The 234,385-nt window shown below is 36.5% G+C and overlaps 2 long non-coding RNA genes across 2 annotated transcripts; both read right to left on the reverse strand.

Annotated features, from left to right (window-relative positions):
• Positions 1-8,801: 8,801 nt before the first annotated feature.
• LOC106895762 lies at positions 8,802-18,841 on the reverse strand. Its single transcript, XR_001413505.1, has 3 exons — positions 18,741-18,841; positions 11,493-11,771; positions 8,802-8,920 (listed from the first exon to the last, which is right to left on the reverse strand). It is a non-coding gene; the product is annotated as an uncharacterized LOC106895762 (long non-coding RNA).
• A 1,003-nt stretch (positions 18,842-19,844) lies between these two features.
• On the reverse strand, positions 19,845-148,950 carry LOC106895760. The gene is made up of 5 exons (XR_001413503.1): positions 148,858-148,950; positions 93,236-93,462; positions 39,671-39,813; positions 38,021-38,273; positions 19,845-19,943 (listed from the first exon to the last, which is right to left on the reverse strand). It is a non-coding gene; the product is annotated as an uncharacterized LOC106895760 (long non-coding RNA).
• Between the last annotated feature and the right edge of the window lie 85,435 nt (positions 148,951-234,385).

Here is a 234,385-nt window from a genome sequence, read left to right on the forward strand (position 1 = left end):
TGCTGTTACTTCTACATTGGCAACCACCAGTATGGTTCCAGACTAGTCTCACGGAAGAGGCCTATTCTAAGACTCATGAAACAAAAAATAAAAACACAAATCAACTAAAAATTTAAAAGAGGCAAATAAAAAAAAAGACTCCCATGTGGCTCATTACAATGACCTAACTTAATTAAGTTAGCAGTAGTCTTTATTTCCCATTTCATGTTTGTAAAACATGCTTTGTTCCAAAAGATACCAAAGCACCTTATGTGTATTGGTATCACTTCAGGAAAGAAACACAGCAGATATTTAATAAAAACAGTTTAAAACAGTAAGTGTTCCATATTGCATAAAGGAGGGAATAACTGTAGTTGAACACGAAGTTGTGACAAAATGATGGAATGTGACCTCTGCGAGCTCATACACACACTTCATTCTCTGTAAGAGCATCTGTACACAGCCTTTATTCAAACTTCAGGTAATAGTCAAGATACACTTAATTAGCAATTGTTCATATGTTACTGATTTCTCTTATGTGTATGAACTGGGGACTTAGGCTGGATAATACAGATGAAAACTACTTCATTCAAAACACTTTTATTTAAGCTAATATGAATAATGAAGCATTTTTACTTTTCATTGTAAGTCGGGTTAAATTCTAAGGTTAAAGCCAGCTATTCCTATGCAACTAGATGGAACAGTAATTGCCTGAGGCAAATTCCTATGCTAAACTTGTGATTATATTATCTTTACAGCATCCCACTGCAATACACTTTCTCTGCTTAGTCCTGTCGCTTTTGATAAAGATTATTTTTCCTCTTAATTTCCCTATGTTATACTACACCGTTGCATCTACCCACCTCACTTTCTTAAAGGCTCTTCATAGCAAACCTATCAGTCTGTTAGTAGCTGTAATGAATTATTGCTAGGCAACCCCAAGCATCCCGCTCCTTACTGCGTGTCACTTTCATAGTTCAGACATTCGCTTCTGTGCTTGGGGGACACAAAGCGATTTGCTATTTCCTCGGCTGGCCACAACTAACACTCACACAGCACTATCATCTACACACAGTACCTCTTTGTAACGTTGTGATGTGACAGAGAGGGAAGGAATTATTATTCATTAGTTTTTGCTACTGTTTTACACATCTTGTTCACATACGGACAGTCTTCTCTCTCTACCCATGTACCCCATGAATCCAAGACTTAGATTCCAGCCACTGGATCTGCATGTACATTTTGAATACCCTCTGTCCTGTCCCAAGGATACCCTCTGTCCCAAGAGCTGAGGTACCATTCCAATCTCTCAGTAATTCACAGTTCTGAATCTGGGGCAAGGATAAAAGATACGTCTGATGGGATTATCATGACAAATAAGCATTTTCCTTCCAGAGACTTCTAATAAATACTCCAGTTCTATGCTGAGGTGGGTGTGCAATGCAGTCGCAGCCAAAAGAAGAAATTCCAGTACTTGAAGTGGGAGCAAGGTTGGGGTAACAGGCTGATGACCAGAATATGTCACAGAGAGATAGCAAAGTAGTTTATTTCTCTCAAAAAAAATACAAATGATGGACTTACATGTCACAGATTGAATCCTAATCCGAATAAAAAAACCTGAAGCTTTATTAGAAATAAGCACTAACCATTTGGAAAGCCTTTATACTGAATTATCTTGATAGATAATCTGTTCTCAGGTCTGCAAATAATATCAAAGTGGTTTCTTAAAAGGTTCTTTACACAGAAACCTCAACCTAATATCCTGATTGTACCTGTACATCTCCATGATTTGTTTGTTGTTACATTTTTGGTTGGTGTTACTGTAGCTTTTAAATAGAGACAAATGAACAGAATAAGAATGAGCAAGTAACGAACAAATCATTAGAAGAGTCACACTGTGTGAGACCAAGATCAATCTAACATATTATCCTGCTTCTTGTGGGGCCTATAGAGATTCCTCTATTGGATTAGAGGATGTAGAGAGTAATTCACTAATCACTACTTTATAGCAATCTTAATGTTGTCATTGTCTCTATACCCTTCTTAGGCATCACTGTTCCAGACTTCAAAATTCTGATTTGGGTAGTAATTTCTAAAGCCATTTTTCATTTTGGACTTTTCTGTTCTTGCTGTGTTTCAAGGATTCTTTCCCTTTGGATCAGTCAGCTCTCACAGCATACTGTTGTTTTAATGTTTAGAAATTAACCACACCTTTACAAGACATGGGAGGAGCGTGTGTAGGGTTGGGAATGAGTAACTAGAACATATCAAGGAAAGCAGGTCTGCCCCCAGCGGCAGCTGAACTGACAGAGGGTGTCAGATCTCTCCTGGAAGCAGAGTCAGGACAGACAAAACCATAAGCATCGTCCAGGCTCTGTCCCCAGACACATTGTGAAGTTTTCCTGAGGATTCACAGGCTCTGCTTTACAAAGAGCTGAAAGTGTTAAAAGTATTTTAGTATATAGAAACCTTATTTTACAACTTATCACCTGTTATGTTCCAGTTAACTAATGCAACAAGCTAATTATTCAAAGGAATAAAACTTCAATACTTATTTTTCTCCTCTGACCACCTAACCTACTTGCTAAACTTAATACATAGGTAGCTTGCAAGTGTAGATCATATTTAACGTTTCTATTTATGATGTATAAAAAAGCCTTCTATTTGTCCAACATATCACTTTATACCTCAAGAACGTAAATGTTTATTGGAAATAACTTGCAATTTTTCTCCTAAGTTCAGAAACAAGTTTACTGTGTTATCATCTATACTACATTTTATTCAAAAGAATATAAAATATTAGATACCTGAACTCTTTCTTGTTTTAAAGTTGTAACATCATTGTGACTTCCAGATGTTTTCAGTCTTTATCAGGTTTCTTTTTTCTTTTTCTTTAAAATAACCTGTATTCTTGGCAGGAGTCATGAATTCCTATCTGCTGGTGGAATGGCAGAAACTCTATATTCTGTAGCACAGGAATAGGAATTCTCTTTTAAAAGCAATCCATTGTGAGGCTTCACTTCACAGGCTGGGACTATTGTACATTTTGCTCAGTAGACAATGTAGTGTGTTGCTTTTTGCTCCTTATTTGAACAGACAGGGAAGAAAGAGAAGTGTTTGCTTACTGTCCAGCAGACTGTTTTGTATTTCTGCCTCCCAGTCACAAAGCGTCCTCTGGAACTGGCTTCAACTAACATACAAACGCAAGTATCTAGAAATACTTATTAAAATTTTACAATGTGAGCTAAGCATAACATATTCTGAAAAGGATCTGATTTCTAAAAGAGAAACTAAGTGAAAAGAATGGATGGAGTACCACAAAAATGGCTCAGAAATGATACAAACCCAATGCACCATGCAAGAAAGGAAAGTGAAAAATGGATAAAAAACCATAACAGAATGTCTAAACAGTTGGGGGAAAAGATAATCTCCATGACTCCTAGGTTAGATGGTGGAGGAAAAGTGTAGGGGATGCTGACTTAAGAGATCATAGCATGAAATGGTATCATATATAGTCTTTTAAGCTGGCAGATAAGTAATTTTTAGGCTTACAGGACTTGAAATATGTTGTTAAATTATGGAAAAAAAAAAAAAAAAGTTCTGCTGAGCAACGTGGAGGATGGTTTTTTTACTTTTTTCTTCCTTTTTTAAAAATCTGTTCAACTACTAGCAACATTGCAGACAGCATACCTTCCTCAGAATTGAATAGCTATGAGGGGTTGAAATTTGATAAAATGGGATTTTATTTGCTGCCTGTTCCAAGTCTCAGGGCCACTGAACACAACACAAGTTAGGTAGTGCATCACTCTGGTTCCCTCAGTGGTAAGTTAACTCAGCAGTCCCTGAAAATCAGCATCAACCTCTCAGCAGCAGGATGACAACACTAGAAATGATGTTATGAAAAGATAACCCTACTTATTTTATTAGTAGAAATAATAAAAGAAGCTGAAAAACCTCAAGTATTAAATTGGTGGCCAGTGAAGTTGAATGTGTAAAAGTGCTCACAAAATTATGGTGAACTATTTGTAAAATGCATTCGAACTAAATGAAGTTTTTTCAGGAAATGCCAAGCAGCATCTAACATCCCTGAGAAGTGATGTTTTTGTAGACTTATTGGTGTGTGGAACTGTTGCAATTAGCAATGAAGTGTAAATTTGAGATTACTAAATTGCTAATTACAAAAAGAGAGACTTCTTTTTGAAAACTTGAAGTGGTTACGTCTATGTTGCATTTCCTATTCTCAATATATTACTTACTACCCAGATCCATGGTTTTGCCACACAAAAATTGTATATGTTGTATAATGTGTATACATACACAAACCTTGACGTTTCTTTTACATTACATTTACAATTCTTCTCTTAAGCAAAGGCAATAGTAGGAGTATCTCCCTACAAAGATGGGTTGAACAACTAACATGGCATTTGGGACAAACATATTTCATTAAATTAATTTGAAATGATTGTGCCTTTATATCTGCACGGGGTACCCTAGTGAATTTCCTTCTTGATGCACAAAGGACAACTGTATTTGCAACCTGGAAAAGATACATCCTATTAGGAACTACTCCTTGTATTTGGAACTTCATTGAATTCCCATGAGCACTGATAAGAGTTGGTCTCAGAAACCTCTGAGCTTTCAGCGCAGAATGATCTAGTGGTGTGTAAAAATGCATTGATTTACACGACATAAAAAACTTCAATATTTTTAGTTAAAAATGTCAAAGAGTGATTTCAAGTACATCAAGGATGTATTCCATAAATTCTGCAACTCGTTTTTTTCTTTAATTTTATAGATCTTAAAGGCTCGATTCTCTTTAATTTTGATGATTACTTTTTAAAAGAATATAGTCTACTTACATACAATTTTTCATGGACTACAGAATCCATTCCGTGCCTTCCTACTGAATTCACTTTAAATGCAAAATATACAGGGGGTCTTCAATTTGGTCTGTTGGATCAACAGCAGGAGACCAATACTATGATGGAAACACTTTAAAAATGATAAATAGCTCCAGCCACTACAAGACTGAAAATAAATAGTCACCCCTGGTGAACAAAATTATTTGAAGTTTGGTCCTCCACGATTAGTACAGACTATCTCCCATTGTGATATAAATCTCTCAAAACGGCTTGCTACCACTTATTCCTGTTTAGAACCTATTATCACTGTCACTTTATATGATACTTAAAAAAAGGACATACAGTAAAGCATATCAAACAGCAACCTGCAAATGCTGACTGAAAATCAGAGACCAGAAATGATTTATTATTATGCAAGAGCAATACAGTGGGTTTCAAAATGAGCCAAGGATAATCACGCACTTTTCAAAAAGCAAGGTGAACAAAAAAAAAAAAGGAACTGAAATAGTCTTTGACACACACAAAAATCATTAGCAACTGTATCTAAATACTATATTGGTAAATGGAGGAAAAAAAAAAAGTTATTGCTTCTAAAGTCATTGCAGCTTCCCTCCTCATGGAAGAAAAATTCAGCAGTTTCAACAAGACTTCAACCTATTAATTCTATTTTAGACCATGTCCTCAAAAGGAATAATTTTTTTCTAACCAAGAACTCAAGAGAGTGCTCATCTAGAATCAAACACTACTGTCCACAACATTGTCTGGAAAATAAAATCATTTCATCAGTGAAGATGGAAAGTGAATATTGAAAACAAAATACAACACATCTCATCAATTGGGCTAAAAACATCATTGGCAGAATAGTTTCTTTCATAGAAGAAAGTTGTCTTTCTTATTTTTCCTCTTAGTTTGATTAGTTATACAAACATCTGACATCTCCAGGTTTTGGCAAGAAATTTCACAAGAAATGACCATTGTTGAAATATTAAAAAGTTTATGAGAAAATACTTCAAAAGTCTAATAGCTTTCGTATGAGAACCCAAATGATCTTTGAAACATTAGAGAAACAGATAAACATATTATGTGTCTCATAAACTTGAGAAACACATTCTCAGGTAATATTCCATTATGCTGCTTATTCTATGAAATAACTTTATGATCCCATAAAACTCCTGTAACACAAAGAAATTGTGATGTACATTGCTTTAGCTCCTGATGCCGGTGGAAGATGGCAGGCTCCTTTCTCAGGACTTAAGTATTCTGCACAAGGACACAGCCAAAACATTTCTAACTTATTTTGGGGTTGGGTTTTTAGATTTTTTTTTAACATGAGTGTCATCCCTTTTGTTCTTCAGCTTGTGATTCATCTAGGTTTACTCTAGTCTATTCTGCATTACAGAGATCTCATGACTTCAGGACGGCACAAGAGCTGCTGACATTTCCTAGTGAGGTACACATACACAAAAATATCGCATTATTAAGCATTTTAGAACTTAAGACAATAAAGTTGTAACTTAGTACTGTGCAAAGCTAAGGAAAGCAACATGACTACTCACAACTTAGTTGACACATTTGGAGCCCCTACACAAAGCCAGTTCTGATTGCAGCATCCCCCTCCATGGGCACAGCAGCAGCAGAGCATGTGGGAAACACTGCACTGTATTTTCCCACCACACAGTTTGCAAAGTTATAAATTCATAGTGACTGTGATGGCATCATTTGGAGTTCAAAGGGTTCTTCCCTGTTGATTTTTCTTACTTTAAATTCAGTTTCCAGTTTACAGACAAATGCAAACACTGCCTTAGAAGTTTGTCAACATTTCAGAGTAACTGTATAAGCAACTGATCTCTCAGAAATCCTAAGCTTTTCCTCTGTATGAGCACCTTCTACTAAACAGGAAATCAACATACTCTTTAAATAGCTGTCCAGTTCTTTACCAAGGCTGTTACTCTATTGGCATCTGTACAATGTACTTCTTACTTTATAAATGTGAAAATGTCACAAGCTCAAACTTTGCTTGAAAAGAAATCGCAGAGACCAAGCAATCACTATCATAATAATACCATACCCTTCTTATTACTAGACCTTTGTATTTTTAATGGTGGACAAAAGATTTTCCAACCATGTTTTTAAATGCTCACTTGCTTAGAGAAATAAAAAAATACTAGCAAAATAATATAAACTAGCAAACAATAAGAGACCATTAGTTTCACATTATATGCAGGATTCTTCTAGAGCTCTCAAGTCCTGTGAGATATTAAATTCTGGACTAGGATTTGACAGATGAGGTTTGCTATTACATCCTTCAATTTTACAGCCAACAGTTTAACTGACCAATAAAAGTAATGCCACTTTTAAGAATCTCCCTTCCAAAACAACTAATTAGACTACTGAAGAGAAAAACAATTCCCTCCAGACTCCCCACTACTGGCACATGCATTACCCTATTACCATTATTCCCCTCCTATAAATCCTAACATTATTTTCAGCATTTTCACCTGAAAAGCCAAGCTGAGGTACAAATTGCAAGAGCTTCCAGCATTTTTCCTATAAAAGCTTTCAAAAATAGGAATTGAGAAGCCTGATTGTGTAGAGTACTCCACACAATCAGGTTCTATCCTAGAAATCCCCTCAGCCACTCTCGGAAATCTAAATTAAACTGCAGCTTCATTATGCGACATATGATTGCTCTATCCCAAACAGCTCATCTTGATGATTTCTATATTCCCACAGTTGATCCTCTTTGATTAGACTGCTTTGTTGTCCAGTTCCTGACAAACATAACAAAACTATACGAACTGGAAACTGAATCAGGTTTTTTGCACAAATACACACTCTCAGTATCTTTCAAATTCTTTTCAACCAGACTGTGAAAAGCCAAACCCAAAGTTTAATTTGAGTATCAAACAGAAATGTTCAGAACTCAGGAATTAACTGGCCACTGTATTCCTGACAGGATAAAATCATACACATCCAATTATATTGCAAATAGGAAGAAGAAAACCGATCTTTTTGTCATGGATGCCTTCCTTTTTGTGTTGGGTTTCAGCAGAATGAGTATTTGAAAATCTTAAGTTATTTGTTATATTGTAATGAAGATACTTTCGTCCTCTATTCAGACAGTGTGAAAACTGCAATGTTAACACCTGTAAACCAAATGCCCATTTTATTTTATATGACTCTAATTCACTAGTCTGGAGTGCATTCATCTGGAAAAAGAGATTTCACAAGACAAAAGTACTTGTTAGAGAAAACTACATTGCTTTCCTGACTTTCAAGGGAAATGGGCTGTGTGTGAAGAAAATATGGACGTATTTATCACAGACTGAATCACATTCAAATCAAATAGGCATTTATCATTAAAAAGAACACATAGAAGTTTACAAACAGGACTAATATATTCTGCTTTTTCTTCCCATATTTTAAGGTGTTATATATAATCACTTTCCTGATTATTTGGGTGATTTTAACAGTAAAGCTTGCTTCTAAATTCTACAATATAAACAAAGTTCACAGCAGAAATTGATACTGAACATGAACGATGTGAAAAAAACGTAGTACTGGAAAATACAACACGCTTCCATGACACAATCAGGAACTGAATTTGAATTTTTGTCACTTTTTAATTTATTTTTTTTACCTTCTATTTTATGAACCTTTATAAATATATCTGTGTCAGATTACACAGAAAAAGAGATCACGTTTTTATATTTTTTTTAATCTATTTTACTTTCTCAGTTGTTTTATTGTCCTACACTTTAAATTTATTCTGCTAAAGAACTGAGACACAAACGCTACTGCCCATAACTGCTTATTCACACTTCCTCAAATCCCGACCGGCTGTTAACTCTGTTCAGTGCTAGCACTTTAACTCTTCATTTATGGGTGCCCTTGCCTTTACCTAGTCCATGACTCAACTTTCAAAGGTGGAGAAAAAAAAATAAAAATCAACTGAGCCTTACCTGTAGACTGTAACCACTGGCTCGATGTCTCTCATCAATCCAACTGGTCATGCCATGGTGCTCTCCGTCTCTCTTAGATCCATATTTCCCTTCTGCTATTTGCTTTGCCTGTTTGGACTGAAGACAATCAGGAAAATAATGTCTTTGTTTCCATGTATTTGGAAATTAGTTAGCATAATACTGGAATTATAATCCTGAACCCACTGTTCCTTTGTTCCTTACCGAGGTAACTGGTTGGACATATAAAAAACATTTTAAGAAACTGGTTTTTTATTTTGTATGCATGTTTTAGTATGCATGGTAAATCTATTTGCTATAATGTAATTGTTCAATACAAGTATAGCATTTTTTAATAATATAATGAAAATAAGATATATTTTTTACTCTCATGTTCTTGGAATATACTTTTTTGCTATGGAAACAACACTCAGATACATAGCAGTGTGGCATGAGCTTTCATCCCAAGGAAAGCAGAGGGCATGCTGAGACACTCAGGGAGATTCTGCCTCCACCTGCTGGGATTTTTTGCTGTGACATAACTCTACAGGTCAGGAATCAGGACAGACCGAATGGCTGCTTCCTACCACCCCACACACATCTTCCTAAATGAGGTGGAATGAAAACACAGCCAGAGACACACACAGATGTGCATGAAGAACTTCAATAGGTCACAATTTATATATATAGTCCAAACACAGATCCAAAAGTACTCTGAAATGTATTAAAACTCAATTATTTTTATGTTCTCAAAAAATTATAACTTACTAATATCCATTTATGCATTTATAAAACATACTGTAATTGCCAATTTAAATTCATGGGACAAAGAGAAGACCTACATGCAGTCACCTTAACCAAATTCATTTACACCTCTGCTGTAGATGATGCTGGATAGCACAACTCAAAGAAGACAACTTTAATTTTTATCCTACTTAAATATTTTTTCATCAGTTGTTTTACCTTGAAACAAGAACTGAAATACTGACTTATATCACCTTGTAGCAAAGTGGCACAGTGAAATTCCTCAGCACCACTGGAACTTAATCCTAAATTTTAAATCTGCGTAGTATTACTATAGAACCAATACGTGTATACATGTATATAAAAACACTAGCATTAAGATCTCAGCTGATAAATGTCTTCACCTTACCAATAGTGTAGTGAAGAATGAGTGCATTAGGAATAAAAGCATTCCACCAAGTTAGAACAGCACAAGAATAATTTTTAATTAGGTTCTACAAATCAAAATACTTTGTACTGTTTCTTGAAATAATATCTATGCCCAGCTAGTTTATACCCATGCACACATACACATAAAGTAAGTATTGATTGAAAAAACCCACTCTATCTTCTCCTAGTGTCTATGCTTAAAATTAAAATATCATTTCTGGAAGCTCTGCTCACTAGAACTGGCAGATGCTCCATGGAAAATTGCCATTAACGATTAACACATAATGAAGAATCAACCTGCTGGGGCACCTGGGATAAATTTAGTTTTTTCAATGCATTATTATTCCACTTGAGTGAGATAATAGATTATAATTTTAGAGAAAGTGACATATGGAACATTTATGAGACTTTGCAAAAATCATTTGAAACCCTTTACTTAAAACATTTATCGCAAGCTCTTTGTAGGGGAGGGGAAGGACTTTGACAGTGAGATTTTGGTGGGCCAGCTTTCTTAACAGAACATTGAAAGACTTTTATCTCAAAACAAATTGAGCTTATAAAGTCAAAATTCAGTTTCCAACACATGCCTGGCAAAGCTATTGGATTTCAGGCACTACTCCTGTTCTTCAACTTCAGCCCGTTCTCACACTGCCAGTGTAATCACCTGTTTCAGAATCTGTACCCAAATCTTTCTTCCAGTCTCATAATGCAAAGGAGGGCACAAATGCAGCTCTTGTGCAAACCCTGCAAATGGGGCAGCCACCACCCAAAGAGGGCAAGTAAATATTCTGGATTGCAAAGGGAACTGCCATCTCTGTCTCAAAGAGGACTGTAACTGGACGCACCTAAATTTGACTTGCATGAGAGTCTTTTACTATTAGAAGATACAAATTCATCACATACAGTATCTCCACAGCAACAACATCCCTGTAAAGAGCTTCTCATGTCCTCTGGCTCTGCTTCAGCCACTCTCTCCTCCAGAGAATGCCCCTCTCCTGTCAGTTCCTGCACCACACGCCCTCTGGGCAGGTACTTACCTGTGTTGCAACAGACTGAGAATCCCTCCCTGCTGCTGAGCATCTTCCAGCACCTTAAATTTAGATGTATTACTGTTTGAAAGGATATGCTAGTTTACTTTCTCCTTTGATTAAGTGGGTAAGATTGCGTTCCTATTACTGTTCTCTGCTTTTACTACCCTAGTTAGCAATAGGTGTGATGACCGCACAAGTGTATTTGAAAAAAGCTAAAAGACCCAAGGTCTCTGTATTTTCACCCCTGCTGATTCCTCACACAAACTCCTGTACACGTTGTGGTTGCTCTCATTCACGATTAGACTCAAACCATGTCCAATGTTGCCATTATCCTACTTTGAAGCACACAACTATCCTTCTGTTAAGTAACACAATTTCTTAAGCATTTATTTTTTAAAAGAGCTTTCTGCTTCCAATGCGAAGAATTCCTCCTGCACTAGTCACATAATGCCTTATCGATGACAGGTCATATATTTCTATATTACTACCTTTAATGATGTGCAGTCATCAGCATAGAGTTGTGTTCAGAGAACGAGTCAGATGGTCTCCTGCAGGGGAAGCTTTGTTGTACAGAGGGGCCCCGAGGCCAAACAGTCAGTATTCACTGCCTGCCTTTGCTGTAGCTCCTGTCTGAACCACTGCCCATCTTGATTTCTGCTCCCATCAAAGGCAACTCCTCCTCTCTTGCTTCCTGCCCGGTCAATTCTGAATCCAAGTTCTTGCTCCTGCCTCCAGGTACAGCAGCCCAAATTCGTGCTCATGTTATCCTTAAATGAATAGATAAAGCAGCTCAAGAAATATCTGTACAAAAGACTATAAAATAATATTTCAAGTGCGTGGCTACAGTAGTCTTATTGCAAAGTAAAGGGTATTTTAATATAATCCAACTTTTAGATGTTGTAGTTACAAAGGCTCAAGTATATTTCCATCATTCATTTTCCACCACAGTCATTAAGTAGTCAAATGACTACTTAATTGGGCACATTCCATTAGGGCACAATACCTATTGCTAGAGCTGGGAATCTTCCAATTTTACAGGTTTTTAATTATGTATTGATTACTTAGTTGCAAAATGTCAAAACAAGAACACAGTCCCATCCCACCAAGGCAAATAAAACACCAAAGCAGAAAAGAACCAATTATTTCACAAACCAAACTGTTTCTATAGCCCCCCTGGAAATTCACCCACATCCAATTAAGTTTCAAATCTTTGGAAAAATTAAAAAAAAAAAAAAAAAGGCTCAGCCCCACCTAAAGAAGGACATAAACCCAAACGGACTCCTCTCATCAAACAAAAGTAGGCAACTTTCCAATAGTTTGCTGGGAAAGAAAGAGGATGTTGCATCCTATATAAATTCAGTCTCCCCTGTCCATGCTCACAGTTAAACAGAATACCAATGAGGATACAACTGCGTCTATACTTATAACTAGTTTGGGAGCGCTATTGTTGTGTAATTATTGTATTGTTAGGTCAGGTCAAACAGTGATTTTGCTACATACAAACTTCCAAAGGAAGCTAAACTCGAACTCCCCAATGCACGGGCTCTGCGGGAACATAAGGATCCGCATCAGTAAGGGGTCTGTCACAGCACAGCAGACGGGGCTGTTGTGCCACTGCAACGCAGCGGGGCCCCACACTGCATTGAGAGGTGCTGTAGAGGCCTCAGTACCTACTGCTTCTACCTAATGATCTGTTCCTTTGGCACCGCATCACCAGTTCTGAGGGTAAGGCTAACCTTGTATCAAAGACCAGCAGTGTCCTAATCTATTGGACAGAGAAATTACAGTTCCAAACACCAATTACAATTATTTTGGAAAATACTGGAAAGCAATAAGCTATTAATTTCCAAGGGCACAGAACTTCATATACCAAATTTTGTCAATCTTTTCCTCACCCTTCCTCCTGCTTCAGAAAGAAGTTCTGACCAAGTCTCTGTTTGCTCTGAGATGAGGAAGTGGTGGCCACACAGTTATCTGCATAATGGTTCCAGGTACAACTAGTCTGACCTACTGCAATCTATTCGGAGTTTTTCCATTTTCAGATTTCTTACTTGTTACGTATAATGGGCGATTGAGCTATTCCAAATTTGGCTGTAGTACAAAAAAGCTTTCAGACATACTGCGATAAAGACTTAAAAGGAAACTGTAAACCACACTTTTAATTCTTTAATTGCTAACCTATATTTTTAGACTCGAGTATTTATTTGTAAGAGGTACAGCAGTCTATATAATAATTTGTAAAAAAACCACACAGAGCTCAGTAAAACTTTGAAGGAAAAAAACCTTTGCTAATGAAATAACAACTGTGAGACTGAAAAGTACAAGCAGGCAATGAAAGCTACATGAGTTCACTGCGTGAGCAAGTGAAATCCAAGCACAGAGGGTTATGTTCCTGGCTCTTACTTTTCTGGCTCTGTATCCATATTCAACTTAAGGTGCAAATGCACATCTGCTAGGTATTTAGTTACCTTACTAGGACACAAAAGGCAGAAAAAACAAGTTAAGTATTCTAAATACCTGATGGACTTACAGGCTTTAAAGTGGAGAAAGTGGTCATAAATTATCATAGAAAAATTATCAGGAAAATACTCTTACTAAAATAAGGTAAGATTAAATACGTATGTTTCTTATATCTAATTAAAAGGTAAATACGAAAGGGAAAAAAAGCAACATTTCAACTGAATATACTTAACTAAATTCCTTAATAATATTTGAACCTATACTTTTTTTAATGAAAGAGAAAAAATGCTCCAACATATCTAATTTTTCTTAGTCCTCACATAAAAAAGCCAAGAATAACTTGGAGATTTGCATGCAGGCCAGTAATACCCAGTTCAAGGTATGCCTCCTTCCATTTCACTGAAAAAAAAATGCCTGTCTGTGATCCACTTAGGCATTCAGAAATTGGGGTATTTCGAGTAAATAAATAGTATCATTTAAGCTAAAAGCAACTTTCCATATCAAAGAAGAAAAATGGAATCCCAGCCTACCAGACACATATTTGCATATCAAACTGTGGACCCCAGTGTTTTGTGAATCCTGTTACATTTCAAAAACTCTAACTCCATATTCTGAACAGCAGTGTGATCCTTAGGTACATTTTGTGAATTAGTCTAGTCATTTGCTAGGACAGAAGTTGACACATGGGCAAGATTATGGCGGAAGATTTGTGACAATGCCACTGAGAGTCACCAGAGCTGGCTATTTCCCATACATAGGTAGGTTTTATAGAACTATTAACTAAAGACAAATCTGTACAGAAACAAAGCTGGTGCTACAAGACTGGGGAGGGGTGCAATCAACAGCTCCTTCAGCTAATCCCATTAAATAAAACAGGCCAGTTAGAACTGCTTCTTCTGCTGCTTTTTAATGGGTAAGAGTAGGGATTGTTTTCCTTTACCTTTTAATAAAGCAGAACTTTATAAAGAAAGAATGCTGACTGCTCTTCTTCTGTGAGACCATGCAAGATCAGGTTAAAAACCCCGATAGGTCTGCTGTAAGAATGCTAACAAAAGCAGCAAGATTAGTTTTGTGAAGAACATTTTTCCAAGCACATTCCATCGTGAACTGGCATGTTCTCTGTATTGAAGAGCTTCCTTTGCTAGGCCCGTATTCATGGTCATCTTGTCATGTTGCCCTTGAAGATAATATGCAAGAAGTTGTCAGTCCTGAGAATGAGGTGAAATTTGACAAAACCAAAACACACACCCCCAGCTCAGCCCTGGCAATAGCTCCAGGGCTTGAAACACTTAGTCTGAGGAACCAACTACCCAAGAAAAGCATCTGCTTCCAGCGATATGGACGAGGCAGTCAGAAATAAGAACTATAATCAGGTACTGCTCAAATCCATACTGACTAAGAGTAAAGGTGGACAAAGAAAACTCATCACATCTTTCATTGGTTAGAAAGATGCAAAATTAGCAAAATTTAATAGCTCTCTATCTGCTGGCTCAGAAACTCTCTGTAGGTTCCAAGATCCCCAGAGCCTTGAGGTGAGACAACCCTGATCCTCACAGGGGTGTTACAGTTAGGATGCCCAATTCCTAAATACAATTTACTCTGTGTCTCTCTGCTAATTCTATCCTGTACTCCAGGAAAATTCTTCAAGATGAATATGGCTAGCTGCTTTCAAAAAAGAACCAGTTCCTCCCCTGAGCATACCTTCCTTGACTCAAAACCCAGCAGCTTGGACAAGATAAACAAGACTTCCCTGCCTACTGCACAGCCACACCTTCTAACAAGAGACATACACATACATGTGTATTTGTAAGTAATCAGCTCTACTGCATTCTATGACGTAGCCTTTAAGTTCTCCTGACACCGGATATTTGAAAATGAACATATATTCGTAGCCATTTTTCACATGCATATTTTGGATAGATGCTTGAGAGTTGATTTGTCCTTTAATATGTCCTAGAGTAGAAAATATCAATAAAGTAACAATCCAAGCACATTTTTCATTCCGGGAAATCTCTGCTGCGGATGTTCTTTCTTTCCTTTCCTGCTTTTTCTATTGATTGCCCCTTCCACAGTAACTAGAAGCCACATATCTCTTGGTATGATGCTGAAGCTGTGTTTTTGTGTTTTCTCATTTTTAATAGGCTAATTTCCTTTCTCTGAATGATTTGTGAATTCTACAACATCTAAGAAGGCTAAGAGATTAGACAGTTTGTAGATTTTCTGTCTGCTTATTAGGCACAGGGAGTTTGATCTAAATGAGTTCTGCATTCTCCCTTAATTTTTCTCCCTATAATCTCTCTTACTTGCATGTAATTCACATATGAAAAGAAAAAGCCTAACAAAAGAAAAAATGTTAAATCATTGTTCTGCTTTAGATTCTCAATCCCTTGAGTGGTTCCCAGCCCACAAGTGCTTCTTTATTCCTTTCATTCCAATTACCGTTTAACCATCAAATGAAATAACCAGCAAAGGAAATAAGTTATGCAATATATGGCATTCCCCTGGAAATATTAAGTAGCGTTTACAATAGGTTATTTGACAATGCTGAGAAACAGATAGAAGCAATTAACATCAAATTGTTACTTTTCTCCAAATGAAAATATTTGTTTAATTCCACCATTCAAATGAAAAGAGAAAATTAATTACAACAGTGTCTTATAACCGTCTGTCCAGATTAACAAAAAGCATCGCCGTGTCTCTCTGGAGTCCTATTCAATATTAATGTGGAACTTAGGTAAGTCGGTTGAAGAATGTGGCACATGATGCTAATCATTACCTTCCTCACATTCCATGGACATACCATCACACAAAATCTTAAGGTCTGTAAACTATGAACCCCATTATTTTTAAATAAATACATAACTATCTGAGGATAAGCAAATTAAAACATTCATTTTCCTATCTTTTATGTTTGAGCTCCATATTTATTATATGCTCAGTCTGCAACAGGCCACGCTGCTGTTTTCCATACTCTGTTGCCAGCTTGGAACTAAGACCATACCAAATGGGATTTTCACCAAGACAAGGCCAGCAATGGATTATGGCCATCAGGATTATGCCCAACGTTCCCTGAAAAGCATGGTAGCAGAAGCATTTAGCCTGCAATGAACAAGACAGCTCCACCAAATTCTGCTTCTCTTGCAAATAGTCACCCCTGAGCACACAGGGAGCATTTCCATTTGCACAGCATTGGACAAAAACTGTCATATTGGGAAAGAATTATGAAGACACACCTTAACTGGCACCTCGTTTCTTTGCTGCTGAGCAGGCCAAATTACATTCAACACAATGCTGAGGGGAATTTGTGGTCTACTGACAATTTTGGTCATCTGTGATGAGCCAGTTATATTCTGCTAGTCAAATTAGTTAAATAGCTGTTCACAGTCCTTCAAACATGATTTGATGCCTAAAGGAAAGGATACGTCTGCTTTAGGTTCAGTGTGAGTCTCGGGGACAGCTCTGTGGGGTGGGACCTTGCCACGTGAAGAGCAGCGTCACTGACATTGGGCATTGTTCAGCAGTACAGGAACTACAGTACCTTTTAAAACAGCTTTTAAAAGTAGGAACACTAACACTACAGTTGTGACAGGAGCTAGCCCTTCCCTTTTTGCTTTTCATTTTGATCTTGCTGTCATTTATTTATATTTACAGAGAACAGGCAATTAATTCAGAGTGCATGTTCATTGTGGGGCTGCATTTTCTTACTCACTGAATAACAGAATAGAGACGGGTGGAAAAACTACAAAGGGAGAAAAACTCAACAGAAATAGGTTATGAATCTTAAAATTCTTGTGTACTGGGAGAACAAAGAATGAAAGTGGATGTAATTTAAGGAATGGGATTTCTATAGACAATTCAGGACCATCAAATTCACAAAGGTCTCTTTCAGTGAGAGTACTGCAGTATTCATCCCAGGGCTTGATAAATCCAACTCTTACTGTATTCGAAAATTTGACTGAAGCCGGCAGCTTATCGCCATTAGATAATATAATACAGGAAAAAAACAGGAACACATTAAAAGAGCCGGTTCAGTTACAACTGCAGCTGCTTCCTGTAAATTCCATCTTTTGAATAATAAAATTATTGGGCAATTAAAAGCAATTGCCACTTCTGTTTTCCTACTGATAAACATTACAAAAACCCTCAGAACCACTGCTTTTTCCTGTTTATAGCAAAGCTCATCATCATGATCATCCAGCAAACTGTTTTGCGTAGGTCACACTGGATTTGCAATGTAAGCTTAAAAAAAGAGCTGCAATAGGACTGGCTGATTTCTAGTTACTTCTAAAGACCAAATAATCCACACTGCTGAACCACACTATTATAAATGTGCTACCTTAGCGAGCAAGTCTGCAATGCACAGCCTGGCATATGGTTTTAATGAAATCTGTTGTCAAATTACCCTGCCGAATTCAGTACCCGTTTGACTGCTTAACCAAAATCAGTGAGCTGAACAGTATGCTTCCGAGCAAAATGTTCCACTGGCAACAGAACAGGTATTATTTGATAATCCCGAGATCCCTTGCTCAGCTTACCTTGCCTGTCCACACTGCAGCCCAGTAAGGCAGTATTGCCATTGCTTGTCACAAGCCACAGGCTTGCGCTGAATTTGCAAGACCTGAGGAACGAGACTTCTCAGGCTTCGTTTGAACTTGCCCCGGCCAGCCTGGAGCTCTCTTGTACAGGCAGAGAGCTTGGAGCTTGCTCAGTTGTACGGGAGCCTTTCCCTGATGACCAGTTGGCCCTTGACCAGCAACTGGAGCAGGGCTGTGGGCCCTGGGGGCTCATACGCCCAGGTGGCAGCAGCTGGGGAGACTGAGGACCCAGGCAAAGGCCGGCGACTGGAGAGATGCTCATTGTATATATATAGATGTATATATAATGTTCAAATTCCACTGACAGACTTTCAGCCTGATCAGCCAGGGAAAGCAGCAAGATGAGGCTTTTGATCCTATTTGTCTCTGGACGAGTGCTGAATGTTTCTGTCTGTGTTGAGCAGCTTGGGGAGGGGGTGTGTGCACACACACCTACTGCAAACACACGTCCAGCCTCACTAACTAATCAGACTTGGGATGACAGAGCTGTGCCATCACTCCTCCACTGGGCTACTGAAAATAAAATAATTTCAGCTCCTTTTGCACTTCAGCAAATATATGTTGCAGGAAGTTCTGAAATTCTGTCGTCTTCTATGCATAAATTACTTGCTGCTATGCTGGTTGTGCTAAAAGGCAATAGGGCAGTATTTTGACAGGCCAGCTAGTAATGGGATGACTTACCTGACAGAACACGTGCAAGGCAGAGATGACCAGCTCTCATCAGTTCAGTAACAAGACCACTTTATCAGCCATAGGCTCCCGTCAGAGTGTGCGTGATAAATTTTGTCACCTGCAGTGGGATGAAAGGTAATGTAAAATTTATTAGTACTAGATAAAAATAGAAAATCTTTGGATAAAAGTTTCAGCGTGCATGGCATAGAAAAGACTTGCTTTCTCCTTCCATTCCAGACTGTAACACATATTTAACATTTTCACCCTTTTAGTGTAAAGACTGTATAATTTTTCAAACATGAAAAGTGATACTAAATACAGAGTGGTTGTAGTGCAGACTGATCGGGCTCCACTTCTGATCACAGTAGGTTTTGTTTAATGACCAACTAAGTGATTGAAATAAATGGAGAGCAAAAGCAAAGTAAAAAGTTTGACGTGATAGTTAACTGATGGCAATTAATCGAAATAAATAGCACTCTTTCGGGAAACTGTTAATGTTTATGGGAGGTGATCCTCTGTGAAAATTTCAAAGATCTTTACCCTCTGCTCTGACAAACACACAACCACAAATTCTGATGTTCAGTATACACAAATAGAAATGAAATGAAAATTCAGACCTTAAAAAATAAGATGCGGGATTGTCTCTTAACAGTCTTAACAGTTAAAAATCTGTAGAACACCTTGAATACAAAAAGAAATGGGATATATAAGAAGAGCTGCCTCTTAGCAATGTTACAAAGCAGATCTTTGTTCTGTACTTCTCTGCACCCAATGACATGAGTGGGAAGAGGACATCACCCATCACACACTGGCTGAAGCTGTTTCTTTATTTTCATAGCGAAAAGAGAGTCTGAAAACCTGTGCTCTCACCCATCTCCCAGGTTACTTCTGCTTCATGCTTCTAACATCCTTACGCAGCGAACTGTACATTTCTGGGTCAATGCAGGATTAAGGTGTATTGAAGGGGTGTTTTTGAAATATAAAAGACACTCTGCATCTCCAGTCCCAAACTTTACATTTCAGATAGACACAGAGGGACTGATACCTGACTAACATTAGGAAATCAGAAAAACAATAATGCTGGAGTGGGAAGCGCACCCTGTAGGATGACCAGAGACCACAGAAGTGACTGATTCCTGTGTACTGCAAAGGAATGTGCTTGCTCCGTTGCCCATTTCAAAGCAGCAGCTCTTATCTTCATTTACAGCTAATCTGCTAAAACAGACAACAAAGAAGTGTTGTAAAAGTGAAAACCACTGAATGTCACAGTCATTTTACAAGCAACATTTAATTTTACTGTGTTAATGTGTTAAGCTGAACAATGGAAGGAAACACAATCAAATACTCATTGTATTTAAAGAGCCTCAAAAAGATCAATTATCTTTATATGGATAAGAAACTACTATTGATTTCAACAGTGTTATTCAAATTCCATTTAAGCAATGAAATGCACTGCTTTTTTTTTCAGAAAGAGCAATGCATTATACTGATGCAACCCAATACTTAACACTGTTCAAGGGTATAAAGCGAGCAGAGACTAGCAGCTTCTCTATGACAGGGAGATCTCTCCAACATCGATCTATCTTACTGAATGGAGCTTAAAACAGATTTCTTTTTCAGCACTCCTACAAAGAGACTGGATAGAAATAGTGCATCTCTAAATGATGCAAGGTAAAGCCCACTTAGAGCATGCCAGCCATTCAGTGCATGGGCCAGACTGTATCCGGCTGCAGAGATGTGTTTTCAAAGACAAAGGAAAGTCACTCTCATAGATTCACAGGCAACACTCACTGCCTTCTAAGGAAATTCACTGGTATCCAAAACATCTCAAAGAAGGAAAAACCCTTGCTGGATTCCTCATCAAGCCAAGCAAGTCTTTGCACATTCCCAAAATTATTTTCTTCCTTATTGTAGTCGATTGAAACAGTTGATTTTTAGATAAAACCTGGCTTTTAATCCATTCCAAATGTTTCCACAGTTTGATAAGAACTTAAAGCAAGAGAAGTTATTCATGGTTTAAAAGAACAGAGCTCGGCCTAAAAAGAAAATCTGACACACATACAGGATTGTTTGGTATCCAAAACATCTCAAAGAAGAAAAAACCCTTGCTGGATTCCTCATCAAGCCAAGCAAGTCTTTGCACATTCCCAAAATTATTTTCTTCCATATTGTAGTCGATTGAAACAGTTGATTTTTAGATAAAACCTGGCTTTTAATCCATTCCAAATGTTTCCACAGTTTGATAAGAACTTAAAGCAAGAGAAGTTATTCATGGTTTAAAAGAACAGAGCTCGGCCTAAAAAGAAAATCTGACACACATACAGGATTGTTTGCAGCAGTTCTTTAGTGTCTACTGACAGCCTGCTTGATTACAGCCCTTTTCTTCAGTCAGAACACAGCTACCCTCCCAAATGGTTGTGTGAGTCTAATCAATCCACTCTCTGTTCAACAACAGAAAAAAAATGGGTGCAAAATTGGGCTGTAGATTTTTATTAACCTCTACCATACAGAGGCAAAAAAAAAAAAAAAAATCGAAACTGATAATACCTAACTCTCTGTGTAGACCACGGCAGCAGAAATGACTCTGCAGAGAGAATCTAAGATTTCTACAATTACCTTGGAAACCTTGATAAACAATTACCCCAAGAGAAAAAATTACCCATTCTGTGTAGAATACTGCTCTCTGGGTGAAGAGCAACTAGGAAACACAACTTAAAATAGGTTATTTAAAACTGGTTATATTACATTTAGACACTTCCAAAGTGTAGGCAAAAGCTCATGTCCCCCTAATGCTCTGTTCAGATGGGCAAGTGCCAATTGAATCCGCAACTTCTGAAGTGAAAATACAGGTATAAGGCTCTGTGACACAGTGCTCTACAGGACACAAATACAGTCAATGATGGCAGGATTATTGATGGTAGGATTGATGGCAGGATTGTCTATACATTGCATCTGCCATTCCATTGAATGATATTAGGATTGTCTATACATTGCATCTGCCATTCCAAGTTTACCTCTTTTATAGTTCCTCACAGTCAAGATGAATTACCAGAACTATGCAGGCAGTGAAAATGCACTACTGAATTTTAAATTACAATTAGTATGCATATACATTTTCTTCACCTACCTCCAAAGCCCCCTATCTTTGGAATGTAACTGCTTTTACAGGTTCTATACAATTTTCAACATGTATGATAATACGTTGACCTGCAGTGTGACAAAATCGAATACTCGTTTGCATAAGAATAGTCATAATAGGGAGGCACCATCGTACTTCACTCCCCACCAGAGTTTCTTGGCAGACGTTCACCTTCAGCTGAAGAACTCTTACACTGATGCTGAAAGCTTTTCCCAAGCTCTCCATGGCCCCTGAATCCTTCATCTTGGATAGTCAGCTGCCACAAGTTACTATTTTCTTATTTTCTGTCTAATAAATCTATACTGTGGAGTTTGTAATTGTCCTGATATACGTTACATTTTGACTGAGTGCCTGTAAATAACCCTGTTGTCAATAGCAAACGCAGCAACAACTCTATGTATGCAGTTGGTTTGATGTGAAAAATGAAAAATCAATGTAATATGCCCTTACTGTACGCACCTGCAGATAACATCCAATAGAACTGATTAAGTCCTACACAACAGATAATAAAGTCAATTAAAAAACAAATGGAACATCACAGTGCAGCTCCACGTTTAAATGCAGTGGTAAAGACAATGGTAGAAGAAATTAAAATAAAAGCTTAGATATGACTAGTGGTGGAGGGCAGTAATCTGTGTCTACATAAAGGCTTATTATTGCCCCATAAAGAGTAGGCGTAAAAAGACATATGCAGTGTATGTCTTTTACTTATCCTAAACACCAAAAGTATAGTATAACCTTACACAAACTGTAGCATCTTTGACACATTTTTTTTTTAATTAAACAGCAATCCATGCATTCATGTAATTCTACCGAGACAGAATAATTTCCTATTATTCCATCCTAGATAATCATAATTTTAGATTAAAGATGTAATGATTTTATAACCTTCAAGCAATGTACCCCAAATAGTATCTGGAACAAAATGAAAGTATAATAAAATTAGCACAAGACAATCTTTAAAGTCCCATTTTCTACATTCCCTCTGATGCTGGAACACCATTCTGGTGAAAGTTTCCATATTGACTACATATACACCCCTATAATTATAACTGCCACTTTAAAAGGAAGAATGTGATGAAGGAACAAAAGGAAGAAAGCGAGTGGAAAAAACCTCATTTCTTATTTTAATTGGTTCTTCCAGAAGAAATGCTATCCTGAATGTAACTCTTAAAAAATAACTAATTCTCAGTTTCATTTCTCTTGTCTATTCCTACACACTCATTCCTTAAAAGCATCAACCAAACAGAATCCCATCAGAATAATCTTGTTTGCACAGGAGATGAGACTGGTAACAACAAATGCCTCTCGTTAGCTAAGAACACTTTCAAAAGAATAAAAAGGTCATGGTTGTTTATAAGCAATATGATGTTATAGAGACATACACATAAAGTTCAGAAATAGTATTTTTCATTTTGCTATTATCAAAGAACACTTCAGACAGGAACAAAGTTTGGTACACTTCAAAATTAACTTCAAAACAGCAGGAGCAGAAGAAACACTTCTGTGTTTCGTAATTCTCACAGAAACTGTGTAAATCTATGACGCCACGTAATCCTGAGCAAACATGGGATGCCCTTACTCCTTTTGCACAGTAAGTAACGGAACAAAATGCTTCTGAATTAGAAAAGGCTGTATCTAGCTTCGTTTTATCTTTTATATACCTGGGTGCTCTTGGTTGTTACCTTGAAGATGCACTCATTCCTTTGGCCACACAAGACACTCTTCCAGCGACAGTTGTTAATTCAGATTCTTTATTTGAGCTGCATAGAAAGGGCAAGCAGGAGACTACTGATGATGATCAATGCACATGGGCGAGTCATGGCAAAAGCCCATGGCTTCAAATCATAACCGCTTAGTATCTGCTTTTTATCTACTTGGTATCTTCTATCATACATCTATAATGCGTTTTCAATTGGGCAAGTATTTTAGCTGTAGTTTAAAGAGGGACCAGAAGTCAATCAATTCTGTATGTCCTTATTTTGAAGGACTGACGTTTGATTTCTGTATTCTAAGTGTTTCCTGCTTTGACCACCTATATTCTACAGCAGCCTTTCTGAGGTCAGAACAAAAGGCAGGAGAGCTGTAGTCCTGCGTAGACTGGACATCGGTGACCAGGACACAACATTTCTGTATGGTCAGCTGCTTATTCTGTTGCTGTCTTGAGCAATCTAGTAATTAATTGCACAGCTGAGATGAGTGTCTCAACTTTGGCCCTCCCAAACATTACTCGTGTAACTAGAAAACATTTCTGTTTTTTAATGGAATGTTTTACAAGCAAGGACTAACCCTACCGTGTGTCAGAGTGATGCCACTATGGAGCGAAACACCAGGAACACAAAGTATAGTGCAAGTGCATCAGGAAAGTGAACCTGGCCCTGAAAAGTTCAACCTGTGTTTTCATTGAGGTCTAGTGCAGCCTCCTATGCATGAACGCTGTCACCAGGGCAGCTCAGGACCTAAAACATAGGACAAAATTAATTCTTTAACAAAAAAATCCAAACTGCCTGTATTTTGCTTTTGTGCAGAAACTCCACGAGGAAACACATAAAATGCGATTCTATATGATACATACATTTCTTATGAAAAGATACTGAGTGAAAAGTCTCGCACAGTCTTTACAGCAAGCTGTCTAATGAACAGCAAGAGCTCTTGAATGCTAATGAAAAACTCCTGTCTAACTCTTCTTCAGACACCATCTTTCACTATGTGACTATCACCTTTTCAGTTGCCACAATTCCCTCCCCTGAAAGAGCAGCTAAGCTTGTCAGCAGTCTAGTTGCAATGTCAGAGATTAGCTGAACTGCTCCCATTAGAGTTAATGGAGTTACCTACTAAATCCCTACATGTTGGGTTGTCAAGGTTTTTTTTAAGCAGTAATATCCTTGCAAGCTTCCAGTTACCAAAGGTTTAAAATGAACGGTCTGTTTTTTTCTCTTTATATTAGATAAAATGAAGTCTTGCCATTGATATTTTAAAAATATCTTTCTCTCACATCTATTTCCAACAAACAGAATTTTCAAGGGCTTAGTCGATATAGCCATGACATCCAAATAGCATAAGAACAGATTATATCTTTCAGTGATTTGATGGAGAATTTTACTAGTAGAATAATGTGCGAAACCATGAGAAAAGCTTCTCTAGATTTCTCTATCCCACATGCACATATGTATCAACTCTTACTGACATTTTAGCTATTATGTACAAAAGAAGAAAGCAGCAGACTTCGGATGAATTAGCATACTGTCTTCCTGATAAGGAAGAATAAGGAATCTTACATTCTTGGTGTGTATCTACAGAAATTACACGTTTCCTACCAACTTTAAATCTCCACTAGCCATATGTAGCAAGTCCATCTGTTTTTACTAAATTTGACTATGAAATCTTTCTATGCATATCATAATTACATATTGATCTTGAACGTATTCTTGCATATACAAATATTTAACTGGAGCTCTGCAGGACAATCTCTTTATGGTAATTAGCGGTTTGAAGGGCTCTGAAAATAGTCTCGTTATTATAGCAAGGATAACAGACTTTTCAGAACATCCACAGTTGGGGCTTTTTTTCTGGGTTTCAATAAAGGAGTTATCAATGCAGTAAACAGAGAATATGAAATTGTGTCTATGGCAACCATATTTTCTCTCTCTCCTTTGCATATCTATGACTTTTCAATAGATTCTGGAATTCACACTCATTTTTCCTGTACATGGGTCAATTAAAACATATCTCTGAACTACAACATTATTTCAGAATTTTTACCCACTACAAAACTGGATCTGTAAATTCTCATCTAAGAAGGAAACAGTCAGTCTTTTCACGGAGGAAGAAGAAAAAAAAATCTCATTAATTACTTCCTGGAAAGTTTCTGCTGTTGCTACTGTCTGGCACGAAACTCTGCTACTTACAGACAATTATTGCAAGCGGAAGACCCGGGGAAAAGAAAAAAAGGAACAAAGAAGGAAGTTGTTCACTAACCTGCAGCAACTCTAAGGTTGGGGGGGAAAATGTCATCGTGCAAGGCTTTGAGGCTGAGCCGGCAAAGATAAGAAACTTGCAACCAAGTATTCTAGTGCTGAGGGCTGAAAGGCTCTGCTGTTGACTCTTCCTAATTCTACTATTAAACATTGGGTCTTCCAAGTAACTAAGATGTGAATTTGCCTCAACAACAGTCATTAGACTCCACGGGTTCCCTCTGCACGTCCTCCTTCCTCCCATGTGGAAGGTCAGCTATACAGAGTGCAGGACAGGCCATCTCATGTGAAACACAGCAAACAATCTGTGCTGATTGGAGGGCTGAGATCATGCAAATCCAAAGAATTTTTAACATACTAGAATTATGTTCACACATCAACCATGCAGTGAGGGTGCCACATATTCCAGTGTCTGGAATATGCACATTTAAATGCATTTCCTAACATAAGTATAGATTTCACCCTCTGGTTTTTGGTATTTTTTTAAAAGGAAAGTTAAACAATAGTTTTGTAGGGATTATAATTTTTGAAAAGACTAAGTATCATTGTCTATGTTGCCTTTACTAAGATAAATTAAATTCCTGAATATAATTTGAATAAAGTGTGGTCAGTTTTGGTGGTTTGTGGGTTTTGGGGGGGTGGTTTTGAGATTGTTTCATTCACTGGAAGAGTGTTATCAGTGCTATCTAAACCGAAACTGATCTGCTCTGGATGCCAGAGACGAAAAGCTGTGTTTAATATCCAGATTTACTACTGCTGGTACGGTGAGCTGTTGCATTATGACAACATACAACAGATAGAAGGTAATTTCAAGTATTAAAAATGTTAGTTCTTTTGCAGATCATGCTTCATTCATACTTGTCACAAGAGACTTCTAAGACTGGCATTTAAGATTATGAAAATAAGAATTTGATGTAATAAATAAAATGTATTTAAAAGGAACGTTTGCAGCTTACTCCAGGAATGAAAGATTGCATTATTTTCATGCAATAATTCAGTGGCATAAGGCTGCCAACCTGCCATGAAAACTCTTTTAACTTGTCATAAATGTTTACAATCTATTCTCAGTGAGCTACTGATTTCTCAAACTCATTTTCACCAAGGAATTTTCTAGAGACCTTACCAGCACTTTTACCATGAGGTGAGCTCTGCACACATTGCCAACTGAGCACAGCTGAATCCTAATCTACCCTTATGAAAATATTAGAGCCTTTCTGGTGCTGTCAGTTAATGACTGCTTAAAGGAGCAGATTGGGCAGGAATCAATGGCTGTACTACCTTTCAGAGCCTCCCTTTTGTATCTTTTCTATCCCTTCAGAAACACGATGCAAGTCTTTTACTTCAGTGTTTTAAAACAAATCCTCTTCTTGGCCCCTAAACCCTATATAGAGAAATAGAGAATTAAATCTCTACTATTATAGTCTCCTCAGAGTTCTCAATGCTTAATAAAAAATAATGACAGTTAAAACTGTTTTAATACTCACACTCCAATCCCCTGCCTACCTCTTTCCTCTCCTGGGTACTGTTTTAAAACGTGTTCCTTATCCTAGGCTTCCTTTTACATTCCTTAATGAGCAGCAGACTAGTCTCTTAACTGTCCTCCACATAAATGGATTAGGTTTCACATGAAGAGAGATCCCCAGGTATGTGTTAGAGAAGCTGTAAGCAGTTGCATGAGATGGGATGAGAGCAGAAACGTAATTCACCTGCTCCTGACAGCAAAGGCACCAACTCTCTGCAGCATTTATTTTGACTCCCAATGAAAAGACCCTTTTAACTTGTCGCATCTTTTATTCAGCAACTCATTTTCTGCTAAGTATTAAAAGTCAGTAGGGTGTGAGGATTTGTTCCAAGGCTTGCTGAGATATTACTTACACAAAGGAGATGCAGATCATTTCTGCTGAGTAAAGCCATTGGGGACGTTTGAAATTCAAATGCATCTTACCCCCACCCAGCTCACAGAGAAATCACGTTTATTTTACCTTCTCTTTGTTACTCCCCCCTCATCCTACTTGGCTTTATTTTTTTCTGTAACTTCTTTCTATGTAACTTTTTTAAATAACAACTGTTAAAAACATTTGAGATCATTTATCAAATTTGTTATTCCTATCTCCAAGAAAATGATGTTTCATTATAACTGGTATAAGTTTACGTTACTATTCAACATAATATTTTCATGCAAAAATGATGAAGAAATATGAAGTATGATTCCAAGATGAACCACTATCACTTTGGGTAGTTCACTATAGATCAGGCCTCTCAAATATGCCTCACATATATATATATGCACACACATATATAATGTCTAATATTTCTTACTCTTGGAGCCCTCCATCAAAGCCAGCACTATTGGCAGCTGTAGAGGTAACAACCTCATGTCATGGCAAATCTATTAGCATAGCACAATCAGAACTTTTTCCTCAGAATATTTATGGCATCTCTTTCCCACAAATTAAGAAATTACAAGTTTACATGTTTATGGATAGAATAACATTATATGAGGAAAAAAAAAATATAATCTTCTCTTCACACTAAGGAACAAATCCCCTGTAACAGATTATATCAGCTCTCACTGACTCAGTTCTGCAAACTCCACTGAGAAGTTCCCACCCTTCTTTCTTCTACAATATCAGCTCTGTTGACAGTGAACAAAAATCAATGTCTTCTGTGGTTCTGAAAAAGAACCATGGTCAAAGTAGCAAGACTGAAGTATTATATTTAATAGCTGTAGTATTACCAAATAGACCTGCTCAGATATCAATAAAACTTTCAGATGTAATGAAGTGCATTTCCAAAGCAAGGTATTTTGTAAAACAAAAAAAAGAGCAAGTTGCAGACATAATGGACAAATCCAGACTGACATGAATATTTCACTACAGTATATATAGCATGTAAGCAAATTAAATATGACGTATACCAATTTATTCAATTTATCAATGGTTTAGTCATTAGTCCTCATTTCCTGTCAAGCACAATGATAATGTCAATGTAACATTCAGATTAGAACTAATTATCCTGGTTCTATACTGGCTACTGGAAAATGCATACTAAGGAAAATGATTAAAATATATGACTCTTGCAGCTCTCTGTTGAGCTGAATAGAGAACAAACTACGCATGGAAGACATAAGTGCCAACATCCCCTTACCTGTACAGCTAACCTCAAAAGATTTCTTATAATGCAAATGTTAACTGAGTTACAGCACGTTTGGGTTTCAGTCTGGTTATACAATACATCCCTACAAGGCCCAGCCAGGTCCTCTAACACATTACATGCCTAACTCTTACACTTTGGTTCTTAAATCATAGCCAATTGGGTTAGTCAAGCAACTATAAGATAATATACAGAAATTGTATATTATCTAGACTAACTAGGACTGAATTCTGTCATATATATGTTTTTCTGGTACTCCACAGGAGGGCAGAGTACAAGGCAGTAAGCACCACCATGATTTGCTGGTTCCTTGCAAGATCTGCTGCTTGTGGGAGCTGGCAGCTGTAAGGATATGAAAGGGAACTAAAGACGTAATTACATCATTATTCTAATATTGATAGTGCCTCCTTGCAGCACCAGAAGTGCGACAAAGATACAGCAGAAACTGGAGAGCAGCAGTATGTGATGAAGGAAAGCAAAGAGGCAGCACGAAAAGACATGGGTGATTGACAAGGCAGTAAGGCACAGGGTACAGAGAGATCAAAAAAGGATGAAAAAACAAAACAGGAAAAAGAAACAGAGTGATTAGAGAGAGAAAAAAAGCAGCTTTAATTAGTAGTTCTACCAGTCTAAAACAGATTGGCAACTGCTGAACTTGGCAATCACGTAGGACCCGGCTGGAACGAGCACAATCTACCCCTGTACTCTGAAAGCAAAGCACAGCAGAGTCTGCCGTGGACTATGGGAAAACATAAATTATGTCCCAGCCCTGCAGTAATCTCCACCTGTCCTAAAGTCCTAATCTAAATTTACACAGCCACATGGAATGGTGCATGGAATGATGCAACAACCCTAGCTGTTGTTTGGAAGGAGTACCACCACAGCAGCATGGCACTGCCACCAGGCCAGGAGGTGTGTGAGTCACACAGCTCAGCTCACCTGCAAATACACTGTCAGTAATGGAAGTCACCTACAACTTCAGGTGACTTGTGCTGCCTGAAGTCTCTCACCAGAGGCTGTGCAGGTGGTGAAAGAAATTCTTCTATGGTAGATGGTAGGCACCTAAGTTCTGGACAGAAATAGGATTTCAAGGGTAGCTTTTTTCTTCCTTTTTTTTTTTTCCTCAACTATTCCTGTGTCTCTCTATTTGTGCAGGATGGGAAAATACGCTGGGAACTTCATGCAGGAAGCCAAGCTCCTGAAGCGTTTGTGAATCTGGGCCTCTGTGTCAGGAAATTCCATGGAAACTGTCATGTGCCACAAATATATTTGAAATACAGATTTTAGTGAAAAAAAACAAAGAGTATGATTCATTCCTTGTGCATGCGATGACAGAATGTCAGTGTTCCTTAATGTATTATATTAGAAAGAATTTCAGTCTGAAGCATACACATTAACAGATAGATAAGCTTAAAAACAACCTTGAAAAATAATCACAAGTTTTATTTTTCTTGTGTTGTCTGATCACTAAAAAGCATCTTTAAAAATTTATCTTATATTGCTGAGAAGAAAACATGCCTTCAGTGATATTTGATTGCTCCTTGGTAGATAATTATTTGTTCAAACAAAATAAACCAAATTTACTTTTCAATCCTTTGCTGCCATCTGTTGGCAAACAGAAGACAGTGGAAAGAAGCAATTTGTTGACGTGAAATAACAATAAAAGCTAAAATGAAATGCTTGATTACATTACATGAAATGCATAATTATTTGTGATTACAGTTGGATAATTGGGTCTACTAGTATTTTTCCTCTGCTACAACCTTATATTACAAGAAGGGTGAGATACATGCTGAAAGCTAACATTCCCCAAATTCCCAAATCTTATAATGCTTAAAGAGATTTTCTCAATACAGGGGGGAGAAAGAAAAAAGGAAGATAAAAGGAAGGGGCAAGTTTTCAAAAGACTGAAGATACAGACAGCAATTTTTTTCTTTCTTCTACTAAAGCTTCATGGCGAGCCTATATTTATTCCAGTGGGATTTAGTTACCGTACCTGCCTGCTTTTCAAAGTGTCTGTGTTTTTGTAAGCCTAAACAATAGACTTTAAAGCACAAAGCCCAGCTAAACTCTAGCTAGGTAGCCTAGCAGGTGGCTTTATTATCATCATCACCACACTGAGCTTGGACAGAAACATAGCTTTTTCCATCTTTACTTTCATGAAATCTGAATCTGATCTAAATGAACAAGCACCTAAACCTTTACAGCAAGCCGAGTCACAAAGTCACAAACTCTGCAGAGAACCAAAACTAAGATAGTTCTAGAGAGGATTCAGGTGCTGGTGAAAAGAATAATGCTGATGCAGTAGATGTGACAGCACAGGACATGTGACATTGTACTAACAGCAGAGAGATATGCGGCATAAGCCGTGCAGCTCTCATTGGCTCCTTGACCTCAAGAGCATGCAGTAACTATTAATGACATAAAGTCAGTCAGAAAAGCGAAGCAGGAATAGGTTCTGATCCTATTTCAGGCTAGAATATAACATCTGTGTTTGGCTTTGACGGATACACTCTAGATAGAGTCCAGAGAAGCAAAATGAAACAGTTAATGTGTTGATACTTAACCTCTGAAAATGGTCCTACTCTTTGGTGCTGTTTTTTAAGTTTCTGACTAATCAAAAAGAATGACCATTTTCACTTAATCAAATTACCTCACTCACAAATCTTAAAAGTATTAGGAATCAAGATAGATGTAGTCCAAGTGCTAGCATTTAAGAATTAGACAATTTCTAAGGCACAGTTTGATGGATACATTAAGGATAAATTGAAAGAGACAAAGGATTAGGTCAATCAGTTCAATTAGAATAATCTGCTTAGTAAGTTTTTACAGTAACCTCAAGTGAGAGTTGTACTGAGATCAAGTTTTTGCACAGGCAGCAAGTCCTTTTGTCCTCTAAAATACCATCTGTTAGATTCAGAATAAAGCAAAACCAAGACCTCCATTGTCAGCAAAAAACCTATATATTTTGGTTTAGTTTTTATTAACTTCAAAAGAACAAATTCCTCTGAGACTACAAAAAAATAGGAAGAGGCTCTCCAGGTAGAAATCCCAGATGATATTAGTGCTGAAGCACATAACCACATAACCAGTGTATCCAAGTTGTTTCAGTATCAATCTCCTCCTCCCATCCCCAACTCCTCCAACAAAAAAAACCCCAACCCAGTCACCAGTATTCCAATCTTGCAAAACAGGAAAGGTTTCCAGACAAGGAACTCATCTGAACTTTGTCTGGCTAACTGGTATAGCCTATGTTAGCCAACAGCAGCTAATAATGTGTCACCACAGTATCTTTATATTTAACCTATACCTAAGAAAAGTATTCTGGAATAATATAGATTTTGCCACAGGTAGGCTTTGAGAAATTTGCTGTCAAAGGAACACATGAAATACTTCATTATGAGGCATCTTCCCACAGGCAAAAATTCAACCAGATGTTTACATCATATGTATTAAAACCTTATGGTCAAAAAAATACGTTTTAATTAATATTTTAAAGGAAAGATGGAAAGTGATAAAATATGTTATCAGTCTCTTGGGTAGAAAATTTTATTTTGTGGAAGGTAAAAACTGAAGCCAGTTATTATAGTGCCATGGAACTATTTGCAGGCCAAGTTACCAATATAACCCAAAATGCCTTCTGATTTCCGCAGACGGTATTTACCTGATTATTTCCTTCTGAGCAACACAAAATAGGACTAACCACAAATACTTCAAAAGAATAACTAATGACAAATTTCCATGATTCTATTTTAAAATCCAAGTCCCCTTTTTTAAAATATATGTCTAAGAATCATAAAATTCAGGCTGTTTTTATACTGAACTTTGGTTGTATTTTTTCATTTCTTGTTTCTATTTTTCAGCTAGAACACTTAGAAAATAAGGAATTTACTATTCTTTTAATTGACACCAGATGGCACTGCAAAAGATGAACCATGAGAAATACTGAGGCCTCAATACCTTCTGCTTTGAAACCAAGGTTCAAGCCAAGCACAAAACTGCAGTTCCAAAGTATGGAATACTCAGATTTTATACATACACAGCAGCTGCAAGCAAACTGGACAAAGCAAGGTGGGGAACTAAAATCAAAGCTACTTTTGTGGACAAGCCCAAGTGGAAAAAAAGATTTTTATATTCTGAAGATGCCCATATCAATCAGGTAGGATTGTTAAATTTTATTCCAGAAAAGTTAAATTCTATTTATTTTACATTTAACATATTTATAATTAGTTATTGTGTCCTGGCAGTGTTGTCCAGAAATACCTGCAGAGTTTTTAAAAACATGTGCAAGAAAACCAAATCATTGCTCACATCATAGATCTGAGCTATCAATACCTGTCAGAAGCAACACCTCCTGTTTCAGGAGATTTGCTCTCCAAGATTACTTTCACTTCCAGTTTTCACTGTATTGCCTACATAAAACTTTCAGTAATCCATTTGGATGCCAGGAAAAAAGCAAAAAGAAAAAAAGCTGTTTTATCATATTTGCTCACACACCATAATTTTCCAAGTCTACACAGACTGCTAACGCAGAAAAAAAAGAAAGAAAGAAGACAATGAACTTAGAATCACTTCAAAGAATGGTGAAGGTATTTCCATCTATACGCTACTCATCCATAGCCTTACCTCCACTACTATATTGCAAGCATAAACCCTAACCTAAAATGATTATTGCTATTATTGTCATCAGTGGAAGGATCTATCCAAGACAAGTATAGCTGGGGCACGTAACTAAATGTCAGCAAACAAATGTGTAGAACATAAACGAACAGTGCTTGTGTTTGAAAGAACCTGGAGAAAGCTGCTTTGCTTCAGAGGTATTAAAAGCCAGTTTTTGTGCACCAGGTAGCAACAATAAATGTGTTTATAGGATAATTAGGGGTAAGGTCACGTGGCCTCTTAAGAATTTGCACAAAGAACTATTGTCATCATTTCTTGTCCTAAAATTGTAAGCTACAGGAAAGACACAAAAATACTTTGTGGTGTTGATATACAGTAGCATTTTTCTGACTGTATTATTCATCTTCTTTTAACTCTTTCTGATGCACTGCAAAATCTGGCTGTTGTAGCAGGTCTGATTGATAACGTGAGCTAAACGACACACCTGACTAATACTGCAACTCTTACAACTTGCTTAAGACAGTAATTTTATTTATTTCTTCAAGACCACTCAAAGATATAATCATCATGCTTCATATTGGCATAGGTGAGCCTTTACTAATGTTTTCATTAAATGTTGATATATAATCTGTCACTGGGCTTTTTCTTTTTCCTGCATAGGGTCAAAGACAAGTTTAATCCTTAATACATTTAGTCATCTGCTTTGAAGGCAGAATTGCATTACCATCCCAATGAAAGTCCAGTTTATACAACAGAGCTAAAGAAAGACTGCTACTAATGACTATATGTCAGTAATACTTTAAAAGTATGCACTTCAACAACCCCTTCACTTCTCATGACTTCAATGTCTCTCAAGATACCTTCTAAATATCACAGTATTCACCAGAAAAATAATTCTGTTACTGTGAAACAGATGTCTCATGTTTTTTATTTAACCATTCTCCTGCACAGACAACATAACTGCAAGAAAACCAGGACTGACTGCCCAAGACGCATTCAGTTGCAGGTTTAAGAAGTAAACTTACCTGTTAGAAGGTACTATCCCCTCTGAACTTGTAGAACTGTACTATTACACAAATAATCAGAATTAGTAGCATGGGCATAAATAAGGATTTTTTTTTATTTCTGTGTCTTAACTATCAGTATAGATATGATTGACCATTTCAGAAATGAGGGAAGTATTGGTTCCTTGATATAAGACAGTTGAGGAGGCTAAAATTGTCCATGAGATATATTTGTGATACTTTAGGCAATCACAAGAGTAAGTATGTTTTAAACATTAGTCAAAGATGATTAACAGATTTTATGAGCTATATGCAAATTGGTTTAGCCATGAACTGGATGAATGAAAACACTTTGCAAATAGAAATATTTTGTTCCAGATGGTGGTAGGCATGATGGAATTAAACGACTTATAATGGTGAGGAGAAAAAAGGGGAGGGAAAAAAACCAAAACAGGACCCAGGCATCAGAAAGAATAAAAGAAAAAAAAAAAGTGTTATTCTACCATGCCTTGAAACATTTAGATATAATTAGGACCAGCTAACACAATGACCACAGAGAAAAGATGACAATAAAATATGCCACTGGCCTAATGATGAAGTGTGTGAGAAAAACCATTAAACTTTATCTCAATTAGGCCCATTAATATCACACCACTCTACTATGCCCTACAGCCTAGTGGAAAATAAAAAATTAAAGAATCACAGGGACAGCTTCAAAGCTCTGTGATCATGCAAAAATGCTAGGGAAGAAAGGAGAATGGATAGATGAGTTTAACTAGCTTTAAGAGAAAATGGAGACACTGCAGGAAATAAAACAGTAATCCTGTATATTGACTGTTTCCTAATTGTAAGAAATTGTAGGCCAGATACTTGCCTCCTATAAATCAATTTTTCTTTTCTTAATGAAAGTTTAAGACAGATTTTGATAGTCAGACACAAGTCCTTGAAGCAACTGAAGTAGAAAAAAACATGTGGCAATTACAGCATTATTAGCACTTCTCATTTAAATGGTAAAATGAGGGAAAAAAATCTCTTTCTATTCTATATGATATCAATATACTATAAAGTACCTCAAATATGTTGCCGCTGACATCCCTGGAACCTTTTCATATTGCCATCTTCAAAACTACAAAAGAATTTGATTCATACTGCATGATTTTAGGTTATGGTTTTATTGAAGTAATCTAATTTTCCCATCAGATATTCTGTGAAAGATAGCAAGCTATACTTTATCGTATATAAAACTACCTACCCTTATGCTATAGGGTAATTTAAACACAGTCCGTTATACAACTCTCCCCATCTTTTTGTAGCCCACATAAGCAATGAAAACAAGCACAATGGACATCTAGTCACAATGTAAAATATTGAAAATGTCAAATAAAACACGTACTATATATCTGATAGATAAGGAATTATGCTAAGTAAAGCAGAATTAATGACAAACATTAATCCCTTCTTTTAACATTGATTGTAGGCAGAATATTCAGTGCTACAACTGTTGACAGTTGCTTTACCTAATGGGAAAATAAAATATCATAAAATATCATATTTGTTACCAAACTCAACTCCACTGAACTTAAAAGCTTCCGTGAATTTACAGACTTCAAAAATGCAAAATGCATATTTTTTTTTCAATCAGAAATGCATCCCAAATATTGCCCTTCTATCAGGTCTTTCCACATTCATTCTTTAGCAAATATTCATGGGACTGAAAGTCCAATTATAACCATGAAAGCATAAACCTTTTTTTAAGTAACAGCATTTCCTTCTACCCCCTGACCAAAGTAGAGCACTTCTAAAATAAAATAAAAAAAAAATATGAAAATTCCATTGCCTGGCAGGTGGGAAATTTGTGGGGTGCTCAAGATAAGATGCACATACTTTACCAATAAGAAAGAAGAAAAAAATATGAACAATGGGAATTAAATTGTTCTGTTCCCCCTAAAGAATGATCTGCACATGAAAGTAAAGCTTTTCAGTAGAAAAACATGTTTTCTTTCTTCCATTCATTAAAAGCAGCAGTATGAGCTACAATAGGGGATGCCGGATTAGCTAACTTATAGAAATGTATCCATTTACTGCAACTTGACCTCTCCACAACATTTCTCCCATTATGGATGAAAAACAAAATCCTTTCTCCTTGCTGTTTGGAAAAACCACTTATCTAATTTCATCCTGCACAACAGCTAAAGCTCGAGAAGTGCAGAAGACTCAACTAACCTGAATTCCCTAAAAAAGACAAAAGTAGTACGTACACACTATGACAAACATAAGTTCCTTCAACTTAGGAAAAGGAAAAGTTCATTGTTTGGAAGAATCAATTCCATAGCAAACAAGATTCTTGTTTGAATGTGCAGCGTTTATATAACATAAAACAAGTCACACTGTTATCACACATTTAACTACGGGTGTTCGACTGATTCACGCCTTATAAGAAAACATTCAATAAAATAAAAGCCTTTCTTGTGCTTTACTTGAAAGCAACTGTTGTGAATTCTTTTTAAAAGTAATGCCAGCTGTAAATCTATTTGGAGAGCTCATCGCTGTTGGTAAATTATCATGCAAGGTGTGTGTGGCAGATGGTAACCAGAAGGCCTTGTAACAAGTCAACTAACCAGTCTGTTTGCTTCAGAAATCTCCAAACAATACAGGTGGCAAAAGCTCCCCATTTCTAAAATCTGCTCTGGCAGCCTTTTCCCCTGCCAGCAGAGCTACTTGTGAATGCTTCTCACCCGGTAATGTACTTGTGAAACAAATCTGTTGAACTGGAAAAACAGACTGGTTTATTAGTCAAGGAATGGGAGAGGTTGGAGTTCACATACAGTGAAAAAAGTTGGAACTGCACACTGGGCTTAAAACACTTATTTTCAGAAGCAAAGAAGGAAATAAGTTAATTTTTGACGTGCCATGCTATAAAATGCAGGTGATGAACAGTGGAACTATAAAAACTGCAGTCCTATTAAATCCCAGACCACTTTGCTTTTGGAACAATGGAGTTAAATACAGAAGCAAATTAGAATGGCTAAAGTGGTGTTTAGCCCACTCCCAACAAATTTCAAAGGTTGCTAGGAAATGAGGATTGATCTCCTTAATTTGATTTGCTTCATTTGCTCTAGCAGAACAGGTAAAAAACCCAGGAGCTGAAATTATATATAATGATACAATAAGATGTGATGGCGCAAAAAAGGTTTCAGTTAATCCCAATTGTGTGATAAATAGAAGTACTCAGGTGGTGCTACAGAGCAAATGCCCCTTTCAAACACAAAAAGGGACTTATTGCTTGAAAATTGGTTCCGCAGTGACAGGAAATGATGACTCTGAACAGCAAACACACACTTCTGATTCCTGAAGCACAAAACAGTTAATGAGAAATGGAGCAATGTGACTATTACATACCTCACCTCCTCGTTTCTTTACAGAAGCTTGCAAAACGCCAAATATTTATTTGTCCAGAAACTGTTCTTCCTTATTACTTCACATAAGTCCCAGTCAAAGTATTTTCTGCACCAGTTCAGCAGCACTGGTGAGAATGAAAAGAGTAATTGGGTAGAACTGGTAACAACCAGGAGGAGTGAATTTTACTGCAGAGGAAGATGTTCTGCAGAGGATCTACTGGCATCATTAACAGACTATGGCACTTTCTTCTTCTCTGTAAAAGAAAAAAAAATTTTTTTTCAGATAAAAGATCACAAATCTCTTCATGAATCTATTTTTGCTTGTATAACATTCTTATAAACAGTATAAATGTTTTCTTACACTAAAATACATGGAATTTACATCCATAATGCATAAATGTGTTTATGTACCCACACAATTCTAGACTTCTATTAAAAATGAAAAACAACAATTGCACAGGGGTAAAGAACAATTTGAGAAGTAGAACTTGCCTTACTATTCTTGTGGAATTTTGACAAAAAGGACTGTCCTGAAATCACTGGTATTGCCACATCACCAAAGGATTATGTCCAAACAGGCTACAGTGCACACACCAGGCATGGTAAGAACAAGTTTTCAAGGCTCTGAATCCGACCTTGCCTTCCTTTGAGAGATCTGGGAGCAAAGGGTAAATGGAGACTTACTGCTCCTGCAAATTCATGGCACTGTCACTTTAGCACTTTTCACAGAAATTTAGGAGCTGTCATTTAGGTCCCGTTACTTGGAGATAGATGCTGATATCCGTCTCCCTTTTAGCTAAGAGATTGGAATCTTATTTCACTCAGTTAATACTTTCTTCAGGGCGGCGTGTCTGTCTGAAGGCAAACAGGTGAATTCTTCAGAGTCATCAGAAGGCAGATAAAGGATCAATAAAAGAGATGGCATCGACAAGCCCAAGACTAAGAAGGACAGATACCAATTATATATGTTTTTTTAAGTCATAGTTTGTACTGTGCTAGAGAGAAGATTGTGAGTCTAGTTCTTTTATTTTAAAATATGCAAGGAGTGGAAAGTAAATAGAGGGGGCAGGCAGGCATTGATTGCCTGATAGCACTTTGCTGGATTTGGAGATTACCAGGATGTGCCTGTGGTGTCTGATGGGAGACTGCAAGCAGAAAGAAGGCAGCAGAATGACAATCTACAAACAATAGGATTAAAGTGCTCTGTGCAGTTAGGACTATAAAATATTTGAATAATCCTTCCAAAGTTGTAATGGAGAAAGAAGTAATTAGATTTCCTAGAGAATCAGAGTGTCTGGAAATACTATCACTTGCAAAAATGCTATTAAACTTAATGAACACACAGGTTTCTGTGGGTGGGGGGAGAAGGTTAGGTATTTCTTTTTAATTATCTCAAAATACAATTCTAAAAAAATATAAATACATAGACTGTTGATTTTATTTTGTTGTCAACTGCAAGTATAAGGCTAAACTACACTCACTGCTGAAACCAGCCATTTACACTGAACGAATGCTTCCAGGCTCTACTGTGCCAGACTGAGCATCCACTGAGAAACAGTCCCTGTTCCAAGCAGAACAGACCAGAAGTGGGAGAGAGGAAGCTCAATAGGTCAGTTAGAAGTGAGGAACAGAAACAGAGACTTAATCTTACCTGACTTCCTAGGGTACAGGTCATTGAAATAATATAGGAATCAGAACAGGTTGCAGTGGAATTAAACTTTTTGCTCATTATTAACATAACTTCCGCTCTTCACTTGTGAACTGATTCAATTCATTTATCCAGGAAAACTGACACTGGGGGAAAAAAAAAAACAACTGTGTTGCTCCTGAATTGGTTTTGGGAAGGGTTTGACAAACCCCAGAGTCAGCGCAAGGCTAAGACAGAAATGCCCAGCCAGCAGCACACAGAGGAAGAGTAACAGGGGAGGAAAAGGCAGACAGGGAGAGATATAACTGTTTCTTTTCACGTCCAGAGAGTTGTTAGATCAGCTGAAACTTCTCACGTTACTTTAACCTCAGCGAAGAATACATTTCACTATATGCAAGATCAAGAACTAAGAGTTGTTCAGGAATTTCTGAGCCATATGTTTTCCCTCAAAATCTTTTTTAGTAAGTACAGAGACAGGAAATAGCCCAGTTTATTGTCATTGTGTTCCTCCTGAAATAAACCTTACCAAATCACTGCCTGCCTAGTTGCTATGCTCCACTAAATACTGCACTAAAAATACCAGGCTTTGTGAGTTTTTCTCTTTATACTTTTTTTTTTTTGTGAACACTAAATTTATATGCCAGGCAATGCTGCTTTTCTATATACTATGTTTACAAATATATATGCTGCTGTTCTCATACATAGCTCTTACCAATATAGGCTTCCATGTACTGGGCAAAGCAGGAAGAGCAGGCAGGCTGCCCCTCTAAAAAGACTATTTGCAGTAGAAACAAGCTTGCCTAATGTCTGCCAGTTTTCTAATTGGTGTTCGAGCTCCACAGTGCCCTGAGACTGCAAAGGCTCGGTTGTGTAGCCACTATAATTTCAGTCAGTAGAAGTATTTACTAAAAAGAATTTGTAATTGAGATACAAAACAAAGAAGACTATGGTTTAAAAAAAAAGACACAATGGAGGGAGAAATAGAGTGGTCTGCAAACATCATGTTAACACGTCAAACCAAGTCAGACATGGTCCCAAGTTATTTAGTCTGTTCAGACCTCTAAGTATCTCCAAGGATGGAGATTTAACCAACCTCCCACAACCTGTGCATAAGAAGGTATGTCTATTGATTTACCGATGACTAGTATTGCCAGGCTTAGCATCGGGATGTTTAAGTAAACAGAAACCACATCCTGTCCAGGAGGTTCCTGAGCCACAAAAGCCTGACGTGTGGAAGAACACCTGGAAGCAGTATGGAATAGGCTTACCCTGTTCTTACACGCTTCCATGGGCATCTACTGTTCATCACTGCTCTGGGAAAGATACTAAATGCACAGACCGTGCATCTACTCCACCACACTAGGTGGATTATTAAACTGGAAGCTAGTTTTTGGCTTATATGCAAACAGTGCTATATATTTGAGTTTTCTGTATTTGAATTCTGTTGTTGATATTTTATGTAATAATCCAGGTCTTTAATTTTGTTGTTTAGATGTTGTTCTGCTAATAAATTCCATCTAAATGTAAACATTTCTCAGAAAACAACAAATATCATTACTATCTAACAGCCAGGACTGCTCTTTTTAGACACAACTACAAAATGTGATCAAGAGAAGAATTTTGCTTATCCTGTGCACAAAAGAGAGATTTTAGGTGTATAGAAATTCAAGTATTTGAGTCTTCATTAACATATGCCCATGTGATCCACACCTGAAAGAGTGACTAAATATAGAAGACTAAATTTAATTAAGAGCACAGCAGGAACTTTTAAAACAGTTCAGTGATGTTTTTACCATTTTTTGGAAAAGAATGCTAGTGATAAGCAACACTGGAAAAAAATTATGCCTGATTCTTGCTCATTTCCTAGAATAAAGAACTAGATTTATTAATACTATTAAATAAATTTATTTATCTAGAGTTGTATTTATAACTATTCTCTATTCGACATTGGAGAATACCTTTCCACATTTTCTCCTTATCCAATATATTAAAAATGCAAATTACTTCCTGATGAATACAGAAGTTTTTAAAACAGTATGTATTTGATAGCAGACCAAATTAGCCAATAAATCCATTTCAATTTTTATATTCAAAGAGAGAAAGGATGTTATCCTGTTCCTGCCATAAAAGGCGCATTATTTGTTGCAAACTTAATTCAGACATAATATACTAAACTGAAAAAAGTAATGCCTTTTGATAGAAGTAAATGTTTTCACTCGGAGCTTTATAATAAACATTATACTAATGCTTATACATGTTCTAAAAATAATACCACTTTAAAAAAAAAAAAAAAAAGGTATGTGACTCTACAGAAAGAGAGGAAATAACTGAAGTGCCATTTCTCCATGAAGAAGACTGCTTTCCGACAAAAGCAAATTCAGTCACATTAAATAACTGAGTATCTTATTTACACGTATGCAAGAAACAGATAAATTTAAAAGAAAGGCGCTATTCTTTGAGAAGTAGGTCCATGCACCGAGGAGCACAGACTCTGACCAGATTGGTTCTAGACCACACAAGCTGTGCCATCCCTTCTGTTCCCCGATTCCCCAGCCCTGTGGTGGGGATCTAACAGGCAGACCCTATTTTCTGACTTCCTCAAGGAGCTCCACCATGATAAAAATACCTGTTCGTACTGAAGGACCGTCTCAGCCCAATAGACCAGTAAAATACAACAGTGGTTCCCAACCAGCAGATTGTATGTAGCACCAGAAATTGTGACAGGAAGTACATATACTTTCTGCTGTGTAACACCGCTTCACAAGCTGCCTGTCAGTCACCAGAACTGTGCTGAAGCAAAACAAGTGATCATGAAATGATAAAATTTTCAATTCTCACTGAAGCAAGGCGGGGGGCCAGCAGGACTGCCACCCTGGACTTCCGAAGGGCAGACTTTGGCCTCTTCAGGAGCATGATTGGGGGTGTCCCTTGGGAGATGGTCCTCGAGGGCAAGGGTGCCCAGGAAAGCTGGTCATTCTTCAAGGAGGCACTCTTAAAGGCGCAAGATAAAGCTATTCCCAAGTCCCTAAAATCAAGCAGGAAGGGAAGAAGACCAGCCTGGCTAAATAGAGAGCTTCGGCTGGAACTCAGGAACAAAAAGAAGGCTTATAATCTTTGGAAAAAGGGCCTGGCAGATAAGGAGAAATACCATGAAGCGGTGAGGATATGCAGGGGGAAAATTAGAAGGGCCAAGGCTCAAGTGGAGCTCAGCTTGGCCACCAATATTAACAATAACAAAAAGGGGTTTTTTCAGTATGTTAACAGCAAGAGAAAGGTGAGGGATAATGTGGGCCCACTGATGGATGAGGTGGGCACCCTAGTAGTGGAAGACACGGAGAAAGCAGAGTTGCTGAATGCCTTCTTTTCTTCAGTCTTCACTGTTAGGACTGCCCCTCATGAATCTGTGGCCTTAGAGGCAAGGGGGATGGTATGGAGAGAGGAAATTTTTCCTCTAGTAGAGGAGGGCCAGGTTCGGGACCACTTGGCCAAACTGGACATTCATAAGTCCATGGGGCCTGATGGGTTGCACCCACGAGTGCTGAGGGAGCTGGCAGACGTTATCGCTGGACCACTCTCGATCATCTTTGAGAAGTCGTGGAGAACAGGAGAGGTGCCTGAGGACTGGAGGAAGGCCAACATCACTCCAGTCTTCAAAAAGGGCAAGAAGGAGGACCCTGGGAACTACAGACCAGTTAGTCTCACCTCTGTCCCTGGGAAGGTGATGGAGAGACTCATACTAGATGTCATCTCCAAACAAGTTGAAGAGTGGGGGGTTATTGGAAGTGGGCAACACGGGTTTACCAAGGGTAAATCATGTATGACCAATCTGATAGCCTTCTATGATGCCATAACCGGTTGGTTGGATGAGGGGAGGGCAGCAGATGTCATCTACCTTGACTTCAGCAAGGCTTTTGACACTGTCTCCCATAACATCCTCATTGGGAAACTGAGGCAGTATGGGCTGGATGAGGGGACAGTGAGGTGGATTGAGAACTGGCTGTGTGACAGGACCCAAAGGGTAATTATTAATGGAGCAGGTTCAAGTTGGAAGCCTGTAACCAGTGGAGTCCCCCAGGGGTCAATACTTGGACCCGTGCTGTTTAATATATTCATCAGTGACCTGGACGAGGGGACAGAGTGTATCCTCAGCAAGTTTGCTGATGATACCAAACTGGGAGGAGTGGCTGACACCCCGGAGGGCTGTGCTGCCATCCAGCGAGACTTGGACAGGCTGGAGGGCTGGGCAAAGAAGAACCTCATGAGGTTCAACAGGGAAAAGTGTAGGGTCCTGCACCTGGGGAAGAAGAATGTCAGGCACCAATACAGGTTAGGGGTGGACCCGCTAGAGGCAACTACTGAAGAGAAAGATCTAGGGGTCCTGGTGGACAGTAAAATGGCAATGAGTAAACAGTGTGCTCTTGCGGCCAGGAAGGCCAATGGTATCTTGGGTTGTATAGGGAAGAGTGTAGCCAGCAGGTCAAGGGAAGTCATTCTCCCCCTCTACTCTGCACTGGTGAGGCCACAACTGGAGTACTGTGTCCAGTTCTGGGCTCCCCAGTTCAAGAGGGACAGGGAACTACTAGAAAGAGTCCAGCGTAGGGCTACAAAGATGATTCAGGGATTGGAGCATCTCCCTTATGAGGAGAGACTGAGAGAGCTGGGACTCTTTAGTCTGGAGAAGAGAAGGCTGAGGGGAGACCTTATCAACGCCTACAAGTATCTCAAGGGAGGGTTGAAGGAGGAGGGAGCCAGACTCTTTTCAGTGGTTCCCACCGAGAGGACGAGGGGCAACGGGCACAAGTTGGAACATAAGAGGTTCCACTCAAATATGAGGAGAAACTTCTTCACGGTGAGGGTGACGGAGCCCTGGAACAGGCTGCCCAGGGAGGTTGTGGAGTCCCCTTCTTTGGAGATTTTCAAAACCCGCCTGGATGCTCCTGAGTAACATGCTCTAGCTCTAGGCAATCCTGCTTCAGCAGGGGAGTTGGACTAGATGATCTCTATGGTCCCTTCCAACTCTAGAAATTCAGTGAAATTCAGTGAAATATAAGAAAACATTATCTCACATACTGACAAAAAGAACCTGGGAAAGAAATAATTACTTCCATTTCCTCTAATATAAACAAACACGCCTGATGTTTTATTTTTGCTTTCCATTTTCTGTTATTTTTAGATTGCCATATTATCATGACACACTGTCAAAATAAGATTAACAAAAAAAAACAAAAAAACCCCACCTAACCTCAAAACAAAAAACCTGAAAAACCCAAAAAAACTAACATCTTAGAGTGAGCATAGAGCAAGCATTAAGAAAGTTCCAAATGAAAAATTGCATATGCAAGACTTTTTGTTTTTATATCAAAATCAGGTTGCAGGAAAGACACAAATTATCTCATCTTTCAAAACATTTCGCTAAGACCAATATCACCATTCATTACTGCACAATGATTACGACGACACCAAGCCAACAAGTTATAATTCATATGACATTCATAATGGCCCAATCCAGTTAAACAAATATTAAACAAAATGACTGATAGAAATAATATTTTGGCAAAAACAAGATGACATATAAACAGAATGATTAATTATTAGACTTCAAGTGAACTATAATTTGAATGAATCATTTTTATATTTCAAATTATTGATGAGTCAGAGGAAGAGCTGTATACCAAGACTGCTCAAAATACTTTGTCAATTTGTACAAATGACCACAAGCCAAATCAAACACAAAAATAAGGGAAAGGAGAAGTTCTATAAATACAACCTTACTTAATCATTTTAAAGTGTACTCAAAAAGAAAAGTGTACAGTTTCAAATTTTCCTGTCTCTGAAACAAACCAGAAATCGAGCCAATTGTTACATGCCAATGCATTTTAGAGTCACAAAAATACCACAAGGAGAAAACAACGGCTACGATGATTTTGCCGAAGAAAGAAATGATAGACAATGCAACGGATCACACCATTAAGTCAGACAAAACACAGCATGAAAATTGAATAGGAAGACAGCAGTCAAAACAGAAAAGGAAAGCATTAAAGATAAAAAATTTAATTTCATTATGGCGAAATGAGTGTAACTTATCACCTTAGCTAAGCATTACTGATTTAATCATATAAAAATATTAGACTACAACATTTTAAAAAATTAATTTTCTTAAATTTTTCAGTTAATATATAGCATATGCTCCTAAACACTCCCAAGTCTAGTCCAGTCACCACTGGCAAAGGAAGAAGAAATTCTCTTGTAAATACATTATAGTATAACACTTTTTTTTCTCAAGAACAGAGTTAAGGATCTTCTCTAAGCAGAGACAAAGGAAATAGTTTTGGTGGTGCAGCAGCATATGCTCACTTAGAGAACAGAGGAACTTTTTTTAAGAAGTTAAATCCATTTCTACGGAGGCCTGCCAAAAAAAAACAAAAACCAAACAACAACAAAAAAACCCCACCACCAGAACTGTGGAGGAACACACCACCTTCATCTGAGCCCAAATAACTACTTGCATATTACGTGAACTAGCTCAAGCTCAACAGCAACAAAATTAAAACAGAAGCCTACTTGACTATCATTTTAAATAATTTGTTATAAATACTGGTCAGCTAAAACTTTTCACCCACCAGGTATATGCTGTCTGCTTAAAAGTACGCTACAGTATCGGTATCTAATTTTTCGTAAGGATGATTTTAATGGGCCCTTTGAAATGAGACAAAGCTTGCTTTACTGTTAGGGAAAAGACTGAAAAATGACTAGCATAAAAACAAGTTCCATAAATTACATAAACCAACCGCAAATAATGAAAACTACATCCACAGCCATACTTATCTAATATTAAATCAAGTAGCTCGAAAGATTTTTATCCTGAACAAATCAGAACAATAGAATTTTGACTATACTAGTTTACACAGCAAAATAAATTACCGCTGTTCTACTGCATTGAAAGTCTAGATGTAATAAAAAAGTAGCTAATTAACCCATTTATCACAAATACCAAACAGGCCAATGGTTTTTGTAATTATCAAGACAATTCAATTTTTGCTTTAGTATGCAGGCTTGTTTGCCCAACTCAATTGGAGATCATCAAAATTACTTACAATACACTGTCTACCAAAGCATGACAAAATTAGTCTGCTACAACCAATTAATTGAACTTAATAAAGCTTTTAAACTATTTTTGTTTATTACCATTCCTTTGGGGTTAATGATGTAGTCCTTTTTGGCTAGGAGGAATAATTAATATTTCTTTAAAAGAAAATTAGATTTTTAGTGTGTTAAGATAGACCAACAACTCTCCCTAATGGGTAAATAGTAAATTATTCTTCAAAACCAATACTTAGAACATTAATTTATTTCTCTAATAAAACCTTCTGCCTACATACAGTTGTGTGTATATATACAGACAGCTTATAGGCAAGATCACATATTATTAAGGATGATTGCCGAATTACTTCTCAACAAATATGTGCTAATTAAAATGAATATTCATAAATAAATCCCTGTTCTCTTTTTTCATAGAGAGCAATCTGACCATCATTCTGTGAATATAGCTCTATAAAGTTTCATGCCACACTACTTTATTGCAGTTGATTAGCCATAGTCAAAAATAGCTGATAAGTTAATTGCTTTAATAACAATGTCAATGCAATTAACATTCAGATATTCTAATGAAGTCATGCCATGTTCATCCAAATGAATTAATGCTTAGAAAGTCTAATGAAATTGCTCATCTCTTTTCTACTTTCTTAATATAAAAAACAATGTACTTACTGCTTTGAAAACTTTTTCATTGTTGACTAACGTCAGAAAAAACCCTATTCTTTCCACCTTAGTATATACATTTGCACCTGAAATCTCATATTCTATCTTTAGAATGAATAAGGTAGCCGTAAACATTAAGGAGCTAAGCATGACAGCTTGACAGCAGGAAGAAGGATGTCAAAACTATATTGATTTAACTATGACAATCATGCTGGATGCAGCAACCACTGAAATACGCTAATTGTCTTTACTTCTACTTCTTTTCAGCAGTGGCTGTTCCTGCACAGTATTATCGACCTACACTCAGAGCACCCATTCAGTGCACACGACAGAATCACTTTGCATATAGACACGTGCCCTATAGCCAGGCACATAGGCTATAGCCTGGCTACAGCCAGGTAGACACGGATAGTTCTCCAGCTGAAAAAAATTCCCCTGAGCTAATGCAGCCAGAGCTGGCTCTGCCTGCAGCGTTAGGAGGCCAGGGCAGGCACACAGCACAGAGGTGTGTGCTTACACACCCCTGAGAGAAAGCTGAGCTGGAGCTTTCACCGCATTTCCAATATGAACAAATTTTGGGTTTAAAAGTGGCTCTGAGACTATACTAATACACAGGATAGACGTAATTTGTACTACATTTTGAACCTCTGACATCCTTCACAGCAGTGGCTGATAAACGGACCAAATATCAACCAGAGCTTTCCCTTGAGAGTGCTCTTTTTGTTCTTCGCTTCGACAAAATGGTTAGATTTACCATGCTGTGCAAAGCAGGTTTTACAGACTCCAGTCCAACCTTTGATTCACTGTACTGAAGAAGCCAACAAGATGGCACAGGGAGGCTGAGTGTTCCTTAAAAGATGCTGTTATCGATACAAGAACTGTACCATAAAGTCCTCTTGAAATTCAGAGCAGAATTATGGCCTGATTTTCTGTTCATACATAAGCTTGGGGAGCTTGAATCCCACGATTGCGACTTTTTTTTTGTTCAGAATATTGACACTAAGTAGTTGATGAAGAGCATTGCAAATGCTATTTTTGTAGTGTTCAGATCTACCCCGTTCTACTTCAAGAATTCCCATTGGCTCAGTTTAGTGAAATGATACAAGTGATAACTGATATCAGAAAAAAAAAACCACCACACTGATTCAATTATCACTCTAGACAAAACTAAGCATTTGATTTAACTTGACTAACCACTATGCAACTTCCAACTCTATGCTACAACCGCCTCTGTATTAACCTCTTTGCACAGGTTATGCATCTGATGCCAACACACAGGCCAGAGCTGTGCTGGGCTCAGCAGTATCAATACCACACCAGCCCATCGTTACGAGTGGAAAAAAGACATTTCACCTTTTTATTACATTCAGTGCGCATCCTTTCATCTGTGTATCAGGATCAACACCAGGTTAGAAACAGAATGTTGTGGATTATCTGAAAGCTATCCTAATAGCTACCGCTCATTTTTGAGGTACTCTAAAGTAACACCATGACTTCCATCATTTCTATGAACTAAAGCTACAGATTTTAGGTCCCTTACGTCATGCTCTAAAGACAGGAAAAAGGAAATCGCTCTGCCCAAACACAGAATGAGGACAAACACTATTTGAAAACAATATTAATAGATGGCCTCTTCACCAAAAACTATCAAGAATGTCTCTTACACTGTAATCTCAGGACAGACAGATATCACAACTTCATGAATGGTTTTGGTTAAAAAAAACCCAGGTCTTTCCCTAGAAAAGAACTTGCTGCTCCTGCCCACTGTGAAGAATTTTTAAAGTGTTATTTCTATATTGGGTAATTCTCTTATGCATCAAAACTAGTAAGTAGAAAATACTGTATTTAAAATATTCTCAAATAAAAGTTAATAAAATACAGTTCACTTCTTTGTTAGCAAACCTTGAAAGCTCATCACCTTGCTTAAAGGAAGAGAGTCCTCAAAACCAAGAACTTTTGTGTTAATATTCAACTAATGCTCCAATGTTTCTTGTGTTGCATAAAATCATTGGCAAGCACGCTTCAGAGTGCACTCAGCCTGCCTATGAGAACTGACAGGTATGTATTTTAGATAGAAAATTAACATTTCATTGCAGGGGGGGAGTGGGGAGGGAGAGGGTGTGACTAAAACGCATCAAAATATAACAACACACTAGAGGAATGATTTACATTAATTCGCAGTGCCAGCCTTGGATAGGGAAAAATAAGAACATGAATAAAAATTCAGCTGACTCTAGTGCAGTTGAGTCTCATTTACTAACAGACACTACAGAAAGCATACAACAAACCAATTCTCATCACCATTATATTAGGGCCAAGTCAAACAGGGTTTGTTGATTGTAATCTAATCCACAGCAGTTTTTGCTCATCCAATAACAAACCTGCAGATCTTGGCAAGGGTGACTGACAAAAAATAACATTCATCACCTGAAGCCAGGCAGCTATTGTAGTTGCAGTACAGAGTAAATTTCCAATTTTTTTTTTTAATATCATACCATCACATGCTGTTTGTAATTTTAGTGACATTGTACAGAATAAATATATATAGAGTTATTTACAGTTATATAGCTGCTTTTCTGCAGTCCTTACACAGCAATTCTACTTTTTCTGTTCAGAAGCCACTCTTCAGTCTACATATTAGGAGTTGACCTGCAGTATATACTGAAAAAGCTTCCTCTTCACATTAACTTTTCATTCAGACTGGATTCCAACATACAAATCCAGTAGTGATTATTTTTCAGATTCACACTGAGATGTAGCCCTTCTGGCTCTAATCCACAGTGTCCTGGCACCTCATGAAAACCGGATGAGTCAAAGAATTTCCATAAAATAAGAAAAAGCAGAATTGAATTATTCCTGCTGGAGAAAATTTGACCATTTAAGGCTTCTATCTCCAACTCAGTTTGTAACTTAAAATATAACTTCATTGTAATTTTATAGCAGAAATATCTTGTTAAGATAACTTACAAACTGTTTCATTTGTATACTATTACATGTTATGGTTTATTGCTTGAAATATTGATTCTTATATAGAAGATTTTTCTTCTACAATAAATCCCATCTGGGATAACTGTTATCAGCTGCTATTATCTTCAGTAAAACAATTCTACTCTTTTCTACCAACTTGTCCAAATGTTGTATTATGGGCTATTCCTTATCATTGAAATAACCCAAAACGATGCATCACGCTATGATTTATCAAGGAGAGAGTAATAAACAGACCACATTTAAGGGAAACCAGTTTTTAGAAAACAGATTCAAAGAATGGAAGTTAAATGTGCCAAGAAATGCTGATTTTAAAACTAAATACTTCTTCATTCAAATGAGGGAAGAGCAATTTCTAGAAAGAAATTGTTTCTCAATTATCTTACCCATACAATTTAACTGCAAAAGAAGACTTCATATGGTTATTTTTCAAACATTTGACAAATGATTCCACACTTGTCATGGTAGAAAATATCATGGCAGTTATAGGAAATAGATTTCCAGTGAAGAAGCATTTCACAAGTAAACCACTGAACTGTGTTTCTACCGGTTTTGTTTTATAGCTTCCCAAATTCTTCCTCAATCAGTCATAACAGCTTAGCTTGATTAAACTTTGTGTTATCTGTAGGAAGTTGGCATCGCTATTATATCAATGCATTCTGGCAGAGCCCTGGTCAAACAGAATGACTTGAAAGAATCCCCAGTAATTGACCACAGCCCTGCTGTCTCAGCACAGATTCTTTCCATTAACCTTCCTTCACACACTGGACTCAAAATTTAAATGTCATGAAAAAGTCCAGAATTTGCTTGCTTCTCTTTCCCCCCACCATAAGGAAGAGTGAAATGAAGGAAGATTCTATTTGCTGTAATTCCAGACATTTAAAAATTAAGCTTGAAAGCTTAAGCCTTGAAAAACCCACCTGTTATTAAACTTTATGGACACAGCTAACACTCAAGGCATATTGATATCTTTTCTATAAGATTCTTCACCTATATTTAACCATTCTCTAGGTGGAGAAGTCCAGGTGATTTGCAATGGTCAAGAAATGAAATCTCCCCAGTTCACAGATTTTTATTTACATTGTGAAAGTGAAAAAGAAAATATCTAGAAAGCTTGAAATCATTGTTTAACAGACTAAGGGTTGCTGGTTCCTCTTTTCCAAAGTTTCTCATGCATATAGTACTCTACATCAGTGACAGAAACTGTGAGCACAAAGGTAGCAATTATCTCTTCAGCACTGTAACAGGCACATTAAAACCTGTGATTCATGACCTCCCGTGCAGAAGAGCGCACATGTCACCACTTATGTTGTTCAGGTTTTGGGGAATGGTAAAAGAACAATTCACACAGAAGTGGAAAAATGATTTGCCTTTTTTTTTTTTTTTTTTTCCCTTAAACTAGAAAGCAAGGTCTTTCATAAAGCTGGGCTGCTAGAGAATTTCTGCTAGTGTTGGACGTGGCTGTTATGATAATAGGGCACATATAACTCCCTACCTTTGTCACATTACCGGCAGCCCAACCTCCAAAAGGCAATGTTAACAAAGGAGCTCCTGCCATATTAACTCCATAATGAATATATCCCACATTTCTCTATACTGCAGCAGGGTAAGATTTAATGCCTACAATAAAAATTTTAAATGCAGACTTGCACAGTTATGACAGAGATGATGACCAGCAGACCATGACCAGACACCTTTAGAGCTTCTACTGTAACCCATTACATTACCAAAACATCTATAGGCATAAAAATAGTTCTTAATGTTGGAAATCAAGCTGCTTACTCATATCACATTCTCTGCTTTGCTTTAAACACCATCTGTCAGTTCTTGGATCAGGATGGAAACTGCCTGCTTGCCTTGGTATACTTGAAGGGCCTGCATCTTCAGAGACAAGCTTAAGAGCCTAACCATAAAAACTCTGATACTCAGAACAATAAAAATCAATCTTTTTTTTTTTTTAAGTATGGCAGAAGAAATCTAACTTTAGAGCTCTGAGTATTTGAGATAAATAATCCAGACAATTTCAGTGATCACATTTTAACAAGAAAATTATGAGTACAAATTATTTGGGGGATTTATTTTGCAACATACTCATCAAAATTTTTGCAAAGTTTAAGAAAAGTCTCTGTGCAAGTGAGTTACTGGCTCATACTAAGCATAATGAGATATAATTTAAGTAATTTGTTTCTTCCATTACAATGATGTGTATCAACAAGACACACTATAGGTACAAGTAAACGTTAAGTTCTCAATCAATAATGGGCTCTTATTTTATTGCCTTTCATTAGATATAAACAATCACCTGAGTTATTATAAAGTAAGAAATTACTGAGGCTTAAACCCAAAGCAGCTTCAATTATCCCTTTATTTCAGGCATTTGAAGTGCTTAGTTATTCTTTCAGATTCTATTAAGACATTATTGCTACTTTATTGCCAGTAAAACAGTATGTTTTCCAGTCTTTATAATAAGATGCCAAAGGGACATCTGTATGTGGAACAAGCTGTTCAGTGTTTCCCCGAGAGATTTGCCAGTTATGCTGAGTTCAACAAAAATCATACATCTCTATATAGAAATGTTTGTGCCAGTACATACACTACACTGTACCGTATTCATATTTCATATTTATAAATATTCATCTGGGAAATTTCCATGCAAATGTCATTAACAGTGGTCTGTCTTCTGTAAATAAGCTTTTAAAGTACAGATCACATTTGGAGGGTTATTATAGCTTTTAAAAGCAAAAACATGTCAAGGATTCTTTACTTCTTAAAGGCAAAACCACATTCAAATACCTTAACATATTAGTTAAAATCTTGCTACTAGGTACACCTGCTTTAGGCTTTGGTGGAGTCCCATCACACAATCATTTTGCTAACCCACTCTTTTCTGCTAGCCCAATAACTGTTTCTCCAAAAAGCTTCAGGACAATGGTAAGAAATAATGAATGCGACCAGTGTGTCCACCCTCAAATGATTTATGCAATACTTTTGGGGTTTCTGTTCTGTAAGCTAGACTCCAAGGATTAAGAGTGAACTTTGTTTTTAATGAAGACAGACAGATGACAGAGATATGTTCTTGGGTACCATAGAGATTCCAAGTCTCTTCTGCATATTCAAGGATACGGAGCATGACATGGACCACAAGTCCATGAGGTATATAAAGAAATTGAAAATAAAAGTATTGCTTTCTATACATTGATGCTAATTTTAGTGGAATTTTGAAGTTAGCCTTTTAAGAAAGTTAAATTTCCACATTGACTATGTGGTTCCTTGTTTGTACTCAAACATTCATTCCACTAACCAAACCTCTCTTCTTGAAAATATGAGGTTTTGCTCTTATTTCCACAAATTGGTTCATGCCCTGCTACAATGAAACAATTATTGATTCATCTCACATTTCTGACTGACACTGCTGTTTTATGTCTGGATGTGTGAAATCAGTACCACGATCAACCAAGCCTGGTGCTGCACTCCCAGGCCCTTTTTTTCCCTTTCCCTGCTCTCCTTTCATTTTTTTTTTTGGAGTTTCCCTTACCCTATTTCAGCACCATGCCACAGACAGAGCTACAACCACTTAATGTTTCAATGAGGAAGAAACACTGAGTTTTTATATTCGTGCTTCACGTATCTGACATTCCAGATTATTTTGCTAGGTGTGCTCCCAAAAAGTTGAATAAACTTGAGCACAACAGTAACACACACACACACAAAAAAGTCTCATAACAGGAATTTTTATCTTGTGAGGATTTTTTATCCTTGCATGCCTATGAAATAGAGACTTTCTAAAAGAACTTCCAGTAGGTAATGTATATTACAGAAGCCTTGCTGATGCCCTAACACCATAAATTTGATCAATGTCACCATTTGCTTTCTATGTACTCAAAGAAACTCTAATAAACTAATCTTGGGGGAAAAAATTCAGGGAAGAGTGAAGATAAATAGTATTTCAACATGGAAAAAGTACTAAAGAGTCATAGCATAGTACCTCAATCCTCCCTTTCAAATGAATCTAGACAAGTTTAACTGAAAAATACTTCCTATTTATTCTATCTCAGAGATTTGTAAAAGTTTCCTCATGATCATTAAACAGAAGCATTCCAGGAGACAAAAGGCCACCATATGTCAGAGAAATACCTCTTGATGGTTATAATGGAATGAGTCTTCCCTGCTATCTGGTGAAAAAAAACCTATCAAGTTGCCTCCAATAGAAATTAATAAAACACTAACACGTTGGGGATTTCCTATCTTAAAAAGGCTGAGAGTTTGCTAAAAATATGGCCTGGGAACAACAGAAAAAAACAAAAAGACAAAAACATGTCTTTAAATTTAAAACAGTGAGCCAGATTTTAAAACATGAGCACAAGGAACAAATTCATCAGTTTACTACTTCTTGATGTTTAGAGTTTATCTTGGTTGAATGCATTTAATGTTGGCATTAGCTAGAAATCCAGAGCAGTAACCAGACTATTTTAGGTGATGAGCTGAGAGGAACCAAGAATAGTGGCATATTTGCAGCTGTTTACTTAAGCAGAGAATAAACAAGATGTGTTTAGACAACATGGCAGTCACAATTCCTATCCAAGAGTTCTGGTCCCAGCAAGACTTTGGTTTTACCTTATCCTTCCCATACATCCAGAAGCAGTGGGATCCACACATGTCTAAGGATTATGCACATTCCACTTACTTCCAGGCTGGCTTTTGTTGTTGCTGTTGGTTTTATTTACATAATTAATTAATTACCAAATGAGTTCTAACACAATAATAAACAATTGTTAACTCCAAATACTTGCCAAAAAATCAAGAATTTGAGTCACGCAAGCTATGGCTTACTATATAGTCACTGTACCTAGAAAAAGTGAAATGTCTACCAAGTCCCTCTCACTTTGATTATAATTGGGAAATAAAAGTACTGTGGCTCTTTTGTCTAATTACTTATTTGAGTAATTGCCTTTAAGATAGAATAATGATTCAGTGTCTGCTTATCTATGTTTCCATAACAAAATCATCTGTGCTGACATGCAGCAAACTTTGTGAATTACGAACATCTGTCCACACATACACACACAAAAAGTGATGTAAAATTACAATTGCATGCTCTGCCAGTGGAAAAAATGAAATCTTAACAGGTTAAGAGAACAGCACAACATGCTGTCATGTTTCAATAGTAATAATTCTGGCAAAGATTAGTTTTGAATACTTTAAAGTGCTTGACTGGCTGTGGCAGTTCTGTCTCCTTCCTACTTCTTTCTGACTTTAATTGTTACTTAAAGATATACATATTTATAGTCAGGATTTTCAAGAATAGCTAAGAAATTACACTAAATGGGAAAACTTCAAATGAATCTCATTTTCAGAGAGGGGATGCTAACATATTTCTAACACCCAAAATACATATAATAAAAGCCAACAGTGAAGTGTAAAATATTTGGCATAGCCTGATAAAGTTTTCCAAAACTTTCATCATGCATCATAGCACCAAGATACAAGAGAACTTCACTAATCAAAGGGGTTCACTTAAAAATCCCTCATTTCTAGGCAAAATTTACAGAGCTACACTTATATAAGCACTTTACTATTTATTATCTTAACTATTATGTTAAACAGGATCAGACAATTGCCTCAAGTGAGCTGGCCCCTGACCAACCATGCTGCTCATAGGTTAGAACACTCCTTCAGGCACTTCACACTGACCTCCTGAGCCTTCACAGTTTAGTGTCCCGAGTCTCAGATGAATTCTCTGACCACCAAACCAGCAGCTATTGAATGACTGGTCTGTAGAAACCATTACATGTTATTTCACACTAGTTAAATATTAATTCAGAGAAACTAACCGATTTTTCTCCCTGGCTGAAGACATACACAGTAAATAGAAAAGGCTGCAATAATACATTTACTGGAACTGAGGAAAACCAGTATGGCAAAACTTGCTAAGTTCTTTACCACTTCATACAAAACAGCATGATCTTGTCCATACTGCCTACTGTAGTCCTGTTACAGGAGAAAAGGGGAAGACACTGAAAAAAACTTGTTACAACTGCACATGCATTTTTCTCTCTTAATTATATCATTTGGATTATTAGACTTTAAAAACATTATTTGAACCAGCAACAAGAACTCAACTCTGTATATACATGGAATGTTCCTTTTTCGCCATTAAATGTTACAGTTAAGACCAGGGGAACCACCCCTTGGCAGTGGTTTTGCTCAATCCATCCTTGAGCATTTTCTCTGAGAGCCCGTGCAGGCAGAGGCACGCTTGTGCCCAGCAATCTGCTGACAGGTGGACCGGTGGAGCTGGTCATGGACCACCTTGAAGCCTTACCTCAACTTGTCCAGCTTATGAATGGTGATGCATGAATTTTGCCTTGAAATGAGCTTTTCCAATGGAACATTTATGGAAAATGTGTTCCATGTGTTCCCTAAATTACTGAGGGGTTTTGTTTGTTTGTTTATTTTGTTAGAATTGAAACCTCAGCTTTAAAAAACTATTTTTGCAAAGAAACCTTTTAGAGGAGAAATGCATAAACAGTATCTTGCAGCAAAAAGTGTCAAGACTAAAAACTTAGTAATTATGCAACTCATCCTTTTCATCTAAAACCTGAGATAGGTTGTAATATCTTTACATAGTTTAATAGCCTCTTATGATTCAGAGTCTCCAAAACTACATTACACCAATAAAAGTGCACGGCATAAAATTGCTTTATAAGGTCAGACACTGATTTTTGCCCTAACGTGATAAAAACTGTTACTGTACACGTGAAACGAAGTATTTTCAAATATGGGAAGAATGATACAAAATAACAGTTATATTTTAATGCTGTTCTCAAAGAATATGGCATTGATGCTTCTGTAAGCAATACCTGACCATGGAAACTAGAATGAGAGAGAGAATGAGAGAACTCCCAGAAGAGTTATAGTTATTGAGGCATGGTCTATAAAGGCATGGCCTGGATCTTCCACTGAGATCCAGAGATCAGCCCCAGAAACTCATCTTACACTGGACTTAAACCTACATCAGAGCAGTAGTGTCAGTTAGAAAGAAGAAGAGGTGAAACATAAGTTCCATGGCCAGCAACAACAGAGCGACGCTGAAGATACAGTGCACAACCACAATGAAAATTTCCATTCTGCACTCATAGAGGTTACAAATACCAAAACATGACTTAGACAAATCTCTGCTCCTGTTTACCAATAGCTCATATCGTCTCCCAGCTGTCTGCAAATAACTCTATAGGCTTTGTTCATTAAGATGAGTTGTGAGATACTATTGATGAGAATGTCTACAGCTGTGTGCATTTCCCTAGCTGTTGCAACTTAAATATGATCTAGTGTGAAACAAGTATACTTCCTGAATAGTGTTTCCCATAAGATTTCTAGAATTTAAGACCAGATTTCCCTTTACCACAAAAATGAAATACATGAGAAATTTTTACAATTCCTGGCGATTACTGTAGAGAAAACCATGGGGGAGCAACAAAGACAATGTATTAAACACATCACTGAAATTACAATTACACACGATTACAGCAGCCCAAGTTGCACAAAGTGCCAAAAAAAAAGCCCAAGTTCAAAAACCCAAATGCACAACAAAACAGAGAATAAAGGTTTCAAATTGCTTGCCTGATAAGAAGATTAATCTATTTTAATGACATAAGAATTAAGCAATTATTTTAATAATGAAGCGTCACCTCTGGCACGGATAAAAATGACAACATAAAACATTTAGTCTTCAGTTTTGTGGGAAAAATCATTGCAGTAAACTGATGTATAAGTGATCCACCACTCTAATGAGTTGTAAACATAACAGCAGATAGTAAGTTTATAGTAGCTAATAACATTTTAAGTGATACAATTAAAATAAAAATGCAAGGAAAAATATCTTGCACTGATGTGCATGTATTCTGTCACAAATGACTTTGTTAGATAAGTAAATACATGGAACCATCAACCAGTTTCCATAGGTTCAGGAAAGTAAAGAAAAATATGTCTATTTAAGCAATTCAGTCATATTTTATTTTCGAAAGAAATCACCAAACATAATACCTAGAGAGAAATATATAAAAAGTACTAAGACTGTATGCTTAATTTCTTGTTTGTGAAATTTTAAAACTTCATCTATCTGTGGTATATTTGTGCCTAATTAAGATTATGCACCTGTGTAAAGTTAGGCACTTGCTGAAATTAAGGCTATAAATTCTTCAGCACAGCAGAGTTTGCATACAACACACTGGCAATCTTTGACAACCAAAAATAACAAAAAGGCCCCATCAACCTCTAGGAATGAACTTTATCAGATCATATAATCTCTCTTTGTTTCTGTGTAACTCTTGGATGACTCGGTCTAGATTTCTTACAGCAACAGGTAGTGGTGATTATCAACAGAAACAGAATCTAACCTTGGCAAGCAATACTATTAGTGGAAGAAATGTTGGCCTCTTAAAGAGTTCCATGTCTCACTTCCCATTCTAGGGTATTTCTACAACAAATGGACGTTAGGTAAAGAGCTAGACATTCGAAAGGATACAGAATTTCGGTGTCCATGCTTGGAGGCATGCATCACCAAGTCTACAGTGATGATGAGCACTCCAAAGTTCAAAAGATCAGAGTCACACTTTAGTAACTTCAAAATTCCTGTTTTGCTCAACAGGACTGTAGATGCTTGGCCTGTTCCTCACATCTCAGAAGCCAATCAAATACAGGCTGCTGTAATTGTCACAACCAGAAAAATCTTTTAAGTATCTTGAGATTACTTGGTGCTGCTCTGTTATAATCTTTGTCATCCCTGATTCTGTTTAAATTGTTTGAATGCAAGATACTTCTATTAATTTCTTCACTAGAATATCCATGTGCTAAATAACTACTTCGAAGCAACACAAAGCTGAATAAAGCAGATGGCAATCAAGCTATTAAGTTAAGAAATTATATTAATATAAACTTATATTCCACTAGCAATTTCAAGGCTATAGTCCTATCAACTTTCCTAAACTATGTTACTGCAATTCATCTAATATTAACAGTTAGACACTGCCACAGTTCATGCTTAATTAATTCCTCACAATTTTTGCTTTGTTGCCCTAAAGAACAGCTCTAAAGAATATTCCTAGAAGACAAAATTATTGTAATTCAAGAATTCACATGAGATTGTTCTAACTGTTATACAGACCAATTACAGCAAAGAAAAAAAAAAAAGTTATATTGAACGTCATACTGTAGCATGAAAAATTAGCTTTCTAAAATTTTAATGTAATAAATTAAGATTTTTCTAAAGAGATAACGTAACCCTTAATATGCAAGTGTTCGTAGTGCAACCAAAGTTACCTTCTGTAACTGCATTTTGACTGTATATTTGCCACACTGATAATGCAAAAAGAGTGTTTTGCACCCTTCAGAATGTTATTTTTAGGGTAATATGCTGAAATGGCATCCATTCTTCCCAAATCCGGTTGCAATTCAGAAAACAGAAAACTGGAGGGCAGTGTCAGAAGGGAGAGAATGACTTACCATCTTCGGTTTGGCTGCCCTCTCGCTCCAAAGCAAGGACACCAGACATCACTTTAGCTGGCCTTTATCTCTATTTATTATCAGAGGCAATCGTTCCAATTCAGCTGTGGACTACTAAAGGCCTCTCTGTAACTTCATTACTTGCATATAAAATACAGCTAAACAAAATGCAACTTCATTAAGTTACTTTCCTCTATGTATTTTCCTAATGTGAAGAGAGCTAAACCTCCACTGGCATTACGGATATCTGAACTCTTATGATTACAAAAAACCCCAAACCTCTTTTATTTTACTTTCTGTTCAGTGAATGTATTTTCTCATTTAATGGCAAAAGATGTCAAGTAACACTTGAAAAGATCATGGCAGAAAAATCTACGTCAAGATACTACCTAAACAAAACATCTAGCTCAGGATCTTTGAATTGAAAGTAATGGCAGGTTAGAAGAATATTTGAAGGAAGATTTGCATATGCTTTGCCCTCTTCCCTTCTCTTCCATTTGTGAGAGGCCACAGCTAAGACAGGGCACTACCTAGACAGACCTTTGTTCTGAGCCATTATGACTATTCCTATATTCTAGACTTTTCTTTGTTGAAATCAAAAGGCAAATAAAAGACATATCAGGAACAGCCAGACCTTGAACTCCAGCTGCCAACACAACCAAGTAGGCTACATGAATCTGGAGCAGTAATTTCCTGCTCAAACAAGCTACTGCCTGGAGGACTCCCAAGGACATCACAAATCACAGGATTAGTGATTGTAAGGGACCCTGAAATTCATCTAGTACAACCTACAGTTCAGAAATGGGCTGAAGTCACAACCTAGCTCTAAGTAAAACATCCTGCAACTTATTTCTGTAAAGCCATCATATCAGATGCAATCAACTATTTCATAGATAAGAAATTGCGTAAGGTTATCTTTGAAAATGAGTATGAATTGATAGATATGATAGGTACTGTACAGGAAATGGCTATTGTACTACATGAAAAACACGATAGGAAATGAAAATTTGAAACAGGTGAAACCTAAACATTTTTGTTAAATGGAATCAATGCAACTTAAGCATTAAATTGCTCTCATTGTTTCAATTATGATTTTCCTAGCAAAAGAAACGGCTTTATTTGAAGCAAATATTAGGAAAACTGTTTCAATGTGATGATTGTGCTGCTGAAGTAAAAGAATAAAATGATTGTTCCAATGGACTGCTGCTGAAAGTAAGAAATATAAAGCATAAAATTTTTGTCTTTAAAAATTCAGGTGTAATGGGAATCTTGGAGACACTTGTAAAACAGTAGTACAGAAAGCTCTGATTGACAGGATGGGAAATACTGTGATCATATGGGCCAAATGATTATCAGATGTATATCTGAATAGCCAGAAGGAAATCCAATGGTTGAGAAGCAAACCCTAGTTCTCAGATTCAGTAAACTCATAATGACATCTGCAGCACAGATAGACTGATTTCTTGTAGCGTGGACCTAAATAGACATCCTCATATGCTCTTCTCTGAGGAAAAAACAAAACAAAAAGAAAGAACAGGTCAATGTCAGTCTTCCTGTCTCAGAGAACCCATTATGAGTTTATGTATGGGAGTTTTAGAAGTATTTTCATCTAAAACCTGAGATAGGTTGTAATATCTTTACATAGTTTAATAGCCTCTTATGATTCAGAGTCTCCAAAACTACATTACACCAATAAAAGTGCACGGCATAAAATTGCTTTATAAGGTCAGACACTGATTTTTGCCCTAACGTGATAAAAACTGTTACTGTACACGTGAAACGAAGTATTTTCAAATATGGGAAGAATGATACAAAATAACAGTTATATTTTAATGCTGTTCTCAAAGAATATGGCATTGATGCTTCTGTAAGCAATACCTGACCATGGAAACTAGAATGAGAGAGAGAATGAGAGAACTCCCAGAAGAGTTATAGTTATTGAGGCATGGTCTATAAAGGCATGGCCTGGATCTTCCACTGAGATCCAGAGATCAGCCCCAGAAACTCATCTTACACTGGACTTAAACCTACATCAGAGCAGTAGTGTCAGTTAGAAAGAAGAAGAGGTGAAACATAAGTTCCATGGCCAGCAACAACAGAGCGACGCTGAAGATACAGTGCACAACCACAATGAAAGTTTCCATTCTGCACTCATAGAGGTTACAAATACCAAAACATGACTTAGACAAATCTCTGCTCCTGTTTACCAATAGCTCATATCGTCTCCCAGCTGTCTGCAAATAACTCTATAGGCTTTGTTCATTAAGATGAGTTGTGAGATACTATTGATGAGAATGTCTACAGCTGTGTGCATTTCCCTAGCTGTTGCAACTTAAATATGATCTAGTGTGAAACAAGTATACTTCCTGAATAGTGTTTCCCATAAGATTTCTAGAATTTAAGACCAGATTTCCCTTTACCACAAAAATGAAATACATGAGAAATTTTTACAATTCCTGGCGATTACTGTAGAGAAAACCATGGGGGAGCAACAAAGACAATGTATTAAACACATCACTGAAATTACAATTACACGCGATTACAGCAGCCCAAGTTGCACAAAGTGCCAAAAAAAAAGCCCAAGTTCAAAAACCCAAATGCACAACAAAACAGAGAATAAAGGTTTCAAATTGCTTGCCTGATAAGAAGATTAATCTATTTTAATGACATAAGAATTAAGCAATTATTTTAATAATGAAGCGTCACCTCTGGCACGGATAAAAATGACAACATAAAACATTTAGTCTTCAGTTTTGTGGGAAAAATCATTGCAGTAAACTGATGTATAAGTGATCCACCACTCTAATGAGTTGTAAACATAACAGCAGATAGTAAGTTTATAGTAGCTAATAACATTTTAAGTGATACAATTAAAATAAAAATGCAAGGAAAAATATCTTGCACTGATGTGCATGTATTCTGTCACAAATGACTTTGTTAGATAAGTAAATACATGGAACCATCAACCAGTTTCCATAGGTTCAGGAAAGTAAAGAAAAATATGTCTATTTAAGCAATTCAGTCATATTTTATTTTCGAAAGAAATCACCAAACATAATACCTAGAGAGAAATATATAAAAAGTACTAAGACTGTATGCTTAATTTCTTGTTTGTGAAATTTTAAAACTTCATCTATCTGTGGTATATTTGTGCCTAATTAAGATTATGCACCTGTGTAAAGTTAGGCACTTGCTGAAATTAAGGCTATAAATTCTTCAGCACAGCAGAGTTTGCATACAACACACTGGCAATCTTTGACAACCAAAAATAACAAAAAGGCCCCATCAACCTCTAGGAATGAACTTTATCAGATCATATAATCTCTCTTTGTTTCTGTGTAACTCTTGGATGACTCGGTCTAGATTTCTTACAGCAACAGGTAGTGGTGATTATCAACAGAAACAGAATCTAACCTTGGCAAGCAATACTATTAGTGGAAGAAATGTTGGCCTCTTAAAGAGTTCCATGTCTCACTTCCCATTCTAGGGTATTTCTACAACAAATGGACGTTAGGTAAAGAGCTAGACATTCGAAAGGATACAGAATTTCGGTGTCCATGCTTGGAGGCATGCATCACCAAGTCTACAGTGATGATGAGCACTCCAAAGTTCAAAAGATCAGAGTCACACTTTAGTAACTTCAAAATTCCTGTTTTGCTCAACAGGACTGTAGATGCTTGGCCTGTTCCTCACATCTCAGAAGCCAATCAAATACAGGCTGCTGTAATTGTCACAACCAGAAAAATCTTTTAAGTATCTTGAGATTACTTGGTGCTGCTCTGTTATAATCTTTGTCATCCCTGATTCTGTTTAAATTGTTTGAATGCAAGATACTTCTATTAATTTCTTCACTAGAATATCCATGTGCTAAATAACTACTTCGAAGCAACACAAAGCTGAATAAAGCAGATGGCAATCAAGCTATTAAGTTAAGAAATTATATTAATATAAACTTATATTCCACTAGCAATTTCAAGGCTATAGTCCTATCAACTTTCCTAAACTATGTTACTGCAATTCATCTAATATTAACAGTTAGACACTGCCACAGTTCATGCTTAATTAATTCCTCACAATTTTTGCTTTGTTGCCCTAAAGAACAGCTCTAAAGAATATTCCTAGAAGACAAAATTATTGTAATTCAAGAATTCACATGAGATTGTTCTAACTGTTATACAGACCAATTACAGCAAAGAAAAAAAAAAAAGTTATATTGAACGTCATACTGTAGCATGAAAAATTAGCTTTCTAAAATTTTAATGTAATAAATTAAGATTTTTCTAAAGAGATAACGTAACCCTTAATATGCAAGTGTTCGTAGTGCAACCAAAGTTACCTTCTGTAACTGCATTTTGACTGTATATTTGCCACACTGATAATGCAAAAAGAGTGTTTTGCACCCTTCAGAATGTTATTTTTAGGGTAATATGCTGAAATGGCATCCATTCTTCCCAAATCCGGTTGCAATTCAGAAAACAGAAAACTGGAGGGCAGTGTCAGAAGGGAGAGAATGACTTACCATCTTCGGTTTGGCTGCCCTCTCGCTCCAAAGCAAGGACACCAGACATCACTTTAGCTGGCCTTTATCTCTATTTATTATCAGAGGCAATCGTTCCAATTCAGCTGTGGACTACTAAAGGCCTCTCTGTAACTTCATTACTTGCATATAAAATACAGCTAAACAAAATGCAACTTCATTAAGTTACTTTCCTCTATGTATTTTCCTAATGTGAAGAGAGCTAAACCTCCACTGGCATTACGGATATCTGAACTCTTATGATTACAAAAAACCCCAAACCTCTTTTATTTTACTTTCTGTTCAGTGAATGTATTTTCTCATTTAATGGCAAAAGATGTCAAGTAACACTTGAAAAGATCATGGCAGAAAAATCTACGTCAAGATACTACCTAAACAAAACATCTAGCTCAGGATCTTTGAATTGAAAGTAATGGCAGGTTAGAAGAATATTTGAAGGAAGATTTGCATATGCTTTGCCCTCTTCCCTTCTCTTCCATTTGTGAGAGGCCACAGCTAAGACAGGGCACTACCTAGACAGACCTTTGTTCTGAGCCATTATGACTATTCCTATATTCTAGACTTTTCTTTGTTGAAATCAAAAGGCAAATAAAAGACATATCAGGAACAGCCAGACCTTGAACTCCAGCTGCCAACACAACCAAGTAGGCTACATGAATCTGGAGCAGTAATTTCCTGCTCAAACAAGCTACTGCCTGGAGGACTCCCAAGGACATCACAAATCACAGGATTAGTGATTGTAAGGGACCCTGAAATTCATCTAGTACAACCTACAGTTCAGAAATGGGCTGAAGTCACAACCTAGCTCTAAGTAAAACATCCTGCAACTTATTTCTGTAAAGCCATCATATCAGATGCAATCAACTATTTCATAGATAAGAAATTGCGTAAGGTTATCTTTGAAAATGAGTATGAATTGATAGATATGATAGGTACTGTACAGGAAATGGCTATTGTACTACATGAAAAACATGATAGGAAATGAAAATTTGAAACAGGTGAAACCTAAACATTTTTGTTAAATGGAATCAATGCAACTTAAGCATTAAATTGCTCTCATTGTTTCAATTATGATTTTCCTAGCAAAAGAAACGGCTTTATTTGAAGCAAATATTAGGAAAACTGTTTCAATGTGATGATTGTGCTGCTGAAGTAAAAGAATAAAATGATTGTTCCAATGGACTGCTGCTGAAAGTAAGAAATATAAAGCATAAAATTTTTGTCTTTAAAAATTCAGGTGTAATGGGAATCTTGGAGACACTTGTAAAACAGTAGTACAGAAAGCTCTGATTGACAGGATGGGAAATACTGTGATCATATGGGCCAAATGATTATCAGATGTATATCTGAATAGCCAGAAGGAAATCCAATGGTTGAGAAGCAAACCCTAGTTCTCAGATTCAGTAAACTCATAATGACATCTGCAGCACAGATAGACTGATTTCTTGTAGCGTGGACCTAAATAGACATCCTCATATGCTCTTCTCTGAGGAAAAAACAAAACAAAAAGAAAGAACAGGTCAATGTCAGTCTTCCTGTCTCAGAGAACCCATTATGAGTTTATGTATGGGAGTTTTAGAAGTATGTGTTTGAGAACACTGAGCAATCTAAGGCACACATGAAGTTATCAAAATATGTAAAAGTTTGCAGAAAAGAGAGATATCATTATTAAAACATTATTTAGCTGTTACATTATTTGATACAATTTCCTTTTCCTATCCTTCCTAATTTACTTAGAACTGAACTCTCTTCAACTGGAAAAGATCTTTTTTTAAGTTACAGGTTCTATTCTTCTATCTCATATTTTCAAAGAAAGAAGTATCCACTGAGTAATTACACACATACTCCATTTGTGAAACACTGACAATGCAGTCGATTTTCACATAAAACGTATTCCTTATTGGTGCCACTTTTTCACAACTCCTGGTTTATTTTTGGTATTGGGTATACCAAAGTAACCAATTGCTAAGGAAATCATAGCTTGTCAGGCCCATAAGCAATAAATCTTAATTTTGCAGTTGGTTTTTTTTTTTTTTTTCCTTTCTCACCTTAACAGAGAAATATCAACTCAAGGAAATTTATTATCCAGAAATCCTTGCCTACTGAAGACACTTTAGCAAAAAAGCCAACAAGAAATGAAACAAAAAAGACAACCAGTATTTGTCAAACAGTTTTTAAACCCTTTATCATAGTGAGGTCAGTATCAGTGAAGATATATACCCCATTTGTGTGTTTTCATATTTAGAAAGCTTGAAATCCATTTATATCAATACACAAAGCCAGTTTCCATAAACTAAGAACTAACAGCCCATGACAGTAGTCTTAAATCTCAGCATTTCTTGTATGAGAAGCATTCACAAGTCAATAGTGTTCACTTCATAGAAACCACTGTGATTAACATAAAATGTTTTCAGCATTTCTGTGCTTCAGTAAGAGAATATTCACAAGGGCTTTTTTTCTTTTTTGTAGTGAATTTCCATGTTGTATTTTGAGTTTACGTTACTAAAACAAGCAGACTTTACAGCACACATTGAGAAAGCATAATATATAATTGGAAAATGAACATCACAGATGAGTCACTTTTCGAAGAGCTGTAAAATACAGCCAGGTAGCACTGAGTCATTTTAAACCAGGAATAGACACAAGTAGGTCTGCAGGATACACAGAGAACAAACCACGTACTACAAATGACTCAAAAGTCCTCTGCTATTCTAACTGGGGTAAAATTTCACCCAGCCCCTGCCATATGTATTTCTTTGTAATGAACAGTCAGAAGATTAGTCTCCATCTGACCACCCAGAGCCCTTCAACAAGTTCACAGACCTAAAGTGAGCCACCAGGGAGTATATATCCATAGAGACAGAAGCAGTGAGGAATTAATCAGACGTGGATGAATATTTCTCTTCTAACTCCCATTTGCATTTTCAAATAGTTTTGCACATGATGAGTCTACAGCCCCTGCAGATTATCATTTTATACTTAATGGACTAAGAATTTAGGACACCCCAGGGGCTTATAATTAAGGTTAATAAGGTTTGTGGTCTGCTCCAGCCCATCTCCTTTGAGGTAAATAACCATGTGCATACTGTTTTATATTACATTTTCCATTTCATTGATAAAATTAGCATCTTATAATCTACGTAAATATCCCCTTAAACCTGTGAGTTTTTCTAGCCATGTTTGTATTACTTCAAAATCTAGATTTCCATGAAGAAAAATTGATTACGACTTTCAGAAACCTATTTTAATACATCTGTTTTATAACAAAAAGATAGTTGCATTGAGCTGGAGGAAGTCTGTATTAAGTTGTAAACAGGTATATGAGCTGACATGCTAACATAAATTAAAGGCAATTCGATTCAATTTTGTTCTTTTTGATCCTTATTACTAAGGCCTCTAAATTCTTAATATAAGGTAAGGAAACTTATTTCAGTGTCTGGAAGCTCTTTCATTATTCACAATTATCTCGTGAATAGGTTTCTGCAGTAGGACTCTCTTTTACAAGCAGGCTCTTGCCAGATCCTTTAGAACACAGATCCCTTCCCTACCATTTCCTCATGCATAGTCTTCACCAGTTTTGCTATCAACGCTTCTGCTTTTCTGACTGTTGTAAGTTTTAGCTGATCAAATCACCTGATGTGTATTATTTCCAGAATCTGTTTAGTCAAGTTCAGAATAGCTTCAGTCACTTTATTTTACATTAGGTTTTCCTACAAATCTCCCTTTGCAGTTCCAGCATGGTTTGCAAGGACTGCATGGGCCTTGGAAGAGATTATTAGTCTATGCGTTTCCCTGCAGAAAAGACTGTCATTCTTGAAGATTTTGAAAATTGCACAAGAAAAAGGTCTCAGGTCCTGGATTTACCTGGCCACCACATGACTCCTGGGGTAGCTCAGGATCTTTGGGCACTGGTTATGGCAATGGCCTGGGCACTTGCTGCTAACAGCCAACAGCTGTCGTGGCAGTTGAGGCTGGGCAGAGGCCATTGTGTTCCTCGGAATGAAGGAGAAAGAAACTGGAAAGGAAACACAGAGACAGAGCCCCAAGCAGACTCTGAGCCAAGGAGCACCCCAACCCTGCAGTCTCTCAGCAAAGGCCTCACCTTGCCCAGCCGGCCCCTTGGGACTTCACCAGGCAGAGCTAAAGCTCCCACCCACAGCTGGCTGGTAGGGGAGCTAACACCAGAAAGAAGGGACAGACACTAGGAATATTTTGTATAAATTCATCTACACTGTTAAAGAGCTTTTCTCTATTAATTAGATCATTAGACTTTCAAAGCATTATTTGGACTAATAAGAAAAAGTCTGTTCCATATCTATATATATTTCCATGTGTCTATATACATATAGATAGATAGATATACACACTTACAAGGTGTTCCCTTTTTCCGCTAGTTAGATTTTGAGTTAATGAAGTAGATGATACAGACAAATTCTTATTTTTCTTTATAAAGGGCCTGACTACAATCAAAATAATCAGAAAGGTTATTTCAGTAGATTATCCTATTATTCAAGTAAAATACAAATCTATAAACTTATGATACATGATCAAGATTGTATTTGAAATGTATTTAAGCATTTGTGAAGGTTAAAGGTTAACTATGTTGTACTTCCCAAACCTGCCAGTGTAATGAGCTGGCACCCTTTGAATATGCTCTACGTTCTGTTCTCCTCGGTTTGCAGCTTTTCAAGCACAATATTATTAGTAGATCTGTTAATCTAAGAAGAACACCAGGGCTAATTATATGAAAAATGTTAAATTGCTGGGAAAAAAAAAAAGTTACTGAAGTCAGCAGTTGTTCTTTTTCACACTCCCAGCACATCCCAGGATGGCATCTCTTGAGGAGCAATTAGCTTTGTCAGGGCAGCTGAATTCAAACACACCAAGATGTCGTTTTTCCATATTAAGAAACATTATTAATAAAGAAATTATAGCAAGTTGTCACAGACTACCCAATTACTGTAATAACAATCCGTTTCTCCCAAAGCTCAGGGGAAGGTCTTCAAAACACTGAGGTGGCAGAAGAAAACACTGTACTGTTTCTTAAAGTAAAAAGGAAGCCAAATGGCATTCCTGTTCCTGACTGGCTGGCTGGGAGCATTGAGCACAGATACAACAGTAATACAAAATTTATTTATACTGTGCAAAAACTAGTGTCAGATCAAACCCAGCTACAGCTAAAGCTTTATATTTTATTCTGCATTCAAAGACATATTAACAGCAATGACTAGGATGATGACAAATGTCTGTCACAATGTGACATAACCAAGCTTTGTATTGTAATTATAAAATATCAGTGGTGTTTCTTGGCAAGGAATGTCTTACCTCAGCAAACTTCCTGTAAGATTTCTAATATGTTTGCTATCTGCTTATGCAAAGTAAAGCTATACAGAAGCTTAAATGTGACAAGATTCTTTTTATCTGCCCAGGTATTTCTTGCATACTGATTACTGTGACACCCATCTGTCAAATACTAATTATCTCTGATACTGTTGCCAAGTCCTTATTAAAATCGCAATAATTAAAGCTATTAAAAATTCCATTAAAATAAATAGTCAAGAAATTTCTTACCAATTAAAAGTTAAAACAACGGAAGCTATCCTCAAAAACCTAACTAGCAATCATTGCACAAACTAATAGCAGAGTCCAAAATAGTTTAAAATACCGTGAGCTTATTGACTTTGAGAACTCCACAAAACAAGCCTGAAACTAAATTATATAGAAATTCCTTCCTTTCCATATTATACAGAAATGAATGCAACGGGGTTTCTTGTTATTTTCAAGGCTACATAGCCGTTGACAGAAGAGCAGTTTCCTTTTTACTTACACAGGTTTGTCCTGGTTTGAGGTAGAACAGAACCAATTTTCCTTTCAGTAATTTTATTTTTCAGTTAAGTCTCTTCTAACTAATGACACTCTCAGAGAGTGTCTGCTTCTGGCAGTGATACGGTCTGATGTTTATAGTGCATACCAAGGGATGGTACGCAGAGAGGTTCCTGCTTATACTATTACTGTAACAGCCAAGGTCAGGTAACTGGGTTATGCACCAACTTGGAGAGTCAGAAGCAGAAGAGCATAGAGGGGTTGCACCTGTGGGAAGGGGCTGACAGGACAGGTGACACCAAAGTGACCAACACGGTGTTCCATCCTATCTGCATCACACACAGTGTAAAAGCTGAGGGATTCAAGGGGTCAGTCTCTTCCTTCAATGGTTGGCATCCAAGGAAGACTCTATCTATTTGTCTGCCTTTGATCCTGATCCGTGCGTTCCTGAATCCGGAGCCAGAATCCAGTTCCCATCCATCGCCAAGTCCAGTCTGGGGCTTTCCCAGTGCCTGCTGGTGATGTGTTTGTCATTATGGGAGCTCCATATTGGTTTTGTATATATTGTATAAATTTCTTTACATTCTTTTTTGATATTATTAGATTTTCTTTTTATTCTAATTATATCATTAAAGTAGTTCTAGTTTTGTTTTTAACCCACAAGTCTTTCTCCCTTCTCTTCTGTGAAGGGAGAAAGGTAAAAAGGAGCATCTGTCATTTGTTTAGTGGCCAGCCCAGCCTAAACCACAACAAGGTTTCAGGACTAAAGGTCACAACTAAATCAAATGACTCACTCAAAAGTGAGTGAGGAACAAAGGTCTTCAAAACCAGAAGACCTGGTCTTCGCTCAGCCAAAGCGGAGTAAATTTTTTAGCATGTCGCTTAAGATGCTGTGCATCTATTTTTCACCTGTCCAGTTGGAAAAACGCATCATCATCTTTGCAGTATTTTGAGGCTCACCATGAATGCTCTTAAACTTCCAACTATTTTTAATTACATTGTTCACAAGCACCATAAACATAAACATCATCTCCCTGTGGGTGGTGAGACACGCAAGGAATCAAAGAATTAGCTTACATACCAAACCAAAAAAAATATTTCAGGATTCTGGAAATCTCTGCATTAGACATTAAAGTATCAGACCTTCTAAATGGCAGAGTGTAAATAGAAAAGATTATATTTACAAAGTCTAGGGCCAATATGGTTATACTGGCAGCTTTTACTACTACTATCACACATGTGTGCATACACACAGACGCAAACTAATTAAATAACTGAATTGAAAAATCTTTACTTAGGAAAAGACAATTTAAAGTTCTGTAACTGAAGTGAAACCTCGTCAGGGCATTGTACTTGCATTTTAATTATCCATTGCCAGAGCAGTGCTTCACCAGAAAATATCAAAGATTAAGAGCTAAGTGAAGACTCCACATTATGAGAGATGATGATCAAAGCTATGCATTCATTACTTAACAGGTAGAGCAGGATGCCAACTCTTTTAACGAAGACTAATAGGGAACCTTCTCATAATGTGACTATTGCACAAACAGGCAACTTTAGGAAAAAAAAACCACATTTTTTGAGAAACTGAGTGATTATACTGAATTTCTCAAACATTTTTGGAAAATAATTCAAACATTTACATATTTGAGTAACTTAAAAATACAAAATATTCTTAGAGAAACATACCGACTTTTTCAAAAAAAATTCAAGCAATTCAAACAAATATTCTCTAGAGTGGCAGGCTAAGCACGGGAGTTCCAGTTATAAAACAAATGTCACATAACTGGCACCTGCACAAGTTAGAAAGCTTTTTACTAAGCTTCCCTACACTTTCAGGTTTGAGGTTAATACAGCAGAAACAGGGGTCACCTCATCCAATAATACATATAAGCCCTTAAAGTTTCACACCGACTTCAACGGCTGCTGCCTACGAGACTAAAATTAATACCACTTCCCCCCTTCACTGGGGATTAATCATGTGTTTTGATTTCTGTAACTTTCCCCTGCTACAGTACTTCTTTCCAAAGGATGAAAAATGAATACTACTTGAACAGTTCACAGCAGTATACACCAGTGGCAATGACAATCTAATTAAGAACTCATTTATTTTCTTTAAAGTTTAGCCATAGTTCAACCAATATTGATCAAACACATGCAAAGAAGAAAAAGACCTGCGAGGTAACAATTCCACTGGATTCACAAATAGTTCTATAATAAATACATTTCAACTTCACAAGTGTTTCCTCCTGCAAATAAAACTTTTTAATAAAAATTTTTCTTCTACTAACATCACCGTAACTATCATCAGGGATTCAAAGGAACTTCATATTTAGAAAAGTTAAAATATTTATGCCAAATTTCTCTCTCATCTCTGGTGACATCTCAAAATGTAAACTAAACTGATAATACCATGAATATTCATCTATTGCTCAGCAGGAAAAAATTAATGTAAATTAAACAACTGATAATGTTGGTAAGATTTGTTGGTACCCATCTTCTCCAGAAATCATTCTTATGTGCCACCAGTGATGTTAGCATGAACTCGAGGAAATACTACTACTTTGCTTGTCACATGTCAGTGCTTGTCTGGTATCTGCAGCTCAGATTATTTACTTGCAGGGAGCTGCAAATACAGTCATTCAGTCACAGCCTTTCATAAATAGAAGTGGCAACCATGAAGAAATTATTCCATCTTTGGTATGGAGTAAGGCAGACAATTCCTGTTAGGGTATACATCCTTTAAGATTACAGTTAGAACAGACAAAATTATCATCTAACTCTATGTAAGTAAGAAAATAGATCTGGACTGGATATTAAAAATAGAGAAGTGTTAAACCACATTCAAAACACCATGGAAACAAGCTATTAAGAAACTCAAAGAAATTCTACAGTACTTTCCTTCAAAATTATTTATCAATTTTTTCAGAAGCTCTGCATTTTAATCACTTTTGGGAACGCTTAACTTTGTTATACACTAAAGTATTGCTGATAATTTAAATCAAAGAACTTGAAGATGATAGCCAAGAATACAGCCTGAATTTCCAGACAGGATTCACTTGATCTCTAGGCTTGTAGAAACCACCATGCTAAACAAGTCACTTGCTTACTGTCCCCCTTGCTGGAGAATGAAGAGTATGCTGAACCCTGTCATATGCCACCCCTGTTCCTGTGAAAACTTGTCATGAAGAAGTAAGATAGAAACTTCAATTCTTCTAAAAGTTCATTTAGGTTTTAGAATTGTTTGAGGAGGAAGATTAGTTTCTGAGCACTCACCAATTTTTCTTTTGTGGTTGTCCTCATTAAGGGTTCTGGACCAGGGCAATAGGAAAAGCACTTCTCCATGCCTCTCATGATTTTTTGCACAAATCCAAGTATGATCCGTGGAAGTTGACTCCAAAAGCTAAGCACTGGTTCAGAGAAATCATTTTCTGTGCCCTGCAATCCAGGAACCAAAGTATGAATACCCACCTAGAATTCACTTGGAGTTTGCAGCAGAAGAGACAGCAAGAAAAACTTCTGAATTTAAATTTCTTTTATTTCTGAAGGAATCAAAATCCTAAGAAGGAGTATCAGCCAAGAACCAATAAATGCTTTTCCAAAGTAGAATAAATTTTCTGGTGAATTCAGTTCTAATAGTCTTTGCTCTCTCCCTCAAAAGCAGACTTCCAAACTTGCATATTTATCATCCCACAATGCACTGCTAAGTTACTAGCAAGCAGGGGCAGGATCCTGTTGTATTCACAGACATTTCCTAGCCCGTGAACACTGTCTCTTTTTGGGTACAAATACGATTCTGCAACTTTAATCCTACATGCCTTTAGAAAAAGAGAATTTGCACTCCTCAAACAAGGACATCAGTGCCAAATTCCGCAATGCTGGTAATTTGGTATACCGGCTATACTAAGTACAGCAGGTGGTTTCATAGGAGACTATCTGCTTCAAATTTTAAACAAAACAACTCCAGAGAATATCCAGTTCCTAGGAACAGAAAGTTTACTGCACAGAAGGAAACACCCCATGCACAAATGTTAACTGTTCTACTTGCTTATACCAAGAGACACCGAACAGCAGTAATTCTTAGCTGCCTTAGAAAATACCAAATGGTGCTGTAATGGGGATTGTAATTTTCCTCACCAGGTTGCTAGATGAAATAATGAATGTGAACTAATGGCATCAATTTGTCTTTAAAGCTACAGTACTTTTTTTTTTTCCCCCCACCAACACTTTTTGCAGCAAACTGCAGGGATCCGATATGTGGTATTTGAAAATATCCTTTATGCTGAGCTCTTACTTGTGCGATTGTCTCTCAGCATGTCCTGAGCGCCTTGCGCAGTACACAACTGCACCGCCTGCTACAGAACTTAGTGCAGGAAAAGGGTTGGAGTATGGCAAATCAGCACATCTTTGTCAACTGTAGTAAATTGGCTTAGCAAGGATTGCCACATATCTGTATGTTCTTATAGGTGAAAAGAGAAACAACTGGTTACTTCTGCAATCTCCAGCAGCAAGGGATTCCAGAAACTTTGATAGAAATGCACTAGGATGCTAAATAATCAGTATTTATATCAGTCTGCATACCTCTATTAGCAGTATTCTATTCTTGGCAGAAAGCATAATACAACCCTTCTGGCAGCGTCAGTCGTGAGGCTATCAAGCACACTAGCAGTGCTAATGAGGGTTAGGTGGTTACTGTCACTAGCATTTTAACTCTGCTACATAAAGGTCCTCTCGGGGAGGAAAGGCAAGAGAGAGGTCACTAACTGAGCAATGCCACCAACCTTCCCTACTGTTGTCTGCGCCACTGCTTCTGCCAAGCCTACCCTGGGAGCAGGTCGCAGGGAGTAAGGTTAAAAAAACCGGATAACAGGCCCAGATGGAGACAGAGTCACAGCAGTTACAACTGATTCAAAAGCTCATATTGATAAGAGGAAGGCGGTTTTGAGCTCTGAAGACTTTACAGAAGGGCCGCGAGGGATGCTAAGCAGCCCTTTGAGGAAGAGGGGGGGAAAAAACCCCAACAAACATAGGGGAGTTCATTTCTGTCAAAATGCTAGGTCCATGTTTTGCAATACATGACTTAATACAGTATTTTCCTGTGTATTATATATATTCTCCAAAGCACACTCTATGGGCTTTCTATAAAGGTAATTCTACCACTGAAGACTTAAAAAGAAGGAAACATTATGAAATACAAAATACGGGAAAGGAAAACCACAATTAAATCTTAAAAGCAAAACTATCAGTAGAGGTTGAGAGAACTAATCTTGGCTAAGAGATATGGCCACAAACATTCATCTTCATGCTTAGCAGTGCTAAAACCAGGAAGAAAAAGCATAAAATTCAATTAACAACTGCCCTCTGTATGGTCTGTCTAGATTAATTTGCACCGCAGAGAAGAAGTGTGGGACACTTCAACGACACACTCTGTTCAGCCACAGATTCTACATTCACTCTATAGCAACAGGAGAACAAATAAAAGTATTCTCCAGAAAACGCAGATACCTACATACCTAACAGGTACTGAATAACAGCACTAGCATGTTTGTAAGAATCAACACAAACAACTGAAAAAAACTTCCAACAAACCATTGCTCAAGAAACTATACAAATTATTCAAACAACTTCTGTGGAAATCTTTGAGGCCAGTATCACATTCCCAACCTATAGAATTCCAAACAGACGTCTTAAGCATCTATGTTACATGTACATACTATGTACAACTGTTAGTAAAATAAATAGCATCATATAACTTAATAAACATTCTGAAATTTGGAAAACAGTCTATCTGTGGTTGTAGCAAGGACCCAAAATTTCATCTGGTTCCACAGGACAGGCACTCAGTGAGGTTTCTGTGGTCACTATTTTATTGGTTTTTTCTCTCCAGGTTTTAATACTGATATGACTGCTGTTTACAAGTCTTACTTAGTAGTTGCATACGAAATAAGACATTAACACCAGATGTTTCAGAAGTCCATTCTGAAGGTAAGCATGCAAATGTCTAAAGCAGCAACAGATATTAATGAGTGGCAGATTTTTAAAAATATTTTGTGATTTAAAAAGGGTCTTGTAGGTTCCAAGTTAATAAATATTTATAACAGTTACAAGAGCAACTAAATATTCAGTTCTTCATAAGTACATTTTTAGGCACATAAATAAAGGTGCTAGACAGGGCTCTGATTTCCATTTCAGGAATACACAAAATAAGTCAAAAGGGGAAACCTCCTTTGGTATTACTGGGAATCTGCAGCAGGAACATTCTGGCATCTCATGAAACACTACTGAAAGTCTGAGCATCAGACTTTTTACACCGACACCCGCCTTCACTTGATCCACCTCTAAGCTGCTACAAAGTCATTTGGACTCCAGAGTCAAAGGCTTCTTGAAATGCCACCCTTATAATTGTGTGACAAAGCCACCCAGACTGCTTCAGGTGGACCCTCTGCCCTTGACTTCCAGCAGCCAGCTTTCTCTTTTAAGTGAGTTTGCCTATGATCTTTGTCTAAACCAAAATTAGTAGAAGCCTAGCAATAGTACTCCTTTTCCATTACATGGTCTTTGAATGACTTGTATACACCAAGTAAATACACATTTAAATAAATATATATTCGTTTATATATAAAGTAAATAGCCAAGTAAAATTACTGCTGGGTTTTTCCTATTTTCTTACAAAAAATGAAATGCTTATGCCCTTAATCACTGAAGAAATTGTCCGGAAACATTCTTAATTATGAAGCATCTGAGTTTCCCTATTGTCCCATGGTGATTTCTTCTAAAAGGAGTAGAATTGCACGACAGTTTGAGAGGGTGAACTGGATAATTAAGATGTCACATATGTGGTCATAACAGACATGTAAAAAATGGCTTTGAAATACTAAACAATAAAGTTGTATTTCTTCATAATGTTAAAAAGACACTCCAGTAGAATTAGAAAATGTAAGAAAAAAATGAAATTGTATTATACTGTACTTAAAATTCACTAGTACAAGATATTTAAACAAAGTGCTTATTAAGACAGAGTAGTAGCTAGACAGATCATTCACCATGGTATTGAATACACTTTTAATAACTTCTTAAATGCACGCTTTGAGACATAATAAGATTACTTCCTGGCATTAGAAACAGACTTACCTGATGTATAGATAATCAATAGCTGCCTATTCCACAAAAGACAGACCCAAAGCTATGGCTGATTTAAAGTTAGGCTTTTCCACCCCACTTATGCATTACAAAATCCATTCTAGCTGAATCCACTGAAGAAAAACACATTTATTTGAAACATAAGGGGAGTACATTTCTGAATAAATAAATGGAAAAAAAGCAGCAGGCTACATAGAAAAGATTATGCCTTGCTAAGTCTTTTCCACCTCCAATTCCCAAGCCATTTTGAGAAGACACTTGTTCTTGCTGTATTCTAGGACTATCAGTACTAACCTTTATGAAATCCAGAAATTAAAATAAATAAGATGGCACTGCAGTAGAATATCACTGTTAATAAACAAGAAACTCCTACAACTTTGAAGAACTTTCCTTCTACTATCTGCACAAATCTGGCTTTATTGTTACCAAAGGACTGACTGAACTGAAAATAAGGCTTTGTATTTGAGACCCAATTGTCTGTCGTGACACAAAGAACAAAAGTCAAAACTAATAAAACAGGTCAAACAAAACATAAGCAATTGATTATTTGAACGGATTGCTCTGATAATGTAACAATAAACTCACCGGGGGAGTGAGTGAGTGGCTGTGTGGTTCAGTTTGCTGTTGGGGATTAAACTATGACAGTACTACATGTGTGCTCTAGAAAAGTAAAGACAGCAACTATACACCTACTTTGATTATGTTATTTGTAGCACTAACATAGGTAATTCTACAAAGCTTCTCCTTTCAGTACTTATCAAAAATTAAAACATTTTATACTAGCCTAAGAAGCTGCAACAGGAGTCTCACTGTCAAGTTTCTTGAAGAAAAAATGATAATTACATCATTTGCTATTAAGATTGCAATCATAACTTTTTTTTTTACATTTTTAGTTTCATTTTTTACTCGTCTTTTGAATATACTAGTATTACTATTGTTTTCAAACAGAACTAGATGAGTATGAAAAAACCCTTCAAAGTATTTAGCAACATATCATTTTCATTAATTCCTTAACACTTCCCATCCCATGAAGATTCTCAGAGGAAGGCTTGTGTAACTTGGAAAGGGAAGCTGTTATTTTTAAAACATTGTCTGAAAGCATGCAGAATATGCAGTTTTCATCTGGCTGTCCCCTTAACTAAGATATCAGCTAAAAAGTTCATTCGCATTGAAAAAAAATTCAAATAGATTACAATGCATTTAACATGAGGATATGAATGAATTGCTCCAGAGAATATGCCAAACCTGAAGCAATACCAAGTATTACCTGACTTGGAAGGTGCCACTCAGGTATGTATTTTTTTTTTTTTTTAAACAATATCCTCCAGATAGCCAATTTCCTTCTTCTCTGCTAATCATGGTTGTATTTCTGCAAGGGAAATTTAAAAGCTAAGTGTTTCAACTAATTAATAGAACCAACCCACCACTTAAGATATAAAACAAAACCAAAACACTCCCACAGTGATTGTTTCACCATTTTCTTGCCCCAGGGTATAATCTTTTCCCTAATGTGTAATGTCTTCATTACATTCTGCAGCGGTGCTGCAGGTGGAAGTGGTGCTTGCAGGGTCTGTAGGCTGCCACTATGGATCCCCTGCAGAGTGCAAGAATGTTCACCAGCTGTAGGTCAGATAAATAGTTTATACAGTGTGGGTAAAGTGTTCACAGCTGAGCTTCTTTTACTGCCACTTTCTAGTCTAACTAGCACTGAGGACTGTACTGAGCTTTTATCATCCTCAGTCGTAACAGAGTACTTCAGAGAAGAAACTCACAGGAGAAATATCCCTTAAATACTCATATGTCCCTACCAGACTTGGAACATTAAAGCTGCTATTTAAGGTCAGAGAAATAAATAGACATACAAATGGGAATTAATCCTCCTCTTTTCTTAGAAAAGTCTGCAGTGAGCAACCAAGAAAGTCCCAAATATCGTGTAGTTCTATTGGATATGCGTAAAAATGCTCTTCTGCCATGAAATGCTCAAAACAATCTCACCCCGCAATGCTTTGCATAAGAGAGACTTCCAGTACTGTGTACCTTTCCATGAAGAATCATGACCTTAGATATCTAATGAATGAATAATGGAAATTGAATCAAAGAGGAATCAAAAATAGAATTTATGGGACTCTCTGGGTAGAAGAACACTTTGTAACATATTAAGTCACCTAGATTAAATTAGCTACAACAGTGTAAGAATGGATGCAGGAAATTACGGTAATGGTATGGTAAAGCAGAACATAGATAATTTGTTTTTCTGTCCAGTAGATACCACAAAAGTCTACCCAAGATGATAATTCTTAAGTAAATCCATTATGAATTGGGACAGAGCATTCATGTATCTCCTTTGAGGAAACCCATTCCTACTTCAGTCAACTATACTTTTTAAACATAGGATTTTATAATAGATCCTGAAGTGGAGCTTTTACATTTAAAAGCTTACAATTAAAAATTAACATTTTGAAACTGCATAAAGATTTAAAATCATAATTTGATATTTTTGCCTTATTAGTATAGGATAGTATGACTTCAGAATCTAACACGTGCTACATCCTAGTACAAAGTAGTGTAGAAGAACAAGTTATATTATCTTCTAAATTCTCCTAACTTCTGTCAGTCTTTGAGAAGCAGTTTCTAGCAACTGGTGAAACTAATCATAGTTTTTATGTAGAAAAGGACATATTATTAGAACTTTATGCCATTAAATCTTAGCCTTCATTTAACCATAACAGATTTGTAACATACAATAGGCAATAAATACATTATGAAACAGTAGCTACACATGGGGTAGTACCTGCTTACGACAAAAACATTTAGAAAAATAAGTTGGAAAATAGGGTTCACAATGGAGTAACTTAAGTTAAACCCAAGTTTTAGATGTGTAAGGCCTCCTCAAATTCCAATTCCAGTAGTGTCTGCATTTTCCCTAAGATGTTTCCTAAGTTCTTCCCAACCACATTTTAAATTCCAGCCTAAATTAAGCAGTTCATGGTACTTAAGGCCTTGACTCTGCAAGGATTTATAAATTAGATATCCACATCAATTAGTACCAAGCCTCTCCCCACAAGGTATTTCCAAGTAGTAGTTCTATTTGACAGCTCTCTTGGAATGAGATTGTGCTTGAATTTCTCCATATTTAGAAAGAAGGATGAACTCCCAGTCCTCACAGGGCTACAGGTGTTCTGTATTAGGCCTTTCTAAATCTAAATCTGTCTTTCTGGTTAAAGTGGCTTCTCTTTGTTTTCCTCATTAAACATTAATTGTTTGGGTTTTTTTCTTCACTGAAACAAATATTAATATATTTTTCTCCTAGTTTTAATTAATGTCATGGAAGCATACAGAGGCTTCAGCTGAGGTTGAAATTCCCTAGACTAAGTGCTGAATAAACATACTGTAAGCTTGTTTGGTGTTTGAGGGAAGACTTTCCCCCCACCCCTCCCATCCAAACAGACATAGCAGAGGTTAAAAGAAATTGAAATATGGAGTCAAACTCGCTTTATCAGAAATAACATACAGATTTAGCAGGCTACGATACCTCTCAAACGGATGTTAAAATGTTGGATGATAGAAGTAGCCCACACTCCAAACGTATCAGCGGTTTGATAACAAGAAAATTGACTTCACTGTAGATCTAGAGTCCAAGAGCCTTCAGTCTCATAACAGATGCTTGGTGAACTGCTTTTTGCCTTTTAAAGGTCATCTGTTTTATCCTCCCAGGTTCTGAAATTGTAAAGTAAGAAGTTGTATAAAGAAAACAGTGCAGCCTGCTCTGAGATTGAGGAAGTAACACGCATTAGGCAGTGATGAAAACCAAGCCAGCTCTGAGTTTAATTTCTTACTATAACATGTTGGATACTATTCTTCACTCCCAGTTTGAATTACCATACTCCCATTAGCTGCAGAGAATGGACACATACATGCCGACAGTCAGAGAGTTGATCACATAATTTCTCTATAGGGGTGCTCTACTCATGTGACATACAGAACAGAACCTCTGAACTGCAAAAGGCATTGCTGAAAAGAGAAACAAGCTCATTTTCTGTATGGATTAGAAAAGTTTAACATGGCAGGTCAGTAAGTACAATAGCTTTAGAAGCGTTTTAACCGACACTTTCAGTTTTGAGAGTTGGGTGCTTTTTTCTTAGAAATTTCTTTGAAATCTGCTCGGACTTAAACCTGCTGTGCACTGGTAATCAATTGTTTTTCAGCTTCTAAAGAAAAATTAAAACTTTGCTTGGCATTGTGTTATCTTGTTGAAATTACTACTATTATCTGGCAAGTACAACAAAATCAACTCTCCAATTCAGAGAGAGTAAAAATGAGGACTGTGCCATTGGAAAGAAATGGAAGTCGCCTGGATGAAAAAATGTAATACTTAATGAGAAATATTTCATGGATGTTGCCTTAAATCTTCAAATCTTGACTGTATAGCTAATCACTGGTTTGTTGTTTCCTACTTAAATCAGAAGTGAAACCTCTTCTTTCAAAAGTGACATACCACCCGTGTAGTGGTAGAGCTATTGAAGAATAGGCCTTCCCTTGCTGCTGCTAGTGCTGCACACTAGTCTAAATCCCTTTAAATGCTCGTCAAACAACAACAACAAAAAAAGCTGAAGTTTAATTTTAATTCAGTAAATATTTTCCATTATTTGTTCAGTTATTTTCCCTTGCACTGAGAAGCACAACTGGGGGTATGCACAAGGTACTGAATCCACAGAAGCTAACACTGTACAGGTTCAGTACAGATTCTCCACAAAACTCACAGCTCCAGGGAAAGATGCTGCCATTACAGATACAGAGTTTATAGTGTGATCACCTGATACTCAGCTTAGCAAAAGTGGGAAACATTAACAGTAAAACACAAGGCTATATCGAGATTACATTTAGCTTCAGCACCACCCTCTAAAAGCAGAAGCCATTTTTTCTACATGGATACTTAACATCTCTGTCTGCAGAAATTGTGCATCCACTGCTCCAGCTGGGCAGGAAAGGAAAGCAGAGCCTATACCATCATCATGCTCCCTGTATTTCTGCACTTCTCTGCCGCATTATTATTCCAGGATAGTTGCCTTTCTTTGATTCCTGTACTGAATTTTTATTTCTTGACTGCCTGTCAATGAAGCTTGACATATCCTTAAATTAATTCTTTAAAACATTCATTTTCTTTTTATACACTAAGTTCAGGCTTGCCTATTTGCAGTGTAAGTTCCTAAATCTTATTTCAAAAACTGGAAGGAAACATTCCAGCATTCTTGCTTTCTAGCAAATGAAACTGATTTAATTCCATTTTTATCTGAAATCTTTCTTCTGAGAAGTGCCAAAGTCCGTACACCATTCTTTTCTGTTAGGGTCCTGCATAAGAAAAAAGAAAAAGCCCCCTGATAACTTACTGAATGGTAGCTGCTGTCTTTTTATATTAAGGAATAATAAAATAGAAGAACACCACCGTGTATCATCAAGACTGTATTAAAATCGGTTTCTCCTGGTGGAAGAAAAAGAAGGAACATTGATGCTTTTAAAAACCTATGCTTTTGAAGAGGTTAGGACTAGAACTTGAATAAAATATAAAATGCATTAGCTGGCAGACCTATGATACTACAGTTACCTAGTTTCATACAAAACACTTGCTGCTAAGATGGCCTCACTGGTCATTTAATGTGCTGATTGCACCAGTGTGTTTTGTACTCTCCATTTAAAAAAGAAGAGACAGAATATATTTAGCAATCTAAATGTCACTTCTATAATGTCCTCTGAATCTAAAGTTTGCATATTGTAGTAATCAACTTCCCCTGATATAATTTATTAAATAGTGCCATCAAGTGGTAAGTGACTCTTATCACAATGAAATGCTCTCTAAAAACCATGTTAATGCAAAATTCTGACCATTAATGCAACTGCAGAGAATCAATATTTTAAAAGACTATATAAGTGTTTACCTTACACATCTGAAGTTTACAACAGTACTAAATTCCTGATGGTATTTTGGCATGCTTTGTGTTAGTTACAGAGACAATAGTAAGCATTAATTCTCTGTTACGTGAAAGGACACATTTAATTGGCATGGTAAGGTAGAAATACCAGTCCTAAATCCTTTTAAATCCTTGATAGCATCTGAAAAATGGCAAAGGATGTTAAGTTTTACTCTCAGAGGTTCTGAGTGTGCAAAAGGGAAGGCAAGACAGTTAAAATGAGGTACCTGACTATTCATTTAAATTTTACCTGTTCACGCATAGCTGAATCCCCACCAAAAGGTAAGAGAATCGTGATACAAGGTTGTTTAATTTCCAAAGCACCATCATATTATTTGCTACTGATGGAAGATAAATAGTGAACAAACACAAAGCATATTAAATCAAAAAGCATTTAGAGAGCTACCAAAATCTGCCTTCCAAATAGACTCCATGGGTGGCTACTGACTGCTTACAGACCTGCAAAATCTGATGCCAAAGAACATACAGAAGTATATTTCTGTGTAATACGTAGAGCATTGAAGAGCCATCAGCAACCTAAGAGCTCATTCCTCTCCCCTGCTTTATAATTCTCCATGAATTGCCAGTATGAATCACAGTTCTCTTCAGATAATGAAGATGTAGAAATGTCATTATATAGTCTAGCAATATACATCTATCTGGCCATCCCATTAGAAATGCCTATCAAGGAACAAAGTGTACTTCCTGGAAATAGTTCAATGCAAATACCTCTCCTTTATTCTTTTTCTTGACATTTCACTAAAGAAACCATAAGATGATAGATGTCACCTTTAACAGCCAAAACTACCTATATGGAAAGAGTTACGAGCAAAAGATACTGCACGTTCAGAAATGGGCTTTGATTTCTGTATGTAAACAGTCCATAGTAGTAAAGGAACAGTGTAGAAATGGGTACACATTCTAGTATTCAAATATCCAGTAGAATTCTGCCAGAAAAGGTGAAATTAACAGATTTGCTGTAAAAAATAGAGTCAAATGGAAAAGTACAGTAACAAAATCTTTTCAAATTGTAACACCATACGGTATTTTTTTTATCATAATCACAAAAACCAAGTGATGAACAGTGTCTGCATATTAGCAGTTATTCGAGGTAAGAAGGAAGTATAATATTCTTCTAAGTTGACACACTTCATGAACAACAAAAGGTGTGATCAGCTTTGCTGTTGCCTTCTTTTTTACTCTTGTATAATACTGATTATGATGGAATTCAGTTCAATAAAGCTAGTTTTTCCCAAATGCTTTGAGGATAGTGAAGTTATAAATTATACAATAATATATTTACAAAATTACCCACAGATACTTGGAGATAATTAGAAGGAATAATAATTAGGTATATTTGTAGATACACCAAGAATATGAGTAAATTAAAAAGGAGTTTCCCCATCATTAACAGTTAAATACAAAGACAGAAAAGCTCCTTCTAACATATGCAAGTTTTTTTGTTGAGGTCCACTCATGGCTGTTTAGTAAAGACTAGAGCAAGTAACAAAAACAAAACCAAATCAAATTAACTTCCAAAAAAAAAAAAACAAACCACCAGGAAACACCCAAACCAGCCCTCTTGCCAGAATTTCATACAAAAACAAACTTGACTAATGTTGGCAAAAGGTTACTCATTAGCCTCCATAAAACCATTCACAGTAATAGTGACTTCTAGTCACATAATCAAACAATCCCATTTCTCTAAAAGGTAACAAGCTCATTAGTATTTCTATTGGCTCAGTGAGTAAAGCTCTTTAATCCCTACGTCAACAAGAAAAGTCTTGGGAATGTTTTATTGATTAGCAGTTATAACACAGATTGACAGATTTCTACCTAACATCTACATTAGGAGCCTGTTAAAATAAAAGCAAGATAAGATCCCACACCTAAGACGTGCCATAGACTCTGGAGACCCAGACAAGAATTTTTAAACACGTGTACAGCATTGCTATTAATCAATGTATAAATTTCAATAGCACACCTCCTGTTCTTACTGACCATAAAGCCTTGAACTCTGCACCAGGCTCACGGTGACATGACCTAATGACACCCATGCCAGTGGTGAATTCTCCAGCTCACCACTTTGCAAGCCCACAAGAGTTGCCCGGTGTTTCCAAGAGCCCTGGCAGTGCCTGCAAACGTAATAGCCTGCACAAATTTAAACTGTTACACAATTTTTCTATTTCATAATTTGGTTTTCATTCAAATTGTGATGAAAACATTTCAGCTTCGGATAGGAGCTCAGTCACAACAGAAGAAAATATTTTTCAAATGCTAAAATAAACAGCAGCAACCTGTTATACCGAAGAATTCTAATACACAGCAGTCCTTAACGCTGAGCAAGTCCAGGCAGCTCATGGCACGTGAACAACGTCAGGCCCACCAGCAGCAGGAATTTCCTCCAGGATACATTCCAGCATCCCTACAATGGAAAGTGGCACGTGGAAGTGCAGCTGGCTTGAGGGTCTAAGAAAAAGAATACCCCTCACCTACCTTGTGCCCATACCACACTTTAAGCACTTAAAACTGCATTGATACCTGAACTACTTTGATAGCTTTCCTGAACTTCTTCAATTAACATCTTGAAAACGTTACACTTTAAAACATGAAAACCAGCATGCTGAAATGAGCAAAACCTCTCTCAGATACTAGAAAGATCTGTGCTACCAAAACTTTTCCTCCAGAGTGTCAGACACGGTAAGAGCAGGAGATAATTTACCACATTCTCCACTATGAGCTTAAGAATCTTTCCTCCTTGTTGAGTTGAAATTGAGAGGAAAAGTGACTTTTGCAAACAAGCTATCCAACCAATGGCTGATTATACCGCAAAAAAGAGAGAGCAGAACCCTGAAAAGAGAAGCCTGAAATTAATTGTAAACCAGCAACAGGTAAGTAAGGTAGAAATGGATCATACATGGCCATGTTAACGTACCTTGGTCTTAATTTGCACTTCCTTGCCTTTTGAAAGCTCTAAACTTAATAGAAGATCTAATCATATAAATCGGGCTGAAAACTGAGGAGACACTTTTCATTTATGCGTGTGTGTGAATACACACACACACACAAAATCTTTTTGGAAAAAGGATGAGGATTAACGAACTGTTATTCCCCAAGAAACTGAACATGCCCAAGTTTCTGAGGAAGAGTTTAATGCATTAAGCCACTAAATTAGTACTGCAGCTCTGTATCAGTTGAAATGCATGCTGCTTGATAAAGTTAGGATTTAAAAGAGAGAGAGAAATGGGATATCATTCACCTACAGCTTCCTATTTAAAGGTTAAAAATAGCGAACCTGACAGGCTGTCTCACTGTTACAGTGGCTACCAGTCCTAGTGACAACCCATTGATCCCTTCTGCTCCAGTATAATTATAGAATAAAATGTTGGCATTATGTGGAGATAGAACCATATTCCCTTGCTTATATTTCTTCACTTGATGGAACGGGTCTGAAAAAAAAAAAACCCAACAGCCTACAGATCATAAGAGTGGTCATTACTTTAAACTTGTGGACACTAGGCTGCCATCCAGGTTAAGTCCTTCCAAAGTCAAGTACCCTGTGATTCTCTGAACTCTAACAGAGCCCTCTTTCTCTTACATTGCCGTATCATTAGTTCAACACAAACCTCATTTTCAATGTTTCTTTTGAGCTCAGAAACACTAAAGGAGTAAGACTTTTGCAAGTTTACCTGAATTTCTGGTAGTATTTTGTGCATAGCACAGCATCTGTACAAACAGATGCACTGGATGGTCTTTTCATTTGTGAGATCACAACAAATAGATCCTGATTTTCGGTAGCATATTCCCTAAATGGTCCAAAAAACATTACACCATTTCCACTCCTACCACATGAAAGCTTCAAGTTACCCAACAGAAAGTCCCGGAGAAAAAATTCCTCAAAGTCTGAGGTCTTTCATCACACACTCAATATGAAGTCAGGCTCAGTGTCATTAAACCAGAGCTCCTAATCTTCAGGCCCTCAAAATTCTCCACATTGCCTCTTCTCTCCATCATTAAACTTCTTTCCACAATTAAGTATCCTGACTCCCTCCATGGTCAGAAAGTCACACATCGCAAGGCAAGGATATCTCAGGCAACACATTAGTGTTAATTTATACAAAAATCTGTCAGGATTTTACTCTTACAGCTACGTTAACATTGGCAGAACGATTTACAGAACATTACATCATCCAACCTTATAGTTATTGCCAGAAAGTGCAACATTAGTTACAAACTAATCAAACAGAATAAAGCTAAAATATATACACAATTATAAGATAAACTAGGCTGTTTCTGAAATTCTGTTCTGCTCTTTTATCTACAGGTGCATAATTCATGATGGTAAATTCTCCACAATTAAGTATCCTGACTCTCCATGGTCAGAAATTCACACATCGCAAGGCAAGGATATCTCAGGCAACACATTAGTGTTAATTTATACAAAAATCTGTCAGGATTTTACTCTTACAGCTACGTTAACATTGGCAGAACGATTTACAGAAGAATATTACATCATCCAACCTTACAGTTATTGCCAGAAAGTGCAACATTAGTTACCATTACATCATCCAACCTTATAGTTATTGCCAGAAAGTGCAACATTAGTTACAAACTAATCAAACAGAATAAAGCTAAAATATATACACAATTATAAGATAAACTAGGCTGTTTCTGAAATTCTGTTCTGCTCTTTTATCTACAGGTGCATAATTCATGATGGTAAATTATATCTGATAATAATTTTAACAGTGAGGAATTCTGATTATAAATTTGACAGTAAAAACTATACTGTAAATTGAAAACTGCAAAATGCAAGATTTTGGAATAAAACCAAAAATAGGATTTTCATGTATAACATAGTTGCATTAAGTCATGTAATTTTTCTGTATGCAACTTCTTAGAAATTTATCATCCTTTTATAATTTTTTTTAACAAGGAAAATAAACCAGAATATTAGTTACCCAAAACCCTGTAAAAATTATTCTAATGGTAAGCTTAATGAATTTCATCTTTTTATAGGCATGAAAATATAAAGTAATTATTTTCTTCTATCTGTGCCAACAGAGTTAGTAATGTATTAATTATTGTAGCACAAAAGACAGAATAATATAACTGCTAATTAAAATCAAAATGTTGTTAAACAATTACTCTCAAGAACATAGATTTTACTAATTAAAGTATTACTTCTAAATATTATAATTTCTCAATTTACTTTATACAAATAGTATTCAGCTCAAACAATCAATTGAACAGCAATAGATGATAGACGCTATGCAGTTTGGAAACAACTATGGCTACTTGCTTGCATGTTTCAAAAGCAAATGCTTCTGCCCTAAAAATGTTTTGCTACTTGATAAATATTCATCAGCTGCACCTCCAGTGAATTCAGTGCATTTACTCATCAGTCAAAATCAAGAGGTGATATATAAGTGGACTAAAAACTGGTATAGAGCCAATAAAGTATTTCAAGGTATTCACTCAAATTAATTGTACAAGTAAGCATGCAGGATCAAGTAGATCATTTGGGCAATGATCTGTGCAGAAACGTTCTCTTCCTCCTGTAGCTCCTTCCTGCGTGTAGCTGAGAGCAAGCTAATATGGAATGAATCGCTTTGTTACTTCAAGGAGAATTGCTTTTAAATGCAGCTTGGCCTACCTTCCATAAGCATGCACTTACTTCATCAAGTCACTAAAAAAGACACAGTAAACAGCAAGGAAAGGAAAAGTTCTCCTTAGCCAGGCAAGTTTTCATCACCGCTTGATAATTATTAGTATCTCCATCGTTCTCTATCAGCTTCATTACCAAACTACAAAGCAAGAATTCTAAGCTTTGTAATCTCCGAGCACAGTAGGTTCGTATATAATACTGGCTGTTACAGTGCCAGTCAAATTCCCCCATTTATCTCACATTCACTTCAACCAATACCAAAGAGTTAGATTTAGGTGTTCAATGGCACAGTCAAGTACCTATATTTTCCAGAGCTTTTTTTATGAATCCCTGATACGAGCTTCCCTGGGAGTTTAAGGTAACATTTCTGCTGTTTAAAATGAACATACCTATCCTGAAAGCTATCCTACTAATATAGCATAGTATATAGTCTGACCACTGTTGTGATTTTGTTTGTAATTTAAACACAGCATATCTAATATGAAGGGAGCAGGGGCCTTATAGGGGGCTGCAAAAAAATACTACCATGTTGGTCACTGGTTATAACCTGTTAGAGAATCATCCTGGTAAAACAGTATTAAAAGATAATGATTTGGGTACATGTGCCGTCAGGCCCCCCAAGCAGAAGAGATTTGGAACATCCTGAGGTTGCTGCTGCTGCTGCATTAAGTGAAGGACTTGATCCATGTACGTACATGCACCTCTCCAGATTATAATACAATCTTTACATAATAATTTTTCCTCCAGATATGGCCTCTTTTTGTTCAAAGTATGCAGGGTACAAAGCAGAACAGCTTTATCTAGTAAAAGGTGGTGTAACCCAGTACTGTGAGAGGGACTAAGGAATGTTGCCAAGGAAAGCATAAGGGCATGGTGTCACCATTCAGTGATCCACGGCATCTCAAAAACATCGTGAGCCAGAAACACCGCTCTCTTACAAATCACTGATGGATTTTTCTTCTGTGAATCCTCAACTCTTTGTTCAATATTCGGTTCCAGCCTTTATGTATCGCATACTTTTCAAATCCGCATTTCAGATATAATCAGATCCCCCTTTTTCAATGGAAGGCTCCGTTGATACAGCAAGCAATCCGCACTTCAATAACTTAACACGCATTTAGGAAAACATGATCCAAATAAAGCAGACTTTATAACATCAACGAGGTTATTTTTCATTTTAGACACGTAAGTTATTTTCATCACCTGTGAGTACTACAAAATGATTGCTGTGAAAGAAAACCAAGCACTGAGACCGCCTAACAAAACATCTGAATGCAAAAGCTGAGCGCATAAGCCCAAGCAAACAGAATTCTTTTAAGCATCACACTGTTACCACTAAGAATAAGGTGCCTTCTGAAATTTTAAACATGACAATATTTCTTCGCCTTTCAGTTTTGACATAAACAGTCCCTCCACATAATCACGTGCTATACACAAAAGCAGCAAGTGAAACAGTATTTATGTTACTGTCTGGTTTGGTTGTCTGGCACTGTGAATCCTCGGAGAAAGAGGAGTCTATAAAATTATTGCAAGATAAAGGTGTAATTTGTGCTAAATAGGTGCAAGAATTCTGCCTCTTGAGGCACCTCTTAGCGGGGGGTTTGTTGTGTTGGTTTTTTTGAATGTTACCACAAAAAGCTCACATAATATATATATATAGTCTTAAACCTTTCGCCATAGTCCCAAAACAGGCCAGATACAGAAACACATTGGGAAGAAGAAAACAAAAAACCACACAGCAAGCAAACCAAAGAAACCCTAATGCACCCGCATCTCAGAACCTATGGCGCTTTATTAGTTTTCCTCTGAGTGGAAACTAGTTAGAGACACTATATTTTTAAAGAGAAGGAAGAACACCAAGAACACATTAATTTCATATGTAATGCACATATTCTTAATAATAAAACATAGATCAGTTTCCTGTGGGTATTTGGATATATGAAAACAGGATTTTGTTCCACACTGTTATAAAATTTACAAAAAAATACAAAACATATGGTAATAATTTGTGCTCCCACATTCCCCAGAGACCAGCCAGAAAATGTAAGGAAAAATTCCTTTTTTTGAGAAAAACAATGAAGAATAAAATAAAATTAAAAAAAGAAAAGAGAGGGAGGAGGGAGAGAAACCGCTGAGTGATCCATACCCAGAAGAGGAAGGTGCAGGTGGGCCAGAGCTGGAGGAGAAGCTGGGCCACAATTGCCATGCAGGATTCTGTCTTGATGCATACTGAACCCTCCCCCAGGCATAAGCTCTGGTCACTAATGCTCCAGAAATTTCCCTCTTTCACTGTCTCAACCAAAACTTTCACTCCACTGCTCTCATAAAACAAACTAATCACCAAGGTGTGACCATACCATTTAAATGCACAGACAAATAAATATTTGCTGAGTATTTTTAAGCACAGTCTGAAAGAAATAAGCAGGATAAAGGGAGAAAATTCGCATTCAATGGCACCATTAGTTTTTTTAGGTTTACTTCAAGCTAATAGAGATTACAAGGAATCAGTTAACACACAGACTCAGCAGTCCATCCAGAAGTGATTCCGCAGCAGATTTACAAAGCCCAAAAAATACGAATATATTCAAAGTGACCGTGAACAATTTTGCTTTAAAAAGGATTCAAATCTAGGTCAGGTGCTCATAACAGCTTCTTTCTTTCATGTAATTTTTACATTCCTTTGCAGTCGAAGAATAAAAATGTCGACACGCTACCAGCACAGCATACACGGTGTCAGACAAGAAACTGCTTGAAAGCTTTAGAGATTAAGAGAACCACCAAGCTGAGAGCTGGTAACAAAGGTGGCAGAATAAGTTTGCTATATTGATTCAAGTTTGGAAGAAATCTACCCCTGATCCACCAACTAAAACATCACAATTTTGTGAAAGAGATTTGGTGATTCTTACACATGCAGCACTGTAATGGCAGTGCTTTATCATGAAGTTGTTCTCATTTCTTTTACGCTATTTTTGAGTCTTTAAGCTCATTTTTCTTAAATGCTCACAGAATATTGTACTTGTTTGAGACTTGGCCTTCAAATTACTGATTCTGCTCTCAACATAAACTTTTTCTACATGTAATTTGCTTAGTCCCAGATTGACACATACCTGTACTTGAGAAACTTCCTTGACCTATTTCTTAGACAGTAGCACTCAGCAGGTGTTTTTGACCTTTTACATACCAGGAGTTAAGGGTACAACTTCACATGAAGATGTGACCACTGAAATCTTTTTGTGAACCAAAAGTTCTAAAAGCTGTTGATAACGTGGTTTTATGTGTTTGTAATTGCACTGTTAAATTACCAAGACAGAAAATAGCTTTCACCACTTTTTTCATGTTCCAACCAAGTAGGAAGACAGTCTTGCATGCTTAATTTTTTGAAGATGGGCAGATTATCTGATTATACTTAATCTCATATTAACACAGTTTACGCCCCAAAAGTCATTTTCACACATTTTTTTAAATTTTCATATCATATATTATAATAAATATAATTACTCTGCAAGACTCAGTACTCAGCTACAGTATTCACTTTGAAATGGTAAAAATTACACTCATTTTTTAGAAAATGAAGGGATCTACTTAAAGAGCATGGAAAGGAGAAAAAAAGTAGTTGGTGGAAATAAATCTATATTAGTATTTATCATCCTCTCCAAGCAAACTAGTACTGACCACTTCCTTGCATTAATAATCTAAGGTTCAAGTACTCACTCACCTTCAAGTCCTCAGAAAGAAGCCTCTCACAATTCAGTCCTTATCAGCAATATATAAATTCTACTCCGTCCTGTCTTTCTACAAATGCTTTCTCCAGTACAGTTTCTACATATATTTGGATTCTCTGACAGCTCATGAGACTGGAAGGTCTGCTTCCTCATGTGAATATGAAATGATAGCAGAGAGAAAGTAGGTATTTCCAGCTACCAGAAACAAGTGTTTCTGAAGACCATATTTATTTCTTTTAGCTCTCATTAAGAGAGCCTAGGACTGGCCTCTGCCACTACCAGTCACTCTTATTTTATGACAAAAAAACCCATCAAAATTATTTATTCTGAAAGTCAGTTTCTTACAATGAATTATGGGTTTTGTCTGGATGCTAACACTGACGTGAAAGGCAAGGTTCCGGGGATGCAGTGCTCTACTTTAGGTCAGAACTAGGGAGTGAGATAATCACTAAGTAACACAATACTCACCTAGTGGTACCGGCTTGGGGAAAAGAAGCTAAATCCCATTTAATTAGCTCTGAAAAGCAGTAGAAAACAGATAGTCCTTCTGGACCCAGAGCACTCCATTGCAGCCTTGCCTCAGCAGTCTCCACACCACATCACTTCATGCTGCACAGCCATCTCCTTTCAATTTGTATTTCAGCTTGTTGATGGTATGATTCCAAGACAAGGCGTCCCTGGTTTGCTTTGTCCTCCTGTGGAGGAAAGAGGAAAGAGAAAACTTTTTCAAACGGAACACCAACTGAGGTATTCAACTCCTGTGAGCCACTGAATAGCATAAAATCTTAAGGCAGGGACAATCCTGCTTTGGAATACTTTTTCCTTCACTACTAGATGCCAATTTCAAGCCTAACAATGCAGCAAGCATATGTTGTTTACCTACTTTGCTTGTTATTATCTCTTGATGCCAAGAGGGTCAAAGGCTACCACTATTAGAGGAAATGCAGTGCATTTTTTATTACCATAATGCATCAGAAAATTCAGTCTGAGCATTAAATGTAAACACGGGTACAAAGGGCCAGCAATTTTTAAATGCTGCTTACCGCTTAACAACTGTTTCTCATTTCGATTTGGCAATACAACTAAACCTCTGTAGTCTAAGTAATAGAAAACCTTTCTGTATTATTTCAAGACAATTATTTTGGTAAATGCAAAACACCATCATCACCACATCCAAAGCTACTTGATAAAGAATTGTATAGGATATTCACCATTGAAGTCTTGTGCTCTAGCTATATTTTAAATTTTATTAAATGCAACATATTTCTTGAAAGAAAATACACACTATTTTTTTCAATAGAATAATCATAATAAAAGAAATATGTTAGAGCTTTGCTTTGCTAGTTTGATCAAATCACCATTTCATCAGTTTGGTTATCAAAGCAGAAATTACCATTGATCACAAAGCCTTTAGTGACTACCACTTCACTGTAAAAGGGCAACTCCTAGCTAATGCTTTCATGTAGCTACTAACGTAAGAACTGCCAGGGTCTGTGGTGAATTAATGAAAATATTCTTTAACCTTTTGACTACTCTAGTGTTCAAAAGCCCACGATTAAAAAAATACTAAAACATTAAATATCTAGGATGCTGGATAAAAGTTTAATACACAACTATTATTAGCTACAATATTTAGCTAACAAATTACAACATTAACTATTAATTACAAATTTAACTCTTAAAAAAGTATTTATCTAACAAATAAAAACAAATGCATAGTCCACATCACAACTATTCTGGGTTTTGTCACACACTTTAAGAATTCTTAAGATTTCTTTTAGTTGCATTAATGGCATTAAATGCAATGTAAGACATTTTGTTAAAAGCAGCGGAAAGGCACTAAGCTTTAGCTCTTGGTTTCAAAAGGGGAACCCCCTCTCTCCCTCCCCAGCCCAGATTTTCACTTTAAGTACAGAATATTTTCAGGGTTTTTCTCTCTCCCCTCCAGCTAGTGAGAAAAAGAGGTCTGTGAAAGCAATGCATTTGTGGAAGTTGGTTCTCAGAGATTTCAAAGACCTGCCTAGAAGGTTCCCTCATGGGTTCATGGGAGCCCACTTCCAGTTTCAGGGTTGCCCAGCTACCAATGAGTTAACTGCAATTGTAAAAATGTCTTAAATTTTCACAGAACTGGGAAATGGGGACTCAAGATATAAAGATGTAAACTTCCAAAATCCAATCCAATCTGGCACAGGACTCTCTTCCTCAACTATTCTGAGGAACCTCAACCCCAGGAACTCCATAAAATATTTTAATAGATGCCTCTTCTTTTTTATCCCCTACTGGAAAGCTTTCGATATTTGGGGGGAAAAAAATACCACTGTTATCTCCTCCTCGCAAACGCTTTCAAAATTTCAGCTGCTTTTCAGATACTTTGTTTGGAATAAATAGCATTTAAACTAGAAAGAATCTGATTTGTGGACAGCTCTCCTCTCCACTCATTGTCTACTTACAATTTCAAGTATGCTAGAATTGAATCTCACAGCCAAAAAAGAAAGGAGCTCAATATTCTTCTTACAGCAACCAGAAGGTTTAAACACAGACAATGTGGGATGATGGATGACACCCTCCCTTCTTGATCATTACCTCCAAGAATCACTGTTAGTAACCTGAAGAGGACAGTAAGCCTCTGGAAAGTGGGGTTTCCAGTCAGATAGAGTTGATCCTGTCTAAGACAGTTTGACACTAGATTAAGCAACTATTTTCTATTATTTCATATTGTCTCCTCTAATGTTGTTGCACTGATTTCTCCAACTAATTTTTCTGTGGACATTACAAGATGAGAAGGCGCTCAGTCCTTTGCGCCTCAGCAAGTACAAAGTACAAAACCTGTGTTTTTCTCCTGCACACCGAAATAGAAAATTCCAAGGCTATTCAATTTCACCACCACTTGCATGTGTGGTTCCACTTTTGAAGTACTAAAGCTGGATTTGATTGTCTGGCAACATTTCCATTCACCATCACGGATGAGATTGTTAGCAACAAAAAGGTTACAGGGAACTGCTGTACCATTCCCTTCATAACCAAAGTCTGTCCAACAGCAACAGCCCGCAATGCTACAGCAGGAAAAGGACCACAAATGGAAACATCCAGGCTTTGTTCTTATGCCGTGAAACTCGGACAGATCTTATGCTGTCTATGGAGGTTCAAAACCAGTAAGAATTGTTAGACCATAAAGGATCCAACTGCCCTATGAACCCTACTATCTTCCTTTTGATTTGTAAATAGCAGTAAACAAACTTCTGACAATTTGAGCAAAGGTAATTTAAACCTTAGACTGGAGAAATTGCACGACAGTGGGAATAAGAAACACAGATTCTAGTTCTATTTACCTTTATATGTCTTTTCTGCTGCATTTAAAATAAGTAGTTACGCATCTTTTTTTCAATTTTGTGATAAAAACTGCAAAATCATTGGTGCAAAATTAGGTCAGCTGTTCCTTCTGTGACTCTTGATATTAGTAAGGAGCAACAAAAAAAGCAGAACCAACACTACCAAGGTAATTTGCACCCAGTAAAGAGGATTCCTCTGCAACCCTTTCCAGGGGGAGGGTTGTGGGTGGTGGTGGTGTGTGTTCATGATTTTGTATTTAAAACAGAAACTAGAAATTAGTAAATCCAGATTTTGCATTGATTCTGGTTTGTGTCAGAGCATTTATTTCCAGGTTTACTCCTCCTGAATAGGCTGTTGAAGCTCACTGTGGCACTCAGAGCTCAGTGTCAAGTTCCCTTTGGAATACAAACAATCAAATGTGTGCTCTCATTTAGACACCAGCTGAGCTCTGCCAGCCATTGAAAGCCTGGCTTATACAAAGCCTGACACTTTTGGTTACACCTGTTAAAATAGTCCTCTTAAGAGGACACTCCAGGGGAATATTTCTCACTGTAAGAACAGTAGGTTACAGTCTTCCCTATTCCTTATTTCCTCATCTTTAACATTCTGGATCCTACATCCTGAAAAATCCTCTGAAAAGATACACAGTTTCTCTCTCTAGTTAGCCCTTCACAAGCCAATCATATCTAAATGGAACCCTGTCCTCTAAACCCTAAAGAAATGGTCATATGTGCCAAGGTACCATGAAACACAGTTATCCTCTACATTTTCCTCCTGTTCTGCAGCCTAGGGCAAAATCTGTGTGCCGTAGTTTCCTATGCCATCTACTAATTGGTGGTAACTCAGTTGGGAAAAAAGTGGCATTACTTCCCAAAGGACAAGAGCAGGTTACTTTGATTTTCCAAGTAGGTCATTCACTCTTCAAATGATGAATGAGTGACATTCAGAAGTAACACTAATACAGCAGTGGCAGCTGTTGTCAAAAATGTCAGCTTCTTTCAGCTTTGCAATACTGCAATGGCATTTCATACCTGCCTTGTTTTGATCTACTGCAGATTTAAAATGATTCAGCACATACCTTTACATGTCTGTATCTTCCCACTGGGATGTCACCAGTCACCAGTACTTACAACTTTGTTATATCAATACCTGTCAGTAGGCAGCTTAAGAAAGTTTGTATTTTTCACTGGTGGCTATTACTTCTGTGTTTCTAACTTTTAACCAGTAACTTCTACTTCTCAGTCACACACAGTCAGAATGCTTTAATGTGCAGGCTTTAACACGTAAACCACAAAAATGATGGATAAAAATTGACACACAGAAATACAGTGTTTTCAATATTAAGATATTCAGGCTCCAACAGGGTAGGTTTAGATTGAACATTAGGAGGAATTTTACACAGAAAGAGTGGTCGGGCATTGGAATAGGCTGCCCAGGGAGATGGTTGAGTCACCATCCCTGGATGTGTTTAAGAGCCGTTTAGATGTGGTGTTGGGGGACATGGGAGAACTTTGTAGAGTAGGGTAGATGGTTTGACTCGATGATCCCAAGGGTCTCTTCCAACCTAGACGATTCTATGATTCTATGATATTAGTCTGCTGTATTTACATGCAAAAAAAAGCTATTTCAAACCTTGTAAAAAATGTATCAGTATATTCTCCACTTCCTGATCAAAGGTTTTCCCAGAAAGACTTGTACAATGAGGTTTATAACTGTAGGGAAACAAACACAATTCTTGTTAACTGTGTTTTCCAAATCTCAAATATTTCAAAGATAACATTTTGCAGAAAACAGAACTTCCCCCCCCAAAATACGCTGTAGACTTGTCATCAAGCCTTTCCAGTGATCTTCGGAAGAGTTGTCATGTTACCCAGTGAACACCATAAATTAGTTTTCCAGTTTTCTTACTATATGGAAAGGGTCAATTGACATAATTATGCCAAAACCATAATTTAATGACATTAGCTCAGTTGAGGGGTGAGGGGGAGGAGGAATCCTCCAATTTTCAAAGATCAGTGTAAAAATATAACCCCCAAATTGCTAAAAGCCAACAAAAAATAAAAAGGCAAAAGAAACTAAAGTTACTTTTGAAAGAATCATTAAATCTTAATGGAATCTCATCAATTATGAATAGTCGAGGAAGGCAATCCTCGCTCACACCTTCAAAACAGCACATACATGCCATTTTATACTGTCTTCCCACTTACCAGGAAAATACCCATTAAAGAAATAAGGACCTTCATACTTCCAAAAGCCAGTTAAATTTGGGTAGTCTTGCTGTTGCCATAATGGTCTGAGTACACAAGCAAGCCCCAGCTTTTTCAGCTTGGTTTTATTTTCTTACTATGTGTTGCAAGTCCTATCTCAAGTGGCAAAATTGGATATCTTCTACGATTTATTTACAACTTTGCTTATATAAAAAGTTGAACACAAACGGGCCTAACTTTTCTCAAATTCTCTCTGGATCTGAAAAAGGGTCTGCTAGTTTAAAAGCATTCCTACCTTTTTACAATTATGGTAATTAGTCTAACAAAAGATACAAACTCTATTAAAAATCCTAAAATATGGCTTTGAAAATTTTGTTTAATTTGCAAGTACACACATACCCCACTTAACCGAATATTCTCCTTCCTACGTCACAAAAGTCCATAAAGCAATTCAGTCACAGACCAAATTACCATCTAAATTACTGATCGTTACATTTGGCATTTGAATTCAGATTGCAGATACTGCTCTTTCCCTGTGGATTCATGATACCATTTCTGTAAGGAACAAGGATCCGCTGGTCCCCTTAACTTCATAAAAATCATCAAGTGCTCAACATGTCTTGATACTAAAACAACTAACATGAGAAAGTCTCAAACAACAAAATCCAAGCTTTCCCTGAACTGCAACCTCAGGGATTTATTTCAGCATTTATGAAATTTACAAACACTTCTATCATGATAATTCTAAATACACAGAAGTTCATAGTTTTTAAACTCACAGCTTAAAATTTATCCACAGGCTGGTTAATAACACTTTTTCTTCACTTCAAATCTGGATTGAGGCGCAAAGATTTAGGCAAGTAATTCATATAATTTTACCCTATGCTTTAAAGAAGCTGAACTGATTTTGAAGATCTCTGTGTTGAATTGATTTATAACAGTTATTCTGATTAAATTAAAATCCACTGTTAATTACTAATAAGAGCAGCACCTTGCTGAGAATGTCTTAGTGTAAAATCTTGCAATTTCTGGGGACAAAGGGGAGTAACACGAGTGTTTTCAACATTCCACTAATGGTTTGTAACTTCTGCCATTCTCAGTAGCCCATGAAAAAAAAAAAAAAGGGTTCCGTTCTCACATGTTGTGGTATTGGGAGACTTTTCTAATGCACACAACAGGAGAGTCATCAATTGAAACAAACACCTGCTGAAGCTAGTAGGCAGTGCACACACAAGCTTTAATATCTGTTCTGCAGGTGACAGTAGTGCTACAATAAAAGTGAGTAAAAATAGCTTTTCCAAGCTCTAAATTCATTGTAGTGAGAAATTCTTTGTGCACAGTCAAAATCCAAACTGAACAGAAAGGTCCTGCTTTTGTAAAATGGGTCACTGATCTACTCAATCCCAGGAGAGCAAGCTAGTTCCCTTTACATACATTCTGCCTCATCAGACTTGTTGGCACTCAACTGTGAAGGCTGAAACAGGGAGACACCCAAATAGCTGCTATTTGAGCTTATTGACTGGTACTAGTCTTTGCGGTTTCCAGACTGTGAAGAAAACTTTCTTACTCTGATATATGGCCATCATCTTGACATTAATTGCATCATGTTTCCTTTGTTGGCATATGTTTCAAAGATAGAAAGCAAGTTGATATTTTATGGTAAATAACACTCCCCTGCATTCTCTTCTATAGAACTACACATAGCAACTACACATAGCAAGCACCTTACAAAGCAAGAAGAAGTTGCCACAGTCTTAAATCTAGCACTTGGTTGTAAGATGCCTTGCAAGAGTCCTGTTCCCTCTTCTAGCTAATACGTTCTTGCAACATTTTAATTTCTTTAATTAAGCCTTGTGTGATTTCTGCTCCTAATCACTATTCTGCCATATGATGACAGTGATTTGATGTATTTTCTTGGAATAATGTTACTGTCTTTTCAAAAAAGTTAAGCAACCATTAATATTCAAGGAGCTTAATGCTCAAAGGGCACTTAAATTCGGAACAATTTTAACTTGGTGTTCTACAGTGTTAAGGTTTCATTCAATATTCTTGGCAAACCCCCCCCACCTAAGCAAGAGCTATCTAACAGAGTCAGAAAAGCAAGAGGATCTCATTACCTATAGCTTTAAAATAATTCAGATTGCTTTTTCCAGAGTGATGTACAAGTAAGTTATTTTTTAATTCTTCCTATGTCTGTCTTCATAATTCAGAATCATTCAACAGAACTGCTATGCTGTTCACCAAAGATGTTATACGTATTCAAAGGGAAGATCCACTAAGATAAATTTATAAGCAGTCTGCATTAAAAAGAATGGGTTTTGACTTTCTAGCAGCTTTATAAACTATTATGACAATATTCTTAGTTAAGAATGGTAATAAAATGGTAAAGCACTCTGAAGGCTTCAAAACTTATTTTAATTGTGTGTGCATGACTGGTAATTGCTTCCCTCCCCCAATAACACTGTGTGTGTAATTTGATTATCTTAAACCATGAAGGACAGCAACCTTTACTTCAAGACACTTTAAAAAAATCCAGCAAAATAAACTCATGAATAATTAGATTTCATCAAGACATAACTAATTCCTGACACGCTACACTACTGATAATTGAACTTATGACTAAGAAAGAAATATTATGTGAATGATTTATGAAAACGCTAAAGAAGATATCCTCATGCAATTCTCTCATTTCCTGGTGGAAATAAAACTATTCCGTATTTTTAATAATACATTATTTCATTTCCTGTAAGATATTCTGCACTGATGCTGAATACTAGTGATGTTTATAATACTTTTCCAGCACACTGTTTTTAAAGCAGTAATTCCAGCTTGATATTTTCCTCCTCTTTCTCACCAGGACCTTTTAGTCCCAGTTGATTAATTACCATAAGAAAATTCTATCACTTGCTTCAGGATGAATGAGAGACTTGGGTGGGTGTTAGTGAGGGGAAGGACTTCGGGTTGCTTTCAGGGCAGCAGCCATGGTTCGCATTCAGGATCAGCCTTGTGAGGGGCCACAGATCAGTACCGATGGGCTTTGCGCGTCAATCCTTAGCTGCTGGCTTGGCAAGAACTCTTTGGCATGCAGCACCACATTAATCCTTACAGCCACTGGGGTCTGCCGGTGTCATCTAATTTAGAAATTCTTCATTGGTTAGAGTAAGGAAAATGGTTTAACTAATGAACCTTTAAATGGTGTCTTTGGTTCACGTTTCCATCTCCCACTGCACCAAAATACTTGATCTCAATATGCCCTCTTAAACACAAACATTGCCCAAGCTCACAGCAAGAGTTGCACCTAAAAATAGACTGCTCCTACAAAGTTTAATTTATAGAATTCACTGAGGTGTCTCAAATATTGCATAAAAAATGGATCTATGATTAATACACCTGCTTCAAGGCAATTTCTGTTTTCATTACGATAACAATAAAAACCAAAGGTAGGGTAGCTATAGAAAGCACTGCTTTCACTACCTTTTAGCAACTCATGACAAACCCACTGTGAACCAGTTAAAGTAAAAAATTCAGAACTTGGAACATTTCTAAAATTCAGAAACTAGGTATGATCTTCTAGCTGTCTTTAATGTATACACTTTATACTACAAAACACCAACAGTAGAGCTGGATAGAAATTGACCTCAACAACAAAAAAACATGAGGTACTACTTACTATACCCCTACACTCTCAAGAAGAGCCCAAATACTGCAAAGAAAAATACAGCAAAGAAATAAATAGTAAAGGGGAAAAAAGGTAGCAGTGGAAACTTGAATTAGGTGCATAAGTATGAACCTGTATGTCTTCTTCAATTCATATCCATTTGGTGTTTTTTTGGTTTTTTTTTTTTAAATTTGCCCACAGGACAGAAGCCCCCCCCCAAGCTGCAAAGGAAAGACTACTTCAAAGAATTCCTTTTCATTCCCCAGAGGAGAGGCAGGTTGCAGCTCTTGGCCAATCATTCTTATAAACGAAAGTGTCTGCATGATTCCTTATAAATGCCCTAAGATAAATCTTTAAAAATCCTTAAGGAACCCGGAATAATTTCTTTTGGTCTTCACAAAATAACTCTTTCCAAGATGTCAGAGAATTCCAAATAAGTGGAGAGATGCACTAATAAAGCTCGTTGAAGAAACTTAAAAGTAACCATGTACCAATACCACTTTCCATTCTACTACAGTCTGTCAGTGGACAAATTCCAGTTTGTGTCACTGATTTAATCTTGGAAGGAAAACAGAAAGAAAAATGACTGATATGGACACAGATGGACAAAATGAAACTGTGGGGTGTTGCATTTGGAAAGCATCAATCGATTCTACTGCACCATCGCTAAAAGATCAACAGTTGGAGAAATTGCATTTTCTAAGAAATAAAAAGCCTTAGCACATACGGACCTCCAACAATTCTGTTTAATGATTGCTATACCCTTTTGTCAACTGTAGCCTCTTTCCATAAATCATTTCCTAGTATCCAACAGAAAAAAAACCAAAACAACAAAAGCAATGTGTCATATTTGTAATCCCACCTCACAGCTATAAAGTATCTAGCATTAGATGTGCATTAAGTGCTGTTTCATTTATTATATTAAACCTGGCAGAAAACACAGGGCAGGACAGGACTAAAATTCAAGCTGAATTTTTCAAGAAGTCTGGAAAACTATCAAAGGACACTTACAATGAGTTTCCTTGGTTTTTATGGATGGAACTGAAAGTGAACAAATGCCTTTTCCTTTTTCATAATAATCATACAGTATTTAAAGACCATGTATAATCTACAGTTTAGCAAGGCTGTGGGAAACAGACTTACAAACTCAAAAAAAGGACAGGAAAAACTAACTTGTACTTTTAATGTCTGGAGACAATGGAAATAAGGGTAAATTTCAATTCATGAGGTTTTTTCAGTGTATACCAAGCAGCATGGAAAGATCCTTAATTTATTTCTTCTTACAGCTTAGTGTAAAGGTAAATAGACTATCCATTAGGTTTAAAATTGTATTTCACCAATTCCATTGGATATCCAAGACCTTATCATCACAATATTGGTTAAAGTATGGCAGCAGTAAATGTCATGTCTGTCAAGCTGTACTGTTCTGAGCCAATCCATGTTAGATTTACTCTGAGTAAATGTCAGTGCTATCGAGAGCTCGCAGAAAAAGCAGATTTTTCTTTACAGACAAGCATTTAACAATAAATTGTCTGGCTAGTACAACAGCAGCAAACTAATGACTGGGTCTTGCTTCCTGGAATGATCTGAAGGATGTTACACAACTGATTTTTCATCTCAAGGCAGTTTTCACAGTTCCACAGCCACTTCTCCACCACTCCAAGACGACATTTACCAAATGTCTGCGTATCCTGGCCTCTGTGTGACTAGGTTTTTCTAGCCATTTCAATATGCTCCTTGAAGGTGCACTTTGCCAGTTACCTGGAGCAGGAAAATTCCCTACAGTAAGTTCAAGGTTTACACAATCCAATCTCTTATCCCACTGCAAGGCCCGTCTTGGGCAACCACAGGAACTGACTGGCCGTGCCAGATAAGCAGCATTACTCTGAGCTGAACAGAAACCAGAGAGCTAAACTGAAGTTGGGAACTGCCCTCCCAGTGATGCTGCACAGGTCCTGCCTCTTCAAATGAGCTGCCTCTCCAAACACAATTCATAGAAAGTTACATTCATTACTTGATCCAACACAGCTGATGCATTTTCCTGTCACTGCCCTGTGGGAATTCTCACATACTAGACATATAGAAAGCTGAGATAACCAGTTCTTTGTTACTTGTTTATCTTACCTGTAATTATATGTCCTTGGGTTTATCAGGTTCTGTTGTTTTTCAGGCCTGGCTCTAATCCTCATCTTTACAGATTCAGTGTGAATTCCCAGCCCCTCCAAGCCAGCTTGGCAGGACTCATTCTGCTGCATTTCACTACTGTCCTGAGATGTTCTCATCTGAATGGAAACCCCCTTCGGTTACTGATCTCCATTGCTCCTGGCCTGGGATATGTACCACATGCAGCACTGACAAGTGACAGAGTCTGAAAACATCAAAGCCTTTAAAGTTACAGCAAGCTCCAGAAAGCAAAAATCATTTACACAGTCATAGACTGACTTTGTGGAGGAAATATTAATTTCAGTTAACCAAAATAAATACTGAACAAAGAAATCAAAATTATCACTTGCACAACAGCCTTTTAAAGCCTCATCCTAGATACAGGTTTCATTCACTGATTTCTACACAAGCTGGCTTTAGCCATGAATGCATTTTAAAAAACAAATAGTTTTCCATTTTATTATCCTCAGCTTCTCAGCTCCTTCAAGTAAACAGAAGATGGCCACAAAAAGACAGAGGAAGTAGCACAGGCAAAAAACTGAACAATGGGACCTTAAGCCATACCTGCATCCCAAACTCCATCAGACAACTCCCTAGCAGGTAATAACAAAGAATCTGCATAGAGGAAAAACATCAAGCATTCACCTACTTGAAACTTGCTTTTAAATTACACTGATACCAAAGAAACCCAATAACTCCTCCATACGGTTAGGATCTGGATGTGCCAGGCTGAATGTGCAGAGCTGCTCTAGGAACAGTAAGGTTCCCCTCTGCCCCTCACCCCCGGGTTGTTTAAAGAAGCATGAGACCTCTCAGTGCTCCCACAGTAGGAGCAAAACTGCAGGTAACTGACAGTACCAGAGCTGTCAGAGGTTGGGTTACACTAAAAGTAAAGCTAATGCATTAACTCCATCCTTTCTTTTGAGAACGAATCCACCTGCAGACTGCACTTGAGGATTGGCACATTAGTTTCCATTGCTTCCCTTTCCCAGACACTCAAAGGACTAAAAAAGGAATCTCTCTCTTAAAAGGTCTTTGTGACTGCATTCTTTGAGGAAGAGAAGATCCAACATCTTGGGGTTTAGAGGAGTGCGTGCTCTGAGGAAAAGACAACCCACACCTCTGGGGTTTAGAAGAGTCGCAACAAAAAGTCTCTTTCAGGTTATCAGAGCTTATTCCATCTGAGAGATTGCTGGGAAGGCTTCTTGTTAGCACTGGCTGGCAGAGAACAGTCAAGCAGAAAAGGAATTTCACTTAGAGCTCAAACAGCAGCTCGGTGCCTTGTCTGGAAATTTGAACAGGAGGTAAAAAGTGAAAACAAAGAAAAGTTGGGCCGGCTTAAAATAGATACGATTCCCTGCCATTATGGGGAGACGCACCATAAAACTGACATCCTCAGGAAAGTAGCCTGTCATCTTACGAAACTTTACAACAGAAATCACTCTGGGCTCTAGAGCTGCTTCTCCCACCTTCACCTCTTTGAAAAAAGCAAATATAACAGTTTTGTAATCAGAACGGTGCTAGGATTTTGGCATGAGCAAATCTGGTTCTCTTTACACTTTATGACTGCTGTGATACAGGATTTAACCATCTTCTCTGCCAGGAAAGTGCGTGCTGTCTGATGAAAACCCCCACTTTGACTGCTGTATGCACCACCTCCCTACACCCCCTACTTCAGCAGGGCCTTAGCACACAAGCTGTTCTGGATAAAGTTTGAGCAGATGAATAGGATTCCTGCTTTCAGCTGCTAAAGATCCTCTAAATCAAAGCTACACATTACTACAAAGTAGTCTTCCACCTAGACCTGGCCTTTCTGTAACCCTTCTGAGCACCTGGTGCACTTCTGTCTATAGATTAGAAATCCTCATGTCACTCTATATGTGCCTCAGCCTGGACCAGAGTAGCTTGGAAAAGGTAATAGCACCTTTAATCCAGGCAGCTGTTTCCAAGTAGGTGTTCTATTACATCCTGCTTCATCTCTGAAAAGCATAGATTTTACTTTCCCTGGTACCACTAGTACACAGATGACAAGTTTATTAAGAAAAGAGAGTGGATGTTTTAACCACATGGTGATGCACAAACTGCAAATCTTTCAGCTGCATGGTTGATAAGATTATGGATGTCTACAAGTTTACTTAACACAAGTTTGGGCAGATTTCTTAATCCTATAATATCTTTCCTTAGTATAACTCCAGGAGAATGGATAACGCTGCAGGCATCATTTCTGTAAAGTCACAGGTGACCTGTTATATACATCCATTTCTCAATGAAATGAGCTTAAGCAGGCAAAACCTATTCCTAAAGTAAAACGGAATTAAAAAATGTAAAGCTTACAGTATTTCTTTCTACATTGTATACATTTTATACAACACTTTCAACAGGAACCTAGATAGCTCACCTACACATGTTCTTATTCTTTTTTAGCCTTTAAAGCAAATCCTTCTAATCTTGCTAATTTTACAGTGGCTTTCATAAAGTTTGCTACCCAGATTCTCTAAAAATTCTCATGCAGATTTCCTCACACATTCTTGTACATTCAAATTGAGACAACACATAGAAATTAAAAAGACTTCCTATTGCCATTTACAACTTGAAAAGATATTTTAGATAATTTCCCTGCTGCTTGTCAGAAAAAGCTGAAGAGGTGAACCTGAAGTTATTGTGTACAATCCCGTTTTCAGCTCTTTTATCTCATGGGATATAGGGTATTTTTCAGGGAGAAATATACACTATAAATATTTGCACATAAAGACAGTAATGTAAAAAGCAACAATAATGTTACAACTCTGAAAGAATGAAATGCAGGAGCTCAGAAATGGTGGGTGAAGGGTAGAGGGTTTTTTGTTATTTTTGTAGAGAGGATTTTTAACTTCCAGGAGATGTAAAGTTTTAACTGCAGGATGCTATACAAAAATCTAAAGGCCCTGAGTAACTAAGCTTAATGGATCTGAAGAGAGCAAAGGGTTTAGAATACTTTATGCAAAGACATGGCTGTTAAATGTCTAAACATAATTATCTAATATCTCAATTAACTGCCAGAAGACTCTGAATTTATATCATTTCTTTGTGGAAGACAAGCCGAGTCACAAGTTGTAAGTATAGATGGGAAGCCTAGCAACCTTTTAGAGAGTATTAGGAACTAAAAAAATTAAATTCATGTGTGCTCTTTCCTCTAGTTATACGTTGCTGCCACACATTTTTTAGTCTAAGTTAATAAATTCAACTTCAAAATGAATTTTCTTTATTTGTTGTATTTATTAACACATGGCACAGGCATCTTTCTAATGGATGAACACCACTTTGCATTAGAAGCTGTTGCCTTCCTCAACAACGTGACATGCTTTAGTACTAATGAAACAACTTCTCTCCATATGAACATAATTTTTGCCAACGTTGTCACATCTATGTTAACTATTTAAAAGGTTTTTACTTGTTAAAATGTCTTTAGTTACGTGGTTTTCAGTAATTTCAAAGAAAGTTACACTGAAACCAATTTGACTGGTTCTGCTTGACTAATAGATTTCCCAGAAAGAATTAATGTAGTGTCTGCTAGTTTGAATTCTGAAAATATTAAGTACAAGTATGTATTTAAAAGTTTGTGGTTTTTTGCTTTCAAAAGAATTTCAAGTTCTACATTATTTTTCTTTCTTGTAAGTTATGAACACTAAGTCATTTCTCAAAGAATTATTTATCAAAAGATGATAACTGCTATTAAGTGTATTTTTCTTTTTGGCAGTCTCAGTATTGCCAACCACAAAGTTCAAACATCATGAGTCAGCACACACAAATAATTACATTTACATGTAGAGCAATTAAATATCTCTTTAAAACCTGATCATTTTATTTGTTACCTGGCTTCTGAATAGTAATTTTTTTTTACTCTACTATTATCTCTTATTATATCTAAAGGATGTCGAAGCTTCTACTAAACTTTTCATCAAGCCTTGAGGTACTTTACCATCATCAATACTAACTGTGTGCAGGTCATTAATAACACTCTTGGGTTATAAGAAAAAATAAGTAATGTTATCAAAGAAAAGATCTGTAGTAGATGATATATGGGGATAAGCATCCACTATTTGGGTTGTTACCTTGCTGTAATTTTTTTTTTTAAATAAATTGCTTTCTAACATACTTTAGTATCTCATGGAAATGAGTAGGGCCAAAATCAGTTCAGGGAATAGAAAGATTGAGAAGAGAGGGAGGGATTTGAGACAATTTTTGATTCAGATGACTGTGAGCACTTAGCAGTTTAGGAATTCTTCTTCAAGTATTCCTGTTTCCCAGTAAATTGTCTCTAGTAGTGATAAATCATAATCAGTAGAAGATGAGACATTCTCTTGAAAAATAAAAAATAATTTAAAAAAATAATCCCTGACCACTCATCTATAATAAGGACAAGTGCACTGGCCTGACTTAGCCAGCTCTGGGCTCAGTAAGTCCACTTATCACAACTCACAGCTTGTTCAAGGTCCAAATCTACGATTACACTGGCTCAATTTTTGCTTGAACAGTATTTGGGTTTACTGGCGCTCCACAAAGGTTCCACAGAAACAACTGCAACAGTTTGAAGAGTCCATTTTGCTTCTATGCCTTGCTACTGTAGATTAGAAGCTATGGAGCATCAATCTGCATAATAACTGAGAAAAATCTGCTATAAATACAGTGCTCACTCTTCAGCAAGACTGCAAGTGCCTAATTTACTTTCAAGGGAGAGGCAACTGGACAAATGTGTAAGATGCTACATGATTCAAAAAACCCATGTAACAGTCTCAGAAGTAGTTGTTATTTCCAGACCTTCTCAAGGATTTATGCTGCTGAACAGAAGATAGAGGTTCTTGGGACAGGATTGCTTCAGCTCACTAGAAAGGAAGGGCTATTTCTGACATTACTCCACTTATTCAAAGACAAAAACTTGAATTGTAGAATTTAGTCTGTTCATAGTTAACTGAATGTCATCTTAAAAACATTCAAGTTTTCTGACCCACTTGCAGAAATTAGGACTCTTAGGTCATTTCTCATTTCCAGCATAACAATGTAGCCAGTTCACTCCTATTTGTTCATATGCTGAAAAAGCTTTTCATTGTGATATTTATTCCGTCTTCTCTTCTTTGTATATACTTTACAGCTCAATAATAACCTTATAATAATTTTGTCAGTAACCACAAAATATCAAGCCCCTTCATTCTGCTCTTATAACTGCTGCTCCATATGCCTTCTAATTGCTTAGTCATTAATAGACGCCAGCCAAAAATAATCCTTTCTTCAATATAGCTGATACAAACTGTACAAAATTTGTATTCCAGATAAGGTAGTATAAATATTTCCCTCTCAGAATATTTTCCTTTTCAGCATTACACTGACAGCCCACAGTGATCAGAACAAGTCAGCAGCATTCTCATCCATTATTACTGGTAGCGTTCATTCCTTACATACATGATCTTTATTACCTATGTACATGTTATAGTACTGAATTTTCTTCATTTCTCCTACCTGCAAGGTCATGAAAGCTTGTCTACATGATAGTCTTACCATGTAGTTACTTAGATTTGTAACTGTGGTTTCGACCAAAGAGGACACAACTTGGTCTGAGAAAGCTTCACACAAGATAGCTTCTTTCTACCTTTAACACATACTTGTTTTCAAACAGTAACATGACCTCTTCACACAATAGATACATCTGGATTTTGTTACTTTTCAAGTCTTGAAGGATTCTTTGTTCTTCTACTATATCATAATAGAGATGAAAATATCAGCTGTTGGTTATTGGTCACTGCTATTTCTTCTTTCATTTCCCTCTCTCTTTCAAATGCATGACAAACCAAAAGGTTTTAACGGTGAGACTCCAGCTGGAGTACTGTATCCAGCTCTTAATTAGAAAGTCTTCAGAAACTGAGCTTGGGTAAGACTACTTTCGCCAAAGAATAATGGAAAAACAGTCAGCCCAGGAATTCTAAAAAGTTAAAGATCAGTTTTCTTTTAAGAGGCAAACATTTAGGGCACAACATCAGAGGATTTCTTTAAAAATGAGTTACCGTAAAAAAATTTAAGAGGCTATTTTAGTATGTAAGTTTTTTTAAATAGTCTTAAGTTGAAGAAATTCATTAATTATTTATTAATTATTAAGGTGTAATTGCCTCTATACACAGCTAGCTAGTTCGTAACAATCAAAATTATCTTAAAAAGCGTAAAAATGGATGTGGCAGAAAAGAATAATACCCCATTTGTAGAAAATTCTTGCTACTTCCTTAGCTCAGTTTTTCAGGATGATTTGCGCTGCCCTTTAGAACCCTATTTTGAATTGCCTCTCTTGGATAGGTTTGCCTCAAAAACGTGGTATGAACTAGAACTCCCAGGGCCTTTACATGAAAAGTTCTTTAAGCAGAGATGTTTCAAAGAAAGAACTCCAAACTCCACAAAATCCACACTTCACCCAAAAAATACTGTTTTGCTCGAAAATATCCGACTGGCCCTAGATACAATAATCTATTTTGCTGATGTAAAGTAAGGCTACCTAGTCTGATAATCTTTGTTGCTCTTCCTTCCTTTGTTGCTTAGTTCCTTCCAGCAATTATCCTTTTTGTGGCTGAACATATACCATACCTTAAAAAATTGCTATAAAGAAAACAGCCAGTGCTGGTGAGCAAAGAGACAACTTCAACACACAGTAGCAGACAAACCACCCAATAAGAGCACGTCTTTTCTACACTGATTTCCAAATATAATTTTATATGTATAGAATAAAATAGTTGCTGACATCTTGACAAAGGATATGGGTCATAACAGATCCATTGGTTTACCAGTAAGTGATTCATCCTATTCTGTTTGTTTTCAAGCTAATTCAAAGTTATCAGGGAGTCAAATGTTTACATTCAGTAAACCCCTGTATCTTGTGTTATCTATAAATATTTGCTTACTATGGACTCACCCTTTAATGCCAAAACACCAATTCCCATGAGAGATGGGAGAAGTGAAGCTCTGGACACGTTTGCTCCTCAGATAGAGACCATCAGTTTAGTTCCATGCCACGATCAGATTGTGTCTTCCTGGGACCTGACACCCCCTGTTAAAAAGAGAGGCCTTTGGCATCTTCCAAAGGTACACCCTTGCTTCTATGATTCTATGATTCTTTGTCTCTATTGGGCTTTTCCTAAGGACACACAGCTATCAGAGACCAAATTTAAAATCACATCTATGATCTATTACTGCAGGGGATTAACTGCTTAGTTTACCCAGAATCATTCTTTCTTTGGGTCTGTAAATTAATTATGAATGCATATTTTATTGTAACTCATACCTCATAGCACAAGAAAAATGGATGAGTGCTAATTACAGCATGAATTCTTATTCAAATATTCAAGTATAACACTCACATTAAACACTATCCTCAACCTATTCAGACTGGAAATTAAAGAAAACACAGTCAGCCATTATTTTTTAGAGTTGTTTGTGGATATATTGTGACTTCAGGCGTTGTAGACTTCTTGGCTTGAAAAGGTCACATCATTCTTCAGAAAAAAAGAACAAAAACCCTGAGATTCCTTTTATTTCTTTGTATATCACTACTCAAAAGCAGGTCTGAAGTGAGAAACTAGCCAGGGTCTCAGAACTCCAGTGGAGACATCTTCCAGTTAATCTGACCTCTTTTCCAACAGTAATAACTCAAAAAAATTTAAGACTTCAGACATGCCCTTGATTTGTTTTAAAGGGCACATTCTGCTTTTGAAAACAACATCAGTTCAGATAACTCCTAAAGCTTTCTGCAATAATAGCATTCAAGAAAAAAAAAATCAGGAATTTTATATCTAAATTATTAACTCTTAAGCTTCTCTGGCTGTTTTAAGAATCTTATTTTAATTATACTAGACATGTAAAAATCAAACTTCGCTAACTGATGGAATCTAAAATCTGCTACACTTTAATACTGGTCAGAAAATGCAGATACTTTTAACTGTGATACCAAGCAGACTATCAGATTCTTAGCCAGTTAAATCTGTCTTGAGAAGATAAAAACACAAAGGAAAGACAACCCCACTTCTCCTTCAAATCTAGTTTTTACAGTCTCACATACTCTTACCCTAAGTGACTTTTCAGAGGGATTTATAATCTTCAATGAGTAGGATGCAGGGGCAGAATTTTTGCTGTACTTAAACTTATTTTAGACAACTTTCTAACCACATCCATACAGGGTCCTTTTCTGCAAGACTGCTTTTCAACTGGTCAGCCTGAATCTATGCTCATGCATGGGATTACTCCTCCCCAGGCACAAGACCTGACACGTGTGTGTTGAACTTCATAAGGTTCCTGCCAGCCAACACCTCGTGTGTCCAGGCAACCATCTGATCTACCAGCCACCCTTCCCAGCTTTCCATCACCTGTGAATTTGCAGAGGGTGCATGCTGTAGCCTCCATCCAGGTAACTAATGAAATAATTTACCACTTTTGGCCCCAGTATTGATACTGGGATATGTCTCTAGTGACCGACCTTGGTGGACTTCATCCTGCCTTTTGTGCTGACAGTTCAGGGTACTTTCAGCCTATCTCACTGTTCACTTATCTACTATAAACTTCATCAATCTGTCCATAAGGAAGTTATGGGAGTAAAAGTACTGCTGAAAGTATTGCTAAAGCCAAGATCAAAAACATCCACTGCTCTCTCCACACCCTCTGAGCTAGTCATTTCATTGTAGAAGGCTGTTAGGCTGGTCAAGTAAGATGCCTGCTGTTGTTCTTTTCTGTATTGGGATATTCTAAGTCCTGCCTTCAAATGCTTAATGTATGAACCAGCTGTAACATAAAACATTCACTATTTCTCTGGAGTCAGCTGGAAGAGTCCAAAAACTGAACCCTGCAATAATGTCTACTATGAGAACAGCCTTCAGGATTCTACATTGAGAACATTTATATCTTCATATGCATGACCCCTACACATCACATTCCAGCACGTGTCCTATCTGAAAGTATATGGCCTTCCATCATAGATAAAAAATCTCTTCTTAGTATCAGGAGTCAACTAGACAAGTACTTCATTTACACAGCTGTGTGTCAGTGGATGAGAGTTCACAATATTCCAAGTACTCTATAAAATTCTCATTCAGAAGACAGAGATGTATCTTCTGAAAATAAATACTCTTTTAACTTAAAGAGATGTTCCCCTGTGATTCAGTTATGAAAAAGATCTACATAGCTAGTTGATTGGTGCCTTAATAATACACATTCACATAGCATTTCAGTGCTATGTATTCTCAAGTAAAGTGTCTAAAGCAACTTTTAGAAGCACAACGACTCAAGTACAGAACAGCCAGAAGTTAGCTTATAGTCGAGAGATTAACATGGCGAATAAACGATGCTTATGCCTGAACCAGGGGTGAGGATACCAAAATGAAAAATAAACACTATCCAAAACCAAACAGATAAAAAATTAATCAAAAATTTAAAGGTAAAATGAGTAAAAGAAGTTGCAATCTCTGTTATTTCTTTTGGAAGACTGTTTACCAATTGTTTACCATGTCCAACCGCCAAAATCCAACCAGCCCACATGTGTTTTAATTTTTCTTTCTCAACCACATCCTTTGTTTTTCTGCATAAAGTACACACCAGTGTGCTCTTTGCTGCACTTGTCAATAATTTTTCAATTTTATTATTGGCATACTGTAGTCCTTTGTGTTAATCTTCCATCTAAACTAATCCTTCATTTATTTCGGTAACATCTGAGTACTGAATGAAAAATAATTTTTATTTGAAATTGGGCTATAAAAAGTATAAAAAACCCAGCTGCCCAGTAGGAACATCATACTTCCTATTTTTTTTTGAAATGTAAATACAGCACAAACCTTTGAAATGTTTTTTTTGAAATGTAAATACAGCACAAACCCCACCTCAGACATTTTAATGTAAATAGTTTTAAAAACAGAGAAAATATCTTTTCTTTCTTACCTTTTTTGGCTAAGGGTAACTACCCAGTAAGATATAGGTAGACCTTTAAGCACAAGAAGCGATATACATTCATACCTAACCTGTAAATTCACGTTCTAAGCTCTGGAGTCCTTTTATGTCTTCCCAATTCAACATCAGAATTTCCAAATACTAAGAACAATCTTCCCCCTTTCATTCTTGATAGAATTTTAACCGTTTAAGTGGGGTCTAAATGCCTGTCTATGTGAAGGATATCTGCACTGATACAGTAAGGCTAACAGCTCTGCAGTATAATAAAGCTCCAATTTATTCACCTGCAAAAGCAGTATGCTCAAAAGTGCCTTATTCTAATAACAAGCCTGAAAATGACAACTCTAAAAGTGGCCTAATCTTAGGAAAATGTTCTTTCCAGTGTAAAAGATTTCTCTATTCTACAACAGAAGTTCTGGACAAACAAAAAAGAAAAACCATCCATCTGTCCCTTCATTCATCTGAAACACTTTCTTACCTTTGCTTTTGGCCTAGCAAGCCAGGAAACTCGCTCTCATGTTCCAAATAGGTATCATAATTACCAGCTTGTGTTCAGTTTCTTAATCTTGCTTGACCTATGTCTCCCAAATAATAAAAATAACTCACTGGAGGAAAATCTAATTCAGGCACAGCTGTTTCAGGAGAAATGAACATTACAGACTGTACTTAAGGTTGCACAGAAATATCGTTTACCTCTCCTTCTGACATGAAAAAAGCAAGCAAGAGCAACCAAGCTATACAATTTTGTACAAGGTAGGAAAACATCTTTCCTGATTCGTCTTTATTGTTCTATATATAGATTTTACTAATATGTGGCCATAAAATTGTCTAACTCCCTTTCAAATGTAGCCACAGAAATTTTTAATAAGTAATATGTCTAATGTATTAGATATTAAACTACACATTAGCTGCCAGATCTGACTATGTTGTGCAAAATTATTTTAGCTACTTATCAAGGTGATATCTGCTGCAATCTCATTTTTACCAAAGCACTGTACAAAGCAAAATTTCACATGCATTTGTCATTGCCCCTAATCAAAGAGAGAAAATAAATAAGTGCTGCCATAGAAATCCATCTCTTTACTCCTATGTACATGAAGCAGAACTTCTGCTGCAAGATGAATCTTCAGAAATCAAGCTCATCATTCTCTTACTGACACAAAATAATTAAATGACAAATACACATAAATAAACCTTTGCCTGCCCTCTTTACATAATGTTCATTTGCACCACTTAGACACTACCAAATTCTGTTTCTTGCAGACAAAAAAACAGAGCTATTGCCATAAAAGTTGTTAGCTTTTATATCTTTAGTGTTCTTAGTTTTATTCCCTACTTGTTAGGCTGGGCTTTTGAAATAGTAGCATAAATTTATGCTTTAAACCAGCCACTAAGTGTGTTTATATAAAAAGTCTCACATAGGTAAATAGAAATATACTACGGACATTGATAGTTACTCACATAGTCACCCAGATGGAAAAAAAAAAACAAAAACAAACCACAAACCAAACACAAACACACAAAACCAGATCAAGGATATACCTCTGTGAATAAATCACACACCATAAACACACAAAACCAGATCAAGGATATACCTCTGTGAATAAATCACACACACAATTTGGCCCAAGAATCAGCGCCACATCACATGGTGAAAAAGATGGGTTGAATTAATTGCCTGAACTCAAATATGAATTCATGTTATTTTAGATTTGTAGTGCTAAGACAAGCTCAAAATATTTCAAGAGACATGTCTTGAAAGGACAAAAAAAGTATTCAAAAGAAATGACAATCCTCTGCAAGCTCTCATCCCATCACAGGAAATGGCATTGCACATTGCATATTAATTGTTTAGCAAAAAGCTCTTTGACTAAGACTGAAATCTGAAACATTCTTACCCAGCAATACATTAGTAAGCATTAATAAGTAAGGACTAATAAATATTTGGCAGTGAATAATTCATATTTGGATTGAATTTCTATCTGCTGCTGCTATTACTTCAAAATCCATCAACATTGTCAAATACTGGAAATTGTAGTAACACCAGAAAAGCATACCAATCCAAAGCAATAATTAAAACTTGAGGTGACTCCCAATCTGCTTTAGACAGCTTCTTACATGGTTCTGACTTTATTTTCTCTTAGTCTAGAGCATTTCTAAATGCTCCCTGCTGGAAATCATTTATCAGTGAAATGAACACATTCAAGGAAGGCTAACCATAGGGGTGGAGGAGGGATGATATGATTCCTTTGTTAACTCACACGGTATAACTACCCATCTTTCAGTAAATCTGACAGGCTCCAAACATTAAATTAACTGAAAGGAAAACCTCATTTTGAACTGTGCTTTCCCATACATATCAAACAGCTTGTGAAATGCCTTAGATTTTATGTCCAAATCCATTAAACATGCTGGAGAAAAAGTATAGAAAATTCATGGTTGAATATGTGCTCACAGAAACCTTCCATACTTTGCTAACTTCATAGTCGAATTGATCCATGGGGTGCGAAGCAAAGCACTGAGCATACTAAATAGCACGGCATGGCATAAATGGAAAAGCAAACTAAGAAAAATATGAATATTCAAAAGAACCTAACCATGTAAACTGGTTTCCTGTCTAGCTCTTGGTGTATGAGCAAGCACATGGATGTAGGCCAATTAGCAAAGACTCCTCATGGGAAGTCAGCAGATACTTGGAAAAATGATGTTTCAGTGCAATGAAGAAATGTGGTCGTTTATTTGATGAAGCTGTTGTTTTATAAATGATTGTGTAAATGTGTGTCATAGGCAGGAACACATAAAGCGTCATCATTAAGTACCCAAATATTGCAGTTCTGTAAGATGTAGCATGGTAAGAGGCTGCAGACTGAAACACAGTGGAGCTTAATTTGCCCTCTCTTGATAAAGCACTATACACAACTATGTAAAAGTCAGTAGGAGGAGGTTAATGGCAGTGAACTAGAATAAAACTAAATGTCACTACATCTTACTTTTCTGTAAAACCTTCTAAGTAGATAAGACATGTTCAGGAAGCTGTAAAATGTGCCCTTTGCTTACAAGAAAAAGGTCAGTTCTGTGCTAACAAATTGTAATAGGTTAGTCATAAATGATCATATCAGCAGCTAAAATATGGTACCTTACACATAATTTAAATATTGTTACAACTACTTGAATCACAGAGAAGCCCGCTTTGCACAGTGCAAACTCCTGCATGCATTAAAATGATGTAATTCATGAAAATATGAACATATCATGAAAAAGGAAAAATTACAAATTTCACAGAGATGAAACATGCCTAAATAGCCAATTGTACAGTTGCCTTTGGCATTAAAGACCAACACAAGAAATGCTTGAACATATTCTGTGCAGTCATTCTCTGCTGCTTTAAGACACCAACTTCACCGAACAACCAATTCTACTGGTTTTCAAAGTAAGGAGCCAGCAGAGTTGTGCAGCTCCTTGCATCCAACACCCTGCGAGAGCGTAAATTCACTTTGTGCAATTCCTAGTGCACAGTTCTATACAGAAGACCACAGAAGGTACAGCAGCAGTCTATTACCTTCCACTTCTCTCTCAAGAAATCAAAATAAGAAACACAGAACCAATACTGGGTAGCAAAAATCCAATACCACAAATGAAGTATTGGGATAGTTCTGTTACGATAAAAGAAAACAGTTCTTGTCAGAAGGCCAGATGAGGCTTTTGCTACATACCTAGTGCTTTTGTGACTCAAAGTGTTCACAAAAGTTTTTACCAGTTGCATGATAAGTTCAGTATTTCTTCCTGTTCTTGTGCCAACAGTTCTGTTAGGACCTTAATAACAGGTGTCCCATTCTCAGAGGGTTCAACTTATGGGGTGAAGTTGGGCCTTGCTAAGAAAACTAGGTCTTCAGCCCCCACCTGCTGAGAAATGCCACAGTTAATACTTGGTACAGAATATTTTTCGGGATATTTCACAATGATTTCTTACACTGGTACAGCACATAAGACACTATAGTAAAAGGCTAATTATTGAAATTATTTTAATTCACAATCATTAACAAGTATATTCAATAAGGTTGGTGGGTTTTTTTCTTTGAACACTATATTGTGTCGTGTATTTCAAAGCTGACACAGCACTTTAAAGATCAAATGCATACATAGAATACTAATGTTGCTGAGGCAAGAACATGTATTCAGTTCTAAAACACACTCATTGTCATTACAATAAAATTTACTCATGCTAATACTTCGCAAAATGCAGGGAAAGGAAGCAGAAATGCTACTACTATCAAAATAGGTCCCCTCTCCACTCCAGCTGAAACACTTTTCTCTGAAATACCCTTTTGAAATGGCATTTCTAGCATAGCTATTCCAGTGCTAAGTCTTGCTAGGGTGGCTGCTTACCCTGCATGGTGCTCTGTGCTAATACCTATCAGTCCCAGCTGTAACGAGCCATTTACCTACTAATGGCTTAGAAAAGCTGATACAAAAGGACTAAGGAAGTTATGCTTCTTGTGTTCTTTTTGAAAGCTTAACTTCTGCATCCCTGAAGTTGAAGCCCACTTGGGTTATGCAGAAAATACTGGTTTTAACTTTACATTTATATTATAGGGGATAAAGGAGGATCATTTGATTCGTACTGAATGCTATATTTCAGAAGTCACAGGAAACATATTGCTTACAAAAAGGCATAAATTATGATCAAGTAAGAAAACAGATTAACACAGTTGCCATTTTCTACTGCACTTACAGAGTTATTAAAGGAGAGACTAAAGAAAGAAACAATACTCATGAAATTACTGCTGATATTTCAGGTTACTTTTTCATTTTAATCTTTATTATATGAATGGTGAAAGACTGAGTTGCAGTGAGGCCAATGAAATGCTCAATTTCTCTTTAGCTAAACCAGGTTCTGAATGACTCAGATTTTAAACACTTGCTCCAAATATCTTAGTGCTAAATCCTCTTTTATTTCTTAAGGTTACATTTCTTTAGTCTCTTCTTTATCTAAGAAGTTGGTTTTCACCCAGTAACACCCCATAAAACAGCACTAATCCTAATATTTATAATATTAATTATACTGTCTCGCTTAAATTTGTAATTTTTAAAAATGTGGTCACTATTCAGCCCTCATTTTTTAGTGAAATGAATCAGAGCACTAAATTATGCAGGTTGCCTACAACTTGAAGATACCACAGAATATCTATCTCATCTGTTTTTGAACACTTCACAGAGCAGCTGGGGCTGGAAATCAAATAAAGGCTATTTCAAGGTGGTCAGCTTTGTACGGAGCGTTGCCTATTTCTTTTCTACTTTAATCTTTTAATCCTACTAATCCCTATTATATGCTCTGGTTTTTTCTGTGGATAAACTGATGTTTCTGCCCCTGCTAAGACACTCTCTACTGTTTCTTGCTTATTGTTTACTCTGTACTTTTGAATAGAGTGTTAGAGCAATGTTTGCAGGAAGAATCAGTGGGTTTTGAGGGACCTTGAACTAATCTAAGCTGGAAATTTAAAAGGCATTCTCAACCTAGTAATGAAGTTTAGAATTTCTTTGTGATGGTGATGACTGTGATAGAATTTGAAAATTTACTGAAAGGATTCCAAGACAGAATTGTCTATGATAATAGCAACGAAATGAAATAAAATCAAATATCTATGACTTTATAACTTGCTTTGCAAAACAGTGTTTTCCAACTACTCCTAAATGGAGATTGTGGCAGGAATTGAAGACGGTTTATTGTTTTTCATTTAAAGTTTGCATATGGAAGTTTTATTCTCTGAGGTGGCTGAAATCACAGCATCCAATATTTCTTCACAATGAGATCAAATGAAGTGCCTCTTGTTCATCCTCCACCTCTCAACACATACAAACACAAATGAATTCACTAGATATAATGCCAAATGGCTGTGACACTTACAAAGCTATGTTTATCAAGCCACACTCAAGATTTCCTAATGGATTTTCTTGCCATAAGACACTTCATCATCTTTATAAATTTATTTTCTGTAGACAAAATTTAATTTGTTGTAGACAAGATTAAAAGGTCATAAACAAAACATTGTCGTTCAGTTTGCCCTTTAAAGTCATTTCAAAAAATGATATATGATTTGCTTAATTAGGTTAGAATTTGGTGTGACTGTATAACTTCCCCAAGATATGCCTGTTTAACATGGTAAGCATCACTGATCAGCTTAAAACATGCTTCACTGTCACTGCATGAAGTCTAACAGTATGCAATAGCGTAGTGCAGTGGTAAAACACTATGAGCTAGGTATGCTAAACATTCACATTAGCTCTTTTGAAGAGTAAGACAAATACAAAGAATTAGGAAATATGAACAGAAAACCTATTGTGACAGAGCATAACACAGTGTGCAGAAGGGAAACATAGAAGACAACCACTCTTTTCCTTCACACATCCATTTTCCCACCTGTCTGCTATCGGCCTGTTGAGGATATTTTAAGCCTGCAAAGGTTCAAAGAGGAACTAAGTTCCCAGAAGAGAAGTCCAGAGACAAAAATACTATTTCCCGGTCTGGGAAATGGAAGAACAGAAGCCAGGTAACTGCTCAGAAGAGAAAATAGATTTATTTTTTTTCCCCTCATGTTTTTCCCTTTCTAATGCATATTTGTAGAAACAAAACATGTACCACTACATTTTTCACAGTCATATTAGTACGGTGAATGTGCTAACATACATCCAAGACTCGGAGGACAAAAGAGACAGCTATACTACAAGAAAAATTCTTTTTGAAAGTAATGAAAATAACTTGACTTATGGAATGTATCTCAGCTAGCGTACTGTTTAGTGTTCTTCTAGGACCACAGCCATCTTGGCTCTGTAATACAGGAGCATCTGGGTACCTCTCACAGTCACATGTAGCCGTAATGGTCAGGAAAGATCACGTTACTATTGGAGATTAATAAAAAATGCAGAAAATCCAGTGGCAAAGTAGCAGAGTTTTCTTCCAAATAAAAAAAAAAAAGGAAAGTCTTGCCAAATTTCTGAAACTTTGAGAATTTATCGTATTTGTGCTTGTGATGAAACACGACCACATGCTGAAGTATCAAAGTGTTGTGCTTGTGTCTGACACCTGGAATGAACTCTGTGTGTAGTTTCTGAAGAATGTTCCACTCAGTGAACAAACCATATCCTGTGTATGTTTTTCAGGCTCTGTGAAGAGATAATCAAGTTCAATCAGGACAGCGGAGATGTCCTAAAAACAAAATATTTATGATGCTATTTCTAACAAACTTTTCTCCTGGAAATGGGATTTCACCTATTTCTTTTTATTAGTCTGTATTCTCTTTTGGTGGAAGAGCGAAGAATAAATAAGACACGTACCCATTAGGTGACCTGACGCAATTACTCAAATCTGATTATTTTTTTCTTTCAGGACTTAGCTCAAAGTACAAAGCCTATCCTTCAGTAGGATAGTCACATTGGATTTTAGATGTTTTGATATTCTCATAGTTTTTTGCAATCAAAACCACAAGCAAGCATTTATTTTTCGATATAAACTCTCTTGATGTGATCATCCCTTCTACCTCCTAACCATCTTTATCATCTTTTTGGACACCCAGTAGGTACTGGATAAAAGCTCTGTTTGACATCGTAACAGCACTGATTTCAGGTGAGGGTCTTTTCTATCCTTGTTGTCACCCTCCTCACCTTACCTCTCCCCTGGCCCCAAGTACCTAAATCGCTTTATTACAGGCTGATCCCAATAAGTGGTTACTATTTAAGCAAAGACCTCAAGAATGCTCAAGTCTCTTTGAAATAGGTCACTGATATTCTATTTCACACTTAGCCTTTAATTATGAAGTGATAGGGACAAAGTGTTTTAGTCTCTCACTGTATTATGATAAGGATTTAAATGAGTTCAGGTACCAGTTTGCTGCAAAGTGGTTAGACAAATGCTTAAATTGACAGAAGTAACCACTGTTTCTCACTACTCAATGGATTTGAAATATCTTCAACTTTTATTATGCATAATATCTTCATCTTTGCCCTGACATTTAAGCAGCAGGAGGCACTTATTAACCCGAGATAGTTTTCTGTTCCACTGATGTTATCTCCTAAATTTATATTGCTATGAAATACCTAATATTCATAAAATGAACTTGTCCATACTACCATTCTGAACATCTGTGTTTAAATCTTGAATTACAGAAGACTTAATTTTTTTGTTGTTTTTTTTTTTTTTTTTTTTTTTTTTACAGCTTTTGGAGCCTGGAGCAGAGATAAAAGGTGGAGTGGGGGTTTTGTTGCCACTGTTGGTGGGGGTTGGAGTTTTTTTGGTTGGTTGATTTGTTTTGGTTGGTTGGTTTTTTAAGGGATTATTATATTAGAATATTAGAATATTAGAATATTAGAATATTTTAAGTCTTTCAGAATGAGTAACATCATTAGAATATTTTAAGTCTTTCAGAATGAGTAAACAGCATAGAAAAGCCAATTAACTGCTTTTAATGGGCAAAACTGTTGGAAAACTACTGAAAGTTTTAAGTAGCTAAATATCACACAAGGGTTTTGGAGTTCCTTCAAATACTAATGTGCTTTACAGTTAAAGTTTGATTTCAGCTTTGTTAAAAGCCAAAATTACTGTCTTTCCTGCTGAGGAGGTATCTATGCTGCCTGGCCAGCCATGCTACAATGGCTTTTTAAGTGTTTATCATCCAAACTAAAAGCATGTGCAATGCCATCTGGTCATTCATAATTGTCATAGGCTTGAGAACACACCAAAGTACATACAAGCACTAATAAGACAAAACATATTTCCCTAAAGAGCAAGACACAAAAAATTAAGTACGTGTATTAGCATGGATAAGCAATTGTTTAGCATTCAAAAAGAACAAGGTAACATTTAAAAAGAACACCTGTCTATGTGCAGATCAAGATGCACAGGGTTGTAGGCAACATTTTTGGCTATTTTCAATAGTTAAACACAGTAAGGGGAAAACCAGGATGCTGGTGAGGCACGCGTTGGCTCAATGGAGTCTCTGCCTGCAACCAAACCTTTAACAACCCAGCTCAGCAGAGGCTGGCACTGCCTTCACGCTGCCTGGTCTAGTCAGTTGATTTCAGCCATCTGAATACACACATTTTCTGCAGGATCTAACCAAATTATTGTGTTGCTACTGTGCAAAGCAGTTTACCTTTAATTTCTTACAGAAAACAAGATGATCATCATCTTACTTAGAAGATACAATATAAGACCAAAATGACAAAGACTTCGTCTCTCCGCGAAGAGAATACTGGCTTCACTAGAAAGGATAACCTCTGCCTGTACACCACTGCTGAATCCCAAAGTGCTCACCTTTAAATCTGTTTTCACTGCCCTAAAATGGTTGTCCATCAGGAAAGGTGTCCAGTGTAAGTAATGTGTGAAAGGATGTGTTTCTAAATGAAATAAATACGGTTTATAGTTTGATGATTTGCTACACTGTACAAGAGATTTAAAACACTACTTCTTGACAAAGATAGCCAAATTTTTTTCTTAAAATTCTTTCTCTTTTACCAAGTTAACTGAGAAGTTTACTGTCTGATAGCTGTGACTCCAAATAAATTCATGCTCCGTGCTTTATCAAATTTATGTGATTTCAAGTGCATTTACATTACTTTAACAGTAGCATTGTAATGTTATCTTTGTAGATATCTCTCTCACATCTCTAGAAATCTCAAAAAGTCATGTCAAGAATTATCTCATTAAGCTGTCACACATAACCTATCTTTCTTTCTGCTGATAAATACCATAGTTCAGTTGCAACAAATATAGACACCTCAAGATTAGGTAGGAGACTAAAAAACAAAATCACAAAAAACAACCAAAGCTGACAAATCATGAGATATACCTTTCAATTTCTATAATCACCTTCTAATTTTACCCAAAACTAATAATAGTTTTCCTGAGTCACAAAAATCAATACTTCAGAATTTGCAAATTAATCTTAAAAATAGTTATGCAGGCTACATGTCAGTAACAAAAGAGATATGAAAACAGCACGTTTTCAGAAAGCTTCAGAAAGCTATTCAGTTCTTATTGTACTGCATATAACTGTCATGGGAAGCTATTCAGTTCTTATTGTACTGCATATATCTTATGTCCCAAATTATTCCTGTAGGACAGAATACTAAATACAGTTCGTTTCTTTTATGCACAACACTTTTCTTAAATCCTTTCATAAGCAAAAAAAAAAATCTCCTGTAGCATCAGACATAATTTATTGCCATAAGTAAGCAAAATTATTCCCTGATATATTAAAACTGGAGAAAGAATAATGAAGTCTTTACTCTACAAAATATTTTTTTTCCAGACGAGTTGTGTTTTAAATTTTTCTGTGACTGTATAACAGACGTCTCACCGCTGCTGTTTTGTGCCTGCTCCTCCACCATGTGGTGTTCGTTACACAACCTGCTGAGAGACCAGTGAGCCAGATAGGACAAGGAGAAAAATGGGAACTTCATGAATAAACATTTGCTTAAAAATCACATTATTTCATCATTTTCTCTTTCTACTGCGGTTACTCCACATCTGTAAATTGAACTAGTACCAAGCAAAACCTACTGCAGCACTTTAGTTTCCACTGGCATAGAGATTTATACAGGCCCACAATAAGCATTTATATAACAGCAGTGTCTCCAAGCTCACAAACTTCCCATCGAGATCATTATTTCATCCCTTTGGGTGTTCCAATCATCCTCCATTTTTTACCAAGATAAAGCAAGGAAAAGAATGAATCAGAAAGTGGGATAAAGAATAAGAAAATTTCTTTCATTTTTAACATTTGGGTTTGTTTCTTCACAATGTAGGTTCTCAACTACTAGCAGGAACAGACATGCTAAAAAAGGCCACCGTGTCTTTCTTCATCACAGAAAGATTAATCAATTTTCAAAAATTATTACTGATTGCAGATATCTGATTTGAAGCACACTAGAAGAGTCACATTTTACTACATGCAGAATGTGTCTGAAGAGCTAGGTGCTACTTTAATATTTAAATGGACATTGAAAAGTACTAAGCACTTCAAAAGCATGGCCTTAGGCTTTAATACTTGAACAAAGCAGCAGTCATGCAAAAACATATAAAAATATCTCCTTCTCGTGATCATCTCCTCCTACTTATTCTTTTTTCTTGCTATTCCTAAACATGATGCATACATCATATATATAAAAAAAAAGGAGCAGTGAAATATATAAGGAAAGGAGTTATCCTAGAACATCTTTTGAAAAAGACCAAGGGGTATTCTAGCCTGATTATAGAAATAAATTTGCAGGGGTTTTTTTTGTTTTCTTAAGCAACTACATACCACAGCAATTGCCTATCACATGAGGAGAAAGAAATTCCTGAAATAAGCAATTCTTCTTTCATCCCATAAAAAGAAAAATGTTGATCTTTAAATCTTACAGGCTAATATCCCCGGCTGTATTTTTTATTTATTTATTTAAATGTTTGCTGTACTTAGTTTTCTAGCCCTTGACGCTTTTCACAAACACTATCCCAAATCCATTTCCATGTCCTTACTAACTGGCAATGTTAAGGTCAAATTCTGTTTCTCCCTGCTGGAATCTAAAAGAAAGGCAGACTGATTCTACCATATTTTTAATAGACATCACCACAATTTTGGACTGCCTCCAACAGGAAGGGCTAAGAGAGAGCAGTGGTACTACCAGAATCACAAAGCTTTTCACTGTGAGACCTCATCACTGTTTCTCTCAAGAAATGACAGACCTTTCTAAAGAACTTAGTGCTCTTCAGCATTGCTCCTTAAAATCCTGATTTATAGTCTCACTGTTAGATCGGCTCTAGTCACATCTTGCCAATCAACGAAATTGTTTGATTGTCCATCTGCTCTGGAGCACTTCTGACCATTCCTACAAACTCCTGGGGGCGGGTGGAGAGGGTGAGGGGGGACGAGAGCTAGAGATGAGCCAGATTCCCACTACACGAATGCACCATTTTGTGCAGCAGCACCACTGATCCACTTGGAAATTACAGGAGAGGAGAGTTTCCATAACGCTCATTCGGAAAACACCCCACACAAAAGACACAAGCTCCCAAGACATCATACTGTTTCCTAACACAATATTTTATTTAATCACTGTGCTTTCTCTGTGCGTTATTTTTAAGATCTAAAAAAGCCACTTTACTGCCACTAACAAAACCCATTTCTTGAACGTAGTAACATTCTGTTTTAGTAGTTGCAAGTTCCTACAGCAGCTGCATAAAATTCTGTTTCATTTACTAACCAATCAGTAGGATCAGTCCAGCAAATAGGTATTACTACACGTAGGCGAAGAATTCAGTGAAGTATGACACCTCTCCCTGGGATGGGATTGCTTCACAGAGTGTGTTACACAGTGTTGGTGTGTATCCTGAGGGCATAAAGTTCTTGAGAGAATAAAAGAAAGTTATTTTCCAAGGAAAGCTTTAGAAGTACAGCTTCCAAGACCTAATGTTCTGTTGAAAGAGATACAATGGCAGAAGCTCCCTGTGGTGGTTACTTTCTTTGCTCTTTTTACTACATTCTTTTTAAAATCTTCCTATATAATTCATTTTTGGCAGATGCGTTGGAGCAAAATTCATAGTTTGGGAGTTCCAGGTTGGGAGGAAGGTTATCAAATTGTCATTGATCAGTTTACTTGCTTATCTACCTTACCACTCCAAATTTTTTTGTGCTCAGCAGCAGGGAAAGAATGGAGTCAGAGGAGAAACAGGGAGACAGGGGCACCAACCCCATCAGTAAGTAGCAAAAAGGAAACATTAGCTTCAGCAGAAGAAGAAATAGAGGTCACAAAAGAAGAGCAAAACACAGGCACAACAGCAAGACAATCCCTTAGAACTCTAGCAGGAAAAAATTGCAGTGAAGGAGGGAAGAATCTCAAGGGCAATGAGGTGAAACTCAGAGGAAGTGGAACAAACAGAGATGGATATCACAGAGGTAAAGAATCAAGGGAGCTGGAAAGAGAGACTCACATTTTATAATACATCTGCCTGTGCTGCAAAGATGTGAAAAACTCACGAGAACATGCTTGTGTTTCTATAGACTATCCATCTCGGGTACCGCGAAGGCCACACTGAAACACATGCCTGAAAGTAATCCATGCCACAGTATAACGACACGGTACATCAAGATTTAGGGACAGATTAAGATTATACCAACTAAATGACTGCAAGCACTACCCTGAGAGCATTTCAAATTTGTTCAAAAACGGTGAGGACCAGCTTCATTACATCAGCTTTCACAGTCTGTCTGCTCTACTCTAATCCTATGCCCATTCATCTATTCTTCTACACCCAACACAGAAGCAATAAGCCATCACGAACCCTAATCATATGTTCTAGCTAATTGAACAGAAATCACATCATGTATTTGTAGATAGTCAGGATCAAATCTGTGCTGATTGACAGAATGGCAGTTCTATTAACAGTGTTGGGTTTTTCAGTTTTCATTAAAAAAAACAAAGAAATGACTCTGACATTGTCCAAAAAGACACACATTTAAATATTTTCAAATAGCCCAGATGAATGTGTAGCAAGGTTATCATATAAACAAGGTTTGTTTATATATAAGTATATAAAAACTTGGTTACCAATCTTTGAACACCTCTTGAAAGGAACTTCAATTTTAGGCAGACACAGCTCTACCTTTCAAAAATGCCTCAGAAGCCAGAGGTTTCCTTCTTGTGAGAACTTAGACCATCAGTTGTGCTAGAAGAATTAATAATAACAATAAAAGATAATCTACTGCTAGTTCCTTTATAACTTTAATAAAGGTGCACTTTCCAAACCAGAACACATGTTCTGTCTGCAGTACTTAACATTCAAATTAAGGGGGGGGGAGGGAAATAAGTCTATAGTATTATATAAAGATTATGCACATCTTATTAATAAAGAACCAAACATTATTAATAAGATGGTTTAGAAGTGCAATATTTTTTTCAATCATTTATTACTGTTAGGAGCAAAAATACTTCCTTATGCCATTTGGTATTATCTATATATAAAATTATATATGAGGATGCAGCAATATTTGCTTTGAACAACAATTCTCACAGAGTAATTAATAAATAAAACTCCTATAAGAGACATTTTCCTTAAAGTTTTCAACATAAAGATAAAAAGCTGGTGATTTTTATTTTTTTTTGCCATTCAGAATTCACACAGTGTACAGGACCTCAGAGAAACAGAGCCACTAACAGTCATTATGCAAAAAACTTAAGTCTCAAATCTATCTACAAATTATTCAACCAACCACTTGGTAAGAGGAGAAATTAACAATTAATGGTGCAAAATAAGATACCCTGAAGACTGTAACTCTCAACCTTCATGAATAACTGGGGGACTAAATCCAACCAGTTACACTTGCCTGTGCCAGCATGAAAATTTCTGTGGAATCTTCCAAGTACTCCCGAGGTAGAGCTTGGCTCATCTCTGTTGTTAAGGGTTATATAGGCAGGACTGCAGGGAGATGAAATCAGTTGCTACCTATTACACATGGACATACTAAGGCATATTATTTACCAGGTTGAAAAAAAAAAAAAAAAAAAAAGACTTAAATATATATGTGCACTGGGTGCATCTACTCCCTTATGTCTCCACCACAGAATTGAGATAGAAAGACATAGTGCAAACTTAAAACTAATTTTAGTAATGAAATGCTAGCCTTTGCTGTCTGATAATTAATAACACAGTGTTTGATTCAACAAAGATTTAATTAAAATTTCAAATGCAAGCATTATAAATTACTGATACTTTGAGATTATAAATCTCTGTAGTGTTTTCTAATGAAAATAAATTGAATTAACATTGTTTCTAAAAGAGTTGACTCATTTCACCTTCACTCCTAGTATCTGATCAAGCTTTCTGACTGTCTTTTGGAAACATTTGAAACAACTTCCTAGAAAACATGAGTTTAATAATGCCCAGTGTCATAAAGCAAGCAAGCAAAAAAATCCATGAATATTGGATATGCACACAACTTGACTATTCATGGAGATTTAGTAACTTCACATTAAAGGTTGAAATAATTACTTTAGGCTTCATGGACACATGAATATTTCTATTATGCTACTTGATCATCCCTAAAATTGCAACTTTGTTAAGAGGTCGCCACCGCAATAACCCGGTCCAGTTTGATTAGAAGAGCTACATTCAGTATCCGTCATAAAACAGGGATGACAGAAGCGAGGTAAAACAGACTGAAGACTCAATTGGTATTGAGCAGAAGATGAAGTACATGGAAACTACAACAATAAAATGTAACGGCATCTACCTTCTCTAAGGAAAAAAAAAAAAGTATTTCCAAGAATTGAATATAGTACAAATACCTTGTTATGAAATGTTTGATTAAATGAGAACATGATTCATCCTTTTCTATGTCATAAACCCAGACTGAATTCCACCAACCTGACATTTCATTTTTTCTAAATGGAGATTATCTACAGTCTTAAGCAAGCTTAAATCTTCATATCTGCATGCATAACACATGCATTGAAGTTGTTACAAATACTTCCAGATTTTACAAGCTTGTCATGGGCAAAATTTAGAACAACCCCGTCCCAAATCTTCACATAGAACAACATCCTCCAAGTAATCCAAAATAGAAAATGAGGTTTATTGTCAATTAATCATCTGATGATGTCAACTTTTTAATTGCTGCTTCCCAGCATTTTCTTGAGTCACAACATTTCGGAGTATTGCTTTGCAATATGCTTTGGTTTTCTTAAGTGAATAGAAAAATGCCCTCCCAGCTACTTCCTTTTACATTTTACCTTCATCTTGGTCTTTCTTAGAAGATAGTGGGCTTTTTCGAACCCAAGAAATGAACCCTGTCCAGCTGCTCTGCACTGTAAGATCTCTTTCAAACTAGAATGAATTGTTTTGTAAATATGCAGTGCATGAAAGAGCCTTAAAAACCTGTGAACAACCAACCCTCTTATCTTCACAGGGATGACCCACATTTTTTGCTACATAAGAGGAAGTATGAAGTCACAAAAATTGACTGTCAATACTATTCTTCACTTCAGGAAGGATTTTTTTGACTGTGCATCTTTTACTTTGGGACTCTACAAAGTTTTTGCATGATCCTACCAAAATGGAAGTTATAAGTGTTCAAGAGAAATAAAGTTAAGAAAGAAGGAGTTGAACAGAGAAACTGTTCTGAGTATTTCTGGAATTACCTCTGAAACAATTCAGAGTAGCAAATTCAGTACCTATTCACAGAGGGTTACCAGCCTGGGAACAGCTTCAAGTCATGACGTTCAAGTTTTAAGAGAGGCAGAGAAGTGCAATCCTCCTTGACCTTCCAGATCTTATCTCATCTTAGAGGACTTTATGTGTTTGGTGTTGACCCAAACTAAAGCTATTTTTAAAATGGCTTAAAACTCCTGCCCATTATCTTTGCAATAAAACCTGTGTATTTGTCTTGAGATGTACTAGTGTCCTAGACTTGACACTGCACATTTTATGTTCAGTGTCTACTCTCAAAGATGAATGAAAAGGTCATAATGATACATTTCTGAAGATGCTGAAGGCTTTAGCAGAGAAATGCATTTTTTACCCTGAAATGAAAGAAATGGGGGAAATGGGGGAAAAAGGAACAAACACAGGAAAAGAACATGTAAGTCTCATTAAACTCATGTGAGCTGGTGCTTGCTGAGTCAGAACACAGAGCTCACTTAATTCAGAGGAGCCAGACCTGGAACTTAACCACTAGACACAAGCAGTAAATTAAATGCAGACTTCAAAGCATAAACCACAAGAGAACTCAAAACACTGATTTTCGCAGAACTTGGTTTTTTTTCTTCTCTCTGAGAAACTGTTTTGTTGTTCAAAACCTATAACCTCATGAGTCACAGACATAAAATCTGAATGAAATACATCTCACATGTATGGTCTAATTATTTTGAGATATTATTTTGATACAAAGTATTCAAATAGTATCATGATTTGTCAAAATACTTTAACACAGATGCCTACAAAGTAAGTTAAACGGGGAACTATCACTTAGTGAAAGCACTGAGAGGTGATCTACTAGAGAACTGTTTGCAGACTGCCCTGTACTCAGCATTAATTGATTTCAAACACTACAATGATAGAGCAGTTACAAGAAAGTCAGAGAGAAACTGTGTGCATGTATGTGTATATATAAGTATGTACACAGAAGAAAATCTGTATAAGAAATACTTAGTAAACACAGATGGGTAAACCAACAAAAATAATAATCCTGAAAAAATACAAAAAACCCCCACAACTTTATAACAAACTAATGTTCCTATTGTCTGTATTTTGCAAATATTGCTTTATGTACAAAAAGAAGAGCTTCAGTGAGAAATTAGACTGCCATACATGGAATATATTATAGGGAATAGCCTTTGTTTTTAGCCAAGAACAGACAGCAGAACTAGCAACTGACACACACACAAAAGCATGTATTTTCTATCCTAAAGCAGATAAATACAGGACACTTTAGTTTTGATCAAGACAACAAACCAGAAGGCTATGCAGAATATGGGCAATGATGTGAGGAAAAACTGGAAAAAATGTTTCAGCCATTATTCATTTTTTACCTTGCACACAAAGTATTTTTGCTAAAGGAAATATTGCACCCAAGAGTCTGTACCATATATTTTAGAATGAAAGGAAGGATACACGAAGATGTGAAAGAAGTCTTAAGCGAAACAACTAAGCTATCCTGAAGCTTTTAAGAGCGCTTTTTCTCCTGTATAATTGAAGTAAGTAACAGCAACTAAAGGTCATGCTGAGACAGAAATCCTGCCATGTCATTGAGAAAAATCTCTCTCTCCCTCTCCAAATCAACTCAAGCATACATTTCAAGTTTGATCTTTTCACTGTTTCCTGTTCCTCTGGTCTGCCTTTTTTGCTTGTTTGTTTTAATTTATTAATGTGCATGGACATGTATTCAAGCAAGACATGGCTCTGTAAACGAGCATCTCCTTAAAAATTTGAACTACAAAAAAGGCAGGAAACTCTCATGAGATTTGACATTTTTTAAAAAGTGAAGAAATCTAGGAAATGGATATCCTTTACATATAACTGTCTGACTAGACGCAAAATATACCAGTACACCTAATTATTGGAATTGGAAAGAGGCAGGAGCTGTGACCAGTTTTGACTTTTCAATACAAAGATACCATTTTTCGAGTAAAATTCCAAGGCAAAAGTCAAAACAGAAATAGTAGGCTTGCAAACTTAAATCCCTAACAGTTTCCATGCACAGAGATATCAAAATGTGGAAGACATACAACTAGAGCTAACAGTGTCTGAAGGCAGCATCATTAGTTCTTGTGTCTGTTGTGTGTTTCAGCTGCAGAAAAAGCTTTTGATCTTTGACACAGTTTAAAAACAGTGGAATATCAACTATGATTTTAATCAATCTGCTGCTCAAAGAAGAAATTCCATCACTCATAACTCAGAGCCCCCTCTTTTCTTGTGTCAGTACAAGCTTTCACGTGGTGAATTGAAACACCAAGTGATCTGAATTAAAGAACAATAACAAGTTAATTCAATCACGTTGACTATGAGGCCATATGTATTTGTGCTGGGATACGGGAAGAAAGGTAGAAGGCTGTATCAATCTCTTCAATGGAAATGCAGTTGCTAGGGATAAACAACAGTGTAAATCACACAGATGCAGATTCCTGTTGCACACTCATTCTCAGTGTTGGCGTACTACTAAGAAAAGCAAAAAAAGAATCCCACAAGAACAGATTTGCAAAATAAAAAGTGAAAACACCTTGCAAGATTCATGTATCCCTGCTTTTAACCTGCACTAGGACAGTACTATTGTTAGAGCAACTATTTACTAGAGGTAAACAAGAACACATTTTTATTTTACACTATTATCCTATTCTAGGGTGAACACAGTTGTTACATATTTCTAATATTTTTCCTTACTTAACTTTTTCCTTTTCTATTCTAATTACATCCGTGCAGATTAAGTAAACATAGGCTAACATATATGTGAATCATTTACACACACACAAGATCTAAAGATGTACCCACCTCAACAAAAGTCATAAAACATAGTTCAAACAAATGCCATTTGGCCATCTGTATTAAAAAGCCATTATTGGTTTCCTCTACAGTCTCCCTCTTGTTCCTATCATTAAGAAGCTACTCAACTTTATAGCTGACACCTCTCTCAAAACCATCCCAACAGGCTTCCCTTATTCAGGCAGCATAATGAATGCTAAAAGCACACAAGACTGGAATACCATCGGCCGTTGTGCCAACCAGCACCTAGAATCCAAGGCTACAGAAGTTTTGTACACATCCTCTACACAGAAGATATTATTGCCCAAAGCAAGTGATTCGGTGTTCAAAATGGATAAACGTCAACTAGTGCAGTTCTGTGACTCCTGACTCCAATCAGCAGAGCAGTGGGCCTCTGCAGGCACCAAATGGAGCAACTGTGGCCATCAATGTAAAGAATTTTATCATATTAGTAAGTCCAATACCATTTAGGGTACAGTAAAGCCCACCACTAACGTGTAACAGCAGCCATGAAATGAGCTGGCATTCATTAGAGGGGTAAGAACGTATGAAAAAATGGAAGCGCCAGAGCCTGCACCCAAACTGGTGAACCACAGCAGCTAAAGTGCATGCTGGGACAATGAAGCACATGAATTGTTCCCACCACTAATGAAACATAAGCAGCCCAATAAATCACCAGAAATAGTCATTTCCAGAAGGTTATTTTCCACGTGGTGTAGTAACACACATGAAGTCTTGGGATACCGGAAGGAAAAAAAAGGAAAAAAACCCACACAACTGGCTGCTGTCTGTGAGCACCGGTGATACTTAAATGCGATCGGACAAGCCATTCTCGACTTTGAGAAGATGTTATTAATGGTCTGTCACAGAAATTGGGACTACACAAAAATGGGACTAGAATTGGTTCAGACAGAAACAATAAAGTAAGAAATTTCTGACACATTATGTAGAAAGATATGATCAAACCCAGGACCATTTATTTCTTCAAACACTTTTATAATCTGCTCTGCCAGTTTAAAAAAATAAACAAAACAACAAACTCAACAACCCTAAAATATTACTTTTTCATATGGCTTCAGCAGTATATGAAAATTTATAGACAAGTACATCATTCTACAAATCTTTTTAAATATAAGTTCAAAATATAGAGGTTGCAATGAAATCTTCCCAGTTGAACATGCTTTAATTCGACTTTGTAAAATGACATGTCTTTGTGCATTCAGTATTCTGCACTGTAATTATTAGACTATAAACTGCTTATAGCTCTACGTGGTACCATGGAACACTCCATCATCCTGGCATCCCACAGGAAAAAATTGCAGCAACAGACTCTTCTCCAGCTGATTCTCCAAAAGCTGCCATAATATCTTCTGTTGTGAGCACCAGAGTAATTCAGAAGATTTGGCAGACGTTCAGAGAAGTGCCTGGGTTCTTAATGTTTATGATGTTGGACACCAGAAGGAAAGAAAAGAAAAAAAAAAGAGACAGAAAGAAAGTAGGAAAACAAAAGAAAAGACAGAATTCTCCTAAAGACAAGGCAAATAACAAATAAGGAGGATGGGAAGACACAAATCCCTCTCCTCTTCTAAATCCAGACTTTCTTTTCTTAACAGCATCACTGATTTTTTCCTTATATTAAAGAAGAAAATAATCAATAAACTCTAATGAGTAAACTTTTCAAGCACTTGACAAACCACCCTAAGTCTTATGTATGGGTCTCCTATGAGAAGGGAGCTGTGAAAGATTATGCAGGAAATGCAGTGAGAATTGTGAGGCAACATATTCAAAGATAATAAATATTTCTTTGTATTGTTAGAAAAGATTTCCTCTACATGATCTTGATTCAAACAAGAATTTCAAAACAATAAAAACTTTATTAAAGCATTACTTTCTAAAGGACTGAGTCATTGTTCAATTCCAAATTTTAGTAAAGACTACTGAGACATGAAAGAGAATTCATCAGTTTTTCCTCAAAACTTTTCAAATGAATTTAAAATAAACACCACTCGTCAAAGAAACACACCCTCCAGAATAAACAGAACTATCTGTTTACAAGAAGGAACACTCTATGCTTACATTATGATTTTGTTTTCTCTGGAAAATTAGATTTCGCACACTATACCTGTATCCCTTCGTAAAAGCAAGAAAATTTCAGAAACTTCAAGAATGCCAAATAGTTTAAAAAAAAAAAGATTACACAATTTCACAAAAATTAGGTACATCATCTTCCATGGAAATAATCTTTTTCAGAGAAAAGCACTGTATCATTACCTGCCCCCCAAATTCTATCTCTCCTGTGCTATACTTAGCTTTTTACTAAACTCATTGAAATAAGATTTATTCTTATGACGAAATGAAACAAATTATTAACATTGACAGGCTGCAAAAATTGTTTAGCTTCCTACCAGTGTATACCTTTACAGTAAGATGGATCACTGCAGCTACAAATGGTGAAAGATGACAGAATACCTGTACTGTGGGAAGCAAAGTGAACACTAAAAAATCATTTTTGTAGGAAACAATGAGCTATCAAGATGGGTTAACTGATGTTAGCACCTAATATAAAAGGTATACTAATCTCATCACCTAAAAACCTGCCTCAGCTGGTGCAGTAGCCTCTCTTAAGCGATCTTGAGCTTCCTGTAAAGGTACTCAAACTATAACATATGTAATAACTAACTCAAAATGACAATTTTTTGTGGTTTTAGAGCATTCCTTTCTGTTCTTAGTGACTACAAAGGGACACGAACACTGTGGCACAGGGAGGTAGCTTGTCTGGAGTCTTTGCACATGAACAACGGTACCAGGGCACTGCAATGCATTTGTGACCAAGACTCTTCAGTGGGACAATTTTTTTGAGCTATATATTCAACAGCCCATGCCTAGCAATCAGAATGTACTAAGTACATAAAGCTGTGTCAGAAGGACAGGGGTATACACCCCTAATCAGGAACGAAGCTGACTTTTTCCTGGAGAAAGGAAAGGACAAAAGATCTTCCTTACAACCAGCTTAACATTTTTCCATCCAGCTCGCACTACCACAGAATTGCATTGGCAGATCCAGGTCCCCTAGCTACTTACCTTCAGCACAGCGTGTATTTCTGTACAATGGTTCATTCCACACAAGTACTCATGGGGACACTTATTGTCTATTTACTGCAGTTCTGCTTCTTCCATGAGAAAGGTGGGAAAAATGACTAAGGTTTCTCTACATCTGTTTGAAAACACAATTATTTTCTGCCATTGTACTTCAGTTTCCTTTTTCCCCGCTGCCACAGGCCATCAAAACATCCTTGAAATTAACACATACAGACAGCACTTTTACACAACTTCTAGTAGTCAGCAATATAGTGTGTCTTGTACTTTCAATAGAAAAACACTTTTACATTACTTTTGAATATTCTAAAGGCTCTAGGTGTAGGTTCAAAGCACATTTTTTCACTTTATAGTTGTGGAAAAGGTTGTTTACATACTCAAAAGAGAAAGCAGTACAACTGGTCTGTGCTACTCTCCGGTAAGGGTTATGTAGCCAAGAATAAATTTCGAGTTGTGAGAATATATGGGGGGAAATTATAAAGTTTGTATATAAACACGTATTTTTAAATATATATACATATATATGGATGTAAATAGAAGCTGAGATATCTGCTGTAAATCAGAGAACTATGAAGTTCTGGCATACTATATAATGTCGAAGCCTCCATTGACACAAGTTCTGGTAAATTTTATTATTCTGCCAGACTGCTTTTGAAATTCTTTTGGAAACGTTTGTAGTTTGGGGCCTATCTATTCACTGCAGTTGGCAGAATTTCACACACCAGCAGCCTTGTGGTATCCTAGGCAGCTGAGAGCACTCAGGCCAAGGGCTGGCAAACGGATGTGAGGCTGTCCTGTGGGAGGAGGAAGCTGGGCAGCCTCAGGCGAGGCAGAGTGCGGGGAGCCAAGTTCAACTGCTCTTTCAGGAATCACACACAGGGCAATTCCAGTCCTCATCTAGAGCCTCCAAACCTGTGACATGGTCACTATGGGATTTTAGCCAGTGTCAGAATGCTCTCCAAAGGCTTTGCTATGTTAAAGGGAAATGCACCGATTGCTGAGTTATTTCAAACCCTTCTTTTTGTATCAATGTTTTTTGTCTGTCAGAAAAGAAGCTGCTAACATTTTACAACATTCTGGTCTTTTAAAGCAGTAGGGAAAGAGCTTTAATATATAGCCTGAATAAAAAAAAAATTAAAAAATAATATTAAAAAGAGGAATGGCCAGAAGCACGAGGAAAGATAAAGTGAACAAGATTTCCAAATAAAAACAAAACCAGACACTGTGAAAGAGCCTCAGAATATACAGGAAAATTGAGGCAATATGAAGAAATCCCTTAATCCCTACCTTTGAAGACATTTTGGTCTAAGTCTTTCAGACTTACAGATCTATAAATCTATGTTTTAGACTTAGATAATGGTAATTTCAAGATATTTCAATATGTCAAATATGGAATATTGGATAAGCACCTGTCATCTACATAAACCCTAGGAAAATTTAATAAGGCTATTTACAACTTTTACTTTTTGTCCATCCGAAGTAACGTGTTCCTTTTCCATGTTTTAACTTGATTATTTTCTTGCTGTATAATTTTAAACTGTTACACAGCATTTTTTTCTTCATTAAGTAAGAAAATAAACAACCTTTAAAAAGTTTAGAAAACCTAAACTCTTATATAATGTTAGAAAAAAGCATAATGGCAGGCGTTACAAGTACTGCAGATTTTAAAAGTAGATTTCATGAGATGCTGAAATGCTTTTATGAATCTAAAAGCCAGCTATAGGTTCTGAAGCTTAAAAAAAAAAACAAACAAAAAAAGCCAACACACAACCAAACAAACCAACCCAAAGCACAAAACAAACTAAAACTAAACTAAAGACCTGTTTCTTTTACTGTAATAGTAGAAAAATTAGTCATTGACCTCAAAATTAGCTCAGGCTTTAAGAGCACTTAGTACAGCTTTTGTTCTCAAAATGAGTTTATTTTCGCTGGTGATCAATGCCTATCAACAAAGTGGTTTTGTACATAGACCAATTTCTTCACTTCCCAACAATTAATGGAATTTCTGATTCACAGCTGCTGCAAACATTCATTAGAGAAAATGGCTGGTTAATATAACTGACTGGTCAATGAGATATCAGTTTTAACACTCAGGCATTTAATTTCTTTTTTAGATTCTTTATATCCAGCTTTTCAGCAGTATTGAGCAGTAAGAAATGATAGAATCACTGACAAATAACACATTTTAGGATGTGCCTTTACTATCCAAGAAACTAAACTGCAGGCCTGAAAGGAAGAGAGGATTCTCTTTAGGCTGAAATATCCCTATTTTATCTTCATTCCTTTTCTCAAAAGTATTTTACCTACTCTTGCTGCAGAAAATTAAGCCATAAATCCAGAATTTATTGATATAAGTAGAATGATATGTGGAATTACAAATGTGTTTCCATGAGCAAGACAAAGATTCCAGCCTGAAGCCACCACAGGAAAATGGCGGGAGCAGCAGGCCGCCTTTCTTCCGAGCCTGGAGACACAGCTCCAACTCCCCAGTGTTAGAAGAGCCAGTAGGGTTCATCTATTTACTACCAAACATCTCGTATGTCAGTCCCAGGATATATTTTATATTCTTACCTTAACAGTCAGTTTTACGTGACTGAAACCCTCAAACCACTGAGGGTTACTTCAGAAGCCCTGTGAGCCCTTCAGAGGCCTCTGCGCAACCTGAAGAGTTTCCCCTTCCCCCTCCCACTACTTCAAGTCGTTTTCTCAAGAAAGCAGAGATGATATAATCCAATTCCAAAGTAATATAACATAGTAGACTCACTTGCCTAGCTTTTGAACTTCCTAAACATTCATGCTACTAAAAAAAATTTAATTAGACTGGAGTGTGGATAGAAAATATATAAATATAAATAAAACCAAACATTAAAACTACAAATGAAGAGAAGTAATTAGCCATTCACACCATTAAAAAAGTAATCACCTTACACTGTTCTATAAATTTGCTTTTCTTTCTATTTAGTTTTTCTATATAAATTAGCTTCCTTCTGAAGATTCTGAGCAAAAGTCTGTTTATAACATGAAATTACTCTGCATCCCCACCATACTCCCCAGTTTGAAGATACAGATATCATCAGGAAATAGAGTATATGCCTTTCAAAGCAATTCGAAACTTGTAAAATTTATCAAAGGCTGGACAGACTAGAGACGGTCAGTTAAAGCCTTTATTTCCCATAGAAAAAATATTTAGGTAGGCCAGTGTCTGAATCTCAGGAGGATTAAACTATGAATTCATACATAAAAGGAGGATTTATAAACATACAAGTACACCACTCTAGAAAAGACATTTAAGAAAAATAAGGTACAATTCCTGAAAGATTACTATAGCAAAACTTTTTTCAGCTGTATCATCTGAACAGGAGGGCCAGAAATAGTGCATTTTCCTATTTAGTAGTAAAGTAACAACCCCCAGCATTGTATCCCTGCACAGAAGATGCAGTACAAGTGACAGCAGGTATGTTCAAATGCACCAGGTTGTCTTCCGAAATAAAGCCAGGTGATCCCCGGACTGTATATGCAGCAGGTTTGAATGACATTCAACTAAAACGCTTTGCTAATGAAAAACATTCCAGAAATCTTAATAATAAAATCTCTTAAGGCAAGAGTCAATCAATCCTTTTTAACAAACGTGCACGTTTCTGAGATAGATTCAACCACAGCAGTATTAAAACACAGTAAATAGTGTTCCTTGATTTCAAAAAGGAAAAAGGCAAATTGAAGTGGCAGAGTATGAGCTGCTTCATAATAGAATACCAGGAAGGCAATGTTAGGCACACAGAGCAACATACGCACATTAAATTGTTTCTGTAACACAATCAGTAAGATGCAGTATAGAAAACAGCTAGGAACAACTATGGTGACAGTCGATAAATTTAAAATAAAAAAACCTCCTCCCCGCAAAGACAAGAATTTCCTTCCAAAATATGACCTTGAGCACAAAGAGCAGGACTCCACTCACAGCTCCTTAAGTACCATAAGCAAATCTGTTTTAGCTAATTAGAAATACAGATATACTCTCAAATGCATGTCTTTGGTTTTGTTTTTTAAAAAAACCCAGCACTACTGCTTGTAAGATTAGATAAAAGCACCACTGAGCAGGAGAACAGGAGTCCATATTCCAGCATTCCTGAGCAGATCAGTTCTCTCTCAGAATAGGTAAATATAACTACTGACACAGAATCTTTCATCTGGAGAGCGTTTTATGTTTTATTAACGTGGAGATGTACTAAGGAAAATATAACTTCTTGTCCAGGTCAATGTTTCAGCACTAAGCAATCAGAATCTGAGCACAAGCATAGAGCTAAATCCATATTCGCATTTGACAATCCATCCAAAGTAATAAATTAGCATCTTCAGAAGCATCAAAATAAAAAAATAATAATAAAAAAACTGCTAAAAATGATCCAACATTAGAAGAAAACTGCAGGGATCCTGATTAGAGGACAAGGATGTGTAAGCACAGTACAGAACGTGATTAATTTCACAGTAGTTAACACAATATGCAAGTTTACGTATCATACAGATCACCAGTGTATAAAAAATATTGTTGCTGAAATCATGCATGTATTTTTAAAAAATATTCAGAAAAGAAGTATTGAATACTTTTAACTGAACATTAGATTGCCTTTGTATCACAAACCTGAGCCTGATTCTATGCATTTTCTTCAAATGATCACACCTTAAAAGTGGTTTTAAATTGCTGTCACATCATAAGACAAATTATTTTTGAAGGTTAGAAGTCTTCCTGTCACCGTCTAATTTCTTTCATTACAACACTATGTAGGAAAATATCTGAAATATCTACATAAGATATTTTTGTTAGAGAAGCTCCTAGGTATTCTCTTCATAGCACATACAAAGACAAATTTAACAGAGAAGTAAAGTTCTGCCTATTACTCACAGGTAGGGCTTTGTAGGGCATTACATCCTGCTCTAAACAGTTACCAGGTACCTTCTTGGATGCTGCTCAACAACAGGTGAAACAGCTACTCAATTTCTTCATTCATGGTATAATTTACTCATACTCGTAAGTATGAGTAAAGGCTTGAGGAAGAGTTTCAGGACTATCTTGAAATAAATATAAGCCTGACAGGCCTCTGCCCAGCTGTCCTGGTTTGAGGTAAAACAGAACTAATTTTCTGTTCAGTAATTTTACTTTTTTAGCTGGGCCTCTTCTAACTAACTAAACTCTGAAATTAACAGCATATTGTTCAGAAACTGTTCACTCTCACAGTGATAAGACCTGATGATACCAAGGAATGGTGTGCAGAGAGGCCCTTGCTTATATTTATTGCTATAACAACCAAGGTCAGGCAAATTTGTTATTTGCCCCATTGGAGGATCGGAAGCGGAAAAGCGTAGAGGGGTCAAACCTGTGGGGATGAGCGGACAGGACAGGTGACCCACAACTGACCAACAGGGTATTCCATCCCATCTGCATCATGCTCAGTATAAATGCTGAGGGATCAAAGGGTCACTCTCTTCCTTCAATGGCCAATGTCTGAGGAGGACCCTGTTTGTTCGTCTGCCGATCCGAGTGTTCCTGACACCAGATCCAGAATCCAGCTCCTGTCCATCACCGAGTCCAGCCTGGGACTTTCCCCTGCACCAGCTGGTGATGTGATCGTCATCCTGGGAGCTTGATACGGTTTTGTATATACTGTATACATTTTTATTTTATTTTATTTTATTTTTTTCTCTTTTCTTCTTCTTATTATTTCATTATTTATTTATTTTTTCATTAAAGTAGTTTAGTCTTTTTCTAAACTCAAAATTTTTTTTTATCCCCCTCTTCCTCTCCTCTCTTTTCCTTAGCGGGGGGAGGGAGGGGCCATCTGTTGTTCTGGTTGGTCAATTCGGTCAAAACCATGACACCAGCAAAGATTTATTTACCTCTCCTACTTGCAGAACATTCAGCTACTCACTACCAAGAACGAAGAAGCTATGATGCAAGATTTATGCAGCAATAACAAGAGGATTTGTTAGCATGATTCTGATTATTCTGTAATGAAAGTCTAATGAAACTAATAAAGCTTTATCACGACCTGCAGGGATCGTACCAGAAGCCAGACAGAATATTTGAATTAGGTTGTGGGAGGTCTTCAGAAAGTCAAGAGAGGAGCAGGTGCTGAACAAAGAAAAACGTGCTAATGTAGAGGCAAGGATATGTAATGATAGGCTGCATTGGCAGTTAAGCAGAAAACACTATTTATATCAGTGTCTTTTGGTTTCAGCTATCTTGCGTGCCATACCTAAGCTTTTAAAGGGCACTGAGAAGTTTTAGATTAATTTGGCACAACTCTTCTGTATTGTTGGCTTTGGACAAAATGCTTTCTTCTCAAGAGTTTGACATTAACAGGCACACAGTTTAGGATTTTTAATTCCTATTGAAGAATCACATTTATTACATGGGTGGGGTGGGTATTAATGAATGAATGAATTTGATGTCTTTAACTTGCCCGTAATTTCTGGTTTTTATCAAATATTTTTCATCACATATTTTTCTATTAATCTGGTCAAGATTCTGTCTACCTCTGTAGCACCACAGACCATCCTTTTCAAAACCAGTAATACATAAAGAACCGTACCACAAATATGCTTTTCATTATCCAGTCATTAAAAAGCTGTTATTCAGCATTCAAGTGTTCTTTAGTTGATACTGTAGAGTGTTTTCTGAGAGATTCAAACCAATTTCATAACAACAGTACATTGATTTTCCTCTCTTACACTTCAAATTTCTTACTGTGAAACAGGAGAATGCTTCCTGTTTTCAGGTCTACAGACAGTCAACAGCTTACTTTTAACTCCTGAAACAACTGTGAATGTCCACCACTCTTAAAAGCTTACTTCACAAAGGGCAGACCAGCGTTTATGAACCCACACAAAATTAGTGCAATACAGTCCCTGGATTCTTCCCTTACAGAATTCATGCTGGTTCCTGAGGAAGCCCATCAAGACTCTCCTGAAAGCCTGAAAAAGCAGGCGATGGTCCTCTAGCTCACTTCAAACTCTGCAATGTAGTACTGCCTTCATCCATCCTGCTCCCCCTTTGCAGGGCCAGGGGAGATGCAGTACTAGTGCAACGAGTTCCTTGCTTCCCCAGAACACAGTCCTTAAAACACACCTTCTACTCTTCAAGCTGCTACAGCATTCACTTACTCATTTTTGGCTCTGATCTACTTAAAAATACTTCCCACTTGAAATTCCAGTTAGTATTATCAGCAAAAAAAGACAACATAGCCAATCAGGCTGTTTGCCCACAACTGAAGTTCCCAAATAAGCTTGCAATAGCTAATTAAATACAATTAGTGCCTGTCACACAGAAGAACCACCTGAAAGCTATCCAGAAGAGTCACTCTACAAAACCATAAACAAAACACTTATTATAAAAACGGCTGTATTTCTTCTGTCTGCATGCTGCTGAGTCTTTTGTTTATAGATCCAGGTACCATGACATTATTAGTAGAAAGCAGTTGGGAATCAATCATCTTAAATTTGTTAACCATTCCCTGCAACTTGTTGTAATGAGGAGCCACTAGTGAGCTATGTGTATTTAGTCTATTTAGATTACAAATAATAATTTTCAATAAAAAATAGATTGATGGAAATCTTAAGATTTAGTTAAATAATCATTCTCATCTGAATCAACAGAAAGCAGGTGAAATATTTTATCTCATGTTGAACATGTTGGCACTGTCCAAAGTTTACAAGAAGTGGTATCTATATATCTAAAGAAATGAAGCAATCCTTAGTTTAACTCAGAACAGACGGGTGCTCTCCTGGACAGAGAAGATCATATTTCAGGATAAAACACCAAACCGTCTAGACTCTGAAAAACAACTTGAAGTGAAAAAACAACTGTAAGAATTAATAACCTCTATGAAGAAAGGAAATCTAGAAGGGTGTTATAAGAATCTTGAAGGGCAGCCTATAAAGCCATCCTCTGATGACAGCAGCTCAAAGGAAATTCTACCTTACACATGAATTCCTTATAAAGGCTTCTGAATTGCGCCTGTCCAACAGATGCAACTGAGGTGCACAAAGACTGAAGGCCTGGCTGTTTTGTCAGTGAGTCCACTTCTGATATAACCTCGGTGTAATTTATTCAAGCACAATTCCCCTCATTTCATCACATGTATCTTTCATACACCTTTTTAAGTGTAAGTCTGGGGTGTTTTGTAACTTGGTTTTGTGGTTTGGTTGGCTGGGCAGGGGTTTTTGCATTTTATTTTAGTATAACTTAATATACTTATATTAGTGTAACTCTGAGCCTAATTTCCAAGGTTTTAAAGTCAGAGCATTGGGTACCTTGATAAATGTTTCACTTGTGTAGCCTATTTTCTGCTGTATCCTAAGGGCAGAAGAATGGGCCCTATTTCACCTCCACTGGGCAGACAGAGAGCTGGTGCAGCAACCAGGAGTACGTGGGAGGGTTCTCTGTGAGAATGTGTCACAGCCACTTATTAATGCCCTGTGTGCTATTCCCAGAAACAGGCTTTAGCAAGGCTGAAAAAACATCAAAGTGACCTGAAAACAAATTATTTAAAGATACCTTTAAAGTTTAATATAATTTATTTTTTAAATTGTTTAATGATTAAATACTTATTAAGCAAATAATTTAAAAAATTGTTAAAAATATATGTACTCCATTCCACAGTGTCTGTTCCTGGCCCAAAGACTGCTAGTTTCTTACTGCTTCAAGGTTATGCTATCTTCATTTAAGAATAATGCCAGCTCAAAGAAGATGAAAAGGGAAAGCAACTGGATCAGATCTTACTGTATTTCCCATAGATAGTTGGGGTTGGGTTTTTTTGTTTGGTTTGGGTTTTGTGTTGGTTGGTTGTTTTTTGGTATTGGGATTTTCGAGGTTGGATTATTTTTGTTTGTTTGGGGGTTTTGGGGTTTTTTTTTGGTTGGTTGGTTTTGTTGTTGTTGGATTTTTAGTTGCGGTTTTGTTTTTTTTTGCAGTGGCACATTATCTTCCCTGCAGGTGCATCTGCCATAGAGGACTCTTGGTTGCTAGGCAGTGAGTATCCAGTTTGAAGACTTTATCGGAAACGCTCATCTCAAAGCTACACTAGGTCAAGTGATAGCCTCACACCCACTAGACAACAGTTGAAAACAAGCCAACAAGTAGCTCAGGCCCAGACCAAGCCCAGAGAAGTCCCAAGAACCTGCACTGGCAGGTCGCTACAAGGCATATTACTGCCTGCTACTAATGGAAAAAACATATTTACCCTATCCTCAGTACTGGGTACAGTTTTGGCCTCCATCTCAATAAGATAGAGTGGTGGGAGACATGAGCAGCTAAACTGATCCAAGGGGAATGGCGCACAGTTGCCTTTACAAAGTGGGGTTGAAAGGCAAGATCTCTTCCATCTGGAAAGGAAAAGGCTGAAGGGTATATACATCAAACATTTTCAAAATCATGAAGGCAACATATCCATCCAAACACAGAACTGTTATTTGTATAATTCTGCACTACCAAAACACACAGTAAAGGGAATAAGTACAGATGTATCTAACATCCTTCATATATCAAGTAGAACGTAGAAGAACCATGAGGAGAATGGATAACCAAAAGTGACTAGGCTCACACAACTGCCCTAAACAGGATTAGCTTAAAATGCCACTGTTGGAGATCAAATATTGGCCTACGTGGACCACTGCACCCAGCAGGTCAGTTCTGTTCTTAACAATTCAAGCTGTATGAGAAAAAAGGGAGATGTCCTTGGGCTAAATATATTGTTCCTTTGCTACCAGGTCAACTCCAGACATTTCTTCCCTGTGGGATGATTCTGCTCTCCCATCCAATCACGGATGTGCCCCTGTCTCCTAACAGAGCTGTACAGGAAAGGCAGAAGCAGGCTGCTACTGCTGCCAGAACAATTAATATAGCCCATAGCCAAGCCCAAATTTCCTGACAGCAAAAAAGCCTGCAGGCTAGATTAACTGTATGCTCTAGAGTAGTTGAGCTGTTGGTGAGCATCACTGAAACTGTAGACCACTCAAACAGGTTTATCCTACGTAAGGGCAGAGACCTGGACCTACACTTGTCAGAGAACATATTCTGCAGTGACACTTAATTCAAAGGTTGATTAAACAACTTCCCAAGGACCAACTAACTAAGAATTGCCTTGGGTATGCTGGAGTTAATGTCGATAAACTGTGAAGGCCTTGTTAATGAGAGAGGTCTGTGTTAATCACAGTAGTAAACAAACAGCTCTTAGCCTTTGTAGGATCACTCCCACAAATACACTGCTGCTCACAGGGGAAGAAAAACAAAAAGCCACTTTTTCTCATCTCCAAAGGAAATATTTAAATGCTCAGAAGCTCAGCTCACTTCACTGTTTAACTTTATCTTACATGCAGTGCTCACTTTTTCATAGCACGAAACTATCCCCAACTTGAATTATACAAAATATACCTGCATATTTTCCTAAGTATAATTATACATTTTCTTTTCCTTATCAATATTTCGTTCTTCTAAGAGAAATTTGAGCAAGAATAAACAGGATACACTTTCCTTTGCCAGTGATAAAACAGTCATTTTAAAAAAAATGAGTTACTGAACTACAGCACAAATCAGTCCATTCTTACTTTACTTATTAGGTACACTAAGTATTTGCAACCTTCACAGCATCCAAGGAGAAACAGCTCCATCTAAAGGTTAATTGGCTGCATATTCTCCTGCCTTGTGTTTTCCTTTTTCACATTAGCTATGTCACAAGTATAATGAAAAGCAGTAGCAATAGTATGTTTATAGAAGTTATAAAGAGAAGGAGACAGAGTGGAAGGCCATGTCCTATGGCTGTGGGGGATTTCCCTACCTGAACAGAAACCTGACACCAGAAGACTGATCAACATTTTGTTCTTCCTTTGAATAACCTCACACATTCATCCTTCTCAGTTTACTTATGTTTTCGTAGTCCTCCCCTGTATTAAATGACTTTTGGTTTGCAGCTTACAATACAGTATCACACACAGTCTTCAATTTTCAAGCAATTTTACCATGAAAACAAGAATTCAAAATCACTTTTAAGTGCCCTGTCTTTTAAAGTCATCCAAAAGCTTCCTATCCCTCCTAAATGTTATTGACTTGAATGGAAGTACATCTCAGAAAGAGACCTTTTACTTGCAAATATCTGATAATTGTTATTGGAAAATATTCAGAAACATATTCCTAGCTGTAGGCATGCTCATATCTAAAAAAAAATCACAGTTTAAGAGAATGCCACATTCATCAAGCAATATCTTTTTACTCATCCTTATAATGGTACCATGAACTTAATTCTCAAGAGAGTCTAACTGCATTTCTCAACATCAAACCTGGAAAGTTACCTTTTACTCCTCATTTCACAGTACAGTGAGTTAGCCATAGCTAAGAACAAAATAGGAAGTTATTTTATATAACTTTGAGAATATTCTGATTAAAGCTTTCTAAATTTTTTTAAGCTTTCATGTCTGTGTAATCCTGAGCACAATTTCTGCACGCTGTCAAAGCAATAGCTGTGTTTTAATAAAGGTAGGCATTCAGCAAGGATGAATTACTTTGGGACTGCAGCCATAATTACAATAATAATTGGCATTAAGTTAACAATTACGACAAAACCTAAGCTTTTCAGAGCCGAAATCAAGAAGCGTTCATCATGGCTATGCAGTGTTTATTGAAGTGTATTGAATGTTCTTAATCTAGATAGAGCATTAGAAACCAGAGAGAAAAAACATGATTATATTCTAGGTAGCAAAATATTCTCAGGGGATACAGTTATGCTTAAAACAAATTCAGCAGTACAAGTTTTGATTCCAACCTGAGATTTAACCATACTTCAGCTATATTCAAGAAAAGGACTGCCTTGGATCTACTTCTGACTTAACTGCAGTACCATTTTATTCCATAATTTCTATAATAATGCTGATAAAATATATCTACTTGCTATAATTTATTCAACATAATTTAGAAAATAGTAAATTGAGAAATAACACAGCCAATAATGAAAGTTCTCCTGCACATTTCCTTATTTCCTTGGCTGCATGGAATGAAAAAGACTACAAATCCAATCATTTAGGGAGTACTTAAGCTTTCAAGCTAGCAGAGTCTTTTTTTTTTTGGCTTTTTTTCCTTTCTTTTTTTTTTTAACTTTTTTTTTTTTAACATCATTTTTTACTGGTCCCCACAGTGTCACCTTCCCAAGTCCATTCCTTCTCTTAATCCTGTACCACAGCATCAGATTCTTACAATCTGATCTTATGCACCAGACATCACAGTAATTCCTCTTCATCTCATCTCTTCTGGGAGACAACTGGCTTTCTTTTTAACATAGGGACTGAAATTTTACATCTAATGAAGTCTACTTACACTATAAATTTCCTATTGATTAACCATAATAAGGATAATAGCAGCACCCAGAGGCATCTAGAAGAGTCCAGCGGGACTAATACCAAACCAGATACAGAGAACAAGACGGAAAGCCTTGTAAGATTCTCCTGTGATTCTCTTAAATGCCTTACTCAGCCCTTTTGCAAGTTTATTCATTTAGCATTCAGAAGACACTTCCTGTACGTCATTTTGGACTATTCTACAGAGGCAAAAAGGTACGTAATTTAGTACAGATATTTCCCATTTTTACCACGTCCACCTGCAGCACTGTGATGGTTTTAAATGGAATTTTAGTTACAGACTTACCGATATACACCGTATTTCCAGAAAGAGAACCAGGAATGACACTGTATCATCCTAAGGGAAGTTGGTCTCTCTTCTGACTAAAAGATGTAAATTTGTTGCTAGTAGTAGTAATAGTTTTCAGGTGACAGCATTTCAAGATGTATAACTGCAAACATCTATATTAAAAAAAAAAAAAAAAAAGAAGTCGTCAACCAAAATACCAATCCACATAATTTTTTTATTTTTTTTTTAAGAAAACACGAAATTCGGGGTTTGGGTTTGTTTGGTTTTGTGGGGGTTTTTTCCCACATTTTTCTTCAGTTTCTGTTCCATGACGGAAGGCAAACAGCACAACAACTGTCTTTACAGGGCTCCCCACACAGACTGGACTTCATCCTGCTCACATGATCTAAGAACAGACCTATGCTGCTGGGTCAGACCAATCACCCACTTAACCCAGTACCCTGTCTCCAACTAACAGTAGCACAGCAGAGAAATAAAGGTTGAGGACACCTGGCACCTAAATTCTCATCCAAAGCTTTTACACATAACCAAAATACCTTCTTCAAAAATATCAACAAACAAAACAGAACAGACTACTGATTTCTTAATAAACAGTATCAGTAAATTTCCTTTCATATTTCAGAATTTATCTAGGTAATTCCAACGGACTTTTATACCAGCTATCACTGGTTCTTGTTTTGTCCCTTTGAAAAATAATACTTGGTTCACATCTTTTTTTGCACAGGACTCAATACCTTCAGTGGCAGTTCTACAATGCTTGTGATCGAATAACCCTCAGCAAGGAACTAACGTGGCCAGCCTCACCTTTGCATTACACAGAAATTGTAACCCAGTGTAATAGTATGGAAGAGGGACAGGGACAATGAAAGCAAAACAGTTTGTTGATCTGATTTAATCTCTTCTCTGTATCTACCACACAATGTCCGAGACCAGTTCTGGAAACGTCTGCTTAATCTATGATAATGCTTTTCACTGTAATCTTTCTGCTGGTTGGTGGGAGTATGAAGATGGCAAAAGCAAGTATAGTGAAGACTGGGTTGTTGCTTTTCTTCCACATATTTTCCAAATACACGACAAAGCCAAACTGTAATCCTACCACATCAGGAACAAAACCGTACGCATGCTTTATGCCCATCTCTGTATCCCCCAATTCCACCAATGGCCATTTTGCAGCAATCAGTATAGGTGGCCAATAAATGCTAATTATCTTTTGTATTAGCTGTTAAGCATTAAAAAGTATTTTACCTCTAAATTTATTTATTGTTTTATTGGCAGAAAGCCCAGCCTGAATACCAAAAATTGGCACAGGGAAAGGAGGGTTGGCATTGATCAAGATGTCTCATGAAGATTTTCCAATAAATACAATTCTAACTTAAAATAAAATACTTCAAAGCATTCTTCTGTATCTGTTGGATTTCTGTGTTCAAAGAAATCCTTTTAAAAAAAAAAAAAAGTATTTCAGAGACAACATACCCTAGAGAGTTTTTCCAGAGACTGGTATGCTTGCTTCTGTTATTGTTCATCAATTCTGTAGAAATATTAGTAGCTATGGTCACAGTTTGAAGCGTGACCTGCAGTTTTTCTTCTGTCAAGGGCAGGAAATAATCTCGATGCCATACTAGCAATAACAGGAATCCTGATAGCTTAAATAAAGTTTCCACTCTCCCTCCACACTTTCAATTTCCTTTAGATTTCACAATTAGTCTGACCCATCACTGAACTGGAAGTAGTGGCTCCACGTCCCACTTGGTTCTGCTACAACCTAATTAGATTAAGCCCCAGCCAGGCCCCCCAGCAAGCGCACGGGAGGGCGAATCCTCACTTACTGCCCCCTTTACCGCTGGCAGCCTTGGCCAGCCTCCCCACAGCCCACAGCTGGAGGCCCTTCTAGCCTCATAGGTCAACCAGGAGAGACAAACTTCAAGATTGGCCCACGCAGAAAAGGTTCCTCTATCACATCCTTTTTCCCAGCACAATGTATTTTACAGAAATGTTTTTTAGGTTGACAAAGGCGTTTATGCCGTAACTATTGAGATGTGTTGAAGGGTGCAACAGCCAATGCCTACAAACCCAAAGTCAGTTGTCCAGGAGGGAGCACTGCTTTCCTCCCTCCATCATCCCTCATGTAGGCCAAGCCAAACCATAACATTATAAATAACTTCTTTCCAGACCCCCCCCGCCCTGACTCATGCAGGCCTGCAGTATAATTCCCCAGCTATCTCAATAGGGTGCCATGTAATCCAGTAGTCTTAAAAGTAAGTCCTAAACCATTTGAAGCTTCATGAATAAAAGGCTGTAAGTATTTTAAAGCTTTATAAATCAAAAACTAGTAATGTGTTCTAATGCTCTTAAAATGTTTTATGGAAGAAAATAAAAAAACCCCATTTTTTCAAAATATGTATTTTTTCATTTTACAAGGAAATGATTGTGAATGACAAAGATTTATATTGGCTACAACACAATGTAGACAATTACGAAGTGAAGCACTATAACATTATAGGAATAAAAACTGAGTAACTGATTACTAAACAGTAAGATTAATCAACTCTTATTTGTTTAATACAAGTTCACAGTCTGATCCCACATACAGCCATGTACAGACTGCATGCATTTCGTCCCTCTAAAGCCACGTTCTTAAATGACATCAACTCCCGTGCTATTATAATAAATCCTATTACTAGGACCTAGACAATATAAAAAAAAATAAATTACTGTATCTCAGAAAATATTTTATTAGGGCTACTCCTGTTAAACCTAAACATATGCATTTGAGGTTTTGTGTCTTACTTTGAATAAAAAATAATGTGTTGTTTTTTAAACTTGATTTTTAATAAAATTATTTCTCTTTAAACAGTCATCTAAAAATTCTTCATACAACACTCACGACTACATTATCTATTCTTAAAAAAAAAACCAAAACACAAAACTATTAAAATAATCTCTGAGTTAGGTCAGTAACAAATTGCAAGATCCTAATATTCTAACAAAAAATACTATTCAACTGCTTTGAGGAAGTAATTTTCCACTTGTTTAAGCATCAGGTTGATGGAGATTTAAATGTTACAGTTACTACAGAAAGATAATCTGGAATTCCTTCTCTCCTGCAAACAAGGCCAAAGTGGGAGATTTGCAATATGCAATTAGTATAATGTACATTGGCTAGAAAAATAACAACTTGGTAAATGAAGGTGCTGAGCATCAGCCAGGAAATATTAATACTCTGCACATAATGAGTGCTACAATTGGTCAAAGTACTTGTAATCAGTAGTAAGAACTGTCAGAGAAGTATATAAATACTGTTTTAGTCTTAGTTCAAAGGTAGACAGTCCACTAAGATGAGTAATTTTCACCTGATGTTAGATTTGTATCAGATTTTTATTTAATAGATTATTCTCCTGTGAATTTACTACCCATTCCAGAGATCACATTATTTTAAGTTCTTTAAACAGCTTTCTTCTCTTTTGAAAACACGAACAGATTTGCTTCTACAGAAAAATTAATTTGGGCTTTGCCAGTGGATTCATGCTTCACTTTATTATTCCTTTTTTAGGTCTCCTGCTGGTCCCACACTGAGTTAAAGAACCTTGATTTTTATAGACTATTCAACTGCAGTGAACAGCTAGCATACTGTGCACACAGTCTGCATAAAACATTCATACGTCAGAATTAGGATCTTACACTAAATCCTTTATTTGACTTCAGGATGTCTTTTCTCCTCAGAGACTTAACAAATGTTAAATATTTTCTTTGGAGTACCTCAAAAAATTCCACATGCAATCGGTTCAATCTGCACACTGATTCATAATCAAGATAATATATGGACTCATATTCCCTTGTCTTCTTACTTGTAGGGCAATAGGAAATCATCAGAATTACACTGTACATCGCAAGCCTGTAGGGATATTTTTTCCCCCTCCTCTTCAGAGTTTTGAGTAAAAGTAAGCAGCTTCTGCATTCACAAAAAATTAGAGAATAACTCTTCATTACCTTGAATATAGAAATCAGAGCAGCAGAACAAAAGTGGTACTATAGGAAAGTAGAATCTTAACAAAGGATATCATCCCTTAAGAAACAATAAATCAAGACAGAGAAATTAAACACCTCCTAGATGTAGCATCTTACTCTTCAACTGCTGTCTAGGCACTCCATCAATTCTTGGCTATGTGTCAAATACAAGTACTGCCTCTACTTTAAACAGAATCCTTAAAGAGATGTGTTAATCATTACTGTTCCCTCTATCATGAGTGAAGAGACAATCATCATTACAGTATCAAAATACTTGAAAAGGTAGCTAGGATGTAATCATCAGATACAATTTCCTACCCTAAAGAAGGAAAGCACCTTTTAGGCACTATATCTTACTATATCCCACTACAGGACTTCCAGCTCTCTGGAACCTACTCAAACCTTATTTTTGAAGTGTACCCAACCATGCCAAGTTAGACCTGACCACACCCCAAACAGTACTTTGGGGATGACTTCAAATACTTCTTAAGTAAGAGTTTTCCATCTGCAGACAGATCACTGATTCCTGAGAAAAATTATTCCCACATTGCACCTTTAAATTTTTAATATACATTTTTCCACAACAACAACAACAAAATACTAGTCCAACCACCAGAAAACCCCATGAATATTTCCAATGTATTACTTGGGTTAAAAAAAAAATTAAATAAAAATGTTACTGAGGACTACTTAAACATGATGAAATTTTACCTGATCCAATATGGTTCGCTTGATAAAGGAAAGCCAAATTCAAAAGGCATCACGTCCCTACAAAGAAATGCTGAAAATCACAGCCGGCTTTAATACGCCTCATTCACCTAAAGTTTGTGTATTTAATCACAAAAACTGAGAAAACAACAGGGAGAAGCCTGGTTTGAATTATTTCCCATTTTACTAGGTTTTTCACTGAATTTCACTGAATTTCTAGAGTTGGAAGGGACCATAGAGATCATCTAGTCCAACTCCCCTGCTGAAGCAGGATTGCCCAGAGCTAGAGCATGTTACTCAGGACTACATCCAGGCGGGTTTTGAAAATCTCCAAAGAAGGGGACTCCACAACCTCCCTGGGCAGCCTGTTCCAGGGTTCCGTCACCCTCACCGTGAAGAAGTTTCTCCTCATATTTGAGTGGAACCTCTTATGTTCCAACTTGTGCCCGTTGCCCCTCGTCCTCTCGGTGGGAACCACTGAAAAGAGTCTGGCTCCCTCCTCCTTCAACCCTCCCTTGAGATACTTGTAGGCGTTGATAAGGTCTCCCCTCAGCCTTCTCTTCTCCAGACTAAAGAGTCCCAGCTCTCTCAGTCTCTCCTCATAAGGGAGATGCTCCAATCCCTGAATCATCTTTGTAGCCCTACGCTGGACTCTTTCTAGTAGTTCCCTGTCCCTCTTGAACTGGGGAGCCCAGAACTGGACACAGTACTCCAGTTGTGGCCTCACCAGTGCAGAGTAGAGGGGGAGAATGACTTCCCTTGACCTGCTGGCTACACTCTTCCCTATACAACCCAAGATACCATTGGCCTTCCTGGCCGCAAGAGCACACTGTTTACTCATTGCCATTTTACTGTCCACCAGGACCCCTAGATCTTTCTCTTCAGTAGTTGCCTCTAGCGGGTCCACCCCTAACCTGTATTGGTGCCTGACATTCTTCTTCCCCAGAAGAAGAATTACTGCTTTGGAATCAGTCAAGGGGAAAAAATATTAATATATTATACAACAAATTATTGCTTCATCTAACTTCTGGGAAAAATGAAAGAGAAAGATACTGTGGCTGCATTACAGAAAGAAATAGTGAAGATCACTGCTTTCTCTTTTCTCCCGGCACTGATGTCCAATGGCACAACACTAAGAATGCCAACTCTGCAAAGTATAAATTAACCGATTCAACTTTGAGTGTGGGCACACCAGATCCACTGCACTAAACTCAATGTTTCACTGCAATTTCATAGAAATATACACAATCAATTTTCATTTAACAGACAAAGAAAAGCGAGCTGGCCTAAGGGGCTCAGAGAAACATGAGGAGCACTCCAGCAAGTTAAGGCCTTGAGCTTAACATTTCCGTCTTTGAATGAAATTTGCTTTCAGTCCATTAACCTTCATTTTCTGAGTTTTTCCAATATAATAGCAAATATATCAAATTTTATTGCTGCCCAAATCTTACCTATGTCTCAGGGGTAGGGGGAGCCCTGAGCTGCAGCTAAGACTACTTCAAGTACCAGAGGCTGGAGATTCAGCACTAGCTAAATATACATTTTCTTAATTTAATACATAAACAGATGTTATGTTTAAACTTCTTTAACTAGATACTGCTTACCGTGAAACCATGAAATTATATTTTGGGTTTCAAACATACAGCAAATACTCTTTAAACAAAGCAAGCAAATAAATCAACCTAGAAACACTGTTTAAATAGTTTAATTTATCGAATATGCCAGGAAATGGGAAAGCAGGCATTTATGACTATAGAAGGCTTTGAAGTTGGTAATTAAAATTAAGCTTATAGACTTAAGATTCCTCTCGACTAGGTAGCAGGTGAAGAAGGCTTTAAAAAAAATCATTACTGCACTGGGCAGTTACATCTGGTTTTGTTATTTAGGTCCAAGTCATTAAAAGACCTGTTTATGCAATGAATGGGTAAAGTTACTCTTCAATTATGAAGGCATCCAAACAGGACAGCATTTGCTTAATAAACAGGACCAAGCCACTCCTGTTTATTAAACAGGAACTGTGAAGAGACAGGGAATAGCAAATAAAGTAGCGGAATCAACATAATAGATATTACCAGTTACAATATAATTATATATCTGACAAATTTTTCTGTGTTAAACTTGTATTAGAGAACTTATCTCTTCACCATTCCAAACACATTTTGCAACCAAGCTACTGAGCAAATTTAATTTTCTTTGTCATTGTTCTTTTTAATGCACTGTCTCCGCTGATGGCTATTCACTCCGTAAAAAGTCAACTACAGCCAAAAGAACAAGATTAATGGAAACTTCCCTTGATCTATTTTACAATAAAGGTGGAGCAGTAAATTACACACAAAACTCAATTGCTAAGTCATAAAAGGAAAATAATACTCTTCATACTCATCAATGACATCAGCATTAATCATACAATAAAGCACAGTAAAAGGTTTAATTAGATACCAAAGAGAACTCTTTAGACATACAGGATCAAAAGACTAACATTTGTAATGATATCAAATGTTGTTCATTCAAGCTTGATTCTTATTTTATAATACAGACAACATCCTGCTCTATGCAAACTGTCATTTCACTTTTAATTGGTTACCAACTGTACTTCAACTCATTGTGGAGATTTTAGGTTAGAGACCCCAAATCCAAGCTTATGTTTATTGAACATCATCATTCAGATCAAGGTGGAAAAAACCCCATAGTTTTCTAACAAAATGAAAGTGCCTTCCCACCCACCCTCCCCCCAAGAATTGTTGCTGAGTTGGCCAGTTGATCAACCTAATTTAATTTTTCCTTTGTAGCTGAGATGACAATCTACTTGAGAAATTTAACCTACTGGCATTTAGGAATGCCAAAATAAAATGTGTCTGCCATCATTATAACTACAGGGCTACAATCAACTACTATGTTATCAATTTTTGACTTCTGACAGCATTTCTCCTTTTTAAAACATGCTTTGTTCTGAGTATGAATATAAGTACACTAACCATTTTTTCATTACTATTTTCTTTACTCATTACCAATGAGCCTAAAATCAAGAGCTTCCATCTTTCAACACAGTAACATAACTATTATTTTTAGAAGCACATTATCCAGTAAATTCCATAAAAGTGATAGTAGCTATCATGTAAAAGGTCCAAGACAACCCACTTTCCCAGTACTGTGTCCAGTCACTTCTACTAAGGCTCTCCATCTAGAACAGAATAGGAGCAACTGGATGATCTACTGCAGAAAAAAAAAATTCAACAAGGAAAACTTCAAATGACTTCACACAATAATTCAATCTATTTAAAGCCAGTGTCATTCCTTTTCATATCTTCTTCAACATTATGGCTTGGGAATGACGGTGTCTTGCTCCCCTCTCCATTATACAGTATCTGTAGCTGCCAGCTAAGACAACCACTATAATCCTGCATCAGTGAGTGCCTCCTAGAAACTATATCCTCTTCTAAAAATATGATGGACTTACTGACAGACTGTAAAATATGAATCCAATTTCCATTTAATCAGTTCTAAGGGACCCAAAAGTCAGAACATGAGGGGCTGGAAATTGATAACATGAATACTTTTCACACATGTCATTAATTTAAAATCATTGTCAAGTCAGTAGCTACTACTAGCTGTCATATCATCTATCAGAGGGTTAGTGGTTGCGTATCACTGCTCGTAAGACACACATTCTTCACTTCTAAGACTATGAAATGCTACAAAGATGGCTTTTCCACCTACAAAACAGCAAATAACTAAAGAAAAGTAAAAAATTGGTTATTTCTTGGCCTTTCTTCAGGTTTTACATGAGACTTATTTCAAACAAAATTAAACAGCCAAAATGGTTTTCTGCTCTTTTTTTCTTCCCTCCTCACGAAGGTCATGACTGCACGTATCTGCAGAAACCGTCCTTATGTTTATTAAATTAGTGGCTTGTACCTCTGCAGCAAAGAAAACTTACCAAGCCTTGTCTCACTACTGAATGCATTTTTTAATAGTCTGCCAGAAAATACAAATTACATGGGAATCCACCTGGTCTTTACCATCTTTGCCCTCAGCTGGCACATTTAATTGTCTTACAGGCAGACTACCTGGTATTTTGTGTCACAGTAAACTTTCACTATGACCTGGCTTCCATAACACTAATCTGGATTTGTTGAGGAGGTGGCTTATAGAAATTTAGCTACAACGAGAAGGGTAAGAGACATAGCAGAGAGGGTAAGAGACGTTGCAGAGATCATTTATCAGCTAAACAAGCCATCATTTCTGTCTTCCTAAGACTAATTATGAAACGGCAGTTTTTAAATAGATCATGGAAAAAAAATCATCAAACATTCCAATTTGACAGTCAAACTTCCAACTTCCACAGATAAAGAATTATGTGGAATAAAGCACAGGCCATCAAGTTTCCTATTGCAAAGAAAAGGTTCAAAGCACTTCAGCTCACCATTAAAGCTCAAACTAGCAGAATTTTTGTCTGTGTTTTGTTTCTTTTGCTAGCAAGCCAGTGACTCCTTTTGCCCCCATACTAGTAATGTCACATCTTTTTGAATTCTAAATTAACTTTATTAAGCACAAGTCACTGCCCTGAGAAGAGCCACACATATGTACTAGAAGAACAGCAGATCACAGGACACTGCAAGTAAGTCAGGTTTGATGCTAAGGTTGCAGAAGGGACTCTAGCAGTCCTAAAAAGCTCAGCTGGTGACATCTGTAAATGGTATGCATGATGAAGGTAAGGAAGAATAAAAATCACCATTTCAATGCTGTCAGAAATTTTGTGTCTAAGCTTTACATTCCTCTAACTCCAACCTTAACATAATGGAACAGAAGATAAAAGCAGGCAAAAACTCAATTTGACAACAGGAAAGTGTTTCATAGTAACAATGCTCTGATACTCTCTAATTTGGCATTGCTGTGCTCAATATTTTCATTTTGCATTATTCAATATTGACTTTTATTTTATCACAGGCTGCATTGTTTCAAGACCGTCAGAAGTCCCATTTTTCCATCTTTACAGAAATTTTTCCATCTTTTATTCATCTTTTTTTGTCATTATGTCCCACAGCAAAACATGAAGCACTATTTCATTAGTTTGCAGATGCAGAGACAACGTGCTCTCGGGACTCTTTACTCAACTCCTGTAAAGATACCTCAAGATCACAGAGCAGGTAAGTTTCAAAAAGACAAAGAAGAACAAAGATCTGTAGTTTTATAGTATCTCATCCACTCCATCTCAAGATAACTAAGGAAAAACTGTATTTAGATGTATCCAGGGAATCAGACATAACTTTAGTCATGGACAAAAACACCTACAGTAACTGTACACCAATTCTAATCATTGATTTTATACACTTTTTTATAATACTAACAGAAAGACTGTAGTTCCACCATAAAAGATAACATTATTTTCCCCAAAAACCATGCAGAGTATTTTTAACTTTTATCATAGAATCAGATAGAAATTATTGGCAACTCAAGATCTTCTTAAGTTAATTTAACCTTTCTTGTTCTTCACAAGGAAGGAGACTACTAACCAGCATCATAACTTCATGTTACTAGACAGCTTTATTTCCATTCATAGTGGAAAGCAGAAAATGAACAGATTTTTGGCACTGCGGCATATCAGTCTCCGAAGAATTCGTTTAAAAAAAAATTGAAATACATCATCAAATTTAAGGAGTATCACAACCAACCAAGGTGTGTGTAGATTTCCTTGTAAAGTGGTACTTAACTAGAAAAAAAAAAGACTCAGAAGTGCAATTGATAGCATCCTTTGCTTCTTAAGCATACAGCATAGGCTCCGTACTTTCAATCTCTGGAGAAAAATACCTGTATACTAGTTAAAATTTCAACTGTGGGGTTGGGGTAGGAAAAAGTGAGCCTTCTAGAACTGATTCAAAATAGGAACCGAGTTTTATACTATTTTCATGTTATCAATGCTGAAAGAAATTAAGTTTGCAGTAGTTACAGATTCATTTAGGTACAGATTATATACAAGTGTATATATCTACAGTATTTCTCTAAGTGTCTACTAAAGCCTTATGAATAAGACTGAAAACATAAAAAACAAACATGAAAAACAGATACTGTCAAAACCGTCCAGTACTTTGATAACTGACATAGCAGCAACGTAACATCTTAGGAGGGAATTTAATCTTACAAATGGATTAAAAATTTCTGACGTAAAAATATTATTGTAAGAAAACAGGGTTATTGCGTTAACCTACATACAAGGGCCAAAGACATTTTTGGTTGGTTTTTTTTGAAACTTCTCGATTCTATTATCTTTATCATAAAAACAATCTATACGAACATTATAATAGGAACCTATGGGAAAAAATTCACAACTACTTCAGAGAGTTTGGACTTATCTCCTGTACAACCACTGAAGTAGATCTGAGTTCATAAAAATTCCAACAAACCAGTACGTTTAAGTATTCAAGTCTGTTAGTATTTGAAATCACTGCTTCATTCTGAAACCGCAGGGTAGCCGACATTTCCTAGTCTCGGTGAAAGTTCTCAAGGGAAAAAAAAAAAAATCTTACTAAAGATATTATTGTATTTTAAGTAGCCCTTGATAACTGCTTTCCATGAGACCACCAAAAGATGAATGAGATTAATTAGAGGAGGGATTTTTGTTCTGGTTTTTTGTTTGTTTGTTTTCTGTTGTAGAACTGTTTTGACTGCAACTGAAAAGCTGTCTTTTGTGGGACACACATATAATATATTCTCTGTAAGAACTGTCAGTATACAAAATATTTTTTGCCTCTGATATTTCTTCATGCTGCACATTGGTTACAAATATGCTATTTACTTACCAATATATCAAAATATTTAATAAGAACTTGACTTTTCAAACACTGAATGTCAAGCATAAATAACGAAGTAGAGTATGTAAAGAAGCTATTTTGCTTTTTGTTTGTTTTGCTAGTCTTCCCTAACAGTATCATCTAGGCATCCAGCATGCATTATACTATGGGAATTTACAGCCTTAAACAATAATAACCACCCTCCCTGATTTTTGCAAATTCTCTTTTGTTTGTTTTAAGGAAACATTAGAGGAAATTATTTCTTACTGAGCATGGCACTAGCTAATTTAGCTCTCAACCCCAGCATACTGTCGAAGAGCTACTGTACAAGTTTACTACATTAGCCAGGCATTACTAATTACTTATTGCTCTAAGTGACTGAGGCTGGAAATACTGTGGTGCTTATAATGCCAGCTGATGGTTCTCAATACTTCATTTGTACAATCTGATTTTCAAATGGACCCACTAATGACAGTAGTTAATCTGTATTTCTCTAAATATAATAAGTTTTCAGTTTGGGAGTTTTCAGATATTTTTTTTTTATGCTGCTACTACTCAGCATCAGGGGAATTCTCTACACATATAATAGGTTTAGTAGCCTTATCTTTTACATCACAGTATTGCAAGATTGGTAACATCCTGTATAGATCAAACACAATATATTGAGGACCCACTGCAGAGTTATGGAAAAACATTGACAGAAAGCTGTTATACTTAACAAAGATTCCAGTAAAACATTACTTCACCAGCAGCATAAGGAATGGAAAAGCCTCAGTGGCTTGATTAAAGCTATTTTTGTAACAAACATAAAACATTGCTGCATTCTTTGAATTTTGGAATGGATGCCTTAAGGAAAGAGCACTGTCTATCAGAAATTCCTTAAATTATTCTTATTCTAGTATTACAGAAGCAGAAAGAGCCGAGAAGTCTGCATGTCTGCCAGTGAGAACTCTGAAGTGACTTATAAAGCTTTTTGTGCTTGAAATTTTTTTGTAAACTTACTTTAAAAAACAACTCACCCATCTATTACTGCTTAAGAACACAAGCAGGGTCTGATGTTTGCTATGTTAAGCAAACAGAAAGGATTTGAAAGCTAAATAAACATTCTCAGAACTTCTTTCTTTTTCAGTAAAGGCTGAAGCTTGTTAGAGGGAAGAGACAGTGCTGAGAAGTAGTGGGGCACTGAGAATGGAAGACTGACATCAAAGCCATGCAATACCTTGTAACAGTTGATTCTCTTTCCTCATCGCAAAACAGGATTTCTTACAACTTCAAGTAAAATATACCTTTTGTAAACGCTATTTTTATCTGCCAAATATACCTCAAGTATCTACTTTCATATGGGTTTTTCCTTATGGTCTTCAAAAAGATACAGTTCAAAGAACCACAGGATCAAAAAAGCCCAGTTACACCTATAAAAGCTATAACAGATATAGATTTCTTACTATATATGCAACGGTTTTCTTTTTTCTTTTAATTTCATTTGCTTGCAGAATTTATTACAGACAAGTTTAAGTTTGTGTTATACGCCAGAATCAGAGTCAAGGAAGGGAACGCTATGAAGCTATTGTTTTTTAAAAGACATGACATCTGAACCTGAGACAACTAGATAGACAAGAAAAGTACTAGAATAACGCTAAAATCAAGAATATATGTATTTTATTTCCAGCGGCACTGATGACAGACTCACTTTTGTAGAGGGAATTGCAAATAAAAACAATTCAGCAGAACATTACTTGTGATGCAGAGGAAGCCTACCAAGGGTAGTAGGTCTTTTGCCAAGCCAAACTTGTTAAACATGGTTAATGCAGCTCCCTTGTGTTTTGCCATCTGTGACTTAAGGATGCAGGAGTAAATCCTGCCACAGCTCTCTGAATATACAATATATTAGTTATGTTAACCAAGGTGGAAAAAACTGGCCAAAATTCAATTAATCTCAGTGAAGTGTCACAAGAACATAATGCCTCAAAATTAACTTGTCGGACCTAAGTCCACATGATACACAAAAAGTCACAGAGGCCTGATTTCATTGTGCATGTGTAACTATAGACAATTTTCCAGCTGGTGCTTTGACATGATAGTAATTTTAATATTTTACAAATACACTGTTTCAAAAATTTTGCTTTTCTATGGTACCCAGACAGAAAATATACTGTACTTGCTCACAGCACAATGAATCTGTGTTACTGCCAGTTTTGACTTGGAAAACTAGCAGCAAAATTTATATCCATATTCAAAAGCAACTATTCTCTGAAACAATAAAACTTGTCTGGAACACAAAATACATCAAAAATAATGACAATAAATTACTTAGACCTCAAAGGAAAACTTACTGTATTTGCAAATGCAGTACTATCAGACTTACTTCTAAGTTCTACTTACAAGACACTTAGCACTTGAAGCTCTAACATTATAATAAGAGATGTAATAAACCTCCTTTTCTCATTAGGAAAATATAATTTTTATCAGAGAAGTGAGCTAATAACTAACGTCACTCCTGACTGTCAGACAAACAGTATGAATAACAGTTTCATCCAGGGAGAGAACCTCAAGAAAAGCCTTTCTTCAAAATGTATGCAAGATAGAAATGTCTGTGAAATGGAGACAATTGTTCAAGAGAAAAACCCTGGGTTTCTATGCCATGCTAGGAACGTATACATCCTTAGAGCATTAGTATTCTAATAGTAATAAAGTTCTCATTCATTCAACAAAAAATTGGTGTTAATTAATGTTTTAGGTCTGTTAAGTAACAAAACCTGGAAATAAGTTAGGAATTTGTTTAAAAGAATGGCTAAAACACAGTCTCTTAATTAATCCGAGTAAAATTACACCTCCTGCACATTCACCCATTCTTGATTTTATGATTGCTGTTAATGAGGAATTCCTCACAACCTTGAATAAGCTGATCCAGCAATTCAGTGACCTTTACTATTGAAACCATGTTCCTCTGTATCTCCTGATCTGTCTAGCTTCAGCTTCCATGACAAAACCTTATCTCTGTATTTACTGAAGCAGAGAAGAGTGGGTGTATGAGCACATCACACATGTAGAATATGGGCATGTCATAGCTCATACCTCAGCATCCCAAACCTGCTCTTTTTGTTTCCCATACACAAGCCACTGCATCCCTACAATAATGAACAGTAATATGTCGCTCTTCTTGCTTGCACCTTGCATCCTACCAGAAATATACTACAAAACAAAACAAAAATACTCCCACACCACCAGCAGCCACAAATACACACTTTGGGGGAAAACAGAGCAGAATTGGGAGTAGAGCTGCCTTAAAGAGGCTTGGGGCTAGAAGTCAGTTACATTAATGTTTCCGGCATTTCAGTATAACAGACTTTTCCAACAGAACAGACAATATAAAATCTTTCAGTATTGTCTTTTTTACCAAATCATGGAAATCTTTCTGATAACATCAAGACTTCTAGAAAAGCATGTATTTAGAAGCTTCTGATGCTCCAAAGCTTTAATAACCATGATGATTTAGCCAGTAAGTTTCGGAAACAGTTAATCGCAGTGCATTTTTCCATACCCTTCACTAAGGGTCTAACAAAGATACCACCATGCACAGCTGCACCGCAGCTTGAGGCACCTGTTTCCAGTTTATTTCTCCTTCTCATATTTGAACACAGCCAATCCTGTCATGAGTTCCTTAAAAACCTAGTTTTCTTTGCAAGTGTCACAATTACAGCAAAATAGGTTTGAGCACAACAAAACTAGAAACTTAACATCAAAGAGTGGAAGGATAAAATCATCTTGGTTTAGAAAAGGTAATAAGAAGCGAGCAGAGGAATACATTTTCAAATTTTACTGACAGTCCAAAAACTGTAATTTCTCCAAAATCAACTTTATGGTATTTCAAGAACTCAATAAAATGAGACTTCTGTTATGAGAAAAAGCAATCTTCTTTCTCTCTCTCCCTCTTGTGAATCAGAACCTCAAACAGACACAACTCTTTCTCGGCAATATTAAATGCTTGACATTCATTTAAAACATCGGTATTTTCAACAATTTCAAAAGTTCATAAATTTGAAGCAATGATAACTGATGGATTTAAGTGCAAGTATAGTGATTCCTACTACCAAATAGCAGGCCATTCAACTAGACCAATGCATCATCTTGCAGATGTATACACACATGCACAAATGAAGGATAAAGGGTAATGATTTTTGAAACTATATCAGTATTCATTAATTACCAGATGAACTGTCTCATCTTCTACTAGCTCAGAGGTAAAATTAAAGTTAACCATACCTCTACATAATTGAAATACATCACCACTGACATTACAGTATACAAAATCCTAATTAAATGCATAATAAAAAGAGCAATTAAAGAAGTCCCTGTCCATATTATGTCTCCATTAAAATAAAACAAGAAGTGCAATTACTAAAACAGCATTTCCCCACATGGTGAAACAAGAATCTTCAAAGAAATTCAAAAAATAAGCCACATTCATTCTTAGAATTAATTTCTACATACAGCTCATCTATTCTGATTCCCAAGCATCAGTGCCCTCATGAAAGACAAATACTTATTTTCAAGTGTCACATCTGTTTCTTTAGGGTGCTAAAAAACTTAAGTGACTGTGTGCAGAAATCCAGTTACAGTCACCACATAGATTACTCAAAAAACCCATACTCCAGCTCCAAATTCTCCTTCTTCCTAAAATGGAAGATATCCACTCTGAGCATATCTAAGCACTGGAACATGTTGGTGGGATCTCTGCCTTGAAGTCTCTCAAGACATAACTGGACTTAACCCGAAGCCACTTCCCAGTTTGAACTTAGCACTGACACTGCTTTAAGGTGGAGATTTGGACTAAACTTCTCTCAAGATTCCTTCGAAACTCAAGAGTCTGTGACCCTGTAAAATACTATTATTTTCATTTATCCTTTTGTGTAAGTAATGTAAGAGATACACTGACACACAAAAAAAGAGATTGTTTTTTTCTTCAGTGATAAAACCACAAGAGTGGAGATAATTTTCTGTAATATTTTTAGGCCTAGCTTTCACAGAAGTTCATACAGAAGCTGTTCTGAACACCTGCTGCTTCCAGTCCATCTGGAAGAAAAGTCATTTAAAGGCAGGCTGCTACATGATCTTTAAGGTCCCATCCAACCTAAACCAGTCTATGATTCTATGCCAGATATACCTCAAACTTAACTTAATGGAAAATAATGTTGGGATTTAATTACCTCTATTTGAAGATAGTTTTCCAGAAGCTCTGGTTGAATTTTATATTATTAGGGAAAATAACAACAGGGGCAAGTGTAACATATAATTAATTCTGTTGTAGTTTATGACTAAATATAAAATCACGTCTAGAGCTCGTGTGTTCATTAACTTATCTCCTCATGGTAGCATTTATATTCTTTCTCTAGTTAAGCTGTATTGGAGAGACAGTCTGCATATGCACCATGAAACACCCCACCGTAAAAGTCATTTACAATTTTACTAACGTTCTACTAAAATCGGAACGCAGTACCGGCTGCCGTAAGGTTTAGGACGGCTTCTCCCGGTTCCGGGCTCTCCCCGGCAGATGGCGCTGCAGCTCCAGTGCTCCGGGGCCGCGCTGCCGCAGCCGGAGCAGGGGGAGGAACTCGGCAGCTACTTCATTAGACATTAGTTATCAGGTTGATAGCACAATAACGCCTCCTGAAAGACTGATATAATAGTTGAGGGGAAAAAAAAGATTCCCTGAGAGAAGGCTTTTCTTAATATCTTTTCTAATTAGGCCTGCTTCATCTGAAGTACAGCAAGAACTACCAGAAGTAATAAAAAAATCCAGAGGGTTCTTACACATATCAGATGAAAACATGCTGTGTTGCAAGTAATATTCCTTCAAAGTTACTCCCTTTTCTACATGCCTACATTCCCATCCATAAACCTAATCACATGCATATATTTCTGTAACAGCCTGTAGATAAGGCAATCTTTTTAAACCCTTTTTATAAAAAAAGAAATTAACCTTTTTTGTTTCATCAGGAGAATTAATGTGAAGACTCAAAAACATGTAATATTACATAAGTATTACTACCACTGCATCACTGTTTTGAAAAGCCCCGCCAAGTGATATTTGCCCTTCCCTTTTATCCTCAGCTACCAAAATATGGGAAGACAACAGTTTCTTACTGAGTTCCCAGTATGGTCAAATATTAATTCTGTTAAAGCAAACCCCAAACATTGAGGTTTAACACATTAAGTGAGGTCAGTGTTGTCTGGTATTCCGCATACAGGAAACTCAGAAACAGCAGAAGCCTCATCAGTTCTTAATAATAATAAAAAGTTCTGTACTTAAATCTGATGTTGTAAAGGCGTCTGGAAACAGTCAGGGAGCCAACAGCAGCTGTATTCTCACTGAACCTGTTGATGAAGGTGGGAAAGCAAGAGAGAGCCCAGCAAAACCAAAACCAGCAGAAGAATACAAGTTTTCATACAAATCCCAAACATTTGCTTATTTTCTCCCGTTACCTTTCTTCTCCCACAAAAAGAAAATAAATTAAAAAATCAACTTAAGAGCCACTTTCTCCCTCTTCCATCCGCAGACCATGACTACTACTAGCCAGTTACAGGGACAACTCTACTGTAACAGGGCCTTCACGTTCTACCAACTGAGCTTAGCCAGCTACATAACCATCAAGCAACAAAGAGTCTAGCTACATTATTCTACTGTAAACATTTAAAAGGATAGCATGGCAGCATTTTTTTAAAACACCTTGCAGATTTAAAATAGACCTCCATCCTTACCTATAAGGAATTTTTTAATACAGAGACTGACACATCAGCCTGTGAACTAATGTGGTTTTTTCCATCTTTCTTTTCAACAGGATAATTTACAGGTGCAATGTCAAGCATAACCACCAATTTCCTCCTTCCAAAATAAATCTTCAGCTGTTATCAGGCTTTTCCCACCACTACCAACTTCATTTTAAAATAGCTGACTCAATTAACTACATATTCCCAGAACATTTACCAGACATAAATATCAAGCAGTCTTTATGCAAATCTACTGCATACAGCCATTTTCCTACCTCTAAACATACCTCTCAGGTATATTTTTGCTGTACCAATATAAAGTATTTTTCAACCAACCTAGCTTCACTTTAGTGTTAGCCTGCAGAAATGTATGTATTGTACGGTTTATTGAGAAATTAAATTAGTGCTAGCTTTGATTGCAGTAATTGCAAAAAATCACTGTAGTAGCAGATGCATTATATATACAACTATAAAAAAAGATCTTAAGTGATAATTTTCAACTGGGTAATTTTAAGCTAGGTTGTCTCATCTCAAAAACATCAAAGTGACATGTTTTCACAGTCAAATCTTAATTATTGTATTTTGCAGACCTGTTGATAAAGCCTACAGGAATTCTAATTAGCTGTGCTTCTGCATTTCTGCTTCTGCTGTATATCCCACTGTTCTCAGCATGTGTTCTCCTCCTGCAGCTCGCTCAGTCAAGGATGAACACAACCACCGGAATCTTGGCTTTGATCCAAGTTACAAAACCTGTAGAATTTATTTATTGTTTTAATCATCTATTTATTCATCCTCTCTAATTTTCTCTCTCCAGCTTCATATATTCAGAGCAAAAGAACATCTTAGTTCCTTAAAATCAGAAAACTGCTCTTTTGCAAACGCAATTTTAAATATTAAAAAACAGTAAAAATGAATAATAGGAATAAAGTGACAGTAATAAATTAACAATAAAATAAAAAGGAACAAAAACCAAAAAGCTTTTAAAGTAATGATTTTAGATATTCAGACTTAACATGAATAGGGAGAATTCTAATGAGATGTTAAAGCACTACATTCATCTGCTTTTTGCAATGAATGATCTCCCAAGGAAAGAGGTTTTATTATACTGAAATTTGTACTTTTAATATCTCTATTTTTATACTAAAGAAGCACTCAATAGTTTAAGTTTGCTGGATGTCATACATGGAATGAACTTTCTAATTGGTTTTGTGGTCTTCTGCAGTAAGAGTTAGTGATGGATGCTGGTTGAGCAGAGTCAAGAATTTAACACCCCAATTTGATTGCCCTTCCCCCATTTTCTTCCAAAAGCTACGTAATTCATTTGCACAATGTTTTTCATGCAAAGACAAGACACTATTTATTTAAAAAACAGTAGTAATTAAAAAAAATCACAATGAAGGAATGGAACTGGAATAATAAAAAACACCTCTCGGGGACTTACTCTTTTTAAATTGCTTAGTAGGAGGGGCAACAGAAGCACTTCCAACATAAAATATACTTTAACACTAGTTTTGAAAGTAAGTTTAAATTTATAAGATTCTATTTGTAATAAATTTAAATAAATATTAGTGTTTAGATATGGAAAACACTTCTCAATGAAGCATTGACCAAAACAATCCTGTAAGTCAGAGCATCATATTCCCAAGCAGATACACTGCAGTACACTGAATAAAGGAAATACATGAAAGCTAAATATTTTAAGTTGAACTCAAACCTTGCTCTTCTGCCATTCAGTGCCTTACCATAGCCCAGAGCGTAACTAGGGATTACAGCATACTATATAAACTGGAAAAGGCTTAAAAGTTACAGAAATACCAGATGACAAATCCTTGCTGAGTTTAAATTGCCTGAGCTCAGCAGACCTAATGTGCCATCAACATTATTACTATTAAATGAACTCTCACGAAGCCCTGTAAATCTTGTTTTCATGGAGATTAAATCATATGATGTAAATCACTGCATTTACACATACTAGAGGATGTGATTAACAGGATTGTCTTTCCAACTCATGGTAACAGAACGGCACACCAGAAAAACAGCCAGAAGTCTTCCAACTTAGCTAACAGTTTTAAGTTTGTGGCACTAAATCAATCATAAAAGCCAGAAAAGACAAACTGGGTTAGGGCTGTCATCAGGTTCCTCTGGCAATTAATTTTTGGGGGGGGTTGAGGTATTTATGTTTAGTTGGTTTTTGGTGTTTTTTTTTCTTTTTGAAAGTAGCATTTAATCTGCAATACCACTCCCCAAAGTATTCTGCTACAAAAAAAAAAAGTAAAGACTTCATCTGTTAAACAGGAATTAGTGTGACAGAATTCCTCATCCAGACCTGGTTGTGTTTCTGCTAGCTTTTTTAGTTACTTTTTGCTTCATTGGTTGGTTGGTTGGGTTTTTTTGCAAAACAAAAAGAGAAACAGGAGAACAAAAATATTTCTTGAGCAAAAGGTTGATTTGGAAATATTCCTTCAAAAAAGAGCAGCAGTTGGTACTGGGATCAAAGGTCTCCAAATAACAGTTGTACAAAGTCAGACCTAATCCCTGTTGAACGTCCACGGATTTAAGCTTCACCCTAGACAGCATACATACCTGTACCTTAGCTCTATGGAAGCTTTGCACATCCAAAACATAAGTATCTTGAGATTTCTGAAATAAATTGACCATCAGTTTGGAAGACAAAGAAGTAAATTCACGACCCACAATATATATTCTTTGAGAGAGGACATGTCTAAACCCATGTAATACAGACTCATATTCCAAACATTTCATCACACAACTATGCATACAAAAGTCCCTTAGAGGCAGATGACTGATCTTTTGATGATATTTTCTCTTGGACTTAGGCACTTCACTCCCCAGGCATGCCTTATTGTAATAGCAATTAACTTAGGCAAGTTTTCTTAAAATTTTCTTAATGATTTAACCAACTGGATGGGTTTTGTCTGCTTGGTGTGTTTCAACTCATTTTGAGAAACTTGCAGAGTTTTTTAGATAATATTTGCACTATGCAATCACACTTTAAGACATTTCTATGATAGAGCGATACAGGGTTTCTGAGACTAAGATCTACCCTATTCTATCTTGTAGGAGCTGCTGGGCTTTACATTCTCATACTTTCCCTAACCCTGGAGGAAGGAAAGCCATTAAAGACAATGGGTGATGTGAACAGGAGAACCACGTTAGGGAAGGAGCTGAAAGACTGTATCAAGCAGAACACTGTTTAACCTTAGAGCTCACCTTAGAATCACAACCACTGCAGAGATGCTGAGTGGTACATCACTTAATGTCACGAGGAACAACAGCATGACCGCTCCAAGTTATTATTATGCTCAAATTGCTAATTACCAAAAAGCATGAGAAAAATCACAGCCTTCAAGTACATAAAAAGTGGCTTTCCACAAAGCCCAGGAAAAAATATCACTATACTAAATCGTTCATCTCTCCTGCTATGTTACTTGTACACATAGTAGCAATGATTTATAGTCCAGCTGTGTGACAGACAACTATGTCTTCATGTAAACTCTCTAGGACACCTTTTTCATAAAAGTGAAGAGTGATTTAGCCACATGAGTTCCATTAACATTAATGGGTGTCACATGGCTAAATCCCAGTGCCCCACTCTAAAATTTTATAACTCTGTCTGTGCAATTAGAAATAATTTTTTCTGAACTTACTTTCTAAGTGACTGCGTGAAGAGACAGCAGAAAAATACTGCAGTGCCAGTCCACCATGACACTGGTGACACAGCTCTTACAGAACACCCAAAAAATTATTTCTCATCACCCTAACCATTTCTTGCTTGCATTTCTAAGCTCTTAGTTTCCTCCTCCAAGGTATTTTGATTGCTGAAAATAGATTTCATCATCTTTTTCTCTCACAAAAGCTACAACATAATAATGACTTTAAGCTTTCCTTTATTAACAATTCAGCCACAAAACCCAGGTATTTAAGGTATGTGCTTCTATTTCTCTGAGCCTGCTATATCACTTCAACCTTATCCTATGCAATGAGCTAACAGCTCGTCAGCACACCCCTTTCCTATGCATAGGCAACTGGTGGGTCTAATCTTCCAGACCAGCTCCTGCAGTCAGCTCTTCTGCACCAGGCCTGAAAGATTCCTCTATTGAGTCATGTTCAACAACTTGGTTCCCCACTATTTCTACCATAACACACAACCTAATGAAATAGTGATCTTGTGCGTGCACTCACATGTGTGTGTAAAATGGAGAATGACAAAAAGAATGACTTACTCACATAGAAGATATCTGTATAGGCCAAAAAAACCTTTCAGAAAATATTAAAATAATCTGCTGGAAAGAGATGAACAGTAAGGTGGAATAAGAACAACCCTCAGAGGGCTGTGATGAGTGGCACAGAGTCCAGTTGGAGGCCTGTAACTAATGGTGTTTCCCAGGAGCCAGTACTGGGTCCCATCTTGTTCAACAGATTCGTCAACGACCTGGATGAGGGGACAGAAAGTACCCTCAGCACGTTTGCTGGTGACAGAAAACTGGAAGGAGTGGCTGTGAGACCTGAACAGGATGGAGTACTGGACAGAGAGGAAGTTCAATGACACTTAGAAGAAAAAAAAAAAGTCTTGATCTTTCTAGTTTCTTCTCTTAACATTTATTTCTAAAGTGCGTTCCAATTTTGAGAGTATTTTGAATGCATGTGGAAAATACCAAGCAATCAACACACTTTTTTAGTGACACTAGATTCCACGTGCACCTTGTAATGCTTCTGTTTTCTTTTAAAAAGCCACAGAAATGAAACCACAGCCTGCCACGTGAGTTCCCTGAGCAACTATATACATGAAGCTTTAAATGGCTTTTATATAGCTTTTACTCTCCTCAAGTTATGACCAGTGTCATGCAAAAAGACTAGAAAAACTTAAAGGCCAAAATTCTGTACCCGTGCAGCATAACAACAGCCAGTACAAAAGACTCCCAACTTGTTTGTAAAACTCAAAAGTCACTATTCCTTGACAACGAGAGACAACTCTAATGGACAGAGTTAGTTCTTGGATTAAAAAAAAACACACGGATTAAAAAAAAGGATCAACTTAATTGTATATTAAAAATGTTTTACCATTATAGGCCACAACTGTAACATGACTCTGTGCCAAGAAACCCATTAGTTTGGTAAGCATCTCTTGATCAAAGCTCAGCACGAGTGTAAACAAACAAATTTATGCCATAGCCATGACTGAAGCATCTGAGAAAATACTTGATTGCCAGGAACACTAAGCTACTCTGATTTTCTTTTAAGTTGGTTTTCTTTTTTATTCTTTAGCAGTCATGCACACTTTTTTTTCCTTTTTAAAAAACACAGTACCAATGACTGAGAGAACATTAATTTGTTCAGTCAAAATCCACCTACTGTGCATGGTGGGTGTTCTTCCATTTGGCAGATACATGCCTTACATTAAAAATAAATGCAATGCCACTGCCTACTGAATGGCTGAAACCCGACATTCACAGGTACTTACACAGCAGCTCAAAAAACCAAGGGCTTTATGCTGTATCGGCAAAATGCAGAACCATGTTATCCATCTTGCTACCTGTTGATATTTGATCACTACACACGTAAATAACAAACACACCAATGCAATGCAGTTCTAGTTAAGAACTATGAGGCACGTAGATCCAGGTAACTAATCCTCATGAAACCCTCCAACATGAATCAGAAGTATAAGATCAGTTATATAACTTTTTTTCCCAGGTAAACCAAGAAAGGAATAATTAATTTTCTGCCATTATAAAAGCAATCAGCTCAATTTAAACAGATACATCAGGAGTCACAAATCAGTTTTAAGACAGAATGAAAAGATGACAAAATACAGGAAAGGCTCAGAAACAAACAAAAGCAGGATACTTTAGAGGTGCTGACAGTGACTCATCTACTCTGGGCACACATGTTCAACAAAAGAGAACAGTTCAGTTGGAAGGGATCTACAACACTTGTCTAGCCCAATTGTCTGACTAATTCAGGGCTGACCTGTTCAGAACAATATTCATACAGCTACTACCAAAAGGAGAAGGAAAGAACAGGCCACAAAGATAATATTTACATCCAGGCAGGTATTTATCAATATGCCTGTCAATTGACAAATATTTATCAAAGAAGAACTGGATATTAACATCATCTCACTTTTCCTTAAACTCTTTTGCCCAGTGAAGCCATACAGGAAAAATCAGATAAATGTAACAGAGGTTAAGTTTGATTCATCCCCATGTAAGTATGACTGAAGGAGACACACCAAAGTTTAATTATCACTTTGGTGCCTACTAGGTTGTCAACATTTTGATTTCCACAAGAATACTTTCCTTAGGGCTTCATTTATTTAATAGACAGAAAAAAAATACTATCCAAGACACAAAATGAATAGACTTTGAAAACACCACCATATCCAGTGTAACACATCACCTTTTTAAGTATTGGAGCTTTTATTTGTGAACACATCTTGGACTTCCTTTTCCATCTCAATTTAGAACATCTTTGTTTCCAGTTTTTATCTTTCCTTGTAGCATTCCCCTCCTTTCCCTGTCAGCTTCCATTGCTTTTACCATTAAATTGATCTTATTTCCGAAACCCTTCATCCTCTTCTCTTGTCATTTTGTACCATTTTTATTCCTAAATCTATATTATTACTTCAGACTTTTTTTTAATCCTCTGCAGTTTTTATCTTTCTTATATTTAATCCCTTTTATCTCGGTATCTGTCAATCTTTCAAAGATCTACACTAGACAAGTAAGAATCTTGCAAATAGACAAGTTTTACTGTTAAGCAGTATCATTATATTCTCACTTAAAATGATTTTTATTAAAATTGCCTGAAAAGGACTTAATTCTAGATGAACAAGTTATTGGTTTGCATTTGTTTAGCCTAGGCTGATAGTAAAATAAAACTAGCTTGAAAGAGCCATAACGCAAACTTTTCATCCAAGACTACTAATAATCCTAATCCCCAAACACCAAAACTTCCATCACCCTCTGTCCTTAGTATGAATGCCAACTGTGACAGATTTCTTCAGATTTCTTTGTAAACTGTGCAAAATCATGGGAATTTTGTCAGTAGTTGTTCAAGAAGAGGGAATTAAAAGATTGAGGGTAGATTTGCTGATGAAAGGCCACACAAATTGTGGATTACACCTACACCAGCTCACTTTGTAGTTTGCATCTTCAAATTACATGACAGTACCACTTGGGAAACCAATATATAAACACACTTTCAGTTCAACGCAAGTTCATGCCAGTAGTCATGAATATGTTTTACAGTTAACCATCTGAGAGCAGTCATAAAGCTCATACTGACTACTCACAGCATGGCAGGCACCGCTCATATACAGCTCGATTCCTATGAAGTAAGAGTTCAGTTTCTTAATGAGAGAGGGCTCATCATACTGCTTACAGTCAGAGTCAATCCACACCTTGAACTGATTTTCAAAACTTAGGCTAACTTTAATAGCTTCAGGAATTACTTGTAGATGTCAAACTGTGCAAGTAGCTCTTGCGAAGTAAAAGAAAAAAATTTCTATTAAATAAAAGGTGTCCCTTACCATATTTCTGTCCTGGAGTTGCATAGTAAATTAGAGTTTCTACAATTCTGTATCACCAGCTGTAAAAATACTACATAAATTATCATACTCTCCATTCATCAGGGTTAAATAACTTGTTTTTGACAAGCAATGAAAATAGCATTCATTTTTCATTACCTTTAGGTGAAATATGAGCAAATATGACTGTCTATGCAGGTACATCTCATGATTATTTCACAACACAGTTTGCAATAAAATCAAGTTTAAAGTACTCCAATTTCGGCACTACAAAAGTAGATAGAAAGTGCCAATCTTAAGAAAGTCCTCTTTACTATGCACTGCTGTTGCCTGGAAAACTCAGCAGTAGTTTGTTTTAAATCTGTTGCTTCAAGATGATGTGGTATGATTATAATAGATAAATATCCCGAGATTGTGTATTGCATACTGCACCTCTGGGGGTAGTAATATCAACTGTTATTCTCTATAGACTTACACTTTGATGCCTCCTTTAAAACAAATTATTTATTTCAAAACAACAACAACAAGGTAGTGGTTCTCTCTGCAAGCAGGTTTTACCATTACTTATTACACACTTGATTATTGAAATTAAGTACTATACCTTCTTCCCCTATCTTCTGTCTGCACCATACACTTCAGTTAGTTTCTCAGCATTGAACTACTCTGGGAATGAGAAAACTTGCCATTTTTAACATTGCCACTACCTTACATGCCAGATATTAAATCAAACTTTAATGCAGTCTATGAAAATCTTTCCTTGATTTTACTCAAGTATGACCAGAATCTAGGTGTTTACACAATGTGAGTTGATTCAGTAATGAAAACATTTTTAATAAGCATGAAGCTCATAGAAAATTTCAGAGTGACATTCCTAACAACAGTTGCAGGACAACAGTGCAATACCTCTGCCTTCTTCCAGCCTATCTGAATCCTAAAAGCAAACTAAATGTTTAAGTTCCCTACTCCATTCCATTCTCTGAAGTTAACTGCGTGATTTCTCTGCTGAGACTAGAATCCTGGAAAAGTTTCTAACACTCAATATTTAAGATACTCATCCAAAAAGTCTTATATTCTGTTTCTGCCCTCTTTTCCCACAGGTGCTGATGCACTCCCCAGTAGTCTCTGACCTGCTTGCATCCAGACTATTCTTACGCTAGGGATTAAGGTGGGGATCCATCCCTTCCTGAACTTTCCAACACTCAGTAAAATCCTTCCGTGTCTTACTTCCCTCTTATGCTAAGCACAGGTGATGCACACGCTAGCAGCAGGCCTGGCAGCACAACACACCAAAAGAGGGAATATACTGCACCTACAGAATAGACCACAGTCAGAACTTCCCTGGGTATCTCAAAATTCCCTTAGCTTGGCATGAGCCACAGCCAACAACCTGGCACACTAGTCCCATTCACATATTGGGAACAGTGACCCAAGGGGGAAGCCTGAAGAGATGGTAGGAATAAAGAATCCATCAAACAAAGCAGGCTTCTAGGAAAAAGGGGCAACAATAGCAGAGAACAGTATGGAAACCCACCATGATTTTAACTAGTCATTCTATTAAAACAGGTATTAAAAGATTGAGGGTAGATTTGCTGATGAAAGGCCACACAAATTGTGGATTACACCTACACCAGCTCACTTTGTAGTTTGCATCTTCAAATTACATGACAGTACCACTTGGGAAACCAATATATAAACACACTTTCAGTTCAACGCAAGTTCATGCCAGTAGTCATGAATATGTTTTACAGTTAACCATCTGAGAGCAGTCATAAAGCTCATACTGACTACTCACAGCATGGCAGGCACCGCTCATATACAGCTCGATTCCTATGAAGTAAGAGTTCAGTTTCTTAATGAGAGAGGGCTCATCATACTGCTTACAGTCAGAGTCAATCCACACCTTGAACTGATTTTCAAAACTTAGGCTAACTTTAATAGCTTCAGGAATTACTTGTAGATGTCAAACTGTGCAAGTAGCTCTTGCGAAGTAAAAGAAAAAAATTTCTATTAAATAAAAGGTGTCCCTTACCATATTTCTGTCCTGGAGTTGCATAGTAAATTAGAGTTTCTACAATTCTGTATCACCAGCTGTAAAAATACTACATAAATTATCATACTCTCCATTCATCAGGGTTAAATAACTTGTTTTTGACAAGCAATGAAAATAGCATTCATTTTTCATTACCTTTAGGTGAAATATGAGCAAATATGACTGTCTATGCAGGTACATCTCATGATTATTTCACAACACAGTTTGCAATAAAATCAAGTTTAAAGTACTCCAATTTCGGCACTACAAAAGTAGATAGAAAGTGCCAATCTTAAGAAAGTCCTCTTTACTATGCACTGCTGTTGCCTGGAAAACTCAGCAGTAGTTTGTTTTAAATCTGTTGCTTCAAGATGATGTGGTATGATTATAATAGATAAATATCCCGAGATTGTGTATTGCATACTGCACCTCTGGGGGTAGTAATATCAACTGTTATTCTCTATAGACTTACACTTTGATGCCTCCTTTAAAACAAATTATTTATTTCAAAACAACAACAACAAGGTAGTGGTTCTCTCTGCAAGCAGGTTTTACCATTACTTATTACACACTTGATTATTGAAATTAAGTACTATACCTTCTTCCCCTATCTTCTGTCTGCACCATACACTTCAGTTAGTTTCTCAGCATTGAACTACTCTGGGAATGAGAAAACTTGCCATTTTTAACATTGCCACTACCTTACATGCCAGATATTAAATCAAACTTTAATGCAGTCTATGAAAATCTTTCCTTGATTTTACTCAAGTATGACCAGAATCTAGGTGTTTACACAATGTGAGTTGATTCAGTAATGAAAACATTTTTAATAAGCATGAAGCTCATAGAAAATTTCAGAGTGACATTCCTAACAACAGTTGCAGGACAACAGTGCAATACCTCTGCCTTCTTCCAGCCTATCTGAATCCTAAAAGCAAACTAAATGTTTAAGTTCCCTACTCCATTCCATTCTCTGAAGTTAACTGCGTGATTTCTCTGCTGAGACTAGAATCCTGGAAAAGTTTCTAACACTCAATATTTAAGATACTCATCCAAAAAGTCTTATATTCTGTTTCTGCCCTCTTTTCCCACAGGTGCTGATGCACTCCCCAGTAGTCTCTGACCTGCTTGCATCCAGACTATTCTTACGCTAGGGATTAAGGTGGGGATCCATCCCTTCCTGAACTTTCCAACACTCAGTAAAATCCTTCCGTGTCTTACTTCCCTCTTATGCTAAGCACAGGTGATGCACACGCTAGCAGCAGGCCTGGCAGCACAACACACCAAAAGAGGGAATATACTGCACCTACAGAATAGACCACAGTCAGAACTTCCCTGGGTATCTCAAAATTCCCTTAGCTTGGCATGAGCCACAGCCAACAACCTGGCACACTAGTCCCATTCACATATTGGGAACAGTGACCCAAGGGGGAAGCCTGAAGAGATGGTAGGAATAAAGAATCCATCAAACAAAGCAGGCTTCTAGGAAAAAGGGGCAACAATAGCAGAGAACAGTATGGAAACCCACCATGATTTTAACTAGTCATTCTATTAAAACAGGTTTTAATACCAGTAATACAATTCTGTTCTAGCCTGACTTAACAGCAACAAAAATCTCTGCTTTTGCTCTAACACTACGGAATGATGGACTGAGTTTATTTAGATATGGCTATATAATGTAGGCCTTGACAAACTCAACTGTAGCAATGGCTGGCATAGCCTGGGGACACAATTATTCTCAGATCAAGATTTTTTCATAACAATCTCCTAAGCACTCTATTTTTCAAAGGAGAAAACGCACATTTCCTCAGAAATTTGATGACCTGTATCATCAAATATATCAGCCTAGATAAAGGCAGAAAAATCACAACATTTAGATACTAAAATATGCAGAAACAGAGTATTTTAGGAAAGTAAACTAATCTATCTGATGTGCTATTCCACTCAAATGGGAACTCTTTCTTCCAGTCATCGCTCAGGTGATCACTGTATATATGTCTGTGTCATAACATGAACTCCCTCCTCATTAGAAATGTGTAGGCCTGCCTTCCTCTGAGTCAGCCTACAATTTTTATGAATTTATTTCCATTAGAAGAACTACACAGGGTATGAAGTGAGAGTTTCAGGAGGAAAGAAGTCACTTGGTAAAAGCCCCCATCAAGATAAATTCACTCACGTATAAAAAGAAGGAAGCTCATCAGTGAGTGACCTGAAGGAAGGATGAGAAAGATACAAAAGGTTAACTCTGCAATTTGATTTCTATGCTATTTTTGACAATTCAAGAAAGATACTTGCACTGTCTAGCTCTTTCTTACTACTTTGCACAACACAGCAACCACCCAACTTACACATACTCAGTTGCCAATCATATTGATACAGATTTTGAAGAGAGACCAAGATTGGAAATGGAAGGATAATCCTTTCTCTTTCTTGAGCAAAACCAGAACATTACTATTCAACTGCCTGACCTTAGTCTAATTGAAATTACTGAATTAAACTGGCATTTTATTACTATCTCTTTTATTCACCCATCACATTCAGAATTTGTCATTCTATCAGTAAGGAAAACCTTGAACATTCTGAATTAAGAGGTCTGAGTTAGTTGAAAAAAGATAATCCTGAAAAATGTAACAGCTGTCATACCTTTCCAGAATGAGGTGAAGCACCTCAAGCCAGTATTATTAGTAACAAATTACAAAGTATGCAAGAAAGATCCATAAGCAGAGTTAAAAGTTAAAAAGATCCATCTTTGCTCGAGAAGAAAATTAGACTTGGTAAAAGAAAGTGCCGATAAAAATGTTACAGAAACTGCACTAATGACAACTGTACTACTAGCTCAATAGTTAGTATGCTGAAAAAAAAAAAAACACATCAGCAACAGACACCAGGTTATATTACTCTCCACCAAAAAAAACCCCTAACCAGATGTAAATGGACTACATTTTCAGCAGGGATGCTTTCATAAAACTCACTTCAATCCAACACTTAGAAATTTCACCTTTTCCAGTCATGATTTTTAAGGCATTTATCATAAAAACTCCCCATGCATGAACTGAGGATCACCAGTCAGTTGCAACAGCTCGGACAACACAAGGCAGACAGAAACCTGCACAAAATGAACAATTTCAGGAGTCTTTGGGAGGCATAAAACACCCTCTCCTGTGTCCCAAATATCCATAATAGCAAACAGTTCAGGAAATACAGCTGGGATTCCTTTGATTCTCAATTGCAAAACACAGGCAGGGGGAAGACAATTTAGGAGAGGTAATAGCAGCTCTGTGCAGCACTGATACACACTGACAGCTCCAAACCAGCCTCAGGATTAGAGTGATCTACACAACAGCCTCAAATACAGCACGTTTTGTGATCACAAGTCGTACTGCAAACCACACCTACAGGCAAAATATTCTGCCACCCTTTAATTTGCATGTTATGAGTTCTGAAACAAATGCATATAGAAGGGAGGTAATTAACAGGAAGAGTGATCTCGGGGACAACACAGTTACCTTTTTTTTTTTGCACTTCTACATACATGAAGTATCTTATGAGATGTAAATGGACCACTCGAACAAATAATGGAGAACTTTCTCAGCTTAAGTCATGAGTTGAAACCCAAACTAAATCTGATTTTTTACTTTTTTTATTGGAGTGGGGTGGGGAAGGAACAAGGGTAGCGTTTAGTTTAGATTTTGTTTGGTTGTTTTTTTTAAATTGAAGAGATCTTCATCTTTGGCTTATAACCATGGATGATTTTGCCCAGTCAAATAATTTTTCTCATAACAGCCCTTGTTACAGTTACTGCTATTTATTGTCTCAGAAAAAGACAGAAGACTGAAAACACTGGGCATAAAATAATCCTCTGGGGAGAGGTTCTGCTCCACCAGAGGAATGAGACAGCAGGCAGCCTTTCACACAACATCTGTTTCTCAGTTCTGGCAACAAAGAATCAGTCTTCAGTGTCATATTACAGCAGCCCCTAAGAAGTGAGTTCAATTATTAATTACTAAAGTGAACGAAAAATTTAAAATTAGGGCATTAAAGTTTCATGAATTATATCCTGGATTACCAGTTTTTAGTCAGAAAAATTAACTGTAATGACTCAGCAGATACAAATTATCAAGACAAATCCAGTAACTGATCGATTTCACTGCCATCTCTCTTCAAAGAAAAGATTTATAAAGGAGAAAATTATCAACTAGGAGCATATTTAACAATACCTTATTTTTAGTCTAGCTGCTCCAATTATTTTTGGCTTTAGTATCTGCCAATATTGCCATTTTAAGACTTTCAACACTAACACTATACCCTGACTAGGTATCTGTATTAATCTCTAACGAATTGATTCCAGTGTATTCAGAGATTTGCTAATTAAAATGACTGATGGTCAATATCAAAGTCATTTTTAGTTCTTGTCAACATATTTATCTTGTTCCTTAATGTATTAGGCACATTATGTGATATTAAAATGCATCAATGACAAACTTTGAGAAGATAATTGATTACGCCTGTGTATTATTCACTGTGTTTGGAAAGAAAGCAAAGACCCTGTACATCATGCAAGAGAAGAGGATCATCCAAGCATCTCAAGATGGAATTAACACCATAAAATAGTCTGGAAGTAGACAAATAAATTGGACAAAAGCAAGCAATTAACCAATGTGTCCAGAATAGAAAAAAGTTGGTGGCACAGTGGTGCCAAGAATATTTAGGGATTTATTTAAAATATCAACACTATCTGCACTTAGAATCACTAGCAAATTACAAACAGTACTATCCTATACCTAGTGATATGATAATTCATAATGATAACTCATACCTTGGTGATTTAGTAGTTAAAAAGCATCAGTCAACTAGGAGCCAAAAAATACAGTAAGTCTGAACAGACTCACCTCTTATGTCTTTCTTGCTCTTCATCCTGATGCAATAAATCCTAATACAGGTGATCCTGACTATCCACTCAAATTCTAGTTACAGAGTTTTCCTAAGCAGTTAATTCCAGAAGATCTACAAGGACATGCATTCCCAAGTGGGATGTAAACATAAAACATGAACTTTTGATTTTTTTTAAAAACAGTTCTCAGCCCAAGTGTCCCAAAGCCTTAGGATAGATCTGAGAAACCTGAATTTAGGAGAATGATTAGCAGCAATGTGATCAACTACAAGGTAACAGAATGGACGAACTTCAGAAAGATGAAGACAAAAGCCTGTTACAACACATGCTAAAAGCTTAGACCTATGAAACTATGTCTTTTATATACATATATAAGTCTGAATTAGCATTTCTAACATCTTCAAGGAGTCTTCAGGAAGGTGTTTTAAGATTTGAGAGAAAATATTTTCCTATACAGACTATTATTACTTCTTAGAAATAGTATAAAGGATTCAAAAAAAATGAATATACAAATAAATGTCAATACAGTTAATCCATTATTTAATATTCAAGATGATAAATAGAAGTTGCTGTGGAAGGAGGAATTTATCTGAATGTTGCAGTTTGACTTTTGGATTTGGAATATTTCATTGACTCTCAGTATTTCAATCAGCTCTCAGGACATCAGAGATCTCAAATTTCAAAAAATCCAGTATGATTGAAAATAAATACAAAATATTACAACGTAGGATTCATACATGTATTAAAGTTAATAGACCCATACTAGAACCAGTACGACATCTGATGAAATTCATGTGTGGAAAACTCAAAACCAAGTAGTAATTTTCTTACATTAAAAACCACTGCCACAAGTATTACTAATAACAGGCCTTAAAAAGTGATTAAATATTTATAGCTACAAAGAACATCCAGAATCACCACAGTGGCAACTATCAATGTAGAAGGGACACTAACCTTTGTGCATCACAATTTAAGGGAATTTTAGTATTAGAGAAGACCTATGAGAAACACAAGTGTTCTACATACGTATATAAAGGTTCTTGTTACTCACCATAAGAAAACAGTTTTGTGTCACTTCATTATGAATCTGAGTCAGTACAAAAATCCCTCTGATCTTGAAGGCTTGTAAATAAGACGACTGTATTGCTAAATGTGGTAGATGAGAATGAAAAATGTTCTACCACTGTCACATAACTTATCACTGATTTTATTTGTCCTGAATTTTGACAGGATTTTCTTTCCCCTGCTTTTTTACTCAGGCACTTCATTAGTAAGAACCTCAGTAATAATGCTCAAGATTATCACTGTTTGGGATTTTAGCACTCCGTTCATAAATTTTAACTATATAAAAATCTCGTGTTTATACCTCAATAATAAAGTCTGCTAGGCTACCGACCGATAGCAAACCGGAAATGATGATGAACTATGCACAAACAGCATTTTAGCAGAAAGGCAAATTCTCCTGAGAAAAAAAGAAAGTCTATTTAAGGTAGAAATGGTCCATAGCTACTATCATAACAATCCTGAATGTCTGACTGGTCTGAATAACACACTCATCAAGTATCACTGGTAATTGCTGATCCTAATGTGTTTGATGATTTCACAAAGTATCAAAACAATTGATTCATCAACTATAATCTAAAAAAAAATAATGAAAAATAAATACTTATGTAAGTCATAAAGAGTAAACTGAATTTGTAGTGCTCTAATATATGTTTGGTAGGTACATATGAGCATGGCTCTATATTAAAGAGAAAAACAAAACAGGTTTGCTTAAGAGGGTATAATAGCAGCAGAGAAGAACGTGAAGAGGAAAGTATGCCCTCTCTTAATCTGTTGAACAGAAAGGCAAATACGTTGTAACAAAAGTCTGGAAAAGGGTTGTAAAGACACAGGAAAGGATGCAGAAACAAAAGATGCAAACCTGATTGTAACAAAATCAGTTCTCTGCATCTACCAGTAGATAAATCTGATATTCTGAAAACTTATGGGAACCCACTTGCCATGAATTTACCATTTGTAGAAATGCTATCTGCATCTGCCTGGAAGAAAAGCACCCAGACTTAAGTTCGCAGTGTTAGAACACAGAGTTCCCAGGAAAAAAAAAAAGTAAAAAAAATCAGTCTTACACATGCACTAAAACAGAGAAAGTATTATCTGTTTTGAGAGAATGCTACAATAGCCCATTTCTCACTTAAATCAGTAAGTCCGTAACATACTACTAGGTGTTGGGTTGTGGGATTTTTTTACCTTAAAGACCACTGTGGGACTAGCATACTAACTTATGTTTTCCAGAGAACTCTTCACTCTGAAGGGTATGGTCTGAAAAAAGTAGCTTCTTCAAGCAAATGTGGTGGGTTTTTTTCTGGTTTATCATTCTAGACTTTCGCTATCGAAATAAAACTAAAAAAAAAAACCTAGGATTGTATTATGAATTAAATACCAACCACTTTCTTCAGCACATGGCAGTTTTTTAAAATACTGGCCCAGTCCAGGGAGATCTATATGAATACATATGGATGATCTGCAGGAATTTAGTACTTATTACTTTGCAGGAGACAATTCAATATAACAAGGCTTTTAGTTTGATTGCTAATATGGGACTCCTTCATATTCATGTCTTCAAGCACATAAAACCCCCAGCTCATAATGAATGAAAATAAATTGCTAAAGAAACAGTAAAGCACATATGTTAATAGTTGAATAAGTGTGTTTTGTGTCTATAAACGAAAAATTGTCTTGTTCCCCCTCCCTTTGGGGTGGGGGTTGCTCTGCTCTTAGAGAGTCCCACTCTGCAGAAATTGCACAAGTCAGTTGGTTAGTTTGAGGCTCTCAGAACCACCACATACTGCACTGTTATCTTCAACAACGTACGCGGAAATAACAATAAGGAAGAATCATTCTGTAAGTTGTAACAAGAGCTGTCAAGACTTGATGAAGGAAATTCTATGCATTTTTTGTGAAAGTATCTGATTTCAAGTAGCACCAGAGCAGAACCCAAACCTAACTGATCATTCCCAAGAAATAAATCTCCAAAAGAAAAAAGTGAACGTTCATACTTAATAGTGAAAGGCAAAAAAAGCCTCTGCTTACAGCAAAGCTTTTGTTTTAAAGAAACAATTCAAAGAATACAAATTTAGTAATCGCAACACAGATTAAGTCATTTGCAAAGGTCTGAATTCTATGGAACAGACACAGCCCCAGTCTTGTTCTTGACCCATTTCCATGGGACCAAATGTGGTAGAAAAATATGAACCACTCTCCATTATATAATCTTGACTGGAAACGGGCAAGGAAATATCATCCCCACAGATACTGCAGTAATGGGAAAGTGTACATTGAAATGTATTTTCAATGTCTTCAAATATTTCCAAGCATTATCTTCAACTTGGAGTTTACTACTTTTGCCTCAATTCATTAAACAAATGCTACATTGTACATAACTTGTTCATATTTAGAGTTAGCAGATAGCACGTTATGCTTCTATTTCACTTTTACTCTTCCATTTGCTTTTGTCTGTTTTCCTACACAGCACTGACAGGAAAAAAAAAATGTGTTTTGTTCATGAGCAATTGTTCTGTTTCCCCACTATGCTTCAGAAAAACACTGTACAGTACTTTCAATTACACTGTCTATAAAACCTCCTGCTTGCTTCACATGTACAAGGGTGGCCTTGGGAGCTCCAAAAACTAACAAGAAATGACATAATTGGCAGGAGTTTAGCAATCCTCTGAGGGGAGGATACCAGCACACACACACAAAAAAAGAGTTAAGTTCCTTAGACTTAGCTTTCATCAACTGCAAACCACATCTCCATAATGGGGACTAGAAAGTAAGCACTGTTCCACAGTTGGGTCACACTCCCTCCACCTCCAATGTCATCTGAAAGAATTTATTGACTCACCAAGGATGAAAAGTATGAATCACTAAAAATAAGACAAACATTTTCATACCTGCTGTTTCATGTTGCCATGGTACTTTGTTTCTTTTAAACTATGCAGAAGATGACATATCATGGCATTCACAAAATTGATCCCAGGGTATCCAAGTCAGTAGTACCTTGTCAAGTTAACCCTAACCAAAAAGTACAACGGAACTCTGAGGTAGTCCCTTCAGGACTGCCTTGCCAGTATTTTTTGTTTGTAGTCTTATGCCAAAATACTAGTTATACTTGAGTATAGTTGGGCGGAAGCATCAACTTACTGAAAAAACATCACACGTATTTTAGCACTTTTTAGCACTCTGACAATCATAAAATCAGAAAACTAAGCTGTGACAACTATATTGTTCTGATTAACAGAATTAGAAGGAAACAATGCTGCTCTGTATCTCAAAATCTACCTTTCTGAGAAAAGCAGACTTTAATAATTCACAGTTTGAAAAATTACAATTTCATTTCCATGAACAAAAATTACTTGATAGAGCCTGGATTGAATTAATTTTATACTTCTGGGAAAATCAGCAAACAATCTTTTATGTAAAGGACTGAAATAGGAACAACATTGTGCAGACATTGCAACAAGATGCCAATTACCATGGTGTAGTCTCTGGTGAAATATATTTCCAATTTTCCAAGTTGAAAGACCTTCAATAACGGTAATTAAAGATGCTCTAATGCTTAAAACTCTGAATACGCCAGGGATAGAAAAAGAGATTAAAACACTTTCCAGTGGCTTAGCGTACAGCTGATGTTGCAAAAACATACTGGGACACTAGCAGAGAACACCACACAGCCTCATTTACAGGCACTCTCTGGAACATCTGACTGCCAAACACGACTGGGACTTGTCTTCATAGTTCACTGGTTAGAACATGCCAAAATCCTATCAGGGACCTTCTTAACAGTTTGCCAGCACAGAGAGCAGAGTCCCAGCGCACAGGACGTCCCCCAGCCAGATTTGAATTGAGTATATATTCAGCCCTTATTTGCAATTTACCCCTTATGTCCTCAGTTGCCTCTGTATTACTGAAAATGTGCATTCTAAATCCTCTTCTGTGTCTGAAGTGGATAAATGAGCTGATAGATATTAAATAATACCCTCAATGGCACAACTAAATTTGATTTACATCAGTTAAAAAAGTCAGTAGGGCAGATCACCAATCACCATTAGTTCAAGTCTTCTCTTTTAATAGAATAAGCAGCCTCCAAATTGAGAAAAATTACAGTGGAAGTAAAATGTGGTAATCGAGTTCATGCTGTAATCTTCTTCGATACACTAATATTTCAATGGTTTCAAAGACAGAACACACTAAGTCATGTTTAACTTCTCTTCCATATTCATTTTCTTCTACAACAGGCAATTGAAAAGCTACACAAAAAGAGCAAACTAGCTGCATTTTATCTGCTGAGCGGTCACTTAGAAGGAAAAAAAAATTAATCTGTTCACTTGCAATTGGTATTTCTACTGTATTCATCAGCCCTAGTTTAGTACCAATCTTTTCTTCACAAAGCATATGCTCCTTTATCCTGATTTTTGTCCTTCGCTTGATATCAAGACTTTCTACATAAAACTACAAAAGTATCTATATTATGAACAACAAGGTCACATTTTCTTTTTTACTTCTCTCCGCATCATGTGGTTACAGTCTAGAAATGCCTCTGTTGCACAGATGTAAGGAAAAGAACTACTTGATCTAAGCTCAAATGATTTTAAAAGTTTACCGATCCAAGCAGGATGTATAGCCAAAGGCATCCGCTGGTAAGCTAAAATACACAACTTGCACATTCAGAAATGGTAGAAGAGCTTGAAAGACAAGCAGCTACTCTTTGCAGAAAAACTGATTTAATTTTAAAACCAACAACAGGAGAAAATTAACGGAAAAAATTATATTAAAAATTAACAGAAGGAAATGTCTACACTTACCTACATTTCTATATACATTAACAAGGTAACAACCACTAACAATCTCCAAGATGCACGGGAACATCTTTTCCACACACAAAACAAGGAATGAAAAGGCATGAATATCAACTCATTACACCGAGGAGGAACACAAAGTCAAACACCCTGAAGAGGTTCATTAATTCATAGTTACATGTTTTAACATTAGCCCAAAATCTGCCATCATAGCAGTTAACAAATTAGACCTAGTTAGCATAGCTGCTACCTTAAGACTGATAAAGTAAACTAACAAACTTGTTTTAGAAGATGAAATATGACCAACTTCTTGTCCCAAAAAACAAAATAAACTTTGAATGTTTTTGAATGCCTTGATACAGGTAAAGAAAAGTACATCAACATTCTCTGTAATATCCAACCATTTGTTTATAACTTTCTACATTGAAGTATTATATTTGATACATCATGTCAGGTTGTTTCACTTCTTTCATGCACTGTCACATTATCCAGTACGATTTGACAGGTGTAATTTGACAAAAAGTAAGATGTAACATGTCACACAGGAAATTCAAAACCATGGGAGAAGGCTTATTTCCAAAAAACAGTGTTTTCCTCCCTCTAGAAGTGTCTTCAAACAGCTATTTTAGAATATGACATTAAAAAATAACTCCATAGTTGTGTAATTTTTATATCTACTAATGACATAAAAATCACAAGTCTGAAAATGTCAAGATAAATAACTTTCATTTTAGCATATCCTATTCTATTACTAGTTATGTATTGTCTCCAAAAAAATTACACTGCTCTTTAGAAAGTGACTTTTTACTCAACTTTTACCTTTTATTCCTCCACAGGCAAGTCCAAATTCAGAGACTTGCATAATTAGTTTCCTATCCACAGCTGATTCAATATTTACACACTATTATCTACTGCCACAAACTAAAGAATTTTACCCACCTCAGTAAAATACTACAACTGTTCCTGTATATTAAGTAGTTTATGACTGAGCCTGCTCTTTTCTACTAATCAGATGAAAACAGCAAACGATGACATCAACTCAAAAAGCATCAGCTTTACTGAATTTTCTACACTAAGTTGATTTATCAATTCAAGGGCAGAAGGGGAAAAAGGGGCAAGGACTTCAACACTCCTGAAGTTACTGGCAAGACTGAGATACCTATGCCAACATAAAGTGGAATTCAACAGGACCCTCTGGAGTTTTAAATTCTCTACAGTGATTCTAATGGGCAGTATGTGCTTTCTTTTAGGAAAGCTGACAAAATAAAAATGAAAAATATGCAAGTAGGGATATATTCACCTCATTGAACTATTCAGAAAATAAAAATTAACTATCATTTTCTTGTTTATGTCCTACCCACAGACTATCATTTTTTAAAACAGAAGCAAATGCACTATGTAAATTTCTATTACCACAAATTCTATTGAAAATCATGTGGAATAAGATTGAGAAATAATTTTTCTTGTCTAACAATAATTATTTTCAAGTTTAAGTAAACTGCATAAATAGTTTGCTATTTTGTGTTAGGTCAGTCATTTGATGGTACAAATTACTATTAAAATCCATCCTGCAAAATGAAAAGGCTTCCCAAATAGTGTCTTGGCTCCTTCCAGTCATTCTATTCGATTCCATAATATATTCACAGAAAGTGTAATTCATCATTAAGAAAAGTCATGTACAATATGAAATTCCCAAATCAAATTCCAGATAGAGGTTGGGAATACTAAAACAAATCATCTGATGATAGGTATAGGAACACAGACCAGAGGAGCACACACCTTCCTTTCATGCAACAAAGTTTTCTACCTGCCCACAGACTACACCAGCAGGGCAGCTTAGAATCATAGAATCGTCTAGGTTGGAAGGGACCTCAAAGACCATCTAGTCCAACCATCAACCTAACTCTGACAAAAAATAAATAAGAAATAAGCAATAAAAAAAATCACTAAACCATATTCTTGAGGACCATGTCAACCCGTCTCATTACAGCACCCTGATGAAAGGGCTGTATGCAGTTACACGTGGGGCTGGGCTGCTTGAGAAAACAGTCATGTTTGGTCCAGGCAGACTGCTGGGATGCCTCCCAGGAGTCCTCGTTCCTTTGTGGTTAGCAGTTTGTGCTCTGCAACAGGGAATCTTCACTCACACTTCATCTCTCACAATGCTTTGTTCAGAGATTCCCTAGATAAGCTCTCTTCCCTGAGACAACAGTCATAGGCTGATGCAAGGAAGCCAACTTAAAAAAAAAAAAAAAGAAAAAAGAAAAAAAAGCAGCAGGGAGAAGTTTTGAGATTCTTTTTAGCAGTATTTCTGAATCAAATTATCTTTCTCCTGAATAAATCACCTAAAGTTTAAGAGCTTCTTATTCACAACCTAAGCTAACACTCCCAGAAGAAAATTTTGTATTATTTTGTATCATAACTAAGCTATTTCACATAGAAAAAAATTATATTTTCCAGATATAAATAATGACACTTTGTACTCAGTTTTGGAAGGAAAGGAGGTAAATCAATGTAATATTGTCCCTTTTAAACTGCATTGTGAGTTCTCTTAGTCATAAATAGTACAAAGAATAAGACAATGTCCTAATGAAACCAACTTTCATGCATCTATGATCTTCTATTTACTGAACATATAAGGAGTCACACTAAATGCCTGTGGATAGTAAAAATATTTTGCTCTCTTTAATGTTTCTCAATGCATGACATAACTTAGTGAGTTACACTTTACTAACTCATGCCATACAGCACTTGCCATCGCCCTAATCAAAGAGCTGACCTCTTAGAAGTTTAAAATCAGCAATGCTTGGCCTGAGTTAGAATCCTTACGGCTGTTACTCTTTCTTTAGAGGACCTGAATAATCTCTAAATTCAGCTTCTTTTTTTTTTTTTTAAGCTACTGAATATACTATCAATTTCCGAGCTGCCAGAACTGAATATCAATTTTTATGTCTTTATTTATTTAAATGCTAATGGAAATGAGATACAGTCACATGTCAAAAGCATAGTATTATGCAGCAGCCTATTAATACATTTCCCATCACCATCTGGAATTTTTTTTTTTTTCTAACTATTCAGAACAATTTATCATCTATTCTGCTTAGTCCACACAAAGTATATTCATAAATACAAAACTGAAAAACATAATTTTCTGATATACTAGAGATCTAAACTAATCTGACCAGTGGCCTAACAACAGCATTTTAAATTAACATCTCAAGTGTTTAATTTAGATGCAGCTAGATACTTTACAGTATGTTAATTAAATAATCACTTTTAAGTGAACTTCCTTTGCTTAGGTTATTCAGGTTCCCATTTAAGTAAGAAACTAATTATTTGACTTGATTCTCATACTTAGCTCTGAGTACAAGCAACTACCTGAAATCATTACCTGAGCCTCAATTACCAGGTGAGGCACTGGGGCAAGGACAGGTGAATCCAAGTCAGAAAGCTTTGACATCCTATTCCTTCATTCTATAGTCTGTAGTAGTAGAAAAGCACTTTTAGTTATGCAATTATTAGTAAATAAAGCCAAACTGTAAAGTAGTTATGGTCACAGTCATGAAATGGAGACTAGAACACTAAACCATCAGGGGAGCACTGCCTTCTTTAAAAGCAATTCCACCAGAATGCTCGCCTCCACTAGCAGCACATGGTATAAGGGCACATCAAGTCAAAACCTTCATTTTACTTTTCTAAGGATGCCAGCCCCTTTTTTAATCATCTTCCTTCCACAGTGGACTGTTTCCTTTTCCCCAGCTGCTTGATAAAACTGAAAAGAGCAGCCAGTTTATGCAGTGCTAGAAGATGGGCTTCCATGGTTGATACCAAGCTAAACTGTTACTTATTTACCAAAGAGATCGTCCCACCCTACTTACTTCCCACAGCCATTACAACCCAGTGACAAGGTCTTTCCTGAAACTGGTTTATGGGTACAACTTTTGACACATGCGCAGAAACACCACAGATTTAGCAAAAGCATATGGGGTAAAAAGCACCCCAAAAGCTCATTATAATAAACAATACAAAGACTACCTTAAGTGCATAATTTATTTCTACAAAGAGTTCATTAAAGCTATTTAATTTTTAAAATTAAGCTATCACATAACTTACAGTGTACAATGCTTCTCACATTGTCTATACGGAGCAATTCAGTGTAATCTCAGAACTACCTTTAAAGTACAAATAGCAGTCATATACCAGTAAGAACAAAACATCTCTGGACTTTAGATAGACCAGAAAGATGTATCATCTGCTTTTAGTTACAAATTTTTTTGTTTCTACAATTTACTCTGTCATCATCAATTAAAAACAAATAAAAACAAACAGAAAAAAAAAGTCCATCTTGATCTCTCTAGAGAACAGACTCCTTTAATCTTAGAAGCTTATTTTGATTTTGACATATTGCTGGTCATGGCGTTTTTCAAGTTGTCTGGGCACACAGCTAGACTAGAAACTAATTCTGAATTTTCCTCTTAATGCTTTGTACTAATTGACAATGATTTTCCAGAGTTATCTCCCTCCCCTTCCGCCCATTCTAGAAAAATCCCCATGTAAAAAAAATATAATATTTAAGTAGTAAATGTCCTAAGAATTACACTACCACACGGTAATCTTAAAGGGCAGTATAATGCTGTGGTCTCTTCATTAAGATGTCCTTTCTAATACCCCTCACGGAAAACACAATATTAGAAGAACAGGACTTGTAGCAGTTTCTAGTACTGTATAAGAAGGGGGGATGAGGGTGGAAGAGTCATTCATCCAGATCTTCTTGTCTTATGCCCTGTAGCTTCTATAGAGCTCTCTTAGAGCACAGTAGGTTTATTTTCTCAGATTTTAATCCTTTGTGGATTTCATAAGTTCATTTATGAAACTATCCTGGTAGCCAAATTGTCCTCTTTTTTTCAGCTATTGTTGCGAGGTTTTTTAACACACATTTAGCATTTTAATTTGCAGATTATGCATTAAAAGTTTGGGAATAGAAAATGGCTGATGTTATTTCTGCAAAGATGGGGCAATACATATTAATTAAGAAGTCACATAATTATAGGTCCATGTTATCAAGATAGAAAAACCTCAAATCTTTAGGAAACAATGTAAAATTGATTTCCAAGCAGCCAACAGGAAATTTGAGGACATTAAAATGCAAACAGAACTCAGACTACTCCCTACATAAAAACCATTCAGTAATATTGCACACTCACACATCTACACAAATCCGTAATCTTTTTTTTTTCTGAATACTTATAGAACTTATGCTGCTAAATTTCCTGAGTGGTTTTCAATATCTTTATTTACAATTTATCCACCAGAGGGCACCACAGGATTTCACAATCAGATATTCTCAGAAAAACGAGGACTACAATATACTAAAAAAAAAAAAAAAGGAAGGTTTCAGCAGGTGCTTTTTTTATTTATTTAGAAATTTGTCTTAGCACCCACACCCACCCACCGAATAACTTTTTGTAATGTAATTATCTTTAAGACACAGCAGAAAGCTTTCAGAATTACATGACCCAGTAAAGTAAATCTTGTACATTCAGTAGTCAACACCACATCCAGACCAGAGGGGTGATTTCATCTGTACCCCATCTTAAATCATCCTCAACTCTTTCACTGTTATGTTCAGGTTGGAACTAGGAAACAGCTCATCAATTTATAACAGCTCCTAACCAGCATTTAGTAATGTTACCTCCAAGCATTTTTTAAGCTAAAAATAAAAAAGCCAACAACTTTCTTTAGAGAGGATTGTAAATATATAATAGAATATGTACAGCCTACATACATGTTCAGAGCATTTTAATTTTCTCTTATATAGCAAGCAAATCAGCTAACACAAACCAAATGAATCCTAGAAGCTTATCTCAAAAGTTCCAGGGTTGCAAGGACCCAGCCAGGCTTCTCTTACCTGCTTCCTTTGTTTATCTGCATTGTTCCCAAACAAGCACTGTCTCAGTGTCTTATGCCTAAGACCCATATTGCTCAGTGACTCTTGCCAGGACCATTTTCCAATTCTTGCTTCAAGTTGCTTCCCAAACTGACTAAGAACACTTAAAATGATGAGCTGTTGATTACTGTTTCACTGTGTGGTAGGTACCTCAGCTCTTGCCACCTCTCAGAGATCTTCAGGGCAGGCTGAACTGAAATGCAGTTCTTTCGAAATTACAACACAATATGTCTTCTATGCAAAGATATTCCTTATTGAACACCATCATACAGGGCTTCAAAATATAACCACTGGAATAAAAATTAAATATTAACCCACTTACATTAGCCGCTTGTTCCATCTTAGCCATTGTACAATGATTGAAGACCTTATTTTCTGAAACCAAAGCTATGAACAACGTATTGTAAACTCTGCAGCCAGGCACCAGCTGATGACAAAGCCTGATCGCTGCTGAAGGAGGTGAGGGAACCTGCTTGCACAAAAAAGACCAGCAAGAGCTGCAGAAAATGGCAGGTGCAGAAATTGGTTGCACTGTCTTTAAGAATTAAGGAAAAAACATTAAAAGGGTTCTAAAACATACCTATGAGCCCTTTGACTGCCTTTAACCCATCTATCAATATTTCAATAAAAATATTGGCAAAAAATGCTTATAAATAAGATACAATGGTTAGTGCCAGAAGCACAGGGCTTTGTAATGAGGAAGCATGAGAAGCTGAGAAGACAAAAAATGTCCACTTCCAGACAAAGCTTTTAAACTCAAAGCACACCTGTATACATGTGTCACCAACCTAGAAGCCAAAAATGATGCAACGTGTTCAATAGAAGCCACTGCCAAAATTCTCTGAACGTTCTTGCAGGTCTTCTCTTCATCTAGGTTTTCCAGGTAGTCATCTCTAATCAGAAATTTGAAAAGTGGGGGTTTTAACGTCCGAACACTAATCTGTTTCTGATTGAGCTTGAGCAAATTTTTCATTTGATAAATATTCTTGCTCAAGTTTCTCTCAAATTTAAAGAAAAATCAGGGCTTTTTGTACTGCACTGGACTCGCAAATCCACCCTCTCCATAATCTGCAATTTTAAGTCAGGTCTAACGCTCTGCCAGGTCAATACATCTGGAGCACAGCTGTTATATTTGGTGTTTGTACAGTCTCCAGAAGAAGATCGGTATCTCTTAGAGATCACCTGTAACAGCTGTGCCAACAGTTAGCAAAACACCTTTCACTCTTCCCTGTTGGTTAAAAGGTTGATATTCAGATCACCAAATCTAACCAAACATTCTCACTAGCTCTTGTCCAATTTTTTGGCAGTAGGTGATGGTTCTGGCTGCAGAATGGTCACATGTGCTGCAATAAATGTTGGGAGATCATATTCATGTAATATCTACAAGTTCTCTTTTTGTTACTTGTACTATACTTCCTTCCTCCCTCAATATACCTCCTGCAAATACACTTGGGAGTTCACTTTTTCCTTATTATTCCTTAACAAACAACAGAAATGATGTTTCAACTGATGACACCCAGTCAAACAGGACAGAGAAGCAGTGTTCTCTAACTTCAGTCTGGTTGATGAACTGCAGCAACCCGGTACTGCAGCCAGGTCTTGTTGGCTTTTTTTTTTTTTTAAACCAGCTCCAGTTGCCCACAGCAGCTGTCTGCCAACATGAGTCTTCAGTGAGTTACAGTACATGTACCATATAAAGACAAGCACACACACAAATGTGCAAAAAATTGAAATGGCAGAGATGGTTACAAAGAAAAAGGTGTGAAAAACTGAAATGACAAAGGCTGCGTTAACAGCTTGTCTCACAGGAACAAACTGGAGTAGCTGCTAGCAGCTGTAGAGTTAGAAAGAGGTAATACAACAAAAGGACTGACTTCAGATAGCTCCTTTTTTTTTTTCTTGTTCACAGGTATTTTATCAGCAGTTGAGGGTTGTTGACATATTCTTCTTTATATTCTTCTGATATAAAGTTTGAACAGATTCAACACATCATCAGGAGACTATTCCCAACAAATAAACACATTGGTGTTGTGGGTTTTAAACAATAAACAACAACAACAACAAAAAAAACCAAACAAAAAAAAGAAACAACATACCCAAAACAACTAAACCAAAATACCTAGGAATTAAGAAGTATCAACTTCCAACTTCAGCATTTTCAAAAAAAAACAAAGAAAACCAGAAATAAATTTAAAACAAAACAAACCAAAATAAAATAATATTTGCAATAAAGCTGCCTAAAAGGGAAAGGACAACAGCAAAAAGAGTGCAAGAAGCGCATTTTTTGCTGCTGTTTTTATGTGAAAAGAGACAACACCAAGACTGCATACCAGGACTTCCCAACTCTTGGTCAGGATGTTCCCAGAAGACATGGCTATGTCATTCATGGTCACCAGTGACATTCCTCATTGAAGTACAAAACTGACAACAGAATAACTAGCAACAGAACTGTCCACAGACAAGGATTTACTCTGCAGTCCTCTTCTCCTAGTGCCAAAGGGTAAGGGATCACCATCCTCAACCTGTAATCCAAAAGGCAATGTGAATTTTAGGAGCCCCCCAAGGGTTTAGAAAAAAATTTATGCCTTGTTGCCAAGCTCCAAAGCTGGCAGAGGTTTGCAGGTCCATAGCATATCTACAGGAATCACACCAGGAAATGTGTATTATTTTGTTATGGAAACTTACATCTAAGAAGATTATCCTGGAAATGCCTCCCAATGCTTTGCTACTGTTGTTGTAGTCCCCACAAATTTCTGCTATCGATTGACCTCAAAAGACAGGAATGAAACTGGATGAACCTTAAATTTTACACAACTCAGCTAACTCTATATTTTCAGTTCCTTGTCTGATCTGATGCCCGTAAAGTGCAAACAGCAACATCAAAACACTAACACCCCAAAACTCCTGGTCACTAAGCCAATATATATATTCTGTCAGTTGCAAGTAGAGGGCAGTCCTACCCTCTCTGCTTTCTTATGAGCTGTATGATGCCTTAGACCTGAAAAATTCCATTCTCCGTATTTATAACCTAAAATAATAATCGGAAACAGATAATTCAGGTTCCAAAGCTCACTTCTGAAATCTTTAAACAGAAAATTTAAGACTGTTGTGTTTTTTCAGCATGTTTAAGCTGTAAATTTTTTTTCCTCATTACTCCTGTTCCATCTGCCATCCAGTAATACCTGTGCAAAGGAAGATGCACGTAAGTCTTCCCCATGTGAAGAGAGAAAGTGCAGAAAGGAAAAAAGATTCCATGAGCTTTCTACTCAAGGATCATTCCTCTATTCATTGCATTAATTATCAACATAGCCTATTTCTATTATTAACTACAGACTTCAGGATTTTAAACACTAGACATTGCAAAAGTGAGGTTTTTCCAGTCATTCATCAGAACTGAAAGTCATCTATAGTATCCCATTGCAAAGTAACTCCAATAATCCAGATCATGGCAGAAAATCTGTGAGCAACTCAAGATAAATACTTATTGAAACACCTTATCCTGCCACCAGATGGAGAAGAAAAAGAAAGGCCTCTAAAATTAAAAAAGACCAGGAGGAGCAGCTACCTTAGCTCCTATGGTAAAGGAAAGGAGAAGAAAAGGGGCAGGGGGTGAAGCCTAGTAAGTTTTGCTGCAAAAACTTTACTTTCTGCCAATGATCATATTAACAGACATTCATCTACAACACATATATACAACTGCATAGTGAATAGAGTGAAGCCTGTCTATTCTTATCCCAATGCAGAAAACCCACAAACGTATGTGGATTTTAAATCATCTCATTAATTTAACAATTAGTAAAAGATATTAAGTAGCACTAACATATTTGTTAAGCTCTCCAGTTGCTTACACATGTTTTTGTCCTTAAAATGCTTTTACATTCCCATTGGACATGTAAAATTTTTTAACAAATTAAAGACACTGTAGTTTAAGCTAGTAAACCCTCATCAAGTACTTAAAAAAAAAAACAACACATACACACAACAACTAACCAACACACACACAAGATGCCCCCAAAAATAACATTTTGAAAAGGGGATACATTGTTGTAAATATTCTACCATCTAAGTGTAAACATGAAAACAATTACTGGATAAACACAGATATGGTTTTAGCACTTGCAGGTGAAGCAGCACTGGACACCAATAACATGTCACTACTTCTGTGTACCACCCGGTATGCTGTAAAAGCGTGGCAATTAAAGAACACTCAAACAGTGGGTAAAAAAATCTTACTGGGAAAACATTTAAGAGTCAAAACACACTAGATTCACCTTTCAATGCTTGAAACAGTATGATCACATCATAACTTAAGGTAGAAATCAGTTACCCTTCCCACACTATTTTACATATATAGGTGCTCCTATTTATTACCTTTCTCAAAAAATTTGCAGAGAAACATCTCACAGCCACCAAAGACAGACTAATCCAAGTCTTAGAGAAATCAAAGTACATCCTTTACCTGTTAAGAACATTCTCAGAGGAATGGCTGATCACCACCTCAGCTTTTTCATAGAAGCCTAAGGAGGACTAACTATGAATGAAACAAGAGTGAGGACAGCTCATTTTTTGCGTATTATGTAGAAGGAAATCTAATGTGTCATCAACCTCTTCTCTTTATCCAACTGTCTCGAATGAACTTGGGTATTTACCCTGCTCACGTCATGTGAAACAATAAGCTCAGAAGTCACTACATGACACAAAGTAGTACACAACATAAGGATAATTCACTATTGCATAAAGACGCATAGCTGACAATAAAGATGTGAAAATCTGAGTTAGCTACTGGTAATTACTGCTCACAAATAACTAAAATCCCATATTTTCATATCTCAATATTTTCCCTTCCCCTTATTTAGTCAGGATTTCCAAATCAACACACTTTATAAGCTTTCTATTGTATTTGTTTTTTAAAGGTATATTTTCGTAACTGTAGCTTTTTTTTTTTTAAAAAAAAAAAGAACTATATTTAGAAAATTCCCAAAATGTAGCCCAAGAAATTCATTGACACTGTTAATTTCTGCCACTAAATAAATCATCCACTGTTGGAAAAATGAAATAATTGTGTATTAACTACTGAATTCATGAATGCACTGGGACTTCAAAAAACACTTGGCTATCAAGCATAGTAAGTTGCAATATGGAGTCCTCGCAAATGTATAGCTCCCATTAGCATAGCTCCTCCCATTAGTACAGCTACATATAATACAGCACTATTTCAGAAATGGACACAGTATAGAAGTATAGAAGCTATTATAATAATTAACATTGCACACACACACATAATATCAAGCAAAATGGCAACTCCAGAGGGCTTTAGCATTTAGAGACTAGAAGCTTTCAACAAAGCTCTGCTGTTGAGAACAATCTACATCCCTTTCATGGTAGAGATACTGTTGAATGTTAGAGTGAAAGGTTAAAATGGTTACGTTCTACCTATCCCAGTTTTCATTTATTCCTCTCGTGCATTATTTTGAAAATTTTAACAGAACTAATTTAAAAGCACTAAAAATGAAATAAAGCTGTCTGTGACATTAATGGAAAATTCTTTGTAGAGCACCCATTCTCTGCTCTGCTTAACATCCCACTGTTTTCAAAAGCCTTGGGGTTGTTTCTGAATTTAAACTGTAGCTGTACTGAGTTCCTTCCCAAAATGGAAAGGGTCAATGTGACAGAGCATACACAAGATACACTGAATTACACCTGTTCCATTACCAAGGCAGCTTGCACTCCCAGCTATTCCTCTACTTGAACAGAAAAGCAACATGCTTTCAGTAAAGCAAAATGCTTTCATAAGCGTTCTATATGCAGCATGGTCACCAAGGGAGGGAACGAACACTAATGCAAGGTTTGAGTAGTTGGCTCCACCTACACCCTTCCTACACAAGAGATGAAAGAACTGCAGTTGATATTATAATAAATTTGATTCAGAGAGCAAGCAGAGTTGTTTCTCCTAATTTTTCACTTAACTGGAATTCAGTGCTAATGTATGAAGTAAACCCATCCCAGTAAAACTCAACAGAACAATTTTATCATTCTTATCAGACTGACATTAAAAAAAAAGAAACCACTAAAAAAAAAAACCAACAGAGAAACAAATGAAAAAAAAAACCCAGAGCAAAACACTGCAGGCTTAAGGCTGCATTTACAAGAGATATATTTCCAACCAGAATTTGGAATATACTGTATACTAGCTTTGGTTTTGCTTAAATAAATTTAGAAAAAAACCCTTGGAGATGAAAGAACTGCAGTTGATATTATAATAAATTTGATTCAGAGAGCAAGCAGAGTTGTTTCTCCTAATTTTTCACTTAACTGGAATTCAGTGCTAATGTATGAAGTAAACCCATCCCAGTAAAACTCAACAGAACAATTTTATCTTTCTTATCAGACTGACACTCAAAAAAAAGAAACCACTAAAAAAAAAAACCAACAGAGAAACAAATGAAAAAACAACCCAGAGCAAAACACTGGAGGCTTAAGGCCGCATTTACAAGAGATATATTTCCAACCAGAATTTGGAATATACTGTATACTAGTTTTGTTTTTTGCGTAAATAAATTTAGAAAAAAACCCTTGGTTTTATTTGTACTGAACAATACACCTCTGGTATCTAAAAAGTTATCTAATATTTGAATTATCTTTTTATGATTCTATCAACCTGTTTAGGGCTATTAAAAATAAATAAATAAATAAGAGAGACATAAAAGCAACTACAGAGGTTTTGTGAAGCATAGGCATTATCTTATATCATTTGCATAAAACACTACCAGTAAGATTGACCTCTGTGATTTCTCTGTTCCTGGTATCAGAAGACTGGAATATAAAAACATATCAACAATAGCTTCAGCTCTTCTGTTAACAAAGAAGAGTCTGGAAGCATCACATAAAAATTAATTAAGGAGTTCAAAAACTAGAAAGCGAATAAAATGAGCCCAAAATGTAATATCCTTTCAAAATTTCAATTTAGTCTACAATCTTGTGATCTTCATTCTTGACCCCATTTTGAAGGACTGGCCTTAAAGATTAAATTAAGGCTATGATGTTCACCCTGACTGTGGGAGGGGGACACAGATATTGTATAGGAGATAGCTTAGTTGAGAAACTCATGAGCATACCTTGCAAACTAAAGCCATAATTACATTTTACTTTTGCATAGCTCACAAGCAACATAGGCCTTAATTGTAAACCTGACATAGAGTAATCCTACCATCAGTATGAAATGCCACTGCTTTTAAGCTGCACTTAAAATACATTATGGCAATATAATAGATTGAACTGCACTGCGTCAACATAAACTATTTCAACTGATAAAGTCAGGTAAGTTTCTCTTTAAAATGTAGATAAAAATATCACTCCAAAATTCACAAGCACATAAAACAAAAATGTTCCATCTCAACTGGTCTTTCTTTGCCAATACTACATCCAGCTATACAGCATAGGTCCATATAATTCCTTTTTGCATATTCTTGTATTAAGATACAGGCCCTCAAAAAAAGCCACTCATGAAGGCGTGTTTGTAATTTACTGTTATAAAGTCTTTGCAAGTTTTAAAAAAGACAAACTTCACTAAGAGAAACTTTTCAAAGTAGTTCAAACTGAAACATCCTTCATGTCAAGAGGAAAAGAAAACAATTTGTAGATATGAACAACAAAAAAACTGGAAACAGAAGGAAAGAGTAGGAAAAAGATGTTATCAACATTCTAGGGACTTGAAAATATGGCTAAAGAGGATAAAAATACAGACCAAATTGGCAAATATTAACAAAATAGATGTCCCTGCTGTTCTGAAAATGTCTTACAATGTTCAGATTAATAAACAGCTGGATATTAAAGCTACTGAATTTCAACTTAGTCAACCCTTTTTATTGCCATAGCAACCAACAGTCAGAACAACAGAAATAACATTTGCCTTCTGTGTTCATAAAGACCGTATTACCTTTTTCAAATTCCACTCCTCTCCAAGACAACATTGCTTTCCATCTTCATCAACCTTTTCCACACTACAAACACAGTCCCTAAGACAAATAAACAGTTTGTTTTCCTCATTCTCATCCCACATTCTCCAGCAGCATTTCCAGTTCTCTTCCTTCATGATACACCTATTTCCTTTCCAGTCTCTCCAACATAACATGAAATGGTACGGCACTAATTCTGTAGATTTACTTAATTGATTTCTCTATAAATCAAATAGCATACTTCTTCAGTATCATCAATGAAGACTGTTTCCTAAGTGGTATTTCAGAAATCTATTAGAAATTTGTTTAGAAACTACTATAATAGTTAGTTAATCTGTGCTGGTTAACAGGTAGGCCCTTCTTTTCCTTATAAGGCTTTTAGAACTCAAAATAACATCAAGATAGAACAGTAACTCCTGACACATCTCATCCGGACTTTTGTAACCAAAGTGAAATTTCAGCTTCATTTTCAGAAAACAGACTAAGAGGTACCAAATTTATCTTCTGTCTCCTAATGCAACTCTTCTATTTTCATTTTATCTCATCGGTTTGTCTGAAAGATAAATAGGAAGCCTGCATTATCTTTGCCTGTATCATGCTTCAGTACAGTATCGCAGGCTTTCACATCGCAGACAGCAAATGTACATCATTTCTATGTTATTTTTATGGCACTCTCTCCAGACTATTTACTGGCCAAAACTTCTGATCATTTCTAATATTCACATACCAAAAAAAGCCCCAAAACAATCAGACAAAAAATGTCTTTCAAGTTTTTTTAGAATCCTTCCACAATTCACCATGCCTTGAAGGCCAGTGTGTGGGATATGCAGCCAATAAATTCAAGTTTGGAACTTTACACATTAAATTTATTTATTTATATCTAAGACATATAGAGAGCAAAATGCATTAGTCCAGACAGTGCTTAATACACTCAAGCACATGCATACATCACATTAATGATAGAAGACTTCTCACTGCAAATCATAGTTTCAAAGACACTTTTCAGGTACTAAAGCAGGAGTTGTACGTCCTCCCAGTTTTATGTGGTTTCTGTCAAAAAGCTTTTGAGAAATTGGAGCAATACATGTAATCTTTCCTCTCTCTGATTTTTAGGACAGAAAAATTATTGATTCTGCTATATTGTAGCTATTTCAGTTTAGTATTTGTAAAAGCTGGAAGATCAAGGAGGTAATAGATTCGAATGACTAACCCTTCACATCATAAAGATCACTTAATTAAAAATAAAAATAACATTATGAACAAGCTTTATGCCATTACAGCCCTATACCTGAGATGTTGGCATATATTTTAAAGTTTTTTTGTCTGTGTTACATATCAAAACAGAAAACTGAAATCTGTTTTCTTAGATCCAAGCCAGTGTATATTAACAACTTAAATGACATCCACAGGTCCAGATGATCAAAGGTATCTGAAGATTGGGTTGTAGATTATCTGTACCTTACTCTTCTCTAAACAGTATTCTAAACATTTTCTAATCAACCATAAACATCCAGAAGGAAGAAAGATACAGATGGTAATGAAATCTGTTGACAAAAATAACGAAAAAATAAATCAAGAGACACCATGCATAATAGCCACAGTTAAGGAATATTCCAAGAAAGTTACTTGATTCCTATTACCTGGCACTTGATGGATAAAGCTTTATCACAAGAAAGAACTAAGAAATAGTCCTTTTTCCGCCTTACATGAAGATTGTAAAGTCATCTCTTTGCTTTAAGGTACACGCTGGGTATTTATTCAGTATTCATTCAGCTTTTTTGCTACAGCTAGATGTGACTTGATTTAAGGGTTACAGCCCTCTACCTGAGATGTTGGCATATATTTTAAAGTTTTTTTGTCTGTGTTACATATCAAAACAGAAAACTGAAATCTGTTTTCTTAGATCCAAGCCAGTGTATATTAACAACTTAAATGACATCCACAGGTCCAGATGATCAAAGGTATCTGAAGATTGGGTTGTAGATTATCTGTACCTTACTCTTCTCTAAACAGTATTCTAAACATTTTCTAATCAACCATAAACATCCAGAAGGAAGAAAGATACAGATGGTAATGAAATCTGTTGACAAAAATAACGAAAAAATAAATCAAGAGACACCATGCATAATAGCCACAGTTAAGGAATATTCCAAGAAAATTACTTGATTCCTATTACCTGGCACTTGATGGATAAAGCTTTATCACAAGAAAGAACTAAGAAATAGTCCTTTTTCCGCCTTACATGAAGATTGTAAAGTCATCTCTTTGCTTTAAGGTACACGCTGGGTATTTATTCAGTATTCATTCAGCTTTTTTGCTACAGCTAGATGTGACTTGATTTAAAGATTAAGTACAAAAAATAAAGCAGAAACTGTTCAAAAATCCATTCTGAAAGACAGAGAATAACTCTAAAGTAACTCAATGGGTAAATGCTCTAAAAGCAGGTTTTCTTCACTGCTTTTGTGGACTTAAAAATTGTGCCATGTCATCCGAAATAAAATTTGTTGATAATTGATTTTTACCTTTATAATATGGACAAGTTAACAAGTCTGCAGTAACAGAACTGGAAATATTCTTAAGGAATCACATATGACAAAGCCGGTCTTAGGTTAATCATCAGAGCAAGGGCTTTTTCCCTTCACCATCAGGCAGAAAGCTTAGATTCATCTGCACAATAATTCTGCAAACCACCATAAAAGGTCAAAATATATTTTATGTTCTCAAACTTACTGTAAGTTTCATAACTTCCTCCTGAACTCTTTATTAAAAGCACCTGAACTGAAATTTCACAGAGAAAGAATAATACAGAGATCATACTAACCTAAGACAGATCATCTTCCTACAAGAATTATGCTTAAAGGAAACAATGCATCTCATGCTTAAGAAAACTGTATTCTTCTTTCTACATTAGTAATTCAGCCCCATGCTATGATAAAAGTAATACTAAGAATTTTATTGCAAGTAATTTTTCAGAGCCACAGGAAGTTTTCTACATTTCCTTGCATATCTTCATTTCCCTTTTTTAGTTTACTCATCAGTCTTTGTTCAAAGAATCCTAGATCTCCCATTAACTTGGCTGAAAAGCCGTTTCAATACAAGAGGCATCTATAAGATGTATATAAGACACGTGTATCACAGGCAAAGGAATGCACTGATTTTGCAACAATTAGGGGACACACTGTTACAGAATCACAGAACCAGCATGGTTGGAAAGGACCTTTGAGATCACCGAGTCAAACCATACACACACAAAAAAACCCTACTATCTCCACCACTAGAGCATGCCCTGCAGTGCACATCTACACATTTCTTAAACATCTCCAGGGATGATGACTCAACCAACTCCCTGGGAACAGTCTGTGGAAAGAGTCTACAAGAGTTACAGCAGTCTATGGGAAGAGTGACATCAACAATTTTGAATCTTAGCATACACAGATAGATTCTGTGAAACTACGCAGGCGGTGAAGCTTTCAGAACTGCGAGTCAACAAGTACAAACATCTGTTTCTGGGCTTGAAGTTGTCAAGCCTAATGTCAATTTTATAAAAAGATCAATGTTTAACATCCTCTCCTTACTATTAAAGGAGCTGAGAGAAGAGTCACAGGCTTTTGACACTTCAGAGCCCAGCCACAAACCCCCTATCTTACTGAATGTAAAGGAAAATGCAGACACTGACAAAGAACTGATCATGAAAGTCTTTGCATTTCTTTTGCAGAGATTCCAACAGACCTACAGGAGAACTAGTGAGCTGAGGACTTAATTTGTAACACTTCTGGCTGCCCTTTGTAAAAAGACAGGTGATTCAATTCCATGTTATGAACGGATAGGATTTTCACTGGCACTTAATGGAGTGGAGAAAACACTATGTACTAATCGAAGAAACTGTTGAAGGAACCTTTGAACATTGACAAGTATGAAGTCAGCCAAAGACCTTTTGTCTTCCCACTAGGACCACCTAGTCATATAAGCATACGCCAGATGTATTCTTAGACCCTCTACCGTTCACAATGCAGAAGAACCAATGCCAAGTTCCACAGCTAATGCCATTCTTTCAGAAATTATGCCAAATCCTGCTCTGGGTAACATTGTGTAGTCTTGTAAAGTGAGCTTTGGCTTGACCTTCAGCAACAAGATTAAAGTTGCCTGTTTTCTTTGCAACCTTACGTAGTCACAAAATACTCAAAATTATCTTCCAACTGAAGACATCAATCCTACAATGGGTTTTCCTTGAGATACATGCTTTAAATTGACATGTATAAGACCCAGATGTGCATAAGTTTTCAGTCACCACTACTACAACCTTTCATATAAGAGATCTTTTATTCAGAGAAATTCTAATGAGAAAATAGAAATTACTTACCAATGAAAAATAACTATTTATAAATATACAGAATATACAACAACAACACACACATGTTGAAATGAATGATCACATTTAACTTAATCCCTAGAGGACAATGCTGCAACACACCAGTTAAATACCTTGCTGCAGTGTCGTAGCAGTAGTATGTCAAATGCTTGAGCAGGGCTGGAGTGGGCTGCTGAGTTCTGCGTGGAGGCTCTACACTGGAGTCAACTGCACTGCCAACCATTTTTCAGCAGTATCTATGGCACAGACAGAAGGTTAGAATGTACCTGAAGTGGTGTGAGCTGTTGAGAAACCTTTAATTCATACCCTATGGACACGGATTTAGCATCTGATGAGGAATTCACTACATTCAGGTGACCTTTCAGGTTTGAAATGCATTCTTCCTACTTCATCAGCATTTGACAACAGGCATTTAATCTTACTAATCAGAGAAGGATTATACCATGAGACCTGAAGCACTAATGAAAGCTTCTGATGTGCTTCACACATTTAAACAGATGTGACTCACATTGATAGGCAGACAAAAAGACTTGATGCTTAAATATGCTCTTCTTTTTAGAACAGTTTGTCAGTTGTTCAGTGTAATGAGATTTATTTTCACTAGGGTATACTGGAGGAAAAAAAAAAAAACAACCAACAAATCAAAATCTATGTGGATTCTAATCTAGTGAATTTTCACATTGTGTGCCAGTAAAAGAATTTGGCATGGGAAAAGTAAGAAGCAAAAAGAATGATAAGGAAAGAAAATAATCCCTGAACAGTGAGAGTAAAACCTGAAATCTGCAAAATTGTAGTTCACCTCTATTTATAACATGACTTGACATTAAAATCACAGTTTTGGACTAATCCTGAAATAATGAATTGTAGTATATTACTAAAATCCCCAGATAAACTTTTCAGATAGCGGTTCTCCAATCATATCTTATGTGATAAGTGAAAAAGAAAAATATTGATTAGAGAAACACTACTCTGCCAAAACCATTCACAGAAACAAAATCAGAACTGGCATAAGAAAAAGATGCATTGCTTCTAGCCTCTAGGTCCACATACTTAAAAGAATTAACAATACACGGGAAATCTTATTTCCTAAACAAATTTTCACCATGGTCACTGACTAGAGTTATCTTCTACTGTTGATTCCCAGTAACTTCCTGAACAAGGAAATACCAATTTTGCTAGGATAAATTTCAGATAGCTTGCCATTAGATGTTTACCACACATATTAGACCACCTTTAATGCACCAGCATGAATACAGTTACGGAAAAGAACCACGGACTTTCTCTGGTTGTTTGGCTGAAAACACTACCTCTTGAGGAAAAAAAGTTTGCTAAGATACCTGTTCTTGACAACATGCTATCGCAAAAATCATTCTTTGAAAACACTACCCTATCGCTACTTAAAATTTATTCATAATTTTTAGTTTAAAAAAAAGTGTCCAGCTGAACTTATTACTAGTAACATTTATGTTGGAGACTTGTCAAAAAGATAACAACTAATGAAAATGCAGGAGAGAATATAAACTCCAGAGCTCCGCCTGAAGGATAACTTCAATGACTCAGATATATAGCACTATGCTATATGCAAAAAAAAAAAATACACACACACACACCCTTTTTTTTTTTTTTTTTAAATAAAAAACCTCTTCATTTTCAACTATGCTATAAAGAAAGGGGTGGGGAAACTGTGTTGCAGCTAGGAAAAAAAAAAGACAAAACCATAAGGACAAGTACTTGCAAGACTTACAGGTAATGGAGTAGGGGATAAGATGAAGATTATTTCAGCCAAGATGTGACTCCATTTTGGCAGTCTTTCAGTTCAGCAGCACTGCTGTACTACATACAAACCAGCAACATCTCTACTTTTTCCCCTTGAGAGGTCAGAAAATAAATAAACTTTTGTAAATCATGACAAATTATTATATCTGATACACTGCCACTATATATTTGATCCTTTTTGCATCTATTAGAAAAAAAGATTAACGTTAACAACTCTGTTATTTTGTATCAAATTCTTACTACACTAGACCAACTCTAGATCTACATTTTCCTGCTTTTTCCCTTTCTGTCCTGCTAAATTCTCTTACATGCTCCTTGGTACGTCCCTTTTACACAAACTGAAGTTTTTTCTAAACTAACGTGTCCACAATATTTTTTGAACCTATCTCTAAGGAAAAAAAAAATAATAATCCAACTGATTGATTTTTTTTTAAATAAATATTACGTATTTTCCTAACTGCAACTACATGAGTTCATAGGAGAAAGATAAAAACTTTTTGTCACATCATTAAAATGTCCTGCTGTTTAACTTGGTACTTAAAATCTGAAAGCTATCTTTGCGTAAAACTACAGTCATACCCCTGCCCTATTTAATAGTTTCAAACATTGCCCCCCTGTTTATTTTCAATGTTCAATTTAAAATTTCAGAAATAGCTTACAAACCTCAACTGGACCCTCAAAAACATTTAACATTTCATTTTTCCTTTTCTTCCCTAATTTGATCAACAGCTTCAAGTTCACTAATACCAGAAGTAATACCTTAGAACTTGTTGAGCTACCAAGGATTCTGCATTTTTTCATTTGATCCCACAGAATTAAAACAGCAAGGTGGTATACTTATTAAATTTTTATCGAGATTGATTCCCGCAGAGACTTCAAAGTCTTTTTTCCCCTCACAGAGATATAATTATACAAACACCCAACTTTGCCTTTGCTGAGAAAGCCAAGATTTCCACATAGGAAGTTTTGCTGCTTTTCTGGGTAAAAATAACTATGTTCTAAAATTCTATTTATGCTCAGAATAAAATTATTTTGTTAAACAGTGAAGCATACTGTCACACCCTTATGATGATAACATGTCAGAAAAACTTCTGACAGAATTACCCATAGTATCCCTATAGCTACATTTCTGACATCTGGACTAGGTACGTGGACTATGATGTGGAAGGAAAATTATCCAGACTGGTTGTAATCAAAGGGTTGTAATCAGCAATACAAAGTCCAACTGCCAATCAAGTACTGGTGACATCCCTCAGGGATCAACACCCAGGCTGAAACTGTTCAACAGCTTTGTTAATGAACCTGGACAATAGGACAGACTGCATGCTCAAATTCACAACAGTGGCCAAAACACTGGAGGGCACAGCTATTATTCAGAGAAAAGCTGACAGGCTGGAGAAACAGGCTGACAATAACCTCATGAAGTTCAAAAAAGGCAGATGCAGAGTCCTACATCTATGTAACCCCATACAGCAGTACAGGCTAGGCAGTAACTGGCTACGGAACAGCTTTAAAGAGACTTGATGGGCCTGGTAGACAAGATGAACATCAGTCATTAGTTCCTTCCAGTGAGGAAGGCCAAATACATACCAGGCTGTATTAGAAGTGTGGCTATTGAGTGAAAAGAAGTGATTAGTCTCCGTACTCAGCACCCATGAGACCACATCTGGAGTACTGTGGCAGTTTGGGATCTCTCAGTTCGAGAGAAACACCGACATACTGCAGTGTGTTCACTAGAAGCAAAAAAGATAATCAGGGGGCTGGAACACATGAACAAAGAAGAGAAAACAAACTCCGAAAAAAAATCATAAGCAGATGTAACACTGGAGTTAAACCTGCATCTCTTCACTAAGCTGGTTCCTATTAGAATAGCTATACACTCAAGGAAAATACGGTGACCATAATTAGTTGCATTAGTACCAAAAATGCATGTGTGATACTGCTCTTTCTACAAGCAAAACCCATAGTGATTTGATAAAGCACATACATAGTTACTTCTTCCTTGTGTACCATTAACAAGTGCCAGGGAGCAGGAGAAATTGTACTCAACCAAAAAATGTTGCTAAAATGTTATGCCATTAAAACGAAAAATAATTGAAATAAATACTTTAACTGTGTATCTAAAAGTCCAATTACAAGCTGTAAAATCACAAAAACTGAATGGTGAAGCTATTAAGTACTAACTTAACACAAACACTAGAGCAGCTCACTTAATTCATTTTAATTACTGCAAACCAGGACAAAATGTATCAATTTACCACTTATTAACTCAACAGTTTAAAATGCAGCTAAACATTGATGCACAAAAATCCACAAGATCTAAACAGGAGGCAAAATTCTACACTGAACAAATAAGCAAATACTAAATGCAAATTTCCAAATTCACAACACTGAATCAGGTAAAGCTGATGAGACAGAATTGAAAAAGCCGAGTTTTTCTTAAAGAAAGATAGCTGGTTTTTTTTAATATCCTTCTAATATATAAAAATGCAGAAGACTAATTTGAGTGCAATTTTAAAGAATAAATCACCAATTCTTAAAACTTTTAGTTGTCATTTTAATTTAACATTGTTGAGCAGTTGTTATTGATTTTGTGGGGCAGAAATCCTTTGAAGCGGCTGTACAGAAACAATCAATGTAGTTTGACAGCTATTCCCATAGCATCACTGTCCAGTAAGACCTACTGTTCCTTCTTCCTCCCCCAAGCTATTTAGGGCAGCTATATTTTCAGTCTGGTCTATGATGGACTTTGTTTTTAATTCCCCAAACTTTGCAATGGACAGGAAATTATTGATCTTATGTTACTTCAAGATTTTCTTTATGCAAATATACTTTACTCTTTCTCTTTGACAGAAGGAAACAAAAAAGGGTATGTGATTTTGCATCCTATCTGCATCTTTCCTATATTCTATAAAAAAATAATCTACTTCAGCAAACTCAATTGTTCAGTGAAATTCAAGGCTTTGCTTTAAAATAAAAAAAAAAAAAAGGAAAAAAAACCCTATGTACAATGCTTACTGAAGCTGTGGTTGAAGGTGGATAATTTCACACATGGTAAGAATCTCATGCTACCTACAAAACATCTAATATTCTGTTAACCAGTGGAAATCTAAGAAACAGACTTTTAGGTCACTGATCTACCTGAAAATCAAAGCTGTTTCAGAATTTGACATTTTCTACAGTAAATAATCAATTTTGAGCTCAAACTAAGGGAGAGTGTTGAGACAAACCCCTTAGTACATGTCTAGGAAGGTGCAAGAAAAAGCTGGAAGGCAAAGTCACTTACAGTTGTATTCATAGAAGTACAAAATAACCCCCATGTCACTCTGCCACACTTGTTAAAAATCATGTATTTCCTCAGAATTGCACAGAGCTCTAAGTCAGGAGTTGAACTGGCTGCAGCATAAGCTGATTTGCTCTGACTTAAAGCATTCTTTCTAAGGTCAAAACCACATATAATCTTTTTATGTTTATTAGCACAGCAAAGCTCAAACAAGAAGTCCCTGGACAGAACAACTACGATATGCTTAATGGTGAATGTACATTCAATATCATTAATTCCTTCATGCTGTTTGTTATCCTTGTTTATAGGTATATGTGGATTAAGGAGGGTGTGTCTGTCCTATATACATATATATTCAAATTAGTACAAACCCATAACCAAATTCACTAGCCATTTGCAGTGCTACAGCTGTTGATACCAACTGCCACCTAGTAATTCTAAAACAAAATGGTGTCTGGTGCCACAGCACCTAGGTGCCTAGCAAGTATTGAAATCATTACTGATTAGAAACTGGCATTAATGTGATTTTTTGATATAAGAAACCACAGATGATGCTGACAAAGCAACAACCAACTGAGAAAGATAAATGGTAAGACATGCAACTGTAAACCATTTCATTGTATACTACTCAGCCTGTCTAGCAATATAAGCTTTCTCCAAGTACATCTGACCCACTGCAGAAACAGACACGCAAGAGATGATAATCACTTGACATTTACCAAGAATTGTTCTGAACAGTGTCAGTAAAAACACTTGTGTTTTATTTAAGCATCACTTTGTCTCCTGAAACACTGCAGCAGTAAAAGGAAGTACTGCAGAGTTAAGCATCACTTCTGTGTTTGCAAAGCCTAAGATTATAACTATTAGACTTAGATCATGACGTTTAAAGACAAACAGAGTAACTTTTCAGTGAATTAATAAACAGCCATCTTTATAGTAACTCAAAACATAGATACTGTATCTCTAAATGTGGAAACAAAAATAAATAATATGCACACACAAAGGGAGAGAAGGAAAAAATAAGATTCCATCTACTTTCCAGCTACAGGCTGTTTTACAAGTTACAGCCTGCAGAAGCGAGTGCAATAAAATGTTTCACTATCAGTTCACCAATGGGGTAAATTTTACACGTTTGTTAATAAGATTTGATTGTGGCTCATCTACTTTCCACATCTGCTCCCACTCTTCAGAACATTTGTGCATAAAATTCTGCTGGCTGGGCTGGAACGCTGATGGAAACATCTAGTTTCTTTTTTTTCTTTCTTTTTTTTTTTTTCTTAGTACTGTCACTAACCTATTTTTCACTTTTACTAAAGTAGGCAACCCAGAAGTTTTTTTTTTTTTACGCAAATTCTACAATGTCACACCCCTGGTACGTAAAAATCTGAATTATCAGTATTAAATATTCATAAGCCATTTATAGTCTCAAAAGCATTCTTCATTATTATTCTACTAATAATTTAAAACAAATACATTTGAGGTAACTGCAATATCCATTAGATATTTTGAAGAAAAAAAAAATTACTTTCACTGAATACATTATCTACCTTGAAGTATTTATTCAGAATGACTCAGTAAGTTTTACCCACCATATTCAAAAAGCAGGTTATGTCTGACCAGTGATAACTACTTTATCAACAGTACTTCCAGAACACCTTAAGCACGTCCACTTTTTTGTTGTTGTTGTTTCTCTTCCCAGTAATTTTTGCTACTTTCAGCATTTGGTCTATCTTCTCACATGAACTATCTACTTTTTTTAATCTCTTAACTGCTGTTCTGAGATTTAGTTTGATTCTCTCAAACCTTCTACATAGAGGTCAAAAGAAGAATCAAAGGTCTGACACGCAGCATTTTGTTAGCAAATTACCTTGCTGAAGGCAAGCAATGCAGTCTTGTCAACCTTGTTATTCCCCTGAAGCATGTCCACTAACTTTTTTTCTTAATTACTTGCTGATCCGCAGAGTCATAAAGTGCTCCAGGAATTGCACAGCTTCACAGCTTTTTTTTTTTTGTACAATGTTAATCCTTAAAGTCACACTAGCCACAACATTTGTTATTAAACATTCCACAAATATATTACGATGGAATTATTACAACCACAATTATTTAGAATATAGTGACAATCATTCAGGAGGTTTTGCATTAATTTAATTTTTCCAATAGCAACACGTTAAAAGAAAACTAATAAGAAGTCTTCATCAAGAACAAACATATCAAATCAATGAAACAAAAAGGTACTTTTGTAAAGAAAATGTCAGGAAAGAAGAAAGATCTCTCACAGACATCTTACAATTTCAGTGGAACCACATCTGGGGGTATGCAGGAGCAGTTACTTTCCTCCACTGCATTTCATTTCAGAGTTTACACATGCTAGTTCACAAGATACATACCAATTTAGTTATACCTATATGTCTCATGGCATTTAAACTTTCGCTACTGATGGAAGAAAACACAACTGGAAGCAAGAGAGTGGTCTGACTCTGGTGGTTTTGACCGGATTGACCAATCAGAACAACAGATGGCCCCTCCCTCCCCCCCAAGAAAAAGAGAGGAGAGGAAGAGATAAAAAAGAGATTTATGAGCTTAGAAAAAACTAAACTACTTTAATGAAATAATAAATAATAATGAGGAAAAAAAGGGGGAAAAAGTATACAGGATATACAAAACTGTCTCAAGCTCCCAGGATGACGATCATGTCACCAGCAGGCACAGGGGAATGTCCCAGGCTGGACTCGGTGATGGACAGGAGCTGGATTCTGGATCTGGAGTCAGGAACACTCGGATCGGGATCAAAGGCAGACGAACAGACAGGGTCCTCCTCGGAATTTGGCCATTGAAGGAAAAGACTTGACCCTTTGATCTCTCAGCATTTATACTGAGCATGATGCAGATGGGATGAAATACCCTGTTGGTCAGGTTTGGGTCACCTGTCCTGTCCGCTCATCCCCACAGGGGTGACCCCTCTACGCTTTTCCGCTTCCAACCCTCCAATGGGGCAAATCACAAATTTGCCTGACCTTGTTTGTTATAGCAATAAATATAAGCAAGGGCCTCTCTGCACACCATTCCTTGGTATCATCAGGTCTTATCACTGTGAAAGTGAACAGTTTCTGAACAATATACTGTTAATTTCAGAATTTAGTTAGTAGACAAGGCCCAGCTAAAAAGGTAAAACTACTGAACAGAAAATTAGTTCTGTTTTACCTCAAACCAGGACACTGCCATTAAGAGCCAGATTAATGAATAAATGATTCACTATACTCAATTATCTACTTGAAGTCATATGTCAATTGTTACACAGCAAAAAAACCTCAAAAACATTATCTCAAAGTACTATTGCTCCCCACCATCAGTATCCTTTCTATAAAAGGCTTCCTAAGAAATCACCAATATTCTACTCACATTTCTTAAAAGAAAATTAATTTTCTCAGCACAAAATTTCATTACATGCTGTAGTAGCAATGAATTTGCATTATGTGGTTCTTGGTTTTAACTTCTACTTACTGCTACAGAGCCAGAGAAATTTCAAGAAGTTTCTAGTAAAATGCTATTTTGGGTATCCTTGATAGTGTTTAGCACTAACAGTTTCCTAAGACCCTTTGGGATATCAGTAAGTGTTTCATAAATTTAGCAGCTGAGTTTTCACTCCAGGCTGCATTTTTTTTCATGTAACCTAAAAAATCTACACCTGCACAAGATCATCAGTTTCTGGATTCCACTGAGCTACCAGATGAAAGTACTTGTTCCACAGCAAGTAGTAATGACATGCTGTCCTTACTACAGTCTCATCTGGAGAAGCAGAATGACAGCTGGAATACCTCAAACTTTTAAGAATCCTTTGCAGCAGGTTTTTCCAGTTGAGGAAGGACAAGAGTCTATATCCACAATTGTACTTTGAGGTTGAAGGCAGAATGAGAGTGAAGTTTAAACATGAAATAAGATTTAGTTCTTCATGCCAGACATTTAAAATGGATGAATACCAGTTTGAAAACCTGGTATCAACTATTTTTCATAGAGAAGCAAATTAAAATTCAATTTGCAAAGACAAATTGTTATACTGCACAACTGATTGCTTTCATCTATCTACCACATTCACAAAACATAACACCAAATCTGGCCCAGATAAAGCAATCTGGACCAAATCTTATTTTGATGCAACTACTCTTTTTAGTCAGCAAAGATTTTAGACATTGTACTATTTTCACGAAAACGTTTTACTTGCCAATGTTTGAGTTCAAAAAGATCTACGTAAGTTGAGTATGATTTAACAGCTTTAGCAGCAATTTCTTTTACAGGCATAAGAAGATTTACCAACTTTGATACAACATGCTCTAGTCATTTACATTAAACTAATCCAGCAAAAACACTGATTTTATTTGCTTAAGTAGAATGATTACTGACCCTGCTCCAGGGACTATGAAATTTTAGTGAAGGAGAATGCGGCGTCTTCAGAAGTCCATTGTATGCATACACTACCACACCTTTTCCAATAAAATGTTCCACAGGAGAAGCCATTATTCGCCTGGTGGGATTTGGCAGCATGGGTCAGCAATATTCTACTGCTGACTTATAACGTAGACTGTTGTAAAATACTGGAGAGCAACTAACACAAAACCACACTGAAAACTTTCATTAAAAAAAGAAAACACAGAAATAGATCCTCCTAGTGACTGAGAATTTCTGTTAAACATCTGAGAGGGAAGAGAAAGTAAGAATGGATTTGTTAATCAAATAGAACTCTCTTCTTCCAACTCAAGACATTACCACGCTTCCTGCCATTGATTACTTCTCACTGGGCTCTTAAAAATTCTTCTGAAGAGCAAATATTGGGGTTTATTATGTATTTTACTTTGGGGTATTTCAGTAAAAGAACTTATGAGATCTTATGTCAGAAAAACAGATAAATAAATTTAGGCTAGAAATAAGAAAGAGTTTTTTAACCCTTAGAAGGAGAAAGCTTTGCAATATCCTTGCAACGGGAAGACACCAATCAAGCTAGTTTTAAAAACTAGCACAACTGATTTATTTTCATTCAGACAGAGCTCTTATGTACACAGCTGACTAATAACTAGAGAAAGGCAAGCTAGAAATGGAAAGAACTTTTTCAGCCAGTGTTTCCAAATTTTTCTACCCATTGATTTTGGAACAAAAGGATATGTATGTATGTGCTCCATAAACAATTCATCAATTCAAAACAAATAAATGCAGTGTGTATATTTCAAGCATGTGATAATTTTGAAGTAATTTATATAACTTCAATTTTAAAATATCTTCTTATTTATGATTAAGTATCAGCTGCAGTTACTTTGTGCAAGAGTGGAAGAACACATCTGTTACTGAAAAACAGACCTTGAGCATACTGGCACAGTTGGAATCACAGTGAATGAGAAGCAGAAGAGAAAGCATAAGTTCTGCTTAGGACAGTATATTTAATAAAGTCCCTTGACCATGGTTCCCAAAGCAGAAGTTATCACTCAAAATACCTACTTAACAGTTCTATCCTGTGCTTGCAGTGTAAAGCTTCCTAGTATAAACTGCATAAGCTTTATTGACAATTAACAGATGTATTCCTTTTTCTTAAAGTTGAGCTAATGTTAACTTGGAATAATGCAGTGCACATTAAGCCACATGACTCTTTCAGTCATCACACATTTACAACTTATGGATGGCCTCATAAACTCTTCGTGTCCATCTCCCACTGGCTATGAAGTTTGTGTGACATGATGCAGCAATTCATTTAGGATACAGATGATGATACAGGATACTCTCTGTTACAGAGGAGAAGGTTCCACACGTGCTTGTCTCCAAATCCTAATTGCAGTCAGTATCCTTAAATTCAACTATTAGATTGCATATTCTGGATTTGTATTTTTGCTTCTCCAATAATCTCACAAGAAAGGTAAAAGAAACCCCTATTTTGCACAAAGCTTGCAACAATGTTTTTGGTGTAACTTGGATAATGATTGTCTCAGTCAGTAGATAACACGCAGAATTTTCACCTAAAAAAAACCAAAACGTTTGCAAAAAGCTGTTCTAAAACAAGTACTCTATCTTCTCCATTTCACAAACCAAACTTAATGGCCAGAACCAAATAAGTAACACCTTTAGCACAAGATCCTCTGCTAAAAAGAGCCCTAGTGAGAGACATCAATACACAAGTTGCAGGTCACAAGCCCCAAATTCTTAAATAAAAGCAGATACTAAGATATTTGACAGAAGATTTTCTTTTCTCTCAGTATGAAAAAAAGGTTTATTTAAGAGTTTACACTGACATTCAGGCATGCAGCCTAAGGTGGGGGGGGAGGAGGAAGGGAAATTATTCTATATATTTTTGTTTAGAAAAAGCTTTTGTTTAAACTTTAAAAGAGTTCAACAGTCACCCTATACAACAAGGTCAGAGATCACACACCAGGCACGGGACATTCCAGCGCACACACACAGCATGGGTCTAAGGTTGCACATAATGTAACTCTGGCCACAGAAATAACTGTCTTGATCTGGATGCCTTATCTGAAGAGCTACAGCAACATGTTGTTACACCTTTACTAGGTTCACAGGCAGGTCAGCCACGGTGAATCACAGCATCTTGAGACATGTATATGTAACCACAGGAGATGTTGCTTAGCCTCTTCTGTAGCTGGAAGGCTTTGTTCAAAGCTTTGTAAGGTTTTACTTTACCCAAGAATACTAATTTCTACACCATTAATAAAGTAAAGCTTCCACACAGCATCACTAAAATGTTTCTCAAGAAAAAGATCACATCAAAACCTGGACTTGACACGATCCAGCTGGCAGCAGCATACTCATTTAATATCATTTGACATGTGAATTCCTATGCATAAGATATGTTAATGAGAAAAAGATCAGTTCTTGAACTCATAAAAAATAAATTATTCTAAAAGTCTCAATGTTTTTTAGGATATGATCCCTCCCCACCACTCAAAAAATTAAAAAAAAAAATCACTAGGAAGTCAAAATGTTCTACTTTCAAAATGTCAAAGCATTTATTTAAATAAAAAAAAAAAAAAAAAAAAAAAACACAGAAATCCCACAAATCACCAAACAAGTATTTCAAAACGACATTAAAGTACATAACAAGCAAAGTTTCTCAGCCAAACTGAATTCACCAGATATTTCATTCAAAAAATTTCTCAATTGGGAGTTTTTCGTTTCAAAGCAGAATAAAAAATACTCAATGCAAATCAAGTACAGCATCAAGAGTCATTGGAGATCCAGTTTCTACAACAATAGAAGTATTTTCTTACATAACCTTTTAATGTAAGAGTTGAGGAATACGATGAAGTTGGGCTTGGAAGCATAAAATAATTTCAGCATATGAGTAAGTTCCATTTCTTAAAAGTGGCAAAATAATTCAATAGGATTGTACTAGATGAACTCAAAGTTCTTCATCAAAGACACTTGTTTCATGAAATACAAATTGAATGCAAAGCACTTCTTTCCATTCACTCACCATTCCTATTTGGGATGTGTCACACACTATTTGATCATGAAAGTCTTGCTGATGCACTCTGAAGGTGAGAGATAACATTATGGCACAAGATCTGCTTTTGCAATGAATCTCAATGAACTGGACAACACCAAGTATATTGTTTTCATATGGTACAAATACTGCTTCCATTATTATAAAATTAGAAACACAATTGAATATATAAAATGTATTAACATTGTAGTATGTCATATGATCTATCCCAACATTACCAAACCACTATAGTCCTCAAGCTGATCCAAACAATGATTGGAACCAGTAGTCAGCAAAAAGCAGTTCATCACTCCTCACTTTAAGACATATTCCTGAATTCAAGTCAGCAGTTACTTTATTCAGCTTATGTATTTACTTCAAGTAAATTTTTTTTCTTAGTTTCTGGATGCTCTCTGGCTCTTTGCCATGTAAATCAATTAGATAAACTATGGACCTATTTTAAAAAATAGACAAGAATTCAGTTATAATCTGTCTCCTCTTTTCTAGCTTAGTATTGCTATTGAGGTCACCCATGCAACTGACAGCTCTTAAATTAGTGCTACATAAGGATACATAAGCTACAAATAGCACTGCTTCCTTTTCCTGCACGGTTATGATAGGAAAGTGTGGCAGCTTCAGGAATATATTACAAACACTAAAATACTGATCTTTCTCTCACCTAGCAAAAAGTATAAATTAGCTGTCCATAAGAACTGTATGTGATTAATTCTCCAAGCTACGTGAGAAAGAACAGGGGGGAAAAATTCACCTCAGTTGTGACAAGGCTTTGCAATTTTAATCCCACCGAACTGACTCACTAGAGGGCATGATTTAGCCATAAACGTGCTCCAGTCCGCAGGACAAGGGGTGGGGGGATGGAGGAATATAAAAAGCTCTTGTCTTAAAACACATCAAAAATGGCTAGCAAAATGTTAAAATTCATTTTCTTCAGAACTATCCTTTTCATCAAGCCTGAAACAAGATTACCAAGATGCTTTTTAGAGAGGTGTCTGTCACTCTTTTCAATATCCTGAACTGGAAGAAGTTGGACAAGTAAATTAAACTTGCTAAACTAAGGTTTAGTGAAGGTGTGGCAAAGAAAAATCTCAGACAAGTGCTCCAGGGAAAAGAACAGACTTGTCGAAAGGAAGATCTTTGAAAAGCCATGATAAATTATTTTGGTTTTGCATAGCATTTGCAAGCCACAGGGTCTAGTTTTCATAATGACACTTTATAGCCAGCATCCTGAAAGCTAGTAATCCTTTTTCAAATAATAGTATCCCCAAAGGTGTCTAAAATTAGAAGCAAATTTTGATACGTTGTTTCTCGTCTTCCTCCTCCATGAACCTCTACATAGAATTGGAAGTGATAACCGTGCTACAACATGGAGGAAAGCAGTACTTTCCCTGAAGCCAAATACCACAGCAGTGCTGCATTACAAAAAAAAAAAAAAAAAAAAAAAAAAAAAAAAAAAAAAAAAAAAAAAAAAAAAAAAAAACACAACAAACCAGACAGTACTATCTGCAATTCTCTCACCTTATTTAGCTTTCATCAAGTTGACTTGTAATACAGAGTAAGACATACAACCTAGTGTTTTTATGGCTCATCACTTAAAAATACTACAATTTACCACAGTATACTGTAGTAATATTAGCTATATCCCCTCTGAGGTACCACTGCAAATTCTGTGATGTGTAGATCAATGAGAGAGACTGAATTGCTCCACAGGACTTCGCTTACTGTCATCCTACTGCAGCTGACTATTCAGTACAAACCGGTATCATTATTCTAAAAACATTTCTGGTTTTCAGTAGGCCAGGTATTAACAACAGTGAAGAAAAATAATACAGTTGGTCTGAATGATGTTCGGAAATGCTCAATGTTAAGGATGTTACCGGGCAAGTAGATCATATTTTCTCTGTAAAGTAGTTTAACCTCTAACTTAACGGCTTTAAGTGAATTGTGCTACCTAATAAGCCACAGTATCTCTTGGTCTCCTTCCTGCAGTTGCTGAAATCATTAGTCAGGGAATTGGTGAGGAAGCCTTAGAAACTCAAGCTAGCAGCCGAGAATAAAAGTCTTTAATGGCAATAACTCACACTAAAAGTGACAATTTATGGCTTTTTACAGCATCTAATATAATTTATGGGATGTTACACATTGATGTGTATGCCTAATGAGTGTTGTAGAAAGCCATAAATCATCAGCATTTCCAACTTCCCATTGAGACCTCATTTATGACACTATTCCTCATGGTAACCACACCCGTCTCTTGCTTTATTTAAAGATAGGTAAAAGATAGAAAAGGTAGATATAACAGTGGTCTGATGCAGTATTAAAACCAAAAACACATTCCAACTAATACAGTGGAGTAAAAAAAGATGGGTCTTAGCTGAGAAATGCACTGACTTCCCTGATCTTATTTATTTTATTAACAACTAGGGGAATACACAAAGAAACATTTTACCACATTCATCATCTGAAATGCAACATCTCATTTAAAGAGGTAATATGAAAGGGAAAAAAAGACAGACTGTCTCCGGAGCAAAACAGTTCTTTCCATTGGTAACTACTACTGTACTTAATATAGTATTATAGGTTTTGTGTAATTGTAGTACTCATAAAATCAGAATCCAAAGCCAAAAAATCCCAATAGTCCAGTAGCCAGCCTTAAATATGTGCATATTACCCTAAAAAAAAAAAAGAAAAAAAAGAGAAAAAAAGAAAAAAAATCTTAACATTAAGGAAAGAAACAAAAAATACAGAGCATTCTAATGGAAAAAACAACACTGAGCATTAAAAAACCCCACACAAACCAAGCAAACAAATAACAAAAAAAGCCCACAAAAACATATAAAAGAAAGAAAAATCAGGACAAGAATAGTATGCCTGAATATTGCTTTTGGGGTAGGTTTATTTAGGCATTAGTTTCTAAGTCTCTGATATGCATTAGTGTAACTCAGACCAAAATCAAGTGAAATTTTTTAACCATTTCAGATGTGATAATCACAGATGAGATGTGTTAAGAGATGCCTGGGATTTTATTAAGGAATTTATTAAGAAAAAATTTCTCAGGGACAGGATAGGTCTTCTGGTCAAACTGAAAGCAAATGACATAGACTCAGAACTGTTAACAATCTCAAAGGGGTGGAACAAAGTCCAACTTTTTGTTCATGGCTAGATTAATTATCTGCAAAAAGAGGGTATTTCATAGCAGAACAGACTGGAACTGTAACTCCCACACATACATGTCTTAGGCATGTATATGCCAATTGGGAACACCAGGTGTTCCCAATTTTCCTGCTCTGTAAGAAGCAGTCATATCTTAAGAGAGTAACCTAGCTACAGAGCTAGCAAATTTAAGCAGTGCTAAGGGTTGTTTTATCAATGAAGAAATTAAAGTGCTTCCATTGCTTTCTGATACTCAAACAAAACAGTTCTCTTCTCCTCAAATTTCTAAATTGTAACATTTAAAAATATAAGCTGTCAGATATGTAATTGAGCATGCACTGAAGCCCCAGGTGTTATGGTTTGCAGATGTTTAAACAAAGCCTTCTCATTTTGCAGCACTGACCTTGCAGCTCTAACGTGAAAGTCAAAAATTCTCCAGATTCGCTACAGAACTTGTCTTCAGGTTCACTTCTTACAAAAGTGTGTTACAGCATAGGTAAGGGTTCATAACCAGACAGTACGAATCAATTCAACCAGGTCTGAAGTTGAAACGAGTCCTAGCTCTGCCATGATTAGAGTGGATAAGCAAGCTGTTCAAGGTGAGAAACTTTATCATACTTCATGGTTCAGATTAACTTTGACTGCTTCCTTGGGTTTTACCAAATCTGCAGGTTTATCAAGAAACAAATTCCTTCAGAAAGTCTGACCATATCTTCACATATCTTTGCTTGGACCTCAAGCATAAAATTCTGAAGCTTGACTTTTGCCATGTTTTGACATGTTAGCATATGCCTACATGTAGTAGGCAGTATGCTAACAGCAAGGCCAGTTGGAAGGCCAGGGGACCAAAACAGGAAAGGCTGATCAGCTTTTTGTATTGTAGCAGCAAGCATAGTAGGTTGGTCTAACTGGATGACAAAGCAAAAGGTATTTAAGATATTTGTAAGCTTTTGTTTTGTTTTGTTTTTTTGTTGGTGGTGGTTTGTTGTGTTTTGTGTTTGGTGTTTTGGTTTGGGTTTTTTTTGGTTTTTTTTTTTTACACTGCCCAAACTGCCCAATTCTTTGGGAAAGTTTACAGCAGCCAGGTAGCAACTCTCAGATACCACATCCGAAAGCATTTCTTGAAAACTATTATCCAAGTCCTTAAATGGCACTGATACATTTTGCCAAAGATGAGAGCAAGCTCCAGCTCTTTCATACAACATACAGCTGAGACTATTTCCATAGACTGGCAACATTAGGTATTTGAATAATAGCAAGAAACATTTAGCTGACTGTCTCAAAGCGGAAGTGTCAATGCCTGAGCTAGTAGGACTAAGACTGGGATATACATAAACTCTTGTACTGAGATTTTTTTTTTTTTACAGTACTTATGAATCATACATACAAAATCACATTTATCTATAAACTCAAGTGCAATAGAAATTGTTGAGATTATGCTAACCATAAAACAGGTACAGCTGTTTAATGTTTCAGCCTTAAATATTTAATTAAGCACAGCAACAGCTCCATAAAAGCATGAGTATTATTGAACAGTATTCATTTTGTTTGTGGCAGTGCTGAGAACCAGAGTCTACGGGACTCCATACAGGGAAGTCATTCACCCATCTTTCCATGTACACAAAGGGTAATATTTGTAGCCTGAAAGGCAAGCACCACATATCATTTGAATCACAGTCCACATTTATTTTTGTTAAGATCTTCCCAGAAGCAGAAACTAAACCAGAGAACTTATTTGCAGCTTTTTGTTCTAGTAACTATGTCAAACTTCCCAGATGGACAAATATAACAAGAGTCATAGAGAAATTTGGGTTGGAAACACCATCTTGAGTTCATCTAGTCCAATACCAAGATCAAAATAGGGCCAACTTCAAAGTTATCTTAGGTTGCTCAGATCAAATCTTTAGTGTCTTCAAGGATGGAGATTCATTAGCCTTTCCCAGCCACTGTCCTAATGTTTAACTAACCCTCATTGTGATGATTTCTCTTTTTTCCTTACACATAATGAGAACCACCCTTGCCACAGAACATCTCCCCTAGGCATGTCGTTCAATCCCTACAACAACAAAACAACCTCAGCATACTCAAGAAAGCTTCTGCATTGCCTGTGCTCCACCGCATTGCCTTTCCATAAGATACCAGTAATTAAAGCCCCTATGAAAATAATAGAGTCAATGATCATGAAGTTTCTTCCAGCTGTCAAATACAACAACAAAAAAGGCTTCCTTCACTTCCACTTATTTACTGGATAAACTGTAGGTGGTGTTCACCATTGCATCCCTCTTGCTGGCCTATCTTCTAAGTGACTGACCTATAAGCTCGCACAGCCTGTTCTATAGCAAAACTCCATGCACTTGAGCTGCTCTGTTTTAACTGCACTGCCCTTTTCCCTTATCTTCATAAAGGCCCTGTATCAATCCATTGCAGCACTTGAGGCATGAAATTTATCTCATCAGCTCTCATTCCCAATTACAGCTCTGCAACTCTGTACATAGCTCAGATATTGCACTCTATCCTTCACCCACTTAAATGTGTGTTGGTTTTTTGGTTTTTGGATTTTTTTTTTATCAGAGTTAGATTAATGGTTGGACTGGATGATCTTAAAGGTCCCTTCCAACCCAGACAATTCTACGATTCTATTCTATGATTCTAAGTGAGGCTTTTGAGTGTCTCTTCTTCCATGTAGTGCTGGACTCTGGCTCTTACCCCTGCTTGGTTTTCAAGAAGAACCACTTATCTCCTGTTTATTTCCTCTGATACTTGTGCAGTTTGCTCATGTCCTCCCATAGCTCCATCACCCAGCAGCTCTATAACTTTAACACAGCATTCCTCCCACAGATGAGGCCACCACTGCTTCCACTTCCAGCTCCAGAGTAAATTACCTGGCACACCTTGCAAACAGAGACCTGGACAGCAACATTGCCCATTAGGAGTCCCATTTGATTCAAGACCTCTGACATACCTGTGAAGATCAACCTAGTTGATGGAAGAGGCTTATGTCCTGCAGTGCTTCACCACCACTGCCGCACAGACTAGGAATCTTGCACAGTATCAAGCAATGCTAATGCCACACTGCCCTCTTCCCTTCCAACTGCTGCATAAGTGACAAATCCCTGTTTAACCAGCCCCAAGACTGGCTCCCTAGACATTAAACAAGAAGCCAAACACAAACTTGCTCTTCTGCCTTCAAGATCACCTGCTGCAGTTTACCACTGTGGTTTATGGCTTCCATCCCAGCCATGGTAATCTCACTGCCTGAATGCCAAGCAGGCCACTTGCTTCTCCCTGCTTTACTGCACCCGGAACAGGAAGTGGAAAACTCGCAGAAATAAAAAGTAGTCATGAAACAGACAAAGAATAGCACTCCCAAACACATCCCATTAGAAAATGGATACTAAACAGTATGTCACTGAACATAAATCAATCCTTTTGCTAGAAAATCAGCATCAAAACACTAAGTCTTGACATGACAATAACTGGAAAATAACAATTACTTCTCTCACCAACTTCTCCTCCTCTAACAACCAAGGTTGTTTTGATTTCCCTTATCTCTCCACAGATTGGAAAGGCAAAATAAACCCTCTTTATTCTTGGTGATAAAAAAAATACTCTTTGTAAAGCACTCAGAAGATAGATAAAAATTAAATTATTCCATGTAGAAGTAAAAACTAAGTCAAGAAGGAAAATAAAGATAAAATTCTGGGAAATATATTTACAAAGTAGAGTAGTAAATCAGTGTTAGGTTTATTTCGGGTGGGATTTGTTTTGGGTTTGTTGGGGTTTTTTGCATTTGATAGATTGAATCTAACTGGTTCTGACAAAATAGAGGACAATTACAAATACTGCTACTAGGAATCTTGTCCGTATTTCACATACTATTAACTGTCAAATGACATTAACTTGAAAAAAGGATGTATAGATTTTTTTAAAATACTTTCTCATAATTGAATGCCTGAAGTGTCTTAATCTGTATTTTACAGATACAGAAATTAGATTCTTTAACTGTTATTTTTTTGAATATTTGAAACAGATATATAAGCAAGAGTTAAAAACCCAAACACATGAAATTCCATCTGAACATGAGAAACCATCTTTGAATGGAAGGGTCCTTGAACACTGCAATAGCCCTGAGAGATTGTGGAGTCTCCATCTTTGGAGATACTATAAACAGTAGATGGGCAACCTGCTCTAGCTGACTCTAGTGTTGTTAAGGTTGGGCTACACAATCTCCAGACGTCCCTTGATCGTAAATGCTTTACTATCAGACACCAGTAAATACTTGGTAAATACAAAGTGTTACAACAATCAAAAAACCTTATTTGAAAGAGCAGATGAGATAACAAAAAGCATTATCCATAAAACAAACTACATGACCATGCCATGCCCCCTTTTCAGCTGGAACACTATGTGTGACAAAAGAATGGCTTATTTCTCAGTCTTTTCTAAATGCTGTAACAGAAATATGTGATTCTTAGAGACAAATTGAAAAGTACACTGCTAGAGCCAGATGAATTTTATTTTGTCCAAACTAGAGCCCCAGATTTGCATTATGCTAAGAACTCTTTGGGGTATACCCTGACTAAAAGACCAAGCAATTCAGCAGTTTCCAGAGGTTTATTTTGTTGGGGAATTCTTAGTGTACCCCTTGAGGCAAATTAAACATGTTTGTGTTCAACATTAAAAAAAAAAAAAAACAACCTAATGCATTGGGTAGAGTCCTATGGCCATAAGCAGTTATACAAGGAGTCTGCAAAGATGCATCACAAGCAAATCCCTTGTATATACTTACACCAGCACCACTCCTGTGAATATCAGCAGGGGGTACCCCAGCCTGGCATTGGGTCCATCCCCCAGCCCAGCTCTGCTGCCCAAAGGTGGGCCCCGAGCCCCAGAATTCCAGGATGGCTACAAGGCAATATTATCCCTGTTTCATACCTCATCACCACAGGAAACTTCACTCATTCACTCAACAAGAAGTTGCTCCGTTTCTGGCACGCCTGCTTTCAGCAGTTTAATCCCTTCTGCAGTTGGGCCTTCTTGCCATCCATGCCAGATCATTCCTTGGTCACAAGTTACCACTGCTGAGCAGTTACAAATTCAATTTCCCCTTCAATTTGTATGAGGACCCATGAAACCACAGCACATTTAAAAGTGACTGCAGCCATTGCAGTTTTTACCCAGATAAAAGTACTCATCTTGAAATTAATCTGACAATATTTTCTCTTAAAAATCCAGCAATTTTCTTACATGATTATCTACAGACTATGCTATAATCAAATGTTAATTTAATAACCTAACAAAATCTGGAAACATTAATCAACAGTTTGCAGGGGAAAAGGTCAAAAATAGTTGGCACTACAATTCAGTATTCCATCTACAGCAGACTCCTATCAGAGAAACTCTCAGAAACATTGCACTTCTCCAAAGTACACAATTCAAGCCCTCAAACACTTCACCCTGCTCAGCAACGATGAAGATTTGAGCTTTTGCTGTCACCTTAAAAACAATTGTCTCCCAGAAAAATTCCATTCTGTGCAAAGCCATAGATATTACTGATCCCATGCTCTGAAAGGGCCTCTTAACTTCTCTTCACACAATTGCAGCAACTACAATACCACACTAAGAGCCAGAAGAAAAATCTGCAAAGTTGTCATCCTTCCCAACATTTTCAATGCTATGTCAGACTAGATGAAAAAAAAAAAAGCAAACACCTATTTCTGCAACAAAAGATGCACTTCCTGCAACATCCAACATCCGTAAAAGTTAAAATTGGTGATCAAAGCAAGCAGACTTTTTAAATTATTACAATACAAAAGAGAAGGGAAAAAAAAAAAAAAAAAAAAAAAAAGTTTTAACTCACTGTCTCTCAATTCATTTAAAAGAAACTTTGGCTTCTGTGAAAGTCATTAAAATAATGGGAATATTTGATATTTATTTGCAAGACAAAAATAAGAAGTACTTTTTTTTTCCTGAGTGAGAAAAATCACCAGTCTCCCAGGAACCGAGTTAAGAAATAAGCTATCAGGTACCGTAAGCTTCTGAATCAAATTCCAACTTTCAATCCTCACTGAATTTTCCCCAGATCTTGTTGTGAGTTACCTATTTGCATTGCATAATAGAAGCTGGTTTTCAGCACAGTAAGCTTTACTTGTCCTGTTCCTTCTGTCTAGCAAATATACTTTAGCCACACATTGCAGCACACAGCTTTTGAATATTAAAGACAAAGGTCTGGCAAAGCTAACAATTGATTTTTAGTTTTCTCTGACCAGTTGACATTTCAGTTGGCAGGTCCCCCTGATCCTGCCATTCTGCAATATTCAGCCTTCTGTCTAAAATGAGCTATTTATTTCGCACAAATATGCTGGACATTTCTGTAGCAGCCAATTTACAAATATAACTTGCTTAATACAAAGCAGAAATAACATATATTCAACCCTTTTACCTTTACAGTCCCAGTTCAAGACTTGTCCTGTTCCAAACAGCCATTTTCATTGAAAAATATACCAGCAGTTCTTGAAGTTCAAAGGGCAACAACCAACTTATATTTCATCACCTGCCAAGTTTACATTCTAAGATAACTTCTAAAAGTGTAAGAGATTACTGCAATGGAGTTTCTTCTCTTTGGTCCTGAAGAGCCAACAAGACATTACATTTGCAAGGGGAAAAGACATGACTTTTGCAGCAGAGCAGAGGCACTACATTTCCAGATGTGAGGAGTCAGTTAACTTCAAAACATCCTGCAACTGATCTTCAGACTTGATCACCAAATAGTATGTGGCACTACTTTGGGCTAGGGAGCACTTACCCTGCAATTACTATGCAATTCTTAAGAACTACATTTCAAGAGTTACGTTTTAAGAGATGAAGAATACATTTCACTGAAGCTCTCCAGGACTTCAAGGACTTGGAGGACTTTGTTATTTAACAGAATGGCCTTTTCCAAAGCAGCTGTACACTAAGCATCATGCAACAAAACCAAGGCATGCTTAAATCCTACTTTAATGGTTATCTACAGAGTCCTCAAGGTCATACTGAAGTCCACTGAATTCTAGAAATTAAGTTAGAAATAGGAATTCTACCTTCAAGTTTCAGACACAGAAGCTCCTCTCCAGGTAAAAGGCACCATCACCTCAGCTCCTGCAGAAAGAATTGCACAGACCAGCTTGAAGGTAAGAGGTCTGCTGCTCTTCAACAATTGCGTTCCAGGCATCTCCTGGAGAGTTACAGGACATTACTTGTTGATCCTGTGGAGATCAAAAGTATTCTTCAATTTTCCATTCCCTTTTTCACCACATTTCTTGCAAACATTGCATCTATGAATATATATTTACATGAACTTCTCCTCGCAAAAACCATTCACGTTAAAGAATGTTTTAAGATTATAGAGTTCTAACTTTAGACTTATGTTACTGCTTCCATAACAGTCCTAAGTTTCAAGACTACAGCATTACAAACACAACCACTTTTGCTGATTTGGAATTCGCTACTTTAGTTCAAAGATTCTACATGCTGCTAAAGAGACTGCAAATTAAACAAACCCCACCAAATTCCAAGAAGAACCTTCCTGTCAATTCCAAAGCAACTTAGCACACAAACTGAGATCAAGCTAAAAGAACAAACTGGAAGAATATATGTTATTATTTTAAAAAACTATGCTGAGGTAACTGGGCTTTTTCCTCAAAATTATAACCCTTGCCTCGTGGAAAGTGTCTGTGCATGCAGGAGTGTAGGTACTTCAAACAGCTAAGCATATAAAAAACATTTATAAATCAAATGAATATTTTACTTATTTAAGTCTGTTTCTACACTTAAGTATTCAATTTAGAGATTTACAGGTCAGCAGTGCAGCAGCTGCAACATTACAGTAGACTAAATAATTGAGTTAGAATACGTGATGGTTTAGCACTATTTGATGAGTTTAATTGATTCATAATGCAGACAAGCAACAACAAACCAAATTAATAGAATCTGTGGATATTAACATGTCTTTCTTCCCAGAGCAATAAGATTCTGCATATAGTAATCTTTAATGATAGAATCTTTACAATAATATTAAAAAACATTAAAAAAATAGTGTGAAAGAAATGGTTATGCAAATTTATGTATAGGATATTGAACTCATCATAGAAGTTTTTTCCTTCCCCAAAACAAAAAAGTCTTAATCAATTTGGGATAGTTCTCACCTGTTTTGAGAAAGCAGGTGCTACAGTCCTAGGCAAAAGACAGCTGTACCTCTTAATCTAAGTAGTTCAGCACTTTCCAAGTTAACTAGGGACATGCTCATTACTGCAAATACAGAAAAGAAATCCACAATTTAAAATCATGGAAAAAAGGGCTACTGTCCCATAAAAACACCAAGTGAATATTTTGGGGGGTTTCCTTTGTTTTCAGTTAAACAGTTGAAGGGGCTGAGTGCTTGCTTCACATTTGTCAACATGCGTGGGAAGACTGAGTACACTGAAATACATGCTGGAGCAGTTAGCCTTGTTTATTAAGTCCTTATTAGGAACTATGGCAGTACAGCCTACAAAATTTAGCTCTTCTCTAGGTAGAGTAGTACTACATTAGTGGCAAAGCCTTATAGTTTGGGATATGTTTGTTTCCTTAAGCAGCTTAATCAAGCCAGCTGCTGGAAATCAAAGCTAACATTACAAAATAAGAGGGTTAGGGAAACCCATCTTGGTACCATCACTTTCTCTTCCTAGACACAATTGATTTATATTGGTTTCAATTTAAAGATTGAGACCACACAGTAAAACAAGTCTAGTTAAAACTGGTGCTAGGTGCCAGATCAGAAGACTCCTTGTTTTCCTTCCCAAACATGCCAAATTTAAAATGCATCAGTAATACAGCTGAGATTTCTCTTAGTTTCCCTTACGAAATTTTCCCAATAACAACAAATATTCTCTGGTAGATTAAAGATCCTTCATCTTCAAAGGTGCCCTGAGGAGAAGCAACTGTGCCTTCTTAGTTTACTCATTTTGAATAATTTCTATGGTAAAATTTACAGAGTTAGATTGACATTCTTAGAAGCATGAACAGTTTTAATAGGTGACTGAGAAAAGAATTGCACAGTGGAATCCATTTCAATTCCACTTGCATATTCTGAATCATCTTCTAGCATTTAATCAGTGTTTTTACTCCATATTGTTTTATCTTATCTGGGGACAGGCACTGGCAAAAAAATACTCTGATATCTATCATCTCTTTTACTTAGCAAAGTAAAACAGTGTCCCAAAACACAGGCAGTAACTGTGGAACCCTCTATAATTGACAGCCAATAGTATTCCTTCCTTCCTTCCTTCTCAGTACTTTAATTACTTTAATAATCTTATCAGAAACCTGAGAAACTAAGCCATGAATGTTTTATTTAAAAAAAAAAGCAAAAACAAAACCAACCAACCAAACAACCAGCTTGCTGTCAACTTCGTGGTTCATATTAATGACCTCTACACTGTGGAAGCTGCAGATAAGGATGAATTCTCTTCCACTAACATCCTGCCATTGAAACAGAGCTCACCTTGCTTATACTCTAAACAGGTATTATGCTACCTTTTAATAACACATTATTCTTAACCTTTTCAGTTTTTATTTCATTAAACAAGCATTTACTGAAAGTCAGGAAAAGCTAGAATGCATTAAACTCTGCAAAACTGTGAGTAGGCCTGTAGGTAAAATATAATGAATTACGTTTCTGACAGCTTACCAACTAAATTAGTTAGCCCTACACTATCTCCACTGGCTAGAAGTATGACTTCAGTAATTCTTTTTACATCTGGATATATACTAAAGATAGGTGGGGTTTGTTTGTATCCAAAAGAATCTTTATTTAAAACTAAAATTAAAACCTATTTTACCTGGAAAACTCCTGATTGTATTTTAGAATTACATTATGCTATACGGGACGCTAGAATATATCCGTAGAAAACACTGTGTACGAAGTACTATATAAATGCAAACCCGTTGCTCTCCCATTATAGCACTTGGACATTAAAAAGAAGAATAAGCTTCCTAGAGCTGAACTGCTATGAAAAAAAATGTACGACTGAAATGACAAACTATAATTCACTTGTAAACTGCAGAAAACTGCCAGAATAGACTTTAATTGGCAAAAACACTGGGTAACTTATTCTGGGATTTTTTGTTTTTTGTTGTTGGCTTACACATGTCCCGATTTTTGCAGCAAAAGAAGAAATTCTGACCATTACATGCTCTCTAGTCCAGTGCCTAAACTATACTATGCAGCTGAAGCCCACAGAGTTTATGAAACTCAGAAGGCAAATCTTCTGATCTACTTTTGGTCAACTACATCTCTATAGCAGGGAAACCATTACAAACATGTAGAAGTATTCTGGAGCTTTAACAACAGTAGCCAGAAGCTTGAAATTAGGTCACTTTATAACAAACTAATTGGTTTATCCTGGCCATTTCACTTCGGTATCTAAGCTGGGTGTTCAACCTAGGGCCTGATTCTCTGTATTGAATGGAAGACAGTCACAGGCTGAAGCCCAAAGCCTACATGTTAAGCTAGTTTATGGTGCAGATGCTACTCTGCAGTGTGATCCAAATTCTATACAGATACATACACACATGCAGCTTTTGGTCTAAAAGTTTTATCCTTTTATAGAAGGTCACATCAAGGTTTGAGTGAAAATTTTAACATGTTGATCCAACACGTGTTTAGTTAAACCGCATGTGGTTCTTCATGTCTACTTCCACTATTGGTGGGAGAGGCAGGGATAGTAATACTGTTCCATCATACTTTTTTCATCAAGTATTTGATGCCAAGGTTCTTTGTTTAAACAAAACAAACAAAAGAACCCCACCACTACCACAAACAGCCCTTTATTATGCCAAAAGACCCAGCACAGCCCAGTCAACAGAATATAAAGACTGATTTTGGGTTTACTGCTTCTTATTAAAAAAAAAATAAAATCACACAAAGGAAGAACTGTTAATAGCTAGCATTTCCCTCGTACTAGGCAAATCCTCATCAGACCCACACACACATTAACATGCCCATACATTAAACTGCATGGAAGATGCTCCATTGGAGAGATAAGTCCTCAGTCCCATGAACCGTTACAGTTTCAGTGTTATTTATAGAATGCACTTCCAATGAAAACCACTCCTGGCCTTCCAATCCATAGTAGTTTTATCTAGAGTTAGCTTTATAGACACTGCAGTGCATATGCAACTATTTTAGGTATAAAGCATAACATAATTGTACACAGGAGCTTTAGCTTTGCAACTCACATATCATAGCATTTATTTCCACTTATTAAATCATTGCAGGCAAGCAAGTTTAAGGCACTGAAAGCCAGAAATAGGTGTTGGGACCCCAGGGGGCATAAATCAGTGGTATTCCCTGCATCATGACAGAATTCCAGTTAACTTTACGGAGGGCAAGATGAGAGCTGGGTCAACTGACATTATTAATTTATAAGACCAATTATATGCACTCCTTATCAAGGGATATTATAGCTGCAGATAAAAGCGAATGAACCCTGGTATTTAAACAGGGATATGCATGTTATATCTCTTGGGTTCTATATCTGATTCTGACCTTAACACATCTTGATGTGACTGTGGACCTCTGCCTGTACACTTAAAATAGTGGCAATTCTACTTGTTCAACCTACTAACTGAAAAAAAGTTAAGAGAAGAGAACAGCAGTCTTCAGGAAAAGTCTCTAGCAGCTTCAACGAGCATGTGTGTTGTACTTCACAACAAGATAGTGTTGAACAAAAGTTTTGGAGAAAAACCTTACAATGTAAATAAAAGAAAAATCGGACAAAAATTAAATATACTGTTAGACTGGTGGGCTGATGTGTTGGTTGGATTATTTCTTTTTCTCCTAAAGAGTTCTCAAAGCTGGAAGTAAGCATGTTTGTTCTGCACAGTTATCTTCAGGCACTCTTTATTAACTTGATCTTGACTAATGATTATCAAACCGAAAATCTGCAAGGGACAACAAATTCTGCTATGAAACTTTCCAATTTCTTTCACAGGTAGTCAGCAGAGATCAACTATGTACTTACTATAATCGATACAAATGTCTTTTTCAACTCCTCTTGAAAGTTAATTGATGACAGTTACCTATGTTAACTTCTTTTAGCCCACAGGTACTACCCCAAATTTGGGCGATATAATTAAATTTGGTGAAGAAAGTGTTCCACATAAAGCTGTATATATAGTGAAATGCATTATTGAATTAAAACTGCTGTTAAAGTATTGTTACCTTATCAGGTAGTTCTGTAATTAGCAATAATTATTATATTATAATTTGGCTGTTACCCAACAAGAGGCTAGTTGTTATCTTGATTCTCAACAGATGTCACAAACTAGTGTTGGTACTCTGAAGAGCTAACATATGTTGCACCTCTTTTAGCCTGTGGCCAAAATAAGTTATGCCGGTTTTGCCTGGCATAGCACCTAACCCGAGTCGGGCTTCAGAATAAGCAGTAACAGACACAGCAGCAAATTAGTCTGAAAGAATTAATTTTGTTATTAAAAAAGTTGAATGTTTCACATCACTTTCAGAAATTATACTGTTTTCATTACCTCACCTCTATAGCACACAGTGTAATGTGATACATACATAATACACCTCAAACTTACCAGAATGAAATAAACATCAACTTCAGAAAAGATTCTTAAAGCCTAGTAGAAATAAAGGAGATGCCAAAGGTCAGTGAGATTTTTTAATCAGGACAGTATCAAAACAGACTAAGTACATGTATTAGCTGTTATTTTTGTGAGCAAAACATTCACAACTTCTCACGGGAAAGAAATATTATTTATTATCTCAGTCAGAAAAGAAGCTGCCAGTCAAATTCAGCAACTAATTTATTTATTTTCCTCTGTGAATATTTACATATTACCACATTACATCGTCCTCTTTATTACTCTACTGCTCAGCTCAAAGTCAATGGTTTATTTCTTGCT

Source organism: Calidris pugnax, unplaced genomic scaffold, assembly GCF_001431845.1.
Source record: "Calidris pugnax isolate Ruff unplaced genomic scaffold, ASM143184v1 scaffold38, whole genome shotgun sequence".
NCBI lineage: Eukaryota > Metazoa > Chordata > Aves > Charadriiformes > Scolopacidae > Calidris > Calidris pugnax.